This window comes from Haliotis cracherodii, unplaced genomic scaffold (assembly GCF_022045235.1).
Source record: "Haliotis cracherodii isolate W230 unplaced genomic scaffold, xgHalCrac1.p SCAF_18, whole genome shotgun sequence".
Taxonomy (NCBI): Eukaryota; Metazoa; Mollusca; class Gastropoda; order Lepetellida; family Haliotidae; genus Haliotis; species Haliotis cracherodii.
In genome coordinates this window covers 15,250,970-15,538,970 of record NW_027266273.1, presented here as the reverse complement: position 1 = coordinate 15,538,970, position 288,001 = coordinate 15,250,970, and the positions used below count along the sequence as shown (strand labels likewise).

The following is a 288,001-nucleotide window of genomic DNA, read 5'->3' as shown; positions in this document are numbered from 1 at the left end:
TAAGATTGTAAGATATTGCTGGGCAAACAAGAAATATACTCTTGAAAGTTTGATTTGACCCAAAAATAACACTGGTTATCAAAACGTATTTAGGCTAAATCAGTCGCCGAGTCACTACAAACTTAAGATCCAAAACATAACTACGACACCCGTGCGAAATACGTACCCATCGAATAACCATTTCTTGTTTGTCCAGTTTTACCTACCATCAAACATGGGTGTATAGTTTCTTTTGCCCGAGAGTGTATGCATAAATAAAGTTTAATGTAATATATATTCAACACTAAATTGATCTTTTGACAATGCAAACTTCTCATATCCATACATGCATAGAATATATATTGTTGTAAGATTAATCTATTTCCCACTTGTATCGTGTTAATCACGAATGGTTTTTATTCAATAGAAGATGAAAAAGAACACAAATATCTAAAAATCCTTCATACAATTAGGTATCATTTATGGCCTGATTATTGTTGCATTAGATCATGATTAATGTTCTATTTTATTACTTTACAAGACGGTGATCATATGTTTCTAGCACTAAGTGTAAGAACCAAACAATAAGAGATATTATTGACCTTGTTGTTTCAAGAGATAAAAGATAAAAAAAATCAAATAACACTTAAAACCATCAATTTCATAAAACATAAATACTTCCATTCTTAGCTTGGTCTAATATACATCCTATATTATTGGAATCCAAATTTCAAACCTTCAACTAACATATGAATCAGTGCCCAATAATATATACGTGAAAGGAGCTGTGTCATCTATAGTTAAATTATGGTCAGTACTATGAAGATTATCCCATTTACCACTTCAAATTTTATTACAGGACGGCGATCATATGTTTCCTCTTCACGTAAGTGTGAAAACAGAATATAGGAATTCTTTGTTTCAAGACTAAAAGAAATGTCGTACTCAATACAAGACAATATGTAGGAAAACCAGTATTCCATTTTTGATAGTGTAAAGAAAAGGGGCATTAACTGTAGAACATAACTAATAATGGTAAAGCATCGTTTGCACTTGTCACTCTTGTCATTTTCATAATATCGTATATAACAGTGACAACATCTTTTCGGGTAGCCATCTAGAAATTAGTCAAACATGATTTATATGTAACACTAATTGTAATCTTTTAATATCGATACATCATCAGAATGAAGATTATAATACATTTAAACTATTTTCCATTTGTCTCTTATAGGCTAAGAATTGGTTTCATTTTAGTGGATGATGAATTTAGGAAACCAGTATCAGAAACATTCTCCCTATTTGAATACAGCCTAACATAAAACCAGGAAAGGAACTGTTTAACGTTTAGTTGAATTATGGCCAGTATCCTGAAGGTTTAACAGTTGTTTCTTAACATTGCATTACAGGTCGACGATCCAGCTCCAGTGAGTGTTAAAAGAGGGTGTATATATTTTGGTTTGAAGTGTCAAAGGATATTTGCTTAAATAAAGAACCAATATTTAGGAAACCACTAATCCATTATTGAAAGTGTAAAGTAAACAACATTAACTGCGCAATATAGCTTAAAATAATGAAGGGAATGTTGCATTAAAAATGCTTTTGTCATTTTATTAAGATTGTAAGATATTGCTGGGCAAACAAGAAATATACTCTTGAAAGTTTGATTTGACCCAAAAATAACACTGGTTATCAAAACGTATTTAGGCTAAATCAGTCGCCGAATCACTACAAACTTAAGATCCAAAACATAGCTACGACACCCGTGCGAAATACGTACCCATCGAATAACCATTTCTTGTTTGTCCAGTTTTACCTACCATCAAACATGGGTGTATAGTTTCTTTTGCCCGAGAGTGTATGGATAAATAAAGTTTAATGTAATATATATTCAACACTAAATTGATCTTTTGACAATGCAAACTTCTCATATCCATACATGCATAGAAGATATATTGTTGTAAGATTAATCTATTTCCCACTTGTATCGTGTTAATCACGAATGGTTTTTATTCAATAGAAGATGAAAAAGAACACAAATATCTAAAAATCCTTCATACAATTAGGTATCATTTATGGCCTGATTATTGTTGCATTAGATCATGATTAATGTTCTATTTTATTACTTTACAAGACGGTGGTCATATGTTTCTAGCACTAAGTGTAAGAACCAAACAATAAGAGATATTATTGACCTTGTTGTTTCAAGAGATAAAAGATAAAAAAAAATCAAATAACACTTAAAACCATCAATTTCATAAAACATAAATACTCCCATTCTTAGCTTGGTCTAATATACATCCTATATTATTGGAATCCAAATTTCAAACCTTCAACTAACATATGAATCACTGCCCAATAATATATACGTGAAAGGAGCTGTGTCATCTATAGTTAAATTATGGTCAGTACTATGAAGATTATCCCATTTACCACTTCAAATTTTATTACAGGACGGCGATCATATGTTTCCTCTTCACGTAAGTGTGAAAACAGAATATATGAATTCTTTGTTTCAAGACTAAAAGAAATGTCGTCCTCAATACAAGACAATATGTAGGAAAACCAGTATTCCATTTTTGATAGTGTAAAGAAAAGGGGCATTAACTGTAGAACATAACTAATAATGGTAAAGCATCGTTTGCACTTGTCACTCTTGTCATTTTCATAATATCGTATATAACAGTGACAACATCTTTTCGGGTAGCCATCTAGAAATTAGTCAAACATGATTTATATGTAACACTAATTGCAATCTTTTAATATCGATACATCATCAGAATGAAGATTATAATACATTTAAACTATTTTCCATTTGTCTCTTATAGGCTAAGAATTGGTTTCATTTTAGTGGATGATGAATTTAGGAAACCAGTATCAGAAACATTCTCCCTATTTGAATACAGCCTAACATAAAACCAGGAAAGGAACTGTTTAACGTTTAGTTGAATTATGGCCAGTATCCTGAAGGTTTAACAGTTGTTTCTTAACATTGCATTACAGGTCGACGATCCAGCTCCAGTGAGTGTTAAAAGAGGGTGTATATATTTTGGTTTGAAGTGTCAAAGGATATTTGCTTAAATAAAGAACCAATATTTAGGAAACCACTAATCCATTATTGAAAGTGTAAAGTAAACAACATTAACTGCGCAATATAGCTTAAAATAATGAAGGGAATGTTGCATTAAAAATGCTTTTGTCATTTTATTAAGATTGTAAGATATTGCTGGGCAAACAAGAAATATACTCTTGAAAGTTTGATTTGACCCAAAAATAACACTGGTTATCAAAACGTATTTAGGCTAAATCAGTTGCCGAATCACTACAAACTTAAGATCCAAAACATAGCTACGACACCCGTGCGAAATACGTACCCATCGAATAACCATTTCTTGTTTGTCCAGTTTTACCTACCATCAAACATGGGTGTATAGTTTCTTTTGCCCGAGAGTGTATGGATAAATAAAGTTTAATGTAATATATATTCAACACTAAATTGATCTTTTGACAATGCAAACTTCTCATATCCATACATGCATAGAATATATATTGTTGTAAGATTAATCTATTTCCCACTTGTATCGTGTTAATCACGAATGGTTTTTATTCAATAGAAGATGAAAAAGAACACAAATATCTAAAAATCCTTCATACAATTAGGTATCATTTATGGCCTGATTATTGTTGCATTAGATCATGATTAATGTTCTATTTTATTACTTTACAAGACGGTGGTCATATGTTTCTAGCACTAAGTGTAAGAACCAAACAATAAGAGATATTATTGACCTTGTTGTTTCAAGAGATAAAAGATAAAAAAAATCAAATAACACTTAAAACCATCAATTTCATAAAACATAAATACTCCCATTCTTAGCTTGGTCTAATATACATCCTATATTATTGGAATCCAAATTTCAAACCTTCAACTAACATATGAATCAGTGCCAAATAATATATACATGAAAGGAGCTGTGTCATCTATAGTTAAATTATGGTCAGTACTATGAAGATTATCCCATTTACCACTTCAAATTTTATTACAGGACGGCGATCATATGTTTCCTCTTCACGTAAGTGTGAAAACAGAATATATGAATTCTTTGTTTCAAGACTAAAAGAAATGTCGTCCTCAATACAAGACAATATGTAGGAAAACCAGTATTCCATTTTTGATAGTGTAAAGAAAAGGGGCATTAACTGTAGAACATAACTAATAATGGTAAAGCATCGTTTGCACTTGTCACTCTTGTCATTTTCATAATATCGTATATAACAGTGACAACATCTTTTCGGGTAGCCATCTAGAAATTAGTCAAACATGATTTATATGTAACACTAATTGTAATCTTTTAATATCGATACATCATCAGAATGAAGATTATAATACATTTAAACTATTTTCCATTTGTCTCTTATAGGCTAAGAATTTGTTTCATTTTAGTGGATGATGAAATTAGGAAACCAGTATCAGAAACATTCTCCCTATTTGAATACAGCCTAACATAAAACCAGGAAAGGAACTGTTTAACGTTTAGTTGAATTATGGCCAGTATCCTGAAGGTTTAACAGTTGTTTCTTAACATTGCATTACAGGTCGACGATCCAGCTCCAGTGAGTGTTAAAAGAGGGTGTATATATTTTGGTTTGAAGTGTCAAAGGATATTTGCTTAAATAAAGAACCAATATTTAGGAAACCACTAATCCATTATTGAAAGTGTAAAGTAAACAACATTAACGGCGCAATATAGCTTAAAATAATGAAGGGAATGTTGCATTAAAAATGCTTTTGTCATTTCATTAAGATTGTAAGATATTGCTGGGCAAACAAGAAATATACTCTTGAAAGTTTGATTTGACCCAAAAATAACACTGGTTATCAAAACGTATTTAGGCTAAATCAGTCGCCGAATCACTACAAACTTAAGATCCAAAACATAACTACGACACCCGTGCGAAATACGTACCCATCGAATAACCATTTCTTGTTTGTCCAGTTTTACCTACCATCAAACATGGATGTATAGTTTCTTTTGCCCAAAAGTGTATGGATAAATAAAGTTTAATGTAATATATATTCAACACTAAATTGATCTTTTGACAATGCAAACTTCTCATATCCATACATGCATAGAATATATATTGTTGTAAGATTAATCTATTTCCCACTTGTATCGTGTTAATCACGAATGGTTTTTATTCAATAGAAGATGAAAAAGAACACAAATATCTAAAAATCCTTCATACAATTAGGTATCATTTATGGCCTGATTATTGTTGCATTAGATCATGATTAATGTTCTATTTTATTACTTTACAAGACGGTGGTCATATGTTTCTAGCACTAAGTGTAAGAACCAAACAATAAGAGATATTATTGACCTTGTTGTTTCAAGAGATAAAAGATAAAAAAAATCAAATAACACTTAAAACCATCAATTTCATAAAACATAAATACTCCCATTCTTAGCTTGGTCTAATATACATCCTATATTATTGGAATCCAAATTTCAAACCTTCAACTAACATATGAATCACTGCCAAATAATATATACGTGAAAGGAGCTGTGTCATCTATAGTTAAATTATGGTCAGTACTATAAAGATTATCCCATTTACCACTTCAAATTTTATTACAGGACGGCGATCATATGTTTCCTCTTCACGTAAGTGTGAAAACAGAATATATGAATTCTTTGTTTCAAGACTAAAAGAAATGTCGTCCTCAATACAAGACAATATGTAGGAAAACCAGTATTCCATTTTTGATAGTGTAAAGAAAAGGGGCATTAACTGTAGAACATAACTAATAATGGTAAAGCATCGTTTGCTTGTATCGTGTTAATCACGAATGTTTTTATTCAATAGAAGATGAAAAAGAACACAAATATCTAAAAATCCTTCATACAATTAGGTATCATTTATGGCCTGATTATTGTTGCATTAGATCATGATTAATGTTCTATGTTATTACTTTACAAGACGGTGATCATATGTTTCTAGCACTAAGTGTAAGAACCAAACACTAAGAGATATTATTGACCTTGTTGTTTCAAGAGATAAAAGATAAAAAAAATCAAATAACACTTAAAACCATCAATTTCATAAAACATAAATACTCCCATTCTTAGCTTGGTCTAATATACATCCTATATTATTGGAATCCAAATTTCAAACCTTCAACTAACATATGAATCAGTGCCAAATAATATATACATGAAAGGAGCTGTGTCATCTATAGTTAAATTATGGTCAGTACTATGAAGATTATTCCATTTACCACTTCAAATTTTATTACAGGACGGCGATCATATGTTTCCTCTTCACGTAAGTGTGAAAACAGAATATAGGAATTCTTTGTTTCAAGACTAAAAGAAATGTCGTACTCAATACAAGACAATATGTAGGAAAACCAGTATTCCATTTTTGATAGTGTAAAGAAAAGGGGCATTAACTGTAGAACATAACTAATAATGGTAAAGCATCGTTTGCACTTGTCACTCTTGTCATTTTCATAATATCGTATATAACAGTGACAACATCTTTTCGGGTAGACATCTAGAAATTAGTCAAACATGATTTATATGTAACACTAATTGCAATCTTTTAATATCGATACATCATCAGAATGAAGATTATAATACATTTAAACTATTTTCCATTTGTCTCTTATAGGCTAAGAATTTGTTTCATTTTAGTGGATGATGAAATTAGGAAACCAGTATCAGAAACATTCTCCCTATTTGAATACAGCCTAACATAAAACCAGGAAAGGAACTGTTTAACGTTTAGTTGAATTATGGCCAGTATCCTGAAGGTTTAACAGTTGTTTCTTAACATTGCATTACAGGTCGACGATCCAGCTCCAGTGAGTGTTAAAAGAGGGTGTATATATTTTGGTTTGAAGTGTCAAAGGATATTTGCTTAAATAAAGAACCAATATTAAGGAAACCACTAATCCATTATTGAAAGTGTAAAGTAAACAACATTAACGGCGCAATATAGCTTAAAATAATGAAGGGAATGTTGCATTAAAAATGCTTTTGTCATTTCATTAAGATTGTAAGATATTGCTGGGCAAACAAAAAATATACTCTTGAAAGTTTGATTTGACCCAAAAATAACACTGGTTATCAAAACGTATTTAGGCTAAATCAGTCGCCGAATCACTACAAACTTAAGATCCAAAACATAACTACGACACCCGTGCGAAATACGTACCCATCGAATAACCATTTCTTGTTTGTCCAGTTTTACCTACCATCAAACATGGGTGTATAGTTTCTTTTGCCCGAGAGTGTATGCATAAATAAAGTTTAATGTAATATATATTCAACACTAAATTGATCTTTTGACAATGCAAACTTCTCATATCCATACATACATAGAATATATATTGTTGTAAGATTAATCTATTTCCCACTTGTATCGTGTTAATCACGAATGGTTTTTATTCAATAGAAGATGAAAAAGAACACAAATATCTAAAAATCCTTCATACAATTAGGTATCATTTATGGCCTGATTATTGTTGCATTAGATCATGATTAATGTTCTATGTTATTACTTTACAAGACGGTGATCATATGTTTCTAGCACTAAGTGTAAGAACCAAACACTAAGAGATATTATTGACCTTGTTGTTTCAAGAGATAAAAGATAAAAAAAATCAAATAACACTTAAAACCATCAATTTCATAAAACATAAATACTCCCATTCTTAGCTTGGTCTAATATACATCCTATATTATTGGAATCCAAATTTCAAACCTTCAACTAATATATGAATCAGTGCCAAATAATATATACGTGAAAGGAGCTGTGTCATCTATAGTTAAATTATGGTCAGTACTATGAAGATTATTCCATTTACCACTTCAAATTTTATTACAGGACGGCGATCATATGTTTCCTCTTCACGTAAGTGTGAAAACAGAATATAGGAATTCTTTGTTTCAAGACTAAAAGAAATGTCGTACTCAATACAAGACAATATGTAGGAAAACCAGTATTCCATTTTTGATAGTGTAAAGAAAAGGGGCATTAACTGTAGAACATAACTAATAATGGTAAAGCATCGTTTGCACTTGTCACTCTTGTCATTTTCATAATATCGTATATAACAGTGACAACATCTTTTCGGGTAGACATCTAGAAATTAGTCAAACATGATTTATATGTAACACTAATTGCAATCTTTTAATATCGATACATCATCAGAATGAAGATTATAATACATTTAAACTATTTTCCATTTGTCTCTTATAGGCTAAGAATTTGTTTCATTTTAGTGGATGATGAAATTAGGAAACCAGTATCAGAAACATTCTCCCTATTTGAATACAGCCTAACATAAAACCAGGAAAGGAACTGTTTAACGTTTAGTTGAATTATGGCCAGTATCCTGAAGGTTTAACAGTTGTTTCTTAACATTGCATTACAGGTCGACGATCCAGCTCCAGTGAGTGTTAAAAGAGGGTGTATATATTTTGGTTTGAAGTGTCAAAGGATATTTGCTTAAATAAAGAACCAATATTAAGGAAACCACTAATCCATTATTGAAAGTGTAAAGTAAACAACATTAACGGCGCAATATAGCTTAAAATAATGAAGGGAATGTTGCATTAAAAATGCTTTTGTCATTTCATTAAGATTGTAAGATATTGCTGGGCAAACAAAAAATATACTCTTGAAAGTTTGATTTGACCCAAAAATAACACTGGTTATCAAAACGTATTTAGGCTAAATCAGTCGCCGAATCACTACAAACTTAAGATCCAAAACATAACTACGACACCCGTGCGAAATACGTACCCATCGAATAACCATTTCTTGTTTGTCCAGTTTTACCTACCATCAAACATGGGTGTATAGTTTCTTTTGCCCGAGAGTGTATGCATAAATAAAGTTTAATGTAATATATATTCAACACTAAATTGATCTTTTGACAATGCAAACTTCTCATATCCATACATACATAGAATATATATTGTTGTAAGATTAATCTATTTCCCACTTGTATCGTGTTAATCACGAATGGTTTTTATTCAATAGAAGATGAAAAAGAACACAAATATCTAAAAATCCTTCATACAATTAGGTATCATTTATGGCCTGATTATTGTTGCATTAGATCATGATTAATGTTCTATGTTATTACTTTACAAGACGGTGATCATATGTTTCTAGCACTAAGTGTAAGAACCAAACAATAAGAGATATTATTGACCTTGTTGTTTCAAGAGATAAAAGATAAAAAAAATCAAATAACACTTAAAACCATCAATTTCATAAAACATAAATACTCCCATTCTTAGCTTGGTCTAATATACATCCTATATTATTGGAATCCAAATTTCAAACCTTCAACTAATATATGAATCAGTGCCAAATAATATATACGTGAAAGGAGCTGTGTCATCTATAGTTAAATTATGGTCAGTACTATGAAGATTATTCCATTTACCACTTCAAATTTTATTACAGGACGGCGATCATATGTTTCCTCTTCACGTAAGTGTGAAAACAGAATATATGAATTCTTTGTTTCAAGACTAAAAGAAATGTCGTCCTCAATACAAGACAATATGTAGGAAAACCAGTATTCCATTTTTGATAGTGTAAAGAAAAGGGGCATTAACTGTAGAACATAACTAATAATCGTAAAGCATCGTTTGCACTTGTCACTCTTGTCATTTTCATAATATCGTATATAACAGTGACAACATCTTTTCGGGTAGACATCTAGAAATTAGTCAAACATGATTTATATGTAACACTAATTGCAATCTTTTAATATCGATACATCATCAGAATGAAGATTATAATACATTTAAACTATTTTCCATTTGTCTCTTATAGGCTAAGAATTTGTTTCATTTTAGTGGATGATGAATTTAGGAAACCAGTATCAGAAACATTCTCCCTATTTGAATACAGCCTAACATAAAACCAGGAAAGGAACTGTTTAACGTTTAGTTGAATTATGGCCAGTATCCTGAAGGTTTAACAGTTGTTTCTTAACATTGCATTACAGGTCGACGATCCAGCTCCAGTGAGTGTTAAAAGAGGGTGTATATATTTTGGTTTGAAGTGTCAAAGGATATTTGCTTAAATAAAGAACCAATATTTAGGAAACCACTAATCCATTATTGAAAGTGTAAAGTAAACAACATTAACTGCGCAATATAGCTAAAAATAATGAAGGGAATGTTGCATTAAAAATGCTTTTGTCATTTCATTAAGATTGTAAGATATTGCTGGGCAAACAAGAAATATACTCTTGAAAGTTTGATTTGACCCAAAAATAACACTGGTTATCAAAACGTATTTAGGCTAAATCAGTCGCCGAATCACTACAAACTTAAGATCCAAAACATAACTACGACACCCGTGCGAAATACGTACCCATCGAATAACCGTTTCTTGTTTGTCCAGTTTTACCTACCATCAAACATGGGTGTATAGTTTCTTTTGCCCGAGAGTGTATGCATAAATAAAGTTTAATGTAATATATATTCAACACTAAATTGATCTTTTGACAATGCAAACTTCTCATATCCATACATGCATAGAATATATATTGTTGTAAGATTAATCTATTTCCCACTTGTATCGTGTTAATCACGAATGGTTTTTATTCAATAGAAGATGAAAAAGAACACAAATATCTAAAAATCCTTCATACAATTCGGTATCATTTATGGCCTGATTATTGTTGCATTAGATCATGATTAATGTTCTATTTTATTACTTTACAAGACGGTGATCATATGTTTCTAGCACTAAGTATCAGAACCAAACAATAGGAGATATTATTGACCTTGTTGTTTCAAGAGATAAAAGATATAAAAAAATCAAATAACACTTAAAACCATCAATTTCATAAAACATAAATACTCCCATTCTTAGCTTGGTCTAATATACATCCTATATTATTGGAATCCAAATTTCAAACCTTCAACTAACATATGAATCAGTGCCCAATAATATATACGTGAAAGGAGCTGTGTCATCTATAGTTAAATTATGGTCAGTACTATGAAGATTATCCCATTTACCACTTCAAATTTTATTACAGGACGGCGATCATATGTTTCCTCTTCACGTAAGTGTGAAAACAGAATATATGAATTCTTTGTTTCAAGACTAAAAGAAATGTCGTCCTCAATACAAGACAATATGTAGGAAAACCAGTATTCCATTTTTGATAGTGTAAAGAAAAGGGGCATTAACTGTAGAACATAACTAATAATGGTAAAGCATCGTTTGCACTTGTCACTCTTGTCATTTTCATAATATCGTATATAACAGTGACAACATCTTTTCGGGTAGCCATCTAGAAATTAGTCAAACATGATTTATATGTAACACTAATTGCAATCTTTTAATATCGATACATCATCAGAATGAAGATTATAATACACTTAAACTATTTTCCATTTGTCTCTTATAGGCTAAGAATTTGTTTCATTTTAGTGGATGATGAATTTAGGAAACCAGTATCAGAAACATTCTCCCTATTTGAATACAGCCTAACATAAAACCAGGAAAGGAACTGTTTAACGTTTAGTTGAATTATGGCCAGTATCCTGAAGGTTTAACAGTTGTTTCTTAACATTGCATTACAGGTCGACGATCCAGCTCCAGTGAGTGTTAAAAGAGGGTGTATATATTTTGGTTTGAAGTGTCAAAGGATATTTGCTTAAATAAAGAACCAATATTTAGGAAACCACTAATTCATTATTGAAAGTGTAAAGTAAACAACATTAACTGCGCAATATAGCTTATAATAATGAAGGGAATGTTGCATTAAAAATGCTTTTGTCATTTCATTAAGATTGTAAGATATTGCTGGGCAAACAAGAAATATACTCTTGAAAGTTTGATTTGACCAAAAATAACACTGGTTATCAAAACGTATTAAGGCTAAATCAGTCGCCGAATCACTACAAACTTAAGATCCAAAACATAACTACGACACCCGTGCGAAATACGTACCCATCGAATAACCGTTTCTTGTTTTTCTAGTTTTACCTACCATCAAACATGGGTGTATAGTTTCTTTTGCCCGAGAGTGTTTGCATAAATAAAGTTTAATGTAATATATATTCAACACTAAATTGATCTTTCGACTATGCAAACTTCTCATATCCATACATACATAGAATATATATTGTTGTAAGATTAATCTATTTCCCACTTGTATCGTGTTAATCACGAATGGTTTTTATTCAATAGAAGATGAAAAAGAACACAAATATCTAAAAATCCTTCATACAATTAGGTATCATTTATGGCCTGATTATTGTTGCATTAGATCATGATTAATGTTCTATTTTATTACTTTACAAGACGGTGATCATATGTTTCTAGCACTAAGTGTAAGAACCAAACAATAGGAGATATTATTGACCTTGTTGTTTCAAGAGATAAAAGATATAAAAAATTCAAATAACACTTAAAACCATCAATTTCATAAAACATAAATACTCCCATTCTTAGCTTGGTCTAATATACATCCTATATTATTGGAATCCAAATTTCAAACCTTCAACTAACATATGAATCACTGCCAAATAATATATACGTGAAAGGAGCTGTGTCATCTATAGTTAAATTATGGTCAGTACTATGAAGATTATCCCATTTACCACTTTAAATTTTATTACAGGACGGCGATCATATGTTTCCTCTTCACGTAAGTGTGAAAACAGAATATATGAATTCTTTGTTTCAAGACTAAAAGAAATGTCGTCCTCAATACAAGACAATATGTTGGAAAACCAGTATTCCATTTTTGACAGTGTAAAGAAAAGGGGCATTAACTGTAGAACATAACTAATAATGGTAAAGCATCGTTTGCACTTGTCACCCTTGTCATTTTCATAATATCATATGTAACAGTGACAACATCTTTTCGGGTAGACATCTAGAAATTAGTCAAATATGATTTATATGTAACACCAATTGCAATCTTTTAATATCGATACATCATCAGAATGAAGATCATAATACATTTAAACTATTTTCCATTTGTCTCTTATAGGCTAAGAATTTGTTTCATTTTAGTGGATGATGAATTTAGGAAACCAGTATCAGAAACATTCTCCCTATTTGAATACAGCCTAACATAAAACCAGGAAAGGAACTGTTTAACGTTTAGTTGAATTATGGCCAGTATCATGAAGGTTTAACAGTTGTTTCTTAACATTGCATTACAGGTCGACGATCCAGCTCCAGTGAGTGTTAAAAGAGGGTGTATATATTTTGGTTTGAAGTGTCAAAGGATATTTGCTTAAATAAAGAACCAATATTTAGGAAACCACTAATTCATTATTGAAAGTGTAAAGTAAACAACATTAACGACGCAATATAGCTTATAATAATGAAGGGAATGTTGCATTAAAAATGCTTTTGTCATTTCATTAAGATTGTAAGATATTGCTGGGCAAACAAGAAATATACTCTTGAAAGTTTGATTTGACCCAAAAATAACACTGGTTATCAAAACGTATTTAGGCTAAATCAGTCGCCGAATCACTACAAACTTAAGATCCAAAACATAACTACGACACCCGTGCGAAATACGTACCCATCGAATAACCGTTTCTTGTTTGTCCAGTTTTACCTACCATCAAACATGGGTGTATAGTTTCTTTTGCCCGAGAGTGTATGCATAAATAAAGTTTAATGTAATATATATTCAACACTAAATTGATCTTTTGACAATGCAAACTTCTCATATCCATACATGCATAGAATATATATTGTTGTAAGATTAATCTATTTCCCACTTGTATCGTGTTAATCACGAATGGTTTTTATTCAATAGAAGATGAAAAAGAACACAAATATCTAAAAATCCTTCATACAATTCGGTATCATTTATGGCCTGATTATTGTTGCATTAGATCATGATTAATGTTCTATTTTATTACTTTACAAGACGGTGATCATATGTTTCTAGCACTAAGTATCAGAACCAAACAATAGGAGATATTATTGACCTTGTTGTTTCAAGAGATAAAAGATATAAAAAAATCAAATAACACTTAAAACCATCAATTTCATAAAACATAAATACTCCCATTCTTAGCTTGGTCTAATATACATCCTATATTATTGGAATCCAAATTTCAAACCTTCAACTAACATATGAATCAGTGCCCAATAATATATACGTGAAAGGAGCTGTGTCATCTATAGTTAAATTATGGTCAGTACTATGAAGATTATCCCATTTACCACTTCAAATTTTATTACAGGACGGCGATCATATGTTTCCTCTTCACGTAAGTGTGAAAACAGAATATATGAATTCTTTGTTTCAAGACTAAAAGAAATGTCGTCCTCAATACAAGACAATATGTAGGAAAACCAGTATTCCATTTTTGATAGTGTAAAGAAAAGGGGCATTAACTGTAGAACATAACTAATAATGGTAAAGCATCGTTTGCACTTGTCACTCTTGTCATTTTCATAATATCGTATATAACAGTGACAACATCTTTTCGGGTAGACATCTAGAAATTAGTCAAACATGATTTATATGTAACACTAATTGCAATCTTTTAATATCGATACATCATCAGAATGAAGATTATAATACATTTAAACTATTTTCCATTTGTCTCTTATAGGCTAAGAATTTGTTTCATTTTAGTGGATGATGAATTTAGGAAACCAGTATCAGAAACATTCTCCCTATTTGAATACAGCCTAACATAAAACCAGGAAAGGAACTGTTTAATGTTTAGTTGAATTATGGCCAGTATCCTGAAGGTTTAACAGTTGTTTCTTAACATTGCATTACAGGTCGACGATCCAGCTCCAGTGAGTGTTAAAAGAGGGTGTATATATTTTGGTTTGAAGTGTCAAAGGATATTTGCTTAAATAAAGAACCAATATTTAGGAAACCACTAATTCATTATTGAAAGTGTAAAGTAAACAACATTAACTGCGCAATATAGCTTATAATAATGAAGGGAATGTTGCATTAAAAATGCTTTTGTCATTTCATTAAGATTGTAAGATATTGCTGGGCAAACAAGAAATATACTCTTGAAAGTTTGATTTGACCAAAAATAACACTGGTTATCAAAACGTATTAAGGCTAAATCAGTCGCCGAATCACTACAAACTTAAGATCCAAAACATAACTACGACACCCGTGCGAAATACGTACCCATCGAATAACCGTTTCTTGTTTTTCTAGTTTTACCTACCATCAAACATGGGTGTATAGTTTCTTTTGCCCGAGAGTGTTTGCATAAATAAAGTTTAATGTAATATATATTCAACACTAAATTGATCTTTTGACTATGCAAACTTCTCATATCCATACATACATAGAATATATATTGTTGTAAGATTAATCTATTTCCCACTTGTATCGTGTTAATCACGAATGGTTTTTATTCAATAGAAGATGAAAAAGAACACAAATATCTAAAAATCCTTCATACAATTAGGTATCATTTATGGCCTGATTATTGTTGCATTAGATCATGATTAATGTTCTATTTTATTACTTTACAAGACGGTGATCATATGTTTCTAGCACTAAGTGTAAGAACCAAACAATAAGAGATATTATTGACCTTGTTGTTTCAAGAGATAAAAGATATAAAAAATTCAAATAACACTTAAAACCATCAATTTCATAAAACATAAATACTCCCATTCTTAGCTTGGTCTAATATACATCCTTTATTATTGGAATCCAAATTTCAAACCTTCAACTAACATATGAATCACTGCCAAATAATATATACATGAAAGGAGCTGTGTCATCTATAGTTAAATTATGGTCAGTACTATGAAGATTATCCCATTTACCACTTTAAATTTTATTACAGGACGGCGATCATATGTTTCCTCTTCACGTAAGTGTGAAAACAGAATATATGAATTCTTTGTTTCAAGACTAAAAGAAATGTCGTCCTCAATACAAGACAATATGTTGGAAAACCAGTATTCCATTTTTGACAGTGTAAAGAAAAGGGGCATTAACTGTAGAACATAACTAATAATGGTAAAGCATCGTTTGCACTTGTCACCCTTGTCATTTTCATAATATCATATGTAACAGTGACAACATCTTTTCGGGTAGACATCTAGAAATTAGTCAAATATGATTTATATGTAACACCAATTGCAATCTTTTAATATCGATACATCATCAGAATGAAGATCATAATACATTTAAACTATTTTCCATTTGTCTCTTATGGGCTAAGAATTTGTTTCATTTTAGTGGATGATGAATTTAGGAAACCAGTATCAGAAACATTCTCCCTATTTGAATACAGCCTAACATAAAACCAGGAAAGGAACTGTTTAACGTTTAGTTGAATTATGGCCAGTATCATGAAGGTTTAACAGTTGTTTCTTAACATTGCATTACAGGTCGACGATCCAGCTCCAGTGAGTGTTAAAAGAGGGTGTATATATTTTGGTTTGAAGTGTCAAAGGATATTTGCTTAAATAAAGAACCAATATTTAGGAAACCACTAATTCATTATTGAAAGTGTAAAGTAAACAACATTAACGACGCAATATAGCTGATAATAATGAAGGGAATGTTGCATTAAAAATGCTTTTGTCATTTCATTAAGATTGTAAGATATTGCTGGGCAAACAAGAAATATACTCTTGAAAGTTTGATTTGACCCAAAAATAACACTGGTTATCAAAACGTATTAAGGCTAAATCGGTGGCCGAATCACTACAAACTTAAGATCCAAAACATAACTACGACACCCGTGCGAAATACGTACCCATCGAATAACCATTTCTTGTTTGTCCAGTTTTACCTACCATCAAACATGGGTGTATAGTTTCTTTTGCCCGAAAGTGTATGCATAAATAAAGTTTAATGTAATATATATTCAACACTAAATTGATCTTTTGACAATGCAAACTTCTCATATCCATACATGCATAGAAGATATATTGTTGTAAGATTAATCTATTTCCCACTTGTATCGTGTTAATCACGAATGGTTTTTATTCAATAGAAGATGAAAAAGAACACAAATATCTAAAAATCCTTCATACAATTAGGTATCATTTATGGCCTGATTATTGTTGCATTAGATCATGATTAATGTTCTATTTTATTACTTTACAAGACGGTGATCATATGTTTCTAGCACTAAGTATCAGAACCAAACAATAGGAGATATTATTGACCTTGTTGTTTCAAGAGATAAAAGATATAAAAAAATCAAATAACACTTAAAACCATCAATTTCATAAAACATAAATACTCCCATTCTTAGCTTGGTCTAATATACATCCTATATTATTGGAATCCAAATTTCAAACCTTCAACTAACATATGAATCACTGCCAAATAATATATACATGAAAGGAGCTGTGTCATCTATAGTTAAATTATGGTCAGTACTATGAAGATTATCCCATTTACCACTTCAAATTTTATTACAGGACGGCGATCATATGTTTCCTCTTCACGTAAGTGTGAAAACAGAATATAGGAATTCTTTGTTTCAAGACTAAAAAAAATGTCGTCCTCAATACAAGACAATATGTTGGAAAACCAGTATTCCATTTTTGAAAGTGTAAGAGAAGGGGCATAAACTGTAGAACATAACTAATAATGGTAAAGCATCGTTTGCACTTATTTGTTTCATTTTAGTGGATGAAGAAATTAGGAAACCAGTATCCGAAATATTCTCCATATTTGAATACAGCCTAACATAAAACCAGGAAAGGAACTGTTTAACGTTTAGTTGAATTATGGCCAGTATCCTGAAGGTTTAACAGTTGTTTCTTAACATTGCATTACAGGTCGACGATCCAACTCCAGTGAGTGTTAAAAGAGGGTGTATATATTTTGGTTTGAAGTGTCAAAGGATATTTGCTTAAATAAAGAACCAATATTTAGAAAACCACTAATCCATTATTGAAAGTGTAAAGTAAACAACATTAACGACGCAATATAGCTTATAATAATGAAGGGAATGTTGCATTAAAAATGCTTTTGTCATTTCATTAAGATTGTAAGATATTGCTGGGCAAACAAGAAATATACTCTTGAAAAGTTTGATTTGACCCAAAAATAACACTGGTTATCAAAACGTATTAAGGCTAAATCAGTCGCCGAATCACTACAAACTTAAGATCCAAAACATAACTACGACACCCGTGCGAAATACGTACCCATCGAATAACCATTTCTTGTTTGTCCAGTTTTACCTACCATCAAACATGGGTGTATAGTTTCTTTTTCCCGAAAGTGTATGCATAAATAATGTTTAATGTAATATATATTCAACACTAAATTGATCTTTTGACAATGCAAACTTCTCATATCCATACATGCATAGAATATATATTGTTGTAAGATTAATCTATTTCCCACTTGTATCGTGTTAAGCACGAATGGTTTTTATTCAATAGAAGATGAAAAAGAACACAAATATCTAAAAATCCTTCATACAATTCGGTATCATTTATGGCCTGATTATTGTTGCATTAGGTCATGATTAATGTTCTATTTTATTACTTTACAAGACGGTGATCATATGTTTCTAGCACTAAGTGCTAGAACCAAACAATAAGAGATATTATTGACCTTGTTGTTTCAAGAGATAAAAGATGAAATCTTTTCACTTAACACCATCAATTTCATAAAACATAAATACTCCCATTCTTAGCTTGGTCTAATATACATCCTTTATTATTGGAATCCAAATTTCAAACCTTCAACTAACATATGAATCAGTGCCAAATAATATATACATGAAAGGAGCTGTGTCATCTATAGTTAAATTATGGTCAGTACTATGAAGATTATCCCATTTACCACTTCAAATTTTATTACAGGACGGCGATCATATGTTTCCTCTTCACGTAAGTGTGAAAACAGAATATAGGAATTCTTTGTTTCAAGACTAAAAGAAATGTCGTCCTCAATACAAGACAATATGTTGGAAAACCAGTATTCCATTTTTGATAGTGTAAAGAAAAGGGGCATTAACTGTAGAACATAACTAATAATGGTAAAGCATCGTTTGCACTTGTCACCCTTGTCATTTTCATAATATCGTATATAACAATGACAACATCTTTTCGGGTAGACATCTAGAAATTAGTCAAATATGATTTATATGTAACAATAATTGCAATCTTTTAATATCGATACATCATCAGAATGAAGATTATAATACATTTAAGCTATTTTCCATTTGTCTCTTATAGGCTAAGAATTTGTTTCATTTTAGTGGATGATGAATTTAGGAAACCAGTATCAGAAACATTCTTCCTATTTGAATACAGCCTAACATAAAACCAGGAAAGGAACTGTTTAACGTTTAGTTGAATTATGGCCAGTATCCTGAAGGTTTAACAGTTGTTTCTTAACATTGCATTACAGGTCGACGATCCAGCTCCAGTGAGTGTTAAAAGCGGGTGTATATATTTTGGTTTGAAGTGTCAAAGGATATTTGCTTAAATAAAGAACCAATATTTAGGAAACCACTAATCCATTATTGAAAGTGTAAAGTAAACAACATTAACTGCGCAATATAGCTTATAATAATGAAGGGAATGTTGCATTAAAGATGCTTTTGTCATTTCATTAAGATTGTAAAATATTGCTGGGCAAACAAGAAATATACTCTTGAAAGTTTGATTTGACCCAAAAATAACACTGGTTATCAAAACGTATTAAGGCTAAATCAGTCGCCGAATCACTACTAACTTAAGATCCAAAACATAACTACGACACCCGTGCGAAATACGTACCCATCGAATAACCATTTCTTGTTTTTCTAGTTTTACCTACCATCAAACATGGGTGTATAGTTTCTTTTGCCCGAGAGTGTATGCATAAATAAAGTTTAATGTAATATATATTCAACACTAAATTGATCTTTTGACAATGCAAACTTCTCATATCCATACATGCATAGAAGATATATTGTTGTAAGATTAATCTATTTCCCACTTGTATCGTGTTAATCACGAATGGTTTTTATTCAATAGAAGATGAAAAAGAACACAAATATCTAAAAATCCTTCATACAATTAGGTATCATTTATGGCCTGATTATTGTTGCATTAGATCATGATTAATGTTCTATTTTATTACTTTACAAGACGGTGATCATATGTTTCTAGCACTAAGTATCAGAACCAAACAATAGGAGATATTATTGACCTTGTTGTTTCAAGAGATAAAAGATATAAAAAAATCAAATAACACTTAAAACCATCAATTTCATAAAACATAAATACTCCCATTCTTAGCTTGGTCTAATATACATCCTATATTATTGGAATCCAAATTTCAAACCTTCAACTAACATATGAATCAGTGCCAAATAATATATACATGAAAGGAGCTGTGTCATCTATAGTTAAATTATGGTCAGTACTATGAAGATTATCCCATTTACCACTTCAAATTTTATTACAGGACGGCGATCATATGTTTCCTCTTCACGTAAGTGTGAAAACAGAATATATGAATTCTTTGTTTCAAGACTAAAAGAAATGTCGTCCTCAATACAAGACAATATGTTGGAAAACCAGTATTCCATTTTTGATAGTGTAAAGAAAAGGGGCATTAACTGTAGAACATAACTAATAATGGTAAAGCATCGTTTGCACTTGTCACCCTTGTCATTTTCATAATATCGTATATAACAATGACAACATCTTTTCGGGTAGACATCTAGAAATTAGTCAAATATGATTTATATGTAACAATAATTGCAATCTTTTAATATCGATACATCATCAGAATGAAGATTATAATACATTTAAGCTATTTTCCATTTGTCTCTTATAGGCTAAGAATTTGTTTCATTTTAGTGGATGATGAATTTAGGAAACCAGTATCAGAAACATTCTTCCTATTTGAATACAGCCTAACATAAAACCAGGAAAGGAACTGTTTAACGTTTAGTTGAATTATGGCCAGTATCCTGAAGGTTTAACAGTTGTTTCTTAACATTGCATTACAGGTCGACGATCCAGCTCCAGTGAGTGTTAAAAGCGGGTGTATATATTTTGGTTTGAAGTGTCAAAGGATATTTGCTTAAATAAAGAACCAATATTTAGGAAACCACTAATCCATTATTGAAAGTGTAAAGTAAACAACATTAACTGCGCAATATAGCTTATAATAATGAAGGGAATGTTGCATTAAAGATGCTTTTGTCATTTCATTAAGATTGTAAAATATTGCTGGGCAAACAAGAAATATACTCTTGAAAGTTTGATTTGACCCAAAAATAACACTGGTTATCAAAACGTATTAAGGCTAAATCAGTCGCCGAATCACTACTAACTTAAGATCCAAAACATAACTACGACACCCGTGCGAAATACGTACCCATCGAATAACCATTTCTTGTTTTTCTAGTTTTACCTACCATCAAACATGGGTGTATAGTTTCTTTTGCCCGAGAGTGTATGCATAAATAAAGTTTAATGTAATATATATTCAACACTAAATTGATCTTTTGACAATGCAAACTTCTCATATCCATACATGCATAGAATATGTATTGTTGTAAGATTAATCTATTTCCCACTTGTATCGTGTTAATCACGAATGTTTTTTATTCAATTGGAGATGGAAAAGAACACAAATATCTAAAAATCCTTCATACAATTAGGTATCATTTATGGCCTGATTATTGCTCCATTAGATCATGATTAATGTTCTATTTCATTACTTTACACGACGCGATAATATGTTTCTAGCACTGAGTGTCAGAACCAAACAATAGGAGATATTATTATTGAACTTGTTGTTTCAAGAGATAAAGGATTGATTCTTTGCGAAAAACATTTAAAACGATCACTTTCAGATTCAATAATTGCTTCCATTCTTAGCTTGGTAAAATAAGCATCCTGTATTTTAGTCATCCAAACTTTAAACGTTCTACTAACATGTGAATTATTACATTTACCCCTTACAATTATATTACAGGAAGGCGATCCTCTTCACGTAAGTGTGAAAACAGAATATATAAAAAAATTGTATCAATATCAAAGAAACATCTTCATTCAGACAATATTTAAAGAGACCAGTATTCCCTTTTTTGACAGTGTAAAGGGGCATTAACTGTAGAATTAACTGTCATCATAGTGATTGCCATAATATCTCATATAACAATGACAAAACCTTTTCGTTTGGACATCAAGAAATAAGTCAAATATTATTTATAAGCTACACTCATTGCAATCTCTTCATATCGATACATCATCAGAATGAAGATTATAATAAATTTGAACTATTTTCCATTTGTTTTTAAAAGGCTAAGAATTTGTTTTAAATTAATGGACGATGAATATAGGAAACCAGTATCAGAAATATTCTCCATATTTGAATACAACCTAATATAAAACCAGGAAAGAAACAGTTTTAAGTTCAGTTGAATTATGGCCAGTATCATGAAGGTTTAACAGTTGTTTCTTAACATTGCATTACAGGTCGACGATCCAACTCCAGTGAGTGTTAAAAGAAAACATGTACATTCTTTGTTTCAATTGTAAAAGGATACCTGCCTTAACACTTTTGTTTAGAGAAACCAGTATTTGATTGTCGATGGTGAAAAGTAGACAACATAAACTGTAGAATATATATGATATTAAAGTGTGAAAGTGGAAGATCGTATTTTAAAAAGCCAGTATTCCATTTTTGATAGTGTGAAGAAATGGCCATAAACTGTAGAATGTCACTGATAATGGTCAACTGCTGCTTGCATTTGTCGCTATTTACTTTTCCATTATATTGTAAATGCAAGTTTGATAACCTTTTCCAAAGACATCGCGAAAGAGTTGAAAACTAATTTATATGTAATACTACGTACGCTTTTTTCATATGTCTACATGATCAGAATGAATAAATAAAAAGAAAATTGTACAATTTATCATTGGAAACCAATGTCTAAAGCAAACTCCTTATCTGAATACAAACAAAAATGAAACGATGAAAGAAACTGTGTCTTGTATATGTGAGTTATTGTCAGTATTAGGAAGGTTATTATAGTTGCTTTTTAACTTCCATTACAGGACGACGATCCAATTCCAGTAAGTGTGAAATGTGGATGTATAAGTTCTTTGTTTCAAGTGTAAAAGAATATCATCATTAATAAAAATATATTTAAAAAAAAAGTATTTATTAGTTGATAGTGTAAAGAAAATGGCATTAAATGCAGAATATAATTAATAATGAGGAAGGGTAAATTGCAAAATTAGGTAGTGGTCAGTATTCGGAAGGTTAAACATTTGCTTCTTAATATTACATTACAGGACGAAGATCTTCAAACCGTATGTGTGAAAACCTTTTTAAATATATCTGCAAATTTGATTTGGTAATTAACTAGTCATTTTTCAATCTTTTGTTGAAATGTACATTTTAAGCTTTCTAGCCAGAAGTGTTATTTTCACAAAGCATTTGAATGAAGTGTTACTGTTTGCTATTTGTACTATTTAAAACGGTTTGCTTGCATTTCTGATTCAGATAACTACTCATGCGTAAACAATAAAATATACACCATCTCAGGCACAGAGATTTAAACCTTGCTGATTTATACAGAATATATAATTGGATTTATACAATAATATTTAATTAGGATATGTATAATTTCACCTGGCATTAGATACACGGCGGAGGCATGTATCTGTGAAGAATACATCTCCAATTTGATGATAATGATGTGAAGAACTTTGATTTAATATTAACTAAATAAGACAATGTGAAACATATAAGCAGATATTATTTTAAGCAAGGACTATCTGACAGTAGCACAAGAACATGGTGTCGGGTATTGTAGTGAGGGCGCCTGTCAATGTCGTGTGGCTTCGTGAGTTGGGGAAGGTATCCGAAGTGGTCCAAAGAGGTAGAAGAGGTTTCAGACTGCTTTAAACATCCAATTCCGCTTTCAGGTCCTGGAAGGCGCTTGCAAAATGTTTTGTATCTTAATCCCAGTTTATAATTTGCAGTGGAACCATTGAACAGTTTCGTGAACTTGCCAAGATAGAGATTATCTACAACATTTATGTTAATAATATTATTGTTTTTACAACGACAAACATGAATATCAAGTTATGCTTATTGACAATACATCATTATTTTAACAATCACAGATTCGAGAAGTAAGTAGCATTGTAATCTTGGTACCGGTTATGTACGGATTTGCATGTCGTACTCATTTCTTATCTATATTAAGATGCAATAACATTCTGAAGAAACACTACATTTTCTTATATCTCTTTTGCGCCTCAACACATGCGCACCCTTACTCCCCATGCTCTTTTCTATTTCCTTTTCAATTACCGTATTCAACGTACAAGGCGCCCAAGTTGCAATACAGAATTGAAAACTAAGTGTTGTCTCAACACATGACAGTTGAATTTTGTTATTAAAACATGATTTTGGCTTTTATTGAGACGGGTCGCTCATACGTCGAATACTGTATGGCAGAACGATCAACTGCAGAAGTACAGAGCGTTTTCCGTTAATACCAAGTTCACATTGTTGTTAATGGGTATATTGTCTTGTGGTGGAAGGTTGATGCAAAATTGATACTTGTTTGTATGCATGATTCTTAGCATGTGGTCACTACATAGGTTTTCCTTTGTATTGTTTTATATCGATTGTCTTTGGTCATTTCAGCCTGGTTAAACCACTGTGTCCTTTTGACTCTTATCTGGGATTTATGAAATGTTTTAACATCATTTTTCTTCCTCTTTCTTTCATTCGAGATAATTCGAAATAATACGACTGTCCAATTACCACCTCAGTGTTTGTTCTCAACATATGAATCAGTTCATATTCGAAATTTAAAAATCCGGCTTTGGCGGTTTGGTGTAATCTTAAAATAAATATGATATATTTACTGTACTGGCAACTCATAACATCCGGTTATCATGTACCAATGATGATTGAAGTAAGCAGAAAATTAACAAACATCATCATCAGGGGTAAGCCACTTTCTAATTTGTAAAGTGAACAAAGTATGATTATTATTTTATATTAACACATCTGAAAAGTTACATAATGATGTGTAAAGATGTTTCTCATATCTTAAATTATGAATATAGTGTTAAGCCAAATATCATACCTTGTCTTTTGTGACATGATCGTATTGTTTTTTGTGTCATATTCTGATCCTTTGTGCACACAAATGATATTAGAATCAATCGTCTCTACAAATAGATCGTCTATGTCTTCTAATAATCACCATTTATCGAATAGGAAAAGGTGGTAAACGGAGCGCGAATGGTAAAAGTAGAAAAAGAAGACGAAAACGAAAAGGAAGCAAACAAAGCGGTAGGAAAAAAGCGCGAAGTGGAGGAAAGAGACGTAAAATAAAGAGAGATCGACGTCGAAGTGGTAGCCGTAAACGGATTCGTAGTAAACGTCGCTCCCGAGGTAGTGGGGGCAAACGGAGAAGAAAGGATAGAGGTGGAAAAGGAAAAAGGAAAGGGAAAGGAAGCAAACGAAGTGGGGGCAAACGGAGAAGAAAGAGGAGAGGTGGAAAAAGAAAAGGACGCAAACGAAGTGGGGGCAAACGGAGAAGAAAGAGGAGAGGTGGAAAAAGAAAAGGACGCAAACGAAGTGGGGGCAAACGGAGAAGAAAGAGGAGAGGTGGAAAAAGAAAAGGACGCAAACGAAGAGGAGGAAAGAGACGTAAAGGAAAGAAAGATCGACGCCGAGGTGGTCGCCGCCGAGGTAGTGGGAAGAGAAGGAGAAAGGGAAAACGACGAAGAAAAGTAGGGAGACGATCTGGTAAGATCAACAAAATGATACCCTAAATGTATAAAAGCTACTTTACGTTCAAGCAATTTCAGTAAGGGTGGACCGTTAGAGTATTTCCTAAGCGTTTCAGCCAAAAATCGTATACATTGAGATTGTTTAGTTTAAAATAGATCTCGTTGAAATTAAGCTGTCAGGTCTGATTTAAAAGACATTCTACTCTTTTAATTTTTGCTTTTAAAAATTGGCAAGGAGCAAGAATCTAATTTCGAAGATATATATATATATATATATATATATATATATATATATATATATATATATATATATATATATATATATATATATATATATATATATATCCTGAAAATTATAGTAATAGTAATCGTAATTGAAGGCTGATTTAAATCTAATGTTCTTCTCTCATAGTAAGTATTACTGATAATTTGTGTTCCCTTCTGTTACTAAGTAGGCACGGGTTTTACCAAAATGGCAAACGTCAAAGACATGCATTACTTCTGGTGTTCCTCCCACGTCAAACTAACACATCACATAAATGATATAACTGAAATACTTAACTACAACGCGACGTTTAACAAACTCACTCCCTCACCCAAACTGTTGACAATTTTGTCATTTCATGAAATTGCACACACTGTTTTACCTTGGAATTAAGAGTATATTCAATGAAATAATCTACCTATATGTTCAAAATATCAAACATTGGTGATGTTATGATGCTACGACTAGTTAATATTCTGTATAGTTCGAGGTACCTTGCTCACTTATACAATACGAACATACAAAATAACTGATTACCAAGAAGCAAATTCATACTCAATATGTTTCTGATTATACAATCCTTTTAAATAGGTCGCAGATGTGCTAAAACTACAGTCAAGTGTGTCAGCAAAAAAAATGGGAGAAGAAAATGCTCTCTTTCTGGGAAAGTGATCCGCTCGTTCATTAGACGAAATGGAAGAAGAAGGGTCACCCTCAGGATTGCCAATAAAATACCCGGGAGAAAATGCAAAAGAGGAAAGACATTCAAACATTGGATCAGACGGAAGAGAGTTTTGGTTCTTGTGCGGAAAGGGTGTGGAGCCGTGTTTAAACTGTGCAAGAGATGTGAGCTCATTGATTTTTGCGGGTTTTCCGGGTACCTCATGTTTATTTCTTCTATATATATATATTCAGGTGTTTGGATCAGTTTTAATTTTTTTTGTGTCTTGTTGAAATAACATCGTTCACCTGAGGATGAGTTCAAATAACAATTACGCCATTAACATATTGTATATGTGTCATATGATTGTTATGAACAGCGTAAGTTTTGTGTGTATTTGTCATTCAAAGTATATTTTGACCCTGCTTATATATGATTTTTTTTAAAAATCAAGAACAATTAGAGAATAATGATTCTATTTTTTCTTTTTCAAATCCTATTACATTTAATTTGTTAATATAATATTATTCTTCTCATAACTGTATCAATGTACCAATGTGGTGTTTGATTTAAGATATGTATGTTAATATTTTAAATGGTTTTACGACATAATTCGAATTTGCTAAATATGATGTAAATTTCAAATGAATCTTTGTAATAGTATGTTTTTTTTATAACAAATCAAAACTGACGAACGACACTACATTGTTACATTTGATATATCTTTTTACAGTATTTGGGTAAATTCATTAAAAAAGCACAGCTGGTTTTCTTTCTTTTCTTCAAAGTTGCAGCTATTCATTTTTCATTAATGATATATTAATGTTAATAATTGTACAGAACAACGAGAGACTGTGGTGTAGCCTAGTGGTGAAAGCGTTCACTCGCTACGCCGTGATATTGTCGCAATATTGCCAAAAGCGTCATTCAGCCAAGCTCACTCTCTCATTCACTCACTCATAACTAGGTAACATTCGCGTAAGCGTAAAGGTAATTGAAAAAAGGACAGCCATCTATTGAAATCTACAAGTAAATGATCCTAAAGGATGCATATTTTTGGGTACACCGCGCAACTCAAAGTATCACGCGTGTATCGGGGGTTTTAGCGACAAAAAGTTGCAGTGAATCCATTGTCAAAACTAATCAGTGGCTAAACGTCAAATCATCAAAGCAACGCGGCGTTATATATCAGACAAAACACGGTTATATTTATATTTTACGACGTTAATTGCCTTACATAAGTCCGAACGTTCCTTATGACGTCACTGCGTTGTTACCTCATTTCATCAGTGAGTGAATGTTTAAACGTGCACAGTTTTTCATCTATTTGTTCCAGATCAAGCACATGATACTGTCTTATAGATGTTCGTTTCACCCGTGTGTGGTTAAACAATTTCAAAATGTTAAATTCTACAGATCTCTCTAAAGTGAGAATTTTGGCGGCGTAGTCAGAAAGGGTACCTAGCGCATTAGAAGCACACTAACCAGCTTCCCGTATCAGAGTTAAGATTAGATGATCGAGATTTTAAAAAACAAAACAAAACTGTCTGAGAACAGTTAAACGCACACATACCAGCGAGCATTCGGAAGAATTGACTTTACCCACATTACCCGTCTCTTCTATTAACATTATGTCAATCTAAAATTTATTCACTAATAATCTTGATTTTAACAGTGTTTTAATGAAAATAGATACTTTTAAACAATTAAAACGGTATGGCACGGTCATAAGGTGCTTCATGTAGAGAATATTGCCAAACATGAATATCGTTTGCTTTTTGCCTAATTAATGTATGCCTTGTTTGTAATTAAACCATACCTTCTACCATGGTCTAGTCTTTTTTGTGGCTCAACATACAGCGTGTCTTTTGAAGCAGATACTGTCCCCACTGAAGTAAGTATTAACAAACTTATGATATGTAAGAGATAAAACAACTGAGTTATTAAGACAGCTTAAATCAAGACATGTGCGTAATCTGCTTTGTAACACAAAAACTGTCGAGCAACTTTTCATCATATGTAACCATGTCATGTTTAAAAACAAAAGTTGCCTCTGGTTGGTTGTTAAATGAAAGCTTACTTTGATGCAAATCATTTATGAATATTTGAGTAATTTGAGGAAATATTAAAATCGTGCAATGAGTTATGCAAATATATCCTATTGATATATATCAGTGTTTGACAATGTATGTTTCTGCAATAGAAAAATGCGCATCTGTCACCAAGACATGCGAGAGCCAGATTGTTCCACATGAAAAGAAACTTCACGAACCAGTAACACACTGCACTGTTACATTTCAGCTAAATCTCGGCAAAATAACCGAAACTGTTTCATTGGTAAGATGATATGCAAGAAAGTAAAGTCTAAGAGAAGATCATCTCGACGAGGTGGAAAGAGAAGGAAGAAGAGAAGGAACAGGAGACGTCGCAAGGGTGGCCGAAAGTCTAAGAGAGGAGGGAAAAGGCGAAACCGAAAGTCTAAGCGAGGTGGAAGGAGAAGCAAGAGGAGAAGGAACAGGAGACGTCGCAAGCGTGGACGAAAGTCTAAGAGAGGAGGGAAAAGGCGAAACCGAAAATCTAAGCGAGGTGGAAAGCGCAGCAGGAGGAGAAGAAACAGGAGACGGCGTAAGGGTGGCCGAAAGTCTAAGAGAGGAGGGAAAAGGCGAAACCGAAAATCTAAACGAGGTGGAAAGCGCAGCAGGAGGAGAAGAAACAGGAGACGTCGTAAGGGTGGCCGAAAGTCTAAGAGAGGAGGGAAAAGGCGAAATCGAAAATCTAAACGAGGTGGAAAGAGGAGCAAGAGGAGAAGAAACAGGAGACGTCGTAAGCGTGGACGAAAGTCTAAGAGAGGAGGGAAAAGGCGAAACCGAAAATCTAAGCGAGGTGGAAAGAGAAGAAGGAGGAGAAGAAACAGGAGACGTCGCAAGGGTGGCCGAAAGTCTAAGAGAGGAGGGAAAAGGCGAAACCGAAAATCTAAACGAGGTGGAAAGAGAAGCAGGAGGAGAAGAAACAGGAGACGTCGTAAGGGTGGCCGAAAGTCTAAGAGAGGAGGGAAGAGGCGAAACCGAAAATCTAAGCGAGGTGGAAAGCGCAGCAGGAGGAGAAGAAATAGGAGACGGCGCAAGGGTGGACGAAAGTCTAAGAGAGCAGGGAAAAGGCGAAACCGAAAATCTAAGCGAGGTGGAAAGCCCAGAAGGAGGAGAAGAAACAGGAGACGGCGTAAGGGTGGCCGAAAGTCTAAGAGAGGAGGGAAAAGGCGAAACCGAAAATCTAAACGAGGTGGAAAGCGAAGCAGGAGGAGAAGAAACAGGAGACGTCGTAAGGGTGGCCGAAAGTCTAAGAGAGGAGGGAAAAGGCGAAACCGAAAATCTAAACGAGATGGAAAGAGAAGCAGGAGGAGAAGAAACAGGAGACGTCGTAAGGATGGCCGAAAGTCTAAGAGAGGAGGGAAAAGGCGAAACCGAAAATCTAAGCGAGGTGGAAAGCGAAGCAGGAGGAGAAGAAACAGGAGACGTCGTAAGGGTGGCCGAAAGTCTAAGAAAGGAGGGAAAAGGCGAAACCGAAAATCTAAACGAGGTGGAAAGAGAAGCAGGAGGAGAAGAAACAGGAGACGTCGTAAGGGTGGCCGAAAGTCTAAGAGAGGAGGGAAGAGGCGAAACCGAAAATCTAAGCGAGGTGGAAAGCGCAGCAGGAGGAGAAGAAACAGGAGACGGCGCAAGGGTGGACGAAAGTCTAAGAGAGGAGGGAAAAGGCGAAACCGAAAATCTAAGCGAGGTGGAAAGCCCAGAAGGAGGAGAAGAAACAGGAGACGGCGTAAGGGTGGCCGAAAGTCTAAGAGAGGAGGGAAAAGGCGAAACCGAAAATCTAAACGAGGTGGAAAGAGGAGCAAGAGGAGAAGAAACAGGAGACGTCGCAAGGGTGGCCGAAAGTCTAAGAGAGGAGGGAAAAGGCGAAATCGAAAATCTAAACGAGGTGGAAGGAGAAGCAAGAGAAGAAGGAATAGGAGACGTCGTAAGGGTGGCCGAAAGTCTAAGAGAGGAGGGAAAAGGCGAAACCGAAAATCTAAGCGAGGTGGAAAGCGCAGAAGGAGGAGAAGAAACAGGAGACGTCGCAAGGGTGGCCGAAAGTCTAAGAGAGGAGGGAAAAGGCGAAACCGAAAATCTAAGCGAGGTGGAAAGCGCAGCAGGAGGAGAAGAAACAGGAGACGTCGTAAGGGTGGCCGAAAGTCTAAGAGAGGAGGGAAAAGGCGAAACCGAAAATCTAAGCGAGGTGGAAGGAGAAGCAAGAGGAGAAGCAATAGGAGACGTCGCAAGGGTGGCCGAAAGTCTAAGAGAGGAGGGAAAAGGCGAAACCGAAAATCTAAGCGAGGTGGAAAGCGAAGAAGGAGGAGAAGAAACAGGAGACGGCGTAAGGGTGGCCGAAAGTCTAAGAGAGGAGGGAAAAGGCGAAACCGAAAATCTAAGCGAGGTGGAAAGCGAAGCAAGAGGAGAAGGAACAGGAGACGTCGCAAGGGTGGCCGAAAGTCTAAGAGAGGAGGGAAAAGGCGAAACCGAAAATCTAAACGAGGTGGAAAGCGCAGCAGGAGGAGAAGGAACAGGAGACGTCGTAAGGGTGGCCGAAAGTCTAAAAGAGGAGTGAAAAGGCGAAAACGAAAATCTAAGCGAGGTGGAAAGCGCAGCAGGAGGAGAAGAAACAGGAGACGTCGTAAGGGTGGCCGAAAGTCTAAGAGAGGAGGGAAAAGGCGAAATCGAAAATCTAAACGAGGTGGAAAGCGCAGAAGGAGGAGAAGAAACAGGAGACGTCGTAAGGGTGGCCGAAAGTCTAAGAGAGGAGGGAAAAAGCGAAACCGAAAGTCTAAGCGAGGTGGAAAGCGCAGCAGGAGGAGAAGAAACAGGAGACGTCGCAAGGGTGGCCGAAAGTCTAAGAGAGGAGGGAAAAGGCGAAACCGAAAATCTAAACGAGGTGGAAAGCGCAGCAGGAGGAGAAGAAACAGGAGACGTCGCAAGGGTGGCCGAAGGTCTGAGAGAGGAGGGAAAAGGCGAAACCGAAAATCTAAGCGAGGTGGAAAGCGCAGCAGGAGGAGAAGAAACAGGAGACGTCGTAAGGGTGGCCGAAAGTCTAAGAGAGGAGGGAAAAGGCGAAACCGAAAATCTAAGCGAGGTGGAAAGAGAAGAAGGAGGAGAAGAAACAGGAGACGTCGTAAGGGTGGCCGAAAGTCTAAGAGAGGAGGGAAAAGGCGAAACCGAAAATCTAAGCGAGGTGGAAAGCGCAGCAGGAGGAGAAGAAACAGGAGACGTCGTAAGGGTGGCCGAAAGTCTAAGAGAGGAGGGAAAAGGCGAAATCGAAAATCTAAACGAGGTGGAAAGCGCAGCAGGAGGAGAAGAAACAGGAGACGGCGCAAGGGTGGCCGAAAGTCTAAGAGAGGAGGGAAAAGGCGAAACCGAAAATCTAAGCGAGGTGGAAAGCGCAGCAGGAGGAGAAGAAACAGGAGACGTCGTAAGGGTGGCCGAAAGTCTAAGAGAGGAGGGAAAAGGCGAAATCGAAAATCTAAACGAGGTGGAAAGCGCAGCAGGAGGAGAAGAAACAGGAGACGTCGTAAGGGTGGCCGAAAGTCTAAGAGAGGAGGGAAAAGGCGAAACCGAAAATCTAAACGAGGTGGAAAGCGCAGCAGGAGGAGAAGAAATAGGAGACGGCGCAAGGGTGGCCGAAAGTCTAAGAGAGGAGGGAAAAGGCGAAACCGAAAATCTAAACGAGGTGGAAAGCGCAGCAGGAGGAGAAGAAACAGGAGACGTCGTAAGGGTGGCCGAAAGTCTAAGAGAGGAGGGAAAAGGCGAAACCGAAAATCTAAGCGAGGTGGAAAGCGCAGCAGGAGGAGAAGAAACAGGAGACGTCGCAAGGGTGGCCGAAAGTCTAAGAGAGGAGGGAAAAGGCGAAATCGAAAATCTAAACGAGGTGGAAAGCGCAGCAGGAGGAGAAGAAACAGGAGACGTCGTAAGGGTGGCCGAAAGTCTAAGAGAGGAGGGAAAAGGCGAAACCGAAAATCTAAACGAGGTGGAAAGCGCAGCAGGAGGAGAAGAAACAGGAGACGTCGTAAGGGTGGCCGAAAGTCTAAGAGAGGAGGGAAAAGGCGAAACCGAAAATCTAAGCGAGGTGGAAAGAGAAGAAGGAGGAGAAGAAACAGGAGACGTCGTAAGGGTGGCCGAAAGTCTAAGAGAGGAGGGAAAAGGCGAAATCGAAAATCTAAGCGAGGTGGAAAGCGAAGCAAGAGGAGAAGGAACAGGAGACGTCGTAAGGGTGGCCGAAAGTCTAAGAGAGGAGGGAAAAGGCGAAACCGAAAATCTAAGCGAGGTGGAAAGCGCAGCAGGAGGAGAAGGAACAGGAGACGTCGTAAGGGTGGCCGAAAGTCTAAGAGAGGAGGGAAAAGGCGAAACCGAAAATCTAAACGAGGTGGAAAGAGAAGCAAGAGGAGAAAGAACAGGAGACGTCGTAAGGGTGGCCGAAAGTCTAAGAGAGGAGGGAAAAGGCGAAACCGAAAATCTAAACGAGGTGGAAAGCGAAGCAGGAGGAGAAGAAACAGGAGACGTCGTAAGGTTGGCCGAAAGTCTAAGAGAGGAGGGAAAAGGCGAAACCGAAAATCTAAACGAGGTGGAAAGAGAAGCAAGAGGAAAAGGAACAGGAGACGTCGCAAGGGTGGCCGAAAGTCTAAGAGAGGAGGGAAAAGGCGAAACCGAAAATCTAAGCGAGGTCGAAAGAGAAGCAAGAGGAGAAGGAACAGGAGACGGCGCAAGCGTGGACGAAAGTCTAGAAAACGATTTTATATTGTGAAATGCAAATTTGAATCAATGCCAATCATGGGAATAATAGAGGGCTACGCAACCAAGGCGCGTGTCAAACTTATAGACGAACTCTCCAATGACAAATGCAAAGGAGATTTGTCCATAATCAAAGTTAGAGGCGAGGCCGTGTATGTAAATGCTGGCAGTGGATGCAAAGCTACCGTTCGAGTGTGCAGTAAGTTTTGTAAAATAGATATCATGCATGCGGAATGTAAACACCTTCTTGAGGGGACCAGTGCAACCAGTTTTTGGTGTAGATGCATGTATACCTGGATGCATGTATAAAGTCCTAATAAATCTAATTGCAGTGCTATCCTTGAGAATCATTATAGATACAGTGCGTTACAAACTAGTTTTCAATATGCACATTATACACAATTTAATTATCATATAACTTGCTATTTCTATTGAATAGATGGACGATTAGTACATTAGTACAAACAACAATAGGAACAATAATTAGATAGGCCAAAGAAATAATTGTTCTTGGTTATAGAATTCACTACAGATATATAAATACTATTTATTGATGTACTTTTTAAAAATGTTTAATTTTAATGTATCTGTTTGTATATGGTTTCGCAGGTTTTTATCGCGTTTCTAAAATACCAACTCAAACAAACGCATGTGGAAAAAAATAATAACTGATTACTTTCGCGCCATCATCATGGTTTTAATTCGTGGACATATTAGGACAAATAAAAGAAGATTCGTGTATGCAATCTTTGAGGAAACAGCTGTGTATTGTGGTGTGGAGTGTCATTATTGAAAAGACTGTAAACCATGTCTGCGATTCAGAATATAATTGTGAAGTTTTAAGCTTAGATATAATAACAGAATCATGAAGCGCAGAATATTGTTATAGTCTTTTCAAAACTTTTTGTTTCTTTTTCTTCAATAGCATGATTAATGTTTCTCTCAAATCATTCTTTCTGTTATTTCGTTTTATTGTGTATCTAGGTACAGGAACGGAGACACAGAGGTGGTAAATATAAGACAATATGAAACGGTGAACCAAATACAATATATTTTATTAATACACAGTGGACGTTTAACATTTTCGCTGCATATCGAGTATTCTTATTGAATTAGTAAAGTATTAATACTTGTAAAACCTACAGTGACCACATGTTGATGAAATGATATGATCTGTCAATAACAAACCTTAAGCCAATATTTGAATGTTCCTTTCTTTTTTTCCACAGCCTCTGGTGGTTACTGCAAAGCTCCAGGAGGACGGTTCAGGGTATGATTATTGTTCCTGATAAGTTCGTTCCAGTTCATTTTAGACATGGCTAAATATAGCATCCATTTATGTGACTTCCATTGTGTGTATATATTCTTAATTCTTATGATAATTATATGATACTAAAATTATAATTCAGGGACGTTATATAATTATATGACAAGTCAGGCTTGTATACTCCCCAGGGAGCTGAGAATAAATAATGTTAGTGCTTTGAGCATGCACCTTGCGTATGGCGTCTAGCACAATATAAGTCCAGACGTTATTATTATATACAGATTAAAATAATAAATGCAGCAAAGAGGGGTTGGGTGATCCTAGCACAGTAAGGCTGATTAGGCTCACCATCAACTCAGGGTCCTTGCCCCCTCCACACCCAGTCCAGACAGCGAATGGGTCTTCTCCCAGGGAGCGCTCCCTAGTCAAACCCGACCAGAACGTTTCGGAGAACATGAAGACTCCCCAACACTGTAGCCTTCTGTATTACCCAGATTGTCAGAAGGGCTGTCTTCCTGGTAACAAATCCGGTTACTTTCCCAATGTCAGTCGACAGATTCGTAGGTACCAAACCGTAGGCACCTAGAACAATGGGGAGCCTTGGTATGCGGGATGCAAGCGTGACATTTCAAAAACTAGGTCTGCATGGTTGCCATGTTTTTCCCTGAATCTTGTCAATCACATTTGTGTCAACAGGTACAAAAACTCCATGATGTAAATGATTTCATAGAATGTATCAAAAATGGCAAATTCAGGTTTTGATGGCCTGGATAAGCTGTGCACGGGCCTATTCCAAAGAATTTTGTATTGATGATATTCCTTAATTAATTAAAGCATTACTGATAAACAGTCTGTTTACCCCACAGAAAGGCCAAACCTTCTTCAAGGAATCTGGATGTAGGGCTGCCTCCAGATGTCTCGGAAACGGAAAAAGTACACCCATCTCTGGTGAAGCTAACGGATGCTCTAAATCCAAAAATATGGAATGTGACAGAGATGAAAACGAATGTGTTTGCATGAACGGATACATGCCTGTCGCCCGTAGCGCAAATGGTTTCCTCAAGAACTGCCGACGTAAGAAAAGACTCTCAAAATCATACATCATTTGTGATATGTCGTTGGTAAACCATCCAAATCAGCGTCACTCTCGATGTTATTGTGGCTATTTAATCGTTCCTAAAGCAATGATCAGTGATGAAACTAACTGTAACTCTGCAGCCTGTAAAATACCTTATCTTTCAATACAAATTTAATTCAATAAGAATTTACAAACAGAAATCGCTTGACATGCATGTTCGGAACAAATGTGTCGCGAAAACATTAATTGTCCGTCTTGACACAGTGGCTTAAAATTATGTCACATGCAAACAATGGAATATACGCTATGAAATGGACAGTCCCTAAATCCAAATATACTTATTTATTAACTGGACCGCCTCCGTGGTCTAGTGGTAGAGCGTCCGCCCGGAGAGCGGAAGTTCCGGGGATCGAGTCCCGGCCGCGTCATACCAAACGACGTTAAAAGATGGTACTTATGTTACCCTGTCTGGCGCTCGGCATTTAGGGGCTAAAACAAGGACTGGTCGGCTCGGAGTCAGTATACTGAGTGGGGTATTCATGTTAAACTGCACATGGTATCTCAGTGAGCGAGCACTACAAATCGGCATCAGTCCGGACTAGTACAAGCAGACACCATACATACACACGTACATGCACGTCGCTTTATGAGTGCAATAATCTTGGACGCGACGTTAAACCCAATTTCACCTCACCTATTAAATAAAACGTTATAAAAGTTTTATTACCCCAATCTTTACGCAACCTGAACTTTGATGTGATGGTGAATATACTCATTAAATGTTAAAAATGGTTTAATCATGTCTTGATTTAACAGGTCGGCCATCAGAGGACGCTGTTTGCTGCGAGTATCCATTTACAAAATCACCATCAGGCGGTTGCTTCTATGTGTCATCCGTCCGAGTATCCAAATCCGAAGCCGCGAAACAATGCAAAGACATGGGAGCCCAGCTGGCTATCTTTCAGACATTTGGCGGTGGTTGCCAGAGGTTGAAAAACCTCAGGATCAAAGGCAGGAAAGTTGGTAAGTTAAACTTGAAGAAAATGTGTTACACAGAAAAAGGTTGGCACTACAGACATCGCATTTCAAAAAGTTTTGTTCTAAGAAAGTTGCTGTGAATAAATATATAACAGCCCCCTTTTTGTTCGGGGAGGGATGTGTGTGTGGTTAGAATAGGTTCCCAGGGCCCTAGGTCGTGACCACCAAGAGGACCTGGTGGTCAGGTTTGGTAGCTTGGTTGAATGTGTGTCATCGTATCCCATCGGCTTGGATCGTTGGTCACAATATCTATAAGGCTGACGTCATATAGCTGAAGTATTCCCGGGTGCGGCGTTAAATATCAACCAATTTGATATTTAGTGTCCCTTGGGCACGCCAGAAACCTATGATTGTGGGTTCGAATCCCGGTTTGCCCCGATTATGTTTCTAGGTTTGTCAGCAACCCGTGCTCGTGGGTTTCACCGAAGTGGTAAACGTCTGAGACCTGCATCACTTCGGGCTTTCCTCCCACATCAAGCTGACACGCCGTGATATAACTGGAAAACTGTTAAAAGAGGCGTTAAACCCAACTCACTCACTCACTACTGAACATACTGGTGCGTGCAGTCCCCCTACCGTTTCCAACACTGAGCCTTTCTTCTGAATTCGAACGATACTACCAAGTATCCAATCTTTTAGAAAGTAAGAGGTATCTATTCTTGTATTAAATAATATTTCCTAATACGGCAAGATGTTATCAAGCGAGCATTTAAATAATTCTGTTTTTAGTCCTTCTGTTTCAGGACTTTCCACATGTTTCATATTTTGAATAGCGGAATTAACTTCTTCCTTTGAGGTTAGGGAATCTAAATGTCCGTTGCAAATTGGTTTCATCTCTATTAAAAGAGTCTAAATGCAAATTGTCTGTGGAAACATAACCGTTGAACAGATTTTTGAAATAATTAAACCACTCATGAATGTTACTTTTAGTTTCCTTGTTATTGATAAAATTTATTTGTCCAAAATTGTTTTGATGAACTAATAATGGCTTGCTTTCATTACATTCACGGCATCACAATAGCCTATGTAAAGACAAATGCGCTTTTATCAATGTTGTAAAAACAGAATCAATAACTTTGTAAAAGGCATGAGAAGGTATCTGTTAAGAAAAGTTCTTGGACAATTTCTGCTTTGCTGTTATCCCACTTAAACATTAAATGACATGGTGGGAGTTATCAAATGATGTGATTCTTGGCGTGACTCAATATCAACATTTTCATTTAAAAGCAAGAAACGTTACCAACATCACCTAGAATGTCAAGCAGCTCATCCTGAAATAGCAATATACCGTTATTAGATCCAACATTACTGTCGTACCATGTAGATCATTCTGAGTCAATATACACGCAGCAGTAAAACACGACGTCGTGTCATTAAAGTCAAAACAGTGACTTGTCAAGTAAGAAACAGTCACCACTTTCTGTGATTCCACCTAAAGGTCTTCCACATTTTGCCATCCATTCTTGTTTTTTATTTATAAAGCCGGTATATTCACAGAACGTATCATCAACATGCAGCTTCTGGGTCCATGTTTCTGTCAAACCAATTATATCAAATGTTTCTGAAAACGATAGACACTCGCAATCGGATAACTTTGAGACAGATCTGATATATTCCAAAACACGATTTTCATTTTCGGCATTAATGATATAACTAGCAGGTTCAGACGTGGCCCCCTGTATACCCGGGCCTTGGCCACACCCTGGCCCCTTTGCTGCAGACAATCATGACGGCATAGTTACCTTGACATCACAATTACAAGCTGTCACAAAAAGTATTATCGGCAAGCCTCGGGGTTTTAAACTTTATCGAATCATGTTAATCTATTTGATATCAAAAGTCACTCGTCGCGATTATCTATGTATCCGTTATGTTTATTGATTTAATCATATCATTTTATTAATACTTTGCGTTGTACCCCATTGTGACAGTTTCCGGTGGAGAATTCTTCATTGGAGGATTCGTATTCAAAGGCACTGTTGATAAGAAGGAAGAAGAGAGGAAAAAGACATTCTATAAAGCGTGTGGTGGTGGTAACAGGGCACCTAGAAGGTATGTATATGTCTACCAGTGAGTTTTCATATATACTGAACAACAAAAGTTCCTGTGACATTGAATAAGATTTAATGCAATATTATGTTTTTTATCACATCTGAAACAATTTCCGTTTGCAACAGATAAAAGACTCCTGTAAGTGTTCAAATGGTTTAATTTGCAATGCTGACTTCAGAAAATGCGTGATTTCATCCCAAAACATGAACATGCCAAAATGTGTGTCCTCCTCTGGTTGCGATGCAAGCAACACCTCTTCGTCTCATGGAATGGACCAGGCGTCGCACAAATTCCTGTGGGATATCTGTCCATATGCTGGAGCATGTTTCGAAGTCCCTGAAGTGTCTGTGGAACACGAGGTTGACGTCGAAGGCGCCGATCCATCTCATCCCACATGTGCTCGATTGGTGAGAGATCAGGGAAGCGAGACGGCCAGGGGATTCCATTCCCGTTGTTTTGTTGAAGGGAATTCTGAACAAGTCGAGCAATATGAGGACGGCCTTGTCATGTTGAAAGGTAATGCCTGGGCTTGACGACGCTAAAACGGTAGAACAACAGGGCCGATGATCTCGTCGCGGTAGCGCTGTCCATTGCGATTTCCCTCTACCACTATCAAACGGGAACTCTGTCTTGCTGTAATCCAACCCCATGCCATAACGCTGCCTTCTCCGAACCGATCTTCTTCCATGACATAATGATTGACGTAACGTTCACCTCGACGTCGGTACACTCGAATCCGTCCTTCGCTGTGGCTGAGGTGAAAACGAGGCTCGTCAGTGAATAGAACTTGTCCCCACTGCATGGCCGTCCAGCATAGACGCTGTCTGCACCAGTGTAGACGTGCTTGACGGTGGTTTCCTGTCAAAATGGGACGTCTGGCGGGTCTTCTGGCGACAATCCCTACACATCTGAGTCGGCGACGTACGGTTTGTGAAGATATTCGTCGAAGGCCAGGGATGCTTCTTGCAGTCACTGTTGCTGGCTGGAATCGATTTCGTAGGTGTGTTGCTCGAATCCAGTTGTCTTGTCGATTTTACGCGTGGCCTGCCACTCCGAGGATGGTCTCTGACTGCATTCGTCTGTGGTCGACGTTGCCATAAACACCAAATTTTCCTGCAACATCACGTTGACTCGATCCTGCTTTAAGCATACCAACGGCTCATTTTCTGACAGGCGTGGCATTTCGTAATGTTGAATAATTGCGTAATTTTGTTGTTTTTCTGAGTGGTTGTTGTCAGCCCCATGCCAAACAATGCATATGGAATCCCATTAACGCACATGTTTTTATACCCATTCTTTGGTAGTGAAATACAATGGGCTTGCATAAAAGTCAACTTTTGCATGGAAAGCATGCTTTTCTGTAGCAGTTGCGTTTTTGTGACTTGATTCCATACATGTACTACAATATTGAAAACCAAACCGTACTTGTTTGAAAAAGACCCACTAAAATATTGGTGTCACAGGAACTTTTGTTGTTGAGTATATATTACAGTAATATCATGAAGAGTTTCACATATTGGTTTGGTTAAGTTGGAAATGTGTGGTGGTAAGATGTATTAAGAGTTCGCTCCTATCATCGAACACCTAACTATAGGTGGTCAGGTCAGGGTAAAAACATTCAAGGCCTCAGTAAACCTTTGTCAATGTAGGAGGATATTTCCAAATGTGAGTAATCAGTGACAATATAACCTCTGATGCAGTTCCCTGTTTGCTTTTACAATATGTACATATGTACCATGCATCTGCTGCCATAGATATGTACCATGCATCTGCTGCCATAGATATGTACCATGCATCTCCTGCCATACATTTGCACCATGCATCTGCTGCCATACATATGTACCATGCATCTCCTGCCATACATATGTACCATGCATCTCCTGCCATACATTTGCACCATGCATCTCCTGCCATACATTTGCACCATGCATCTCCTGCCATACATTTGCACCATGCATCTCCTGCCATACATATGTACCATGCATTTCCTGCCATACATTTGCACCATGCATCTCCTGCCATACATTTGCACCATGCATCTCCTGCCATACATTTGCACCATGCATCTCCTGCCATACATTTGCACCATGCATCTCCTGCCATACATTTGCACCATGCATCTCCTGCCATACATTTGCACCATGCATCTCCTGCCATACATTTGCACCATGCATCTCCTGCCATACATATGTATCATGCATCTAGTGTCATACTTTTGTACCATGCATGTCCTGTCATACATTTGCACCGCAACCAACAAAAAGAGCACGAGAGACACCGAGGATGGCTACTAGGTCCATTTAAGTGGCTTGTTACATTTTACAGTGTTTTAGACCTTTACTAACCAGGTATTGTTTTAACTATTCCTTAACGTATCATGAGTGTAAACATCATCCAACACCATTGCAATTTTAATCCGTTAAATTCGATTTTAGATTCCAAGGAGGCAGGAGAAGGGGATCCTATTTTGCTGATGAAACAGACAAAACAAGAGGAAAAGACCTTGCGGTGAACTTTGCTAAATACAGTGAAGGGCAGGTTGTTCTTGTTCCCAGTAATCGAAAACTTAGATTCGTCTGTGAAAGGTCAGGTATGTAATCAGCTCATTCTCAACACGTTATGTCTTGGTTGATTAAAAACCAAAGAAGCCCAAAATGGCGTCTTTTCTTATGAATTGATAACTGATCTCACAGACATTCAATGAATATGGCGTATTGTAAACTTTAAATTCTTATGTTACATAACCTTTTATGTAATTTCTCCCTTTCACATTGCTTTCTTACTCTACAAACATCAATACACCTTAACACTCGAAACCTAATATTGCTATGTGAATTCGGGCTAAAATAGTTTCATATATATTTAATGATGTTTATACCTTTTGTCTGAAAATAACCATTACGAATCATTGAGCTCCATCCGATCATGTTCCTCATATGCAGCTGCAACCCTTGACACCGACGACTACAGCTGGTCCGACTGGGTGGATTCCTACGGTATTAAGGGAGGAGAGGAATTCTCAGTGACAGGCTACATGCGACGATCAAGGGTATGCATTTAAGAATTGACTTACATAGTTTTTGCGCTTGTGAAGGCAGAAACATGAATACCGGTTTGCACAGTGTAAATACACGTATGGGTATATGCAATTGTGAACACCGATTTGTACGTTTATTTAAGAATTGACTTCAACATGTTTTGCGCTTATGGAGGCATAAACCGTTTGCATACTTTGTAAATTTACGTAACTAAAAAGTACAAAAAAATATAAATATGTCAACAATAATAACTTTACAGACCAGACTTTTTTTATCATTAAAACGAAATACTACAACAGTCCGAGATCAGTAGCATTGTTCAACAGCAGCGCAAATCCCGCGAACTCTATCAGCAGACAACCAGAAAGCAGTAGACGTCATGGGCATGGTCTCATAAACGGAAACAAAAGTTACTTGTTTGGACAAAAAGATGCCATGTTATGAAGACTATTACATTCAAGATCTCAGTAAAGCTTTCAAAACGTTTCATGGTAGACATGTGGAGGACATTTTCAAATTTGACACATCAGTGTCAAGATTGAATGAGTGAGTTGGGTTTAACGCCGTTTTTAACAGTATTCCAGTCATGTCGCGGCGTGTCAGCTTATTGTTGGAGGAAAGCCCGAAGTGATGCAGGTCTCAGACGTTTACCACTTCGGTGAAACCCACGAGCACGGGTATGGTGCTGACAAACCTAGAAACATAATCGGGGCGAACCGGGGTTCGAACCCGCAATCATAGGTTTCTGGCGTGCCCAAGGGACGCAACTCTGCACAGCGAATCTCACCGCCTTAGACCATTGGGCCACCCGTGCCCCCAAGTGTCAAGAACAATGCCCTTATAATCAACTTCTTGATTTCATATGAATATGAAAAAGGTTTTGCCGCTTTTATTTATTATCCCTGATGCTATAGATCTCGTTGAAATCGGATAAACAAATATTTGATTAACGGATACACTACAGGATACATAGCATTTCCGTTTTATTTGAGGTATGAACATTCAGTCACCGTCGGGAAGACGGGTGCACCAAATAAACATATATTTTTATATACTTCTTTAATCACACTAATCCATTCCATATCAAACTGCTCACTTATAATATATGTCTATATAAGTATGCTAAACAGTGAAATAGACTACTGCCCTTTATTTAGTAAAGATATAGCGGCACTAGCAATTCAAATATGTGCGTCATGTACTGATTTGTTCGACAGGCACTTTGTTGGAAGTTGACGCATGACAAAATAGACAAAAAACAGTTATGAATACATTTTTTGTCTACTTTGTGCTTTATCTACGTTACGATAGACATGTTTCAATTGTCTTCACATTTGCCCCCCTCCCCCCCCCCCCCCCCCCCGTGAGGCAGAATTACCACGTATCATGACATTAGTTGATAGTGATTCATTAACACATCGTCATGATTTTGTCGGAATACGATACTGGACTCTGGTGTACACAGATATTGCTTATGATTAAGTTTTGTCACTTTCATATATCGATTTCAGGAGAAAAAAGTTAATGTTACTTTGCTACAGATTATTCTTTTATTCTAATTGAATTTCTTTCGATGCTCAATTAGCAAATACATTTAGATGCTATGAAATGATAACAGGTAAATTCTAAAAAATGCACATATATGTTATCCTTTGAAGTTACATTGTCTAAATACGTTTAGGGATTTCGGTCACAGTCTGCCGTAATTCTTTTAATTCATGGACCCATTTCCATTGTCCCCCAACATGATATTGCTGGATCATGGCCAAAAGCGTTAAAAAATTAGGCTCTCTCATTCACTCATTCACTCACTCCCTTCACCCGTGAAGATCTGGGTTAGAAAAGGTCTTCAGCAACGAATTCTTATTCGTTAAAGGCGACTATGCTTGTCTTTAGAGGCGACTAACGGGATCGGTTTGCCAGACTCGCTGACTTGGCTGATGCATGTCATCGTATTCCAATTGTATGGATCGATGCTCATAATGTCAGTCACTGGATTGTCTGGTCCAGACTAGATTATTTACACACCGCCGTTATATAGCTGTGATATTGCAGATTGCGGTGTTAAACAACAAACAAACAAACAAACATTCACTCACTCACTTATTCGCAACTTGATTCATATTTTCCAGAGAAATGCCGAAAAGGCAGGGATATGCAACTGCCCTATGGACATTGAGTGTAGAACGAAGAGCTCAAAGAAAAACATTCCACTCAATAGTAAAAACTCCAATGGCATCAGGTTCACGGATGCATTGAAATTGGCTGGCCCTAACTCAGGATTGAAATGCTTGAAGAACAAGAACAAACAGAAGTGCCCTCAAGTACAGTGCAGGACATTCTGTCAAAACGGTATGTAAAAAAATGACAGGTATTGTTTAACTGAGAACGACAAATTATACACGTCAAGCTGATTGGCAGCTAACGTGCCTGTTCACCAAAACGTGGCAGCAATAAAACGTTGTTCTTGTGCAGACCACTTCTAAATTTCTAAATGGTATGGCAGAAAATAGTTAAAGCAATGAAATACCTCTTGGTTGGAAGAATATAACAAAAAGTTAAAGGCTGTGTTTTTTATGCAATTTGTGTTAATGTTGGGTTCTACAGACACAGCAGGGCGTGCTTACTCTTTTCGCGAGCACCTGGTGTCATCACTAATTTTCAGTGGTCCATTCATATAGTTTTCTCCAGAATTTTGTCTTTTACGCCAAATGTCATCTGTTTCGGCGGATAATCAAGACTGGTTATATTAAATAATTTTGGTCGAAACTGTGAAATGATATAGATCTTTGATTCATTCTGGTTGTAGGTAATGGGAACTGTAAAACAAACGACGACTGTGGCGACAAGCAATGCGAAGACACATCCCGTGGACACAGATGCAACAACACCCCGAAGAAAGCTGTTGGCTGTCTGTACCCCTTCTCCTTCCAGTGTAGAACTACCCAAATAGACTTCCGTAAGTCATGCTTATACACAATCCGCGTGAAGATCCAGGTTAGAATTGGTTTCAGCAACCCATGCTTATCGTAAGGGGCGAGTTACAGGATCGGGTAGTCAGGCTTGCTGACTTGGTTGATGCATGTCATCGTAACCTAATTACGTAGATCGATGTCCATGATGTCCATGATCACTGCATTAATATTGTCTGGCCCAAACTCGATTATTTAAAAACCGTCATCATATAGCTGGAATATTGGAATGTTGCGTTAAACAACAACACTTATACACCAATTATATTTCAACAGTGTTAATTGTTATCAAGCAGGATTAGTTTTATGGAGATGAAATTGCACATTAAAACATTTCTAACTTTGATCACTTGGTGGAATTCCTTAGATGAGAAACCAAGGACCATAATCTGAATCTGGGATAAGAACCAGGAATCCGCGGATCCTGGCACCCAAGGCACCCACTCCACATGACGAATTTCAGCGCCTTGCTCCACTTTGTCTTCCATTTACTCCACTTTGTCTTCTATTTATTGCACTGGGTATTCCATTTACTGCACTGGGTCTTCCGTTTACTGCACTGGGTCTTCCATTTACTGCACTGGGTCTTCCGTTTACTGCACTGGGTCTTCCGTTTACTGCACTGAGTCTTCCATTTACTGCACTGGGTCTTCCATTTACTCCAATTTGTCTTCCATTTACTCCAATTTGTCTTCCATTAACTGCACCGGGTCTTCCGTTTACTGCACTGGGTCTTCCGTTTACTCCACTTTGTCTTCCGTTTACTGCACTGGGTCTTCCGTTTCCTACACTGGGTCTTCCATTTACTGCACTGGGTCTCCCGTTTACTGCACTGGGTCTTCCATTTACTGCACTGGGTCTCCCGTTTACTACACTAGGTCTTCCATTTACTGCACTGGGTCTCCCGTTTACTGCACTGGGTCTTCCATTTACTGCACTGGGTCTCCCGTTTACTGCACTGGGTCTTCCATTAACTGCACTGGGTCTTCCATTTACTCCACTGGGTCTTCCATTTACTCCACTGGGTCTTCCATTTACTGCACTGGTTCTTCCTTGCCTCTTGCTTATTGAAATGATTTCTATTGAATCTGTGTAACAACGCTAATTGGTTTATATTTTCAGAGGGCGCTAAGTGCATATCAAGCGGAGACCCACATACGTCAACTTTCGACAGCTGTACACTGAAACCGACCATTCGCAAAGGGAGGAAGCGTTATCCCAAGATCGATTTCATGGGCGTATGCAAATATAGAATGGCTGGTTGTGTGAGCGCGTCGTGCCCGGAGAAATGGGAGATTATAGCTGATAACTGGAAACGTGATAGACCCAACGGCGTTCCTTCATGGACGAAATCTATTACCTTTGAAGGTTGTCAAACCACAATTAAGATCGGACAGAGGCCTAAGAATCGTGGCAGACCAGAATTCCTTGTAAGTATATAAACAACATCACTCCCTTAAACTGATTGCCTCTGAAACAGTTTCTCGTGGGTATTACCGGTTAAAATAATGATTGCTTGATTTTTAACTCCGCACTGAGCAATATTCCAGCTATTTGACGGCGGTCTGTAAACAATTGAGTCTGGACCTGCCAATCCAGTGAAATCCATAAAAATCGTATTTGCTTTGATGCAAATATCATTTCACGCGCACCAGTGTATAGCTCAGGTCATCCGGGTGGAAGTGTTGAGATCATCAATGTGACGCATAGTCCGAATGATGTCACACTACAAAGGACGTCATAGCTCTAGGACGGCGGTGGTGATCAGTGTGTTTTCCTATGTAATTAGGAGATAAATATTCTACGTTTTCAATGTAAAGCTTGGTAACCTGTAGATTTAACAGCGCTAAAATGAATTTCAAATGTTAAAATTAGCTCTACATTGAAAACACAGTATGTTTATCTTCATTCTACTATGACTAAATTAAATGGGGATTCTTTGGTGTTAGCAAATATGTTGAGTGAAGTAGCTTGGGTCGTGTTGAGTGCTTTGCGTGGGTTGTCGATTTAAATTATGGACTCACCGACTATAGCCCGTAAACAAAATATGGCGCTGTACATGCTCAAGCATTATGTTACGGTAATATGTCGAACATATGACAGGCATTAAAAGCATATACGCACGGCAACTTGGTCAGCTAACATGAGGTGGACACGCCTAAAGAAAACTAACCAAGCTTTGAAAAGTTTTGTTCTAAACCGAACGTCATATCGCGCGCACATTGTGACGCAAAAGAATGACATCACAGTCGTATATTGAGAAGCGCCAAATTCCAAGCTCTCTGTTGTCCCCAAAACTTAAAATACATTCTCTTTGAAGATTTCTTTCCTGTGTTTATGCACGAAATGTATTGCCACACATCCTTTCAATATTGTAGTAACTGCATTTTGTGTTCTATGAATATAAGCTTCCGCGGTGATGCGGCCGTCAAACCAGATGTTTTAATCAGATGGGGGTTTATTGTGATTTAATAGCCTCTGACTGACCAATCAGAAACGAGTAATATCGAAATTCATGGTAGAATGGGTAATATAGATATTATCACACTCGCTATTGTGTCATACTGATTTTACGAAAATAATAAATATACTATAAGGTTTCATGTATTACGCTACCTCTCGCTGGGGAAATACAATAATTCTGACACTCGTTGTGTAAAATCAGTACGCGGAAACACGTAATCGGATAATAATATCGAAATATTGCCAAGGTTTTAAAACTCGAACGACCGGATTAGTTGGTTTGGAAAGAACGAACAACGAATCTACGTATACCTTTATCTTACAGGTGAATGGAAACCCCGATAGCCCGACCCAGTGTGGAGAATGTTTTTCGTGCTATTGCGCAGGTAAATTCATCATCTGTACCACGAGTTTTGGCGTCCAGTTTGGTTTCGATGGCGACAAGACAGCATTTGTCAAGGTGGACAAACGTTTTGCTAGCAAAGTCAATGGTATCTGTGGTAACTTCAACGACAACGGTGCAGATGATTTCTTGATGAAGAACGGCGAAAAACCACCAGGTAAAGGTAGCAGAGAACAGGAGAGAAATCTAGGACAGCAATGGCTTATTCCTGGCGAGGATGAAGATGCCGAAGAGTAAGACATTTTCTATTATCTTTATATGTGCATTTGCCGTTCTTCTGTCACAAAATAATTACGCTGTACCCTCGGCAAAAAAATGGTCCGTTGAAATTAATACCAATCAGAAATATCTGTTTATGTCTTCAAATTAAAAATGGAGAAGCTGGAGGTGGTAAGGGTTGGTGGGGGTTATTATATTATTTTACTTTGAATAATTCTATTGATTTTATTCCGAAGGCAAGAAACTATTTTTCATACCAAAATAAGATTTTAACAACAGCACATTTATTGCTTCATTGATTGAATGCCGTATCAAGAAAAAATGTGCCATTGCGTCTTTTGATACTTAAGTCTACTGTATTGTTGATAGTTATGGAAACATTCTAAATGCGTATTTTGAACGTTATAGTTGCCAAAAGGAACCGGGAGTCTTGAAAGACTGCAAGGAAGAAGACGAAAAGGTGGCAACCGGCGATGATGCCTGTGGAATGATAAACGACGAAACCATCTTCCCGTTGGTCGATGAAGCAACGAGGACCCAGTATTATAAGTCCTGTGTTGATGATTACTGCAACACTAAACAGAACGAAGATATTTGCACCATACTTCAAGCGATGGCCGAAATTGCGAGAGACAAAAATGAAATGGCTGCTATTTCATACCTGGATAAAACCAACAACCGATGTCGTAAGTGAACTTCTAATTTATAGTTTAATTCTTAAGTGCATACTGTCCACAACTCATTAAAGGGGAAGTCAGGTGGTGAAAGGGTTCACTCGTCAGGCCGAAGACCAAGGTTCGATTCCTCTAAGTCTGAAGCCCATTTCTGGTGCTCACCGCCGTGATATTACTGGAATTTTGCTAAAAGCGGCGTAAATCCATAAACAGTCACTCAGTATTCAAAAGGAATCTATCACATTTTGTCATACCATAGCTACTGAGTACGACCATCTCATTTAGTAACAGCGACTCATGACATGTAAATTATGAATATGATCATATAAATAAATAAATATGCGTTTCTGTCTTGCAGCAACCCCAACCTGTGGTGAAAATGAAATATATGGCAATTATAAATGTCAAGAATCCTGTACCGATGAGCCAAACCAAGCTTGCCCTGTGTCAGCCGTCAAACCTGGATGTCACTGCAAAGATAACTACGTCCTAAGTGGCAGCAAGTGTGTGTTGCCATCCGAATGTGGATGTAGAATGCCGAATGGACAATATCTTAGTGTAAGCAGTCACTTGTAGTTCAATAAATATATTTAATCAAATAAGGACAGTTAAAATAAAAATCAGTTGAAAAACATTATTACTGCATTTGTATTCATAACTTTGTAACACAAACCATATCTTCTTTTGAACAGCTTGGAAGGACTGCCTACATCAATTGTAACCAAAAACTGACTTGCGAAAAGCGTGGGGATGAACGACCGGAAGTTGTATTTGAAAAGGATCCCCTGTGCAGACCGGAAGAATGTGGCAATAACAGATGCTTCTGCGGGCGTGGTCGCAGGAGAGAAGGGAAAAGATGTAAGTAGCCGTTAAATAAGTCGTCATACGACTCTTGCTCAAAAGTTGTTTTCACAGATTTACAACATTCAAGTCCTTTGTAGAAAGGTTGTATGGCAGACATTTAAAAGATGTTTACACGGTTACCAAAATGATGTCCGATACAATTCCGACAGGTGTCACCCGTGATGCAGGACAAGCTTCACTTTTTGCATCCTGGCATCATTGCTATTCGATAGTGTTTCATGAACATATGTTTATACTCTAGTCGGAATCATACAATGGACTCTGCATTTAACAGATATTTCGTATGATCATATAAAGGATTTTTTTTCGCATATATTTAAGGCATTTCTTATGATTATGGAAACGATTTTGTTGCTTTTATTGTCCAAGTATTAACAGTGAATAAAACACATTTTTACTCATTCTAGGTGTGGACAAACCGGCTCAGCACAGATGTTCACGAGGTTTCATGAGAGTAGGGTCCTTATGCGTGGCTCATATCCCTGTCCCCAATGTCTGGACACAAGCTGCAAAGATGTGCGCTAGACTAGCCGACACCGCCACTCTGTTCCGCGTTGACGAGGAGGAAGATAAGACCACACTGAGGAAGTACATACGAAAGGTCGTTAGATCCAGAGGTAGGTCAATACAGCAAGTGAGTGATGGATTTTCTGTTTGTCAGTCTTTTGCAACAAATTTTCAGCACTATCATGGCGATAGTAATTAGAATAAAAGTCGAAGTGGCCGCTTACCGTGGGCCCCAACAACCTATGCTGGTCGTAAGAGGCGACTTAATGGATCGGGTGGGCAGGTTCGGTAACTTGGTTGACAGCGTGGTCTCGTACCCCGTCGGCGTGGATCCTTGTTCACAATATCGATCACTGGAAAGTCTGGTCCAGACTCATTTATTCACAGGCCGCTGATATACAGATGGAATATTAACAACTTCGAAACAAAGTGAACGTAAGTCATGCATACCACGTACGTGAAATACATATGTACTGGAGACAGCGGAAAATCAGCGGACACCCCTATGTCACCAGTTAGAGCACGGGAGGGACGGTATCAAGGCTTAGTGTTGACAAATGTCATGGTCATACATGAAACATATTTTGTAATTAATCGCTTCTTATTTATGTGTTTTTTATATATATATTTATATTCATTTATTCAGTTATGCGTGTGTGTGAGTGAATATTATGAATGGAAGTGGGAATGAGAGTAAATACAGAAAACAGGATCAAAAAGTAAAAAGGAAGGTCAACACCTCAATTTACAGCACTGAAAGGACACTCAAAATGTATACATCAGCAACAGATAAACATAAATCTGTGTATTAGATTTCTAAAGAGTGATATCACTTTAACAATCTTCGCTCAGATGATTAATTAAATACTTAACTTCCAGTTGAAGGCGTTAAGACATTTCCAATTTGAAACATAAGGGTACACATTGAACTTCATTCTATTTTTATGGCACTTCTCACAGGTCACAAAAATGGAATCGGAAGATGAAGCGTGACAGATAAGGCAGTCATGCGCAAACCTTTAGAAATTGTGAAATGGATATTTCTCTTCCTTGTTATGCGTAACTTTTTTCTATCAAAAATACGTGTAAAACAGAAACGGTATATGACCCTTTTCATTCAGTGGTTTGGTTAAAATACTGAATTAATTCAAAGAAAGTGTAAAGTCAATAAAAATGTAATTCTCATGACAGGAAGAAAACATAGACGAAGCCAAGGCAAGAAACGTGGACGTGCGTCAAGTGAATGTCTTATATGCATGTGAATACTTGGTTTACTTGACTGCATGCACATGAGCACAATGAAGGACTTATTATCATGACTCGTTAAAGATTCCACTCATCTGATTGACTAGTCACCGTCTTGGAAATTGCCGTACATGTCGGTTGGCTGGTGTGAACCCGACATCATAACGTCACGTGCTTGTCACGTCACATTAGACCCAGTTCACACTTCGACTTGCAATGCCGAATGTCCGATGGCGAAGATATATCAAAACGCCAAACAGTTTAAACGCAATAAGTCTTATAGCTCGTTGACTTGAAAGGGACATATTCGTTGCATGTGCTATTAGCGCAATGGCGGCTTTCTACTACCTTAACCTTCGTGACAAGCCCATTCTGTTTTAAAAAATCCTGAATATCCAACGTATGGATGTTACTCACATTGTTTGTGTTACGAGACAAACATGGCGTGTAAATAAATCATCAAAAGTTTTGAAACGTGTAATTCAAGTTATTGGAACAACTCAAGTTACCAAAACCCTCAAAAATGCACGATAATTATTATCAATAATTCATAATATATACCTTTCATGACATGAGGAGAGCGCGGGCGAAGTCGTACATTGTCCAATGAATGTACTAAAGCTATCATAGTTAATGTTCCTTGACGAAACAAAACCTCCACAAATTCATAACCACATTAAAGGTATCTGAAGAAACTAGGCTGCGTGTGAGGATAATGGTCAGAAGAATAATTTCTTAGTTTTCTTGATAAAAAAGAAATACAAACTATCTTTGAAACATTAATTTAAATTACTATAAAATGTTCTCTGAAGAACTGAAGTTAACCCTGGAATATGCATGGAATGGTGAAAGGTATCATCTATTACGAAATGAAACAATTATGAATAATTCAAAGAACATATACTTTTCATAATAGGAGGAAAGCGTAGGCGAAGTCGTGGCAAGAAACGTGGACGTGAGTCAAGATTATGTCTTATATGCATGTGAAGATTTTAGTTTTCTAGACTGCTTGTAAGGATAATGGTCAGAAGAAAAAAATATTTTATTCCTTAATGAAAGAGAAATACGAACTAACTTTTGAAACATTCATTTAAATCTCTATAAAATGTTCTCTGAAGAACTGAAATTAACCCTGGATTATGCATGGAATGGTGAAAGGTATCATCTATTATGAAATGAAACCCATTATAAGCAATTCGAGAACATATACCTTTCATAATAGGAGGAAAGCGTAGGCGAAGTCGTGGCAAGAAACGTGGACGTGAGTCAGGATTATGGTTTATACACATGTGAAGATTTAGTTTTTCAGGCTGCTTGTTAGGATAATGGTCAGAAGAATGTTTTACTATATTCCTTGATGAAAAAGAAATACGAACTATCTTTTGAAACATTCATTTGAATTACTATAAAATGTTCTCTGAAGAACTGAAGTTAACCCTGGAATATGCATGGAATGGTGAAAGGTATCATCTATTATGAAATGAAACAATTATGAATAATTCGAGAACATATACCTTTCATAATAGGAGGAAAGCGTAGGCGAAGTCGTGGCAAGAAACGTGGACGTGAGTCAAGATTATGTCTTATACGCATGTGAAGATTTTAGTTTTCAAGGCTGCTTGTAAGGATAATGGTCAGAAGACAAAAATATTTTATTCCTTGATGAAAAAGGAATACGAAATAACTTTATAATAATTTATTTAAATCTCTATAAAACGTTCTCTGAAAAAACTGAAGTTAACCCTGGAATATGCGTGGAATGGTGAAAGGTATCATCTATTATGAAATGAAACAATTATGAATAATTCGAGAACATATACCTTTCATAATAGGAGGAAAGCGTAGGCGAAGTCGTGGCAAGAAACGTGGACGTGAGTCAAGATTATGTCTTATATGCATGTGAAGATTTTAGTTTTCAAGACTGTGTGTAGGAATAATGGTCAGAAGAATGTTTTATTTTATTCCTTGATGAAAAAGGAATACGAACGAACTTTTGAATCATTCTTTTAAATTTCTATCAAACGTTCTCTGAAAAACTGAAGTTAACCCTGGAATATGCATGGAATGGTGCAAGCTATCATCTATTATGAAATGAACTAATCATGAATAATTCGAGGACATATACCTTTCATAATAGGAGGAAAGCGTAGGCGAAGTCGTGGCAAGAAACGTGGACGTGAGTCAAGATTATTTCTTATACGCATGTGAGGATTTTAGTTTTCTAGACTGCGTGTAAGGATAATGGTCAGAAGAATAATTTCCTACTTTCCTTGATGAAAAAGAAATACGAACTATCTTTTGAAACATTTATTTAAATAACTATAAAATGTTCTCTGAAGAACTGAAGTTAACCCTGGAATATGCATGGAATGGTGAAAGGTATCATCTATTATGAAATGAAACAATTATGAATAATTCGAGAACATATACCTTTCATAATAGGAGGAAAGCGTAGGCGAAGTCGTGGCAAGAAACGTGGACGTGAGTCAAGATTATGTCTTATATGCATGTGAAGATTTTAATTTTCAAGACTGCTTGTAAGGATAATGGTCAGAAGAAAAAAATATTTTATTCCTTGATGAAAAAGGATAAAAAATATTTTATTCCTTGATGAAAAAAATTACTATCAAACGTTCTCTGAAAAACTGAAATTAACCCTGGATTATGCATGGAATGGTGAAAGGTATCATCTATTATGAAATGAAACAATTATGAATAATTCGAAAACATATACCTTTCATAATAGGAGGAAAGCGTAGGCGAAGTCGTGGCAAGAAACGTGGACGTGAGTCAAACTTATGTCTTATACGCATGTGAAGATTTTAGTTTTCAAGACTGTGTGTAAGGATAATGGTCAGAAGAAAATTTTATTTTATTCCTTGATGAAAAAGAACTACGAACTAACTTTAAAACCATTCTCTTAAATCTCTATTAATTGTTCTCTGAAGAACTGAAGTTAACCCTGGAATATGAATAGAATGATGAAAGGTATCATCTATTATGAAATGAAACCTATTATAAATAATTCGAGAACATATACCTTTCATAATAGGAGGAAAGCGTAGGCGAAGTCGTGGCAAGAAACGTGGACGTGAGTCAGGATTATGGTTTATACGCATGTGAAGATTTAGTTTTTCAGGCTGCTTGTTAGGATAATGGTCAGAAGAATGTTTTACTATATTCCTTGATGAAAAAGAAATACGAACTATCTTTTGAAACATTCATTTGAATTACTATAAAATGTTCTCTGAAGAACTGAAGTTAACCCTGGAATATGCATGGAATGATGAAAGGTATCATCTATTATGAAATGAAACAATTATGAATAATTCGAGAACATATACCTTTCATAATAGGAGGAAAGCGTAGGCGAAGTCGTGGCAAGAAACGTGGACGTGAGTCAAGATTATGTCTTATACGCATGTGAAGATTTTAGTTTTCAAGGCTGCTTGTAAGGATAATGGTCAGAAGACAAAAATATTTTATTCCTTGATGAAAAAGGAATACGAAATAACTTTTGAATAATTCATTTAAATCTCTATAAAACGTTCTCTGAAAAAAACTGAAGTTAACCCTGGAATATGCATGGAATGGTGAAAGGTATCATCTATTATGAAATGAAACAATTATGAATAATTCGAGAACATATACCTTTCATAATAGGAGGAAAGCGTAGGCGAAGTCGTGGCAAGAAACGTGGACGTGAGTCAAGATTATGTCTTATATGCATGTGAAGATTTTAGTTTTCAAGACTGTGTGTAGGAATAATGGTCAGAAGAATGTTTTATTTTATTCCTTGATGAAAAAGGAATACGAACGAACTTTTGAATCATTCTTTTAAATTTCTATCAAACGTTCTCTGAAAAACTGAAGTTAACCCTGGAATATGCATGGAATGGTGCAAGCTATCATCTATTATGAAATGAACTAATCATGAATAATTCGAGGACATATACCTTTCATAATAGGAGGAAAACGTAGGCGAAGTCGTGGCAAGAAACGTGGACGTGAGTCAAGATTATTTCTTATACGCATGTGAAGATTTTAGTTTTCTAGACTGCGTGTAAGGATAATGGTCAGAAGAATAATTTCCTACTTTCCTTGATGAAAAAGAAATACGAACTATCTTTTGAAACATTTATTTAAATAACTATAAAATGTTCTCTGAAGAACTGAAGTTAACCCTGGAATATGCATGGAATGGTGAAAGGTATCATCTATTATGAAATGAAACAATTATGAATAATTCGAGAACATATACCTTTCATAATAGGAGGAAAGCGTAGGCGAAGTCGTGGCAAGAAACGTGGACGTGAGTCAAGATTATGTCTTATATGCATGTGAAGATTTTAATTTTCAAGACTGCTTGTAAGGATAATGGTCAGAAGAAAAAAAATATTTTATTCCTTGATGAAAAAGGATAAAAAATATTTTATTCCTTGATGAAAAAAATTACTATCAAACGTTCTCTGAAAAACTGAAATTAACCCTGGATTATGCATGGAATGGTGAAAGGTATCATCTATTATGAAATGAAACAATTATGAATAATTCGAAAACATATACCTTTCATAATAGGAGGAAAGCGTAGGCGAAGTCGTGGCAAGAAACGTGGACGTGAGTCAGGATTATGTCTTATATGCATGTGAAGATTTTAGTTTTCAAGACTGCTTGTAAGGATAATGGTCAGAAGAAAATTTTATTTTATTCCTTGATGAAAAAGGAATACGAACTAACTTTTGAATCATTCATTTAAATCTCTATAAATTGTTCTCTGAAAAAACTGAAGTTAACCCTGGAATATGCATGGAATGGTGAAAGGTATCATCTATTATGAAATGAAACAATTATGAATAATTCGAGAACATATACCTTTCATAATAGGAGGAAAGCGTAGGCGAAGTCGTGGCAAGAAACGTGGACGTGAGTCAAGATTATGTCTTATATGCATGTGAAGATTTTAGTTTTCAAGACTGTGTGTAGGAATAATGGTCAGAAGAATGTTTTATTTTATTCCTTGATGAAAAAGGAATACGAACGAACTTTTGAATCATTCTTTTAAATTTCTATCAAACGTTCTCTGAAAAACTGAAGTTAACCCTGGAATATGCATTGAATGGTGCAAGCTATCATCTATTATGAAATGAACTAATCATGAATAATTCGAGGACATATACCTTTCATAATAGGAGGAAAACGTAGGCGAAGTCGTGGCAAGAAACGTGGACGTGAGTCAAGATTATTTCTTATACGCATGTGAAGATTTTAGTTTTCTAGACTGCGTGTAAGGATAATGGTCAGAAGAATAATTTCCTACTTTCCTTGATGAAAAAGAAATACGAACTATATTTTGAAACATTTATTTAAATAACTATAAAATGTTCTCTGAAGAACTGAAGTTAACCCTGGAATATGCATGGAATGGTGAAAGGTATCATCTATTATGAAATGAAACAATTATGAATAATTCGAGAACATATACCTTTCATGATAGGAGGAAAGCGTAGGCGAAGTCGTGGCAAGAAACGTGGACGTGAGTCAAGATTATGTCTTATATGCATGTGAAGATTTTAATTTTCAAGACTGCTTGTAAGGATAATGGTCAGAAGAAAAAAATATTTTATTCCTTGATGAAAAAGGATAAAAAATATTTTATTCCTTGATGAAAAAAATTACTATCAAACGTTCTCTGAAAAACTGAAATTAACCCTGGATTATGCATGGAATGGTGAAAGGTATCATCTATTATGAAATGAAACAATTATGAATAATTCGAAAACATATACCTTTCATAATAGGAGGAAAGCGTAGGCGAAGTCGTGGCAAGAAACGTGGACGTGAGTCAAACTAATGTCTTATACGCATGTGAAGATTTTAGTTTTCAAGACTGTGTGTAAGGATAATGGTCAGATGAAAAAAATTTTTTATTCCTTGATGAAAAAGAACTACGAACTAATTTTAAAACCATTCTCTTAAATCTCTATTAATTGTTCTCTGAAGAACTGAAGTTAACCCTGGAATATGAATAGAATGATGAAAGGTATCATCTATTATGAAATGAAACCTATTATAAATAATTCGAGAACATATACCTTTCATAATAGGAGGAAAGCGTAGGCGAAGTCGTGGCAAGAAACGTGGACGTGAGTCAAGATTATGTCTTATACGCATGTGAAGATTTTAGTTTTCAAGGCTGCTTGTAAGGATAATGGTCAGAAGACAAAAATATTTTATTCCTTGATGAAAAAGGAATACGAAATAACATTTGAATAATTCATTTAAATCTCTATAAAATGTTCTCTGAAAAAAACTGAAGTTAACCCTGGAATATGCATGGAATGGTGAAAGGTATCATCTATTATGAAATGAAACAATTATGAATAATTCGAGAACATATACCTTTCATAATAGGAGGAAAGCGTAGGCGAAGTCGTGGCAAGAAACGTGGACGTGAGTCAAGATTATGTCTTATATGCATGTGAAGATTTTAGTTTTCAAGACTGTGTGTAGGAATAATGGTCAGAAGAATGTTTTATTTTATTCCTTGATGAAAAAGGAATACGAACGAACTTTTGAATCATTCTTTTAAATTTCTATCAAACGTTCTCTGAAAAACTGAAGTTAACCCTGGAATATGCATGGAATGGTGCAAGCTATCATCTATTATGAAATGAACTAATCATGAATAATTCGAGGACATATACCTTTCATAATAGGAGGAAAACGTAGGCGAAGTCGTGGCAAGAAACGTGGACGTGAGTCAAGATTATTTCTTATACGCATGTGAAGATTTTAGTTTTCTAGACTGCGTGTAAGGATAATGGTCAGAAGAATAATTTCCTACTTTCCTTGATGAAAAAGAAATACGAACTATCTTTTGAAACATTTATTTAAATAACTATAAAATGTTCTCTGAAGAAAACTGAAGTTAACCCTGGAATATGCATGGAATGGTGAAAGGTATCATCTATTATGAAATGAAACAATTATGAATAATTCGAGAACATATACCTTTCATAATAGGAGGAAAGCGTAGGCGAAGTCGTGGCAAGAAAAGTGGACGTGAGTCAAGATTATGTCTTATATGCATGTGAAGATTTTAATTTTCAAGACTGCTTGTAAGGATAATGGTCAGAAGAAAAAAAAAATTTTATTCCTTGATGAAAAAGGATAAAAAATATTTTATTCCTTGATGAAAAAAATTACTATCAAACGTTCTCTGAAAAACTGAAATTAACCCTGGATTATGCATGGAATGGTGAAAGGTATCATCTATTATGAAATGAAACAATTATGAATAATTCGAGAACATATACCTTTCATAATAGGAGGAAAGCGTAGGCGAAGTCGTGGCAAGAAACGTGGACGTGAGTCAGGATTATGTCTTATACGCATGTGAAGATTTTAGTTTTCAAGACTGCTTGTAAGGATAATGGTCAGAAGAAAATTTTATTTTATTCCTTGATGAAAAAGGAATACGAACTAACTTTTGAATCATTCATTTAAATCTCTATAAAACGTTCTCTGAAAAAACTGAAGTTAACCCTGGAATATGCATGGAATGGTGAAAGGTATCATCTATTATGAAATGAAACAATTATGAATAATTCGAGAACATATACCTTTCATAATAGGAGGAAAGCGTAGGCGAAGTCGTGGCAAGAAACGTGGACGTGAGTCAAGATTATGTCTTATATGCATGTGAAGATTTTAGTTTTCAAGACTGTGTGTAGGAATAATGGTCAGAAGAATGTTTTATTTTATTCCTTGATGAAAAAGGAATACGAACGAACTTTTGAATCATTCTTTTAAATTTCTATCAAACGTTCTCTGAAAAACTGAAGTTAACCCTGGAATATGCATGGAATGGTGCAAGCTATCATCTATTATGAAATGAACTAATCATGAATAATTCGAGGACATATACCTTTCATAATAGGAGGAAAACGTAGGCGAAGTCGTGGCAAGAAACGTGGACGTGAGTCAAGATTATTTCTTATACGCATGTGAAGATTTTAGTTTTCTAGACTGCGTGTAAGGATAATGGTCAGAAGAATAATTTCCTACTTTCCTTGATGAAAAAGAAATACGAACTATCTTTTGAAACATTTATTTAAATAACTATAAAATGTTCTCTGAAGAACTGAAGTTAACCCTGGAATATGCATGGAATGGTGAAAGGTATCATCTATTATGAAATGAAACAATTATGAATAATTCGAGAACATATACCTTTCATGATAGGAGGAAAGCGTAGGCGAAGTCGTGGCAAGAAACGTGGACGTGAGTCAAGATTATGTCTTATATGCATGTGAAGATTTTAATTTTCAAGACTGCTTGTAAGGATAATGGTCAGAAGAAAAAAAATATTTTATTCCTTGATGAAAAAGGATAAAAAATATTTTATTCCTTGATGAAAAAAATTACTATCAAACGTTCTCTGAAGAACTGAAGTTAACCCTGGATTATGCATGGAATGGTGAAAGGTATCATCTATTATGAAATGAAACAATTATGAATAATTCGAAAACATATACCTTTCATAATAGGAGGAAAGCGTAGGCGAAGTCGTGGCAAGAAACGTGGACGTGAGTCAAACTAATGTCTTATACGCATGTGAAGATTTTAGTTTTCAAGACTGTGTGTAAGGATAATGGTCAGAAGAAAAAAAAATTTTATTCCTTGATGAAAAAGAACTACGAACTAACTTTAAAACCATTCTCTTAAATCTCTATTAATTGTTCTCTGAAGAACTGAAGTTAACCCTGGAATATGAATAGAATGATGAAAGGTATCATCTATTATGAAATGGAACCTATTATAAATAATTCGAGAACATATACCTTTCATAATAGGAGGAAAGCGTAGGCGAAGTCGTGGCAAGAAACGTGGACGTGAGTCAGGATTATGGTTTATACGCATGTGAAGATTTAGTTTTTCAGGCTGCTTGTAAGGATAATGGTCAGAAGAATGTTTTACTATATTCCTTGATGAAAAAGAAATACGAACTATCTTTTGAAACATTCATTTGAATTACTATAAAATGTTCTCTGAAGAACTGAAGTTAACCCTGGAATATGCATGGAATGGTGAAAGGTATCATCTATTATGAAATGAAACAATTATGAATGATTCGAGAACATATACCTTTCATAATAGGAGGAAAGCGTAGGCGAAGTCGTGGCAAGAAACGTGGACGTGAGTCAAGATTATGTCTTATACGCATGTGAAGATTTTAGTTTTCAAGGCTGCTTGTAAGGATAATGGTCAGAAGACAAAAATATTTTATTCCTTGATGAAAAAGGAATACGAAATAACTTTTGAATAATTCATTTAAATCTCTATAAAACGTTCTCCGAAAAAAACTGAAGTTAACCCTGGAATATGCATGGAATGGTGAACGGTTTTATCTATTATGAAATGAAACAATTATGAATAATTCGAGAACATATACCTTTCATAATAGGAGGAAAGCGTAGGCGAAGTCGTGGCAAGAAACGTGGACGTGAGTCAAACTTATGTCTTATACGCATGTGAAGATTTTAATTTTTTAGGCTCCGTGTGAGGATAATGGTGAGAAGAATAATTTCCTAGTTTCCTTAATGAAAGAGAACTACGAACTAACTTTTGAAACATTCATTTAAATTACTATAAAATGTTCTCTGAAAAACTGAAGTTAACCCTGGATTATGCATGGAATGGTGAAAGGTATCATCTATTATGAAATGATACAATTATGAATAATTCGAGAACATATACCTTTCATAATAGGAGGAAAGCGTAGGCGAAGTCGTGGCAAGAAACGTGGACGTGAGTCAAGATTATGTCTTATATGCATGTGAAGATTTTAGTTTTCAAGACTGCTAGTAAGGATAATGGTCAGAACATATATTCATTTTATTCCTTAATGAAAGAGACATACGAACTGAACTTTGAAACTTTCATTTAAATCTCTATAAAATGTTCTCTGAAGAACTGAAGTTAACCCTGGAATATGCATGGAATGATGAAAGGTATCATGTATTATGAAATGAAACCCATTATAAGTAATACGAGAACATATACCTTTCATAATAGGAGGAAAGCGTAGGCGAAGTCGTGGCAAGAAACGTGGACGTGAGTCAAACTTATGTCTTATATGCATGTGAAGATTTTAGTTTTCAAGACTGTGTGTAAGGATAATGGTCAGAAGAATGTTTTATTTTATTCCTTGATGAAAAAGGAATACGAACTAACTTTTGAATCATTCATTTAAATCTCTATAAATTGTTCTCTGAAGAACTGAAGTTAACCCTGGAATATGCATGGAATGATGAAAGGTATCATCTATTATGAAATGAAACAATTATGAATAATTCGAGAATATATACCTTTCATACTAGGAGGAAAGCGTAGGCGAAGTCGTGGCAAGAAACGTGGACGTGAGTCAAGATTATGTCTTATATGCATGTGAAGATTTTAGTTTTCAAGACTGTGTGTAAGGATAATGGTCAGAAGAAAAAAATATTTTATTCCTTGATGAAAAAGGAATACGAACGAACTTTTGAATCATTCTTTTAAATTTCTATCAAACGTTCTCTGAAGAACTGAAGTTAACCCTGGAATATGCATGGAATGGTGAAAGGTATCATCTATTATGAAATGAAACAATTATGAATAATTCGAGAACATATACCTTTCATAATAGGAGGAAAGCGTAGGCGAAGTCGTGGCAAGAAACGTGGACGTGAGTCAAACTTATGGTTCATTCGCATGTGAAGATTTAGTTTTTCAGGCTGTGCTTAAGGATAATGGTCAGAAGAATGTTTTACTATATTCCTTGATGAAAGAGAAATACGAACTATCTTTTGAAACATTCATTTACTATAAAACGTTCTCTGAAGAACTGAAGTTAACCCTGGATTATGCATGGAATGGTGAAAGGTATCATCTATTTTGAAATGAAACAATTATGAATAATTCGAGAACATATACCTTTCATAATAGGAGGAAAGCGTAGGCGAAGTCGTGGCAAGAAACGTGGACGTGAGTCAAGATTATGTCTTATACGCATGTGAAGATTTTAGTTTTTAAGACGGCGTGTAGGGATAATGGTCAGAAGAATGTTTTATTTTATTCCTTGATGAAAAAGGAATACGAACTAACTTTTGAATCATTCTTTTAAATTTCTATCAAACGTTCTCTGAAGAACTGAAGTTAACCCTGGAATATGCATGGAATGGTGAAAGGTATCGTCTATTATGAAATGAAACAATTATGAATAATTCGAGAACATATACCTTTCATAATAGGAGGAAAGCGTAGGCGAAGTCGTGGCAAGAAACGTGGACGTGAGTCAAGATTATGTCTTATATGCATGTGAAGATTTTAGTTTTCAAGACTGCTTGTAAGGATAATGGTCAGAAGAGAAAAATATTTTATTCCTTGATGAAAAAGGATAAAAAATATTTTATTCCTTGATGAAAAAAATTACTATCAAACGTTCTCTGAAAAACTGAAATTAACCCTGGATTATGCATGGAATGGTGAAAGGTATCATCTATTATGAAATGAAACAATTATGAATAATTCGAAAACATATACCTTTCATAATAGGAGGAAAGCGTAGGCGAAGTCGTGGCAAGAAACGTGGACGTGAGTCAAACTAATGTCTTATATGCATGTGAAGATTTTAGTTTTCAAGACTATGTGTAAGGATAATGGTCAGGAGAAAAAAATATTTTATTCCTTGATGAAAAAGAGCTACGAACTAACTTTTGAACCATTCTTTTAAATCTCTATAAATTGTTCTCTGAAAAACTGAAGTTAACCCTGGAATATGAATAGAATGATGAAAGGTATCATCTATTATGAAATGAAACCTATTATAAATAAATCGAGAATATATACCTTTCATAATAGGAGGAAAGCGTAGGCGAAGTCGTGGCAAGAAACGTGGACGTGAGTCAAGATTATGTCTTATACGCATGTGAAGATTTTAATTTTCTAGTCTGTGTTTGAGGATAATGGTCAGAAGAATAATTTCCTAGTTTCCATGATGAAAAAGAAATACACACTAACTTTTGAAACATTCATTTAAATCTCTATAAAATGTTCTCTGAAGAACTGAAGTTAACCCTGGAATATGCATGGAATGATGAAAGGTATCATGTATTATGAAATGAAACCCATTATAAGTAATACGAGAACATATACCCTTCATAATAGGAGGAAAGCGTAGGCGAAGTCGTGGCAAGAAACGTGGACGTGAGTCAAACTTATGTCTTATACGCATGTGAAGATTTTAGTTTTCTAGACTGTGTGTAAGGATAATGGTCAGAAGAATGTTTTATTTTATTCCTTGATGAAAAAGGAAAACGAACTAAGTTCTGAATCATTCATTTAAATCTCTATAAATTGTTCTCTTAAGAACTGAAGTTAACCCTGGAATATGCATGGAATGGTGAAAGGTATCATCTATTATGAAATGAAACAATTATGAATAATTCGAGAATATATACCTTTCATACTAGGAGGAAAGCGTAGGCGAAGTCGTGGCAAGAAACGTGGACGTGAGTCAAACTTATGGTTCATTCGCATGTGAAGATTTAGTTTTTCAGGCTGCGCTTAAGGATAATGGTCAGAAGACAAAAATATTTTATTCCTTGATGAAAAAAAAAATACGAACTAACTTTTGAATCATTCTTTTAAATTTCTATCAAACGTTCTCTGAAGAACTGAAGTTAACCCTGGAATATGCATGGAATGGTGAAAGATATCATCTATTATGAAATGAAACAATTATGAATAATTTGAGAACATATACCTTTCATAATAGGAGGAAAGCGTAGGCGAAGTCGTGGCAAGAAACGTGGACGTGAGTCAAGATTATGTCTTATACGCATGTGAAGATTTTAGTTTTTAAGACGGCGTGTAGGGATAATGGTCAGAAGAATGTTTTATTTTATTCCTTGATGAAAAAGGAATACGAACGAATTTTTGAATCATTCTTTTAAATTTCTATCAAACGTTCTCTGAAGAACTGAAGTTAACCCTGGAATATGCATGGAATGGTGAAAGGTATCATCTATTATGAAATGAAACAATTATGAATAATTCGAGAACATATACCTTTCATGATAGGAGGAAAGCGTAGGCGAAGTCGTGGCAAGAAACGTGGACGTGAGTCAAGATTATGTCTTATATGCATGTGAAGATTTAGTTTCTCAGGCTGCGTGTAAGGATAATGGTCAGAAGAATGTTTTACTATATTCCTTGATGAAGGAGAAATACGAACTATCTTTTGAAACATTTGTTTACTATAAAATGTTCTCTGAAGAACTGAAGTTAACCCTGGATTATGCATGGAATGGTGAAAGGTATCATCTATTATGAAATGAAACAATTATGAATAATTCGAGAACATATACCTTTCATAATAGGAGGAAAGCGTAGGCGAAGTCGTGGCAAGAAACGTGGACGTGAGTCAAGATTATGTCTTATACGCATGTGAAGATTTTAGTTTTTAAGACGGCGTGTAGGGATAATGGTCAGAAGAATGTTTTATTTTATTCCTTGATGAAAAAGGAAAACGAACTAACTTTTGAATCGTTCTTTTAAATTTCTATCAAACGTTCTCTTAAGAACTGAAGTTAACCCTGGAATATGCATGGAATGGTGAAAGGTATCATCTATTATGAAATGAAACAATTATGAATAATTCGAGAACATATACCTTTCATAATAGGAGGAAAGCGTAGGCGAAGTCGTGGCAAGAAACGTGGACGTGAGTCAAGATTATGTCTTATATGCATGTGAAGATTTTAGTTTTCAAGACTGCTTGTAAGGATAATGGTCAGAAGAAAAAAATATTTTATTCCTTGATGAAAAAGGATAAAAAATATTTTATTCCTTGATGAAAAAAATTACTATCAAACGTTCTCTGAAAAACTGAAATTAACCCTGGATTATGCATGGAATGGTGAAAGGTATCATCTATTATGAAATGAAACAATTATGAATAATTCGAAAACATATACCTTTCATAATAGGAGGAAAGCGTAGGCGAAGTCGTGGCAAGAAACGTGGACGTGAGTCAAACTAATGTCTTATATGCATGTGAAGATTTTAGTTTTCAAGACTATGTGTAAGGATAATGGTCAGGAGAAAAAAATATTTTATTCCTTGATGAAAAAGAGCTACGAACTAACTTTTGAACCATTCTTTTAAATCTCTATAAATTGTTCTCTGAAAAACTGAAGTTAACCCTGGAATATGAATAGAATGATGAAAGGTATCATCTATTATGAAATGAAACCTATTATAAATAAATCGAGAATATATACCTTTCATAATAGGAGGAAAGCGTAGGCGAAGTCGTGGCAAGAAACGTGGACGTGAGTCAAACTTATGTCTTATACGCATGTGAAGATTTTAGTTTTCAAGACTGCTTGTAAGGATAATGGTCAAAAGAAAAAATTATTTTATTCCTTGATGAAAAAGGAATACGAACGAACTTTTGAATCATTCATTTCAATCTCTATAAATTGTTCTCTGAAGAACTGAAGTTAACCCTGGAATATGCATGGAATGGTGATAGGTATCATCTATTATGAAATGAAACAATTATGAATAATTCGAGAATATAAACCTTTCATAATAGGAGGAAAGCGTAGGCGAAGTCGTGGCAAGAAACGTGGACGTGAGTCAAGATTATGTCTTGTACGCATGTGAAGATTTTAGTTTTTAAGACGGCGTGTAGGGATAATGGTCAGAAGAATGTTTTATTTTATTCCTTGATGAAAAAGGAATACGAACTAACTTTTGAATCATTCTTTTAAATTTCTATCAAACGTTCTCTGAAGAACTGAAGTTAACCCTGGAATATGCATGGAATGGTGATAGGTATCATCTATTATGAAATGAAACAATTATGAATAATTCGAGAACATATACCTTTCATAATAGGAGGAAAGCGTAGGCGAAGTCGTGGCAAGAAACGTGGACGTGAGTCAAACTTATGGTTCATTCGCATGTGAAGATTTAGTTTTTCAGGCTGCGTGTAAGGATAATGGTCTGAAGAATGTTTTACTATATTCCTTGATGAAGGAGAAATACGAACTATCTTTTGAAACATTCATTTACTATAAAATGTTCTCTGAAGAACTGAAGTTAACCCTTGATTATGCACGGAATGGTGAAAGGTATCATCTATTATGAAATGAAACAATTATGAATAATTCGAGAACATATACCTTTCATAATAGGAGGAAAGCGTAGGCGAAGTCGTGGCAAGAAACGTGGACGTGAGTCAAGATTATGTCTTATACGCATGTGAAGATTTTAGTTTTTAAGACGGCGTGTAGGGATAATGGTCAGAAGAATGTTTTATTTTATTCCTTGATGAAAAAGGAATACGAACTAACTTTTGAATCATTCTTTTAAATTTCTATCAAATGTTCTCTGAAGAACTGAAGTTAACCCTGGAATATGCATGGAATGGTGAAAGGTATCATCTATTATGAAATGAAACAATTATGAATAATTCGAGAACATATACCTTTCATAATAGGAGGAAAGCGTAGGCGAAGTCGTGGCAAGAAACGTGGACGTGAGTCAAGATTATGTCTTATATGCATGTGAAGATTTTAGTTTTCAAGACTGCTTGTAAGGATAATGGTCAGAAGAAAAAAATATTTTATTCCTTGATGAAAAAGGATAAAAAATATTTTATTCCTTGATGAAAAAAATTACTATCAAACGTTCTCTGAAAAACTGAAATTAACCCTGGATTATGCATGGAATGGTGAAAGGTATCATCTATTATGAAATGAAACAATTATGAATAATTTGAAAACATATACCTTTCATAATAGGAGGAAAGCGTAGGCGAAGTCGTGGCAAGAAACGTGGACGTGAGTCAAACTAATGTCTTATATGCATGTGAAGATTTTAGTTTTCAAGACTATGTGTAAGGATAATGGTCAGGAGAAAAAAATATTTTATTCCTTGATGAAAAAGAGCTACGAACTAACTTTTGAACCATTCTTTTAAATCTCTATAAATTGTTCTCTGAAAAACTGAAGTTAACCCTGGAATATGAATAGAATGATGAAAGGTATCATCTATTATGAAATGAAACCTATTATAAATAAATCGAGAATATATACCTTTCATAATAGGAGGAAAGCGTAGGCGAAGTCGTGGCAAGAAACGTGGACGTGAGTCAAACTTATGTCTTATACGCATGTGAAGATTTTAGTTTTCAAGACTGCTTGTAAGGATAATGGTCAAAAGAAAAAATTATTTTATTCCTTGATGAAAAAGGAATACGAACGAACTTTTGAATCATTCATTTCAATCTCTATAAATTGTTCTCTGAAGAACTGAAGTTAACCCTGGAATATGCATGGAATGGTGAAAGGTATCATCTATTATGAAATGAAACAATTATGAATAATTCGAGAACATATACCTTTCATAATAGGAGGAAAGCGTAGGCGAAGTCGTGGCAAGAAACGTGGACGTGAGTCAAACTTATGGTTCATACGCATGTGAAGATTTAGTTTTTCAGGCTGCGTGTAAGGATAATGGTCAGAAGAATGTTTTACTATATTCCTTGATGAAAGAGAAATACGAACTAACTTTTGAATCATTCTTTTAAATTTCTATCAAATGTTCTCTGAAGAACTGAAGTTAACCCTGGAATATGCATGGAATGGTGAAAGGTATCATCTATTATGAAATGAAACAATTATGAATAATTCGAGAACATATACCTTTCATAATAGGAGGAAAGCGTAGGCGAAGTCGTGGCAAGAAACGTGGACGTGAGTCAAACTTATGGTTCATACGCATGTGAAGATTTAGTTTTTCAGGCTGCGTGTAAGGATAATGGTCAGAAGAATGTTTTACTATATTCCTTGATGAAAGAGAAATACGAACTAACTTTTGAATCATTCTTTTAAATTTCTATCAAATGTTCTCTGAAGAACTGAAGTTAACCCTGGAATATGCATGGAATGGTGAAAGGTATCATCTATTATGAAATGAAACAATTATAAATAATTCGAGAACATATACCTTTCATAATAGGAGGAAAGCGTAGGCGAAGTCGTGGCAAGAAACGTGGACGTGAGTCAAACTTATGTCTTATACACATGTGAAGATTTTAATTTTCTAGGCTCCGTGTGAGGATAATGGTCAGAAGAATAATTTCCTAGTTTCCTTAATGAAAGAGAGCTACGAACTAACTTTTGAAACATTCATTTAAATTACTATAAAATGTTCTCTGAAGAACTGAAGTAAACCCTGGAATATGCATGGAATGGTGAAAGGTATCATCTATTATGAAATGAAACAATTATGAATAATTCGAGAACATATACCTTTCATAATAGGAGGAAAGCGTAGGCGAAGTCGTGGCAAGAAACGTGGACGTGAGTCAAACTTATGTCTTATACGCATGTGAAGATTTTAGTTTTCAAGACTGTGTGTAAGGATAATGGTCAGAAGAATGTTTTACTATATTCCTTGATGAAAGATAACTACGAATTATCTTTTGAAACATTCATTTAAATTACTATAAAATGTTCTCTGAAAAACTGAAGTTAACCCTGGATTATGCATGGAATGGTGATAGGTATCATCTATTATGAAAGGAAACAATTATGAATAATTCGAGAACATATACCTTTCATAATAGGAGGAAAGCGTAGGCGAAGTCGTGGCAAGAAACGTGGACGTGAGTCAAGATTATGTCTTATACGCATGTGAAGATTTTAGTTTTTAAGACGGCGTGTAGGGATAATGGTCAGAAGAATGGTTTTTTTTATTCCTTGATGAAAAAGGAATACGAACTAACTTTTGAATCATTCTTTTAAATTTCTATCAAACGTTCTCTTAAGAACTGAAGTTAACCCTGGAATATGCATGGAATGGTGAAAGGTATCATCTATTATGAAATGAAACAATTATGAATAATTCGAGAACATATACCTTTCATAATAGGAGGAAAGCGTAGGCGAAGTCGTGGCAAGAAACGTGGACGTGAGTCAAACTTATGGTTCATACGCATGTGAAGATTTAGTTTTTCAGGCTGCGTGTAAGGATAATGGTCAGAAGAATGTTTTACTATATTCCTTGATGAAAGAGAAATACGAACTAACTTTTGAATCATTCTTTTAAATTTCTATCAAAATGTTCTCTGAAGAACTGAAGTTAACCCTGGAATATGCATGGAATAGTGAAAGGTATCATCTATTATGAAATGAAACAATTATGAATAATTCGAGAACATATACCTTTCATAATAGGAGGAAAGCGTAGGCGAAGTCGTGGCAAGAAACGTGGACGTGAGTCAAGATTATGTCTTATACGCATGTGAAGATTTTAGTTTTCAAGGCTGCTTGTAAGGATAATGGTCAGAAGACAAAAATATTTTATTCCTTGATGAAAAAGGAATACGAAATAACTTTTGAATAATTCATTTAAATCTCTATAAAACGTTCTCTGAAAAAAACTGAAGTTAACCCTGGAATATGCATGGAATGGTGAACGGTTTTATCTATTATGAAATGAAACAATTATGAATAATTCGAGAACATATACCTTTCATAATAGGAGGAAAGCGTAGGCGAAGTCGTGGCAAGAAACGTGGACGTGAGTCAAACTTATGTCTTATACACATGTGAAGATTTTAATTTTCTAGGCTCCGTGTGAGGATAATGGTCAGAAGAATAATTTCCTAGTTTCCTTAATGAAAGAGAGCTACGAACTAACTTTTGAAACATTCATTTAAATTACTATAAAATGTTCTCTGAAGAACTGAAGTTAACCCTGGAATATGCATGGAATGGTGAAAGGTATCATCTATTATGAAATGAAACAATTATGAATAATTCGAGAACATATACCTTTCATAATAGGAGGAAAGCGTAGGCGAAGTCGTGGCAAGAAACGTGGACGTGAGTCAAACTTATGTCTTATACGCATGTGAAGATTTTAGTTTTCAAGACTGTGTGTAAGGATAATGGTCAGAAGAATGTTTTACTATATTCCTTGATGAAAGATAACTACGAATTATCTTTTGAAACATTCATTTAAATTACTATAAAATGTTCTCTGAGGAACTGAAGTTAACCCTGGATTATGCATGGAATGGTGATAGGTATCATCTATTATGAAATGAAACAATTATGAATAATTCGAGAACATATACCTTTCATAATAGGAGGAAAGCGTAGGCGAAGTCGTGGCAAGAAACGTGGACGTGAGTCAAGATTATGTCTTATACGCATGTGAAGATTTTAGTTTTTAAGACGGCGTGTAGGGATAATGGTCAGAAGAATGTTTTTTTTTATTCCTTGATGAAAAAGGAATACGAACTAACTTTTGAATCATTCTTTTAAATTTCTATCAAACGTTCTCTTAAGAACTGAAGTTAACCCTGGAATATGCATGGAATGGTGAAAGGTATCATCTATTATGAAATGAAACAATTATGAATAATTCGAGAACATATACCTTTCATAATAGGAGGAAAGCGTAGGCGAAGTCGTGGCAAGAAACGTGGACGTGAGTCAAACTTATGGTTCATACGCATGTGAAGATTTAGTTTCTCAGGCTGCGTGTAAGGATAATGGTCAGAAGAATGTTTTACTATATTCCTTGATGAAAGAGAAATACGAAATAACTTTTGAATCATTCTTTTAAATTTCTATCAAATGTTCTCTGAAGAACTGAAGTTAACCCTGGAATATGCATGGAATGGTGAAAGGTATCATCTATTATGAAATGAAACAATTATGAATAATTCGAGAACATATACCTTTCATAATAGGAGGAAAGCGTAGGCGAAGTCGTGGCAAGAAACGTGGACGTGAGTCAAGATTATGTCTTATACGCATGTGATGATTTTAGTTTTCTAGACGGCGTGTAAGGATAATGGTCAGAAGATATATTCATTTTATTCCTTAATGAAAGAGAAATACGAACTAACTTTTGAAACATTCATTTAAATTACTATAAAATGTTCTCTGAAGAACAGAAATTTACCCTGGAATATGCATGGAATGATGAAAGGTATTATCTATTATGAAATGAAACCCATTATAAATAATTCGAGAACATATACCTTTCATAATAGGAGGAAAGCGTAGGCGAAGTCGTGGCAAGAAACGTGGACGTGAGTCAAGATTATGTCTTATACGCATGTGAAGATTTTAATTTTCTAGTCTGTGTTTAAGGATAATGGTCAGAAGAATAATTTCCTAGTTTCCTTGATGAAAAAGAAATACACACTAACTTTGGAAACATTCATTTAAATCTCTAAAAAATGTTCACTGAAGAACTGAAGTTAACCCTGGAATATGCATGGAATGATGAAAGGTATCATCTATTATGAAATGAAACAATTATGAATAATTCGAGAACATATACCTTTCATAATAGGAGGAAAGCGTAGGCGAAGTCGTGGCAAGAAACGTGGGCGTGAGTCAAACTTATGGTTCATACGCATGTGAAGATTTTAGTTTTTAAGACGGCGTGTAGGGATAATGGTCAGAAGAATGTTTTATTTTCTTCCTTGATGAAAAAGGAATACGAACTAACTTTTGAATCATTCTTTTAAATTTCTATCAAAAGTTCTCTGAAGAACTGAAGTTAACCCTGGAATATGCATGGAATGGTGAAAGGTATCATCTATTATGAAATGAAACAATTATAAATAATTCGAGAACATATACCTTTCATAATAGGAGGAAAGCGTAGGCGAAGTCGTGGCAAGAAACGTGGACGTGAGTCAAGATTATGTCTTATACGCATGTGAAGATTTTAGTTTTTAAGACGGCGTGTAGGGATAATGGTCAGAAGAATGTTTTTTTTTATTCCTTGATGAAAAAGGAATACGAACTAACTTTTGAATCACTCTTTTAAATTTCTATCAAACGTTCTCTTAAGAACTGAAGTTAACCCTGGAATATGCATGGAATGGTGAAAGGTATCATCTATTATGAAATGAAACAATTATGAATAATTCGAGAACATATACCTTTCATAATAGGAGGAAAGCGTAGGCGAAGTCGTGGCAAGAAACGTGGACGTGAGTCAAACTTATGGTTCATACGCATGTGAAGATTTAGTTTTTCAGGCTGCGTGTAAGGATAATGGTCAGAAGAATGTTTTACTATATTCCTTGATGAAAGAGAAATACGAATTATCTTTTGAAACATTCATTTACATAACTATAAAATGTTCTCTGAAGAACTGAAATTAACCCTGGATTATGCATGGAATGGTGATAGGTATCATCTATTATGAAATGAAACAATTATGAATAATTCGAGAATATATACCTTTCATAATAGGAGGAAAGCGTAGGCGAAGTCGTGGCAAGAAACGTGGACGTGAGTCAAACTTATGGTTTATACGCATGTGAAGATTTAGTTTTTCAGGCTGTGTGTAAGTATAATGGTCAGAAGAATGTTTTACTATATTCCTTAATGAAAGAGAAATACGAACTATCTTTTGAAACATTCATTTAAATTACTATAAAATGTTCTCTGAAGAACTGAAATTAACCCTGGATTATGCATGGAATGGTGATATGTATCATCTATTATAAAATTAAACAATTATGAATAATTCGAGAACATATACCTTTCATAATAGGAGGGAAGCGTAGGCGAAGTCGTGGCAAGAAACGTGGACGTGAGTCAAGATTATGTCTTATACACATGTGACGATTTTAGTTTTCTAGACGGCGTGTAAGGAGAATGGTCAAAAGATATATTCATTTTATTCCTTAATGAAAGATAACTACGAACTAACTTTTGAAACATTCATTTAAATCTCTATAAAATGTTCCCTGAAGAACAGAAATTAACCCTGGAATATGCATGGAATGATGAAAGGTATTATCTATTATGAAATGAAACCCATTATAAATAATTCGAGAACATATACCTTTCATAATAGGAGGAAAGCGTAGGCGAAGTCGTGGCAAGAAACGTGGACGTGAGTTAAGATTATGTCTTATACGCATGTGAAGATTTTAATTTTCTAGTCTGTGTTTAAGGATAATGGTCAGAAGAATAATTTCCTAGTTTCCTTGATGAAAAAGAAATACACACTAACTTTGGAAACATTCATTTAAATCTCTATAAAATGTTCTCTGAAGAACTGAAGTTAACCCTGGAATTTGCATGGAATAATGAAAGGTATCATCTATTATGAAATGAAACAATTATGAATAATTCGAGAACATATACCTTTCATAATAGGAGGAAAGCGTAGGCGAAGTCGTGGCAAGAAACGTGGACGTGAGTCAAGATTATGTCTTATACGCATGTGAAGATTTTACTTTTAAGACGGCGTGTAGGGATAATGGTCAGAAGAATGTTTTACTATATTCCTTGATGAAAGAGAAATACGAACTAACTTTTGAATCATTCTTTTAAATTTCTATCAAATGTTCTCTGAAGAACTGAAGTTAACCCTGGAATATGCATGGAATGGTGAAAGGTATCATCTATTATGAAATGAAACAATTATAAATAATTCGAGAACATATACCTTTCATAATAGGAGGAAAGCGTAGGCGAAGTCGTGGCAAGAAACGTGGACGTGAGTCAAACTTATGTCTTATACACATGTGAAGATTTTAATTTTCTAGGCTCCGTGTGAGGATAATGGTCAGAAGAATAATGTCCTAGTTTCCTTAATGAAAGAGAGCTACGAACTAACTTTTGAAACATTCATTTAAATTACTATAAAATGTTCTCTGAAGAACTGAAGTTAACCCTGGAATATGCATTGAATGGTGAAAGGTATCATCTATTATGAAATGAAACAATTATGAATAATTCGAGAACATATACCTTTCATAATAGGAGGAAAGCGTAGGCGAAGTCGTGGCAAGAAACGTGGACGTGAGTCAAACTTATGTCTTATACGCATGTGAAGATTTTAGTTTTCAAGACTGTGTGTAAGGATAATGGTCAGAAGAATATTTTACTATATTCCTTGATGAAAGATAACTACGAATTATCTTTTGAAACATTCATTTAAATTACTATAAAATGTTCTCTGAAGAACTGAAATTAACCCTGGATTATGCATGGAATGGTGATAGGTATCATCTATTATGAAATGAAACAATTATAAATAATTCGAGAACATATACCTTTCATAATAGGAGGAAAGCGTAGGCGAAGTCGTGGCAAGAAACGTGGACGTGAGTCAAGATTATGTCTTTTACGCATGTGATGATTTTAGTTTTCTAGACGGCGTGTAAGGATAATGGTCAGAAGATATATTCATTTTATTCCTTAATGAAAGAGAAATACGAACTAACTTTTGAAACATTCATTTAAATCTCTATAAAATGTTCTCTGAAGAACAGAAATTTACCCTGGAATATGCATGGAATGATGAAAGGTATTATCTATTATGAAATGAAACCCATTATAAATAATTCGAGAACATATACCTTTCATAATAGGAGGAAAGCGTAGGCGAAGTCGTGGCAAGAAACGTGGACGTGAGTCAAGATTATGTCTTATACGCATGTGAAGATTTTAATTTTCTAGTCTGTGTTTAAGGATAATGGTCAGAAGAATAATTTCCTAGTTTCCTTGATGAAAAAGAAATACACACTAACTTTGGAAACATTCATTTAAATCTCTAAAAAATGTTCTCTGAAGAACTGAAGTTAACCCTGGAATATGCATGGAATGATGAAAGGTATCATCTATTATGAAATGAAACAATTATGAATAATTCGAGAACATATACCTTTCATAATAGGAGGAAAGCGTAGGCGAAGTCGTGGCAAGAAACGTGGACGTGAGTCAAGATTATGTCTTATACGCATGTGAAGATTTTAGTTTTTAAGACGGCGTGTAGGGATAATGGTCAGAAGAATGTTTTATTTTATTCCTTGATGAAAAAGGAATACGAACTAACTTTTGAATCATTCTTTTAAATTTCTATCAAAGTTCTCTGAAGAACTGAAGTTAACCCTGGAATATGCATGGAATGGTGAAAGGTATCATCTATTATGAAATGAAACAATTATGAATAATTCGAGAACATATACCTTTCATAATAGGAGGAAAGCGTAGGCGAAGTCGTGGCAAGAAACGTGGACGTGAGTCAAACTTATGTCTTATACGCATGTGAAGATTTTAATTTTTTAGGCTTCGTGTGAGGATAATGGTCAGAAGAATAATTTCCTAGTTTCCTTAATGAAAGATAACTACGAACTAACTTTTGAAACATTCATTTAAATTACTATAAAATGTTCTCTGAAGAACTGAAGTTAACCCTGGATTATGCATGGAATGGTGATAGGTATCATCTATTATGAAATGAAACAATTATGAATAATTCGAGAACATATACCTTTCATAATAGGAGGAAAGCGTAGGCGAAGTCGTGGCAAGAAACGTGGACGTGAGTCAAAATTATGTCTTATATCCATGTGAAGATTTTAATTTTCAAGACTGTGTGTAGGAATAATGGTCAGAAGAATGTTTTATTTTATTCCTTGATGAAAAAGGAATACGTACTAACTTTTGAATAATTCATTTAATTCTCTATAAACGTTCTCTGAAAAAACTGAAGTTAACCCTGGAATATGCATGGAATGGTGACAGGTATCATCTATTATGAAATGAAACAATTATAAATTCGAGAACATATACCTTTCATAATAGGAGGAAAGCGTAGGCGAAGTCGTGGCAAGAAACGTGGACGTGAGTCAAACTTATGTCTTATACGCATGTGAAGATTTTAATTTTTTAGGCTCCGTGTGAGGATAATGGTTAGAAGAATAATTTCCTAGTTTCCTTAATGAAAGAAAACTACGAACTAACTTTTGAAACATTCATTTAAATTACTATAAAATGTTCTCTGAAGAACTGAAGTTAACCCTGGATTATGCATGGAATGGTGATAGGTATCATCTATTATGAAATGAAACAATTATGAATAATTCGAGAACATATACCTTTCATAATAGGAGGAAAGCGTAGGCGAAGTCGTGGCAAGAAACGTGGACGTGAGTCAAAATTATGTCTTATATCCATGTGAAGATTTTAATTTTCAAGACTGTGTGTAGGAATAATGGTCAGAAGAATGTTTTATTTTATTCCTTGATGAAAAAGGAATACGTACTAACTTTTGAATAATTCATTTAATTCTCTATAAACGTTCTCTGAAAAAACTGAAGTTAACCCTGGAATATGCATGGAATGGTGACAGGTATCATCTATTATGAAATGAAACAATTATAAATTCGAGAACATATACCTTTCATAATAGGAGGAAAGCGTAGGCGAAGTCGTGGCAAGAAACGTGGACGTGAGTTAAACTTATGTCTTATACGCATGTGAAGATTTTAATTTTTTAGGCTCCGTGTGAGGATAATGGTTAGAAGAATAATTTCCTAGTTTCCTTAATGAAAGAAAACTACGAACTAACTTTTGAAACATTCATTTAAATTACTATAAAATGTTCTCTGAAGAACTGAAGTTAACCCTGGAATATGCATGGAATGGTGAAAGGTATCATCTATTATGAAATGAAACAATTATGAATAATTCGAGAACATATACCTTTCATAATAGGAGGAAAGCGTAGGCGAAGTCGTGGCAAGAAACGTGGACGTGAGTCAAACTTATGGTTTATACGCATGTGAAGATTTAGTTTTTCAGGCTGCGTGTAAGGATAATGGTCAGAAGAATGTTTTACTATATTCCTTGATGAAAGAGAAATACGAATTATCTTTTGAAACATTCATTTAAATTACTATAAAATGTTCTCTGAAGAACTGAAATTAACCCTGGATTATGCATGGAATGGTGATAGGTATCATCTATTATGAAATGAAACAATTATGAATAATTCGAGAACATATACCTTTCATAATAGGAGGAAAGCGTAGGCGAAGTCGTGGCAAGAAACGTGGACGTGAGTCAAACTTATGGTTCATACGCATGTGAAGATTTAGTTTTTCAGGCTGCGTGTAAGGATAATGGTCAGAAGAATGTTTTACTATATTCCTTGATGAAAGAGAAATACGAACTATCTTTTGAAACATTCATTTAAATTACTATAAAATGTTCTCTGAAGAACTGAAATTAACCCTGGATTATGCATGGAATGGTGATAGGTATCATCTATTATGAAATGAAACAATTATGAATAATTCGAGAACATATACCTTTCATAATAGGAGGAAAGCGTAGGCGAAGTCGTGGCAAGAAACGTGGACGTGAGTCTAAATTATGTCTTTTAAGCAGGTGAAAGTATAAATGTACTAGATTGCGTGCCAGAATACAGAAGATCTTTTATTTTATGTTATAATCTAGACATGCAAACATGATTGCAAAACGGAATGAATACATTTTGGTTTTTTTACTGTTTGGTATAAATACTGATGTAGCTTAAAGTAAACGTTATCTCAATCAATACTGGTAAAACGACCTTTGAAGGTTTCCTTACAATTTATGTAAAACATTGGGTTATTTTAGAAATAAGCAATCAATACCTGCGTAACGAATCTTATGCGCGATGCATCTTAGAACATGAATAAATGTAGTATTTGCTTTATAAAATATACCTTCATAACAGGAGGAAAACGTCGACAAGGACGAGGCAAGAAACGTCGACGTAAGTCAAAGTATTGCATGCTCGTTATTGCATGGATGAAAAGAAACATAACTGTTTTATGTCTGTATCTTGTTTTGTGTAATACCTTTAAATACAAAAATGTGAAAGGCCGTGACAAAGTTTGGTGAAAGGAGGTGAAAAAGTATTGTGAATGTGTTGGAACAACAGTAGAGAAGAAATTGATTTGAAATCAATTAAAATATGTCGTATCAAACTCAAGTTCTTCCGTAATAAGTATTTATGATGATGATACCTATAGTATAATGCATGAAATGAACGCTCAAAGACAACCCATTAGATAATACCCGATGGGTCACTACAAGAAATTGGTAAAGTGGAGTTATCACTCTGATACTATATATAATCAGCATGATGGTATTTATTGTTGCATATGCCGCTGCCAGGTCGACGTAAAGGCAGGCGCTATGAGTTTTATTTCATTATACTATTGAAGTACTATTGAAGTAACTCCTGTAATAATTATGCAAGATACAATGTGATAACGAAAGAACATGAGATTGTAATGCAACCACTGATGGCATGTAAATATGTGTCTAGTGTAACATGTGAATGTTAAGAAACTCGATCATTTGCTCTTTGTTTCGGTGGTAAAAATAAACCGTTTCTTCGAATTCAGCTAAGAGGAAGATTAAAACCTGGTTTGGTGAGTGATTCTGAATTGCGTTGCATGCCAGTTTGGAAGGCCTACACTATTGCATGGTCATGGTAATGGGGAGATTCTCTATGGATGTGACACTTGATGCTTAATGATACCATTGATCAGTTGCTACTTTTGACTGGACGTTACAAATATGTCGATGACAGGTTAACTAGCGATATTTTTGCCTTTACTACTTAATAACGTATTTTATAGAAAGGACACGGGTGGCCTAGCCACCTTAAGGCGCCGCTATTCACTGTGCAGAGTTGTGTCACTTGGGCGCGCCAGAAACCTATGGTTAAGGGTTTGAATCCCGGTACGCCCAAATAATGTTTCTATATTTGTCAGCACCATACCTGTACTAGTGATTTTCACCGAAGTGGTAAACGTCTGAGACTTTCTCCAACATGAGCTGACAAGCCATGATATAACTGGAATGTTAAACCCAATTCACTCACTAACGTTTATCAAAACATGTAAGGACTGCAATTTTCTTGTAAACTATTTACGCAGATAATTAGTACACGTTGGGATGCGAATACAGACATCGTCGGTTCTGCGGTTCATGAGAGCAAACGGCCTACCTCCTGTTATAACCTTACTATTCAGTACCTATGTTTAATGCGAACTAAACGCTTAGTACAATTGAATGGTACGTATAACTTACGTCCCTTGTAATTGCACTTGTGTATTTAAAATAAACTTTGATTGACTTTTTGGTTTCCATTTAGAGCCCTTCTTATGGGGATCATATATAATCTCCCCTCCATAAATGCACCTGACATCCCGGCAACATTCAAAGAAGTGGCAGATGCATGAGGTCTTCGCATCATGTCGAATTAATTCAGAAGTATAGGTACTCCTTGTGTATAACAACTACAGTGGTGTTGCAATAGTGTTTTTAACACTTTAAAATTGAAACGATGAAAAGAAACATGTGAATGTTACTGAGTGTTTGAAGAACGAGTGCTCGCTTCTAATAATGTTAAATATAGAATGGGTGAGCTTGCAGCAATGAAATCACTAATTGATTGCAACAGAGTTTTTCGGGAGAAGAAGAGGAAGACGAGGTAGGCGAAGATGGAGAGGCAGAGGGCGCAGAGGGCGTAGAGGCCGCAGAGGCCGCAGAAGCCGCAGAGGCCGTAGAGGCCGCAGAGGCCGCAGAGGCCGCAGAGGGAGCAGAGCCCGCAGAGGCCGCAGAGGGCGCAGAGGCCGTAGAGGGCGCAGAGGCCGCAGAGGGCGCAGAAGCCGCAGAGGTCGCAGAGGCCGCAGAGGTCGCAGAGGGCGCAGAGGGAGCAGAGCCCGCAGAGGCCGCAGAGGGCGCAGAGGCCGTAGAGGGCGCAGAGGCCGCAGAGGGCGCAGAAGCCGTAGAGGCCGCAGAGGCCGCAGAGGCCGCAGAGGGAGCAGAGCCCGCAGAGGTCGCAGAGGTCGCAGAGGTCGCAGAGGGCGCAGAGGCCGCAGAGGGAGCAGAGCCCGCAGAGGTCGCAGAGGTCGCAGAGGGCGCAGAGGCCGCAGAGGCCGCAGAGGGCGCAGAGGGCGCAGAGCCCGCAGAGGACGCAGAGGACGCAGAGCCCGCAGAGGCCGCAGAGGTCGCAGAGGGCGCAGAGGCCGCAGAGGGAGCAGAGCCCGCAGAGGTCGCAGAGGACGCAGAGGCCGCAGAGGGCGCAGAGCCCGCAGAGGCCGCAGAGGGCGCAGAGGACGCAGAGGACGCAGAGCCCGCAGAGGACGCAGAGGCCGCAGAGGCCGCAGAGGGCGCAGAAGCCGTAGAGGCCGAAGAGGTCGCAGAGGCCGCAGAGGGCGCAGAGCCCGCAGAGGCCGCAGAGGCCGCAGAGGACGCAGAGGACGCAGAGGCCGCAGAGGACGCAGAGGGCGCAGAGGGCGAAGAGGCCGCAGAGGCCGCAGAAGCCGTAGAGGCCGCAGAGGCCGCAAAGGACGCAGAGGGAGCAGAGCCCGCAGAGGTCGCAGAGGGCGCAGAGGCCGCAGAGGACGCAGAGGCCGCAGAGGCCGCAGAGCCCGCAGAGGCCGCAGAGGTCGCAGAGGGCGCAGAGGGCGCAGAGGCCGCAGAGGGAGCAGAGCCCGCAGAGGGAGCAGAGGGCGCAGAGGCCGCAGAGGGCGCAGAGGCCGCAGAAGCCGTAGAGGCCGAAGAGGCCGCAGAGGCCGCAGAGGACGCAGAGGGCGCAGAGGGCGAAGAGGCCGCAGAGGCCGCAGAGGCCGCAGAAGCCGTAGAGGCCGCAGAGGCCGCAGAGGACGCAGAGGGAGCAGAGCCCGCAGAGGTCGCAGAGGGCGCAGAGGCCGCAGAGGACGCAGAGGACGCAGAGGCCGCAGAGCCCGCAGAGGCCGCAGAGGTCGCAGAGGGCGCAGAGGGCGCAGAGGCCGCAGAGGAAGCAGAGCCCGCAGAGGGAGCAGAGGGCGCAGAGGCCGCAGAGGGCGTAGAGGCCGCAGAAGCCGTAGAGGCCGAAGAGGCCGCAGAGGGCGCAGAGGCCGCAGAGGGAGCAGAGCCCGCAGAGGTCGCAGAGGGCGCAGAGGCCGCAGAGGACGCAGAGGCCGCAGAGGGAGCAGAGCCCGCAGAGGACGCAGAGGGCGCAGAGGCCGCAGAGGGCGCAGAAGCCGTAGAGGACGCAGAGGCCGCAGAGGCCGAAGAGGACGCAGAGGGAGCAGAGCCCGCAGAGGTCGCAGAGGGCGCAGAGGCCGCAGAGGACGCAGAGGGCGCAGAAGCCGTAGAGGACGCAGAGGCCGCAGAGGCCGAAGAGGACGCAGAGGGAGCAGAGCCCGCAGAGGTCGCAGAGGGCGCAGAGGCCGCAGAGGACGCAGAGGACGCAGAGGCCGCAGAGCCCGCAGAGGCCGCAGAGGTCGCAGAGGGCGCAGAGGGCGCAGAGGCCGCAGAGGAAGCAGAGCCCGCAGAGGTCGCAGAGGGAGCAGAGCCCGCAGAGGTCGCAGAGGACGCAGAGGGAGCAGAAGCCGTAGAGGCCGCAGAGGCCGCAGAGGCCGCAGAGGACGCAGAGGCCGCAGAGGCCGCAGAGCCCGCAGAGCCCGCAGAGGCCGCAGAGGTCGCAGAGGTCGCAGAGGGCGCAGAGGCCGCAGAGGGCGCAGAGGCCGCAGAGGGAGCAGAGCCCGCAGAGGTCGCAGAGGGCGCAGAGGGCGCAGAGGCCGCAGAGGGAGCAGAGCCCGCAGAGGTCGCAGAGGGCGCAGAGGCCGCAGAGGGAGCAGAGCCCGCAGAGGGAGCAGAGCCCGCAGAGGTCGCAGAGGGCGCAGAGGCCGCAGAGGGCGCAGAGGCCGCAGAGGGAGCAGAGCCCGCAGAGGCCGTAGAGGGCGCAGAGGGCGCAGAGGACGCAGAGCCCGCAGAGGCCGCAGAGGGCGCAGAGGCCGCAGAGGCCGCAGAGGACGCAGAGGGAGCAGAGCCCGCAGAGGCCGTAGAGGGCGCAGAGGGCGCAGAGGCCGTAGAGGGCGCAGAAGCCGTAGAGGCCGCAGAGGTCGCAGAAGCCGTAGAGGCCGCAGAGGTCGCAGAAGCCGTAGAGGTCGCAGAGGTCGCAGAGGTCGCAGAGCCCGTAGAGGCCGTAGAGGCCGCAGAGGCAGCAGAGGCCGTAGAGGCCGCAGAGGACGCAGAGGACGCAGAAGCCGCAGAGGTCGCAGAAGCCGTAGAGGCCGCAGAGGACGCAGAGGACGCAGAAGCCGCAGAGGTCGCAGAAGCCGTAGAGGCCGCAGAGGTCGCAGAGGGCGCAGAGGCCGCAGAGGGCGCAGAGGCCGCAGAGGGCGCAGAGGTCGCAGAAGCCGTAGAGGTCGCAGAGGCAGCAGAGGACGCAGAGGACGCGGAGGACGCAGAAGCCGAAGAGGTCGCAGAAGCCGTAGAGGCCGCAGAGGCCGCAGAGGGAGCAGAGGTCGCAGAGGGCGCAGAGGCCGCAGAGGCCGCAGAGGCCGCAGAAGCCGTAGAGGCCGCAGAGGCCGCAGAGGCCGCAGAGGCCGCAGAGGCCGTAGAGGGCGCAGAAGTCGTAGAGGACGCAGAGGACGCAGGGGGAGCAGAGGCCGGAGAGGCCGCAGAGGGAGCAGAGGCCGCAGAGGCCGCAGAGGACGCAGAGGCCGCAGAGCCCGTAGAGGCAGAGGCCGCAGAGGCCGCAGAGGCCGCAGAGGACGCAGAGGGCGCAGAGGCCGCAGAGGGCGCAGAAGCCGTAGAGGCCGCAGAGGCAGCAGAGGACGCAGAGGGAGCAGAAGCCGTAGAGGCCGCAGAGGCCGCAGAGGACGCAGAGGGAGCAGAGCCCGCAGAGGTCGCAGAGGTCGCAGAGGGCGCAGAGGCCGCAGAGGCCGCAGAGGCCGCAGAGGCGGCAGAGGACGCAGAGGGAGCAGAGCCCGCAGAGGCAGCAGAGGCCGCAGAGGGCGCAGAGGCCGTAGAGGCCGCAGAGGCCGCAGAGGACGCAGAGGGAGCAGAGCCCGCAGAGGTCGCAGAGGGAGCAGAGGCCGCAGAGGCGGCAGAGGACGCAGAGGGAGCAGAGCCCGCAGAGGCAGCAGAGGCCGCAGAGGGCGCAGAGGGCGCAGAGGCCGCAGAGGCCGCAGAGGACGCAGAGGACGCAGAGGACGCAGAGGACGCAGAGCACGCAGAGGCCGCAGAGGACGCAGAGGACGCAGAGCCCGCAGAGGGCGCAGAGCCCGCAGAGGGCGCAGAGGGCGCAGAGGCCGCAGAGGCCGTAGAGGCCGCAGAGGCCGCAGAGCACGCAGAGGTCGCAGAGGCCGCAGAGGGCGCAGAGGCCGGAGAGGGCGCAGAAGCCGTAGAGGACGCAGAGGCCGCAGGGGGAGCAGAGGCCGCAGAGGCCGCAGAGGGAGCAGAGGACGCAGAGGACGCAGAGGACGCAGAGGGCGCAGAGGCCGCAGAGGGCGCAGAAGCCGTAGAGGCAGCAGAGGCCGCAGAGGCCGCAGAGGCCGCAGAGGACGCAGAGGGAGCAGAGCCCGCAGAGGTCGCAGAGGGCGCAGAGGCCGCAGAGGACGCAGAGGACGCAGAGGCCGCAGAGGACGCAGAGGGAGCAGAGCCCGCAGAGGCAGCAGAGGCCGCAGAGGGCGCAGAGCACGCAGAGGGCGCAGAGCCCGCAGAGGACGCAGAGCCCGCAGAGGCCGCAGAGGCCGCAGAGGGAGCAGAGGCCGCAGAGGCCGCAGAGGGAGCAGAGGCCGCAGAGGGAGTAGAGGCCGCAGAGGCCGCAGAGGACGCAGAGGACGCAGAGGCCGAAGAGGACGTAGAGGCCGCAGAAGCCGCAGAGGGCGCAGAGGCCGCAGAGGGCGCAGAGGCCGCAGAGGCCGCAGAGCCCGTAGAAGCCGCAGAGGCCGCAGAGGGAGCAGAGGCCGCAGAGGACGCAGAGGACGCAGAGGCCGCAGAGGACGCAGAGGCCGCAGAGGCCGCAGAAGCCGCAGAGGGCGCAGAGGCCGCAGAGGGAGCAGAGCCCGCAGAGGCCGCAGAGGCCGCAGAGGACGCAGAGGCCGCAGAAGCCGCAGAGGGCGCAGAGGCCGTAGAGGCCGTAGAGGCCGCAGAGGCCGCAGAGGGAGCAGAGGCCGCAGAGGGAGCAGAGCCCGCAGAGGCCGCAGAGGCCGCAGAGGGCGCAGAGGACGCAGAGGACGCAGAGGCCGCAGAGCACGCAGAGGCCGCAGAGGCCGCAGAGGACGCAGAGGACGCAGAGGCCGCAGAGCTAGCAGAGGACGCAGAGGCCGCAGAGGCCGCAGAGGCCGCAGAGGGAGCAGAGGACGCAGAAGCCGCAGAGGACGCAGAGGCCGTAGAGGGCGCAGAGGCCGCAGAGGGCGCAGAGGCCGCAGAGCTAGCAGAGGACGCAGAGGACGCCGAACCCGTAGAGGCCGCAGAGGCCGCAGAGGGAGCAGAGGCCGCAGAGGGAGCAGAGGGCGCAGAGGCCGCAGAGGACGCAGAGGCCGCAGAGGGCGCAGAGGACGCAGAGGACGCAGAAGCCGCAGAGGTCGCAGAGGGCGCAGAGGTCGCAGAGGTCGCAGAGGTCGCAGAGGCAGTAGAGGCCGCAGAGGCCGCAGAGGTCGCAGAGCCCGCAGAGGCCGCAGAGGGCGCAGAGGCCGCAGAGGGCGCAGAGCCCGCAGAGGACGCAGAGGCAGCAGAGGCCGCAGAGGCCGTAGAGGCCGCAGAGGCCGCAGAGGCCGCAGAGCCCGCAGAGGCCGCAGAGGCCGCAGAGGTCGCAGAGGCCGCAGAGGCCGCAGAGCCCGCAGAGGCCGCAGAGGGCGCAGAGGCCGCAGAGGGCGCAGAGGCCGCAGAGGGCGCAGAGCCCGCAGAGGGCGCAGAGGCCGTAGAGGCCGCAGAGGCCGCAGAGGCCGCAGAGCCCGCAGAGGCCGCAGAGGCCGCAGAGGACGCAGAGGACGCAGAGGACGCAGAAGCCGCAGAGGACGCAGAAGCCGCAGAGGGCGCAGAGGGCGCAGAGGTCGCAGAGGTCGCAGAGGTAACAGAAAGCGCAGAGGCCGCAGAGGCCGCAGAGGCCGCAGAGGGAACAGAAAGCGCAGAGGTCGCAGAGGCCGCAGAGGCCGCAGAGGTAGCAGAAAGCGCAGAGGTCGCAGAGGTCGCAGAGGCCGCAGAGGTCGCAGAGGTCGCAGAGGCCGTAGAGGCCGCAGAGGTCGCAGAGGGAGCAGAGGCAACAGAAAGCGCAGAGGCCGCAGAGGCCGCAGAGGTAACAGAAAGCGCAGAGGCCGCAGAGGCCGCAGAGGACGAAGAGGACGCAGAGGACGAAGAGGTAACAGAAAGCGCAGAAGACGAAGAGGGCGCAGAGGTAACAGAAAGCGCAGAGGGCGCAGAGGTAACACTGAAATTGCTTTTTCCATCCGCATTTATCTACATCCTTTAGAAGACGTTTTAACTGAGCACATTTTGATATATTTCTTCTTTTTCGCAACTTTATTTAGCCTGTAAAGGCATCAACTAATCATTTTTTTCAAAGCAGGAAAGGTAATCTTATTTAATTCAACTTCAATCTTTGTCTCCACAACGACATCAACTATGAAGTCGGAAGTATAATTTATGTGATTACAACCCGCCAGTTGTAGTGGGCCCGTCCCTCAAATCATACTCCTCTCGTAGCAATAATGCCCTTTTCTGTCTTAGCTTATTGAAGTGAACGTATGCAGACATTAATCACTGCTGAATCAATTGTACCTTGCTGACATTTACATTAAAATGTTTAACACAGCATGGCGTTAGCATATCTTCGAAGACATATTAGTCAATTTATTCATTATGTTGTGTCAGTTCCATGCGATTTATGCTTTAGAAAATTGAATCTAAATATGTATGTTGACAACTTCATGATATTATAAAATAACTACATTAGTGTTCTTCCTGGTGAGCTACTGTGCTCTTTTTGTATACTAATATGTAAAATTAGTAAACAGACACTGGGGAATGTAGCATGCGTTTTTTCCCTTATTTTAGTCCAGAATAAATCATACATCTACCCCTTTGATATACTGGCATGGTGTGTTTATCTTGTTTTCTAACATCTTATCCTTTCTATCGCGCATGTGAAAGAATGTTCGTGCATGTGAAAGAATGTTCGTGCATGTGAAAGAATTTTCCTTAATTGTGAAAATCCGTAATTTTGCATGTAAATGAATGTCATACTGTCTACAGAAATTATCTCAACTTACCTTATGATTAGAAGGTTAATGTGTACGATAGATCATAAGTTCTTTCTCTTTAAATTTGAGAAAGAGAAGAGTGAGCGTTTGATTTTGAACAGTTTCCTAGATCACCATGTGTAAGCATTATGTCGCTGATATTCACTAAACTTTGAAACAAAGGGTAGAAATTATGATGAAAGGGATATGAGTATTGTACGGTAGCCCATAAGGGACATGGAGTCTGTTTTTCAATATTTGAATGTTTCACTTACTTTTATCGTAACCTTTTGCAAATTAACACGATTTGTCTGACAAATTTGCAAAAGGTTACGATAAAAGTAAGTGAAATATCAAAATATGTCCCTTATGGGCTACCGTAGCATTGTGCCTGCAGACCAATGGAAATATCGTGCGCGACTCGATCCATGACTCCAGGTGACGGACATAAAATGCATTTATATTTATGTTAGTAGAACAATCATGTTTTTCTCCTTTTTCGTAGTTCAAGTAAGTGGGTTTGTGGGTTCGTTTTGGTTCATTGAGGTAAGGATCGAAAAACTTATATTTAAACTCGACAACGAAAACATGTGTTATCTAGAATAGTTTAACCAAACAGTTGTATGTATCAAACAGATAAAAAGGGCGCGATTGTATTCCAATACATACGGTGGCGTGACATGAATCAGCTGATTTTTAAGTTATGCACATAACTTGAGCGCCCACAAAATCAGTAGCCAATCGGTAGGATCAACACAAAGGACCTGTCATATCAAGGCAACGGGCGAGAAGCACTGCAACAGTCAGACTGTAACGAACCGGAACAAATATGTCCGGGAGAAGGCGGATGTTTCAAATGACATGGTCAGGTACCGCCAGATTCAAACATTAGTTCTCTGATAACAAGAAGACACAGTTGGAAAATGCGGGTGAGAATGAAACTCAAAGACATCAAATTCGTGGAACCCAGGCGTGCCGAGCGAGCCTGCACGTTTGCTGTTTCATTCCTTCTCGGCATTCGGTCTCAAATGGTAGTTTGGACAATGAAGATGCATTAATTTCGTTATATATCCTGTGCATGACGACACATGTGATCAGAAAAGGAATTCCTTCGACAGTACTATTCCGTGAAAATAAAAGTAGCTTAATGTTTTACTATTGTCATTGGGACATGTATGCAATAACACAAATTCAGCTTATCACAAATGCAGGAATTACAAGGAATTACAGGAATATGTTGTGAAAGTTGTATTTGTTTGTATGTGTTTTTTTTATTCCATTATCTCTTTTTATCATATTGGTGTTTGTTGATTAAATTTTTACTCGGGTTGAAGGTGAATATTACAAACTTGTGGACAAGTATTTTTACAATTTATAACAGATAAAAGTTATGCGAATTGATAACTGCATTTATGATATTATCAAAATGTCAATGTTGCGAATGATAAATGCTACGGATAAAAAAATGTATATGTAAAAACTTAAAAGTGATTAAATCCTTAATTTATTTGGTGGTAATATTGTTTCTTTTCTATTCTTTTCACAGGACGTAGGAATTTACGTAAGTTGACTTTTCTTTGTCTTAAATCAAACATCAATGACACATATCCAAGTCAAACGGGTGCACGGGTGGTCCAGTAGTCTAAGGCGCCGCGATTCGCTGTGCAGAGTTGCGTCCCTTGGGCACGTCAGAAACCTATAAATGTGGGTTCGAATCCCCGTTCGCCCCATGTTTCTAGGTTTGTCAGCACCATACCCGTGCTCCTAGGTTTCACCGAAGTGATGAACGTCCTAGACCTGCATCACTTCGGGCTTTCCTCCCACATTAAACTGACACGCCGTAATATAACTGTAATACTGTTAAAAGCGGTATAAATCAACTCACTCACTCCAAGTCAAACACGTTATGTCAGATACGTCTTGGTGTATCAGCCTAATAAAACCTTTCACTTCAAAACATATTGATTTGTTCATAAGGAGTGTGCATTGTAGCCAAAAGAGTTAATTACTAAACATTCTGGTGAAATTTCTCTTTTTCAACTGTTTTTCAAATGTATAATTTCTTGATTTATGTTTTACAGCCAGGAAACTACGTAAGTACATCATTGCTTATTAATTCTGGCACAAAGGACTTTCAGAGGAAATTGATTATAAAAAATGCAATTTGCATTTCCTTCCGATATCTACAAAATCCTTGAAAACGATAAACTCTTGCTGATTTATCACTGGCTTAGGGAAGCCAGTCGTAACTAGTTTATTTCACTCTCCTTATCAATAACATTTGCAAACGAAAATAACCTTAACTCTTAATATTACTCCGTGATAAAAACACTCAACAACTACATTGATATTATATACATAGAGTACTGTAGGTGATGCTGTGTGGTCATACTGTGAGAAATGGAAAACTATACGTTTGCGTTTTCTCGTAACAGACATCTGGATTGGTGGTTGCGTCGAGCGCTCTGAAGGTCGAACAGCAAGATTCACAAAAGATTCTATCCCAACTAGTATCGACTTACCTTTGTACGACGGGCTTGGTAACTTCAAAAGTGGATGTATCCAAGTCGTTTACGATACCCAGGACGATACAGTTCAGTTCAGATCGGATGTTGACTTCGCTTTGAAATATGCTGTGTGTGCATATGGTAAGAGAAACTAAAGCTTCTTTGGACATGTTCATTCTTTTCGCGAACACATGGTGTCGTCACTGATTTTCAATGATCCGTTCACACAATGTTTGCCAATACTTTGCCTTTAATTATTCTCTCGATCTGACACTTAAGATTGGCCTAAGCCGTACAGTGGACGATGCCTTTATCAGATATTTCTTTTGATAATTTAGACTTCACAAGTTTCTCCTATGAATGTTACAGATCCAGACAGAAGAACCCCAAAGAAATGCTCAGGGATGATTTCACCAATAAAGAACTCTCGAGGAGCATCACTGACTCGTTCGCAAATTGCCGCCTTGGCCGTATGTATAAACTTAGTTTAAGTGAGAACTAAGATAACCAGAAGTTGGACATGGAAAGCTACTTAAATCTATAATCTATAATCGGAAAGTTTCTTAACACTTATCCCGTACTTAAGCATGGAATTGTATCAAATGAAAGTGACGGTAAAACATAACTGACAACGCGAGGCGCTTTATCACTGAAACAATACCGATGGGACGTTAACTCAAAATTTATGATCGATATCAAACTAACGGTATATAGTTTTATCAAAATGAAAGTGAATACGCCAACGGTATATAGTTTAATCAAAATAAAGGTGGTCATCACAATATTATTCTTAATCGTAGTTACATCAATTTTGGCATTATTAATTATGAAATGTTAAACGAAGAGAGACGTGCAAATATGTACTATCAATAACTTTATCGTACCGATTAACTGATTAGCGTGCACGTAATGTAATTATTATGTAATATATGTTTTTTTCTTTCACAGAGCCTGTATCCAGGAAAGGTATGTTGCTTCTGTGAGCGAGTGAGCGAGTTGGGTTTAACGCCGCCTTTAACAGTATATCCAATTATATCACGGCGTGTCAGCTTAATGTGGGAGGAAAGCCCGAAGTGATGCAGGTCTCAGACGTTTACCACTTCGATGAAACCCACGAGCACGAGTATGGTGCTGACAAACCTAGACACTGTTGCTTCTGTGACTAAATCAGGATTTGATCCACCGCTGACCATCGTACTGTAAATACATGTTGTAGAGTTTATTACCATGCGTTGTTTAAAAACCTAATTGCAAAGATCAAAGAGGTAAAAAGGGTATGTAAGTTGTCCTTATTATAAATAATACCCACCCACACCACTTACACACACACACACCACCACCACACACACACGCACAAATTGTTATATAGCTAGCAGGGTAACTACTTACTCTGTTGGTACAACACCCAATGGGCAATGTGTTAAACCTATTGCTTGCGATGTTGCCTCAGTAATGTGATAGGGGTTATAACCCTATCCCGCATAATATTGGTATCCTGTTGTGTAGGTTGCGCAGAGTTGCATCCCTTTGGCGTGCCAGGAGACAGTAAACCGTGGGTTTGAATCCTAGATTCATCCTTATTGTAACTTAAGTTTGTCAGCACTATAAACGCATAATACCAAAATACATACATAACCCTTTGTGATTCATGACTGATGCCTTTCGTTATGAAAAGAATTGCCAGATAAAAATTGTTCGTATTTTGTCACAGGGTAACCAATTCTGTAAAGAACCGATCGGCATTGAATGTTATGATGAAAATGGCGACGAAGCCAAGACAGGCGTCACTTGCAACGTACGAAAAGGTTTCTCCTGTAGAGGCAAAGAATGCAAAGACTACAAGATAAAGATTTGTTGCCCAGAGAGTAAGTAGAAAAATACAATCTAACATACGGATAATGATAGACAAACACAGATGCGTGTAACATTAGCTTGTGAAAAGTGGGCGCCTTCCATGCTATGTAATAGTTTTGACGGGTTATTTGCCCTTACATGCAGGGCATAAGTGCAGTATACACTTCTGACAGCCACTATAGATACACAACCGAGAATGTTTAACACAAGTAATAATAGTATTAATCTGCGTAATGCAGAACACTGCGGTGTTTGGGAGTCTTCACATTCTCCGTAAAGTTCTGGGTGGGTTTGAGTAGGCAGCGAATTTGTAATTTTAATCTGTTAAATTTGATAATAATTCTTTAAGGTGAAAACGTCTGTAAGAGGTTCCCACGCGCATGCTCACCGACGCAGAAATGTGAACCACTTTACTACGCTCATGAGTGCGAGTGCGCAAGAGGTTATTCCATGACTGAAGAGGGCGACTGTGTCGGTGAGTATTCTTCCTAACGTTCGGACTTGTAAGCAAGGACCGTGCTTTTTCAGATACAGGCCTTGTACCAAAGACATCAATCGGATTAAGAGTTGGTTTGTTTGTTGTTTTACGCCGCACTCAGCTATATTCCAGCTATATGACGGCGGTCTCTAAGTAAATCGAGTCTGGACCAGACAATCCAGTGATTGACATCATGAGCATCGATCCACGCAATTGGGATACGATGACATGCATCAACCAAGTCAGCGAGCCTGACCACCCGATTGCATTAGTCGCCTCTTACGACAAGCATAGTCGCCTTTTACCGCAAGCATTGGTTACTGAAGACCTATTCTACCCCGGATCGTAACGGGTCTAAGTAATTATCCTGTTTGCTTTTAGATCTTGAAAGTCAGTGCAAGTGTGGCTGCAGTGGGGATCCCCATTGCTACGCCTGCAACCGTTTCTTCTTCGACTTCATGGGCCCTTGTCGCTACCTTGCCATCACAAACAACTGTCCCCACACCGGCAAACAGTACCCTTCGGTGGAAGTGATCACCAAGCACAGACCATGCGGAAAACCTGCCAAGAAGGTCACCTGTACAGAATCTATGCAAGTACGCCTATGTCAAACCAAAGCCAGAGCCAGGGCCGGAGACTGCATAATCGCTGATTTGAGCTCTAGACGTGGAGGGTGCCGCGTGGTAAGTCCAATATCATTCAAAATCTTCATTGATGTCTATCGTTAAATATATCAAGGCTGACATTTTTCATACAGTGAAACCCTTAATTTCAAGGACCATCGCGATCAGTCTGCTAATTCGCACTTCTGACCAGCGGAGAGCCTGCATCAAACCATGGCATGAATATTACTCTGCTCGAGCTGTGAGCCTTATTGAGCGAGTTATTTTACTTGTGTTATTTTCGATAGGCAGGGTAGTAACAAGTACCATCTATTGATTACGTCGTTTGGTATGATACGGCTAGAGGGTCGAACACCGACGTTCAGCTCACCGGGCTGTTAGGATAGTTCAACCGACAGACAACAGCTGAAATTTTATTCTACTGTTTTGTTTTGTAATTGTACATTTATTCCATTCCATGAACTTAGATTAGGAAACTACAATAACTGGAAGAATTTGAACCAAACGCGGTCGCAGTAGTATGGATATTCTCGCTTTACTAGTCCTTCAGAACTGGACATGTATATCTTTCTGACTATGGTGTTCAAAGGAACTAAATAAGTTCACCTACCACAGTGTTTTGGCTTTGTGATTCATAAAAAACTCCTTCAGTATACGATATGTCTTATTATTAATAAATATCGATGTATGTTAAACGAAACACCGTTGATCCATATGCAAGTTAAAGAAGAATACTTAAGAAATTTATGACCGAATTCCAATTTATCTTGAGTGAGTGAGTATGGTTTTACGCCGCTTTTAGCAGTATTCTAGCAATATCACAGCGGGGGACACCAGAAATGGGCTTCACACATTGTACCCATGTCGGAAATCGAACCCGGGTCTTCGGCGTGACGAGCGAACGCTTTAACCACTAGACTACCCGACCGCTCCCAATGTATCTTGAGAAGCACATCCGACAGTAAGATCTGTTCCCAAAAGATAGTCCAAACGGTTCCACTTTGAATGTTTCAGACAAGGCGAGCTTCGAACAAATGGTTGAACAACAAAGTTTCTGCGAGAATGTGCGGCAGAAAATGCGTTTTCAAGGGTTTTGGTTTGAAATTAGACATTCAGGGAAGCAAGTGGAATAGTGTCATCGATTCGAAATTCAAGGAAAAAATGTGCGGTCTGTGCGGTAAATGGACCAATGCCGACGATTTCATCATCAACCGTAAGGGAGACCCATTCAAGTTTAAGCTGAAATCAAAGAATCGAAGGATTAATGGGAAGAAAAGACGAGTTGATGTGATTAATAGGAAGGACTCTGCAACGTATGGCGACCAGTGGCTGTACAACGACCCCGACTCCACCGATGAAAAGTAAGAAACTGACGTGTTTGAGGTGTGTGTCACTCAAAAGTTTAGCTTCATAGTGTTAAGGTAGACTCAATTTATGGCTAATGTCGACGTCACCAGAGTCGACATTCTCCTCATTCACGATCAGCGTCCCCTACTGATTCGCATTAAGGCCAGCAAATGCCCGAAAGTTGCACTCCCCGGTCGTGATGGCCTTCCCCCCCCTAACCGCTTTGAACTGGAACCTGCAATCACTGCATACCATGAAACAAATCATCATTCATTAGATAAATACAAAGTAAAATTAATCACATATATAAATTTAAGCAATATTTTATCTCCTGCAGATGCTCTGACCCAACACTATTGGGCGAAGAATGCACAAAAGAAGAAACGGCTGCCGGTTTGGAAGCATGCAAATACTTCAAAGTCGTTTCTGGCTTACTCAAAGACGACGACTATTCAGAGTTTATGAACGGATGTGCTGAGGATGTCTGCAGTGGTGTGGAAAACGCCGTCTGCGAGGCGCTCAACAGCTACGTGGATAAAAAAGTTGTCGAACTTGGAATTGATGTGGTGCCAAATTGGAAGAACAGTCCAGATTCCCCATGTCGTAAGTACAGTCTTGCCTTTCTCATCTACTGTTAAACGTGGATCGGAATTGGCATCAACAAAACTTTCTCCATGTCGTAACATGCTTTCCAAACTGAAACTCAAAATCTTACTCAGAAACAAAACACACAACTTACACAAAACTAAAAAAATGTGAAATCAGTGAATGACCAAAAAAGATAATTGAACAATCAATAATCAATAAAACTATGTTCAAACACGCAGGTTTCGGTTTACAATTTAGAAAAAAAGATAAAACAATGCGTCAAATTCATGGCAGCAGCAATAAATTATATGCCCTATAATAAACAATAGTGCACTCGCGAATGTACAGAATTTTGTCTCTCAAATGTCTTGAAACAGGCCTGTCTCCTTTCTCGAATCAGGAATAGTATTGGAAGCTGGCAGGAATGTTTTCAGTTAATGATCCAATCCGCACTTGTAGACATATAGATAAGACACAAGTCAGGTCGGAAAAGGGCATCGAGTCACCCTCTTATCGCTCTTATATAGTTACCGGCAGCATTCTAAAAGATGTCCCATCCCGAAACTTCTCGAACGATCAATCCTGCCATGTGTCTAAACAATCAGGATAACTCTAAATTCCATTCGCTTCTGCTGACGACACTCGAAATTTTGCCAGCACCTCACTAATTTGCCACTGATCATTACTAAAAATGATCTTCAACACTCACTACTGACACATAACGATACCTTCATACATAGTTTGTTACCTAAAGAGCCGTATGTAAATAAAGGTTGTCTGTACAATGAATAGTGACCACTGCAAAATAAGAACATCCTGCAAAATACTATTTGTATGCATGTGTTTCATTGCCACTGAGTCTGTAACAATAGGAAAACAACAAACAAAGCATCTGTTGCCTTACTAGGCCTGAATAACATTTGTTGCTAATATAGCAAATGAAATTCTTTCCAGCAATGAATTGTTCTGAAGAATACACACGTCCATCGCTGGGATTCCTGAAACAACAATACTGCGATGGTACCGAGTACAAGGGTGTGCTGGACTGTGTATGCGAAATGGGATACGTCCTTGATCCACTCTCAGATAAGTGTGTCAAACAGGAAGACTGCTCATGTACGACCGAGTCTGGGAAACAGTTGCAGGTAATGTCCTGTTTGTATTCTTCATCAGTGCGTGAGTGAGTTGGGTTTAACGCCCTGTTAACAGTATTCCAGTTACATAGCGGCGTGTCAGCTTAATGTGGGAAGAAAGCCCGAAGTGATGCAGGTCTCCGACGTTTACCACTTCGGTGAACCCACGAGCACGGGTATGGTGTTGACAAACCTAGAAACATGATCGGGGCGAACTGGGATTCGAACACACAAACATAGGTTTCTGGATACCCAAGGGACGCAACTGCTCAGCGAGAGGCGGCGCCTTAGACGACTAGCCGCTCGTGCCCCTTTTAGGTATCACATTTGCTGACCTCACTGACACATCAAATCTGATTTTGAGTCACATACCTATATGTGGAACGGGTTACATCTTATTTTCATTTGAGCAGAACTCAAATCAATTCTTTAAGGATACACTTGTGTAACACCGGCTTGACAATGTGAATACAACATGTTATATTGTCTTGATTTTCAGCCCAGGCAAACAATCTACAACACTAAGGATTGCGGTGAAAAACAACGATGCACTGCCGGTCGCATTGAGACTGAAGAATCTGGTGCCAGTCCCCAAGCTAACTGTACTGAAGATGAACTCACGGGTTGCCGTGATGGTTTCGATGGTGATGGCAAGGTTTGCACTGGTAAGCATGGTGACTTCCTAACAAACTAATTATACGGCTAATGTCGACTTCCTGTTAGTAATTTCATTGTCTCTTCATTGCATAGGCACATAGTTTCGTTCATCCGTTCAATACCTTTCGGTATCTTATGAGCAAAGATAGTGTTCCGCTGCCGGAAAGGACCTCAGCATCCGATGTATGCCGTAAAAGTCGATTATGGTCAAGCTCTGGTTGATTGTGCCCCATCGAACCCCTTGTGTGTTGGATGTTGTTCATGCTGTTGTTCACGTGATTGCCTGGCCCGGGATATGGCTGAAATAATGCTGACTGCATCGTCAAAGAACAAATATACTTTATTGTGCGCTTGGGAAATATACTACTATACAAAGTACTCCCACAGTTGGAAGGGTGTGTGTGTTAAAATACCAACCTGCACGGACCGATTAACTCGTCATACGAGAGAAAAAATTGGTTTTCTTTTACAACTGTAGGTTGGTATATCTATTAGTTGCAACATTTTCTGTATAATGAAGTTTTTTTCCGTTGCTTTGATCTTCATGATTATGATATTCAGCGAGTACGGACAGCTGTATTTCCGGGTGGACACAATCTAGTCAAGGATGCGTCAAGGTGTTTGATGACCCGCTCAACTTCCCATTGGCTGCTCAGAGATGTAGAGAGGAGAGTGGAGAGCTTGTCGCTGCAGCAAAGAGCGAAGATGAAGCAACCATCCTTGCCCTCATAATGGAAAACCCAGGTAAGAGAACTAAGGAAATCTACATGTTCCAGGATTTATTTTTTAAACATATTATGCCATATTTTGCCTATAGGTACTTGATCCTTTTCTTTTTCAAAAGTACAGACTGATCAATATAAGTTTATCAAAACATGCATTCAACAATGTGACAACATTACTGGAGACAATGACATTGTTAATTTTTTTGTCAATATGTTATTATAATGAACAGCTTCAAATAATAGTTCATTGAAACTGCCATCAGAGTTGCGGTCGCCATAAAGAATGATATTAAGATCAACGTTTATGCCAAGTCAATGTATACCATAAATATAATTCGTTCATTAATTGGTTGCTTACGAAACAAATTCAGAAACGCAGGGTTGTGATTAAGTATTCTTTTCATGTAATTTGGTTAATATTTAACATTCGTAAATAAAAAATTTCAAACATATCCTTGACGTCTATTTTCGTTTTCATTCACGGTTTATACATGATTGTTATCTTGTGCAAAATAGGGCGTTTTCAAATATTGGTGGTTATTGAGGTTGGTTGGGACTATTATAATTGTTAGGGGGCCGAACTTTTGATGTTTTCTTTCACGTATTTGCCCCTAGTCTGTGTCGATTCTGTCACATCACTGTAGGACGACATGAAACGAATCTCTGATACCATTTAGAAGGTGTTGATTGTCTTCACTGTCCGGAAACAAGATTTATACCATATTGTGTATGGACAAAACTTTCTTCTTAGAAATAGACCTTTTGTAGTAAGTAAAAGTATAGGTTCAGCACTATTTAACAGATGAATCGGTAATCGAATTTCAATCGTTTACTAGTTAAAACCATTTTATTGAAACTGTTATTTTCATTTGTGAAGGTAAATCAGTAATCCCAATTTCGTTTTCAAGTTTAAATCATCAGATTGACATCATTTGACAACCAATGTTTTTTTTCCCCGCAGGAGTACAGTACTTCATCGCCGGTTTGTGTAAAGGCAGTTCTGCAGATGATGTCCAAAACGGAAGGACTAGAGGTGCAGAGAGCTACGTGCGACCAACTGTCGGCGGCGTGCCTGCTTGTTCTGCCGGCGACACACCAGAATGCTTCGCCGCAAGCACAACAGACGGAAAAAGTTTGAAGATAGAGAAGATAACATGCTTAGAAAAGAAGAAATTCGTGTGTGTCAAGAGTGAGTATCTATTCAGAAAATGAACGAGAGGCAATGTACGGAGAATGTTTCTATCGTCCCATCCATATATAGATCTTAACGTTGGAATCTGTGCCCAGCGTTTTACAGGATGGACCTGAGTCATCTTGTAAAATTCCACTTCAATATCCATATAGAAATGATGAGGTCATCATTTAGGGGATATCGTGCACATAGAATTAGAATGATATATTTTAAATATAGTTACTAATACCACATCAAATCAATTATCTATTTCTTAAGATTTTGTAATGGTCACGGTGGTTTAAGGACATAAGTACGTTTATGAACGCAGTATTATGATTTCCCTAAATGACAATTGCACACATGCTTGTGGTTTTGACGCTTAGGTCCATCCATGGTACGACCCAGAATATGTAGAGGGTGTCATGGAAAATGATAACTACAAACTTCCTTGGAATAGGCCCGTATACAGCCTCAGACGTGTCCAGACCAACAAACCTCATCTTGGCCTTTTTGATAAATCCAATGAAATCATTTATATCATTGAATTTTCTGTCCCTTTTGACACTAATGTGATTGGTAAGACATGGCAATTATGCTGACCTCGCTTTCGAAATGTCATGCTTGCAACCCCAAAACCAAGTCGTCCGACTCCCCCTTGCTCACAGTGCCTGATTAGTACTTCCCAATCTGTTGACTGACATTGGGAGAGTACCCGGGTTTGCTACCAGGAATACAGACCTTCTGAGAATCTGGGTAATTCAGAAGGCTGCAGTGTTGGGGAGTCTTCACATTCTTCGACAAGTTCTGGGTGGGTTCGACTAGGCAGCGCGTCCTGGGAGAAGTCCCAGTCGCTGTCTGGGCTGCGTGTTGAGGGGACAAGGGCCCTGATGATGAGCCTAACCAGCCTGACTGTGCCAGGATCACCCAATCTGTGAATAATAATTATAAAATAAATACTTTAATACCACTGCATCGGGTTTATGTGCAGTGTGTTGAGAAGATCAGCAACCCTGCACAGTCCTTTGCTTAGATGCAGTCGACTGGCCTGAAAAGTGAAACAGAAGGCTTTCTGTTTGCTGCTCAGGACCAGTCACTTCCCCCTCAGTGTGTGATTTTGCATCCAAATGTAAATATGAAATGTAGATTATGCAGTGAATGTCATGAGACTATCCATTTAGAGGCAATTTATCTTGTGCATATTTTCACATAACCCAGGGGCATGCTCAAAGCACTACTATAACCCCAGTCACTGCATCAGTGGGGAATATACAACCCAAGCTGCAAGTTAGGCGCTAGAAGGTGAACAATTGCCATCTCATCCTACCGGGTACCCATTCACTACTGGGTGGACCGGGGCACAATTATGTCTGGTCCAGACTCGATCATTTACAGACCGCCGTCATATAGCTGTATTGCTGAGTGCGGCGTTAAACAACAAACAAACATGTATCTCATAGTGAAATATCATTTCAGAACCAGAGGAGGATTTCAAGCTAACCGACTGGTGTAGCGGCGATAAGCCAGAGTCCGGAGACCAGGAAGAGGAGAACCCAACAACAATGGTAGATATTAGCATCAACAGTAGATACTTACATCAATTGTAGATACTAACATTAATTGTAGCTAATAACATCAATCGTAGATACCAACATCAAAGTTATATACTAACATAAACGATATATCCCAACATCAATGGTAGCGCAGGTGTGGTTCATGATTCACCAACTATTCATGCATTTCAAATCTCAATGGTCCGATATCTGGCGTAAAGGTAATTTAACGAATTGAAATTGTAACCATAATTTAGTCCAGATATTGAAAGGAAAAAGTCTTTTCACGAAAATGCTAGAAAATATTGTTTGCCCTCGGGGTTTAATAAAAAAAAGGATGTTTGGAAATAAAATTATTTAGGACAAAGAATTTATTTTATTTTCCTTCAAAAGAAAACAATGTATATTTTTTAAGCGATGACTGAAAACATATTTTATCTCGAGTGAATTATGTTATGTGAAAACATCAGCAAGAGTGAGTGATTTAAAATTTAACGTCACGTTAAATTCATGGACATTGAAAGCTCAATAACCTGGACGGTTCCGCTCCCTCTTAAATCTATCTGATAACGAATCCTGGATTGAGTTAGTGAGTGAGTTTGTCCTTAGAAACAGTACTTCATTTATATCACGGCATGTCAATATTCGCATGTCAATGTTTCACTAAAATTATTCTTCATTTAAAAAAACCCGGCTTTATTTAGAGGGAAATTTCACAGACTATTTCTCAGATTCTAAACATACAAACACACAAAAGTTATTCAGCTCCCTAAATATAGAACGTCGACACCGCAGAGTAACCAATGTCGATTATGACCCAAACAGATTCAATTGGACGCATAAGGTAACATAGCGGTGAAAATCATATGAATACTAGTAGATCACTGAACATTCGAGTTGATACCAGGTCTTTAAAGGTAAGCACGTCCTGCTCAACCGTTAGAACTTTCTATTTTCCCTTGTCATTTCAGCGAGCAAAAGACTGCAAGACATGTGAAAATCCCCGCGCCATCGAGTGCAGGTCAATCGCCAACCAGAAGCCCTCTAGTGAATTCAGTGACACTAAATGCAATATCGAAGACTTCTTCCTGGGTGAACAATGTGAAGAAGGTGAAACATGTGATGACTTCGAAGTACGGATGCTCTGCCCAAAGAGTAAGTCTTGCATGTGCTTGTTAATAAGATATTAGGTTGTAGTCAGGAGTTAAATTTCTTTTAATAATGGTTTCACTGTGAAACTCTGCTCTAGACGACAATATTATCCACATTTGGAAACGTGACCATAATTATTAAAATACATTCTACATTTTTTTAGGGTCATTTATGAGACTAGGCATGATTGGGCTCATGTAAAATATTGCCATCACTACTGGCGCTGCTCAAACCATGTGTGTTGATAGCATCTGCCCATTTCACCTTTTTATACCATATACGGGCGTCTGCCATCTCACGAAGCCTTGAATATATACCCTTGTTGCGTGTAATAAGAAAAGTTTTCACATTTTGCCTGTCACGATTTGTGTTTTGCGGAAACCGGATTATATTTGTTTCGTAGTAAGTTAATAATATATTTTATTTTTTAGAATAATACGGCGGGATTGCTTAGTAAAAGTGGACATATTTATAAAAAGTAAAGTTCATCTTTTAATGAAGATTGCAAAACTTGCATAATTTTATCACAACCTTCGACGGAGTTTATTCTGTATTTGTTTACCCACAGCGGTTAATTATTCTTTGTTGGGAAACATTTTACATGAATAACAATATTCGACGACTTTCATACTAACTTATTACGATAGCTCTATTTGCCCTGACAAAATTCATATGATTCAGTCGAATTCCATGATTCATACTGCCTATTATGACGACTTAGGGCAATTGTTGCAGTTGACATTGAGCCATGAATTCAGTGGCCATTCTCAACGTGCATTTTGTGCTGATTCAACACTAGGTCATGCAACATTTTAGAGAAGTTATTTTTCAACCGTAATATGGTTTAAGTCTGAAAAAAACTTAAATAGGTTCATTTTTTAAATAGAATAACCTCGTCCCTTCGAGGCCCGCTGATTCGACATCTACAGCATATAGGGATTTATTGACCTTTGTCTAACCGTATACATTCAGGTCACACACCATGATACAACTGAAATGTGTGAATTGTTTAGCAACATTCCAGCTGCGTGTGGGATGAGAGCCCGAAGTTAGGCAGGTCCTGGACGTTTACCACTTTTGTGACAACCCAAAAACGTAATCTGGGCGAGCCTGTGAACTGCGACGCCCTAGACGACTGGGCCACCAAACGAAAATAATGATAAATTATCACTGAGTATTTCTCACACACTATCTATTCTCAGGAATCAACGAATGCAAGAAAGACCTCGATCTCTGCAATAATGAAGAAGACTGTATAAATACAGAATTTGGCTACACTTGTCAGTGCTCGGAAGAAGGTCAAGCCGAAGTATTCAGAGATGGAAAAGATCGTTGCGCAGGTGGGTACCGTCTTTACCGTCTATGTTTTGTCTATACATGCGACTGGTCGTCATGAAAATGTGTCAACTCCATTCAACTGCTTTCCCACTGAAATCGCCCTGATTAACGAATAATGGCCGTAAGGTAATGAATAAATTACAAGTGATGTCATGGCATTTCATTGGCTAACCAAACAATGTTTAATGATATAGGCCACGCCTATGAACAGACTATCTGTTTCCTGATAGGCTGGTACTAGAATGGGGAAGGGCTTGTTTTGCATTATTGTGCTGAATTCGATTTCGAATAATTTTCGAACAGTTTTGTGTTTAAATCATTCAATAAGCACTCAGTGAATTGTTTTCTTTTTGACTTTCTAAGAATTGACTTTTATATCTTTATGTATTTACGCAGTAATAAACGGAAAAACCAGGTTGTACATTTGGCGTAATTACGCTACGCGGATTTACAGAGAAAGTTTTACTGTTAAGATGTGGTACAATAAAACATGTTATTGTACGATAAACAACGCCCACGAGTCGTTTATTTCTTAGATGAGATATCAACATTATGTACAGCCTCTTTAAGGATAAAGATAGAATGTACAAGCTTTCAAAATATATACCCGTATTCAAATAATGATGACTTCCTGAAAAGAATCCGACCACGGAAATGTCGGACGAGTCTATTTTACAATCAGTTTGGTTAAGTTTGGTATTTCTCGCATAATCTCGCAATCCTCACGTCGATTATCTGTACCTTTTCTCCTAATACCGATTGTCATATCTCTCCCACTTTGGATGCGATCGTTCGGCCACTGCGCTTTTCTGCGAAGCCTGGCTACGTCTAAGGGGAACAACTCACTGGACACTTCCCTCTCGAAAATAACGTCATCCTATATACGACGTCATTAAGTTGCGAGCGCATATTCGAATCTCCAGAAATGACGTCATGATGGAACAATGTTTTATCGTGAAATAAATGACGATTCGTTCTTCATTGTTCTCTGCGATAATTTGCGTAGGGTTTAACTGTGTATCAGACTTTATTGCATAATACATATTATCTAGGTTCTATTGTCTTTATAATTGTATAATTGTAATTTGATTGGTCGCTATTTTCAAGCTTGTTTTGTTTCTGCCCTGCCGATAAATCTGACCGATTTGAGATTGAAATGCGATTGAGATATATATTTGCTTCCCAAATTAAACCGACAGCCATGATATAACTGAGATATAGTACAATTCTTATAGCGGCAAAAATAACACATTTGCTTCTCTTCCAGATGTGAAGACTTGTACCATGTCAAATCAAAATGCAGGAGGGGTGGAATTGGTGGCCTTTGACTCTGCAGATCCAGACACTCCCTTGACTATCTCTAGAGAATGTACTGTCGATTTATTGAACACCAAAAACTGTGACAGTAAACTGGATAAACCGGGGAGAAACGACGTCACCATCAGTGTGTCTACAAAAACACGCGGTGCTGGGATGTATATATCAATCGGATCGAACAGAATCATCCTATCCGAAAGTGGTGTTCTTTATGTAAGACCTGTTTAAATATTTTATATGCTATCTGAACTCAACTATATTTACACTCAGTTCGCTAAGAACGACACTAGAGATAGAATTCAAGTATTAATCGTACAAAAGTATGTGTACATGATAAACAGTATCACAATGTCATAAACATATTTTTCCAAACAGTCGAAAACTTAAACGAATACTTAAAAAAAATTAGTTCATGTTCTATAAATGGTTCCTCTGGGAGAGTTATCGCTGCTGTATTATACAGTGCATATTGTTGCTTTTCTTTTTTTTATCCTACAATGGATACATGTGCATCGATAACATTAAAGAGGGCTCGTGAAGATCCGGGGTAGAATAGGTCTTCAGCAACCCATGCTTGTAAGAGGCGACTAACGGGATCGGGTGGTCACGCTCGCTGACTTGGTTGATGCATGTCATCGTATACCAGTTGCGAAGATCGATGCTCATGATGTCTATCACTGGATTGTCTGGTCCAGACTCCATTATTTACAAACCGCCGTCATAGAGCTGGAATATTGCTGAGTGCGGCGTTAAACAACAAACAAACAAACACACATTAAAGAGATTATTACCCTCCTGTGTTTCCGTATCATAAATGTAATATATTAGGTATAACGCCAAAATGCTCGCAAAAATACTCCTAACATGTGGTGTTTACGACACGGACGCTCACGCAGGTAATAAAATCCATGTAGGCTGTCGATGCATCTTGGCAATCATTCGCTCCCAATTCAAGTCTCCACCGTATTAAATATAGTTATTCTATCACCTCGATCCAGGGTGTAGTTTTTTTTATTCACGAATTTGGTCCACCAGGTATTGTCAGTTTTTTTTGTTAATTTCAGCATAACCGCTCTCCTGTTGATGTCAGCATCATTGCAGACAAGTACTCTCTGGAACTGACGGCAGACAAAGAATACCGATTTATGACGGCAGACAAGGAAATCGTTTGTGACTTTGAGGTCGCCGCAACTGGATTGCAACGAATTCAATGTCGTGCAACCGACTTCTACAATCCATCATGCGGCATATGCACCATCGGTGGTAATGACGTCAGCACAGACGCGAATGTTCAACAATTCTTCGACAAAAACAGCGTGTCTGGATCAAGGTACATTTATTTTGTTCTACAATTGACACAATAAAACCCCGAAATACCAAGAGGACGAGAAATTATATCAGCCCTCTTTGGCATTCCGGGAATGCAAATTTAGAATATCATGGAAAAATAATTTGTTTATCCATGGTTAATAAGGTATCTAGGTGGGATATTGCTCTAAAATAACGGTGAGTTCGTACTAGTTCAAGCAGCCACACACGTACGCTAACGTGAATGCTAATGTAACTGTTCGTGATCTAAATATTCTTAACGCGACGTGTAATCCCATTTCACACCACCTCACTGTTTGATCTATGTGAGATCATTTCCCGAAATAGCGATATTACCACGAATAACTGCTTCATTCGCACATTCATAATTTCGGTGTCAGTGTGTGATTAAGTATGTATGCATGTAACAATCTGATATTTTCTCAAGGGTAACAATGTAACTGTGTTATTGCTTATTCATCTAAACCCCTCTCCTTTTCGTAGGTTGTTAGATATATATTTTGAATGTTTACAATGGTAACAATTTTACAATGCAGTCGAGTTCTTTACAAAAGTTCTCGTGAATTAGTTTGTTATTTTTTCTAGTAGGAGGCCTTAAATACATTACATATCTTTGGTTTTCTTTGATAAGTTTTCTTTTTAACACTTTACACGTACAGTAAACTACGTTTATAACGAAAACGCTTATAACGAACTGCGGATATACCGAACTGTTTTTTTGGTACGGTCTATATGCTGTATTTATGCTGTATATGTGTTTATAACGAACTAAGGTTTAAACCAACTAAATTTAGTGGTCTCTTTGAGTTCGTTTTAACCGTAGTTTACTGTCCTTGAAGACGGGGTTATATACAAAGTCACATCGTCTCTGTATAAGCTAAGTATTTAGTCCCGATAACTACACGTATTACGTTTCTGTTATCAATACATTTACAGTAAACTATGTTTATAACGAACACTCTTATAACGAACTGACCGATATAACGAACTTATTTTTTAGTCCCGGCTATTTGTTGTATATATGCTGTATATACGCTTATAACGAACTGCGGTTATTACGAACTATGTGTTTATAACGAACTAAGGTTTAAACCAACTAAATTTAGTGGTCCTTTTGAGTTCGTTATTACCGTAGCTTACTGCATATGTTTTAGATTTGTCGATGAGTATATTTTTCTTGTTTGTTCCAGTTGTCTCCCCCCGCCGGGACAGGAGACGGAAACTACAATAGCAACATTCGGAACACCAGTGGTTGTAACTACGACACCTGGGACTGTGACGTCTACAATGGCGTCTCCGACGATCCCACCGACCACCAGCGAACGTGAGTATTGACGCCCTCCATCAGAACTGATGGTACCAAGGATTTGGTGTTGCTTATTTTGGATCTGAGAAGTTTCTGCAATGGTTGTATCATTATCTCAAATCTAGTTCTGATTTTGGCAGGGATATACTTACCAATGTATTTCAACCTTCCCATGATCAGAGCTTAGGCCAGAGTCGATATTTCAAAGGACGTATAATGTTTTTGGTCACCTTATCTGTTTAAAATACACATGGTCGGAATTGTCCGTCACTACGTCAGGATAGACACACGTTCTTTGCATTATATTGTGTATTAAACAAGCTCGAAATCTTTAATACCAATTACTGAATAATTGGATTGAATAAACAGTACCGTCCACTCGATTTCAAAGGGGTTAATGTTCTTTAATGACAATAAAAATTCAGAAAAATTAATTCTAATTAGCCCCGAGGATATTCCGGGTTTTACCAGGTCGCTAGTAATATATACGCATCATATTAGGCGATTTCATTAAATCTTGTGGGCAGACTCAATGCTTATTAGTTAGTCTTTGGTGACAGCATGTCACCGTACCATATAACAAGCATATCAATCACTTAGTTACAGGCCGCCTTTAGAACTGGAATAGTTCTGTTCTGGGTGCCGTTGTACAAAACTTTAGCGCTTCGACTGTCGACTGTCTATGTTAAGGAACGGGACTTGTGGTTATGACATGTCCTAAGGCAAGAGACAGTTAGAAATATGCCTGTGTTACACCAGTGGGAATGGGTGGGTACAGAATTGGATGGGATGGGATGGTCAGGTGATCATAAAACATTCCAGCGTCTCATACGACAGTTTAGCTTTCTGAACGACCACCGCATCGAGTTAATGTGCAGTGTGTTGAGAAGCTCAGCAATCATGCAGAGCCCTTCGCTTGGATGAAGTCGTCTGACCTGAAAAGTGAAACAGGAGGCTTTCTGTTTGCTGCTCAGGACCAGTCACTTCCCACTCAAAACCGTCAATGTGTGATTTCGCATCCAAATGTAAATATGAAATGTAGATTATGTAATGAATTTAATGAGACTCTCCAACACATTGTCAATGGATGCCCAGCTTTGTCACAGTATCTTAAACGACATGATGGTGCAGCTCGATCATTTTATTACCGTCTTGCTTGTGGTTTTGACACAGACGCCCAACCATGGTACCACCCAGAATATGTAGAGGGCATCATGGAAAATGATGAATACAAAATTCTTTGGAATAGGCCCATTTACAGCCTCAGACATATCCAGGCCAACAAACCTGATCTTGTCGTTTTTGATTAATGCCCGGATTTGCCTCCAGGAATGCAGCCCTTCTGACAATCTGGGTAATGCAGAAGGCTGCAGTGTTGAGGTGTCTTCACATTCTGGAGGGAAGGGAATTTCATAGAGAGGCACCAGCATGAAAGAAGGGTCGAGCCCCGAAGGAATTTAGTCTGTATTTTGGTACAGACAGGAGAAGTTGATCGGAGATTTCTGGTAGATTTGTATTTGAGAAACATTAATCATGTGAACCCAACTTACCCACTCACTCGTTTCTTCCCAACAGCTAATGACGACTGTGGCGACCCGAAATGCGATGATCTACTTGAAGCAATGACCAACTGTGATCGTGGTATAAATGTCCCCACACAATGCAAATCTGCGACATGCTCAGGGATGGATATATGCTCCTATGTGGCGACAAAAATTTCAGAACTTGAAACGATCTACAATGGAAATGGCCGTGCTGACTTTTGTGATACTATCGGCGACGTGAGAAAAGCAGTAGAAGCTCTGCGGACCTTGAGCAAATGTGGTATGTCATCCTATATAATACAGAAAATGGTATCGATGGTTGGCTATTGAAACTTTCAAACACTAAATCTCTACCTTGTAAACCTATGTAACATACATTTGCCTGTCAGGTTCGTTCCAATGTACCCATGCTTGTCCTGAGATCCGACTAAGATGGGGATTCCCCGTGAACATGATCTCCAGCAACCAATGCTTGTCGTTAGAGGCGACCATGCTTGTCGTAAGAGGCGACTAACGGGATCGGGTGGTCAGGCTGGCTGACTTGGTTGATGCATGTCATCGTATCCCAATTACATGAATCGATGCTCATGATGTCTGTCACTTGTTTGTGTGGTCCCGACTCGATTATTTACAGACTGTCGTGATGTAGTTGGAATATTTCTGAGTGCGGCGTAAAACAACTAACATAAGATGGGGATAGGCGGTTACATTAAGGGACCAGGCTAGGTGTCTTTGTCCCCTACGATCTGGGTTCTTTCATATACTGGTCGCCTAGATATAGTTTAAATGATTAATGTTTGCTGACTGTTGCGTTTAAAAAATATTCACATTCTATCCAGAGCAGCGGTATTTACATTGTTTGGGTATTAAGTTGGCGGCACATGCAAGGAATGTACATGTAAAACAATGTTTGATTTTTTTCCAACAATGTACTTGCCTATAGTGATAAAGTATGACAAGAGCTGCTTTTGGTACACTGGATCTTCCTCCTTGGAAACATATGTAAAACAATAAAATAAATGTTATGAGCGTAAAAAGGTATGTTCAAATGAATTAAACTTTGTTCATTTTAACACATGTATGTTTTGGATATATAACACTACTAAATGTAAAGATTAGGTATTTTTTTTACAGAATAATGTCGATTTTCGAAGCATCCATAAAGTATATATTAAATATGACACATGATTATTTTTTTAGAAACATGGTTCATCTTGTGTCGCTAACCTGCTCTTAGTTAGATTGCTCTTATAGCTGGACAAATAACATTTTGCACTTCCAGTGAGTCAAAAGGGTCTACCATTGCGCCGCGTCCGTTCAACAGGGTAATTTATATTCTTTACGTGATCTACCATTGCAGATGGACCTACATGTAAGTCTGCAAACTGGAAGCTCCGCTACGGAGCACCACCCTTGGCCAAGACATGTGCGTTCCCTTACCGCTCTGACGAAACTGTCGACGCTGCGCCATACAATTTTGATGCCAAGTGCGTGTGTAACCCTGGTATGGTACTCGACCCCGTCCCTGGTGCTAGCGGCATGGAGTGTGTTCCCCTGGCTGAGTGCGGCTGCAGATACAAACAGCAATACATCCCGGTAAAATATAGCAAAGATTATTTTTTTTTAATTATGTTTTTTAATTTGCACTTTTTACAACCTTTAGACAAATTTGACGACACTGAACCCGACCCGTGAAGGTAGAAAAGGTCTTCAGCAACCCATGCATGCTGTAAGAGGCGACAAACGGGGTCGGGTGGTCAGGCTCGCTGACTTGGTTGATGCATGTCATCAATCCCAATTGCTCATCGATGATCGATTGGATCAATACTCATGATATCAATCACTGGATTGTCTGGTCCAGACTTGATAACTTACACACCGCCGTCAAATAGCTGGGATATGGCTGATTGCGGCGTTAAAAAACAAACAACCCAAACCAAATGGTTGATTTCGCCAACTTGACAAAGACCAACGCCCTTATGGCAAGCCGTTTTCACATTTATTACGGAATTATAGATATCTTCAATTGTTTTAAAGATATCTTTAATTGTAGATATCTGCAATAAAATTTAAGATATCTTCAATTGTTTTAAAGATATCTTAAAATGAATTGAAGATGTCTTGAGTGGAATTGAAGATATCTTGAAAAGAATTGCTGATATCTTAAATTCGATTATAGATATCAAAATATGATTTAAAGATATCAAAATATCATGTTTTGTTATGATGTCATTAATTCAACTCCTGATATCTTGAAACTAAATACAGATATCAATAATTAATTATTGATATCTTTAATTGTTGCCATTATTAAAGATGGTACATTAATAATGTTACTTAATTTAGATAAATGATATCAATAATTGATATAAAGATATCACCAAAAGTATTAATGATATCTTTAATTGGATGTTTGATATCAGAAACGGTCAGAATTAATGATAGCTTGAATTGAATTAAAGATATATCTAATTGAATTAAAGATATATCTAATTGAATTAAAGATATATCTAATTGAATTAAAGATATCTGTAATGCATTTGTAGATATGTATAACTTATTTCAAGATATCTTGAATTGAATTTAAGATATCTTGAATTTATTTCTAATATATTTATGTACTGTAGGGTGGTAATTGTTTAATGATATTTTAAATACATTTAGAGATATCACAAACTAATTTGTTGATATCACCGTAACATTTGAAGATATCAGTAAATGTATTATGGATATTAGAAATGAATTTAAGATATCTTTAATTATTTTTTGATATCTTAAAAACATTATTGATATCTTTACATAAAATACCGATATCTTTAAAACAATTGAAGATATCTGTAATTCTGTAATAAATGTGAAAACGGCTTGCCATACGCCCTCCCACAAGTTGAGCTTTTCCCACATCTTGCAGATCGGAGGATACTACGAGGACAAAGAAACATGCACGGGAACATTCACCTGCAAGGCATTCGATACCATCGCAACTTCTAACAAAACGTGTGTTGACAACGCCATCTGCAAAGACGGAAAGTGTGTATGCGACGAAGGCTTCATGGGGGATGGCTATGAACTCTGCGAAAAAGGTATACAAATTTACGAACATTCACACAAACAGACAATGTATTTCAGTAACAGTCCATCGGTCTATAATATACATTAATGTACCATGATAATTCAAGCATACTGTAGTGAAATTCATTAATATAACAATTTCATTCATAAAAAAGGGACCCGTGAAGATACAGGATAGAATAGGTCTTCAGCAACCCATGCTTGCCGTAAAAGGCGACTCTGCTTCTCGTAAGAGGAGACTAACGGGATCGGGTGGTCAGGCTCGCTGACTTAGTTTATGCATGTCATCGATCCTAATTGCGTGGAGCGATGATCATGATGTCAATTGCTGTATTATCTGGTCCGGATTCGATTATTTAAAGACCGCCATCATATAGCCTGAATATTGCTGAGTCAACAAACAAAAACTACTTTTTGACGATTAGTCCTATCTTAGTTTCTTTATATGAAGTATTTGAGAATTGAAAACCAGAAAACATTTTTGAATACATTGCAAAATATTAACGTTCTTGCATACCCGCTGGCAAACAAACATTAGTCTTATGATTTGATAACTGCTTACATATTTCACGGAACATTATTATTGTGAACCACATGTACTTGCACAAGCAATTACGAAATTCACCATAGAAGTATAACATATTACAAAACGTATATAATAAACAATAAATAAATAGAGTTATGTGTTGCCTGTGGCCACAACGGGGTATGAGGGGCGGTCGGGTAGCCTAGTGGTTAAAGCGTTCGCTCGTCACGCCGAAGACCCGGGTTCGATTCCCGACATGGGTACAATGTGTGAAGCCCATTTCTGGTGTCCCCCGCCGTGATATTGCTGGAATATTGCTAAAAGCGGCGTTAAACTATACTCGCTCACTCACTCACTCACAACGGGGTGACATGACGAGCTGTACATTAATAAACACTCTTTCCCCCGGCTTACACAAACAGAACACAACCATCCCCTTCAGTGGGTTATAGGAGCACCATTTTACCATTACGATGCCACAAAGTTTACAAAGACTTTTTAGTTGAAATTTTAGACTCTATTGCAGCCAGCAAGGAATTTAAAAAGTTAACTTACTCCCAATAAGCCCGCTGCAATCAGCCTGCTTATGTTGCTGTTGTGATGTCAATCTCTGGATTGTCTGGTCCAGATTCGATTATTTACAGAACGCAGTCATATAGCTGGAATATTTCTGAGTGCAGCGTTAAACAACAAACAAACAAATTATGTTCAAATGAAAAAGCGACATGGTACAACAAACAAACGAAACAAGATGGTGACTGTCCAATAACCTAATCAGATTTTATAAGATACGTTCCTTTAATTGTCTTGTAGTTATCGATTACCCCGAGAAGAGATGCATCCAGTCCTATGACGCCTCATCCAGCATCACCAGAATGCGATGCGAATGCAAGATGGGATATGCATCCACATGCGAGACGTGTATTGGTATGTTGCTTCGAAGACAGAAATACTCCTTTTTTGAGATATAGGTAGAGAGCGGTTGTTATAAGTCGGTCGAGGGATGTCGGGATGCAAGGAACTCGGCACCTCAGTAGGAGTAATTGGGAAACTAAAATAGTTTGTTGCGCAATCTGATAGGTTGAAAAATGTTGTTTAATTGGGTTTCTCAGCGTTTGAATAACTTTCTTGATAAGTAACATTTTCTTTATCAGCCAATAATTTGAATATGGAAAATTTTCCGATGAAACCGATGGATTTAGCTAGAGGCTTCAGATGTTAAAGTTTCTTGGCATCGACTGCCCAATAACACCCGCAAATAAGAAAACATAAAATGTATATATGTGATATTGTATAAGATGGTATATTTGTTATAAGCTATACTATAGTATGGCATTATATTGTAAATATGCATTTTTTAAACATGGTATGGAAGGAAAACGGTACAATAAACTACGTTATATGTTTTATGATATGACCAATTAATATGGTGTTTATACGGTGTATACTTTATGTTTCATAAATATATGATAAGACATTAAACAGGAAGTATTAAATGTATAAGGAACTCCTATGTAGATGTTATAAAGACATATGTTATTATACTCTGTAGTATATATGATCCAGATCTTGATACAAGATGTAATAATCCATATAATATAAAATGGAATGAACATTTTCCATGCAGATATCGACGAATGTGCCACTAGTAACGAATGCGACCCAACCACAAAATGTGTTAATCTTCCGGGAACCTACGAATGCCAGTGCAAGCCCGGATTCACCCGAGTATCCAACACGACATGTAAAGGTAGGTGGGGGACGGTGCATCCTTGTCAAACACATTATTGAAGTCAAAATCATGTGTTATCTTTTTAAATACAGAGACTAGATGATGTTCTTTTCACATAATTAAAAATAATAATAACTCATAGTGTAAAACCCGTTAATATACTTATCATTTTGAGCAGCGGAGTTTGACGCCAAGGGAGGTGCATCGTTAGAACAAAACCTTGGAACAAAATCGAATTGCCAATGTTGTTGGGAGTATCATCAAACAGATGACACCCCTACCCTGCTAGCTTGCTGAGGGGTTAACTTCTATGGCCAAGTGGACAAGGCGTTCCACCTTGGTGACGGGTTAACCTTTTTGGTCATGTGGACAAGGCGTCAAACCTGGGAATAGAAAGTCTGTTGTTCGAATTCCATAACGTGGCTCGGAGGTTCGTGGTCACTAGATTCGCACCCAACGTGGGGCCGAGCGCATGTAGATACTATCTTAGTAAACTTGGTCTAATTATCATGGTATATGTCCTGAGACGTACATTCTGTTGATGGTAGAGTATGTCCCACAGACAAGATCCTTGCCTTGTCCGCTGGCTGTCGGGGTTAACCTCTTTGGTTCAGGTCTCCGACCTCCCTCGGAACAGGATTCTGGTTCGAATTACGACACCAATTTACCACATCACGTTTTACGGCCGCTACACTAAGATTAATTCGTAACCATAGCTGAGAAGGGCAACGTGACAAGCATCAGAGACATGTTGGATTTATTTGAAGGCAAAACTTAATATCCGAGGACTTTCCGTTAGAGGGGGACTTAAGGAAGAGAATTTATGGATGCCAACTTCTTAATTATGATGAACACAATGTTTCGGAGTACCTACTCCGTCACTCACCCGATGAAGGAGTAAGTATATACTCCGAAACGTTGTGTTCCTCATAATTAAGAAGTTGACATCCATACATTCTCTTCCTTGTCCTTATCACTTCTAAATGTCCTTCAAAGTCTTGAAAGGCTACTTGCCTCAACTCAATCGACACTCCCAGCTCGTATTTGAATCCGGTCATTGAAGCATCATTTTACCGTTTCAAACTCGTGTGATCCAGATCAATCTACAAATTAATGAGTGCTTACTCTATAACCTGGCAACACGATGTGGATTATTATTGGCACAAAACATGTTTCAAATGACTTTGCGGTGTAAGGAAATGTTTTTTGTTATATTTCATGATCTTACGTATCTCTCTGTTCAGATGTCAAGGAATGCGAAAGCAACCCATGTCCAGAGAACTCTGTTTGCTACGAAGGACAAGGATCTTACTACTGCAAGTGCTGCGAAGGTTTCCAGAAGAAGAATTCCGTTTGTGAACGTGAGTAGCGACATCTTCAGATTGTAAATTTTTTACCAAGTGGTAGATTCACTGACTGAGTAGTCACGTGTTCAGATTATATATTCTTTACTAGGTGGTAGATTCACTGACTGAGTAGTCACGTGTTCAGATTGTATATTCTTTACCAGGTGGTAGATTCACTGACTGAGTAGTCACGTGTTAAGATTGTATATTCTTTACCAGGTGGTAGATTCACTTACTGAGTAGTCACGTGTTCAGATTGTATATTCTTTACCAAGTGGTAGATTCACTGACTGAGTAGTCACATGTTCAGATTGTATATTCTTTACCAGGTGGTAGATTCACTGACTGAGTAGTCACGTGTTCAGACTGTATATTCTTTACCAGGGCCCCGTTCCAAAAAGTGATCTTAGCGCTAAGTCGATCGTAACTCCCATTCTTTAACACTGACTTACTACAGTCGTAGCGCTAAAATCGCTTTGTGGAACGGGGCGCTGGTGGTAGATTCAAACACGTAGTTTACTTATATTAACGAATCATCAATGGTGATCTTACTATGGGACTTTGCAATGATTTGATGGATATAACAATCTGACTTTGATGGGTATACTTACTTTTACATTCCCACATATTTTCAGCAATTGATAAAGTCAACCCCCCAACTAAGTGTTGCACCTGTACAATGCCGGAATGCTTCGCCGCTCCAGACGGAAAGCCCGATGCAGGATGCTATGTTGACATAGCGGAAACAGCTTTTGATAGTTTCCACACAGCGTTTATTTATCGGTGCATAAAGAACCTACCATTCGTGAAGGGTAACTACAAATATGAACCATGCACCACACCGGTAGAGACAGTGACAACGACAACCCCCGGAGGTAAGGACAATCACATGCTGGTGTATCTGTATGAATGTTGGCAGTCTGTGTATCCATGTGTATGTTGGTAGTATGTCTGTCCGTATGTTTGTTGTCAGCCTGTGAGTATAATTATGTACAACCGTGTACGAATGACGTTGCCTGTCGCCACTAGTCAGCGCGGAAACATAGACATTATCGGCCAATGCACAGCCGGGAATCAGTGGTCGCCCGGTCCTCTAATCCATTGCACATGGATGTGCAGTGTGGTCTCCGTTATGCGTGCCAGAATCCTCTGGTCGATGGTTTGAATCCATGATTAACTCTAGTTATGAATCATGCTCCTCGTCTCACCAAAGTCGAAAACATCATAAATCTGCATATATTTTTGCTTCTTCACACATTATTCTCAGACGCCTTACCAGAACTCAAATATGGTTCAAGTCACTTTGGGGCCTAACTCGCTCACAAAGAGCTAGGGACCAGTTCTAGGCGCCGTTCCACAAAGCGATCTTAGCGCTAATGTGATCCATACGCCAATACTTTAACAGAGACCTATGATCATGGTTTCTAAGATCGCTTTGTGGAACAGGGCCCCGTCCAGCATCTTGGATTTGGTTTGATCAATACTGAATCAGCTGACGAGTGGTCCAGCTAAACCTTTTGTATATAACCTGCACTGACATCAACATTTTCAGCTTTGCCAACTTCAACAACTACAGCGGCAACGACTCAGCCGCCACCACCAGACCCATGCCGGGACACCGCCGTGTGCGATCTGACTGCTGAGAATGACAAACAAACTGGTAAGTTTAATCTTACCTAATAAAGTGCCTGTGCTATTTTCGAATCCAGATAACTATTCCTCCTACCTGTTCATGTAGTGGCAACTGACTCACAAACTCTTCACACAGTATTAGCCAACATCTAAACTAATTCCTTTATGTCGAATATCTGCAGTCACTCACGTGATATATATTTTTGAAGGTCCCGTGTGCAGTGAAAACAACGTGAAGTTCCCGAACTTGTGTGCCTTCAAACAAGCTGAATGTAGAGGAAATGGAAACACCCCTCCGCCGACGTTACCAACTTACACCCGAGGAGAATGTCCAACGACAACACCCCCGCCAACTTCACCAGATCCAACCAGTAAGTCGTCTTGATGTTGGTTGCGAAGGAGTGTCGAACGTAATGTGAGTGAGTGAGTGAGTGAGTTTGGTAAGTATATGCCAAAGACAACTGGGCCACCAAATGGGAATGGATTTTTACTCTATCAATACTATTAATGGATTATTCAAATGAAAACCAAAAGCTTGAAGTTCTTGATCTGTCATACATATCAATATTGGAATGGCTGTCATCGGTTCGGACATACAAGAGAGGTGTATACAAAACGATGGAAATAAGCTGCCTAATAGAAAGAACACAAAATGGAATGACAGAAAAAACATTTGAATGTCAGTTTCAAATTAAATTCCAAATGTTGCTAAATACCGGGCCCTTGGTATTACGGGGATCGGGGCGGTTGGGTAGACTAGTGGTTAAAGTGATGGCTCGTCACGCCGAAGACTTGGGTTTGATTACCGACTTGGGCATAAAGCCCATGTGCGAAGCCCATTTCTGGTGTCCGCCGCCGTGATATTGCTGGGAACGTTCTAAAAGCGGCGTAGACCATACTAACTAACGTACCAGTGATCGTCTTTTGAAAATTATTCCCACGCAAAACAGACACGACGTAACTTACCTGTCCAGGCTCGATTATTTACAGACCGCAATCATATAGTTGGAATATTACTGAGTGTGGCGTTAAACAACAAATAAACATTACAGAGCTCCAGATAAGCTGCGTATCTGCGTAAAATACGCATCAGAAATGTGCAGTAAAATAAAATCCAAGCGTATCAAATACGCAATGAACATAACAGATACGCTACAAAAATAAAACTTGTGCGTATCATCAAAACATTGTGAAGTAACCCTGCGTATTCGATTTGCACTTCAGCAACTTATTTTGAAATTATAAACGGGCATTCCGTCAACCTTGCCAAACTCCACGATGACAGTTACATCATAATCATTTACCATCACACTTTCTTGTGGAAGTATCATGGTATTTTTGAGTCCTATAAAGCTCTCGAACCCACACGACACCATTTTGCAGGGACTAGATGAATAGTGTTTTTAAATATTTAACTTAAATACCAAAATGTGTAAAAACTAGTGGGTAACAGAAATTTGAATACCCAGATAGAATTACTGATACCTAAAGATGATTTTAAAATGCATGGGTAATATACCCACAACACCAAAAGCTTATCTGGAGCTCTGTATACGAGCAAAAAACAAAGCTCGCTCGTATGAGTGAGTGAGTGAGTTGGGTTTAACGCCGCTTTTAACAGTATTCCAGTTATATCACGGCGTGTCAGCTTAATGTGGGAAGAAAGCCCGAAGTGATGCAGGTCTCAGACGTTTACCACTTCGGTGAAACCCACGAGCACGGGTATGGTGCTGACAACCCTAGAAACATAATCGGGGCGAACCGGGATTCGAACCCACAATCATAGGTTTCTGGCGTGCCCAAGGGACGCAACTCTGCACAGCGAATCGCGGCGCCTTAGACGACTGGGCCACCCGTGCCCCCCTCGCTCGTATGGAAAGACTGTAGTTCTGTAGAGTACTGTTCTCTTCCTTAAATATTGTTATTATTTCAAATAGGTCCATTTGTGTGGGAACAATGGGGAAGTTATGGACCATGCGATGCGGTTGATTGCCAAACGCCAGGCAAACAGACCCGTGACAGGTCATACACGCTCCGGGATGGTGCCCCGATATCTGTGCCACCTGAGAGTGAGAGAGTCTCTTTCATCAGCTGCAAAAAGTCAGGCTGCACTGTCAAACCAACAGGTGGGTAAATTCATTGGGATCTACAATGATATTATTGATTGTTGTTTATTTAGAGATGAAATATTGATTTTTTTTTATATTGGTCTGGTCTGTGTCAAACCCAGTCTGCTACCATAAAGAGAAAATCAGGGAAGAAGGGGGTGTTTGGAAAAACAGATAAAGCCTGGAAACACAAGTTCCAATACTGTATAATGCTATGGCGGGAAGCTGTACTGTAACCTTTGTCTTGTTGCTATGGAAATTGAGCCGAGACCGTAGGTGATGCTAATAATATGGACCACATATTCGACCGTGACCCAAGATTATATTTTTAATAAATATATTTACTCCCTTTATACACGTCCTCTGAAATGGGACAAATATATGTTCAAATATTAGAGACAAAACCACTTTCTGAAAGCATCTTAAATAAACCCTTTGGGCACAGTTAGCCTAACCTCTGGGTTTGGTATTAAATCTGAAACATGGGAGTATTTACAAAAACAGATTCTCATTCATGTTGTAACACGTATCTCAAATAATATACACCTAAATCATATTCTTATTTATTTTAACAAAATTGAAATCTATTCTTACAGATCCACCTACAACTGTGGTCCCCGACCAATGTGAATATCTCCAATGCAGTAACGAAAATAGCCCAGTGTGTGGTGTTATAGCTAATGGCAGTCCTACTACATACGATTCCGAGTGCCGATTGAAGAAGCGTGCTTGTGATAGTACGCCGAAAGCCATATACAGGGTTGTATCCAGAACACCATGCCCAGATGAAGAAGGGGGTGGGTTTATTTGTCAAACACTGAACATTTTTAATGATGGAGTTTTGTTAGAAACAATATTGTTTCGTTACAATTCGAACAAACCTTATTCCAGAAAGACAGACTACTAAACGGGTTAATGCTTCACGGTACACTCTCTTTCCGAGTAACCCCTCCCTCATTCACGGGTTTGTTTCACAGCATTCTCATTCTTAAAATCAGATCTGAGTTCTCGCTGCCGCTAAACAAAGATCTGAGGACATCCCATTACGGGTCACGTCAGAACGACCTTTCGCGACCGACCACTGAAATGACAAATAAGGAGTCGACATCAGCCAATTAGAAAGCAGCTTTCTCGAGCTTTACGACACTCTTTTCAATCTGGCGACTTCCATTTCAGACTACGCTTGAAATATATGTTGACACATTTTTCGATTATTATATTCCGGAATATCTAATATATGGTTCAGACTGTATAGCAGTGATTCCAACATACTGTTCAACGCTTCCTCCATTCAAAAGTTTATCCCACTGAAGCGAGGGATAGACGATAGTTTTGACGGAATCAGTCGTACCGGTTGTAACTGTCGTTCGGAATACCCCGTGTTGGCGTTTTCGAGGTTGCATGATTAGAAAACACATTCCGACTGTTCACTTTCATGATCTGGTAAGCGACGCTCCGATTGGTCGGATGAAAGGTCGTTCTTGCGTGACTCGTAATGGAGAGCCAAAGATCTTTGTTTAGCGATGGCAAGAACTAAGATCTAATTTTAATGAGATTGGTTTCACAGAAGATGAGTACTTCATATCAGAGAACAACATATTCATTCCACCATCATCTTGACCCCATCTATTTATCTTTTTATTTTACAGAACCCCCAGCACCAAGCATGTGCAATGAAGGCCCCATCGCGAAGAAGGTGAGCTACAACGTCACCAGAGGAGCCGTCAGCTGCTTCTTTGAGGCAGACATGAACGTATGCGAGTCGCTAGCCTGTGTCAGTCCGGGTGGGAGTACAGGCTCAACCATCTGTTGCAAAGGAACAGTGTTTGCTGCAGAAAAGGTGACCGTCAATGCCCTCTGCAGTGACAACTCTAATGAGGTTATCCACGTAAGTAACATCCACCATACCACTGTTTGGGTCTGTATATTCTGATGGATAATTGACAGCCTCCGTGGTCTCCTGGTAGAGCGTCCGCCCGGAGAGCGGAAAGTCCGGGGTTCGATCACCGGCCGCGTCATACCAAAAGACGTTAAAAGATGGTAATTGTTGTTACCCTGTCTGGAAGCACGGCATTAAGGGGCTAAAACACGGACTGTCTGAGTGGGGTATTCATGTTAAACTGCGGCATTGTATCTCAGTGGGCTAGCACTATAAATCGGCATATAAAGGAGCCACACACACACACACAAACGCGTGCATGCAATAATCTTGGACGCGACGTTAAGCCCCTTTACACTTCGCTTCATGGATAATTGACGCGGTAGTGTGGTAGTCTGGTGGTTAAGGCGTTCACTTGTCACGGCCATAGCCGAGTTCCATTACATACATGGGTACAAAACGCCGTGTCCCCATCCGTGAACCTCGCCCCCTCTCCCCATAAATTTGAGATATATTTTGGCGATGGATTGGTCACTGGATTGTTAGGTCCATACTCCATTATGTACAGACCACAATCATATAGCCGGAACATTGCTATATGCGGCGTTAGGCAAACAAACATAAAATGTTCATGCTGTCAATCACTGGGTTATCTTAACCAGACTCAATTATTTACAGACCGCAGTAATATAGCTGTAATATTGCTGAGTGCGGCGTAAAACAACAAACAACTATAACTTGAACCACCATATATGCTGCTTGTGCTTGTCTTTTGGAGAAATGACCTATTTGTTATTGAATCAAGTTCTATCAAAATGACTCATTGTACATTTTTATTTTTTTCACAGATGGAAAATCCAGAAAAGTGTGAATGTCAAGACGAAGAGGCCCGTTAGCCTGTCGACACTTCAAAAACTGAAGTACACTGATATAAATGTAACTACATAAACTATGTGTCTAAAATAAATATCCTGCATACCTTACACCAGTCTGTTTCGTATTATGTAAATAATTGTTTGTTTGTTGTTAAACGCCACATTCAGCAATACTGAAGCAATATGACGGCGGTCTGTAAATAATCGTGTCTGGACCAGACAGTCCAGTGATCGACATGATGGTCGTCGATTTGGGACACAATGACACGCATCAACCGAGTTAGCGAGACTGACCACCCGATCCGGTTAGTCGCCTTTAACGACAGGCATTGGTTGCTGAAAATCAATTCTACCCAGGATCTGCACGGGACAAATGATTATTACTGGGAAGATGGTACTTGTTGTTACCCTGCCTAGCGCTCCGCATTAAGGGGCTAAAACAAGGACGGGTCGAGTGGTTAAAACGTCCGTCATGCCTTAGCCCCGGGTTCGATTCCCCACATGGGTGTAGTGTGTGAAGGCAATTTCCGGTGTCCCACGCCGTGATACTGCTTGAAATTTGAGAGAAAAGCACACTCACTTGAACAGTGAAGATTTGTGTAACACAACACGTTTCTTTGTTCAGGAATGAAGGTTTATGACAGGAAGTACTAGTGGCACTGGTTCTCACTCGGGACCGTTTCTCTGTGCGCTGGTGAAGCTGTTTGTCTGTTGGTCGCCCCAAGTCCTCTGTGTTGCTCTGCCGTCTGCCTATGTATTTAAAGGACAATAGGACCGCCTCCGTGGCCTAGTGGTAGAGCGTCCGCCCGGATCGCGGAAGGTCCGGGGTTCGATCCCCGGCCGCGGCATACCAAAAGACGTTAAAAGACGGTACTTGTTGTTACCCTGTCTGAGGCTCGGCATTAAGGGGCTAAAACAAGGACTGGTCGGCTCGGAGTCAGTATACTGTGTCTGAGTGGGGTATTCATGTTAAACGGCGGCATGGTATCTCAGTGAGCTAGCACTATAAATCGGCATCAGTCCGGACTAGTACAAGCAGCCACACAAACACACACACGGACATGTACGTCGCTATAAAAGTGCAATAATCTTGGACGCGACGTTAAACACCATTTCACCTCACCTAAAGTGCAATAGAGCCCTGCCCTTTGGGCATGGCGGCCCAGAGTGTAACGCGTAGAGGATCTAGATAAGTTGCTGATGCTTGCTGCGTAGTGGACATCCCATCTATTTCCTGTCACTTATAGTGCCTGCCCATTTCACTCTCCTACCCAGAGTTCCATGCGACCGGCATCCGTTTCATCCGTTTCGTGTTTGACAAGCCTACACATTTTCATAAACAAATGTCAAAGAAGGGTTACGGTTCATTAAGAACGTATCCTAATACGTGAAGATCTATTTGTTTTTGCTGTCATCGAAGCCCAACGGAGACCTAGCGATACGGTGAGTGAGTGAGTAGGGTTTACAGCCGTTAACAGTATTTCAGTTGTATCGCGGCGTGTCAGGTTAATGTGGGAGGAAAGCCCTAAGTGATGCAGGTCTCAGACGTTTACCACTTCGGTGAAACCCACGAGCACGGGCAAGGTGCTGACAAACCTTGAAACATGTTCGGGGCGAACCGGGATTCGAACCCACAATCATAGGTCTCTGGCGTGCCCAATCGGCGCAACTCTACACAGCGAATCGCGGCACCTTAGACGACTGGGCCACGTGTGCCCTCGCTAGCGATACGGTCACTTCAATGTATAAATATATATTGGCATGCAACTCACTGTCGCACTCACGACATAGGATACTGCATAGGGTTGAAGGGGTTGAATTGGCCTGTTCAAACAGTTTTTTAGTTGGTTAAAAACGTTCACCTTATTTTGGATCATCGTGTCATGTGTGCACTCCCTACAGCCGCAGACACACACGAAACACAAGCCACACACGGAAACAGATGGACACACACGGAAACAGATGGACACACACGGACACACGAAAAGGGACACACACAGAAACCCATGAAAACAGATGGACACACACGGAAACAGATCGACACACACAGAAACCCATGAAAACAGATGGACACACGGAAAAACATGGACACACGGACACACGGAAACACATGGACACGCGGAAACACATGGACACATGGACACACGGAAACACATGGACACACGGAAACACATGGACACATGGACACGCGGAAACACATGGACACATGGACACGCAGAAACACATGGACACGCGGAAAAACATGGACACACGGAAACACATGGACACACGGAAACACATGGACACGCGGAAAAACATGGACACACGGACACACGGAAACACATGGACACGCGGAAACACATGGACACACGGAAACACATGGACACACGGAAACACATGGACACGCGGAAAAACATGGACACACGGAAACACATGGACACACGGAAACACATGGACACGCGGAAAAAACATGGACACACGGAAACACATGGACACATGGACACACGGAAACACATGGACACACGGAAACACATGGACACGTGGAAACACATGGACACACGGAAACACATGGACACATGGACACACGGAAACACATGGACACATGGACACACGGAAACACATGGACACACGGAAACACATGGACACATGGACACACGGAAACACATGGACACATGGACACACGGAAACACATGGACACGCGGAAAAACATGGACACATGGACACACATGGACACACGGAAACACATGGACACGTGGAAACACATGGACACACGGAAACACATGGACACATGGACACACGGAAACACATGGACACACGGAAACACATGGACACGCGGAAAAACATGGACACATGGACACACATGGACAAACGGAAACACATGGACACGCGGAAACACATGGACACACGGAAACACATGGACACATGGACACACGGAAACACATGGACACACGGAAACACATGGACACATGGACACATGGACACACGGAAACACATGGACACACGGAAAAACATGGACACACGGAAACACATGGACACATGGACACACGGAAACACATGGACACATGGACACACGGAAACACATGGACACATGGATACACGGAAACACATGGACACGCAGAAAAACATGGACACACGGAAACACGGAAACACATGGACACATGGACACACGGAAACACATGGACACACGGAAACACATGGACACACGGAAACACATGGACACATGGACACACGGAAACACATGGACACGCGGAAAAACATGGACACACGGAAACACATGGACACATGGACACACGGAAACACATTGACACATGGACACACGGAAACACATGGACACATGGACACATGGACACATGGACACACGGAAACACATGGACACACGGAAAAACATGGACACACGGAAACACATGGACACATGGACACACGGAAACACATGGACACATGGACACACGGAAAGACATGGACACATGGATACACGGAAACACATGGACACATGGACACACGGAAACACATGGACACATGAACACACGGAAACACATGGACACGCGGAAAAACATGGACACACGGAAACACATGGACACACGGAAACACATGGACACGCGGAAAAAACATGGACACACGGAAACACATGGACACATGGACACACGGAAACACATGGACACACGGAAACACATGGACACACGGAAAAACATGGACACACGGAAACACATGGACACATGGACACACGGAAACACATGGACACATGGACACACGGAAACACATGGACACATGGATACACGGAAACACATGGACACATGGACACACGGAAACACATGGACACATGAACACACGGAAACACATGGACACGCGGAAAAACATGGACACACGGAAACACATGGACACGCGGAAAAAACATGGACACACGGAAACACATGGACACACGGAAACACATGGACACACGGAAACACATGGACACACGGAAACACATGGACACATGGACACACGGAAACACATGGACACATGGACACACGGAAACACATGGACACGCGGAAAAACATGGACACATGGACACACATGGACACACGGAAACACATGGACACATGGACACACGGAAACACATGGACACACGGAACAACATGGACACACGGAAACACATGGACACATGGACACACGGAAACACATGGACACATGGACACACGGAAACACATGGACACATGGATACACGGAAACACATGGACACATGGACACATGGACACACGGAAACACATGGACACATGAACACACGGAAACACATGGACACGCGGAAAAACATGGACACACGGAAACACATGGACACACGGAAACACATGGACACGCGGAAAAACATGGACACACGGAAACATGGAAACACATGGACACACGGAAACACATGGACACATGGACACACGGAAACACATGGACACACGGAAACACATGGACACATGGACACACGGAAACACATGGACACGCGAAAAAACATGGACACACGGAAACACATGGACACACGGAAACACATGGACACGCGGAAACACATAGACACACGGAATCAGATGGAAATACGGACACGCACAGAAACACATGGGCACATATGGAAACAGATGAACGGAAACACACTGAGACAAACGGACGGACACACGCAGACACAGAGTGTGTCAATCTTTCTGATAAGTATCCTACTTGCCTTAGTGTCCCTCGCCTTTAAGTGACATTATAAACCATCAGGGATATTGACCATTGGTTTCGACGGTACTTGGTTTTTTTCGTAATAACCGTTTAGGAGGTTTTACTTTTTCCTAGTAAGACCTCTTCCTGGGTTTGAGGTTTTACTGTTTCCCAGGAAGACCGGGTTTGAGGTTTTATGTTTTCCTTGTAGGACGTGATGAGTAGAGAAGTATGTCTTAGAAAATGAATCGGATGTTTATGTCATGAACAAATGAGAAAAAGATGTGTTAAAACACTATTAAATAACAATGTGAAATCTCTGCTAAATGCAAAGTCCGCTGTGCGGCTCGCACTTAAAATCTACAAAAAAGAACAAATGTTTGGATCTTGTTTGGTTATTGAAAACCATTAACTTATTACATTCATTTCCACAACCTATTCTGCCAACATTTATTGTTTTATTTTAACAACATATCTACCTTTTTTGATAATTCAATTAGAAGTTTCAAAGTTCGGAATAAGCTCTTCCCTTGGCAACATTAACCCGAAGCAGTGATTGTGGAATATGCGCAATTTTATATTCTTATCAGACAGACAGACAGACAGATTCATTTGTATAAATGCCATTTGACCCATTGTACAAAATACATTTATCTAACTCATACTTGTTTTTGTTGAGAAAACGTACATTCGAAATTTTGCAATATTTTTTCTTGTATCGTTGTTGGATAATTGATAGAGTCTTTCTACACACAAATAATGATAATTATCTGTCTTGGGGTTATACATTTCCCGCCGACTTGCATAAAGATGACAATTGTATATAACATGAAGTTCATCCTTAATTACATGACAGTGTTTACATAAGACGGCATCCTCCTCAATATAAGCAACGCCCCTACGAACAAGTTGAATCCCGATAGTATTTTGTCCACATCTAAATTAATTTTGGTTATTAGCCTTCTATATTCACAATGCTTAATATTTGATGCATATTTTTCGCAAACGATATAAGATTTAGGCAGTTTGTAGTAGGAGAGGGTCTTGCTGCCTAGAGATGCATGCCAATTTTGAAACGAAAAATATTTAACTCTTTCGCTGAATATATATACAAATAATTCTATATTGACAACGGCTTGTGCAACCCAGACATCCTCAAAACCATAATGAATTAGCAAAAGTCTGATATGCGATTCTCAGTTAGGACGTCTTCTATCGGCAATGGATAATGACATTTTATAACGCTGGTATGGGTATGTTGTTGGACTCATTTGCATCATCTCAAGCCAATATTTAATGCATTTTACATAATAAATAGTATGAAGTGGACACCTGCCACTGCATTTGAAGTTCTAAATGCTTCGTGAAAATAAACATTTACAAAATTTGCGGTGAACAATTTCAATCGTATTCCATTTTTGGTATCCCCAAATCTCAGCACCATACATTAATATCGGAACATTTTTTATCAAATATAAAAAAATGCTTCCGTAACCGAAATATCATAACGTCTTATTAACGATTTCACTGACCATAGTGCTCTGCTTGCTGGCTTGCTCACATAAAGGTTTACATGCCTTAGTCCAAATTAATTTGGGAGTGAAAATAAGTCCCAAATATTTATAATCATTAAATGTTTTCAAAAGGTCACCGTTATCATACCATTTCTCATTTTTGACAAGTGTCCTCCCATTTTAAACACAATAATTTTACTCTTCTCAGTATTAATATCCATAACCAATTTATAAGAGTATAAATATAATTCATCAGGACGTTTTTGTAAAACTAAGAGTACAACCTTGTCTTACCCCACATGAACTATCAAAATACTCAGTAATTGTCTTAACATAGTATGTTACAGTTGTTTTAACATGATACATACTCCGAATAACACATAAAATGCCGTGAATACCATTTTGCAATAAAATATACATTAACTTACCCCTATTAACCATATCAAATGCTTTTCGAAAATAAATTAAAGCGCAATATATTTTTCCTTTTTGGAGAGTGATAAACTTTGCACAAAACAAAATTGCAAAATGAAAATGTTATCAATAGTGGAATTGTCTTTCTTAAACCCCTCTTGATATTCACCAATTATACCTCGGTAATCTAGGAGACATTCTAGTCTTTTATTCAAAACATGCGAAAACATTTTACCCATTATATTGAGAAGTGATATACCACTAAAGTTATTAGGATCACTTTTGCTTCCTTTTTTATGTAGTGGCATTATTATTCCTGTTGACCAGAATGTTGGGTAATGTCCACTGGAAAACAGTGCATTAAACAAAATAACAAGATATGGAGTTAATACATTTTCAACAGATTTGTTAAAATCTGGTGGGGGTCCATCATATTGTTGATAGGGTTTGGTAACTCTGTTATTTTTCATGCACACATCTTAAAATGAAACAAATGAGGTTGTTTCACTGGTGTCTTGTATTTCTAGTTCAGGTGGAGAAATCAGTGTATGGCTAGTTGACCATTATTGAACGATGTCAGAACTCCTTGGCCAAACTCCCTTGTTTTGACTGTCAATCCGAGCAGGAATTCCGATTCATATGCTTACAGAAACAGATCAACATTGGGCGGTGTACAGTTGGTGCCCATGGGGATGCCTTCTTCTTTCCTAAATGTCTTACCCCAAATTTCCCATAAATGTTATCAAGTCCGGCATTTCATATATTGTTTTCACAGTTAACTTCAGTTGACATTTGCTTTCATTTTTGACAAATTGTCCTGAACCATTGAGGGTGGAGATGTGTGTATATCTGTACCCCGTGGATCAAGGAATGAAGCTTTCCTTTAAGTGCGTCGTTTGGGAAAGTGGTGTGCAAAGTTAAAAATCAAATGTTTTGACATTATTGAACTTGACTTGATCACAAAATCATGCAAATGCTGTGAAATCAACATTATGGATAAGGCTTTCATAGAGTGATTAACAACAAGGTCTTAAACTGAAGAATTCGTGGAGAGTCATTTAACAGATTTAGAGTACAAGATGTCAGTCCATTTGGCTAACTTACCAACCTGAGACACCCCTTGTGAAGTTCTAATAGTGAGTGAGTATTGTTTAACACATCTTTTAGCAATGTTCCAGCAATATCACGGCGGGGGACATCAGGAATGGGCTTCACGCATTGTCCCTATGTGGGGAATAGAACCCGGGTCTTCGACGTGACGAGCGAACACTTAAACCACTAGGCTACCCGACACACCCGACAACACCTGGGGTCTTCTTACTTGTTACGGGCGAGGGGCGAGTGGCGAGTGGTGACGAATATGAAACAAGAAAGTCGAGGCATCAGTCACGATCTGTTGAAGGTGAACCATCGGCTGCCAGGGGTCCGTTTCATAAAGCGATCGTAGCGCTACCACTACTGAAACTCCTTTACTTTAACATAGACTTACGACCGTCTTACTGCTACGATCACTTTGTGAAACGGGCCCAAGAGTGATTGAGAGGGCAAACTGACCATGATCAAATGGTTGACCACCACAACATCGTCAGAGAATGACAAGATCTCGATTAGCAGAGGAGAAAGTGAATAAGGAAGAGAAGATATGGATGTCAACTTCTTTATTATGAGGAACACACCGTTTCGGAGTATATGCTTACTCCTTCATCAGGTGAATGAATGCCATGAGGCAGAGAGCATATATATGTACATGTAAGGACAACAAAAAATGATTAAGATAACAAAACATTTTATTATGCATCTGTATAGATCTATGCATAAAAATTGAGTGACAAAACACTCCCCACAAGAGATGACAAGAGGCCATTCTCCAAACAACTACCTATCTTTTTTATTTAAAAAAAGTGTCATGTTTGATACTACCACTTTGCAGGGGCAAACTCCATGAAATTCTTTTCTCTGAAGTATTACCGAAGTCTGATCAGGAATATAAGTTAACAAATAACAATGTACACATAAACTCGAAGACCGATCAGGAATATAAGTTAACAAATAACAATGTATACAGAAACTGTAACTAATCCACCAGTTCATAATATTGCAAAAGAAATCAGCAAAAAAGTGTAGACCATTGTCTGGTAAGATGGAAGAATATATAATTGTTTCTTTGAAGCAGCAAAATTTGTCTTGCCCCAAACTATCCTCTGAGTGACAGCCTGCCGTACCATCTTCGTTTATCCAGTGGATTTTATCTACATTCTATCTTATAATTGGGGCGGTCGGGTAGCCTAGTGGTTAAAGCCTTCGCTCGTCACGCTGAAGACCCGGGTTCGATTCCCGACATGGGTACACTGTGTGAAGCCCATTTCTGGTGTCCCCCGCCGTGATATTGCTGGAATATTGCTAAAAGCGGCGTAAAACCAGACTCACTCACTATTTTATAATTAAACGAGAAGTGGGAGTTGTTTATGGCAGACCCTCATGGTTTATTCTCCCTGCAGCATTTTATTGTATGACAAATGACGACCACAATTTATTCCTTGTATGAAATAACATTACTTACAGCCTCTCCATGGGTGATGATACAATTTACAAGCTTTAAACATATTTACACGTATTTAAATAATGGCTCCCTCAATTGAATCCGACTTCGACAAGTCCATTTTATGCACAGGATATTTCCTGCAAATTCTCAGAGTCCCCACGTGGATTACCAGTACCTTTCTCCCAATACCGATTGTATCTGTCGCACTTTTGGATGTGATGTTTTATCGTGAAATAAACCACACTTTGTTCTTCATCACGATTTATCGCGTTGCTTTCTTATATAATGATAGGGGCGGTCGGGTAGCCTAGTGGTTAAAGCGTTAGCTCGTCACGCCGAAGACCTGGGTTCGATTCCCGACATGGGTACAATGTGTGAAGCCTATTTCTGGTGTTCCCCGCCGTGATATTGCTGGAAAATTGCTAAAAGCGGCGTGTAAACCATACTCACTCACTCATTATATAATGATATATATCTGGAACCATTCCAAACAATAGCTTCATTTGGGAGGTGATGTCTATTCCTTGTTTTATCACCTTAATACTAAGAATGATCCAAGGTAACAGCAAGTTCCATCTTTTAACGTCTTGGTATGATGTGAACAGGGATCGATGGACGACCTTCCAGTCTCCCGGAATTATTGTTTTCCACTAGACCACTGAGGGGGCACTTTTCATGGTGAATCCATATCGATCCATGAAACTCATACAAAAAATCTAGAAATAAATGTTAAACCACAACAAAATACTTTAATACAATGAATTTTTTTTATTATACATGTACAAAGTTTCCTTTTCACAAAATGGACGGACATTATATAACAATAACTGTTCATAAATAACAAAAACATCACAGTTATCAGATGCTGGGAGAATGAATATAAGCCAATGCATAAGACTAAGGCACCGGCCATTTGATGAACGAGGGGAGGGGAAAGAGACTTTTTGCATGGCGATTGGATATTTACAGCTGCAAAATCCGATTTTTTTCAAAATTTAAACTATGAGACCCCTAAAAAAATTAAAACCTGTGGGACAAGTTCTTTGTTGTGACAGACAAACTTTGGTTGCAAAAATCCCAGGCCCTCCTCACAATATGAAATGGTCCCTAAATCCGAGTAGTCAAGAACACCCCTACAGGGAGTTGATGATTTGGGTCAGTGATGACTTTCAACAGTCTGTCAGCAATGTTATAACATGTTAGTTTTACATGAGCCTAAAAACACGGGTGTTTCTGGTGTAAATACGGGATCCCAACCAACAACCAGCTAACCCTGTCAGCAGAGCTCCAGATAAGCTTTTGGTGTTGTGGGTATTTTACCCATGCATTTTAAAATCATCTTTAGGTATCAGTAATTCTATCTGGGTATTCAAATTTCTGTTATCCACTAGTTTTTACAGTTAAATATTTAAAAACACTATTCATCTAGTCCCTGCAAACTGGTGTCGTGTGGGTTCGGGAGCTTTATAGGACTCAAAAATACCATGATACTTCCACAAGAAAGTGTGATGGCAAATGATCATGATGTACCTGTCATTGTGGAGTTTGGCAAGGTAGGTTGACGGAATGCCCGTTTATAATTTCAAAATAAGTTGCTGATTTGCAAATCGAATATGCAAGGTTACTTTACAATATTTTGATGATACGCACAAGTTTTATTTTTGTAGCGTATCTGTAATGTTCATTGCGTATTTGATATGCTTGGATTTGATTTTACTGCATATTTCTGCATTTCTGATGCATATTTTACGCAGATACGCAGTTTATCTGGAGCTCTGACTGTCTTGAATACATGACACTTTTTATGGATAGCAACTTCTTTTATTATTTGTCACGACGTTTCAGAGCTAATTCTTGCTCCTTCATTCCTGATGAAGCAGCAAGATGTGAAATGATTGATACATTTCCCTAAACGTTACAATAAAGATATTTGTTTTCATGTCTTTGTGTTCTTCCTACCAAGATTTTATAGAGCATCATACGACTCTTGCTCAGAAGATTCAAAGCCTCAGTAAAAGTTTCAAAAGATTTTATGGTGGACATGTGGAGGACATTTACAAATATGACGCATCTGTGACAAAAAATGATGTCCAATGCCATTCCCTAGTTTGACTTGTACCGTATGTTCTCATTTTTTTATAAGATGAACAATTGACATGCCTATGCATGTGTTTGTGATGGATGACAGTATACGCTCACTTTTTCACAAACAACTGGTATCGCCTAACAAAACAGAAGTTGTATTATCTATGACAGTTACATGGCTTTACTTACTCTTGAACGAAAGCTTATTTGCATACAACACTGGCATGACACAATGAAAAGGGACGAGGGCAATCTGGGATGTAGTGGTACAACTCTGCGAACACGGGGTACAATGGCCATGTAACCCAGTTCACTGGAATGGTATCAGTATCATCATAAAACTATTTCTCATTATTTGTTCAGAAAAGGGAATTTTTCCTTTAACCGTTTGATCTCATGTCTGAATCTCTTCAGTATCACAGCAACATAGTGTTCCCAAGTCTCCAGACTGCCTGATCTACACACGACCAGGTGAGATATACTACTCAATATTTGCTAAGGACCAATATAGTTATCTTCAGTTGAAGGTGTGGTCCTTTCATTGCAAATATTGAGTTGTACATGTCCTCTGTCTGAACTACGGATGGTTGCTCAAATCGTATGTGATAAGCTTGTGAAGTAGCATAGCGTTCCAAATGTTTCTCAAACACGTAGACTTGTTCTGGCCTTTTCAAGAATGTCCTTCCTTATTTTAGGGTAGTTTGGATGGCTTGAAAGAACCTGTAAAAAAACAAACAAACATTGCCCATAATGTCATACAGTTTTTAGCTTAATATTGTATCGAAGAGGAACAAGATTTGGGACTAGTGAGGTGAAATGGGGTTTAATGTCTTATATAGCAACGTGCATGTGTGTGCGTGTGCGCGCGCGCGTGTGTGTGTGTGCATGTGTGTGTGCATGTGTGTGTGTGCGTGCGTCTGCATCTGTGTGTGTGTGTCTGCGCGTGTGTTTGTCTGCATCTGTGTGTGTGAATACCTCACTCAGACACAGTATACTGACTCGTACCCGTCCAGTCCTTGTTTTAGCCCCTTAAAGCGTCAGAGAAGGTAACAATAAGTATGATCTTGTGTTGGGTGCTTGATATAGAGGATGTCAAGGCTCTCGCTCGGAAAATACTAGAATTTAGGCTCGAGTGTCATAAACATAGTATGACATGAACACAAATATAATGTTCTATTTATTACTGAAGAAGATGTTTACATACCATGCATACAGAACAAATTACGTCAACAATCTTTAGCTATGATGTTGTTTCTAGTGTGACATCATTCCAACCTTACGTTACAATAAGATTCAAAAAGACAGTCCCAAGTAAATATAATTGACAACATTCTTAACACATTCAAATCATGTACAGTAACATCCTGGTCATCTGGCCAGCACTGGGTATTCAATATATTTTTGCTTCCTTGTATCCAGTCTATTGGGTATTTTGACACCAATGAGTAGACATTTTGTAATTAATTCTGATTATTGTTGTTTCAGGGGACTTCTACTTTGTATCTGTTTGAGTGCAGTTTGTTTTAAAGTTTTCAAGTGTATTTTTCCACAAGCAACTTAAACATAATTGGGTAATAGTGATATATTTTGCGTACTTCACACACATATGCAGCTTATCTGGATTTCAGAGTGTTTTAATTTTAATCCTTTGGGTTAACAAGACTCCAGTATAACAAATCATTGTTATCCTAACAGTAACTGCCAGGAAAGCAGGGTTCTGAATTGACAGGGTCCAGCCTCCACTATCTAGAATTTATTCATTACCCTCAAAACACAGGGAAAATGTCAAAAACTAGAACTCAATTATACGGGTACCAAGCTATGTATTTTGCCTCAATAAGACAAATGTATTGCAACTAAGGATACCACTACAAAGTACATGGCCCCATGAAGATTCCAGCTTAGAACAGGCACCTAGCATCCTATGGTGGTCAACTGGGGCAGTTCAATAGATCCAGTGCTCAGACTTGGTGTCCACGTATCCTGAATATGTGGATCAAAGGTCCAAATATGAATCACTGGATTGTTTGGTCTAAACACCATTACTTACAGTCCCCTGTCATACAGCTGGAATATTGCTGAGTGTGGTGTAATGGAACTAACAAACAAAGACAAAACATAGTTTCAGTAAAAACACTATTCACCAGTCAATAATATAATTCTAGTCAAGGAGATGTAGAGAGATGTTTTGATCTTAAGATTCCTCTTTGTTGAGTCTGTTATACACCATGCTACAGCCATGTCTTCTAAACCATTACTTCTCAGAGAAACAAAAGTAAATTGTTCTTACATGATGACAGATGTCAATGGCGTCCACAAATCTCTTGGCCTTCATGTAGTTGAATGCAAGCTTGTAGCCTGTAACAAACATGTACAGTTTCATACAACCACCATTCACCGTGGTCACACTACGACATTCCGCATCTAAGGACATATTAGGATGGAAATATTGCTACAGTTCATTATCTGATGGCAGGAGATCCATGAAGATCTGGAGTATCCACAGCTGACATTGATGTCATGAAATATATTAATCTTGATCAGTCAAAGGTCCTCAACCTGACCGAACTATAACTTATTGTTCAGCCTTTTGAAGATGTCACACAGAAGTTATTTAGAACACCTCATTAGATGTTATCTGATCTGCTCTGATCTCCCTTGCATCCACTTTAGCAACTCCCTGAGTAAACTCCACTTGTAGTTCACCAAATAATTCCTTTAACGACTACCTTAGTAACTTCTGTGGAAATTCCCTTACCACTTACACATGTTGCATTTCTCCTAGTAATTCCCCTAGCAACTACTCTGGAAATTCCCTTTGCAACTTCCTTCAACATGTAGCTCTCACAGAAATTCCCCTGGAATACATGTATTTAAAGATTTTTTTCTTTTTGAAAATGGTAATGAAAAACAAAATGTGTAACTCCCCCAGCAACTCCCTTATTAACTCACTTGTACATCTTGTAACTCCCCTAAGCAACTCCCTTATTAACTCACTTATACATCTTGTAACTCCCCCAGCAACTCCCTTATATAACTCACTTGAACATCTTGTAACACCACTAGCAACTCCCTTATTAATTCAATTATACATCTCGTAACTCCCCCAGCAACTCCCTTATATAACTCACTTGTACATCTCGTAACTCCCCCAGCAACTCCCTTATTAACTCACTTGTACATCTCATAACTCCCCCAGCAACTCCCTTATTAACTCACTTGTACATCTTGTAACTTCCCTAGCAAACCCCTTAGTAACTCACTTATACACCTTGTAACTACCCAAGCATCTCCCTAATTAACTAACTTGTACATCTTGTAAATACCCAAGCAACTCCCTTATTAACTCACTTGTACATCTTGTAACTACCCTAGCAACTCCCTTATTAACTCACTTATACACCTTGTAACTCCACTAGCAACTCCCTTATCAACTCACTTGTACACCTTGTAACTCCCCTAGCAACTCCCTTATTAACTCACTTATACACCTTGTAACTCCCCCTACCAACTCCCTTATTAACTCACTTATAGACCTTGTAAATACCCAAGCAACTCCTTTATTCACTCACTTATACACCTAGTAACTACCCTAGCATCTCCCTAATTAACTCACTTGTACAACTAGTAAATACCCAAGCAACTCCCTTATTAATTCGCTTGTACATCTTGTAACTCCCCCTAGCAACTCCCTTATTAACTCACTTATACACCTTGTAACTCCCCTAGCAACTCCTTTATTAACTCACTTATACACCTAGTAACTGCCCAAGCATCTCCCTAATTAACTCACTTGTACATCTTGTAAATACCCAAACAACTCCCTTATCAACTCGCTTGTACATCTTGTAACTCCCCTAGCAACTCCCTTATTAACTCACTTATACACCTTGTAACTACCCAAGCATCTCTCTTATTAACTCACTTATACACCTTGTAACTCCCCCAAGCAACTCCCTTTTTAACTCACTTATACACCTTGTAAATACCCAAGCAACTCCATTATTAACTCACTTATACACCTTGTAACTACCTAAGCTTCTCCCTAATTAACTCACTTGCACATCTTGTAAATACCCAAGCAACTCCCTTATTAACTTGCTTGTACATCTTGTAACTCCCCTAACAACTCCCTTATTAACTCACTTATACACCTTGTAACTCCACTAGCAACTCCCTTATTAACTCACTTATACACCTTGTAAATACCCAAGCAACTCCCTTATTAACTCACTTATACACCTTGTAAATACCCAAGCAAATCCTTTATTAACTCACTTGTACATCTTGTAACACCCCTAGCAACTCCCTTATTGACTCACTTATACATCTCGTAACTCCCCCAGTAACTCCCATATATAACTCACTTGTACATCCTGTAACTCCCCCAAGCATCTCCCTTATTAACTCACTTATACACCTTGTAACTCCACTAGCAAATCCCTTATTCACTCACTTGTACATCTTGTAACTCCACTAGCAACTCCATTATTAACTCACTTACACATCTTGTAACTCCCCCAAGCAACTCCCTTATTAAATCACTGATACATCTTGTAACTCCCCTAATAACTCCCTTATTAACTAACTTCTACATCTTGCAACTCCCTTATTAACTCAATTATACATATTGTAACTCCCCCAAGCAACTCCCTTATTCATTCACTTGTACATCTTGTAACTTCCCTAGCAACTCCTTTATTAACTCACTTGTACACCTTGTAACTCCACTAGCAACTCCCTTATTAACTCACTTATACACCTTGTAACTCCCCCAAGCAACTCCCTTATCAACTCACTTGTACACCTTGTAATTCCCCCAGCAACTCCCTTATTAACTCACTTATACACCTTGTAACTCCACTAGCAACTCCCTTATTAACTCACTTATACACCTTGTAACTCCACTAGCAACTCCCTTATTAACTCACTTATACACCTTGTAACTACCCAAGCATCTCCCTAATTAACTCACTTGTACATCTATGTCAGCAAGCCTGACCACCCGATCCCGTTAGTCGCCTCTTATGACAAGCATAGTATAAAACACAAGAATGTAGATTCAGCTAAGCTCACTCCTTACCAATGACTGGGTTGTTCTTGTTGCCATACTTCCAGGCGTTTTCATAATTGTGGGCTGCGTCCTTGTAGGACTGTTCCTTCTCCATAATGAATCCCATGTATTCGTAGGCCTTGCAACATGACTGCAAACATTATACACAGATAATTAGGAAACCTGTATAATCATAGTCTCAGAAACTGTAATAATTTGCAAATTATTCATTGTAGATCATGTAACTATGCTAAATCCTTTTTACCGGTAATGGTCAAGATTTGGAATTCGCTACCAGAGGAATACAGCAATGATTGTTCTCTAAATGAATTTAAGATTTTAATATCAGACCCAATAGTTTCCGACATTCACTTCGATCTGAGTCTTGGTACTTGCATGTGCCAAGTTATTCATTGTCGCATCAGACTTGGATGTAGTGATTTAAATGCTGACAAGCTTAATAGACATATATCATAGAGATCATGTGGTCACCATATCGAAGATGCTACTCACTATCTGTTCACTTGTAAAAATGATATGCATTTAAACTACCTTAGATATAATTTACAAACAGTTCAGAATGGTAACCCAAATCTGAATAACTTGACTAACACTAAAATCAATAAATCCATATACATGTTTATTACTTTACTTAAATAAATTGAACTCGGTTAGCCATTTGAACAGTTTCTATAACAGTGTGTATGTTAACTGCAAAAGTGTTTAAGGAAGTAATCTTTTACCAAGACTTTTAAAGTAATGCCAACTTCCATTAATATTTGTACTTTGATTTATGTATTAAAACCGCCAATGTATACAGCATTAGAAATTGGCACTAAAGTACTCACGGAAATGAAAAAAAATTGTTTTTCTCAATTTAAAAATCGACACAAAGTGTTACGTAGCTGTAAATACGAAATAACAAAACAACTCGAAAAGTACTAGTCTGGATTTGCTAGTTTGATCTCAGTGAACAATACAAAATGTACTATACAGGAGGTAATTTGTCGGCACTTTCAACATTCAAAAATAAAACTAAGTCCAAATTGACATAGCAGAAACAGACTATAGGCATTACGCACCTGTTCTCACCTGTCGTCAAGGTGTCATAGGTCACCTTGATCTACTTACACCTGGTTATGCCCTGTTTCACAATAGTCTGTTTTATTCACATTTTTACACACTTTTACGTGTAAAAAGGCATAAAAACATTTGATACGCTGTATTTGTGCCACGGCCCAATTAGTACTAATTTAGTTGTTTGAATATTTACATATTTTGTATATTAACTGCAATAATTTAAGATCTGAGGTCGAAAAAAACAGTTTTTTTCATTTCCGTGAGTACTTTAGTCCTATAGTCCTTGCCAAACTGCCCAATGGTAAAGGTATCATAAGGACTAGTAGAAATTTGCCCTTTTTAAGGGTTTTGCTATATGTTATCATTATAAGGACAAAACTGTTAGTTTCTAACCCTGGTATATATATAATCATCGGGAGCAGTACTAATATAAGCATTGTTGCTTGTTTACCAATCCCCATTTCATTATTCATGTATGCGATGGAATAAAAATATGTTTAAACCAGAAAATGATGAAGCCATGTATTCATGGGCCTTGGAACATGACTGCAACAATATAAACAATCACTATAACAATGCAGTTGTTGTGATAATTTCACACATGTTGCAAAAAATGTTCTCCACACCCACCTTGTTATACTGTAGGCATCGCTTTAGGAGATCGGTGGCCATGTCATATTTTCCTGACTGAATGTAAATATCTGCCAGCAACAACCAGCTCTTCTCTAGGTCATCAGCATCCTGGACAACAAAAAACAACACATTGGCAACAACCAGCTCTTCTCTAGGTCATCAGCATCCTGGACAACAAAAAACAACACACTGACAACAACCAGCTCTTCTCTAGGTCATCAGCATCCTGGACAACAAAAAACAACACATTGGCAACAACCAGCTCTTCTCTAGGTCATCAGCACTCTGGAAAACAAGAAACAACACACTGACAACAACCAGCTCTTCTCTAGGTCATCAGCATCCTGGAAAACAAAAAACAACACATTGGCAACAACCAGCTCTTCTCTAGGTCATCAGCACTCTGGAAAACATGAAACAACACACTGACAACAAACAGCTCTTCTCTAGGTCATCAGCATCCTGGACAACAACTCATTGGCAACAATCAGCTCTTCTCTGGGTCATCAGCATTCTGGAAAACATGAAACAACACACTGACAACAACCAGGTCTTCTCTAGGTCGTCGTCATCAACCTGGACAACAAGAAACAACACATTGGCAATGGCCAGCTCTTCTCTAGGTCATCTGCATACTGGACAAGAAACAACAAACACTGACAACAGCCAGCTCTACTCTAGGTCATACACAACCTGGACAACAACAAACAACACATTGACAACAGCCAGCTCTCCTCTAGGTCATCAACATACTGGACAACAAGAAACAACACACTGACAACAGCCAGCTCTCCTCTAGGTCATCAGCATCCTGGACAACAAGAAACAACACACTGACAACAGCCAGCTCTCCTCTAGGTCATCAACATACTGGACAACAAGAAACAACACACTGACAACAGCCAGCTCTCCTCTAGGTCATCAGCATCCTGGACAACAAGAAACAACACACTGACAACAACCATCTCTTCTCTAGGTCATCAACATACTGGACAACAAGAAACAACACACTGACAACAGCCAGCTCTCCTCTAGGTCATCAGCTTACTGGACAACAAGAAACAACACACTGACAACAGCCAGCTCTCCTCTAGGTCATCAGCTTACTGGACAACAAGAAACAACACACTGACAACAACCATCTCTTCTCTAGGTCGTCGTCATCAACCTGGACAACAAGAAACAAGACATTGGCAACGGCCAGCTCTTCTCTAGGTCATCAGCTTACTGGACAAGAAACAACAAACACTGACAACAGCCAGCTCTCCTCTAGGGCATCAGCATCCCAAACTGAAACAACACAGTCACACACTGGAAACAGAAAACAGTTCCAAAAGTCGCCATCACCCAACAGAAGACAACTCTCTCTCTTGTCTTAGGCATCAGTGTCTTGCACAACAAAAACAACACAGTCAGCAACAAAAACTGATGATCCAGTTTCATACACTCACTCTTCTACAACCATAAACACAGTAAGTTTGCTTGATTTCATAAAGTGACATGTTTACCAGGACATATTGGAGTATATTGTCATGACAGGTTCACAATGACATAACAAATCTCACCTAATTCTATGTAACTGAACGCTAGATTTAGACAGTCCTTTTCACAGAGTTCTGTGTCAAGTGTGGTCAGTTTGCTTATACAAGGTGATCAAGTGGTTATGACACTTGCCAACTGTGTATGATGGTGTTTTTGTTCTTGGTAACCTTGTCAAATTATACTATAATCACAAGCCAAACCAGTGTCCGAAATAACTCCCTGCCCGTGGCTGGTAACTTTTCTGTCAGGCTTCATGAAATTTTCCTCCACCTGTCTGACTGTCTGGCAGATAATATTAAGACTACTTACATATTCAGTTATATTATAACTCTGTAAATTCTCAAGTCATTGTTTGCATTAATTTATAAGAATCAAGACATGATTTGTCTCTTCGTCTTTTTGTGATATTCAATATTTATAATTCCTGAATGTTGGCAGGTAACTTTGAAGATGGGCGAGCAACTACTATGGGTCACCTGCCCGACTGTCTTGTTGGGTTTTAAAGTTATTTCACACACTGAGCAAAACACTGAGTGAATGAGTATAGTTTTACACCGCTTCAAGCAATATCCCAGCAATATCACAGCGGGGGACACCAGAAATGGGCTTCACACATTGTACCTTTGTCTGGAATTGAACCCGGGTCTTCGGAACTCTTTAACCACTAGGCTACCCAACCACACCTGAACAAAACACTGCTTATTCATGTAGCACTAATGTCCAGTACATAGTTTTCATTGTGAATTCATAACACTGCTCCTATATGTTCAAAGAATGATGTTAATGTAATAACACTTGCAACCTGTAGGTCTTCAATAATGACCTGACCCACTTCATATCGTTCGCTGATCAGTTTTTATAGTTCAAAGGCTAGGTATTTTACCCATGCATTTTCAAATCATTGGGTATCAGTAATTCTATCTGGGTATTCAAATTTCTGTTACCCACTAGTTTTTACACATGTGGGTATTTAAGTTAAATATTTAAAAACACTATCTAGGTCCCTGCAAACTGGTGTCGTGTGGGTTCGAGAGCTCTATAGGACTCAAAAATACCACGATACCTCCACAAGAAAGTGTGATGGCAAATGATTATGATGTTAACTGTCATCGTGGAGTTTGGCAAGGTAGGTTGACGGAATGCCCGTTTATAATTTCAAAATAAGTTGCTGATTTGCAAATCAAATAAGCAGGGTTACTTCACAATATTTTGATGATATGCACAAGTTTTATTTTTGTAGCGTATCTGTAATGTTCGTTGCATATTTGATACGCTTGGATTTTATTTTACTGCGTATTTCTGATGCATATTTTACGCAGATACGCAGCTTATCTGGAGCTCTGATGACCCATTTGCAGTAATTTGGTGATGCAATAATGTCATGACTTTCACAACATGTTCTGCAGCTCCATATTCATGAACACTTACCTGCATGGTCCAGTTGTTCTTGGACACTCTCTTGAGCTGATTCCTGGCTCTGGGAGTTTGTTTCAGCACCATGTAGGCAGCTGCCATGCCATACAACGCTCCCACATGATCTCTCTGTCAAACAGCATTACAATACAGTGAATTCTTTCTCAGTTTGTTTCTTGTTTAACGCTGCTCTCAGCAATATTCCAGCTGTACAATGGCTGACTGTCAATAATCGAGTCTAACAGATAATTCAGAGATTGACATCAGGAGCATCGATCCACACAATTGGAATAAGATGACATGCATAAACCAAGTTAGTGAGTCTGACCCCCCGATCCTGTTAGTCGCCTCTTACAACAAGCATAGTCGCCTTTTACATCAAGCACGGGTAGCTGAAGACCTATTCTACCCCGGATCTTCATGAGTCTCTCGCTGTGAAAAAAACTCTTCCGTAGATATTTGCCTTTGGTCTGTAAACGTTCGCTACATAATATCATTTTTTTTCATATCTGGTAAGTAGAACCTTTTAAGTAGAAAAAAAAGTGTTATCTTAATATATTTCCTTGGCCCCCAGAGACATGTTACATAGTAAATAGGACTTCTTAAGTAACAAATTCACTACTAAGCCGTCACTACTCAAATTTAAAACTATTCTAATACATGTACTTAAAGCCTATGGACACAATTTTAAAACCAGATTTGGATGTAGTGAAGTTAAACACTGACAAGCTTATATATCATCTGACATATAACAGATAGATCAGTAGTCAACATATCGAAGATGCTACTCACTATCCGTTCACATGCAAAAAGTATGCAAATATCATACACGATATGTGTATTTACTACCATGAATTTAAGATTTTGATGTCAGACCCAATAGTTTCCGATATTCATTTCGATCTGAATCTTGGTACTTGTACATGCCAAGTTAGTCAATGTCGCCTCAGGCTTGGATATCATGATTTAAACGCTGACAAGGTTAATAGACATGTAATAGATAGATCAGATTCTTCATGTGGTCATCATATTGAAGATGCTACCCACTATCTGTTCATGTGTAACAATTACGCGAATACATGTGTATTAGGCATGATATGTATATTTACTACCATGGATATAATTTACAAACAGTTCTTAATAATCACCCAAATCTGAAAAAGCTGACAAACATCATTGATTCCATTTATATGTTTATTACTAAATCTAAAAGATTTGAACTCTGTTAGCCATTCATACAGTGTTCTATATCATTGTGTATGTTAACTGGGAAAGCTTTTAAGGAAGTAATCTTAATAATAATTTAGCTGTAAATTAATTGTACCTTTTTATTACATTGTTACATGATATTTGTATTTTTGATTTATGTATTGAAACTGCCAATAATCCGGAGCGGTATTGACATAAGCATTATTGCTTGTTTACCAATCCCCATGTCGACCCGTGAAGATTCCGGGGTAGAATAGGTCTTCAGCAACCCATGCTTGCTGTAAAAAGCGACTATGCTTGTCGTAAAAGGCGACTAATGGGATCGGGCAGTCGGGCTCGCTGATTTGGTTGATGCATGTCATCGATCCCAATTACGTGGATCGATGCACATGATGTCTGGATCACTGGATTGTCTGGTCCGGACTCAATTATTTACAGACTGCCGTCATATAGCTGTAATATTGCTGAGTGCGGCGTTAAACAACCAACCAACCAACCAACCTAATGAGTCAACCAACCAACCAACCAACCAACCAACCAACCAACTAACCAACCAACCAACCAATCCCCATGTCAATCGACATGCATGTGATGAAATAAAAATATGTTAAAATCAATGTTAACACCAGGCACCTACTGGAAACATCCCAGATATTTCAACTTTATTTTCAAATCTGAAAAGATACAAGATGTAATCTCTCACAGTAGGATTTCGTGGACATGAATTGTTTTAGGCTTGTTTCTAGACCTAATATACATGTTAGTTGTTTAATTAATTAGGTGGTAGACATACTGTGTTTACAAAGTGGAACTATTGTGCCTGTATACTTGACAGGGTTAAATTCAATTTTCAACTAAATGTGAGTCCCGAAAATATGAAATACACTTTCTCAGTCAAACATATTTTATGCCCAAAATTTACAGTCACACACACTTGAATATTGTAATTACCACATCAACCTACACATGTGCAGATCATTTTTCTCAAAATGTCAACTGACAATGAAAGAAGTAATTATTACCTTTTGCAATGATGCTGTCAATCAGCAGTTTCAATATGTGGAGGTTGTGATTTGAAACCTCTGATTGTGCACATATGAATAAATTATATTCAAAGTGATGACAGTTGTGTCAGAGTTAGCAATTATCGTATTCGACGTAATAATCGCCCAGGGCGCTCTCAAAATTAGAAATAGAGTGCTCCTATTAGAATATCATTTCGGTGAAAAAACAGAGTTGAAAGATAAATTTTGTGGTTTATGCTGACAGCCTGAAGTGTTTATGTACGACAGATATAAATTTTCCACAATTTATTAGCCCATAACTAAGGGTGCATATAACACACGAGTGCGTATTATACGCGAACATAAATAAGTCTTGTGTACATTGATCAATCAGAAGGGGTGCTAATGGGGATTGTTCACCAGCCAATATATTAGCAAATGTTGACGTGGGCACTTATTACAGCCGGGCGCTTATTACGTCGGTCGAATACGGTACATATGTACCTCATTTGATGCAATGTCCATGAACGCTGAGAGGGCTTTCTCCACATTGGACTTCTGTTTCGATGCAATCAGAGCCATGTTTACCTGCAATTTGGGACGAATGTCGCCTGGCTTTGGCTTTATTTCCTGAAAAAATCAAATATTTGAATATCTCCATATCTGAGGGTTAAAGATTTTCACAGTGTATCCGTGTGGGAGGTCAATACTAAGGATGTCACCTCTTTGGTGAAACCTAGGCCAGAGATTAAAACTGCTGCAAGTGTGGGAATTTAACCATTTATCACAAGTGGAAGCAGAAAGTAGTTGACCATGGCAGCCTTGGGATGGACCCAGCATAACGAGCTGCACCACTAGGTGCCCATGGCAGCCAGGGGAAGCAGCTCTGCACAGTGGACTGCAACACTAGATCATGGCATCCAGGGGAAGCAACTCTGCATAGTGAGCTGCACCACTAGGTGCCCATGGCAGCCAGGGGAAGCAGCTCTGCACAGTGGACTGCAACACTGGACCATGGCATCCAGTGGAGACAACTCTGCATCCAGGGGAAGCAACTCTGCATAGTGAGCTGCAACACTAGGAGACCATTGAAGCCAGGGGAAGCAACTCTGCATAGTGAGCTGCAACACTAGGAGACCATGGCAACCATGGGAAGCAACTCTGCATAGTGAGCTGCAACACTAGGAGACCATGGCAACCATGGGAAGCAACTCTGCATAGTGAGCTGCAACACTAGGAGACCATGGCAACCATGGGAAGCAGCTCTGCTCAGTGGACTGCAACACTAGACCATGGCATCCAGGGGAAGCAACTCTGCATAGTGAGCTGCAACACTAGGAGACCATTGAAGCCAGGGGAAGCAACTCTGCATAATGAGCTGCAACATCAGTCCATGGCAACCATGGGAAGCAGCTCTGCATAATGAGCTGCAACACTAGAAAAGACTGGTAGCCAGGAGAAGCAGCTCTGAACAGTGGACTGCAACACTAGACCATGGCATCCAGGGGAGACAACTCTGCATCCAGGGGAAGCAACTCTGCATCCCGGTGAAGTCAGCCAATTATTAGCAACAAAATAATTGCATCAAATAAAGGTTCTGCACTTACTCGCAGGAGTTTCTCAGCCGTCCTCACTGCCATTTGTTCACTGTTCTCACGGTCAGAGGAACCACTGCAATTTAGAACCGCAATACTGTAATGGATTCTCAATGAGACATTAAATCAAAACATTAAATCAGTTTTATACATATGAAAAGACAACTATTCCAGCAAACATGGTGCAGATACTCAGAATGGGCTTCTCATTCTGTACTCATACTCAAGCCTGACAAGCTGCAGCGCAAATCACAAGACCATCAACTGTCCAGATTTTCACATGAGGAATAGTCAATGATACACAAAGTTAATTCTCATAATATGTTTGGGGCGATCATGTAGCCTAGTGGTTAAAGCGGTCACCCGTCACACTGAAGACCTGGGTTCGATTTAAGATATAGGTACAATGTGTGAAGCCCATTTCTGGTGTTCCACGCTGTGATATTGCTGGAATATTGCCCAAAGTGGCGTAAAATCAAAATCACTCTCACTCACTCACTCACTCATATGTTAAGTGTATTTTTAAATACATAAGATAGCTACACGATAAATCACAAAGAGCAATGAGGAATGAAGTGTGGTTCATTTCTTGATAAAACATTGACATCATTTCTGGAAATTTGAACATGCGCTTTCAATTTGATGAAGTTGTATATTGAACGACGCTATTTTTGAGAGGGGATTGTCTAGTGAGTTAACATAGATAAACACAATGGCTGAATGATTGCACCCGAAAGTGGGCGAGATATGACAATTGGTATAGGGAGAAGAGGACCAGATACTCGACCAGAAAAGATCTGGGAAATACCACAAAATAAAATGGACTTGTCCAACATTCCTGACGTCGGCTTGTATTCCGAGAGTAATCATAAAACGGGAAAATATTTTTAAAGCTTGTACATTTTATTATCTACATGAGTCTGTACATGAATGTTAATAAGAAAAAAAAAAGACTCATGGTCGTTGTTTGTCATACAATACCACTCACGGTTAATTCTCCCTGCAGTGTTTTATTGTACAATGAATTGTTTACTTCTTAGATAATGACTATCCCTATCAGTTAAGTAGTATACAGTACAATTCCATATAGCATATTTCTCTTGCACTTATATTGACCACCTCCGTGGTCTAGTGGTAGAGCGTCCACCCAGAGAGTGGAAGGTCCGGGATTCGATCCCTGGCCGCGTCATACCTAAAGACGTTAAGAGATGGTACTTGTTGTTACCTTGTTTGGCGCTCGGCATAAAAGGGGCTAGAACAAGGACTGGTTGGTTCGGAGTCAGTATACTGTGTCTGAGTGGGGTATTCATGTTAAACTGCGGCATGGTATCTCAGTGTGCTTGCACTATAAATCGCCATGAGACTAGCACGCGCGCACGCACGCACGCACGCACGCAAGCACGCACGCACGCACGCACGCACGCACATGCACGTCGCTATATAAGTGCAATAATCTTGGATGCGACAATCAACCCCATTTCACCTCACCTCACCTCTTGCACTTCTTCATTTCACAAGTCAGATTAATTAAAATGAGCATTTTAAATCCTCACATTGACTCTCCATCCATAGATTCAAACACCTCTCCTCCAACTGTGTCGCTGTCAGGGTTGAGACAGATCTCGATCATGTTGTAGACAGCCTGGTTTCCCCAATCCGAATCTTTACGTGCCTTGTTGAACAGTTTCAGTGCCGTAGTAGGGTTGCCAGTATACCTAGAGAAAGGGATCAGGAAACATGAAACAGGCATGTTTAGCAGGGCGGAGAGTCATCCCATAGATGACATCCTTCCCTGGTCTGACAGAGTTAACTCCTTTGGTCATGTGGACAAGGTGTCCGACCTCGGATTGAAGGTCCTTGGTTCAAATCCCATCAGGGGACTCAAAAATTTCATGGTCACAACACATGAAAAAAGACTAATTGTTTATTTATTTGCTTGTACTTTAACACCACACTCCAATCATCCAGCAACATGACAGCAGCTAGTAAATACTCCAATCTGGACCAGACAATCCAATTATGAGATTGCCCTAAAAGGCGACTATGTTTGTCCTAAGAGACGACTAACGGGATCAAGTGTTCATGATTGCTGACTTGGTTGATGCATGTCATCGTATCCCAGTTACGTGAATCGATACTCATGATGTCAATCACTGGATTGTCTGGTCAAGACTCGATTATTTGGAGATCCCCGTCATATATCTGGAATATTGCTGAATGCAGCGTTAAACTACAAACAACCAACAACAACCCAATCCAGACTATGCATTATCAGTGAGGTAAGGAGGCCCACATACCATTCATATAACCCCTTGCAGTAGCTGAAGCCTGCCTCCATCCCAGCACGAGAAGAGGCAGCCTCAGCCAGCTCCAGAAACTTGGGGACTTCGTCCAGCTTCCCTGCTCTTCGCATTAAGTCCACCAGACGAGCAAGGGCATCGTAGTTATCTACGCCACAAAACAAACTCCCTCAGTGTATCAACATCATCAAGACCATATAGTAGATGACAGTACAACAATGTCACACTTTATTTCATGGGTAACAGATATTAACATGATATTTAGCGTCAGTAAGTCCTTGGTCGGGAAGACATAAAACTTTTATGAAAATATTATGGATAACAACTTCTTTATTATACATACACAAGCTTTCGGAGCTACTTCTTGCCACCTTCATCAAATAAATGACTCATTCACCTGATGAAGGGGCAAGAAGTAGCCCTGAAACAATGTGTATGTATAATATAGAAGTTGTTATCCATAAGACCATTAGAGTCTACTGAATCTATTTAGGGAACATTGGATCTGATCTTTCATCTCAGTGGTGGGGACATTGGACCAGATCTTTCATCTCAGGGGTGGGGACAATGGACCAGATCTTTCATCTTTGGGGTGGGGACACTCGACCTGATCTTTCATCTCAGTGGTGGGGACATTGGACCAGATCTTTCATCTCAGGGGTGGGGACAATGGACCAGATCTTTCATCTTTGGGGTGGGGACACTCGACCTGATCTTTCATCTCAGTGGTGGGGACATTGGACCAGATCTTTCATCTCAGGGGTGGGGACAATGGACCAGATCTTTCATCTTTGGGGTGGGGACACTCGACCTGATCTTTCATCTCAGTGGTGGGGACATTGGACCAGATCTTTCATCTCAGGGGTGGGGACAATGGACCAGATTTTTCATCTTTGGGGTGGGGACACTCGACCTGATCTTTCATCTCAGGGGTGGGGACAATGGACCAGATCTTTCATCTTTGGGGTGGGGACACTCGACCTGATCTTTCATCTCAGGGGTGGGGACATTGGACCAGATCTTTCATCTTTGGGGTGGGGACACTCGACCTGATCTTTCATCTCAGGGGTGGGGACAATGGACCAGATTTTTCATCTTTGGGGTGGGGACACTCGACCTGATCTTTCATCTCAGGGGTGGGGACAATGGACCAGATCTTTCATCTTTGGGGTGGGGACACTCGACCTGATCTTTCATCTCAGGGGTGGGGACATTGGACCAGATCTTTCATCACATGTAGGAGGCGCTGAGGGATGGAGGAAACTATTACATCTTAGGGGATGGGACGTGGGACCTGCTATTTCATCTAAGGTTGTGTGGACATTTGATCTTTGAAGAAGGGTCAGGAGATCTTTCAGTAGATATTTAAGGTATCTTTTTTAAAAATTATGCAAACATCAACTAAACAATAAAAAGATCAGTCTTGACCTGGCAAATCATGCGTCTTGAATGCAAAGTGAATACAAGATAATTTCATCAAATGAGAGACCCCACTTTCTAATTTAGAATGGTATCGCTTCTTCTCTGTTGGGTGCACTCTGTCCCTCCCAACACACAAGTTTGGTGAAACCTCCGTAAACAACAGAAGCAACAGGACCATGGAGCAGGTTTAACCATTACATACCAGGTTTCAGCTGAAGCAGATTTTGAAAGTGGAACATGGCCGAGTCATACTCATTCTTGCGGAACATCAGGTCAGCTAACATCTGAATAAAAAAAAGAAGCATCTTCATCTGCTTTATCACATCAGTCGGCTTCAAAAGTGACCAAATCTTAATGGAGGGATGGTGGGGATGGAAATAAAGGGCCTAGATGATAATGGCTAGTGGATAAAGGACCACACACACAACCTATCATTAGCATTAGGACAATGACAAAGATCCCTTGACTTTGAGTTGTCAGTCTCAAACACTGGATGGGGATACTTACAATGGTAGCAGCATCATTCTCCTTATCATTCTTGAGTAGAGTCATCAGTTGGTGCTGGCATGAGTCTAGGTCCTCCGTCATCAAGTACAGTCCAGCCAGGTCAAGACTCACCTGCACAGTAACATTACAGTATATACACCGAGTAACAAGTCATCAAGTACAGTCCAGCCAGGTCGAGGCTCACCTGCACAGTAACATTACAGTATATACACCAAGTAACAAGTCATCAAGTACAGTCCAGCCAGGTCGAGGCTCACCTGCACAGTAACATTACAGTATATACACCAAGTAACAAGTCATCAAGTACAGTCCAGCCAGGTCAAGACTCACCTGCACAGTAACATTACAGTATATACACCAAGTAACAAGTCATCAAGTACAGTCCAGCCAGGTCGAGGCTCACCTGCACAGTAACATTACAGTATATACACCGAGTAACAAGTCATCAAGTACAGTCCAGCCAGGTCGAGGCTCACCTGCACAGTAACATTACAGTATATACTTCGAGTAACAAGCCATCAAGTACAGTCCAGCTAGGTCAAGGCTCACCTGCACAGTAACATTACAGTATATACACCGAGTAACAAGTCATCAAGTACAGTCCAGCCAGGTCGAGGCTCACCTGCACAGTAACATTACAGTATATACACCGAGTAACAAGTCATCAAGTACAGTCCAGCCAGGTCGAGGCTCACCTGCACAGTAACATTACAGTATATACACCAAGTAACAAGTCATCAAGTACAGTCCAGCCAGGTCAAGACTCACCTGCACAGTAACATTACAGTATATACACCAAGTAACAAGTCATCAAGTACAGTCCAGCCAGGTCAAGGCTCACCTGCACAGTAACATTACAGTATATACACCGAGTAACAAGTCATCAAGTACAGTCCAGCCAGGTCGAGGCTCACCTGCACAGTAACATTACAGTATATACTTCGAGTAACAAGCCATCAAGTACAGTCCAGCCAGGTCAAGGCTCACCTGCACAGTAACATTACAGTATATACACCGAGTAACAAGTCATCAAGTACAGTCCAGCCAGGTCGAGGCTCACCTGCACAGTAACATTACAGTATATACACCGAGTAACAAGTCATCAAGTACAGTCCAGCCAGGTCGAGGCTCACCTGCACAGTAACATTACAGTATATACACCGAGTAACAAGCCATCAAATGTTTTTGTTTGTTTGTTGATAAATGCTGCACTCAGCAATATTCAAGCTATATGATGGCAGTCTGTAAATAATCGAGTCTGGACTAGACAATCCAGTGATTGACATCATGAGCATCGAGCCACCCAAATATGATGACATGCATAAACCAAGTCACCGAGCCTGACACCTGATCCTGTTAGTCGCCTCTTACAACAAGCATAGTCATCTTTTACAGCAAGCATGGGTTGCTGAAGACCTATTCTACCCCGGATCTTTACAGTCACCAAGTCATCAAGTCCAGCCAGGTTAAGGTTTAGCCACACAGGTACCCTTGCAGTATGTAGATCAACAGTCAGGGTGGCCTCTTGCCTACGCGGCAATTCAATTCCCATAACTCTGTGTAGAAATTCAGTTTGGCCTGCTTTTGCATTTTTTCCCCTTTTTGTTATCAAAAAAATATTAACTTGCATGAAGAAAGACACAAATAGTAACATACCTTCATTATGTTTGTATTCATGTACTTTTGAAAAAAAATTAACAGTTATCTTGACTTAGCAAGGGAAAATGTTAAAAAAAATGATGCAAAATAGTAGGGTAATTTCAATTGGTAACTGCAAACTTCATGTGAAGAACTTTGTAATAAAACTTATATCATTAGAATTGCAAATGCTTGAGCAACACTATAACGCGATTTTTTTCGATTATTTTCGCCAACTTCCATGATCAAGGGTACATGAAAAAAGGGTTCAGACCAACAGGTATCACAGTATCATATAATGAACATTTCTTTTCCTATTTGAATTCATATTTGAAACAAGTGATAATCAATTGATTGATTGTTGCATTTGCAACAATATCTGTGCGGTCAATATCTATGTTAAACTACAGGACATAATAATATAAACTGTAATATATTTCACTTAATCATATTGGTGGAACTTGGTTCAAAGTATTGTAATGATTCCGGCCAAAAAATTAATGGTTGGCAGTAGGGCTGGGATCTATTAGGACGGGTGGGTCATGAGGAGGGCCAAGGTACCCACACGACTACCCGGATCTGTGGTTAGTCACGTGATATACTGTTTAATCACATTAATAATGAAACTCCTTGGTTACAGTATAGCTGATATGTTCACATTTGTCTGACTATGTAAGCATTTGTTCTGTTCTCATACATGTTCCAGTAAGGATAAAGTGTCTATCAACATCAGTGATAAATAGTGTGTCGAAATAATTTTTTCAGGGCTGTGGTACAACAAATCCCAGTCGGACATTTTGTACCCAACTCTTGAGACCTACAGCAGGTACCAGGTAGGGTTGGGTAATAGGGTGTCGGGTACCTGGGTAGTAAATTTGGACTTGTCCCAGCCCTAGGTGTAATTGATATTAAAGCTACAGCAATCGTCAATCTATGTTAAAGTAATGGAGGTATGATTGTCTAAGCTTTGTGCACATGGATCCAGCCAACTGCTCACCTTGCTGTCATTCTCGTTGTAGACCAATGCATCCTTGTAGTACTTGATAGCTTTCTCGTAGTCCCTCTGATTGGCCGAGTGTAGTGCCAGCTGGCAGCAGATGCTGCACAAACAACAAGGGGGATTATTCAGAGAACAACTGGCCTGGAGTAAGTGAGTGAGTTTAGTTTTATGCCACTTTTAGCAATATTCCAGCAATTTCACGGCGGGGGACACCAGAAATGGGCTTCAGACATTGTACCCATGTTGGGAATCGAACCCCAGTCTTCGGCGTGATGAGCGAACACTTTAACCACTAGGCTACCTGACCACCCCTAATTGACCTGAAAGAATTGTTTGTGTTTGTTTCCTGTTGATGAGCTCGGCAATAGTCCAGCTATAACACAGCTTGAAAATACTCAAAACTCAACCAGGGCCCTGTTCCACAAAGCAATCTTAGCGTTCAGGTGATCGTAACTCCCATACGTTAACATGAACTTACGACAATCGTAGCGCTAAGATCGCTTTGTGGAACGGTACCCTGACAACCTAGTGATTGATATGACGAGCAAAGACTCCAGCCATTGAGGTGAAATTATGCATAATCAATCAATCAAGTCTGATGTATCATAGAAAATCTAAAATATTCCAATCAAATGTGGGGTAATATACATATACTACTAAAAAAAAGTTAAAGAACACCCGATTTCTAAAAATGACTATAGTTAATCCGTGTATATTTTTATTTGGGACATCAAAACTATTATCATGATTACCAATAAACAGGTAAGAATCTTCAGCTCTTGTGCTCTTATGATCAAACTGGTTTGTTATTCTGATAGGGCTGGATAAAAACATTAATTGTCAATGGGAAGAAATATTAACGATTATGGACTTGAAAATTGTGTCATCGATATCTTACACAAACAATTGCGATGAAATAAAGTTTAAATTTACCAAACCAGACTTGATATTGTCATTCATGTCAATTGCCAAACATGGAAAGCAACTGTTTTTGTTAAAACTCTAACGTCCACCAAGTAATCCATGCATAAATGTGTCGCCACTCACCAGGGGCATGAAGTGTGTTGATTTCTTTCGGACTTGTTTTCATATTTGCTCAGTTACTTCTCCAATATTTATTGATAATTGATTGATATTTGGTTAAGATTATCGATCTCTATGATCTGTATCGATAGCAAGCCCTATATCTGATCACATCTGAGATTTAGGAAGTCTTACTCTGCAGCAAGCTGTTTCTGGGCCGAGTAGCCATCCGGTTGTTCCATCTGAACTCTCTTCAGCACCCTGGAATGCACACATATACAGTGACAAGCATGCTCACGGGGATAACATGTTCATGAATCAAGTCTTTGAAAGGCATTTAGAAGTGTCGGTGGTAATTATCCAGCTGGCTTCCATTTGTCAATTGCAATTGTTACTTACCCCCAGTGTCCTGTTGGCCCATTGTTTGTTGTCTGTTACCAATCAGTGATAACTAAAGCCCTGGCTTCCAGTTGTCCATCGCTATCAACTATCACCGTTACTATACCAGTAAGTGATGGCTTCCATTGTCCATTGCTAATCACCTTAAAGTGCCAAATGTCAGTTGGCTTCCCTTGTTAACTTCTTTGATCGGCATTTAGAAGTTGGAGTACTAAGTAAGGATAAGAATTTATGGATGAACAACTTCTTTATTACAATTAAGAGGGACATTTCGGTGTAGGTTCAAGCAAGTGATAACGGTGTTAGAACCTACACCGAAACGTCGCTCTTCATTCTAACAAAGAAGTTGTTCATCCATAAATTCTTATCCTTACTTCCCTTGTTAAGTTTCCACCTTTGTTATCTTACCGGTATTACTTTTGTTGTTCTTATATGTACATATATATATGCTCTCTTCTTCATAGCATTTATCGGCATCTATTCCAAATCTCAAAATTCCCAAATTCTATATAAGCAACCCCTAAAGCCCCCTCTTGGGCTGAACAGACAACTTTCGCCCCTTTCGGAAACACATTAAATGGCCTGGCCGGGGCCGTGTGCGAAATACGCATCAGTCGGAAAGCGCACGTTAAATCTCCAAAGTAAGTAGGTAAGTAAGCATAGCATTCATTCACCTGATGAAGGAGTAAGCATATATTCTGAAAAGTTGTGTTCCTCATAATAAGGAAGTTGCCATCTATAATTCTCTTCCAAATGTTCATGCATACAATAAAACTGCGTGAGTGAGTGAGTGAATGAGTTGGGTTTAATTCAACTTTGAACAGTACTCAAGTTATATCACGTCATGTCAGCGTATTGTGGGAGGAAAGCCCGAAATGCTGTTCTCTGACGTTTACCACTTTGGTGAAACCCAGTAGCATGTTGAGTGAGTGAGTGAGTGAGTTGGATTTAACGCCGCTTTTAACAGTATTCCAGTTATATCGCTGCGTGTCAGCTGAATGTGGGAGGAAAGCCCAAAGTGATGCAGGTCTCAGATGTTTACCACTTTGGTGAAACCAATGAGCACGGGTATGGTACTGTCAACCTAGAAACATAATCAGGGCGAACCGGGATTCGAACCCACAATCATACGTTCATGGTGTGCCCAAGGGACGCAACTCTGCACAGCGAACTGTGGTGTGTTAGACAACTGGGCCACCCATGTCCCAACTTGTACACAAACTACAATCATTGTGTTATATACAATTATAATTGTAGCAGGTGAACGGGAAAAAAAAAAAAAAAAAAAAAAAAAAAAAATACAATGGTCATGTGATGCAAAACTACAATGGTCATGTGATGCAGTCTCCCACCTGGCTTGCATGTCCCTGCCTTTGTTGAGTGTCTCCAGAGCTTCCTCCATCCTGTCATTCTTCTGGTACACCTTGGCCAAGAGTACCAGGTACCTGGTGTGTTCGATCAGTGTGTCCAGGTCTGCAGTTCACAAAACATGAGTCAGTGAGGGAAAAGGGTCGAAACAAATATGCTACAACATGTTTGCCTAAGATCTAGATCAGAATTCAACACCTGAAGAAGGTACAATAAAATGTTAAAAGGAAGTCATTAAGATATTCAATAGTGTACAAAAGAAGTGGAGTATGCTTGCTTGCTTGATTTTTTTGTTTAACGCCGCACTCAGCAATATTCCAGCTAAATAATTGAGTCTGGACCAGACAATCCAGTGATTGATATCATGAGCATTGATCCACGCAAGTGGGATATGATGACATGCATCAACTAAGTCAGCGAGTCTGACCACCCGATCCTGTTAGTCGCATTTTACGACAAGCACAGTCGCCTTTTACGGCAAGCATGGGTTGCTGAAGACCTATTCTACCCAGTATCTTCAGGGGAAAGTGGAGTATGGAATCGTGCTCACCTTGGCCCTCATTGTCCAGTGCCTGTCTCAGGACTTTCTCAGCTTTATCGTATTGTCGTAGTTTGAGCAATAGTTCTGCAAGGTCGTATCTGTGAAAGAAACATGAATAATAATAATCACCAATAATATAATCATAATGGCCTGAAAAAATGTGCTGTTTGTTTGTTTGTTTGTTTGTTTGTTCTTTAACACCGCACTCAGCAATGTTCCAGCTATATGATGGCATTAAATGGCCTGGTCTGTAGATAATCAAGTATGGACCAGACAATCCAGTGATTGTTGTTTAACACCACATTCTGCAATATTATTACATTTATATGCTGGTTGTCTGTAAGTAATTGAGTCTGAACCAGACAATCCAGTGATTGTTGTTTAACACCACACTCTGCAATATCATTACATTAATACATTAATATGCTGGTGGTCTGTAAGTAATTGAGTCTGGACCAGACAATCCAGTGATTGTTGTTTAACACCACAGTCTGCAATATTAATACATTTACATGCTGGTGGTCTATAAGTAATTGAGTCTGAACCAGACAATCCAGTGAATGACATCATGAGCATTGATCTACACAATTGATATACAAAGACATCAACGAAGTCAGCGAACCTGACCACCTGATCAAGTTTCTAACCCAGGTATTCACTGGGGTGTAATAATGTGTATCTGGACCAGAAGGACCAGTGATTGATAGCATGAGCAACAATCCATACTGACAGGGGTCAGCGACGGTTTTCAATATTGAAGACACTACTTCAACACAGTGAGGATAAAGAAAACATTATTACATTTGTGTTTGTATCCTCCAGAATCTGCAAACACTGAGGCAGAAATCAAAGATCAATTTCCCATGATTACCCACAAGAAATACAAACACACACTCTTCATTTGAAATCACACTCACTCACTCTTCTTGTACTGGTAAATGCAAACACTATCTACCTGAGGAACGCCTGGCCTCCTGACTTGAGAGCCGCTTCATAGTAGTTGATGGCCTGCAATATATCACACAATATTAATAGAGGGCATACTCAAACTCAATATTCCAGCTATATAACGGCTGCCTGTATATAAACATGTCTGGACTAGACAAACCAGTGATTGATATAATGAGGATTATCATGCCTCAAAGCGAGATTGACCAATCAGAGAGCAGAACTGCTGACCCCACATGAGCCCGTATACCTCAGTAAAAATCCAAGATGGTTGCTACTGACCTAATATGAGACCGTATACTGTAGTAACAGCCATTTTGAATTTTGCAACACCCACCTCACATATTTCACATGAAAATTCATTATTCGACACTCTTTTGTGTTTTAATATCATTAATTGTGATGGGCAAAGACATTCATGTTTAACCCTTTCGCCCCGACTGCCCGGGCAGCATAAACCGTGTCCCAGTACCCGGCTGCCCGAAAAATCAGGCGAGAACTGTCCAAGCCCCACACACGGCTGCCCGATAAATCGGGCGGCGCGAGCGTGTTTACAAAATCGCTCTTTCTACTTCCTTTCTCGTGTGTAATCTCGTTCTAAATATGGAAACGAGATCTACACGTGATTGACACGTCATTCTATGGAATTTCCCCGTCTTTTTGGCGCGCAATGGCGGCCAACTACGATTCGGATAGCGATCAGATGATTAACAATGACTCTATCGGGAATAATAATGTGTTTGAATTGAATAATTTAAGCGAAGGGGAGAGGGAATTTCGCGAATATTTTGGTGAAGATTTTGACAGTTTCGACGAGGTGTCCCCCCCGCCAACTTTCAAGAATGGGAGTGGCAGAGGGACCACAACAGTGGAGACATGAGGGATTTTGAAGAGGCGACCGGACTCAAGAATATATATATTGACACGGTGAGTGAAGAGTCATGCTATTGATTTTTTCCAACTGTTTTACAATGATTCTATGTTTGAACAGATTATCAGTGCGACGAATGAGAATGCAGCCTACACGTGAACGAGCGATCACAACAACAACAAAGGTGAGTGGCATGACGTATTTGTTTCTTTTTTTTTTAATTTATTTTTCTAATCGCAATCCGAATTGTAGTTTGCCGGTTTGTCGTATGTCCTTATATTTCGCTCAATTTGAATAAAATTAATTTCTATATTCATGTTTGTTCTCTTGTTTTTTACATCTTAATTTAAATTTTAGTAACTGTATAAATTATTTATTTATTAATTGATTTAATAAAGTACTGATTTAATTTATTATGCAGTTGTAAATAGCAGTGTATTGTAAATATGTTATCACAACTTTTATATTTGCAGAACTTGAATTTACAATCTTTCTGTCCTTTTACAATCTTTCCCTCTTCAGATCAATCTGTGATATCTTCCCTGTGATGTCATTCTTATAGTAGCTGTGGTTCAATGTTCAGGTAATGTGATAAATTACTTTTTAAAAACTTAAATACTTAATTTTTGTTTCAAATCCTGAAAAAGAACAAAATAAATCAAATATTTGTTTTTACCTGTGTTAACGAGTTTACCTGCGTTAACAAGTTTACCTAAGAGGCTGTAGGTGTATCATAAGTAATATGTGACATCAGTATAGAAAACAAAGTCAGTACCAAGAGTTGTAAACTTGTTTATTTGTTTACAGATGTGCATGAAGAGAATTTACCTGTAACACCTGCGATTATCTGTGCCGTCCAAGATGACAAGACCACTGTGTTATGTTTACCTTGTATCTGTGATTTATTTTTGTGATTTTTAATACAATTTGAGCCAAAATTCATTGTCTGTTTTCATTTTTTCAGTGTTTTCAAGTTTTATTTCACTTGTAAACACCTGTAATTAGATAATGACAAAGGTTAGAGACAATAACAACAAAGAATATTAAAGTATACTTAATCCTCTTTACAATGGTATATGATAAATGTATATTAAAAGCAAGTTTCTGGTAGAAAAAGTGCATAAAAAATGATGGTGTGATTTTCCAATAATACTGCCAGGGAGGCCAGTGTACAGGCCTTGTCAGTGTCAGGGACTGCAGGGTTTCAAGGGACATAACTCTGGGGCAGCCAGTGATGAAAGAGTTAAGAAACCACGTTCGCGCCTTTATTAATAAAAAGTATAGAGAAAAAAAGCTTACAACGGAGGTCACTGAGTTACAAACAGCAACGCCATAGAACATAATATATAGGATGACGTCACAAACAAGAAATGTGACACCAATGACGTCACATAGCAATAGAATAGATTGCTTAGCAACCCATCGTTGGGGGAAAGCGGACTGCTATCAAGTTACAGCTGCCCGCAGATTTCTGTTAACATGCGGGCATTTTTATGAAACTTCTATCCATTTTGGCTATAATACTTGTTTAAACATTCACCATGTTCACATTAAGTGCATTATATTTTCCATTGTTAACGTTTTTGTTTACATTAAAGCATTGTATCGGAAACATATGTACTCCTCCTGTTGTTTGTACCGGTTTTACGTTTTGACATGACATGTGCAATAAAGATACCAAATAGTGTAAACTTTTCGGCATAATAAATTCATTAAGGTGTCTTTAGTTTCCGTATTCGGTGTCATATTAGGTTAGCAGAAAAATATTGGGCGTGGCGTTGGCTTAATGCTTAATAATGTCCTAGGCCATCGGGGAGGATGACACTCAATCAAGTAAGTCCTCAAGCCCAACCACCTGATCCACATAGTCAATGACATACGACCAGGGGTCCGGAAATCGTATGATACGACAAAGGTGCATAAGAATCAATAATGAATTATGAAAAATAAGAACAATATGGACAATATTACTTGCATCAAACAGCATGGAATTTCTTGCACAGCCAGCTATATCAAGGCTTGAAAAGCACACTCATGTAGAGGTGAGTGTGTGAGTGAGTTTGGTTTAACGCCGCTTATAACAGTATTCCAGTTATATCGCGGCGTGTCAGCTTAATGTTGGAGGTTTCTGGTATGCCCAAGGGATGCAACTCTGCACAGCGAATCGCAGCGCCTTAGACGACTGGGCCACCTGTGCCCCCATGTAGAGGTGAGGAGTTGTTGTTCAAGATTATTACACTTATACAGAGATGTGCATGTGTGTGTGTGTGGCTGCTTGTAGTAGGGCAGACTAATGCTGGTTTTATAGTGCCAGCCGACTGAGACAACATGCCACAGTTTAACATGGATGCACCACTCAGACACAGTATGCTGACTCCTAGCTCACCAGTCCTTGTTTTATCCCCTAAATCCCGAACGGCAGACAGGGTAACATGAAGTACCCTCCTTAAAAGTCTTTTGGAATAAGGTGAGGTGAGGTGAAATTGGGTTTAACGTCGCATCCAAGATTATTGCACTTATATAGCGATGTGCATGTACGTGTGTGTGTGGCTGCTTGTACTAGTCTGGACTGATGCCGATTTATCGTGCTAGCTCACTGAGATACCATGTTGCAGTTTAACATGAAATACCCCACTCAGACACAGTATACTGACTCCGAGCCGACCAGTCCTTGTTTTAGCCCCTTTATGCCGAGCGCCAAACAAGGTAACAACAAGTACCGGAGGCGGTCCCTTCTTTTGGAATAAAACTGCCGGGGACCTTCTGCTCTCATGGACCTCTATCCACAAGACCACTGAGGCAGTCAACAAAGTGAGATCTACAGCAGTACCCAGTAGGATGCTGGTTTTCACAATATTCCAGGACATTAGGGACAAAAATGGCTATCATTTGAAACAGAACCAAGATCTTTGGAGAGAAGAGCTAATGCTTAAACAACTAGGCTACCCACTGGCCTAAGAAACACCAGTCTTTACCTTGCCATAGTTGTGCGTCTTGACCAGCGCCTGACCGATCTTGCTGGCCAGGGCAGCATCTCGAGGGTTCTTCTTCAGGGCAGACTCATACACCTCAATGGCTTTCTCAGGCTGCAACAGATGCATGCAGCAATCAACAATTACTGTGGTTGTTTTGTATTATACAAATTTCAAATATGAGAACGTGAGAATACACAGACAAAATTGGCATAGACATTATCTCATTCCATTTTTTTTTCTTTGTTTGTTGTTTATTGCCGCACGCAGCAATATTCCAGTTATATGACGGCGGTCTGTAAATAATCCAGTCTGGACCAGACAATCCAGTGATTGACACCGTGAGCATTGATCCACGCAATTGGGATGCATGCATAAAAAAAGTCCGTGAGTCTGACCACCCAATCCCATTAGTTGCCTCTTATGACGACCATAGTCGCCTCTTACGGCAAGCATGGGTTACTGAAGATCTATTCTATCCCGGATCTTCACGGGTCCTACAACAAATGCAAAAGACAACAAATACTTTGGTGGCTTAAGAAAAATTTGAATTTCACATGTGGGAACCTGTGAATACACAGACCAAATTGGCTAGGAAATTATCTCATTCCAGTAAACATCATCCCATATTTTGTGAATGTTGACATATCAAATTCATCAAACACTGCTTCAATAAAGATCTTGCTTGACGATCCTACTAGAGCCTGTACCATGGTACCAAAACATCACACTGAAAGAGCACAGAAGCTGAAAACCCAAAGTCAAACTTGTCTCCTTTGGTGACGACTTCCAAATGCCATTAAACGAAAATTATATTTCTGTTATCATTTCTTTCAAAGGATTCATCTATGGAGGACTACCCAAAATCAGCATCAACTGTGGACGTCTTATAACCTGGTAGTCACTTTGTATAACATGCCTGTGATACTGGGTATATATGCCTACCATATTTGCTGTAATAAGCACCCTGGGCACTTAGAAAATCAACCTTACACAAGTTAGATTTGTTGTCAGAGATCCAGCGGCAGAGAACAGAATTAGTTCAAACGTCCATGAAACTAAAATGTTTTTCATAATAGTTTCTAGGCAGTTACAAATTCTATCAAAACTTTTGTGTTTACTGTAAAAAGATCTGAAAATGGATGCAAAAATACCGGTCACGAACAGAGATTACTTAGAGACTGATCTAAAAGTTGGTCATAGGTGCTTCATGGAGCAGGGTGCTCATATCCTTGTGTACTGTGTTTTTGAGCCCCTAAGAAGTATTTCTCATTACGTGTCTAATAACAATCAAACAATAACAAGTAAAATACACTAAGATTAAGGCTTACCTTTGAGAACATTTAATTCTGTCTACAAGTGGATAGTCAAAATGACAACATCTTGTCAATATAATCCTGATAATGCTTCGCCAAACGAGACGAGTCAATCAGGTGCCATCTTGTAACAGTCACCTGATTTCGAGCCCCTCCATGACAGTCAAGTTAAAGACAGATGTGAAACACGATCAGTCACATGTGTGAGTGAGTATGGTTTTACGCCACATTTAGCAATATTCCAGCAATATCACGGCAGGGGACACCAGAAATGGGCTTCACACATTGTACCCATGTCAGGAATCGAACCCGGGTCTTTGGTGTCACGAGCAAACGCTTTAACCACTAGGCTACCCAACCGCCCCGATCAGTCACATGACATTACAGACAGGAAGTTTAGAACAGCAGCCGAAACTAGCCTCAAAACAAGTTTGATTAAAATGTGCATTAGTGAAAGAGTAAGTTTTCATGTATGTTTTCGTCACTTAATAAAGATCTTACCTTTTTAGCTTTGATGTCTTAAGTTAGCTTTGTAACATCAACCTTGATTATGTCATTAAGCGTGTGGTTACATATTGTTTAAAAAACTGTTGAAAAGAAGTGAGCCTGGAAAAAAGTTATGTGGGGATACAGTGAAAATAGTATCGATACCCGATTTGGGGACCTTCTACATACAAGACTGTTGGACTCACCTCCTGTATACTCATGTAGGCGTCGCCTAGCAACAAGCAGGTGTGTGGACTGGGGTACTTGTCCACCAGTTCCCTGAAACAGAGGTATTGGTCGACATGTAGATTGAAAGGGACATGACGACCTGATCTAGTGGTTAGTTGAAGAACACATCACATGCAGCATTAGCAGCAAACAAAAGCAACACTTAAACAATTAAACTCTAAAATGATGTATGTTTATTTGTTGTTTAACGCCGCACTCAGCAATATACCTGCTTTATGACGGTGGTCTGTAAATAATCGAATCTAGACCAGATGATCCAGTGATTGATGTCATGGGCACTGATCCAACAAATTGGGATACGATGACATGCATCAACCAAGTCAGCAAGCCTGACCACCCGATCCCGCTAGTCGCCTCTTACGACATGCATAGTCGACTCTTAGCATGCTTAGGGCATGCATGGGTTGCTGAAGACCTATTCTAAACCAGATACTCAAAGGGGGCTAAAGTGATGTGTTCAGGCCCAGATAATCATTCCAAGAACATGTTTATGTTGCTGTCAGCAATATTCCAGCTACATCACAGCAGCCTGTAAATAATGGACCAGCAATCCAGTGATCGATACTTGGAGCAATTTCTCACTAATCCAGTGATTGATATTATGAGACAGATTCCATCAGGGTAGTTTAGTCACCCTGTACGACAAGCAGAATAGTGCTGTGGACCTTTTCTTACCCAGGTTCCCACATCTTCCCAAGGCAAAGGAGTTAACTGACAATAAAATCCAGTTTCCACCCTTGCCGAACTAGGCTGAAATTTCCAGGATTCAGACTCCATCTCTCATATTACATCCATTTGCTTCAAACAAAATGGTGGTGCCCATTCAAGACGATCGGATCGATAATCGAGATCAATATTGTTATACCCCTGCGAAGTACATAAAATCACTTGAGCACCTTGACTAAAAACATGAAAAGATTTGCAAAATGTCAATCAATGCCCAGTTGTTGGTACACATGCTTTGTAAATCCTGGAGGCGACTGAAATTTGCATGTTGAAATTCATGTTGTTTACGAGTTGGATGTCTCGTTCATAATGCAATTTTGCCTGGACTGTGCATAGACTCGTTAGTCCAACTTAGTTCATCAAAGGTGGAAACTGGACTTTTACACTCAATAAACACCTTTGCCTCAGGAAGATGGGTTCCCATGGCACCCGTTAAGCAAACCAACCTGTAACAGCTTGCATACAGCCGCTTGTCCTTCCTGTGGTTGAGATATATGTCGGCCATCTTCTCCCTGGCCTGCACAAAGTACGGCTGATCTGGCGTGATGTTTCTGAGCATGCCCAGTGCCAGCTCTATGTCCCCACGTGCCAGGGACAGGTCAGCGTTAGCGATGGCAATCCTCACTTCCTCCGCTGTTCCTTGGAACTCGTTGATGGCATCCTGCATCACCTTCGCCGCTTCGTGCTGAATGAAGAATAATAAAAGAGTATCTCAGTTATGTCAGACAGTGAGTGAGTGAGTAGTGTTTTATGCTGTGTTTGGCCAATATTCAAACCATATCATGTCAGGGGAATCAGAAATCATTTTCACACATTGTACCAACTGGGGCCAACACATAAACTTGTGCGTTTTTAATATTATGTCAAAGAATGTTTACTTGTTTGAAGGATACACTTACAAAACTTAACAAAAAATGTTACTTCAACATTTCTCTGGAGTAAACATTGCCATGCACTGTGTGATTCCTGAACATCACTGATTTGGATTGTTGCTTCAGAAGATTGAGTTACAAATGATCCTAGTGGGGTGTACGAGATATAATGAGTTGGACGGTTGGTATGTTGTTTAACGCCGCACTCAGCAATATTCCAGCGATATGACGATGGTCTGTAAATAATTGAATCTGGACCACACAATCCAGTGATTGACATCACCAGCATCGATCCAAGCAATTGGGATATGATGACACGAGAGCCTGACCACCCGATCCCGTTAGTCGCCACTTACGACAAGCATAGTTGCCTTTTACGACAAGCATAGTTGCCTTTTACGGCAAGCATGGGTTGCTGAAGACCTATTCCTCGAGATTACAATGCATCAGTACACATGACGAAGACAGGAAGGAATGAGGCCCACCTGTTCTCCGAGAAGTCGGTGAGCTTCAGCAAGCTCCAGGAAAACAGACACTCTGTCATTGACACTGATCTGCTGAGCCTTGACCTTCTTTGCTGATTGGCTTTTGCCTGCAACAGACAGATAGTGTGTGGTCAATACGAGTCAGAATATGAAATATTGCTTGGTGAGTTGCTTTGTTACTGGTTACTGTAACAAACACAGCTACATTAGATGTCAAATGCTGAAAATAAACACTTGAAACCACAGGCTGAGCATTTGGTTCCAAATTCATTAGCATGGTAAAATCTTCAGGTAACCTAGCTCTACATTGAAAACACAGTAGCATGATCTCTTCATTACCAACACAATGACATCTACAGGAGTTTAAGGCTGGAAACAAACAACTTCAAGTGCATCTTGCTGAACCCTGAAGTCAGCAATGTTCAAGGTACATCATGATAGTCTATATGCAAATAAGGCAAACCAGTGGTTGATAGTATGAACATCAAGGCTAGATGACACACCATCAGGTCAAGTCACATATTCTGACCACTAAGTCAGAATGGTTTAATCGCACCTACCCTACCTTTGAATCCCTGGGTGGTTGAGTGGTTGAGTGGTTGAGTGAGTGGTTGAGTGAGTGGTTGAGTGGTTGAGTGGTTGAGTGAGTGAGTGAGTGAATGGGTGGGTGGGTGGTTGAGTGGTTGATTGAGTGATTGAGAGAGTGGTTGAGTGGTTGAGTGAGTGATTGAGCGAGTGAGCGAGCGTATTTACATCGCTTTTAGCAATATTCCAGCAATATCATGGCGTGGGACACAAGTAGTCTTCACACAGTGTTCCCATGAGGGGAATTGAACCCAGGCCTTCAGCATGACTAGCGAACACTTTAACCACTAGGCTACCTGATCGCCCTGTAAGTCCATGACATTGACATGGGAGATACATTCACTTGTGGCAGTTAACACAAAATTCATCATATCTATACAAGTATTTTATTCTGATTATTCTCAACTGAAGATCTACCTGTTGTTTTGACCCCCGGAAGAATCATGGCCATCTGTAGTGTCTTGACAGCCTCTGTGTGATCTCCCTGCTTCTTGAGGATGCGGGCTTTGATCAGGTTGTACAAAGGGTGGTCTCGAACCTAGCAACATACAGCATCACACACCAGGTCACACTAAGAACATCCACTTTGTCAAGATTGGCTTCAACACAGCAGTGTGACTGTAGCTATGTGTTGATAACCATGTGTCAGTAGCCATGTATCAATAACCATGTGTCAGTAGCCATTGTTGATAACCATGTGTTGAAAGCCATGTATCAATAACCATGTGTCAGTAGCCATTGTTGATAACCATGTGTTGATAGCCAGGTGTCAGTAGCCATTGTTGATAACTATCAGTCAATAGCCATGTGTCAGTAGCCATTGTTGATAACCATGTGTCAATAGCAATGTGTCAGTAGCCATTGTTGATAACCCTGTTTCAATAGCCATGTGTCAGTAACCATGTATCAATAGCCATGTGTCAGTTGCCATTGTTGATAACCATGTGTCAATAATCATGTGTCAATAGGCATGTGTCAGTATCCATGTGTCAATAACCAGGTGTCAACAGCCATGTGTCAGTATCCATGTGTCAATAACCATGTTTCCAAAACCATGTGCCAATAGCCATGTGTCAGTAGCCATGTGTCAAGAACCATGAGTCAATAGCCATGTGTCAGTAACCATGTCTCAAGAACCATGAGTCAATAGCCATGTCAGTAACCATGTGTCAGTAATCATGTGTCAAGAACCATGAGTCAATAGCCATGTGTCAGTAACCATGTGTCAAGAACCAAGAGTCAATAGCCTTGTCAGTAACCATGAGTCAATAGCCATGTGTCAGTAACCATGTGTCAATAACCATGTTTCCATAAGCATGTGTAGATAACCATGTGTCAATAGCCATGTGTCAGTAACCATGTGTCAATAAGAATGTGTAGATAACCATGTGTCAGAAACCATGTGTCAATAGCCATGTGTCAGTAACCATGTGTCAATAAGCATGTGTCAATAAGCATGTGTAGATAACCATGTGTCAATAAGCATGTGTCAATAAGCATGTGTCAATAACCAGGTGTCAACAGCCATGTGTCAGTAACCATGTGTCAAGAACCATGAGTCAATAGCCATGTGTCAGTAACCATGTCTCAAGAACCATGAGTCAATAGCCATGTCAGTAACCATGTGTCAGTAATCATGTGTCAAGAACCATGAGTCAATAGCCATGTGTCAGTAACCATGAGTCAATAGCCATGTCAGTAACCATGAGTCAATAGCCATGTGTCAGTAACCATGTGTCAATAACCATGTTTCCATAAGCATGTGTAGATAACCATGTGTCAATAGCCATGTGTCAGTAACCATGTGTCAATAACCATGTTTCCATAAGCATGTGTAGATAACCATGTGTCAATAGCCATGTGTCAGTAACCATGTGTCAATAAGCATGTGTAGATAACCATGTGCCAGAAACCATGTGTCAATGAGCATGTGTCAATAACCATGTGTAGATAACCATGTCAGAAACCATGTTCCCAAACTCATTACCATGTATTACATCTGAAGTAAACTGAGCAAATAACTTCCCATGCTGTCAAACAGAATTCATTCCACGAATTCCACAAAAAAAAGAAGTAGGACAAACAAGTCTATATGCAAGAGCCAAGTTTCATGACTTTAGACTGATTTCATCAAACTTTGGGACATCCAGACAACGTTGAAAGATAACTTGTCCACCTGTGTAGCAACATACAACATGATGAGTGGAAGTCTGTACCTCAAAGTTGTAGCTGAGCCCCACTTCCAGGGACTGGTTGGCAAGCTTGAAGTTGTCCTGGTGAAGATGGATCTGTAATATACAATAACATATGTCTTACAACCGATGCACACAGACTCATGCACAGTATTAATAATCATCCACTTTCTCTTTGTTTGTTTGTTTGTTGTTAAACTCTGGGCTCCACAATATTCCTATGTGACGGAGGTCGATAAAATAATCAAATCTAGACGAGACAATCCACTGTTTACATAATGGTCTATGCAATTGGGATATGATGACATGCATCAAACAAGTCAGCACATGTAACCACTCGATCCCGTTAGTTGCCTCTTATGACAAGCATGGGATGCTGAAGACCAATTCTTACACGGTTCTTCACGGGGGCATATACTTTCTAATTAAAGATATTCAAACAAATTTATGTTACTTTATCAGTGACCGAAATTAAGCATGAATTTTCAAGGGGTCCTTTCTATTGCCTTCATGTCGAATGTTCAAGATTTAGGGGGCCCCAGGTTCACATACTATGGGAGCAAACCTCACTGACACCCTTTAATTTTGAACTGTTTAAGGAGAAACCCTTTACCCAATCTCTTTTATAGCAGATTGCCAGGCAGCTTGGCTCACTGATTCCTAATATAATGATACATTACATGAAATACTCCTCAGGGAGCTGAGAATACAAACTTAATGCACACTGACAAGCCGATCTGGTTAATAATTGTACTGAAAATATTTTGGTCTGGGCCAGCAAGCGGAGTTGACAGCCTGGGCATCGGTCTGTCTATGTTGTGGCACAGCGCCATGATGTGTCAGGTTATACACTGTGATCTACAAATCTGGTGAGTCAGCCCTTACAACGAGAGGTGGTACTGGGGATCTATTCCCCCCTGCAGCCCCCTGTGCTGTTCCCAGCTGGGGGCAATGTCTACCTGAGCCATGAGGATGTGGGCGTCGGAGAAGGTGGCATCCTGGTCCAGGCAGTGCTGTAACGTGGCCTGAGCTGCGTCTATGTCTCCTGGAACAATAATCACAACATCAACAATAGCAACAACAGCACCAACATGACCAACAACTCCCTTCATATCTCTATTTATATGATCTACTGACAGCATGCATCTTCCCGAGGCAAGGGCATCAACTGACTATAAAAGTCCAGTTTCTACCCTTGCTGAACTAGGCTCAAATTTCCAGGCTTAATCATAGCACCACAAGTGGCTATTACGAGTTATGTCCCTTCTATGTCCCTCCAGCTGACCAATCAGATTCCACCTCTCATATCACTTGCACTTTCTTCAAACAAATGGTGGCGCCCAGTCAAGAAGATCTGATCGATAATCAAGATCTGTATTGTCATAAGATGGGTCTTACCCTGTGAAGTGCATCAAATCACTTGAACACCTTGATTAAAAGCTTAAAAAATTTGCAAAATATTTGTCAACGCCAAGTTGACATACACATGCTCTGAAAATCCTGTAGTCGACCGAAATTTGCACGTTGAAATCCATGTTGTTTACGAACCGGATGTCTAGTTTGTTACACAATTTTGATTGGACTATGCAGACGAGTTAGTCCAGCCAAAAAGTAACCTGGAATTCCAGCCTAGTTCAGCAAGCGTGGAAAATGGACTTTTACAGTCAGTTAACTTCCTTGCCTCGGGAAGATGTGTCTTGTATGGGTAGTGTGAAACGTTTGTCCCCGTTCACCAAATTGTGTGGAAATATCACCACTATGTACTCGTCCCTAGCCAGATTGACACAAAATGGTGTCTTTATCACAAAGTCGATCTTTTATTGCCCTTGATTTTGGTTTTGATGATGATGAATCAGTTTACCTATCTCCATGGCTTTTCGTTTCAACATACCCAAGATACGCAACTACCGGTATCACAAGTTGCTAGAACTAACTTTGTATGCGACGTAGCGAGTCTGTCTGTGTGTCTCAATCGCCGAGTCGACAAGCACACATGGCTGTTTAATGGCATGTTGAGAGGCATACATAATGCTATAGAAGTCAGAAGGAGTTTAGAGTTTTCCTTTCCCACCATGAATAAGGAATTCATCCATTGCTAATTGGCTACATGGTAATCCAATGAACCAACTGTTTGAGGTGCATACTCATTCTATATGTTCCTGTCTCCCCAATTACTTGGCTGCAGAACAGCCTGTATCTAACAGGAGCTTTACACTATCAAAAACTTGGTGAAAGTCCAATTTTTTTTTTGATAGTGTACTATATTGTTTTTGACAGTCTTTGAGGGAATAGAAACCGATCCTATTTCTCATCATAACTTTGAACAAACTTTGATGTAATTTAGCCACTCAGAATGCAAGAAAGCCTTAGTCTTGTGTCCAGCCTTTTCAAGAAGAATCCTGAATATTTCCTTGTTCATTCTCAGATAGCTGACATCTATCCAACTCTTGGAGAAGAGCATTGAAGGCACCAATTTTTAATCAAAGTGTTTGATAGTGTAACGAGGGCTTCAGGTCAAGAGGAAGACTGGGAAAGCACCAACCTGCGAGGAACTTGACCTTGCCAATGAGATACACCGCCTCCATGAGGCCAGGGATTGCCCTGGTGAGTGGGTCCAGCACTTGGTGACACCTCCTCAGCACTGGGTTGATGGGCTGACCAGTCACTATAGGCTGCAACATAGTCATGATGGTGAAACATCATTCCTGTATAACACTACCATGGTGACGATACATGTATGGCTCTCTACACACATAGAAAACTGAATTATTCCACGTGTAAACACGGATATAAAGTCATGTATATTTGCAAGTGTTTCTGTGACAATGACGTTAGGAAGACGCCTATCATTACATAAATCATGAACAAGTATGAAATACACAAAATGTACTCATATCCCCCACCAATAACGCCAAGTCAAAGTCGTTGCCATGGAAACTTGAAAAATAATTGTTTTAAAAATCCCAAACTATCAAAAGGCACCAGTTCACCACTAGATCTATCTATGTGCCATGTTTGGTTAAAATATCTGTCCTGGTTTATTAGTTCTGCTCCAGAAACGAAATCTGACGGACGGACGACAGCACTTCGAGCGGGGGATAATAACTTTAATGTTTAGTGACACTGCTGGCGCCTACCGTTTGGGGAGCATACTGGAGGTAGTCCTTGATGACCTCGAGGAGGAAGTCGGGGTTCAGCAGGAGGTAGTACTGGACACCCAGTGGCAGGCCCTGGAGGAAGACAATCACAGGATGCACATCAACCAGTCCCGACACAAACTATAGCATCATACACATGTATATCACATGAAGTGTGACAGATGTCGTGCAAGCCTGGGTCGACTATGTTCGTACCTTGGAAACCCAACAATTACCACTGAGAGTCCCTGACATTCAAACAAATATAGATTCAGGTCAATCATGGGGTTTTATATGCCACAGTCGACAACATAACAGCCATGTCATGAAGCCTTGTAAATAGTTGAGTCTTGGTCAGACAAACCAGTGACTGATATCATGAGCAACGATACACACCATAGGGGTAAGAAGACACACAACCAGCCAGACAAACCTGTTCAGGGCCCAGTTCCACAAAAAAAATCTTACGCTGCGACTTGCAAGTCTATGTTAAAGTATGGCAGTTATGATCGTCTTAGCACTGCGACTTGTAAGCCTATCATGCCTATGTTAAAGTATGGCAGTTATCATCGTCTTAGCACTGCGACTTGTAAACCTATGTTAAAGTATGGCAGTTATCATCGTCTAAGCGCTGCAACTTGTAAGTCTATGTTAAAGTATGGCAGTTATGATCGTCTTAGCGCTGCAACTTGCAAGCCTATGTTAAAGTATGGCAGTTATGATCGTCTAAGCACTGCAACTTGTAAGCCTATGTTAAAGTATGGGAGTTATGATCGCCTAAGCGCTGCAACTTGTAAACCTATGCTAAAGTATGGCAGTTATGATCGTCTTAGCACTGCAACTTGTAAGCCTATGTTAAAGTATGGGAGTTACGATCGCCTAAGCGCTAAGATTACTTTGTGGAATAGGGCCCTGTCCCACAATCCCAACAAGTTCTAAAAGTGCGATGTAAAAATCAACAAATTTCTCCCGAAACAACTGAGAAGAAGACAGACAGCTTCCTGTAGCCTACCTTGAGTGCTGAGAAATGCAACTCTATACACTCATTGAGAAGCTCCATCACTTTCTCTGGGCCTTTGTTCTTCTTCCTAGCCAGAACCGAACTCAAGTAGGCCAATTCCTGGAACAAAGTTTGCTTTTACTGTGAAAATGTATTTGTTCCATAACAGCTTACAGCTTCATGTGTAAAAACATCTGAAGTCACACAGGTTGTGAATGTGCATAAATATATAGAGGATATTATATGAGTGTTCATGTCATACTATGTTTACGTTATGAGTGTCTAAATACTGGAATTTGGGCAAGTGTGTCGTAAACATAGTATGACATGTATCCTCATATAATGTTCTATTTAGTACCGAAGAAGATGTCTACGTACAGAGACAAATATTAGTGTTTACCAATATGGACAACAAGACGCAACAGCGGCGGAATCACAACATGTTGTAGGACGTCAACAATCTTCAGCTACATCGTTGTTTCTAGTGTGACATCATTCTGACTAACGTCACAATAAGATTCGAATGCCATCAGAAATACAGTCTGGACGACGGAAACAATACACTGTTGTCTCGTGACCCTTGAGCATATATGATTTTTATGAACCCCGATATATTTGCCCTCTAAAAAGCTTGTTTGTTATTGAAATTGCATTTTTCTTTTGAACATTGACAAACTGAAGATCCTAATAAACACAAATTTTGGATTCAATCCAACCATCAGCAATTCCTGGCACAATAAAGGGACACAACTCAAATTGTGGTATGTCAGTCCAGGGTTACTAAAAGCTTACCGGTGATCTTCCTATACTCTGTTGAATCTCATTGAGGAACTCCAGCTGCTGGGCAGCTTCCTCGACATGGTTCTCGATCAGCTGACACCGGATAATACCTGCAGGGAGGGACACATTCTGTACCTCAACATGCTGACACTTCCATGCGGGTAGGTAAACATATTGTTTACGTGTACTTTATACTGTGCTTGTCATAAGAGGCGACTAACGGGATCGGGTGGTCAGGCTCGGTGACTTGGTTGATCACTGAATTGTCTGGTCCAGACTCGATTATTTACAGACCGCCATCATGTAGCTGGAATATTGCTGAGTGATGCGTTAAACAACAAACAACAACAAGAACTCATATCTGTGCATGTCCATGATTTGTTTGAGTGGCATTGCTTAGAAGTTGGTGTATTACAAAGTTGACACAAAGTATGGACAACAACTTCTTTATTCGCATGTGCATGATACCTGTATATTCTACTACAAGTTCTATGAGACTCGTGAAGATCCGGGGTAGAATAGTCTTCAGCAACGCATGCTTGCTGTAAAAAGCAACTATGCTTGTCGTATAAGGCCACTAATGGGATCGGGTGGTCAGGATCACTGACTTGGTTGATGCATGCCATCGTATCCCAAATACGTGGATCGATGCTCATGATGTCAATCACTGGACAGCAATTATCATCTGGTCCAGATTTATTTATTTACAGACCACCGTCATATAGCAGGAATATTGCTGAGTGCGGCGTTAAACAACAAACAAACTGACAATACAAGTTTTATGAGGCTGACCTTTCTCATTAAAATCAGATCTTGGTTCTCGCTACCGCTAAACAAAGATCTGAGGACATCCCACGAGGGGTCACGTCAGAATGACCTTTCATCCGACCAATCAGAGCGTCGCTTACCAGATCATGAAAGTGACAGTCGGAATGTGATTTCTAATCATGCAATCTCGAAAAACTTTAACACGGGGTATTCCGAATGATAGTTACGGGTTTAACGACTGAATCCATACAATCTAAACCATATATTTGCCATTCCAGAATGTTCTTTTGTTCAGGTTTCAAACTTTTAGTCGAGAATTATCAAAATATGTTTTGAAGCGTAGTCGCCAATTTGAAATCAGTGCCGTAAAGCACGAGAAAGCTGCCTTCTGATTGGCTAATGTTCACTTGTTGTCAGTCCTTCCATTGGTCAGTCAAAATTCGCGCAAGGTCGGGCTGACGTGACCCGTAATGGGATGTCCTCAGATCTTTGTTTAAGCGATAGCGAGAACTAAAATCTGATTTTAATGAGATTGTAGGCTGACCTACCTGTGAGGGCAGCAACGCTGGTCTCATCCAGCTTCATGGCGTTCCGGTAACACTTCATGGCCTCCTTCACCTTGCCCTGCAGCAGCAGCTGGTACCCCATCTCGTTCACATAATCCGCATTGTTCCCCTCCATACTTACAGCTCTCTCTGTCAGTGTGTGGCACTGCTGCAGAACTAGTGCATTACGCCCGCTCTGAAACAGGCAGGGAGTCAGCGAGTTCGGTTTGACGCAGCCTTTAAAAATATTCCAGTAATATCCCGGCATGTCAGCTTAATGTGGGAGGAAAGCCTGAAGTGATGCAGGTCTTAGACATTTACCACTTTGGTGAAAGCCATGCGCACGGGTATGGTGCTGAAAAACTAGAAACATAATCAAGGAGAACCAGCATTTGAATTCACAATCATAGGTTTCTGGCATCCTAAGGGACAAAACTCTGCACCTTTGATGACTGGGCCACCTGTGCCCCCGAAACAGGCCGGGAACCAGTCTGATGTCGCTGGGAACAGGATTCAGATATGCCACAGCATGTCAGAAGTAATGTTATGGGTATAAGGGTAGCAATATTATTCCGGGCATTATCATTTGGAGAAGCCTGAGGTCTGCTATTAGCTATGCAGCGAAGGAGGGCAGTTGAACAGACTGAGGGCTTCTGCCAATGATAATGCTGGCCAGGCGTTCCTCAGGTAGATAGTGTGTGGCGTTACACAACAATCAACATCAACAGTAGAATTTGAAAACAAATTTTGCACAGCCTTGACCATGCTTTCTTAAATCAGTGTTTCAATAAATAATTGAAACTGACCTTAAGGCTGCAAATCACATTGGTTTGTTTGTTTGTTGTTTTATGCCGCACTCAGCAATATTCCAACTATATGACGGCGGTCGGTAAATAATTGAGTCCGGACCAGACAATCCAGTGATTGACATCATGAACATCGATCCACACAATTGGGATATGTAACATGCATCAACCAAGTCAGCGAGCCTGACCACCCGATCCCGTGATTTGCCTCTTACAACAATCCTAGTGCCTTTTACGGCAACCATGGGTTGCTGAAGATCTATTCTACCCCGGATCTTCACGCGTCAGAAATCACATAAGATTGAAGCTGTATCAAAGTTTTAGTGCTAAGTCTTAGCGCTACTGGTGGAACCTACCAGGCGGACAAACACTTGGGCCATGTTGCAGTAGAGGTAGGCGTTGCGGGGTTCAAATCTGTCCATGTTGGTGATCAAGTCACCTATCACACTGGCAGCCTACAACACGGACATTGAGAGATGTACATGCATGTATGACGGTGAGTCTAGACATGCTTGGCCTTGCTAGGCATTTAGAAGTTGGGAGAACATGAATACATGACACTTTTTATGGATAGTAACTTCTTTTATTCTTTATTCTGACTGGCCTTGTCATGATATTGTTATCTTTGTACATAAATCCTATGTCATCGGCTTCGTCATTATTTTGTTATCTGTTGTGTAAACATCACGATTCATATTTAAATACAGTACTCTATTCCCTTACAGGGCATTCACCCGGTGAGTGAGTGAGTGAGTGAGTGAGTGAGTGAGTGAGTGAGTGAGTTTCCCAGTTAAGCAGTAATGGAGTGAGTGAGTAGTGCGTGGGTGAGTGAGTGAGTGAGTGAGTGAGTGAGTGAGTGAGTGAGTGAGTGAGTGAGTGAGTGAGTGAGTGAGTTTCCCAGTTAAGCAGTAATGGAGTGAGTGAGTGAGTATTGTTTTACGCCGCTTTTAGCAATATTCCACTAATATCACCTCGGGGGACACCAGAAATGGACTTCACACATTGTACCCATGTCCGGAATCGAACCCGGGTCTTCAGTGTGACGAGCGAACGCTTTAACCACTAGACTACCCGACAGCCCCTCACCCAATGAAGGAGCAAGAAGTAGCTAAAAAACGTTGTGACAAAGAATAACAGTAGCTGCTTTCCTTAAAAAGTGTCATGGATACATAGACATGCCATGGAGAAGTTTTGTCTTAATGAAGAAAGTTCTGATACAAATCTGTGGAAAGTACAAAAGTAAAAACATTTGTTGTCCACAAACATATGACAACGAAACTGATATAATAGTATGAGTAATACTGTTTAGCAACAATTTTAGTAACATGTCAATTCAATAGCAAGGAACATTACGGGGCCTCCAACACATTACAGAATTCGACTAGAACATGATAACCACATCTTATGAATCATGTTGGTTTGTGTTTGACTGCTGCTGTGACTGACATCACTAGAGACATACACACCATTACAATGATAACAAGATCTAACAAGGACAAGAAATGTGAGAGTTCAATTTAGTAAAACACCCCCCACCTACATTTCCTTATCATGCTTATTATCTTATCAACAAGATCAACATAAAATATGTTAAATAAAATAAATAAAACATACTGGTAGACTGTGCTAAAGAACATTATTAATCATGAAGAAAAACGTTGTACTTGACATTGTGAAAATTGTCCCTGATTTGCTTCGTATTTAATGACACATATTGTTTCCTTTTTCGCGATGTCATTTCCATGTCATACTGTGTATAGTTAGTTACCTCTGCTGCGTTTCCGTCCCGACACAGCCACTGAAGACCAGTGAATCGCATGGCTTCAATACAGTGCATGTCCAGCCCCAGAGCTCTGTGCAGCAGAGGAGGATAATCACAGGGTAATATACAGTGTGATAAACACAGTATGATAAACACAGTGTGATAAACACAGTGTGATAAACACAGTATGATAAACACAGTGTGATAAACACAGTATGATAAACACAGTATGATAAACACAGAGTGGTAAACGCAGGACATAATCACGGAATGTGAGAGAATGTTAAACAGGGTAACATACACAGTGGAATAAACACAGTATGGTAAACACCGAGCTGTAAACACAGGATCATAAACACAGGATGGGAGAGAATGTTAAACACAGGATTATAAACACAGGATGGGGGAGCATGTTTAACACAGGGTGGGAGAGAATGTTAAACACAGGATCATAAACACAGGATGGGAGAGAATGTTTAACACAGGATCATAAACACAGGATGGGAGAGAATGTTTAACACAGGATCATAAACACAGGATGGGAGAGAATGTTTAACACAGGGTGGGAGAGAACGTTAAACACAGGATCATAAACACAGGATGGGAGAGAATGTTTAACACAGGGTGGGAGAGAACGTTAAACACAGGATCATAAACAAAGGATGGGGGAGAATGTTTAACACAGGATGGGAGAGAACGTTAAACACAGGATCATAAACACAGGATGGGAGAGAATGTTCAACATCGGGTGGGAAACTCAGGGTTGATAAATACACAAAATTAAAAGCTTTAGTTATACTATCTCACATTATGCATCCTGCCTTCTTCCTTTAGTGGAAACTAAACATAAAAACATTTCACCACCCAAACAAATGGTCACGCACTGTAATCTCGTGCAACCTGACCTTAGCGGTTTGATGATCTCAGGCTGAAGCTTCATACTGCATAACAGCTTCATTACACCAAGTTTCCAACAGCAACCTCTTCCATTGACAGGCATGTACAAGATGTCCCCTATGCCACTCACCTCTGTGCTGTCTCGATGGTCTGGTCCCAGTCCTGCAGAGCTAGCTGCAGCTTCATCTTCTCGATGAGTGCCGGGAGGAAGCCGGAGAAGCCAACCACCACCTGGTTGACCACTTCCAGGGCGCCGCTGAAGTTGCGGCGGTGCTCCAAGAACTTGGACTTGCCAAATAGAGCATCGATGTCCCTGGTGCCATGTTTCCTATTGCACAATAACAACACAATGAAATTCCAAGTACCTTGTTGAAAATCAATATCTATTTAAGACAGACAAATTGTAAACTGAAGTTTGACTTTTTACACTTGAAAGCCTCTCAAGCCATTGGTTTCACATGGAGTGCATCAGTCTGTGGCAAAGACTTTGAGACTACAAGCAAAAACTCTATGAATCATTTTCAGTGATCTTAGCACTAAGACAATAACAACACAATGAAATTCCAAGTACCTTGTTGAAAATCACTATCTATTTAAGACAGACAAATTGTAAACTGAAGTTTGACTTTTTACACTTGAAAGCCTCTCAAGCCATTGGTTTCACATGGAGTGCATCAGTCTGTGGCAAAGACTTTGAGACTACAAGCAAAAACTCTATGAATCATTTTCAGTGATCTTAGCACTAAGACAATAACAACACAATGAAATTCCAAGTACCTTGTTGAAAATCACTATCTATTTAAGACAGACAAATTGTAAACTGAAGTTTGACTTTTTACACTTGAAAAACTCTCAAGCCATTGGTTTCACATGGAGTGCATCAGTCTGTGGCAAAGACTTTGAGACTACAAGCAAAAACTCTATGAATCATTTTCAGTGATCTTAGCACTAAGACAATAACAACACAATGAAATTCCAAGTACCTTGTTGAAAATCACTATCTATTTAAGACAGACAAATTGTAAACTGAAGTTTGACTTTTTACACTTGAAAAACTCTCAAGCCATTGGTTTCACATGGAGTGCATCAGTCTGTGGCAAAGACTTTGAGACTACAAGCAAAAACTCTATGAATCATTTTCAGTGATCTTAGCACTAAGACAATAACAACACAATGAAATTCCAAGTACCTTGTTGAAAATCACTATCTATTTAAGACAGACAAATTGTAAACTGAAGTTTGACTTTTTACACTTGAAAAACTCTCAAGCCATTGGTTTCACATGGAGTGCATCAGTCTGTGGCAAAGACTTTGAGACTACAAGCAAAAACTCTATGAATCATTTTCAGTGATCTTAGCACTAAGACAATAACAACACAATGAAATTCCAAGTACCTTGTTGAAAATCAATATCTATTTAAGACAGACAAATTGTAAACTGAAGTTTGACTTTTTACACTTGAAAAACTCTCAAGCCATTGGTTTCACATGGAGTGCATCAGTCTGTGGCAAAGACTTTGAGACTACAAGCAAAAACTCTATGAATCATTTTCAGTGATCTTAGCACTAAGACAATAACAACACAATGAAATTCCAAGTACCTTGTTGAAAATCACTATCTATTTAAGACAGACAAATTGTAAACTGAAGTTTGACTTTTTACACTTGAAAAACTCTCAAGCCATTGGTTTCACATGGAGTGCATCAGTCTGTGGCAAAGACTTTGAGACTACAAGCAAAAACTCTATGAATCATTTTCAGTGATCTTAGCACTAAGACAATAACAACACAATGAAATTCCAAGTACCTTGTTGAAAATCAATATCTATTTAAGACAGACAAATTGTAAACTGAAGTTTGACTTTTTACACTTGAAAAACTCTCAAGCCATTGGTTTCACATGGAGTGCATCAGTCTGTGGCAAAGACTTTGAGACTACAAGCAAAAACTCTATGAATCATTTTCAGTGATCTTAGCACTAAGACAATCTAACTCCCATACGCTAACATAGATTTATGACCTCCGTAGCGCTGTGCCATTGTTCAAAACAATCTTAGTGCTACGACTGGCGTAAGTCTATGTCAAGGTATGGGAGTTACGATTACCTTAGCACAAAGATCCAACGGCACTGCCCATTCCACAAAGTGATCTTAGCGCTAAGACAATCATAATGCACATACTCTAACATAGATTTACGACCTTCATAGGTCTGTGATAGCTTTGTGAAACAGGCCCCTGTTCTGCTCAGGTCCCTATTCCATAAAGTGATCTTAGCGCTAAGACAATCATAGTGAGTGAGTGAGTATGGTTTTACGCCGCTTTTAGCAATATTCCAGAATTATCACAGCGGGGGACACCAGAAATATGCTTCACACATTGTACCCATTTCAGGAATCGAACCCGGGTCTTTGGCGTAACGAGCGAACACATTAACCACTAGGCTACCCGACTGCCCTTAAGACAATCATAATGCTCACATTTATTTACACTGACCTATATAACAGTCATAGAGCTAAGATTGCTTTGTAGAACTAGAGCCCAGGTCCCAACAGAATATTGTAACGACATAAAAATACTTCTAGACAGTATCAATACTGACTCCATTGCTTCCTCAAAGTATCGGATGGCTTTCTTCAAGTCTCGGCCACCCGACATCTCAATCCAGCCCCTGATTACAAGGCCCTGCAAATAGAGAAACATTATATTGAATATGTTGAGTCTCTTCAGATGTACACCATGTAACCTTTATACCGCTGCTGCAAAATCCCAATCATCATATTTAGGTGAGGTGAGGTGAAATTGGGTTTAACGTCGCGTCCAAGATTATTGCACTTATATAGCGACGTGCATGTGCATGTGTGTGTTTGTGTGGCTGCTTGTACTAGTCCGGATTGATGCCGATTTATAGTGCTAGCTCACTGAGATACCATGCCGCAGTTTAACATGAATACACAGACACAGTATACTGACTCCGAGCCAACCAGTCCTTGTTTTAGCCCCTTAATGCCGAGCGCCAGACAGGGTAACAACAAGTACCATCTTTTAACGTCTTTTGGTATGACACGGCCGGGGATCAAACCCCAGACCTTCCGCCATCATATTGAGGTATTAGGCTAGAATAAATTCATTACAAGCCAGGGAAGCAGCTGCAGCTTATGTCCGACTTCAAATTCAGTGAACACACATTCTTTCATGCAGGTGTGTGAATATAGAGAGGATATCATATTATTAGTTATGGTGTCTTTAGTGGCCGTATACAGCGTCATATTAGATTAGCAGAAAAATATTGGTGAGCTGAGATCAATATTTTTCTGCTAACCTAATATGACACCGTATACAGCAACTAAAGACACCATAACGTTTTTATTATGCCAAAAAGTTTACACTATTAGGTTTCTTTATCGCACATGTCACGTCAAAATGTACAACCAGTACAAACGACAGGACTAGTACATATGTTTCCGATACAACGCTTTAATGTAAACATAAACGTTGACAATGGAATATATAATGCACTAAACATTCTAAATGTGAATGTTTAAACAAGTATTATAGCTAAAATGGAAAGAATTTTCATAAATATGCCCGCATGTCAACAGAAATCTGCGGGCAACTGTAATTTGATAGCGGTCCGCTTCCCCCAACGACGGGCTGCTTAGCAATCTATTCTTTTGCTATGTGACGTTATAGGCATCAGGTTTTTTTTTCTATGACCTTGCTTTTTGTAACTCAGTGGCTTCCATTGTATTTCTTGTAAGCTTTTTTCTCTATACTTTTTATCAATAACGTCACGAACATGGTTTCTTTCAACATTAAAGGGGCACTGATCTAACGCAATTCCCCGGGACTGGTTGTTGCCTTTGTTATTGTTTTTCCCCAGTGAGTACCCGGATGTATAGCAGAAATCTAGACTAGTTCGCGACCTCTGCTGCGCCATTCGTAAGCGCATTAGTCACTTTTATTGTTAGTAATAAGGGCGTATGGTCAAATTGATCAACAAAATGAAATAGCATCGGTAATGGTGACGAAGTCACTTGCTTGGTAATTTTGCGATTTTCGTTTACACTTTTGACTTGCAACACAAAGTAAATATTTCACCCGAGCATTGCTTTTTTTATAGTGTGTATATTTTTTTTACTGTCAAATGTGTAACACATTTATTAAACGTCTAAATATTCAGTTATTTTACAAAGTGACTGAAAAACATTTCTATCTGTATTATCATGATAACAAATTCCAAACATTTTGATGTTTAATGTCATCACCAAGAGACTGAAAATGTTACGTTGAAAAGCTGCTAATCCTACATAATAATCTGTTGTGATGTTTGTAGGCCTTTTTGATCGTCTTAATCAATCTGGATAGATTTTTTAGTCGAAATGACTGAAATATTTACACATTTTATAAATTGCCTGAGAGAATCACATTTTACAAATTGACAGTAATATATACACGCTTACAAAGGAAAAGACCTGTGAAAATAACGTCTATCGCGCATTGAAGAATTTCCCAACCAAGACGTAGAGAAACAAGAACGAATCGGTTCAAAAGAAGGAAAACAAAATGCAAATATCATAATTACAACCTACCAAATTTATGTGTATAAATTTTAGGCAGCTTCCTTGTTCGAGGAATGTATCCATGAATATCCACACAAAGAAACAATATCCCACTCGTCTGCAGCTTTACAAAGAAACTTATTCGATGTCACGTGTCTCACTAACAATCAAATATTTTAAAAGATATATATCGTTTCGGGATATTATAACCCGTGTTCATTTCTCAACTGATCACTTGGATTGTTTCAGGTGTTTTACATAGGTGTCACGTCTCAATGGTCGGCTGAGAAAGCCCACGTGACAACTATTTTCATAACGTCCACGGTTCCTAAAAAATCCATTGAGTGATAGATAACAATGATCAATCAATCAACGTATTATCAGTTAACCATTTGAACAAAGTATGTTGTTTTTACAGCGGCACTTCACGCCAATATAATAGTGTATTCCCTTTGTATTAGAAAACCTAGACATGTAAACACTCACTCTTGACATATCCACTGTGCAAGATAACAGTGATAAATCAATCAACGTATTTTCTGTTAATCCTTTGATGACTAGGAACGATCCGTTGATTTACAAAACAAAGTAAATCAACTGATCATTCATCTCTTGCTGGGCTGCCACGTGCATATTACATAACACACATTTCACCTCACATCAAACCTGGATTTAGATTGAATAATTACCCCAGACACAATAAATGCCAAATGGGAACCTTTGTCAGGTAATGTAAGTGGTGCTACCACTAACTGCACCTGTAATAAATTCATTAACTGAGCATCAAGTGAATGACGACAAATACACAAGTGTAGGGTTATACGAGAAAACGTGGATGACAACAAGGGAGTAGTAATCGTATTATCGACGCAAGCCGAAATCCGAAAATCCTTTCACTGCATGGATACTCTTTTTAGTATTAAACTATGACCATCTGGGGTATTTCCAAATGACATCTGATGAGCTCCGCTGTTCTTTTTGTCTGTTTGTTTAGGCTGAAGAAATTAATTAACATGTGTCCTTTGTCGAAATCTTTATAGATCACAGTTAACCAATCAGTGTTTATGCAAAAATGCGTAAAACAAATATTTCCTCCAGCCTCCAAGTTTATTTAGCTGTCCTTGCAGACGGTAGCCCAGTCTCTGGTCACGCTCAGTTGCGTTGCGTATCATCTGGGTACTCACGGGGGAAAAAACAATAACAAAGGCAACAACCAGTCCGGGGAATGGCGTTAGATTAGTGCCCCTTTAATGTCTTTGCGCATCACAATAAATGATATTAACATACAAAACAGTGTCGAAATATGAATTTCTGTACCAAATTTTCATGTGAAATATGTGAGGTGGGTGTTGCAAAATCCAAAATGGCTGCTACTGATGGTTTACGGTCTCATATTAGGTCAGTAACAACCATCTTCACCATTTTCACTGACGATATACAGGGCTCAGATGGGGTTAGTAGTTCTGCTCTCTAATTGGTCAATCTCACTGTGAGGCATAATAAGAGTGAATTTTTTATACCCAAGTGTCTAAATACCGGAATTGAGGCACGCGTGTTGTAGACACAGTATGACATGAACACGAATTTCACGTTCTTTTTATTACCGAAGAAGATGTCTACACACAGAGACGAATTTTAGAGTTTAGTGTTTACCTATAAGGACAACAAGTCACAACAGCAGCAGAACCACAATTTGTCAAAGGACAAACAATCTTCAGCTGTGACGTTGTTTCTAGAGTGACGTCATTCCGACCTCATGGCACATTAAGATTCGAATGACGTCAACAACGCCGTCCGGGAGACAGAAAAAATATACTGTTGTGTCGTAGATAAGTAATAGTACTAATAATTGACAGACATAAACAGTCCTGTCAGATAATAATGTGTCTCGAATATACACTAAGCTATCAAAAAAATGCTGAATAGTGTTGATAAACAAACAGGTATGCTGATCATATGCCTTAGAGATAAAAAACCATAATAAGTAGTTTCATACATACGCATATCTGAAAGCTGTTAAATCCAATTAACAATGCCACAATCAGACACAAGCTGTGCACTTTAACTAACATTGTCCTAGGCAGTAGTTGGTGTATCTGACATACCTAACTTCTACACCTCTTGCTAACACTTGTTCAAAGGTACATTAATCTGATAATTTGGATCATTCCTGATAAATCTGATACCAACATTATGTACTCTCTGTATTCGGGAAACCTCGTGTATAACCAGGGATTAACCCAGGATTCCATACCAAGTGCCCGTGGCAGGCAGTTTGGGGTAATTCGTTATTTTGCTCAAAATGGCCAGTCAAATACAAGTCACCTGTACAATACAATAACATTAGCTATTACTTAAAAAAAATAATAACATGAAAGGGGAAATTTGTAATTGCAATTTGGGAATTTGTACAGCCTTTTTTGCAAACTTGGGGCTTAATACCACCTTCTACATGCTCTAAGCAGGTCTAGATAATTTCCTAGTAAGACACAAGAAAACCTACTTCTCTGGCAGAAGGGTCCATCTTCAGCATTCGATCAATGTACTCCCTGGCCTTGTCAAACTTGCCAGTATGGAAAAGGAACAGCCCTGCGTAGTACAAGCCCTGGAATAACAAGGAACAATTCGTGAGGTGAGGTGCGGTGCGAGGCGAGGTATACATGTGTTACCTCCCGATCTGCTGTGAGCCTCCCCGATTAGCGACCTACACCATGGTCACCGGTGATTGGTTCATTCGGCAGTTGAAATAACGAGTTACATGATCATGTTTACTCATATGGTTTCAAAGTCAATGTTTAAATAAAACTCATGTTAATTTGCCTTTTAGCTGACATCGTGACTCGTCTGCACAGAAATATCAACACACAGAACTTTGTCAAATTTCGCGAGAATGTACATGATTATTTTACGCAAGTTGTTTGGCTAATAGTTTGCTCGCAGTCCAGATCAGCAATAAAATGTGCATACAGCAGTATTAGATTAATCCACATCTAGGTCAGAAAGGTCAACAATGATAATGATGATCATTTAATTCAGAAATCATTGGAAAATGGTAAAATGGAATGACGCGAACATTTCTAGGAAGTTTATGAAACGGAGTAATCAGGCTATTACCGCAGAAAGAAAAAAACACTAGATTTTAATTAAATTAGGGGCAATCATATTGCATCAGGATAAACAGTCTTGATATTTCTTTGACATAATTTAACCCACGCCTGACCTGGTCTGGGTCTGAGTCTGGGGCTGGGGTGGGCCTCTTTCATCAGTACATATACTGTATTCGACTTAATAAGCGCCCGCGGCGACATTTGCTATCATATTGGCTAGTGAACAATCCCAATGAGCACCCCTTCCGATTGATCAATGTACACAAGACTTATTTATTCTCGTATTCTCATTCTAATAAGAGCCCCCTATTTCTAATTTTGAGAGCGCCCTGGGCGCTTATTACTTAGAATATGGTAATCAATATGAAAACAGCATGTGAACAACCAAGCCTGGACCATGGAAACCAACCAGCATGTCAATGGTCCATGCCCATAGAGTACTGTTACATACAATCAGCCAGGTCAGACATTGTGGCCACTCAATCCTCTGTTCCTACAGCAAGCTCAAACTGCGGGGGATCTATTCTGACATTGAATCCCCATTACATACAATATCAAGGACAGAAATTTATCCCGTAACTGATTTTGCTATAACAAAAGTAACATAACATTGCCTAACACTAACCATTTCTCCAGCCTGTTTTCTCTCTTCTTTAAGTTTAGCATCGAGTTCTTGTATTGCTTCACGATCTGGAAATAAAAAAATACATAAATAAAACATGTGTCCAGGTATTATGACTTATTTTGTTTGTCCTTTGTTTTGTTTGTTGTTTAACATCGCACTCAGCAATATTCCAGCTATATGAGGGCAGTCTGTAAATAATCGAGTCTGGACCAGACAATCCCGTGATCAGTGACGAGGTCCAAGTAAACACAGAATATGTCGGAAATAACATGAAAAAATGGCGATTACTGGTCGCTAGCTTCGACATGTACACTTTCAAGTGAATCCAGTCCAGAATATAGGGTATGTGTAGATAGGAAGGTGATGCCTCAATGCACACACGACCCGCAGTCACGACCTTTGGTGGATTGGGGCCCTACTGCAGTGGATGATTTTAATTACTTTCGCTGAGATCGCGGATGACAGCACAGCCACGGTGATTGAATTAATTAGTATCAAGCGTTTCACCGAGTACTGCGGACCTCGCCCGTCTCGCATACAAGAGACGACAGAGCCCTCTCACGTACATGTTACGTCTGCGACTTGTAATTGACATAATGGGCATCAATCCAATCAATTGGGATTTATGACATGCATCAACCAAGTCAGCCGATCCCGTCAGCATGGTTAGTCCCCACTTACGACAAGCTTAGTCCCCTTTTACGACAAGCATAGTCCCCTTTTACGACAAGCATAGTCCCCTTTTACGACAAGCATAGTCCCCTTTTACGGCAAGCATGGGTTGCTGAAGACCTATTCTACCCCGGAACCTTCGCGGGTCTGTCCTTTATCCCTATTCGAACCTGCAGCTACTCTAGCAGCTGGTGATCCTGGATGAACTAATTGTTTGCTAGGTATTACTTAGAAGTTGACGGATGACAAGGTAGACACAATGTATGGATCAAACTGGTTGTCTTTTGTCAGCTATGACACTTTACAAGGCCCTGTCATCTACCTACTATGGATCTAGTTAATCCAGACAAAATAGACACAATTTATGGATAACAACTTCTTTAATACAGGAAAGGCGATGTTTCAGTATAGATCCTTATACCGTAGTCAAGCAAGACTGACGGTATATCATGCTTGACATCGGTATACATGGTATAAGGATCTATACAGAAATGTCACCTTTCCAACATTAAAAAAGTTGTTATCAATAATTTGTGTCCGGTTTGTTTGGATTAACATGATCACGAAGTAGGTAGATGACAGGGCCTTGTAAAGTGTCATAGCTGACAAAAGACAACCAGTTTGACTGACAAGGGGTAATAAGAATGTAGTTTAATTAACAGTAGTAGAGGGGAGAACTATGAAGCAGACACTGGTCAGTGTTCTTAATGAATGAATCACAGAGATGGAGGCAGAGAGATGACTAGTTGATAGTTTGGGGACACGACAAGTTAAGGTCAGAAAAGTCGCTCCCAGTTGTTAGATTTGCTTCCAGCATGCTTGCAAAGTATCCTTTAGTTGCATAAAGAAAGACATTTGAATAAATAATCTACTTGAAACTACAATTGTTGGGTCATCTCCTGGCAGTGAAGTCCAAACAAGAACAGCTTACACCATTTCATTTCCAACTATTCCTTCAACTCAACATGCTCAATAATGAGCACACACATTGCCAATGCTAAAGATGACCTACCCACTGTCTGGCTGCGTTTATGAGCAAACATCAATGCCATAGTTGAACAAAGGTTCACATCTCTTTTCTCTTTCAGCATGTCAAGTTCTCTCATCCCTTCCCCTGTCTGGTCTGGAACATGAAAACATTGATGATATGACATGTACACCTGGAGCAAAAGTTCCAGACTGCGCGATGTGCATTCAACATATTCCCTTAGTACCTCTTAACTCCTCGCTCCGTATAACTTTGGCTATTTTGCTTGTTTTTTTGTTAAAAGCCACAGTCAGCGATACTTCATCTATATGATAGCGATCTGTTGATAATCAAGTCAGGGACAGAAAAATAAGTGATCGATATCAGGAGCATCGATCGACGAAATGGGATATGATGACATGCATCAACCAATAAACCAAGCCATCGAGTCTGACCACCAGATCCCCCTAGTCGCCTCTTACGACAAGCATGATTTGCTGGGAACCTATATTCTTACCCGGAATTAGCCAGGATGTTTTGCTTCTCGTAAGTAATAAGTATTAAGAGTCTACCCAGTCACTCATGTTCATCTATATCTATATAACCATATTATATGTAATTAGCACCCAGGGGCCTCTCAAAATTAGAAAAAGGAGGCTCTTGTTAGAATATAATTTTGGTGAAAGAGTTGAAAGATTGTAAATTTCATGGTTTATGCTGACAGCCTGAAATGATACAAAAGAAAAGTCTGTGTGTATTATACACGACAGATATATTTTTCCAGAATGTAATTACCCGTAATTAAGGGTATATTAACATACGAGTGCGTATTATACATGAATAAAAAAGTCTTGTGTACATTGATCAATCGGAAGGGTGCTAATCATGCTAATGGGGATTGTTCACTAGCCAATATATAAGCAAATATCGCCAAGGTCACTTATTAGTGTGGGGCGCTTATTACGTCGAATACGGTACAAGTACTCGTACACAAACCAAGTTCCTAACAGTAATAGCACGGTAATAGCGCAGTAATTTCATAATCTGCATCACAAGTATAGTATTGACATGTGACGTTGTACCACGTGTACGATACAGCTGCCCAACACATGACAAACACGGTACAAGTGATACTCTTCAACATTCTTATTCTGTGAGTTAAAACATGACTTCAATATTTTTAGTGTTTTAGGAGGCAGAAAAATAGAAACCGGTGTGCTCACTCAGTAAATATTGGTAGCATATTCAGGCAAAGTGTGCAGAACGTTTTTTTACATTTATAACTTCATAAACACAAAAAAACTTATTAATTTCTTGTAATTGAATACATCAACAATAACTGAACACACTGCTTATCTAATAAACACAACAATATGAAATCTGTGACATTGTTTGGCACAGTAATGCTACCAAGCCCTGCCCATCCTATTATCAGGCAATCAGGAAACAAAAGTCAGTTAGTAGGAGCAGCCTAATTTTGGGGGGAAGAGTTTTGGAAACAAGCCAAATATTTGCTTGGTTAGCCAATCAAATGCCATGGAATCACTTGCAATATATTTATTTAAGTATGTTTCTGTATATATGATACATCTGTAATTAATATTCTATATGAATAATTCTTAGAAGACAGAAATGATCCCTCTTTAAAAAACATACTTTACCTTGCAGAATCTTTGCAAATGCCACAAAGAATTTGAGGACAGGATCATTCCCATATTTTTGTAAGCCTTCTGTGGCTGTACTTTCAACATGGTTGTAGTATTTCTCTCTCAAATAATAATTTATTTTTGCCTGAAAAGGAAAAACGTATTGACCATCATAAACAAAATCCATTAACATGATTACAGTTTAATACTTCTGCAGTGTTCCAAATGGACCCACTCTGACCATACTTACATAAACACATCGTCCCGAGGCAAGAGAGTTAACTGACTATAAAAGTCCAGTTTCCACCCTTGCCGAATTAGGCTGGTATAATGGAGTAACATTTTGGCTGGACTAGCGAGTCTATGCATAGTCCAATCAAAATCACGCACCAAAATCGAAATCCGGTTCGTTAACTCCCATGCAGATTTCGGTTAATTGCAGGATTTGCAAAGCATGTGCACCTCCGACTCCTTGTCAGAAGATATTTTCCACATTGTTTCATGTTTTTAATCAAGGTGCTCACGTGATCTGATGCATTTCGCGATGTAAAGCCCGTTTTAACACAATATAGATCGTGATTATCGATCATATCGTCCTGACTGGGCGCCACCATTTTGTGTGAAGCAAACGCAAGTGATACGAGAGGTGGAATCTGGTAATAGCCACTGGTGGCGCTACGATCAAGCCCAGTAATTCCAGCCTAGTTCGGCAAGGGTGGAAACTGGACTTTTAAATTCAGTTAACTCTTGCCTCGGGAAGATGCATAAACATGACAATATTATTATGAAGAGAAACATTCACATTTGTCATCACATCTCCTACCAACATGACCAGGAACAGACCTAACAGTGACAACCAATGGTCTGTTAGTCCAAGACAAGTGCAAATCTAGAAGTATTATTTGTTTTGTCCAATTTATTATTATTTTACTCAGACCTCTAGTCTGAAATGAGCCACAGATCACAGGTCACAGATACCAGAAAGTACTACATAAATGTCCACAGTGTTTGAAATTGAGGCCTATCCATTATTATAATCGGAGATATTTCATTCTCAGTACGCAGTATGTACATGTACATGATGTATAGTATGACTCTACATTATCTGTCCCATTATTATCGCAGTATCAGTAAATCTCGTAATCCACACCCCCTGTTGACTGTTAACTTATGCAAAACTAAGCACAATATTTCATTGCTTGATCAAATACAGGACTCATTGTGGTATGTCATGACTACTCGTAAGTATACATGTTAACATTTTTATGATAGTTGACTCAACCTAGGTTGTATGCATATTGATTAAGCATAATCTAAAACAGGAAGTGATGTAAACAACATATTCCACAAGTCACATCACAAAATAGTGATACTTTGATAAAATAGAGTTGCCCATCCTTCAGTCCCTAATGACAGGTAGTTTGTCTACTGAACTCGGTAATGAAAATTAGCATCGATCATTCCTAATTGATGTGTCATAAAAGTTGAACAATGAACAAGAAACATTTTGCGAACGACATATTTGATACGTCTGTAAGTGTGCGCCATTACGATCCATTATAAATTAACTAGCACGATAATATAGCGTACCATCCTACACTAACTCATGCTTCAGAAGATAACTGACAGTTTACTCAACCTGCAGGGGTCGAAGGCACGGATTCTACAGATATGTACCCCATGTATGTTTCTGTATACAGAAATGTACCCTAGCCAAAACCAGAATACCGAAAGTTTCAGCAGTGTCCCAGCTATATGACGGCGGTCTGTAAATAATCGAGTCCGGACAAGACAATCCAATGATTGATATGAACATTGACCCACACAATTGGGGTACGATGACATGGATCAAGCAAGTCAGCTAACGTGACCACCCGATTGCGTTAGTCAACTCTTACGACAATCATGGGTTGATGAGGACCAATTCTAACCCAGATCTTCACGTAAACACCAAGCGGTTTTACAACAGGTGTAGTGACACCTTACTTTTTTAAAAGCATCGATAAGATAACATAGATTGTCAAAAATACATCTCGGTTAAGCTGGATATTCAGGGAATGCGAAAAGAATGAATAAATATGTAAAATATAGCATGTCTTCGGTCATTTTGGTGCCACTATCAGTTGGCATTTGTCAAGCAAGTAAACAAATGTCAAAATACCTGTAATATCTATACCACGAAGTTACATGCATGTGCAAATAATTACCTCCTTTTCGCTCTAAGTGCAATATTACGTTGAAGTTTCATTTGTCTCTTAAAATATATACTTACAATTGTTACAGGATCAGCGTCTGCCATTTTGTTCCGAATGTAATAGTTGTTATTATCCCAAAACTTTAAAGTGTATAATTGCAATCACATTTGTTTACTCCAGTGCCGGAGTATTTTCTTATTACGCATGCGTCAAATATTTCCTTTCCGATTCCGGTTTTTCTAAAGAGCACCGAAATAAACAACGATTTGTAATTTTATCCCTGAAAGTAGTTTATGATTTTGCTTCAATCAACCTAGCTGTTGAGATAAAGGATTATATTTATGAAGACATAGAATAGCATAAATCATACGATTGCACATAAACTATTTGGAGTCAATAAATCTTTCCCTTTCGTTCCTCCTATTTGCATATGACCTGGCGTCATGACAATAATGACAACACAAAGGTCATTTCCGGCGGCGTGCTCTGTCACTATGCACAGACCAAAGTAAGAAGCTAAATGGTGTGTCATCTAAAACAAGTAACAGCCTGTTGGAATTAGATACGTTTTAAGTTACATCTGAAATGTCACAAGCTCGATACTATGAGCCGAATGCAGGACCACTGAGACTCGAACATGACCGTAAGTGACATTCACAAATAATACATTTTTTAAGACACATATATATTGTTTTTAGAGTTCTGTAAAAGTTGTGACGGATCTTGTTGTTTGATAAACTCTGTGGAAAAGTAAAACTTTTCTCTGGGTTTTTTTTTTTAAAGAAATGTTATCTGCTGTTCATTATTAAGATTTTAGGACAAAATGTTTGATTTTTATAGACCCCAAAACTGTGTTATATAAATGCAGTGGTACTTATTCATGCAATTTCCATTTTAGTTAAAGCTGTCAATTCATTTCTGATTTGGGTATCTTATATGGACTTTAAATTTTTAATATTTGACTACTGTACTTGTATTGAAGAGATTGGGTCACTTGATTGTGTTTTGGTAGCATAACAGAACACTTTCTGAGGTACAATTATATTTTGCTTGTTACTTGTATTTTTATATATCTTTGATTAAACCTTGAATATATGTGATCTTGGATATGGTGTTTCAGACTCTCAATATTAGGAGTAAATATTAATAAGTGAAAAGTCAAATTTAGATCTTTAACCATTCATTTAGTTCTGAATATTATCCTAAAAATATCTTGAAACAAGTTTATGTTGATTAGATTTTGATCCATAATTGCATCTTATCAAAGTAAAGCATGATTTATGTACAAAGTCTTCATCAATAAACATGCACAGTAACTTCAATTAACTGTCAAAATAAAGTAAAAGCATAATGCATATATTAAAGTAAACCTTTAAGTACTTGTAGGTGCAAGTACAAGATCTCTCTGGATTATTTCCAAATATTTCAGTTTATATTTTTGTTTTGATTTGTAACTGGGTGTATGACCTATAGAAGCAGAAAATACCAGCTAGAAAACAAACTGTTTGTATTTAAGAATGCCATCATTATGTCACCATATAATATTATTTACATGATAAAATGATAACAGCAATTGTCTAAAAGGAGATGTTAATTTGATCATCAGTAAATGAAATAGGTCATAGTTATTTAATATCTGTTACAGGAATTACTAAATAATTTACTGAAGCAAATAATCAAAACTACAGCCAAATAACAAAGATCAAAGACAAAATGTATCTAATAATATTGTGGGGGTGACTGAGGGTTCATTTCACACAGTAAATGTAATGTTACACTTATCAAACCTTCAGATCTCTCGGGATTATCAGTCAGGTATATGGTTTGGCCTACAAAACTAGTCCCATTGATCAGGGATGAATTATTGACAGCACTGCAGGTAACAGAGCTCCTGATTCCACACATCTTGGTGTGGGGCAAGTTTTGGGCTACTTAACGGCAGGAAGCTGCCAAATGATCAATATCATTGCAAGGAGAAATCTTTTGGCGGTATATTTATGTCAGTAATTATTCTTGTCAGAAAATTGACACTTGGAATTGATGCTGAGGTAGAACTGAATGGGTGAAAACAAGATTGAACACTTTGATTTTCTGACTGTATTAATCTTGCCCAATGAATTATAGGGTAAATTTGATGATGAAGTTATTATATGTTACCTTGTGATTATTTGTTTGTAAATTTGAAAATTTAATTTACACTTCTCAATAAATATCGTGTAGTTCTCCATTAAATGCAAGGGCCCAGTATTGGATCAGTGAATATTTATAAGTCGTTTATTGTATCCTGCAAATTTTATGACATGATATGTTAGATTTACTGTAATATTCTCATTTCTGCAACTGACATGATGACCTCAAAAAATAATTTTTTATTCTGTTTAATGTTTTGATAAAATAAAATTGACAGAAATGGTTCATAATTTACCATTGCCCCATTGTTTGCCGATAAAAGCATGCAAATTTATGCTCAGTTAAATTTAATATATTGGAGATATGATTATTGAAATCAATTCGCGCAAAATTTATGCAGGTATCTAATATGAAACGCATTCCACATCCAATATCAAAATTCAGGTTTAAGTTTAAGAAAATTTACAAATTTTATATTCGTTCGACCTCTTTATGCTTGAAAATGTCACGATATTTTTATATAATATATGTGTACTTATCTCATAGGAAAAAATGTCGGAAATATTAGTTCATTTGTGCCGTGTTTAATGAAGACTCGACTGTTTGAAATCACCCACCCTCTTTAGAGCGCCTTATGCTAAAATTAATCCAGTAGGCAGAGGTAAGAAGTGTGAAAACAATTCAGCAGGCTAAATGTTAAACAATTGCTGGCTAGGTAAATTTCAAAAGATATATTATTATTCCAATACTACTAGATTATTTTGACGCAGGTGCATTAGAATAGATCCTTAATAAGTTGACGAAGATGAAGTTAAATCTGCCTGAAATTCTTTTATTTTCTATCTTTTTTTTATTTACTCCCATTGTATCCAACACAGTGATAAAAGCGAAGAAATCAATATTCACTCATAAACTCACTCCTCGATCCTGTTTAGTGATTAAATGTCATGTAGTACATATGTTACTGATGCTATGAAGAGGAGGCACTACTTATCATCTTGTCTGTTTATACCATATTTCCTTGAATAAACGAGCGGTCTTGATTATATGCCAGGTGTCGATGAAATGCTAGGTAGTTTGAATGCTGGAAATTCTCCTCATTATAAGCTTTGCGACTAATCACTGTAGGTAAAGAGTGTCTGAACGAAATATATCCCCGGCATTTAGTTGAGGAAATACAGTATTTATATAATACTTATTCAAAATTATGCAATGAGGCATTATATCCTTAATCATCTCATCCTTAATCACATCCTTCATCATCAAATCCTTCATCATCAAATCCCTCAATATCACACATTTCACCCCGATTATGTTTCTAGGTTTGTCAGCACCATACCCGTGCTCGTGGGTTTCACCGAAGTGGTAAAACTCTGAGACCTGCATCACTTAGGGCTTTCCTCCCACATTAAGCTGACACGCCGTGATATAACTGGAATACTGTTAAAAGCGGCGTTAAACCCAACTCACTCACTCACTCATCATCATATCCTTCGTCATCACAAGCACTGTCGATACTTCTACAGAGTTGTATAAACCACATCCCTCCATCACCCGTGAATACTTATTGCCAATATGTGGTGTAGTCAGAGGTTGTGTCTATTTTAAGTCAAGTTATGAAATAGGTATTAATCGTGAAAGCCAAATAAGCCCTCTTCTGTCCATGAATCTTGTGGGAATCCTACCACTGCCTGTTATTAAAGCAATTGTGTATAGTACATGGCGGCAAGGCTGTAACTAGGTTGCACGAGAAATATTGCCATTTTACGATGTAATCTAAGTGCTCATTGGTCAGAGGACTTGCTGGAACCTGGCAGTGACTTGATTTGTTGGGAGATAGAGAAACGTATACGATCCCATCAAGTATTGACAATGCCTCACAAGTTAATATTATATTACAAATGATTTAATCCAAGTAAGCTTAATAAAAAACAAATGACTATATATGATATCATACTATTTGTCAATTGAGCAATTCATTAAGATTATTATATTAACAGTATGTTATGAAAACAATATTAATCAGCCTTTGATATATTCTATATTCAGAATCAATCTAAGTACTCAAAATGTTTATCAATAAATGATATTCACTTTATAGCATTCATATATTATTTTTTTTTATATTTATTGATACATAAGGTCTATAATCTTATCATCCTATCAACTACCAGCTACATTGTCAGATTTTGGTGTACAGTAATAATATTGCTACTGCTTTTGATATCTGAAGTGTTTGCAACAATACCTAGAAAACAAAGAATATTGATTTGGGAATATACTGCTCTAAGTGCCAATACTTTCCAATAGAATTAACTTATAAGAAGGAAAATCCATGAAAGATTGAGATTATCAACTGAATGTCCTCATTTGGACGCCATGGACGGATGCAGTGGCGATATTGCTTATTGTATGTCTATAAATTTAATAACTTGTTGCAGCAAACCCTCAACCTTTGTCAGGGACCTCTTATAGTAAATTCAATTGTACTTGGTGACACGCAGCTACTTTTGGAATGGGATGAAAATAAATCCTAAACTTGTAACCAGCGATAAGACTCTTTTAGGCATACAGTTTTATTGTCGATAGGATATATAGCCCTGTTCATACCACTTTCTTTGTTGGTATAACATTTTCAGCATAGAAGTAGGCATAAATACTGCAGTGTCACTAATGAAAATGTAAAGGGTGGACATTGTTGAAACATACTGAGGACTTCACGCCATTGGTTCAAAATGACATTTTCGGTCTTTGAATGCTCAATTACACCTGCCAACCTGACTACATATGTTTATAGACCTGTAGATACAAGGATATTGGAAGTGTTCCATAGCACTTTCTGTGTGTATTCAAACAGCTATGATGTAAACATGAAGTCATACTGCAATCCAATGAATTCGTCAACCAGACTGTCTGGTCAGCAGAATGCAAATGAATATGAACTCATTAAAAGGTAAAATGTTCATACCATCAATGTTAGGCCTTAAAAATGTAGTTTTATCATTTGTGCTACAAAAGAAAGAGGATATTGATAATCCTCAGTGTTTTAAACATTTATTGTCGCATATATTTATCATTTATTTGTTTCAAGAGAATTTCTCTTATATTATTTTTTATTTGTATTAGAGAATCTCACCTGAGTGTATCAATGATGAAAAGACATGAGGAGGAGATTTTATGTATCATCCCTTATCATTCTTCCCACTTATTTAATTTATAACCAGTAATAAGCAGGGTTGTGAATGTAAACCTACGGCCACACAGTTTCAGTGGCAGAGGGGGGCACAGGTGGCCCACTCATCTAAGGCGCCGCGATTCGCTGTGCAGAGTTGCGCCCCTTGCGCACGCCAGAAACCTTTGATTGTGGGTTCCAATCCCAGTTCGCCCTGATTATGTTTCTAGGTTTGTCAGCACCATACCCATGCTCGTGGGTTTCACCGAAGTAGGAAACGTCTGAGACCTGCATTAGGTTGACACGCCGCGATATAACTGGAATACTTTTAAAAGTGGCGTTAAACCCAACTCACTCACCAATTCAGTGGAAGAGAGATCAGTGATGTCATTTGATTGTTACATCATGGCATCCAATGATGACACAATGGTCTGCAAAGCATTGTGATACAATCTCATTGTACCAATATCTCCAAGGGGATATCGCTTGATCTCACCCATGCAATGTCTCATGTGGATACCAAGTTGGGATGTTAAAAAGCAGTGAAAACAATATTCATTATATCATATCAAAAATCATATTTTCCTAATTCTTATTGCTTGAAATATATTATTAAAAAAAAATATTATTCTTACGCGATAAAAAAAGAGTCTTATTTGGAACTGAACAGACTCATACTGAATTAGTATGAAAAATTACACACAATAAATTAATAAGAATTTAATTATTACATTACTGAATGTCAACAACATGCTGATTTATATGAAACACAGTATTTTCAATTTCACTTAAGTAAGCTGAAAACAATTATTATGATCGTTTTCATTATTTTCAGAAGTGTTTTCTTTGTGACAGAGCAGACAATGATAGACCAAATATGTTTGTCATGTTTTTGAAGTTATTTTTTTCCCTTTTCCTCTCCTTTGTATAAGTGTGCTATGTTACAAGATCGGACTAAGATGGCCCCCATAATGACAGCCATGTTTTTGAAAGCCTGGCTTTGAAGTTAAAATTTTATCTTTTTCTCGCCATTGTAGATATTGAACAATTCTTGCTGTGAATTACAGGACTAGTTAAAGATCTTTATGCGTTAAGGTAATATGACATAAACCTGTTTTCTTTTTAGTTTTTTTTCTTTTTCAAACTTTCGTCTGTTTGTAAACCCCAATGACACTATTATGACCAAACATATTATTAACCCACAATGCAACAGTCATGACAATCTTTCGATAAGCCAGATGATCAATCCTGTGATATTTCGACTTCTACTTAAGCTGTCAATCGACTTCCCAGCCTTTCTGTCGTGGCCATTTGGGCAGTATTATCGTCCAGCTTTCCCCATGTTGAATGGAATGTGGCTTTGACTGGGATCTGATTGTGTAGCAACAAAGTGATAGATTATAACCCACCACTGACTGCATGTGTGATAAATCTCCGTTTGAATCAGGCTGTAGGCTTTGAATTTCTTAGGGGACACTGAGTCTGAGATATAGATATACACTTGGCAAAATAGAACATATCTTTAAGTACATTTTAACCTATTGCCATTTAATTTACACTTCCCTTCTGTTGTTCTTACAGGCACGGACTCATGATTTTTTATATTCACATTTTCGTATCACTGGGTCCTTTTCAGGGAGAAATTTCGAAAACAAGATTAAGGCACCACAATTCACTGTGCAGAGTTACGTCCCTTAGGTATGCCAGGAACTTACGGTCATAGGTTCAAATCCCAGATTTGCCCTAGTAGTTGTCCTTGGTTTTTGTGACACAAATTTTGTCACATCATGCTTTTACCCACTGCATGGCGTCTTTCACTGCCTCACGTATTGTATACAGATTGTATACAGAGTTCTCAGGAGGGCACTAATGAGAAGTGTCGCTGTGCCACTGCTTGAAGCATGGTGACAGTATTTGTGTCCTTCATTGGTATGTTTTTATGTAAGTTTTATTGTATTTATTATGTTTAACCCTTGATAGTCACGACATGGCTGGGGGGCACGGGTGGCCCAGTCGTCTAAGGCGCCGCGATTCGCTGTGCAGAGTTGCGTTCCTTGGGCACGCCAGAAACCTATGATTGTGGGTTCGAATCCCGGTTCGCCCCAATTATGTTTCTAGGTTTGTCAGCACCATACCCGTGCTCGTGGGTTTCACCGAAGTGGTAAACGTCTAAGACCTGCATCACTTTGGGCTTTCCTCCCACATTAAGCTGACACGCCGCGATATAACTGGAATACTGTTAAAAGCGGCGTTAAACCCAACTCACTCACTCACTCACTCACGACATGGCTGAAATATTGCCCATGTGACTTAAGATTTTAACTCACTCACTCATTACAGTATGTGAAAATGAAATCTGGAAATTGGTTGTTTGAAAGGTTTCACAGTGGATAGCAACAAACAGATTTATTTTTTTCTCTTATAAATATAAGGATGGCTCACCAGGGGTATTGATGGATCAAATCAAGTTGTCATCTCAAACTTTAAAATTAGGTATGTCCGAAAAAAGAAGTCAGGACAGTTGTGTACATTCATTTTAAAATGAGCATATCTATCTTAACTCTTTTTTGGATGAGAAAAAAAACACTGCTCATAGACTGCTTTGGAGATAGACTGACTTCGTGAAGTTTTAAGAATTTTTCATTGAGTTGATATGCTTGATGCCAACTTGGCTGGCGATTTACTGTGCAGGTATATATATGTCCCTTATATCATTTAGATGCCAGGATGTTGTTTGTCATTGGTTCAAAGTTTAGTCAGTGTTTCAGTTATTTTCTTGCTGTCTCAGCCGAATGTCAGAGGAAAGCATACAAAGTGACAAAGCAAGGACCATTATTAGGAAAATTCTTTATTTGAACCTTTTGTCATAGGATCCTGGCATGCCCAAGGGATGTAACTCTTCACAATGAATAGTGGTATGTTTGACAATTGGGCTATCTGTGCTGAACCTCCATTTCTGAGAGATTCTATTATCTGATTTTATAACAGATTATTCATTACCCATATATCTGACTCACATGGTTTATGCCACTATGCATAATGTGCCTTATTGTCCTAAATAAAACAATTAAATTTTTTCTATAAAACCTATTTTGAATTAAGCAAATGATACAACATAAGCCCAATATATGCTACTCAAAATATGTTAAAGAACACCCGATTCTTTCGTATTACTATAGTTACTAGATCTGTCATTGCAGATTAACTACAGTAATATGAAAGAATAGGTGGTCCTTAACTTTTTTTGAGTAGTATATAACAGAACAATTCCATGTAAGTACAGAGTTTGTGCAGGTGTATATCCTACTATCAGAGCCCCCCTGAATCATTCTGTAATCCCTCATGCGTAGTGTTCTGTCCTGGAGATAAATGCTGGTATCAGACACTTGACATGCTGGGGTATTTTCTCGAAGGGGGTACTCCACAGGTCAGACTGTTTGTTGACAGGTGACATGATTGCTAGGTTGGTGATCGCTCCAAGGAAGTGATACCTGTACTGTTTGGAAATAAATATTCAAATACAAAACTGCTCAGAATGAAGAGTTTTATTGACGAGTTTGATACCTGTACTGTTTGGAAATAAATATTCAAATACAAAACTGCTCAGAATGAAGAGTTTTATTGACGAGTTTGATACCTGTACTGTTTGGAAATAAATATTCAAATACAAAACTGCTCAGAATGAAGAGTTTTATTGACGAGTTTGATACTTGTACTGTTTGGAAATAAATATTCAAATACAAAACTGCTCAGAATGAAGAGTTTTATTGACGAGTTTGATACCTGTACTGTTTGGAAATAAATATTCAAATACAAAACTGCTCAGAATGAAGAGTTTCATGGACGAGTTTGTCAAAATAAGGTCGTAAAATGTTTTGTGAAGATGTCAATTCTTTTACTGACGTTAATTTCAATCTTTTTAATTTTGCAATTATTATGTAAATATAAATCTGCATAAAGTAAGCAGTATTGGCAGACACTTCCATCTGTTACAGAAAGACCTTCCGTATTCGACGTAATAAGCGCATCGCTCTAATAAGCGCCCACAGCGATATTTGCTGATATATTGGCTAGTGAACAAGCCCAATTTGCATCCCCTCCGATTGATCAATGTACACAAGACTTATTTATTCGATATAATACGCACACGAGTGTTATATGCACCCTTAATTATGGGCAATTAAATCTGGAAAAAATATATCTGTCGTACATAAACATTTCAGGCTGTCAGCATAAACAACGAAATTTATCTTTCAACTATGTTTTTTTTCCCCAAAATAATATTCTAATAAGAGACCCCTATTTCTAATTTTGAGAGCACCCAGGGCGCTTATTACATTGAATACGGTATATCAAATTTTGCAAAAAGTAGAAACAACTTGCTTTGTGCATTGAACTTTATTGAAAGTACTTATATTCCCAAGCCTTACTTGTCAGACATTTTGTTTTAACATTTATTGAAGACCTATTTTGGGAGGAAATTTAGAAAGTATCGTGAATGATTGAGTTTGTAAATGGTGGTATCCTGTCAAGTATGATCATGTGTTGTTTTTGCATAAAGTTTGACAAGTAAAATTAGTCAGGGCTAAACAGTACAGTACCAATGCTTAGGTTAGCCAAATCAGTTTTTAATATCATGACCATCTTTAGATTCCGGGTAAGAATAGGTCCCCAGCATCTTTTAGGTGACTCAATAGATCACGTATCATCAGACACCAACAGCAAGCATCATTGCTCATTACATTAATCACTGGATTGTCAGATCTAGATTTGATTTTTCACAGGCTGCTGTCATATAGCTGGGATATAATAATAGTTTGCTTGTTAAACGTGTAACTCCATACGCAATGTATGCTCGAAGCGCTGAGTGCAGCTAAGTGCAGTTAAGTGCAGCGTCAAAAATACAGAAGAAACCAAAGTAATATGACCACATGTACTAGGATTTAAAGTCAAACTATTTCATAGCAGTAATACACAATTAAAAAAATATATATATCTGCGTTGTAACACTTGGAGATTGCGTTGATCTAACCAAGCAGTAAATAGACTAGAGGACAGGAGATCTCCCATGGTCCCCATAGATCTCCACAGATAACGCACAGACAGAAGGATCTCCTTCATACAACATAGTAGACGATCGCGACAACTTCTGCCCAGTAAGAGAGTGCATTTTCCCTTGCTGTCAGCAACTCTGTGATATATTTTGATTCTAAGTAACTCAACACCAGGACTCTTGGAGATCTCTGAGTACCTCTTCCATATATTGTCTGCTATTGTAGGCCAATGCACAGTTCAGGGTACCTAGTTCACGGTGTAACAATCTCGTTAACAGGTGATTGTGGCAGGTGGAGTCTCTTCTATACTGTTTATGAACCAAACCTAACTGAGCTCCATGAGCTGGTTGTTGGGACAGTTATCTGAAGGACTAATGGTATTTCACCATGTGTACACTACACGTACTACTGTATTCAATGCAATAAACGCCCGGGGTGTTCTCAAAATTAGAAATAGGGGGCTCTTATTACAATATTATTTTGGTGAAAAAAAAAGAGTTGAAAGATCGTAAATTTTGTGGTTTTTGCTGACAGCCTGAAATGTTTATATACGACAGATATATTTTTCCAGAATTTAATTGCCCATAATTAAGGGTGAATATAACACACGAGTATTATTCATGAATAAAAATGTCTTGTGTACATTGATCTATCGGAAGGGGTGCTAATTGGGATTGTTCACTAGCCAATATATTAGCAAATATCGCCGTGGGCGCTTATTACGTCAAATACGATACATCATATCAGCTCATGAGTCTATTATAAGCTGTTACTACCAGAAATGTTAAAATTACTTTACTATTCTGAATATATTAACACTTATAAGGAGTTTTTTTAAATCTTGAAATGTTTTAAGTTATTGTTGAATTTGTATGAAGACTTTATTTAACATGAATATTTCTTCTAAAACAATATCTTAAACATAAGCATCAGAATATATCAGAATAAATTGAAATGTGACATTACATTTTATCATACATCTATGTCTTGAGAATATAACTTTTTTTAGAACAATATTAACAGCTGACAAGATCTTATCATATAGATATGATATTTACAGTAATCAATACACAACTTGTCCACTTATGTAATAAATCAAGAGTTTCAAAACTTGAAAATAAAAACTGATGAGTGTGTGATAATGATGTTGCAGACTTACAGAGATTTTGTGATAAGACAACTTTATGAGAGTCAGAATTCTCCCAAACCTCCTCCAGGTAGTGTATATATATATGTAAATAAAGAGGTGAAATTCACATATATAAAAAAAATTCACAAGATAATCACACAACATGATTTCTGTCCTATGTTTCAGTTTTATCTTCAGGGAGAAACTCTGAAACATGTAGCAGAGTATTAGTGTCCTGTGATTATTTTCTGAATTTCTTTATATATTTATAGCTATATATATATCTATGTGGATATAATCAAAGGCAAAAAGAGTACAGTGATGATATGAATTTATTAATTTATTACTTTATTAATAAATGAAAAGTTATAAGGAATATCCTGATATGGTTGTATAGGTTTATGGATTGATCAGGCTTCTAACTGTAAACACAAAACTCACTTGTCCCAACAGACTTAGCCTAGCTTTGTGCTGTTTTAATATGTACTGGGTTTTAAAACACATCCAAGTTAGTACCGTAAAACATCAAACGTTCAGCCCCTGTTGTATATGTCAAATGAAGAATGAACGTAACTTTTGTAAGGAACAATGATTTTAGATGAAATTTGAATATGAAAAATATGTGTAAAACAGTTTATTATCATTAACAAAATATATCAATCATAAACCCAGTTAAACACCAGTACAGTTTATTTTTTTTAAAGTTTAGGATTTTTAGTTAAGTGCTTTGAAATCATATTATGATCAATAAGTACATAGCCATAGTTTCTTTTGCCTTTGAGTATATCTCCTAGATGACATGACATTTTCTCGGCAAACCTGCCTTCAAGTTGGTGATGCTACTGCGTTTTATGTGGCTTATGAAACTATGATGTCATTGATGTGGTTTTGATTATTTTGGGTAGACTTTGAACTGGGCAAACCAATACAATTTTGTTCAAGCATCTAAACTTAGAATTGGTTATATATCGACTTGAAATATTTAATGTGTCAACTTGCATGTGTAAGTGTTAGGTCTCTGTTCAAAGTACCATATTTCCTCTAATAAGCACTGGGTCTTTAACAGGTGCGGCCACCAATAAGCGCTGGGTACACAATAATTGTCGGGTCTTTGATAATAAGCAATGGGTGTGTTAGATTTTAATTAATTCCACTTGGTATAAATAAAAGCTTTGAAATGAAGGGTCTTGATTTTGGACCGATGTTGAAATGTTAGTTTCCTGGTCTCTAATTACTGCCAGGCCTCATTTATACGTGAATATGGAAGCTTGTTTAAAGAATAGAGGAAATACGGTATATAAATTTGTCCTACAAGTGATTTTAGGGTTTGTAGTGATTTGGTTTTATTTATTTTCCTGCCATAACATTTTCTGTAATTTCACGGCTGAAAGGATGTGTATAGTGGTTGTTTTGCTATCTCAAATGTTGTTGATGTGATGAAAATCTATAGCCATTCTCACTCTACTTGTCGATATATGGATGGGTGAAGCAACTTTAAAGCATATGCTATATTTCTATAGATATGTCATAGATTGTATTGTTGCTATAGATCTGGACAATATTGTTTGGCAAATTGTGATGTGCACTATATATTGCTTATATTGTAGTGAAGAGCGGAAATAGATTTCATAACTTTAGTATGAGTTTTAAAAATGTATCCTTTGTTAATGAAAATATTTGTTCTTTATGTGTAGCAATGTGATCATTACACACATGTCAAGCTACTATTAGTAATTTGAAATGTTTATTTAAATATGTTTGGCCAGTAATCAACTGGTTCGTCCTTTTTCAGTATAAACTCTCAACAGCTTAAGTCATTAGTTCATGTACAGTTTCAAGACAATAAAACGTACGATAGGAACTTATTCTTATCTATTATTCGGTATTTGATATGATTCAAACCATAGGTTCTCATTGACACAGAACTAATTAAAGGTGTATGTTACTAATTCAAAAGATGTGTTTTCCTACTTGGACTGAAAATTATTAAGCAAATTTAAAGTGTGCATTCATTCATTCTGTTAACAAGTATAAACGTAACAGGGGAATTATGAAATTTGTGAACATATTTGTATCAAAGCCTATACTGAGTAATATTTAATAAAAATTAAGTTGAAATAAAAAGAGGTTATTTCAGTATTTTATCATGTAATTTTGTAAAGCCAGCTCCACATGGTTCATAGAGGAGAGGCGAAGATGTGGAGAGGTTTTGCCATAGATAGTGGGGAGAGGGCCATTGTATCAGGGATGCATGTAAGCATTGAACTAGCTCAGCTATCAGTTGTTTATAAATGTATATTGTGTTTGTTTTTCAGCCTCCTTCTCTCCAATACATGTGGATGGTAATATAAATATATATGCATATATTTTACATATCTATATATACTCTATATATTTGAAGTGTGAAAATATATTCCTTTTACAATGGTAGACAACCAAACCATAGTTATTCTCATTTATGTGGTATATTTATGACAATTTTTATTCATTATGTCTGTGCCCAAAACTCTAGAGTCTTCTAGCCTCAACCTGTCGCTTGACTTTATTTTAAGTAGATCTTAATGTTCATGTGTCTACTTATATTACCAAAGCTTACTCAGGCCTACCAATTAAAACTGACAGACTGAGACATAAACTGTCACATGTCTACAAGACACGTGGAATCGGATGAGAAAACAATGAGAACATAACCAAAAATTAAGAAACAGCATCATAAATCTGAGAGCATGCTGCCAAAAACATGGAAACAGCAGCACCAAAACACAGATCAACATTCCAAACTAGGCATGCACAGAACAAAAGGGAAATTGATTGCAATGTCACAAGGATCAACAAACAGTGATAAAAATTTCCATCTTACAGTGATAATATTCTAGATGTGTATTAATATGTTATCGAAATTTACTAGCTGTCTGTTGATCCTTTTGACATGACAGTCAACTTTCCTCTTGATCTCCACAGGCCTAGTTTGGATGGCTGTGGTCTTTTTGTTTTAGTGCTGCCGTTTCCATGTTTTCAGCAGCATCCTTTCTGTTTGTGATGCCGTTTCTTAGTATTTAGTTACGTTCTCATTGTTTGCTGTTGCTGATTACTTGTGTTTTGTAGACATATGACAGTTTTTTGTTGCAGTCTGTCAGTTTTCACAGGAAGGCGTGTTTGTAACTAGACCGAAAGAAATTTTACAAGATTTTACTAAACAAGCAGTGAAAGTCACAGACTGTGTAATTTTAAAAGATTTTCACATTCTTTTCACTCTCAACTTTCTATTTGTAACAAATTGTAAGGGCTGTCATAGAAATGATTGCTTCATTTGAATGCCTATGGTATTGGGAAAATATAGAGTAGGTATATTGCACCACCATGGAAATTATATTGCACCATTTTCTATTTTTCTTTATCCCATACATTTCTTAACACTAACATATTTTAGTGATGTGTTAATAGTATTTTGTCAACTTAGTTGTATTGGCGATGTAGCCAAGTGGTTAAAGTGTTTGCTTATAACTAGGAAAACCTGGGTTCTATTCCACATAAGGGTTGCTAACAGTCATAAAAATTTACAAACTCTCTCTTATTTGTATTAGACCGCATCTATGGTCTTGTGGATAGAGTGCCTGCCCAGAAAGTGGATGGTCAGATGTTCAATTCCCGGCCGCATCATTCCTAAAGACGTTAAAAGATGGTACTTGTTGTTACCCTGTATGGTGCTCGGCATTTAGGGGATAAAACAAAGATTGGACAGCTTGGAGACAGTATACTGTGTCTGAGTGGGGTATCCATGTTGAACTGTGGCATCAAGGGCTAGAACTATAAAACTGACATTATACAAGCAGACACAAACATGCATGCACGTGCAATAATCGAACGCAAAGCTAAACCCCTTTTCACCTCACCTCTTACATGTATCAACATTTTTTTGGTTTTAAATATGGGTTTTTTTTGCTTGGCTTGCAAACCAAACCACAATTTCACAAATATAGGATAGTCTTTTTTTCCTTTCAGTAACAGAATTGTTTTAGAGTAGGGCATTGTGGGAAGCAAAACAACTATTTTTGACTTGTCGTTTAAGAATACCCACCTCATCATTTCATTAATCACAACTCTTTTCAGAAATCACTTTACTAAAACCTTAATGTTGAATTCGTTTTTTAATGTTTTTATTTTCACCATCAACCTTACGTTATTTTATTTTTTTTAAACTAAGCAATTATGAAATAGAGGCGAACCATTTCATCAGAAATTGTATTGCAAACTATGTTTTCTGTTTATAAACACTTACAGACCACAGTGACAATTACTACACGAAGGCCAAAGTAGACATATTTGTTTAAATGGATCTGACAATAAGGTCGCTGGATCCCCCCTTTGTTGTGGACTACTTAATATAACCTGCCCTAATGTATTGATTGTCAAGTCAGTCACGTTGCTATCAACATCAGTCGCAGCGACAGCACTTTGTTCTCATTTCTCAGTCGATGTCGATCAGTTATTTGATAGGAATGGAGCCCGATTGATTATTGTTCAGGAAGAAATCAATACATTTCAACGGTTAATATATTACTGTATCAGAGAACTATATGCTACAAGTGGAAATAATTTCTTGTATATTGATTTGCTTTTTTGTGGTTGATTCTGGTAGAATCAGTTGGCAGAATGAACTATTTCAAAATCAGTATGTAAAATCAGTATCAGTATTTACTTGCTTGTTGTATAACTCAGCACTGACAGTATTTATATCTGATGTATGTATTAAGACTCTCTCTCTCTCTCTCTCTCACACACACACACTCACACGCACACGCACACGCACACACATGCACATACACACACAGGCACACATGAATGCACATCATACACGCGCACACGAATGCACGCACACACAAATGCACACACACACAAACACGCACACACAATTGCATACACACTCACTCATTCACAAATGCACACTCACACACACACATACACAAATGCACACACACAAACACACAGACACACTGTATTTTATTCTGAACATCTAAATATATTCATGATTAGAAATTCATAAATCCAGACAGTTTCATGTTAACAATGCCCTCTTGTTTAGCAGGGTACACTATATTCAATCATTGTGTCCGTAGTTTCACAAACAGGGTACAATCACTATTCACTGTTGTCACCTGTCAGAATTGATCTTCAGCAACCCTGGTGATGCTTGTCATAAGAGACGATTAATGGGAACGGTGTCCATTTGTATTTGTTGATGCATGTCATCGTATCCCAATTACATAGATCAATGCTCATGCCAATCACTGGATTGTCTGGTTCAGACTCAGTTATATACAGTCATATAGCTGAAATATTATTTAGTTAAACAACAAACACTGCTGTCAACAACTTGTATGTCAAGGATACTGTCCATAAGCAGTAAGGTTTAAGAAAAGACATGTTTAATGCGGCCTACCTTTTTTGTACTATCACCTTCATCTGGTGAGATTCCCTACTTTAGTATCCTAGCTTTGGGTGTGATTATAATAGGGACAGTTTGTTCTATGTAGCAAACAAATTATCTATCTGGCCTAAAAATCATTCATAATGTGTTGATTTAATTCTTAAAACAATCGGAAATCTCACTGAGCTGGCAATGAATATTTGTCAGTGATAGAAATGGCACTAGTCCTGTAGTCTTTGCCAAGCTGCCCACTAATAAAGACTAGTGGAATTGTTTGATAGGCATTACTTAGAAGTTGACAGATGACAAAGTAGACACAATGTATGGATAACAGTATTAAAGAAGTTGTTATCCATAAATTGTGTCTACTTTGTCAGGACTAGTAGAGATTTGTCATTTTTAAGGGTTTTGCTGTATGTTATCATTATAAGGACTAGTTGACTAAAACTGTTAGTTACTATCGCTGTTGGTGTGTATTGATTGAAACAGCTTTGAGCGCATAACATGTATTCATAAACTCAGATAATTATCACAACTTACATGTGAAAGAATTTATTTTTTCAAATTAAATGAGACTGAGTTATCTGTCATTCATTTCCTTATATTTGACAAAAAACATCTAAAAATCTATTAATCATTATTTCTAATTGCCATTACACCATAAAATCAATTGTTTCCAAGCTCTTCTTTCATCTGCCATTAAGAGACACCTTCATGTACCTTTTAATGAACAAACCAAATTGAAAGCATGCAATGCGGTTCCGTTACTTCAGAGCTCCTGCTTGCCGTATTTATGAGCTAATATACATGCAAGACTTGAGATTTTATCTGTGCTATTCCGCAGTGATCTGTTTATGCTTGCCTTCCTCTTTGTGCATGCATATATATATATATATGTATATTCGTATTCGACGTAATAAGCGCCAAGGGCACTCCTAAAATTAGAAATAGGGGCCCTTATTAAAGTTGAAAGATCGTAAATTTCGTGCTATATGCTGACAGCCTGAAATGTTTATATATGACAGATATATTTTTCCAGGATTTAATTGCGTATTATACATTAATAAATAAGTTTTACATTGATCAATTTGAAGGGGTGCTAATAGGGATTGTTCACTACCCAATATAATTAGCAAATATCGCCGCGGGCGCTTATTAGAGCAGGGCGCTTATTACGTCGAATACGGTATATACATTGCTGTGTGTGGAGTCCAGAGCATCTTGTCAGCTCCACTTTTGCAAAATCGTCAGAATAGATACACATGAACACATGGACGTATTCTTTATTGAAGGCATTTCCTCAGTGAAGAATTTACTATACCCCCGACCTAAAAGGGGGTATATAGCATACTAGGGAATTCCGTCCGTCAGTCCATCCGTTCTTCTGAGGTTGTTTCTTTTGTGACCTATAACTTGAAAACTACTGCTTTGATTCTTTTCTAACTTGGTGAACACTTTTTGATTTCAATATTTCGATATTCTACTTTCATTTTTTTACTGAAACATTTGTCTGCCCTATAACTTAAAAAACTACTTCATGGAGTCTTTTACAGTTGAGGGTTCGGTTTCTATCTCAACAGGAGATGTGCAGTGCAAAGTTTGATTTCGGGTTACAGATTTTCTGTGAAATATTGCTTTTTGTCATGTTTTGAACTAAGAAAGATGTGGGTGTTGAAGTCGGGGTATTAGTGAGCCCTGCTTACTTTTTTACTTGTTTTAAATTTAATTCATTCTATTTTTTTATTTTGGAGATAAATGTTATTTCATTTGGAACTGATGGTGTTTTTAAAGGTTTTAAAGGTGAAAAGTCCCAGCCATCGAATACTCAAAAACGCCGACAAATCTGTATACCGGTTATGTTTACTGTATATCGCCATCTGTAACAAGTAACATCTTCTACCCTGTGCATAGTAGACCCCCTTTCTTAATTTCCTTAATAAAAAATAATCCTTTTTCAATTTCCCAGAACCCATGGGGATCCTGGGTTGGAATGTAGGGCACAACAACCCATGCTGGTAACAGAACTACCGGACGAGGTGGCCAGGATAACTGACATGGTTGATGGGGTGACATCATTCCCCAATGGCAGGGATTGTTGCTCACAATATCGATCACTGGATTGACTGGTCCAGATTGAAGATTGTTTGATTTCTCATCCATTTATCAAAGGGTAACTCTCAGAAAACTGGATAAAACTGTCACCTTCATACAGCTGCAATATTGCTGAATTTAGCAGCAATTAAATAACAAAACCCACCGACCCACTTAATATCTCAGAACATTCTCTAATCATTGTTCATATGGATGGATGGATGGATGTATAAATTAAATAAAACCCTCATTCCCACTTATTATCTCGGAATATGGATGGATGGATGGATGGATGTAAGAATTAACTAAAACACACATTCCCACTTAATATCTTGGAACATTCTCTAATAATAGTTCAAATGGATGGATGGATGGATGGATGGATGTAAGAATTAAGTAAAACCCACATTCCCACTTAATATCTTGGAATATGGATGGATGTATGTAAGAATTAACTAAAACCCACATTCCCACTTAATATCTTGGAATATGGATGGATGTATGTAAGATTTAACTAAAACCCACATTCCCACTTAATATCTTGGAATATGGATGGATGGATGTAAGAATTAACTAAAACCCACATTCCCACTTAATATCTTGGAATATGGATGGATGGATGTAAGATTTAACTAAAACCCACATTCCCACTTAATATCTTGGAATATGGATGGATGGATGTAAGAATTAACTAAAACCCACATTCCCACTTAATATCTTGGAATATGGATGGATGGATGTAAGAATTAACTAAAACCCACATTCCCACTTAATATCTTGGAATATGGATGGATGGATGTAAGAATTAACTAAAACCCACATTCCCACTTAATATCTTGGAATATGGATGGATGTATGTAAGAATTAACTAAAACCCACATTCCCACTTAATATCTCGGAATATTCTCTAATCATAGTTCAAATGGATGGATGGATGGATGGATGGTTCATCTGAAGAGCCGACGAAGGACCTTCTGTGCATAAAGGAGTTTTGACAAGCACAAATATCTGGCCTCTATTTTGGTATATTTAATGCTTATACACCTGAAGAAATCCCTTGTTTATACATATATATATGTACATATTGTTCAGGTTTCCAAATGGTTTTCTGTATCTTCACAGTATTCATTATCTCTTTCACATTCTACTAATTAGATCAATTAACACTACCAGAGACCTAATTGGTTCAACAATGAAACAATCCCATGCTCTTCACGAGGAATCAATGTTTATGACAATTTGCTTCCCCCTTGTGAGCAGGTGCCCATGGCTGTGTGTCGGGGGGGTGATGAAGCCCCTCAATATTTAATCCACCCTCATGGTATATGATCATTTATTTACCAGCCTTCTGCCTGGGATGAGCCATTGGCGCCTTCAAATGGCTCTATCACCATGGCATGTCTCTGTGATTGGTCAGAGGGAGTCATGCTTGATTTCTTCTATTGCTAGAGGAGTTTTTGTCTGTAGCAACAGGTACGTAGATTAAACAGTTACTTTGCATTGATACAAGGATACACATTGGATTTTCCTTGATGAACCAAATGTGTTGACTTTGTAAGTATGCCTTTTGTAGCTTAAGATTCCATGTATGTGGCACAAATACTATTTTGAATATATCTTTGACTTTTCGTTGGTTTATTGTACTGGGTAGGTAGAAACTTGAAATAAGGAGACATACTTTCTGATTTTATTAACCACAGTTAAACAATTATGATGATATCACAATATTGTTCTTGGAGGTGATTCTGAGCCAGGAGTTCAATGGCCATTCTGAACCGGCATTTTGAACAAGTAAAACTGATGCAGCTATAGGTCATACATTATAGATAAAGTATATGTGAACCATAACATGGTTAAAGTAAAAAGAATCACTTGAATCTGTTAATTCTACCTCCAGATTCTCATGATTTCTCCATTACTGCTTGGGGGTGGTCGGGGAGCCTAGTGGTTAAAGCATTCAGTCGTCAAGCTGAAGACCTGGGTTCGACCCCGGAATACAATGTGTGTAGCCCATTTCTGATGTCCCTCGCCGTGATATTGCTGGAATATTGCTAAAAGCGACGTAAAACCATACTCATTCACTCACTCTATTACTGCTTAACTGGGAAAATCTTGAGACTTTAGTCTGTCGATGTAAATCTGTTTACAAAGATTCAGACTTTCCATGTTTCCTTGCTTTCATGAAATTATCAGTTTAATAAAATAATAATATGCCGGATGATACTGTGTCATATCCACAAGTAGGATCGTGGTGCTATATTATCCATGTGAACCGGTCAGAGTCCATTGCAGTTGCTATCTCAGCTCCCTGGGGAGTATACAATAACAGCTTGTCACACCTATTCACCCAGCCCATTCATGAATGTTTAATATCCTTTAGGAGACAAATACCGGTATCTGTATTATTGACTTTATGAATCATATACATTGTCTGCACTCTTCCATCTTTTTTCTTCCACTGGAATGTTGAGTTATTTTGCATTTCTAAGCTCTGTACAGTTGAAACACTTTCATGGGTCTACAGTTGGTCTGGATTCCTAGCAATAGAACTAATAGCAGATGTCTGGATTGGCAAGGTTCAACTGTGCAACGGTATACAGACAAAGAACATCCCCTTAGTCTGTTAGATGAGGACAGAGAAACCAGGTGCAATGGAGTTGCATTTGTCTTCATGAACTTTGTGCTATCCTCCCACATGAAGCTGACAGGCCGCGATATAACTGGAATAATGTTAAAAGCGGCATTACACCCAACTCACTCACTCATGAACTTTGTTTTGGACCATGTGACAACATAGATTCAAATATAGATATGTATGTACAGGTTTTGAAATTAATTAATGAATACTAGTTACTACTTAAAAGATGTGAAAGAACACCCAATTCTTTCATATTGCTACAGTTAATCTGTTATGCCATGACAGATTAACTATAGCAATATGAAAACATTGGGTATTCCCTAACTTCTTTTGAGAAGTATATATGATCCCATATTGCTTCATGCTTCATACACATTGCATTGTTTATAAGTTGTATAGTACTTATATAGCTGTAGTTTTTCTAAGTGTATCTTCTCCATTGAGTTTTACCCAACTAACATTAATTCTGTAGAAACATATACTGCTGGAAAGAAGTAAGGGATCTGATTTGAAGGTAAGCATGTGTTTGGCATGAAATTCCATATGCACACTTACAATAACCAAAGAATGTTTGATAATGTTATCCACACAGACCAGATTAACATTGCTTTCAGTGATCGCCTTGAATATTATTTTGTTTATGAAGCATTTTCATTTACCACCTCAGGAACCATTGTTCAGCTGTGTGTTCCTTTATTTATTTCCAGCAGCATATAATGCACATTGTTGTAGGGCTGGGACGAGTCCACATTTACTACCCGGGTACCCACCCAACTATTACCCGACCCTACCCGGGTACCCGCTGTATAGGTCTCAAGAGATAGGTACAAATGTCCGGTTGGGAATAGTTTGATCGTAGCCCTGGCAAAATGTATTTAGTTACTCATAGAAAACGATCTGGTCATGCATACACTGAAGTTGACTGAAGTTTTATTTCTATTCAAACATATAAACAATGAATGTATATGAAATTCAAACACTAGTCACTTATAGTGTAACCGTAATTCTAGATAATTTTTGCCATTAAACAATATATCACGTGATCGACCGTGTCCGGGTAGTCCGGGTAGTCCTGTGGGTATCCGGGTCCTACTCAGGAACCACCCAACCCGAGTACCCGAGTTACCCGTCCCAGCCCTTCATTGTTGTAGATGTTTTTAAATTGCAGATCTTTCAGATGTCCTGCTTGAAATTTTAGTTTTTCATCACCATTTTATTCTTCTTACCATTATTAGCACCGTTTCTGTTGAAGCCTGTAACCATGGTAATTGACTACATTTTATTTGTTTAAACAAATATTTGGTGGTGTTACTTAACTGTGGGACTCTCGACATTGATGGGTAATTTAAGCTGGTTTGATACTATTTCATTGACAATTCATATCACAGAATATTTAAAAATTGACTTTGTTTTACATCAAAGGAAGGATCACGCTGATTCTTTTTATAATGTTTGTCAAAACTCATTTTATCATTAGAACAGTAATGCTATTATTTAGAAAAATGCCAACTTTTTTTTAAATCTGCCATTTTAGTTTTGATAATTATGATTATCTTTTATTTGATTTGTCTTAATTTCATGTATAATCTTGTCAATATTATGTTGTTTGCTGTTATTTTACACTGTAATAGCACGCTAACCTCACTCACCATTGTTTCACATCCTTGTCATCAAATACTCAACTGGGACTACAAATCCTTTTATAGTCTCTATTAATAATCAAACCAAACTATGATAACATTGAATCAGAAATTAATCAGTCATTCTTTTATCTTTGTGTTGTAGACATTTGATATAGAATAAGCTAAAGAAGCTCGTACCTTTAGAATCAAAATTTCAAGAATGCAGTGGAAATTTCACTGATTCATAGATATTTTCTTTTTTTCAAATAATGTTGATGTTATTCATCTTAGACTCATCCTAGGCTTGTCCTTGCAATCAATCAAGCCTAAGTCTAGTAAAGTTTCTGATAAGTTATGTAGATACTGTTCCAAGACCCATGAAGATCCGGTCTATAATAGGTCTTCAGCAACCCAGGCTTGCCATAAAAGGCGACTATGCTTGTCGTAAGAGGCGACTAACAGGATTGAATGGTCAGGCTTGCTGACTTGACTGATGCATGTCATCGTATCCCAATTGCGTGGATCGATGATCGGGTTGTCTGGTCCAGACTCAATTATTTACAGACTGCTGTCATATAGCTGGAATATTGCTGAGTGCGGCGTAAAACAACAAACCAACCACCCAACCAAGAGACAAGTTCAAGCTCAAACATTTAGCAATAAAATTGTCTTTCTTACACACTTACAAACTTTCTTTGGTCAAATATATGATATTTTTTCCTGAAAGATTTTGGCACAGGTTGATCATAAATATTTTTTATTAAGATAGACTGGAAGAAAATTTTTGCCATGTGTGCATTACATGAGAGATTGATCTGCATAAAAAAATGAGCGTTCTTTTATCTTCATTGATTAGTTTTTAATATCTAGTAAAAGAACACAAGTTCCTGAAAGATTTGATGGCAAAGCGGTGAAGGTTTGGTGTGTGAGCTGCATCACCAGCACCATCTTTGAGTATGCACCTTTCCTCCTCTCGCCCAGCTTACCCACGGGATTTCAAGTTCAACCCAGTAGTTGGTTCCCCACCAATCATATACCAGACTGACTTTCGCTACAAAGGCTATCCAGGACACAGCTTTCTAAGCCCTAGAATTCCTGTCATTCACTCGCTAGAAGCAGCAAAACGAGCCGAGCAAAAATATGCTGAACACTACGGAAAACAGTCATTATTTGACCCAGGTAAGGGAAGAGTTATCTCCCTGTCTTTCTGTGAAGGTCATGGTTGGAAAAGCTCTCAAACTGATGATAATAATAATAAGAAAATAATTAAATCAAAGATAATGACAAAACGTTTTTGAGAGCTTTCAGAAGATAAGCTTTTGCTTATATTGTATATTTATTTTATCCTTCTTCTTTTTTGCCAACATTTGAGTTTGAATCATTTTGCCAACATTTGAGTTTGAATCATTTTGCCAACATATGAGTTTGAATTGTTTTGCCAACATTTGAGTTTGAATCATTTTGCCAACATTTGAGTTTGAATCATTTTGCCAACATTCACAGACCATAAAATTCAAACCATTAAACAAGAGACCTGTGAAGATCCAGGGTAGAATAGGTCTTCAGCAATCCATGCTTGCCGTAAAAGGCGACTATGCTTGTCGTAAGAGGCGACTAATGGATCGGGTGGTCAGACTCGCTGGCTTGGTTGATGCATGTTTTCGCATCCCAATCACGTGGATTGATGCTCATGATATCTATCACTGGATTGTCTGGTCCAGACTCAATTATTTACAGACTACTGTTATATAGCTGGAATATTGCTGAGTGCAACGTTAAACAAGAAACAAACAAACATAAAACAAGATATAATTGATTAATTAATTAATCTGGCCTTATGAAAAAATACACAATACAATGAAAACTATATAAAGGACAAACAGTAGTATGATCCAAGACAGGACAAGTCCAGACCTTCCTGTGTGCACAGTATCCACCTTCAGGTCATGTACAGTGGATGTGGTTTCTGGAGGTCAGTCTGGTAAAGGTGGCCTTGTGGTTCAGTGTAAGGTCACACAGATGAACTGGGTTCGACTCCCCATGAGGATATACAATGCATGGCTCCCATTCCGTGGGTCCCCTGGCCAGATATGACTGGAATATTGCTAAGACAAACTTTTGCAAAAGATGATACAATGTACATACAAGATATTTGGAGTGAGTGAGAGAGTTGATTTTCACACCAGATTTGATTGGAATGTTACTGAAAGCAGTGAAAGATCATATTCACATTCTCCAAAGATAATTCATACAAGATATTTTGAGTGAGTTGAGTTTCGCACCACTTTTGGCATTATTCCTTCAATATCACGACAAGGGCCACTAGCTTCAAACATTAATTGTACCCATGTGGGGAGTCTCAGCCCTCTAAGTAGCAACCATTTTGGTGGCCAAATATGACTGAACCTTGATTAGTGACTTGAATTTATCTACTGCTAGCCACTTGGCTACCTGAAAGTAAACATAACTGGCGACAATATCTGTTTCATGTATCTGTTGGCTCCTTAAAACTTAGGTTTGGCTCCTAAATATTCATATGAGGAGCCGCTTGGCACCCTAAAACAACAACACAAACTTAGAGGGCTGAGTCCAACCCTGGTTGTTGGCATAACCACTAGGCTACCCAACTGTCCCTACAAAATATTTTGAGTGTGTGAGTTGAGTCAGAACTACAGATTAGCTGCATATTTGTGTAAAATACCCCCCAAAACTATTCAAAACCCAATTACTTTCAATTAAACTCAATTGTTCGAAAACAGCACACGTAAATACCCAACGAAGCTTTTTCAGCATGCGTGCAACAAAGCTAATTTCCGAAAGACATTTACGAGCTAATTTACTTTCCGAGTCAAGCCTATATTTAGAGCCAGAATATACATCTAAAACATTATTTCATTTTTTTTAAATCTCAAAATTCTTACTCATTTTGGGAAAAACCCAAAAGAGTGATGAATAGATGAGTGAAAATTAATTGGTTACCCAATGAAAAATGTAATAACCCAATTAAAATAGAAACCCTAGAGTAAAAACTCAATTGCTCAAAAAGTTATCTGGAGCTCTGTTGAGTGTAACGCCATTTTGAGCAATATTCCAGCAATATGACAGTAGACACCAGCTTCACACATTGATTCCATTTTTGGAATCCAACCCGGAACTATATGGCTGAAATAATGCTGATGCGACGTTAAATTTTAACTCACTCACCCCGTGATGTTGACGATAACCACTAAGCTTAGCAACCCCGCTACAAGATATTGTGACCTCTGGGAACATGATTCCGAATTCAGCTGACAAGGCTTGTATATATACACCTGACTCCTGTCTACAGCTGTTGACATCGCTGTTTGATGTCTTATTGACACACAGCGTAAAGATAAAACAAAACAAACATTGGTTTTGCTGACATGGCCATTGTACTTGCAGCCATTACACTGTATACATAACGTTATCCTACCACTACTCTTATTACATACAGAGAAATAATTAGACATGTGTAACCCGCTTACTGCGATTATACGAATGTTGGCCCCTCGTGTATTGTTAGATGGTAAACACATGGATAAAGGCAGGATTTGCTGAATACCCCCGACTGGGGATTTATGTCAAGTCTTGCCCAGTCTATAGAAGGGGGTTGGGAGAGTGTAATCGACTGGGTATTAGGTTCTGTTGACGCTGCTATGAACACCGGTTCTACCTGATTGAACTTTCGTTCTGCTTCTCTGGCAATGCATTGATGAAAACTGGCCCACTCAGTGGATTTCTTGTGAGGCTTGAACCCACTCATTTATACAATGTCAATGTTAGGCCAGAACAATTTTATTTTGTGTTTTCTAGACTTTCACATACACAAGATAGCTTACTTGAAATAATTATAATATTTCTGATAAAATCAATGTAAAATTAACAACATAAGGATATATATTCCAGAAAATACATTTTCGCATAGAAACTGAGGTTATTTATTTTTTAATCGTGACAAAATGTTTTGAGCTGGATTAAAATAGGTATTTCAAAGAAGTAGGGTTAGAAATTTTATATATTTTTGCTCATTTGACATTCTACTAAATCTGCTTTGTTGGTATTTAAATTTAAATATCTGACAGTTACAATTATTAAGAAAATTTGATTATGAAAATATGACATTATCTGTCACAAAAGGGGTCACAGGTGGCCCAGTAGCATAATGTGCTGCAATTTGCTGTGCAGAGTTGCATCACTTAGGCAGTCCAGGACCCTCTGATGACCCTATGGGTTCAATTCCCAGATTTGCTCTGATTATTTTTTATTATCTGTGCTTGTGGGTTTCTCCAAAATGACCTGCTGGCTTTCCTCCCACATCAAGCTGACATGCTGTGAAATAACTAAAATGTAAATTGTTCAAAGTGGTGTTAAACCTCACTCACTCACTCACTCACTCACTCACTCACTCTCAATCCTTCTGAAACCTTGCCAATAACCAAATGGCTATATGTTCCATATTTAAGAAAGAAATGACGAGTGGGAGTTGTTTATCATACAATAAAACACTGCAGGGAGAATAAACCACGAGGGGCATGAAATAAACCACACTTCATTCTTGCATTTATTTTCCCTTGAGCAAATTACTTACACTATACACTATAAATACTTCTATTTCTGGGCGAGCAATATGCCAAAGTCATATTATATTTTGTTCCAATGCATAGTTGTTAATATATCATCCAATAAACTAGGTGCGGTGGGCATGGCGCTGGCTGGGCAGCACATCAATACCACCTAAGCCTGAGTTCCTGGCTGCTGCTCCTACAGCGGCAGTCCAGATCTTCCTGCCTGCTGTGTCCACAGGATGGAGTACAAACGTTCCCATTGCTGTCTCCGTCTGCCTTGCCATGGCGGAGAGCTACAATTACGCTAATCGCGTACATCCTGTCCCGTCGGCGCCATCCACACCGCACCCTATTTTCACCCACAAGGCTTTAAGTCTTATTCTCATTTATTACATTTACATTCCTACTAAACCTCATACCATTCTGCCATACACTATCACTTTAAAGGTCAGCATATCATTATCATGTAAGGGATAGTGCTATAGATGCAATAAATCAATCTAAAAAATTCATCATCACAATCCGATATATATGCATGTGAGGTCACCTATCAGTTGATTATCTTTTACATATTGTTTCACTCAGTAAATTACTCTATAGGTATCTCAGCCTCACAGTTGCCATGACAACTATTTTAGTGGTTAATGTAAACATTGTAAACCGACCAAGTTGTCCCCCATCATGTTATTTCTACATCATGTACATTGCATTTCTTGGAAGCAAAGTGAATGCATAAAACTCCAAAACATACACATTTCCATCATTTTAAATAAATAAATAAATAAATAAATAAATAAATAAATAAATAAATAAATAAATAAATAAATAAATAAATAAATAAATAAATAAATAAATAAATAAAAGCCAGAAAGTATTGTATGTTCATGAAATATATATTCTTCAGTTCTTTTTAATTCAGTGATTTTTTTCTAACTTGCTTTTGAATATAAGAGAGAACACAGATGCTTGACAGTTCACCAGGTGCATCTTTTATGACACATAAGAAACAAGCAACTCCTTTTTTCAATCATTTAACTGGTATTCACTTCATTTAACAAATCTTTCATCATGAATTTACAGAATGTTATACTTTTACTTCATTTATATATTTTCTAAATATGTTAGAGAAGTTGATAGTACCCATTCCATATAATTGATTCCTGATAAGAAAACACCTCAGTTGTTAAAAAATAAGTCATTCACTTAATATACACTTCAAAACTAGGGCCGAGCTTGTCAAGTAGAGTGTTTTCTTTGCCATTCAAACTTTAATTACAAGGAAAATTGAATTCAAAATTACAAATAAAACTCAGAGCTGTTGATAGATTGATTTATTGATGTGACAATTATTCCTGTTCAGTCAATAATCCAGTAAGTTTATGGTAGGAATAAAATCTGAACGAACTTGACAGTGCTCTTATAGTAATTGTTTGTTTGGCTTTTCCAAGATGGCCGTACACACTGGAACACAACGGGATGAACTGAACTGAAACATGTATTGTAGTCACACGATGGGAAATAAAATTCAATGAGGGAACATTGATGATCGTCAATCAATCCGACTTTGTTAATTGCTTGGATACTATTGTCCAGACAATCAACTTTATTGCTGTGTTCCTTAAACATCAACGATGGCGTGACCGGCCTGACCAGTGGCACAAAGGGTCCAGATGCTATTTGACACCTAACACATCTACCCATAGAACACTGCATTAGTCTCGCACTCATTCAATGTTTTTTTCTGACAAGGGGAAAGGTTGCTGAGTGTGTGAGGTTGTTGTGTCCATTATCTGTCTTGTTTATTTCTATAGAATCAAGGATCTAAAATCTGCATCTCCACACTGCCCCAGACGTTGAAGTTTGTTGTCATGGTTAGGGTCAGTTTGGAGTAGCTAAAATTACTTTTGACACTTACCGTATTCGATGTAATAAGAGCCCGAGGCGCTCTCAAAATTAGAAATATGGGGATCTTATTAGAATATTATTTTGGTGAAAATAAACAGAGTTGAAAGATAAATTTTGTTTATGAAATGTTTATGTACGACAGATATATTTTTCCAGAATTTAATTGCCCATAATTAAGGGTGCATATATAACACATGAGTGGGTATTGTACACGAAAAAATAAGTCTTGTGTACATTGATCAATCGGAATGGGTGCTAATTTTGATTGTTGACGAGCCTATATATTAGCAAATATCGCAGTGGGCGTTTATTACGTAGAATAAGTGTTCTTTTTGCATAAAAAAACCCAAACCCTTTTATCTCAGGGAAATGAAAAGTATAAAGTTCAAACTAAGTTTGTTCACTGCCACTCAATATAAATCAGTTTTCTAAGCAACTGGGGTGCTTATTACGGTCAATATGGTACCTGTATTATGTGTTACTTGCAGGGGGTTTATTTGGTTTTACAAACCGCCAATCAAGAGATGTACACACCTTATCATTACCAGTTAACAAGTTTGTGTCTTATTTTCGGTGATTATCTGCGCGTGACTGACTGCAATCCGACGTTAACTTTGGTTACACAAGGTATAAACGGGGGCAATAAATGATTGCAACATGACAAATAAACATCGCAAAAAACATAATGACGTCATGATATCCACACAAGCCGGCCACCTATTTGTACGGTCTTTTACATGACAGCAACTAGCCAATCACAGAGCTATATCTGTAAATAATGAAGATATAATTTGTACCGGTAACTACAGTAAACTACGGTTATAATGAACTCAAAAGGACTACTAATTTTAATTCATTATAATCGAGTTCGTATTAAACATATACAGAAAATAGACAGGACCAAGAAACAGTTCATTATATCCGTCAGTTCGTTATAAGCGTGTTTGTTATAAACAAAGTGTACTGTGGTTTCATACACGAGTCTACGCGTCAGACTAATTTAGTCATGTTACTTAATTCCTGATACAGCGACTGGACTGACACTCATTCCTCCTGATGCAATGTTATGTGATAGATTTACTTTTATAAATAATTCTGAGGCTGCCAACCCCCAATTGGCGAGCCCTGTCAACGGTGTTCTAGATGCCACAGTGCAGTGCGCTAGATGCCATAAAAAATGTTTGGTAGGCAGATGCAAATATTTCAAACTTGAAAATTCTTTTGTCTCTTTTTCTTACAAAGAATGACAATCCAATAAAATAGGTAGCCCTTTGCTTATGAACATGTACAGTCATGCATTGTATGTGAAAATCCCAGTCTAATTAACCAGCTGTGTATACTGATATGACTCAAGAGTTCTTAAAGTGAATGCCAAGACAAAATAAATGGTACACCAGATGCCTAGAGAGGGGGTGAAATGAGTGAAATTTTGTGAGCTGTGACTGTACCAATATTCACCCTGCTAATGGAATAACAGTGAAATAGTTTTCAGCATAATATGATTATTGGAAAAAAGACAAGGTACAAAAAGTAAATTATGACCAATAGCCAAGTTTGTCAAGTTGACATCCTCAAGTGATTCAGATATTAGTTTACAACATTAATAGACCAGAATAATGTGATGTGCTTCATTTGTCTAAAGCAGTCATGACAGTGCCGATGTTTAAAAGCAATCGTTCTTATTCATTTTTTAATCTATTCTCTGCATCTCTCAAGACAATTCTAATTCATAAATAATGTAGCAATGAATTGAATCTATATCAGCCATAAACACAATACGTCAGCTGTGGCCAAAGATTAATTGAGACGAGAAATGGACGACAGGGTTAAGATCTTGCAAACCAATAATACTTCCACACAGTGGACAATATAGACTAATAACATGATATACTATACAAGAAATAACACCTTGCTGTTGGTTAAGGATGTCATGGTTGAATGATTGAATATTATAGCTGCTTGATCAGCTGCTTTCAACCTGGCATGGACGGGTTGACCTATTCAGCTATGCTTGTTGTTAGAAACCAGGCTGTCATTGTCTGACTTGACATTGTGAATGGAAGCACTGGAACTGATCAACTTTGAAGGCTTCCGTGTGGTGGATGTTTCGGCCTGATATCATGACACGAGGTACAGATAGTTCTCTTTGTAGTCTGACATTGTATGCTAATTGTTGGTACCTTGCTTTGCTCGAGGAGGATATTGTTGTAAATTTCTTTAGCATGTTTTTGAAAGGTGTTTGAGGTCTTGGAATCAGATAATATGTTTTAAGGTAAAATATTGAGAGTGGAATTTAGTCCAGTCAAATATCCATTTTCTTAAATAAGATTATTTTAAAAAAAATTTCATCTTTTTATCAATAGTTTATTTAGGCAATAAACAAACTGTGTTTTTAATGTAGAGCAAGGTTACCTGTAGATAAAAAGTTAACCGCACTAAAGTGAATTTGGAGCCATATGCTCAGCGTGAGGTTTCAAGTGTTACATGTGAAAATGCTCAAGCAGTTTGTATACACAAATACTCAAACATATGACAGTGACGAAAGGATACAACAGCATCTTGGTAAGCTAGCATGAGGTGGGCACCCCCAAAGAAAACTAAGCAAGCTTTGCAATGCTTTCATTCTACATCGCATGTCACCATTGGGACGTCATATCACTCATTGTGACACAAAAGATACGTCACAGTCATATATAGTCAAAACTTAAAATACATTCTCTGTAGATTTCATTCATGTTTTCTGCACGAAACACACATCATCTGAATATTGTAGTAACCGCATCTGTGCATTTTGTAATATTGTGGATATAATTATTTGAATATGCCTACCAACAATGACTGAATCAAACAAAGTACTATTCTATTAATATTTGCTTCTGTGGTGATGCAGCTGTCAAATCGGCTGATTCAATCCGAGGGGGTTTATTGTGATTTGATACCTCTGATTGACCAATCAAAATCGAGTATTTTCCAAATTCATGGTAGAATCCACAATAATGTTTGTAATATCTTTATCACTTACAAAATATCATATTGACAAGGCAGAAAATAAAAAAAATTTAGGTGTTTAAACAGCTGTTAAGTTTCTTTTTCAGGAGAATATATGGTATTGTCAGGGCATGGCAGATTAACTATTGTAATATGACAAAATTGGGTATTCTTTATCTTCTTTTGAGTTTTATAGTTTGAATCACAGTGTTTTTACTGTCAAATGTTGTTTGTTTATAGAGGTACTTTTAACCAGTCTCTGACCTCAATATGACAACGAAGCATTTTTGGTTCAGGTGTTTAAATATCACTTCCTTTATCTGCCAACTCAATCATTAAGATGTATTTTGATCTATCAGTTAAATATTTTCCTAATAACAAGGAAACACTTGTCTCAGTTTGACACATAGCGTGACAGTCTCTGTGTATAGAGTGTCTATTGGTCAGTAGGAGGGGCAAAGGAGGGACATAGCTCATAATCGCAACTGGTTGCCCTTCGATCAAACCACCAAATTGCAGCCTAGTTCGGCAAGGGTGGAAACTTGACTTTTACAGTCAGTTAACTCCATTGCCTCGGGAAGATGAGGGTCGGTGGTTCCATCCCCAAAATATGTTAAAAAGATGGTACATGTACTTGTTGTTTCCATGCCTGGCACTTGGCATTAAGTAGATAAAAAAAGACTTGGAGCCGGTATACTGTGTCAGAGTGGGATATCTGTGTTAAACTATGGCATGGTATCTCAGTTGGCTAGCGCTATAAAATGAGCATGCATGTCTATATAAATGCAATAATCTTGAACCTGATGTTAAACCCATTTAACCTCACCTCACCTCACCTCACCTCACCTCACCTCACCTCACCTCAAGTCACCTCACCTCAGCTCACCTCAAGTCACCTCACCTCAAGTCACCTCACCTCAGCTCACCTCAAGTCACCTCACCTCAGCTCACCTCAAGTCACCTCACCTCAGCTCACCTCAAGTCACCTCACCTCAAGTCACCTCACCTCAGCTCAGCTCACCTCACCTCAGCTCACCTCACCTCAGCTCACCTCAAGTCACCTCACCTCAGCTCACCTCAAGTCACCTCACCTCAAGTCACCTCACCTCAGCTCACCTCAAGTCACCTCACCTCAAGTCACCTCACCTCACCTCAAGTCACCTCACCTCACCTCAAGTCACCTCACCTCAAGTCACCTCACCTCACCTCACCTCAAGTCACCTCACCTCACCTCACCTCACCTCAAGTCACCTCACCTCAAGTCACCTCACCTCACCTCAAGTCACCTCACCTCACCTCAAGTCACCTCATCTCACCTCAAGTCACCTCACCTCAAGTCACCTCACCTCAAGTCACCTCACCTCACCTCACCTCAAGTCACCTCACCTCACCTCACCTCAAGTCACCTAACCTCACCTCACCTCACCTCACCACACATTAGACTGGAACAGACACACAGCCCCTCTTAAAAAAGCATCAGCAGTTCTAGTGCCACCATTAGTCTCCTACAGACCTTGACACAAAATATCAAATATTCCAATGCAAGTCATTAGTTGGTAAAGTCTTCTGTTTTGTGTTTTAGCCACCAGTGATGGTATGGTTCTTTGTTATTTGTCACTTGTGTTGCTAATCACAAGACGTGAGGTGTTTTGGATTGTTAATCAAAGGATTGGTGTTACATCATCAACAACTGCTAACTTCAAATAGTTTTTACATGTCACTGGATGAACGTCAAATGAATGTGTCTTCTTGTCCTGATTTCATGTACAGTAAAGCCCCGCCTATACGAAGGTAACCGAGGCGTACAGTACGGCAGCCAACGGACACACACACCTCCCCCGGCTCCCAAGCCAACACATATACCGCCGTCTGTGAGGGCGGTGCCATTTGGAGAGAATAAAACGTAAGTCTAACCAATGTTTGTTATCTTCCTCGAGTGACAAACATTGACAGTATTTAGTGATTACATATTTAGTTATCGAGTCAGTGAGTTTGGTTTAGCACCGCTTTGAACAGTATATTAAGTTAAGTTGACACGCCGCGATATAACTGTAATTTTGTTAAAAGCGGCGTTAAACCCAACTCACTCACTCACTCTTCAAGAGGCATTTAGAAGTTGGAGTACTAAGTTAGTATAAGATATATGGATGAAACCTTTTCTTTATTACAATTAGGAGCTAGGGGTGTCATGATAAATCAAAATATAGATATATTGCTATCGGTCAGCATTTAATTGATTGTTAAATCAGTTTCCGATCAATAGTATCAGTTTCAGTTAGGAGTATTGATAATTTCAATTGCATTTACCATAGTTTTACAGTTTCAATAAAATACATGCAATACTGTTCAAATCTGTTTTTCTTTTGATCATGAGTGGCAGTAATTTACACATGGTAATGTGGAAGTTTCTTTTTCTTTCATTATTAGGGTAAAGAAAAAACAAATCAGTCATATCTCAAACTTTACTTTTTATTTATTGTTATGGTTATCATATTCAAAGGAAACTTCAGTTCCAAGGTTTAATTCAGCTCTAAAATCCATCTAAAATGATACACTGAAACAATAGATATTTATCACAGTAGTTGCTTGCAATATCAATAGTTATGACAATAGTTTCTTTCAATATCAATAGCTATCGCAATAGTGTTTTCCAGACCAATAGTCACCCCTATTAGGAGCTATGTTTCAGTGTAGGATCTAACACCTTTATCAAGTGACTGCCTCCGTGGTCTAGTGGTAGAGCGTCTGCCTGGAGAGCGGAAGGTCCGGGGTTCGATCCCAGACCGCATCTTACCAAAAGACGTTAAAAGATGGTACTTGTTGTTACCCTGTCTGCTCGGCATTAAGGGGCTAAAACAAGGACTGGTCTGCTCGGAGTCAGTATACTGTGTCTGAGTGGGGTATTCATGTTAAACTGTGGCATGGTATCTCAGTGAGCTAGCACTATAAATCGGCATCAGTCCAGACTAGTACAAGCAGCCACACAAATACACACACATACGTACATGCACGTCGCTATATAAGTGCAATAATCTTGGACGCGACGTTAAACCCCATTTCACCTCACCTTTATGAAGCACATGAAATACCAAATATCACTTGCTCGATAACTGTGTTAGAACCTACACTGAAACGTCACTCCTTATTGTAATAAAGAGGTTGTTCATCCATATATCTTATCCTTACTAAGATAAGCATGTCTTTAATTAGCTTATCTGAACCAAGAACCATGTTAGCTAGGTCCTGGATGTTTGGTTGTTCCATGTCAATGTAACGAATTCAACTATTTGTTCCAAAACTGTTAACAATGAAACATTTGTATGATTGTCAGTGTTTGCTGTCTGAAGGCCATTCTTTGTACCATTATGTGTGAGTCGCCTTCACGCAAAGCAGTGAAAACTTCTAAATGTTGAATACAAAATATGATTAATATTGACAGCAGTAGCTTCATATGCCAGACCTATTTAATTTCCTGTTTTACAGCCTCCCCGAAATATTTCATAATTTAAAATCAAATAAAAAGTTTTTTTAAAATATGTGTCTTGAAACATCGTTTTGTATGTAAATTTATCTAAATTTTCATTCAAGAGTTTTTTCATGGCAAACCTGGCGACACATATTTTTCACCCCTCCCCCAGTCTACAATGTTTTTTGAAAATTTGTAAAACAAAAAATTAGATGGGTATAGCTTTATCATAAAAAAAAATGAAAACCATTTTTGTTGTGATTTATGCACCCAAGCTGCATCCATTGTCTAACACAGCGCGTTGTTTTCCCCCACTGACACACAGGGAGTGGCAACTTCACCCTAGGTAAACTATGTACAACGACACTTGTTTGTCTCCCACCTGTGTTGCTTCCAGTCCACAAGTCCTGTACATGTACACACAACCATGTCTTCATCCCAACCGCCTAGCCATCCATTTGGTTTTTTACTTTCATTGGGGAAATAATCTCATGTGGTATCGATTCTTGCTTGCATTATCATACTTTTACTTTTATAATGAAGAAAAAAAAGTAAAATCTTTTGATTACCGATCTTTCATATTTTGGTTCAGACTTTGTTGCAGCCTTTTTAAAATGTTATGATTTGTTAGTTTGGTATACTACAAGGAAAATTTTAATTTTTATGTCTTTTTTTAAACATCACATGACACAGCATCGTTGCATAAAAAGAAGACGAAATGATGCATTTGAAACGAGAAACAGAAGATGTGTCGATTTAATATTTAAAACACTGTCAACATATCTAGAATATTTTTTTTCATTTTCCCTGAAATTAAAGTAAAAACCGTAACTATTGATTTGATAATTTCATGAGACAGGGTTGTAAAATCATATCTCACAATCATCTGAACCTTTATCTGTTCTTAATCACCTCATTATTATTGGAAGCACCTTAACACAGTTTTACGTTTTGTTCATATTGCATGGCATTGCATGTCTTCTTGCATACAGTTTTTTCTTCATTTTGTTCTTTTAATTAAAGAAAATGAAATGTTTGTTTTTCATCTCCCAGTTTTATTGATTTGCATATTTCCCAAATATTTACTGTTGCAGCCATTGTTTTCTATTGCTTTCTGTTTTAATTTTATTTTCTATATTTTTGCTGATGATGCCATACCAACTGTTATGATATATCTTGTAATGCTTGCACATGATATGCAGACTTTCTGCGCTTGAACTACTTTACATAAATATTATAAATAATAATATATATATATAAATAGAGCAACAAAACCCTTTATATCCAGTAGAAGCATCTGACTATATCATGAGCATGTGTTTATGAATCACTATGAAATAGTAATGATACCAGATGTTCGCGAAAAGGTGAGCATATCCTGCCCCACCATCACAAACAAATGCAAAGGCAAGTCAATTGTTCGCTTGAAAAAACATGGGAACATATGGTACAAGTCAAAATAGGTAATTGCGTCGGACATAATATTTGTCACTGATCACTTGCTTGTCTTTGAAGATGACTAAACTAAGGGTCGGGTGGCTACACTGTGTGACCTGGCCGATTGCATTTCAGCATGCACCAATGGAGTAGACGGATGCTCATGCGTTCACTCACTGGTTTGACTTGATTGATGACAGGTTATGGTGACATCAAGCAACATTCAATCACTCACTTTCACCACCATCTCTGTGTAGTTTCACAAACTGGCATGTTGTAAAAACGTGTTGAATGTCACTTTGCTCGGGTCGATTATTGAGGGAAGACATTTTGTGAGCCAGTTATTCAAATGGAATCTCATCCCTGCTTGTTTAATATCTATGTCCATGTTTGAAGTGTTTCATTGGAGCTTTAAACCAACCTTCTGTGTCTGGGAGATTTTAACTTATAGATCCTTTTGTTTACCAGACGTTAAATATCTAATGCATTCCTTAATGTCAATACTTCCATCGATTCTTCTTGGGGAAAGGTGCACATTGACATTCTCATAGTCTTTTGTACATTCAATTAATCAATGGCACAACATTTAGTTAAGCAATTGTAGTCATCAATTATTTCATACACAGATTGTGAAATATTTCTTAAATGAGATATCATGTCATAGTTATTCATCATTTACTAAAATGGCACAACATTTAGCTAAGCAATATAGTCATAATATTTTTTTATACAGAGTTTGTGAAATATTTCTTAAATGAGATATCATGTCATGTCAACATTTCTAGAATGAGGAACAGTAAAAATCTGATAAATGAGCAAAATACTGAACGGTATCATGCCTAATTGCAGACCTGAAAAGTCTTTTTGCACCATTCTTTTGTAATGTCTCATATGAAGACTTGAGAAGATCCATGGCTAGATGGCATAATGGAGGAGATCCAGAGACTAGATACCAACATGTCTATCATATTTGTGATAGTTCATAGTTTTGTCTCCTGCAAGTGAAACAGTGATGGTTTTTTGTGTGTCTACATGTGTGTGTGTTTGAGTGTACAGATGTGTGTTGACAGGCAGGAGGAGATCGAGAAGCGCAAGCACCTGCAGCACGAGGTGGAACTAGATATTCAGCGGTACAAGGAGGAACTGTCACGGAAGAAGCAGAGAGAAATGGATGAGAAGAAGAAGGTGAGATGGACAGACAGATGGGTTATAGATGGACAGACAGATGGCTTATGGATGGACAGACATGGGTTATAGATGTCAGACAGATGGGTTATAGATGGACAGACAGATGGGTTATAGATGGACAGACAGATGGGTTATAGATGGACAAACAGATGGGTTATAGATGGACAGACAGATGGGTTATAGATGGACAGACAGATGGCTTATGGATGGACAGACATGGGTTATGGATGGACAGACAGATGGGTTATAGATGGACAGACAGATGGGTTATAGATGGACAGACAGATGGGTTATAGATGGACAGATAGACTGGTTATAGATGGACAGACAGATGGGTTATAGATGGACAGACAGATGGGTTATAGATGGACAGAGAGATGGGTTATAGATGGACAGACAGATGGCTTATGGATGGACAGACATGGGTTATAGATGGATAGACAGATGGCTTATGGATGGACAGACAGATGGGTTATAGATGGACAGACAGATGGCTTATGGATGGACAGACAGATGGGTTATAGATGGACAGACAGATGGCTTATGGATGGACAGACATGGGTTATAGATGTCAGACAGATGGGTTATAGATGGACAGACAGATGGGTTATAGATGGACAGACAGATGGGTTATAGATGGACAAACAGATGGGTTATAGATGGACAGACAGATGGGTTATAGATGTCAGACAGATGGGTTATAGATGGACAGACAGATGGCTTATGGATGGACAGACATGGGTTATAGATGTCAGACAGATGGGTTATAGATGGACAGACAGATGGGTTATAGATGGACAGACAGATGGGTTATAGATGGACAAACAGATGGGTTATAGATGGACAGACAGATGGGTTATAGATGTCAGAGAGATGGGTTATAGATGGACAGACAGATGGGTTATAGATGGACAGATAGACTGGTTATAGATGGACAGACAGATGGGTTATAGATGGACAGACAGATGGGTTATAGATGGACAGACAGATGGGTTATAGATGGACAGACAGATGGGTTATAGATGGACAGACAGATGGGTTATGGATTGACGGACAGATGGGTTATAGATGGACAGATAGATGGGTTATAGATGGACAGACAGATGGGTTATAGATGGACAGATAGACTGGTTATAGATGGACAGACAGATGGGTTATAGATGGACAGACAGATGGGTTATAGATGGACAGATAGATGGGTTATAGATGGACAGACAGATGGGTTATAGATGGACAGACAGATGGGTTTTAGATGGACAGACAGATGGGTTATAGATGGACAGACAGATGGGTTATAGATGGACAGATAGATGGGTTATAGATGGACAGACAGATGGGTTATAGATGGACAGACAAATGGGTTATAGATAGACAGATAGATGGGTTATAGATGGTCAGACAGATGGGTTATAGATGGACAGACAGATGGGTTATAGATGGACAGACAGATGGGTTATAGATGGACAGACAGATGGGTTATAGATGGACAGACAGATGGGTTATAGATGGACAGATAGATGGGTTATAGATGGACAGACAGATGGGTTATAGATGGACAGATAGATGGGTTATAGATGTCAGACAGATGGGTTATAGATGGACAGACATGGGTTATAGATGGATAGATAGGTGGATGGGGAGATGAGGGTAGGATAGATGGGTTATAGATGGACAGATAGATGGGTTATAGATGGACAGACAAATGGGTTATAGATAGACAGATAGATGGGTTATAGATGGACAGACAAATGGGTTATAGATGGACAGACAGATGGGTTATAGATGGACAGACAGATGGGTTATAGATGGACAGATGGGTTATAGATGGACAGATAGATGGGTTATAGATGGACAGACAGATGGGTTATAGATGGACAGATAGATGGGTTATAGATGGTCAGACAGATGGGTTATAGATGGACAGACATGGGTTATAGATGGATAGATAGGTGGATGGGGAGATGAGGGTAGGATAGATGGGTTATAGATAGGTGGTGAGAGGGATGGGTTATAGATGGATAGATAAGTGGATGGAGAGATAATGAATGATGGATGGGTGGGTTTATGGATGGATAGATTCATAGGTTGATGATGGATGGATCGATAGATGAAGCAGTGGATGAAGAGATGATGGATAGATAAGTTGATGGATAGATTAGTGAGTAGAACAAATGAATAGATGATAAATGAATAGGTAGATGACGAGATCGGTAAATTTGTACTTGCATGAAGAGATAGTTATTGGCATGAAACAATGGATAGGATGAATAGATGGATAGTAGGATGAATAAAGAGTGGTGGTTCATGTAAACATGAATAGATGCTCATATATCTTTATTCTCCAAACATAGTCCAAGATGGAGTGTTTACTATATTTAGTCCCAAAGAATGTTCACTGTACATTGTCGCACTTTGAATGTACACTGCCATTTTCAGAATGTTCACTGCATGAACACTGGAGACTGATTTGATTTCATACGGGATGTTCACTGTACTCCACAGAATGTTCATCGTCTCACTCACACTTGTCACTCACTTTCTTATAGGACTTGGATCGCCTCAAGAACAACTTCATGTTAGACACACATAAATATGGCCATGGTGCTTCCAAGGTAAGCCAAAAGAACAACTTCATGTTAGATACACTTAAATATGTACATGGTGCTTCCAAGGTAAGCCAAAAGAACAACTTCATGTTAGACGCACTTAAATATGTACATGGTGCTTCCAAGGTAAGCCAAAAGAACAACTTTATGTTAGACACAAATAAATATGGCCATGGTTCTTCCAAGGTAAGCCAAAAGAACAACTTCATGTTAGACGCACTTAAAAATGGCCATGGTGCTTCAAAGGTAAGCCAAAAGAACAACTTTATGTTAGACGCACATAAATATGACCATGGTGCTTCAAAGGTAAGCCAAAAGAACAACTTTATGTTAGAAACAAATAAATATGGCCATGGTTCTTCCAAGGTAAGCCAAAAGAACAACTTCATGTTAGACGCACTTAAAAATGGCCATGGTGCTTCAAAGGTAAGCCAAAAGAACAACTTTATGTTAGACACAAATAAATATGGCCATGGTTCTTCCAAGGTAAGCCAAAAGAACAACTTCATGTTAGGCTCACATAAATATGGCCATGGTGCTTCAAAGGTAAGCCAAAAGAACAACATCATGTTAGAGGCACTTAAATATGGCCATGGTGCTTCCAAGGTAAGCCCAAAGAACAACTTTATGTTAGAAACAAATAAATATGGCCATGGTTCTTCCAAGGTAAGCCAAAAGAACAACTTCATGTTAGACGCACTTAAAAATGGCCATGGTGCTTCAAAGGTAAGCCAAAAGAACAACTTCATGTTAGACAGAAATAAATATGGACATGGTGCTTCCAAGGTAAGCCAAAAGAACAACTTCATGTTAGGCTCACATAAATATGGCCATGGTGCTTCCAAGGTAAGCCAAAAGAACAACATCATGTTAGAGGCACTTAAATATGGCCATGGTGCTTTCAAGGTAAGCCCAAAGAACAACTTTATGTTAGACACACATAAATATGTACATGGTGTTTCCAAGGTAAGCCAAAAGAACAACTTTATGTTAGATACAAATAAATATGGCCATGGTTCTTCCAAGGTAAGCCAAAAGAACAACTTTATGTTAGACACAAATAAATATGGCCATGGTTCTTCCAAGGTAAGCCAAAAGAACAACTTTATGTTAGACACAAATAAATATGGCCATGGTTCTTCCAAGGTAAGCCAAAAGAACAACTTTATGTTAGACACAAATAAATATGGCCATGGTTCTTCCAAGGTAAGCCAAAAGAACAACTTCATGTTAGGCTCACATAAATATGACCATAGCGCTTCACAGGTAAGCCAAAAGAACAACTTCATGTATGACGCACATAAATATGGCCATGGTGCTTCCCAGGTAGGTAGGTATAAATGCATGAACATGCATGCTCTCATGCACTGCACATTATGGGATACACCTTTGTACCCTCACTGTGTACTTGATACTTTAACATTAATGTTTTGTGAAAAAAGTTGAGAACAATTAATAAATATTATATTATGATCCACATTTTCAAAAAACATACTTTAGCTGTATTGATGTTGTCATGGTCTCTGTATACTGAGGGCAGGTGTCCCAGTTGTCTGAGGCAAAACAGTTCGCTGTGCAGAGTTGTGTCCCTTTGGCATTCACCAACCTTTGGCCATGGGTTTAAATCCCAGATTCCCCCTGATTATGTTTCTGGGTTTCACAGCACCATGCCCATGCTCATGGGTTTTACCAAAGGTAAAACATCCCAAGCCTGCATCATATGGGGCCTTTTACCCCCATTACAATGACAGACTGCCCTATACTGTCCAAAGTGGTAATAAATCCAATTCGCCGTAAGGCAAGACTTGGCTTATTTTTGGTTCACAGATTTTTTGCCCCAAATTGCAGGTAGGTAGGTCGAAAAAATATGAAAATATGAGTTCCAGTTTCATATATTTTTGTTTATATTTCCTCAAAATGTGAAGTAGGGAGGACAAAAAAGTTGGGGTGGGATAAATAAATAAAGAAACAAGAAACATTCCGTCATAGACATGTATCTGTCACAATTCAACATAATACATCATCATAATTCATTGTGTCTTAAAGTTTTTAAGATAAATTTTCGGCAGGTTTGATTTATAGTATTTTAGATAATATATTTATGTTGATAAGCAGCTGTAAATGAGGGTTTTTAAAACATTTTACTTATTTCTGTTTGGCAGAATGAAGAAAACACTCATTATCATTTATTGTGTGTTTTGTCTCATTTCATATTTTGGATTAGGCGAATTTGTAATTCCAGGTCTCAGCTATGTATACTAATATCTCTATATTGATGCAGGGTGATGGCGATCACAAGCGGAGGAAGTTTCAGGAGGAGGAGTTATCTCCCCGAGCCAACCCTCGCTACAGAGACCCAACTGTAAGTAGATCTACATCAACAATACAGTCACGTTGTCACACTGTAAGGTGTTGATAGGAGAATCTGCATACAACATTGCCCCTGTGAAGATGCTGGTTGGAATTGGTCTTCAGTACCCATGCTTGTCAAATGAGGCGACTAACAGAATTGGATGATCAGGCACATGCAGGTTCATGCATGTCATTGTATCCCAATTGGATGGATCGAAGTCATGATGTAAATCACTGGATTCTCTAGTCCAGACTTGATTATTTACAGACTGCCGTCGTATAGCTGTCATATTGCTTTGTGTTGCATTAACAAACAGAAAACATCATACAACATTGTTATTCTGAGTGATATTTTACAGATATACATTTAATAACAATGATACTAAGTTTTCATGATCTTAGAAACTAATGATGTGAAACTATAAAGAAAGTTTGACTTTCAACCAGGCCCTTGAAGATCCAGGTTAGAATGGATCTTCAGCAACCCATGCTTGTCATACGAAGCGACTAACGGGATCGGGTGGTCAGGCTCGCTGACTTGGTTGATGCATGTCATCGATCCCAAGAGCGTGGATCGATGCTCATGATGTCGATCACTGGATTGTCTGGTCCAGACTCGATTATTTACAGACCACTGTCATATAGCTGGAATAGTGCTGAGTGTGGCGTTAAACAATAAACAAACAAACAATTATGTATGATCAGTTGACATGGGGACTGGTCATTTATTAAAGTAGGGTGCAGGGCGATGAGATTGGTCGTAGGACTATATCATGTTTTACTGAACCCCCACCCCACTCTTTAATGTAACCTTTTTTCATGCCCCTCCTCTACTCTATAATTTAATCAGTGACAGCCCCTAATAGTACTGTATTATGTCCCCTTCCCACCCCACCCCCCGTCCTACTTGTGATACATTGCACTCTTCCACTGTCATTTTCTCAGGACACCCCCTTGAAACTTCCCACCCACACCCCACCCACACCCTAATATATGACCAGGTAATGTTATCCTTATACTAATATAAAGAAAAAGAAAGTGCACAATATGGCTGTTAGTTGTTGAGGCCCCAGTGTAATGACCTTTCATAGTATCATAGTTACAATTACTACATTTGGTACCCGTGAAGATTCCGGGGTAGAATAGGTCTTCAGCAACCCATGCTTGCCGTAGAGGTTGACTCTGCTTGTCGTAAAAGGCGACTAACAGGATCGGGTGGTCAGGCTCACTGACTTGGTTGATGCATGTCATCGATCCCAATTGTGTGGATCGATGCTCATGATATTAATCACTGGATTGTCTGGTCCAGACTCGATTATTTACAGACCGCCGTCATATAGCTGTAATATTGCTGAGTGCGGTGTTAAACAACAAACCAACCAACCAACTACATTTGGTGACTTTTAACTATTTCTGTTAGAAATATTTTTTTCTATATTCATATATAGTACGGTATTCCTAAGAGACAGCTAAATCACCCAGTAGATGTCCCAGCAGAAGAGGTATTTGAGATTGTATCACGTCAACATGCACATGCTCTGTAACCTTGACCCTATCCTTTGACCCTCACCCTTTACGTGTATTCACGGGCACCTGTTGCTGATGTGTGTTTTTATCTTGTCACTATTACCAGTATCGCAGTTGGTGTTCCATTTCTACCTCCATAATCTTTGTGTGAAGAGTTCCATTCTGTATTGACCTGCGTCTTTTCCTGTTTGTTTATTACCGATAATCTGCAGTGTGTTCATTATCAATTATCTTTGGGTTCCTCCTCACTTTGGAGTTCATTTGTTTCAAATTTTCATTACTATGCTTCCATGTGTGAAAAGCTTAGGTGACCTTCATGATTATCCTTGACCTTTATTAGTCACACATGATACACAAATGAGACAATTATGCAAATTTAACTTAATACATGTTTCCACTGTTCAACTTCTTAAATTATTACAGCATTATGATACCGGGTACAAATAATTCTACAGCAGAAAAGCCGGACAAATTCATTTTCTTCTTTAAGGCACAAGCTCACAAAAAAATTTACGAGACAAAACAAAACCAAATATAAATGCTGTGTTGGAAATGGTCTCAATTTGAAAACTCTCTGTAATTTTTCAAATGACTCTTTTTGGAAAGTAATCTAAAATAATATCTGGCAACAATTATCATTTTAATGTGCCTGCTGTTTCTTGGAATATTGGCCAAGAAAGAAAGTATAACAAGAAAAAAACAATTTTGGCCTAAAATAGAAAGATCAAGTAGTTTGGTGATGCCTTCAGAAATAATTGCAGTAATACTATCCATCTCTTTCTGTAAGTAATATGTTGTATATTATTGAATTTATTTACAGCAAGTTCAGGATATAGGAAGCAACATTTTCACTTAATCCTCTCCCATCCCAACCAACCCATGATATATTCTGTGCACGGGTGGTAGTATTTATCTCATATACTATGCTGCGATTAATCTATTAATATGAGCATGGAAAAAATACTTCCATTTCAATTGCTGAAGAAAAGTAATGAGGTTGTCTTTTTTTCCTATTCCGAAAATAAGATTGTTTTGTTCAGGAATGACATCTTTGATGGACTTTTATCATATTATTTATTTCCCAGATTTGCTTCCTGTCAAGTCTGTCATGTAATCGTTTCCACGAAACAATAATTTCAAATTAAGGAAGAAATGTGTTCGTATTATTAGAATGATTTCCTTTCTTGCACAGAACGTAAGTTCATGTGTGTATGAAGCTGACATATCAGTTCACCTGTGTTCATGCTCTATGACCTTGACCTGTGACCTTGACCCTTAACCTTCACTTGTAGTGAGTGGCACACTGTTGCTGCCACCCTGCTTACTGCTGGTTCTGCGTGACCTCCACTCATACCGCCCTGTGCACAGCGCTTACTGTATGCCGGCAGAATACAAATAAAATTTATCGACAAGCTAAGAACATATTTCCCTACCTGCATCCTAATCCACAACCACAATCATAGCTCTGTGAGGTGTAAATAAAAGTGAAAAAAATCCTTTCCATAATCTCTGCTACAATAGTAACATTGTACAATTAGGAGTCAGTTGCTGTCAAATTTATAACATTTGGATTTAATTACAAATTAAGTTGAAATTGGTAGCATCTCCTTTACTTATATTCAAGGGATATAAAATTATGAAACAATGGATGTCATATTCTTCAATGTCAAGCCAGAGACCATATAATAGATGGTCTCTGGTCAAGCAAATCACCCAGCTGAGATAATTGAAAGGAAAACAACAACATACATTTTAACGAGACTCACTATCATGACTATGCAAGCCATTATCTCACTTCTTGCCAGTGAGGAAAAAAACAAGACCACATAGTATCCAGGTTTCAAATCTCATAAAACGACACGTTAACACCAATCATCCTGTAGCAAATTCTTCCATTTTCTTAAAAAATGATTAATTTGGAATCAAGGCTATAAAGTTGTACTTGATCCCATTCATTGTCAGGATGAGAGCAGAGGGCTGTGAAACTGGTTAACTTAACATCAATTTGCAACCACTAAACCCAGTATTACCACGCATCAGTCTACAATGTTGCCTGTCCACTGATCAGATGAGTATTTTGTCTGACAGAAACCTATGGAGCGCTGGACCTTGGAAGGGGAGGTACATCACATGACCATCACATGACCGTCACATGACTGTCACATTACTTTTAGATTTCATTTCTGTCTTCAGGCTTCTGCACACTGGTTTTTCTCATAGCATGCTTTTTAACTCTTTAGATATAAATTAATAAATATTCTTTTTGATGACAAATATTTTTTTTATTAGAATTTTAGATTTATAAGTTTTTAGTGATCAAATCTTAAAGTTTTAGTCTTCATACTTATACTTATAGACTATACTAAATCACATGTAAAGTTTGGTTGTAAAAATTACAAAAAAATATTTGAAAAAAGAATTCCGGTGGAATATGTCATATGTTCTTCAAGTAAATGTGGGGTTACACAGATGCAAGATGCCTTGTCATAGCTTCTGTTGCAGAGCTTGGTGTTTGGGGCTCTTGCTTGCTTTATATAATGTGTATTATTCATTTAAAGCATGCATTAAAACTGGCATATCATATTCAGACAAATGTTTCTAATGAAGCCATGGCATACATTCAAAGTAATGTGCCCATTTTTTAAGTTCTGTTTCAGTTTCTGAACATTTTTATTCTTCAATCGAAACTGGTGTTGTACTTGGACCACTTGTTCAAGTTCAAATTTAACTCACTGTATTGTTTTTCGTTGGGAATATTCTGCCATTTTATCATATATTTATGCACTGTGTATAATATTAACGTAATTCATCATACTAATTCCCTATCTGGGTAATATGCCGTCATTGTTATTCTGAACAATATCATAACTAATTATTTCTCCAGCATAAATTAACTTTTGATTCTCAAATGTCAACATTTGGTAAATTTTATTCGCCAGTTGTTGAAGCTTTTGAGGTCTTGTAGGTATCATGAATAACCCCCGGGAGTTTCCAAGTCAGACTAGGTCCCCAGTATCCTGTGCTTGTTAAAGCCAACTTATGAGGATTGGATTGTCACAATGTATGACCTCACTGTTACTGGTGTGTTTTGTTGTTCATGCTATCAACCACTGGTCTGCCCGGTCCGATTAGACTATTATACAGTTTAATGCAGCTAGAATATTGCTGATGTAAGCATACAACCTCCTTTACTCACTCACTCACTCAGAAACAGGCAATTTATTATATACAGTTTATTACTTGCCCATGAAGAGATCACCCGTTTAATAAACATACAGCTGTATTACACATTGTGTAATACCAAAACACATGCTTATGTACTCTCGGAACACGTTTTCCAAACAAATATTGAAAGCTCTCAACATCCCTTGGTTTATTCAAAGACATTGCATGTGGAGTTGATAGATCACTGAGAGGAGCTTATGCACACAATGACCTCAGCAACCTTGTTGCTAGGCTGACGTCACTCGTTTCATAAAATTGGTATTACACGGGAGCTCGTTTAGTATTCTATATATCGGTCAGAGTCTGTGGCATGCTTGGTGTTCTCCATGCAAGGCAGAGTCATTAGGGGTTGAGGGTCAATATTGAAGAAGTGATGACAACCTTGGAGATCCAAACCTGTGAACTATTTCTGCCCGAAGAGGAATGACATCGGTATTCCTACGACAGGTGAACCCAGAGGTTGACAGCTTGAGCATCTTCCACCAAACGGTCAGGTAGCCTTGTGGTTAAAGCATTTGGTCACACGGAAGACCCGGGTTTGATTCCCAACGTGGGTACAATGTGTGAAGCCCATTTCTGGTGTCCCCTGACAGGATATACCTGGCATTTTGCTAAAAGCGGCATAAAACCATACTGACTCACTCATGGGGCAGGTGCTGTGATGTGGCTCAAATAACACACATTCCCTTCTTGTTGGTATTGATAACAGAAAGTCGAATCACATTCTTCATAAACACTATTCCTTCATATCAAAATAATCATCTTTAGTGTCTGAGTTCTACCCCTGCATACCATCATTTGTCTTTGCGATATAGTGTCTGTCTAATGGTTGAAAACATATATATAACTCCTTCTTTCAATACATATAACACAAATGTATAATACTATCTTTTTAAGTAATCTATATCAGATCTAACTTTTAATGACGTTTATAAAAACAGAGGTATGTTTGATTGTACTGGTGTGTTCTGATCACATAATAAATTGCATGCAATTTGTACATGAATGTAATATTAATGGTTTATGGTTCAAAGGATTGAGACTTTTATGACACTTTACTGAAGATTAATTTTGATGATCTGACAACACATTCAGCTTGAACAACTTAGAGTGTGTGTGTGTGTGTGTGTGTGTGTGTGTGTGTGTGTGTGTGTGTGTGTGTGTGTGTGTGTGTGTGTGTGAGAGAGTGATATGTGTGTCTCAATTCTGTGTCTGTGTCTGCCTGTGTTGTGTGTGTCTATATGTCTCTATATGTGTCTTTGTATGTCTGTGTGTGTCTATATGTCTCTATATGTGTCTGTGTGTGTCTGTGTCTGTCTATATGCGTGTGTGTGTGTCTGTCTGTCTGTCTGTGTGTGTGTGTGAGAGTGATATGTGTGTCTCAATTCTGTGTCTGTGTGTGCCTGTGTTGTGTGTGTCTATATGTCTCTATATGTGTCTTTGTATGTCTGTGTGTGTCTATATGTCTCTATATGTGTCTGTGTGTGTCTGTGTCTGTCTATATGCGTGTGTGTGTGTCTGTCTGTCTGTGTGTGTGTGTGAGAGTGATATGTGTGTCTCAATTCTGTGTCTGTGTGTGCCTGTGTTGTGTGTGTCTATATGTCTCTATATGTGTCTGTGTATGTCTGTGTGTGTCTATATGTCTCTATATGTGTCTGTGTCTGTCTGTGTCTGTCTATATGCGTGTGTGTGTGTGTGTGTCTGTCTGTCTGTGTGTGTCCGTGTGTGTTCAAGCAGACGTGTGTACATGCATGTATCATGCTGCATCTACTGCTACACCATTGTGTATCCTAAGTCCCAATCAACAGAGCGATCTTAGCCTATAACTATCATAAGATAATGTTTAAGTGTAGGAGTGTATTGCAGGTGTAGCGCTATGATCACTCTGTACAGGGAGCCCCATGCATTGCAGCATGTTGTGTGTTGTTCAGACCAAGCATCCTGACTTCTTCCTGAGCGAGCTGAGCAAGGGGCGTGGCGGGGAGCAGCCCGCCAACACGGACCACACCCTGCGGGGGGACGGCATCATCCGCTTCCAGGAGGAGGGACGCAAGTCTTTAGAGAACCGATTCCGCTACAACAAGCCCCAGCAGGAGAAGGAGGAACTGAGGAGAGATCTAGGTACCGGTCTTCTCGCAGGAACTCTTTGACAGATGGAGCATATGTTGCATTACTTAGAGATGACGATACCTTAACACTGAGATCTAAAAAAACCAAAAGTTTTTGCCACAGACTGGCTAAGAATAATGTTTATTAGCCATCAAAAATGAAAGTTTTTCAGATAAATACAATTTTTTTTTTTTTTTGTCCTCCAGCATATTGTATATTAACACAGTTATGATTCTCTGACTCTGACTTTCGGACTCTGACTCTCTGACTCTGACTCTCTAACTCTGACTCTGACTTTCGGACTCTGACTCTCTGACTCTGACTCTGACTCCCTGACTGACTCTCTGACAAGTAAATTACAACAATATCCTAGTATTGTTGGACTGAAACTGTATTTCCTCTCACTTTCCACGATGTGGTGAAACATGTTCCGAGAAGTGTAGCATGGGTATACTTCCCTTGCAGATCGGCAGCAAGAAGAGAGGCACCTTCGTGAACACTCTGATAAGCTGAGAGATCTGCGCCAGGAGATCGAGATGGTGAGTAGTCGAGGGAAATATCCCAATCAATTCTACACTATGGCTTCTTAAGTCCTGTCCGTATAATTGATGCACAGCTAAAGAATGTGATAATCATCATCATCATCATCATCATCATCATCATCATCATCATCATCATCATTATCACTCAACAGGTTTTTCGGATGCTGTGTTCCTCCCATCCTCTATATCTCCTCCCGGGCTTGACTTTGTTAAGCCTACACTAACCCTTGGATCCTTTCCTGTGGTTTTTGTCATCGCAAATTTGCCAATTTGATTTACTACGCTTCTGAGTCTAATGGACCAATAAGTCTAATGGACAAATCAGAATACGAGATACAAACCAGCCTCAATGTTTGGTTGGCAATATCAACTACATGGCGGCCGGTCCCATTGATTACGATAGAGTTTGCAAGATAGTCAACATTGAAAAACTGACATGCAAATGAAAGCCCTCAAAATATATTTGATGTCCACTGCCCTTACCCATTTCCTTTTTCCTTATGACATTTGATTGGTCGGTAATATGTTAATGAAAATCAAAGGTGGGTAAATTTGAGATCGCAAAAAAACACAGAACTGCATCAAGGTGTTAGTGTAGGTTTACCAAAATGTGAGTGAGTGAGTGAGTGAGTTGGGTTTAACGCCGCTTTTAACAGTATTCCAGTTATATCACGACTTGTCAGCCTAATGTGCGAGGAAAGCCCGAAGTGATGCAAGTCTCAGATGCTTACCACTTCGGTGAAACCCACGAGCCCGGGTATGGTGCTGGCAAACCTAGAAACATAATCGCGGCGAACCGGGATTCGAACCCACAATCATAGGTTTCTGGAGTGCCCAAGGGACGCAACTCTGCACAGCGAATCGCGGCGCCTTAGACGACTGGGCCACCCGTGCCCCCACCAAAATGTGAGTTCTGGAGATATAAAAATGGTGTTCCTTACCTGTGAATATAGACTGTATAGTCACTATTTTTGCACAACAAATCAAGCCATGCCCTGCTGCCCATCGAGACTGAAACCAAAGAGTGCTCTAACAATGATCACTCAGATTGCACGTACAAAGGACAATATATCTCATGCAGGCTGCACTACAGCCTTGCGTACATCTACTCCACACAGTGCTTCAGTATCAAGCAGCAGTCTGGTTCCTTTGACCATAAGCTATAAATGGCCCTTGTTTCATTAACTGGCTCGAGTTCACACTAGCCCATTGACCAGCAATCTCATTAAAATCAGATCTTGGTTCTCGCTACCGCTAAAAAAATCTTTGTTTAGCAGTAGTGAGAACTACAATCTCATTAAATCAAATCTTAGTTCTCGCTATCGCTAAACAAAGATCTGAGGACATCCCAGTAGGGGTCACGTCAGAACGACCTTTCATTCGACCAATCAGAGCGTCGCTTTCCAGATCATGAAAGTGACAGTCAGAATGTGATTTCTAATCATGCATCCTCGAAAACTTTAACACGGGGTATTCCGAACGATAGTTACGGGATTAACGACTGAATCCATACAATCTCGACCATCTATTAGCTATTTCAAATTTTTAATCGAGAATTTGTCAAAATATATTTCAAAGCGTAGTCGCCAATTTGAAATTAGAGCCGTAAAGCACGAGAAAGCTGCCTTCTGATTTGTCATTCTATTGGTCGGTCAAAGTTCACGCAAGGTCGGTCTGACGTGACCCGTAATGGGATGTCCTCAGATCTTTGTTTAGCGGCAACGAGGACTTAGATCTGATTTTAATGAGATTGTGAGAACTAAGATCTGATTTTGATAGGGGTGTCACGATACAGGTACCTTATGATACGATACGTATCTCGATTTTGAGGTCAAGATAAGATACGTATCTCGATAAAGCAATACCAACCTTTTATGCGTAAATTTAGAAGCAAACTTTTAATTACATATCACATTCACAATTATGTATTCTAATCATTATCAGTAGATTATTTTGTAAAATAATATTAGTTAGAAAAGGTTGATTCTGTTTATTCAATCAAGCATCAGACACTAACAAGTTTTCGTGTGTGTCAAATTCAGAAAATATGATGACATTTCGATTCGAAAAGAAAAATCAATCGATACGCGAACAAATGGATACCAATTTCAATAAAATTTCATATTGATATAAATTTACATGTATCTCGTATCGTATCGTGAAAATTATCTACTGATGCATCGGTACAATCGGTGAATCGTGACATCCCTTATTTTGATGAGATTGATTGACAGGAGTAATAATATTGTAGTGACAAGAGTATTCGATATGATTGGAATTTGGCAGATAATAAATGGACCTATCACTAAAATAGACACTACCACACCAAATTTCGGACGTCTGTAGTGAATGCACACCTGTGAAGTATTGATGACCCAGGACTTCGTGGGAGAGTGGTTGCTGTGGTTTATACAGAGTTAACACTTTTGAATGCACATTGTTGTGCTGCAAAGAAAAAGTGTCTTCAAATCCTTACATCCGTTGATGACTTCTTCTTCTTGTCAATTGCCATATTCCTGAAAGGAATCTTTTACATGTAGTTTCATTTCAAAATTCCTTTTTAGCCATTGTTGGTAATGTCCTGCTTCTGTGTACGGTATGCTCTTTGAATACCTTGGTCTGCGAAACTCATTGATTTCCTCACTAGAAACAGCTTAATGTGTGTATGATCTTTCAAAAGAGATACATTATCCATATAAAAAATCCTGGTTTTTTTTCAGTGTATCATTGTGGTCATGACATGTATTGTGTGTGCACTGCATGCATGCAACACCATGATCCTCAGTGTTGTTCATTAATAATTAACTTTAATTTAAGTTTACTGGTATTAATCGACAATTGACCAGCATTGGATTTGAAGTCACTCTCATGTCAAGGTGACCAAGTATTTTCCCTTCAAAATATCACCACATACTCATAATATTCTTTTTTCTTACATAAAGTCCCAGGTTACTTTTGAAGTTACTGTATTCGACGTAATAAGCGTCCAGGGCGCTCTCAAAATTAGAAATAGGGGCTCTTATTAGAATCTTATTTTGGTGGGGAAAAAAAGAGTTGAAAGATAAATTTCGTTGTTTATGCTGACAGCATGAATGTTTATATAAGACAGATATATTTTTCCATTTATTTATTATAGCTAAAATGGATAGAATTATCATTAAACCGCCCGAATGTTATCAAAAATGAGCGGGCCACTGTAACTTGATAATGCCCTCATATTGCTTGACGACGGGCCATTATCACACCCGTTGTTAGGTGACGTCATAGGATAGGGATAGGTGACATCACGTTCAATAGTGACGCCATCTGGTTTGTTCTATGACGTTTCCATGTTTGTTAAAAGTTGGTCAGTGACATTGGTGTCAAATGTAGTAAATGTTTCAAACCCGATATTGTTGTTTCTTTTTATTTGATAACAAATTCCATCCATTTTAGCTATAATAACGGTAACACTATTTTTCAGGCCATTATCATTTGCAGAAGCCCTCGGTCTTTTCAACTGCCCTCCTTCGTCAGGCAGTTAATGGGAGACCTCAGGCTTCTGCAAATGATAATGCCCTGAAAAATAGCGTTACCCTTATAATATTCCAAGCTAGTACAACTCTGTTCTTGCATATTTAACATATTTATCATACAGGTATATACAGGGCACTTACAAAAGCAGGGTGCCACTTTGGACACGGTAGTTACATTTGTGTTCAACTTTTATTCCAATGGTGAAGGCAGCTCCTCACGGTGATAGCCATTTGTGGATCTCTCTATACTATCGGTGCCACCAGTCACAACTCCCCACTGTGCTAGGCGGCCACAACTTGCTGCTTGAACTTGCTGACCATTATGAATATTCCTCCCCCAGCTAAATGATTTTCTTTGTCAATTTGAATTTCTATTCTATTTAAACTATCATGTAAATGGTATAGCAAGAATCTAAGGGGGAAGATCAGGGCTTTTCTGTGTCAACAGTAATGAACCAGTCTAATTAAACAAATGTTAATTCACTTGGAAAATAGTCATAAACCTTATCAAAATTAATTCCCAAAGGCGTACACAAAAATATAAATGTCCCTACATTTGGGGTTAGAGGGCAAATTTTAAGATTTCAAGATTCACTGGTGGCAGCGATGGTACTGGGAGGGTAACACACTGTGATGGAGCTTGAGGTGAAGGAGGCCAGGGGAGATAACTCTGTTTTTCCTAACTCTCTAGTTGAAGTCTTCCGACAACTATGGCAAGCCAGGGGCAGGTGCCCCTAACAAGTCATCATCAGGTGAAACCACGGATCAACTTTAACGATGTGCTGTAGAATGCTTTTTATAATTTATTAATCATTTCTTGTGTTCTTTTAACTCTTTCCCTTCTATAACCATCTGCATATGTATGCAAGCATTTAGTGAGTACCATCTTTAGCCATAAATGATGTTTAAATGAAACATATATTCTCCATAATTATATATAAATGTTCTTAATTCAAACTTAAGAATATTGCCTTTATTTCCTCATTTATTAATTTTTCAGTTCATTTCTTTTGAAGTAATTTAAAATAAATTGATATCAAAGAAAAATAGATATATTTGTCATGTTACAGTGTCATATAAATTATGTTAACTCATGAATGAAAGTGAGTATTGACTATGCTTTTTGTACACACCCACACTAACATTCTGTGCCTTTGTCCTGTATGTCGCCTTCCTGTCGCCATCCTGTCACCTTCCTGTCACCTCTCTCTGTCGCTCTCCTGCTTGACCTGTCCTGTATCAGGTCGCCGCCTAATGGTTCGAAAGAGGGTTCGATTCAGCAATGATCCCCTCGAACAAAGGAAAATATTGCTAAGAGGTACAGACATTATTAGAGAATGGAATTAGAGTACAGTAACATACGTCTATAACCAATACGCTTATAACGGACTGATGGATATAACCATGGACCTGTATAACAAACATATTTTTTGGTCCTGCTATTTACTGTATAGATGCCGAATATATGCTATAAATGAATTATGGTTATAACGAACTAAAGTGGTCCATTTGAGTTCATTATAACTGTAGTTTACTGTACAGCCAATGAGCTGCAAGGAATTACCGTTTATTTGTCCCGATTGAATAAATGATGTAAGTCGCAAGCCTTTGGACTAGGAGCATACATTCACAGGGAACAGATAAACCATATTGCTAAGTTTTGCGTAGGTTATTCTATGTATTACTGATTGACATTTTCGGAGAGATAATGAAGACAACATACCAAACCTATGCACTCACTGAAGGCAGCCTGATCAGATGATGTCATGTTATCAATTTCATGATGTCATGAACAGTCAATGATTTTTTCAACAATGAAGCACTGTGATATTAGTAGTGTCTTGTAATTGGACACTATCGAAGCAAATTTGGGTTTCAGGCCCTCCAGTTATTGAATAAACATCATCAGACAGAGGCATTATGTTAATATGGGATAAGCACAGTATTGACATATTCTGTTATTTGGGTATAAACATCATCAGACATGCATTCTGTTAATTAAGTGTATATATGCAGTCCTGTAGGGTATTATACCTCAGTGGTTATGCTCCTACGCTACATAGTGCACCCATAAACACTGTCATATATATTCTGTCACTAAGGAATAAACATGGTCAAACTGATGCGTCCTGTTGGTATGGGATAAACACTGTCATATATAGACATATTGTGTTAGGAGGGAATAAACATGGTCAGACTGATGCGTTCTGTTAGTATGGGATAAACACTGTCATATATAGACATATTGTGTTAGGAGAGAATAAACATGGTCAGACTGATGCATTCTGTTAGTATGGGATAAACACTGTCATATATAGACATATTGTGTTAGGAGGGAAAAATAATGGTCAGACTGATGTATTCTGTTAGTATGGGATAAACACTGTCATATATAGACATATTGTGTTAGGAGGGAAAAATAATGGTCAGACTGATGTATTCTGTTAGTATGGGATAAACACTCTCATATATAGACATATTGTGTTAGGAGAGAATAAACATGGTCAGACTGATGCATTCTGTTAGTATGGGATAAACACTGCCATATATATTATATAGATATATTCTGTCACTTAGGAATAAACATGGTCAGACTGATGTGTTCTGATAATGCAGTATAAACACTGTCATACATAGGCCTACACATATTCTCTTACTAGGGAATAAACAGACTTATACTCAATGCTGTCCTAGTCAAGAATCAGGAGAGTCATTATACATTATTGCCGTATACCCATTCTTCAGTTGATGTTAATTACGGGAATATTTGACCCCTGGCAGCTTCAGTCAGTGAACATTCAGAGCAATCACAAGTTATTTCATTTGCTCTTTCAATTTTTCAGAGCAATTTGAAGCAAACAAGAAGGTGAGAAATAAGTACTGAACATAAACATCAATAATCATATGTCATTAACAAAGTCAAAAATTATTTAAAGGAGATCAGTATCCAGTATTTAATTGTCAAGATGTCCACGGAAACCATTAACATGAAAGGAAGAGAATTTATGAATGCCAGCTTCTATATTATCAGCGTTAGAAATTGTCACTTGTCTTATAGTTCTTGCCAAACTGCCCAAAAGTTAAGGTATCATAAGGACAAGTAGAAATTTGTCATTTTAAGGGTTTTGCTATATGTTAGCATTATAATGACCTGTGAACTAAAACTGTTAGTTTCTAATGCTGATTATGAGGAACAAATGGCATTTTGATGTGATACACATCCATAAATTCTCTTCCTTATGTGTATCACTTCTAAATGGCATTCATTAAAATGAAGTAAAGTATGATTATTGTATGATATATGTAACAATAAAAATACACATGCAGGACTTTCTGTGCATCTCAAGGTCATGTTTTGTCTATTACATTCTACAGCTAAATAATTTGATCCACTGAGTTTGTGACATTCAATTTGAAATACTAAACAGGACACTCCAGTATATCAGCAACATCTGCCATAAAACTGATGTTAAGAACCATTACAATTTCCTATCATATCAAGGACAACCTACCAAGATACAATACTATTGGAGTTTGAGGTTAACTTTTGAGAAAATTAATTTGTATGTTTGTAGGGCTGGCTATCTTTATTGATCATAGAGATCGATAATCACTAACTTAACATCAATCAATCATTGATAAATATTGGAGTAGGAACTATAAGCATGATTGGTTGGTTTGTTGTTTAACGCCGCACTCAGCAATATTCCAGCTATATGATGGCGGTCTGTAAATAATCGAATCTGGACCAGACAATCCAGTGATTGATATTATGAGCATCGATCCACACAATTGGGATCGATGACATGCATCAACCAAGTCAGCGAGCCTGACCACCCGATCCCGTTAGTCGCCTTTTACGACAAGCATAGTCGCCTTTTACGGCAAGCATGGGTTGCTGAAGACCTATTCTATCCTGGATCTTCACAGGTCTCTATAAGCATGAAAGTACCAAAGAAGATCTCTGACAGTGTTTCAGTTAATCTAAACTGTATTTCATCGCAACAGTTTATGTGAGTTATTATCGATGACAACAATTTCGTATCAATAATCAATGATAATTCCGATAATCAATATTTTTAGCCAGTCCTAGTTATGACCAGTGGATCATAGCATAGGGACATGTAATGTGAGTGGAGATGTAAGGGGGTAGTGAATGTAAGGATGGTTATTGTATACAATTGTCCTCACCAGGAACTTGAGTTGAAGAGTTTGGAGCTAGAGCGCACCCGTGGTGGTGCAGGTGCTCCGGTGCTTGACACAGATGGTAAAACGCTGACGAGGTTTCCCATAACAATGAAACGGGATGACATGGGAGGTAACTACGTCTTAGTTCTGTAGCTCACCTATAGACATAGGGGATGTAGCATTTCTAAGTTTTCTTTTAGTATATCTACACTTCAATGTGTTTTCATTTTCTTGGCCCAGATGCTTTTTTAATTTTTGATTGCTCTGCCAATTGCATGTGTAGTTTAGCATGGAATAGTTTTGTGTGCCTCTTCTAAAACACTGCACATGTCACATTCCATGGATCTAATTCACACCTTGCATCTTACTGCTGCATTGTCATGCCTGTTAAAATGTGTCTATTTTACTTTTATAGCTGTTTCAAAATGATTCCTTGTAAAATGTTTTAGTTGCAACCATGAAAGATAAAGTTGGCAACAACCGTTCCCAAGTTTATGAGCCAGAATCGGCATTTTATTCCCCCTTTGGTCGTCCGGGGTGTGGAGCTCCCATGAAGGACACAGAGGGCAGGATAGTTGCTGTCTACCAGGGAAAACTCAGGGATGTAAGTGTACAGCGGCTCTTGATTGTGGACATCACATCTTGGTGGATTATGTCAGCTCATTATGTTATTCATCAGTTCTTGATAACTTACACCAAATATTGATAGCTCACATCAGCTCTTCAAATTGGACATCAGGTCTTGATAACTTACACCAAATATTGATAAGTGACATCAGATCTTCATATTGTACATCAGGTCTTGATAACTTACACCAAATATTGATAAGTGACATCAGCTCTTCATATTGTACATCAGGTCTTGATAGCTTACACAAAATATTGATAGCTCACATCAGCTCTTCAAATTGTATATCAGGTCTTGATACACCAAATATTGATAGCTTACATCAGCTCTTCATATTATACATCAGGTCTTGATAGCTTACACCAAATATTGATAGCTTACATCAGCTCTTCAAATTGGACATCAGGTCTTGATAACTTACACCAAATATTGATAGCTGACATCAGCTCTTCATATTGTACATCAGGTCTTGATAGCTTATACCAAATATTGATAGCTGACATCAGCTCTTCAAATTGGACATCAGGTCTTGATAACTTACACCAAATATTGATAGCTGACATCAGCTCTTCATATTGTACATCAGGTCTTGATAGCTTACACCAAATATTGATAGCTGACATCAGCTCTTCAAATTGGACATCAGGTCTTGATAACTTACACCAAATATTGATAGCTGACATCAGCTCTTCATATTGTACATCAGGTCTTGATAGCTTACACCAAATATTGATAGCTGACATCAGCTCTTCATATTGTACATCAGGTCTTGATAGCTTACACCAAATATTGATAGGTTACATCAGCTCTTCAAATTGGACATCAGGTCTTGATAGCTTATACCAAATATTGATAGCTCACATCAGCTTTTCAGCTTACAGCTTACACAAAGTATTGAGTAGGTTAATATAATGTATATAAATGAGAGCAACAATGGCAGCTACCATTTGACACTTGTTGGCAATACTCCACTTCATGATCACATATCACATGATTAAGATGTCATGTAAAACTATGCCTGTTATGGATTACGTATTCACTTTTGTTGTGTGTGTTAACAGACTTTTGGCCCCAAAATATGTGTCATTAGGTCAAAAAAATTAAAATGAAACAATTCCAATTATGTAACTCTTTATATTTCCTCTCTCCACTCGTCATGCTTCATTTTGTTTCGAAGTTTTGAACTTATTGAAGGGCAGCACACCAAAAATCATTTATGGGTTACACTTGTGTCTGCGAGAATTCTGGTAACTAATGGTAACAAGCTTGAAGATCTATTTATTAAGATTGTTTCTAAATGATGACAACTTCATATGTTGGTTCACTGTGACTGCAGTGTGGATGCGCCTCTGTGTTGACATACAGTATTGCTCAGCAAGTAAAGATTTCTTTCTGTTCTGTAGACTGCTTCTGCTGACAAGATCAGAAAAACGAGGGCCGCTCTAAGCTACAGGAAGGATCTTCGTGAGTGTACACATTTATTCAGATTTGGTCTTAGTCAGTAATGTTCTTTGAAGATACCTCTTGGACATCCAGGGGCGATGGAGTAGTGGTTAAAGCGTTCGCTCGTCACGCTGAAGACCCAGGTTTGATTCCCCTCATGGGCACAATGTGTGAAGCCCATTTCTGGTGTCCCCTGTCCTGATATTGCTGGAATATTGCTAAAAGCATGGTGCAAAACCATACTCACTCACGGTGACATCCAGGGTAGAACAGATCCCAATATGAACGTGTAGAAGTTGACTACAGAGGATTGGATGGTCACAATGACTAATTAGATACTGCATGAGTGCAGACTAACTAGGTAGACCAGCTGATATACAGCTCATGGTACTTGACAACCTGGTTGATGTTCATGCTATCAGCCACTGGTTTGTCTGCTCCAGGCCCTGTTGAATCTTTCACACATTTTGTGGTGTGACCCATTCACCCATTTTGATGTTCATGGTGGTTTTCAATCCCGCCTAACAAGATATTAAAAAGTGCAAGTTCATTTCTTTTATGGTATTATCCCCAAAAATATTTTTGCATCCTGAACATCTTTATTGATGCTCATTCCATCAACCACTAGTTTGTTTGTATTAGGCCCTGTTGAACTTTGCAAACATTTTACTGGTGAACCCATTAACTTAATCTTTAAATCTTTTCATGTTGTTGGTATTTTCCATCCTTCTTTTCACATAGTATAAAAAGGCATTAAGATTGGACATATGTAAACCTAAAGGTACATCCAGCTTGGGTATTTGCTAAATATAGATTCACAGAATTTAAACCCATGATACATGAATTTAAACCCATAATGTCATTGTGGCGACATTAGGGAAGTGTGTGTATGCTTATAGAATTGTGATATCGACTTCTTGGTTGTGGGCTTTAGTGAATGAGCATTGGTCTGTTCACCATTAAAGTAAACATTCTAGTTCCTTAAAGCAATCGATAGAGAAATGTATTCTTTGCAGCAAGAGGTTGTTGCATCTTTAATTTCTGCTTGAGAAAATGAAATTCAAGCAACTCTGTTCAATCTTCTATTTAGAATCAATATCTGAAGTTAATCAGATGGTTGTCGAGCATCTCAATGAAATGTCACAGTATAGAGGTCAAGGTGACAGTTGCATGTATATTATCTGTTCCCATCGTTACAGAGCAAGAAATGGAGGAACAAAAGAGGAACCGCGAGGACATGGACAACTATATGAAGGCTCCAGTGAGTAGCAAAGTCAAGTGTTCTATATATTATGTCTAGTCCTGGCATGAAAAGATCGATAATCAGAATTATCGTCGATGGGAAGAAATGTTATGATTATCAGTATGAAAATTGTGTCATCAATAATAGGGGTGGTCAGGTAGCCTAGTGGTTAAAGCGTTTGCTCGTCACGTTGAAGACCTGGGTTCGATTCCTGACATGGGTACAACGTGTGAAGACCATTTCTGGTGTCCCCGCCGTGATATTGCTGGAATATTGCTAAAAGCGGCGTAAAACCATACTCACTCACTCATCGATAATATCTTACATACCGTATTCGACGTAATAAGCGCCCAGGGCGCTTTCAAAATTAGAAATAGGGGGCTCTTATTAGAATATTATTTTGGTGGACAAAAGTTGAAAGATAAATTTCGTGGTTTATGCTGACACACTGAAATGTTTATATGAGACAGATACATTTTTCCAGAATTGAATTGCCCATAATTAAGAATGCATATAACACACGACTGCGTATCATACGCGAATAAAGAAGTCTTGTGTACATTGATCAATAGGAAGGAGTGCTAATTGGGATTGTTCACTAGCCAATATATTAGCAAATATCGCCGTGGGCGCTTATTAGAGCGGGGCGCTTATTACGTCGAATATGGTAAACTATTTTGATAAGATAAAGTTTAGATTTTCCAAAACAGACTTCAATATTGCTGAAGATGGAATGTAACTGTTTTTGTTGCATCTCAAATGTCCTCAAAGTAATCCCTGCATAAATGTGCCACCACTCACCAGTGGAGTGAAATAAGTTGATTTGACTCATTTTTTGCTTTTTTGCTCAGAGTTATTTCCCCTATATTTATAGATAATTGATCGATATTTATAGTTAACAATTATCAATCTCTATAATCTGTGTCTATAGCCAGCCCCAATTATTTCATATTCCATTAAGACATTCTTTTACTACTAGTTTCACTGGTTTGGTAGCCCTACATTTAAAAAAATCCTAAATGACCTTGTTGTGTAGCTTTTGTTTGCTGGACTTATTGGATGTTCTGTAAAAAATGTGTGAAAAAATATAACTGGTCAGGTCCTCCTTTCAGAGAAAACATTTTAATGTCTTGAAGCAGTGAGCGAGAAATACACTGTGTCTAACACAATCTTCAAGCATCCCATCTAGATATTTAAAAACAATCGGCCCCTTATAATATGTTTTAATGGAAAGATGCAGGCTCACGGAGTGTTTAACTCAGTGAACAGTCTTCAACTATATTATGACATCATACAATTATCGACTTTGTGTTAGGTCTGTATCTGTTTTTATGGACCTGAAAAAACAGTATTGATCGAAGATATTTTTTTTTTATGTCCAGAAATGCAGGTGTTGATCTCATGTAAAGTCTGTGATTGTTTTATCATAAAATAAAAAGACAAAGGTAGATGCTACAGATCCCATTCCACTTTTAGTAACTCAAGTGAGTTCCATAAATCATCCGACCTGAAGTCATTTGTGTTTCTCAGCCAGTGAATATGTGGAAATCCTTGTGCTGCAGGTTGGTGAGCTGACGGAGATCATGAGAGAGGGACTTGTAGGGCGACCTCGTCGTGACCCCATCACTGGCACACTGCTGAACCAGCACCTCGCAAACTCTGATATATCCAAACTGGTATGTACCTGATCATACAACACCATACAAACACACAACAACAACCTTACACCATTTTCTCAAACCAGGTGCCGGCATCCGTTAGGCATGCCAGATAACTACGGTTGTGGGTTTGAATCTTGGATTCGCCGTGAATCTGAGACCTGCATAACTTTAGGGTTTCATCCCACATGCAGCCGATATAACTGAAATACTGTTCAGAGTAACGATCAACCCAACTAACTCACTCACTCAAACTCCAGTCAACCAAGACACATAAGTGACTATGCTTGTCGTAAAAGGCGACTAACGGGATCGGGTGGTCAGGCTCGCTGACTTGGTTGATGCATGCCGTTGATCCCAATTGCGTGGAACGATGCTGATGATATCAATCACTGGATTGTCTGGTCCAGACTCGATTATTTTACAGACTGCCGTCATATAGCTGGAATATTGCTGAGTGCGATGTTTAACAACCAACCAACCAGACACATAAAGTAAGCAACTAGTACCACCGAATTAATGCTTACTGAAACTTCTTATGACTATTTCAATTCTATGTTAAGCAATGGGGGTGAGTATTTTATTAGGGCTGGGATGAGTCCAAATTTACTACCCGGGTACCCACACCCCCATTACCCGACCCTACCCAGGTGCCCGCTGTAGATCTTAAGAGATCGGTCCAAATGTCCGACTGGGAATAGTTTGACCGGAGCCCTCGCAATGTATTTAGATACACAAATAAAAACGATCTGGTCATGCATAAACTGAAGTTGACTGAAGTTTTATCTTTAATCAAACATAAGATAAACATTCTAGATGATTCTTGTCATTAAACAATATATCACATTATTAACCACTGGTCAGAGTAGTCCTGTAGGTACCCGGGTCCTACTCAGTACCCACCCGACCCAAGTACCCGAGTCACCCGTCCCAGCCGTACATTTTATCCAGACTGATGGTGTTATTGAGGTATACCCAGTATATAAAATCAATACTGACATTTAGTTTGCTGATAGTATTCTAAATGTAAAAGTAAAGTTGCAAAATTCTGAAAATTATTATCATAATATATAAATAAAAGAAGCATGCTGTTAGAATGTTTCTTGGAATGACAAGTTGAAGTGAGTGAGTTGGGTTTAACGCTGCTTTTAACAGTATTCCAGTTATATCGCGGCGTGTCAGCTTAATGTGGGAGGAAAGCCCAAAGTGATGCAGGTCTCTGACGTTAACCACTTCGGTGAAACCCACGAGCACGGGTATGGTGCTGACAAACCTAGAAACATAATCGGGGCGAACCAGGATTCGAACCAACAATCATAAGTTTCTGGCGCTCCCAAGGGAATCAACTCTGCACAGCGATTTGCGTGCCTTAGATGACTGGGCCACCCGTGCCACCGACAAGTTGAAGAGTTACCTCCCCTTCTTAATGAGATTTGGAATACACAAGTATAAAAACTAGATTATTGTCTTAAATTCTTTTGAGAATTAAGACATTTTGGTGGCCTCACCGAAGTCTAAGCATCTTCATCTTTATGTTCAACTTTTCCTTCTCAAACATACAAATGAAGGTACTGCAGAATTTCTGTGGGCTGTGGAATACAGATGGTAAACCTTGTGACTTCAAACAACCACTTTAGATCAGCCACTCTTCAAGTCCATCAGCATTACTTTATACACTTTATATTTTAAAACGTAAAAACTTTATAAAAGCCAACAAAATCTACAAATGTATAAAATCTACATGCCAAGTCATAACTGTAAGTTAATCCAACCATTTCCATTAATAGAATCCTGGATTCCACCCACTTCCCTTTTTGTAATTACCCGAGCTGACCAAATGAGCCATTGCCTTGAGCCTGATGACCTCTTGTATCAGTGAAAGGTTCAGTTGTTACCATGCTCCTGCAAGCTGTGTAATGGTTGAACAAATGGGGAAGGAAGTTAGTTAATATATTTGTGTTTGTGTTATATCTTGTGTTATATCTTGTGTTATGTGAGTGTAGTAAGAGTGAGCTGAAATGAGGATTGGGTTTTCACATTGTGCAACAGCGTGGATCACTGCGTGTGCTATCAACCACTAGTCTACCATCAGTGGTATGCACGTTAATAACTCTACCTCTATCTATGAGAATTACCTCCCTTTGCTTGTAACTTTCCAAGCTCCTCACATCAATATCCTGTTCGCAGAGCTCCCTTTACTATCGCTGCCACTAGCGAAAGCTCCCCACTGTGATAGGTGGCTACAACCACGCTTGGAGTTTATCTCGCAGCTGACTGACCATTATGTTTTCAAACAAGATGACTGCCATGACACCGAATACTCTTACCCATGCTAAATTATTTTCTTTGTTTGTCAGTTTGAATTTCTGTTTCATTTATTGTTATAGTAAGAATGTAAGGGTCAAGTTGGTTGATTTTCCGTTATTCTGAAATATCGAACCAATCTGAACAAACAAAAATGTTAATTCATCCGGGAAATATCGTCAGTCTTAAACCTTTTCAAAATTCACTATGATGGTATTCCCAAAGACATAAACAAAAGTATAAACGTTACCAGATTTGTGGTTAGAGGGCCAATTTCAAGATTCTTGTAATGGCCGCACCCACTCTGATGGCAGCGATATTACCGAGAGTGTAACGAAGTTGTCCCGTGCTGGGCAGGAGCTTGATGATCATATGCTCTGTGGTTGAGTGACCTTGACCCTTGCTGGCATAACATAAGGCAGGTTGTGGTAAGGCTGCTTTCGCTCACTATCGCTCGGGAAATACTTGAATTTAGACACTTGTATCGTAAACATAGTATGACATGAACACGAATATAATATCCTCCATGTGTACAACACATAATCTTTTTACAGAAAATAGCGGTGTAGGGGGGGTATGTGAAATTGCTTTTTAGTAACTTTTATTGAAAAAGATTTAGTTTCATCCATGTTTAGACTACATTTGTTCACAACTGTCAAATACATGAAAACAAATATAACTCATGTATGGTTTAAGTAAGCACCTACCTTTGTCAATCTTCTACGCTCTGGGTTCTGATTATGGTGAATATGGTATTTGGTCTTTTGTAAAGGGTGCCTCATTTGTTTGAAATAATTTTGATAGCTTTATGGACACAAGTCCAGCTGGCTTGGTAACAAGTGCCTCTGAAATTCAGGAGTTAAACAAGTCACCATCTTATTGCAGAAAATGAACAAAGGAGACAACAAGCCGGTCAACTCAATAAGGGAGTACCACGACTTCCTCACGCACCAGGCACAGGAACGGGAACGCACCAAGAGACTGGACAAACTCAGAGACAATCAGGAATGGAAACATGTGAGTATTTTGGCCAGTATTTTGTCTTAGCACTATGACTATTGCAGTTCATCTTCCAAAGTTCTTCTTAACTTACTGTAAAAGTTCTGTTTCTACCCTTGCCAAACTACGCTGGAATTTCCAGGCTCGATCATTGCACCACCAGTGGCTATTATAGTTATGTCCCTTCTATGTCCCTCCTATTGACCAAACAGATTCCACTTCTAGAATCACTTGCATTTGCTTCAAACAAAATGGCGGCGCCCAGTCAAGACTGATTGATAATCGATCTATGTTGTACTAAAACGGGTTTTACCTCGTGCAGTGCATGAAATCATTTCAGCACCTTGATTAAAAATGTGAAAAAATTTGCAGAAAGTCTGTCAACGTCCTGACACATTGAAATCCATGTTGTTTTCGAACCGGATGTCTAGATTTTGATTAATCTATGCATAGACTTGTTAATCCAGACAAAATATAACTCCATAATTCCAGTCTAGTTCGGCAAGGGTGGAAACTGGACTTTAGAGTCAGTTAAGTCCCTTGCCTCAGGAAGATGATTGCAGTTCTATGTTAAGGTATGGGGGTGTGTGTATTTTTTCCAGGCCAATGGTGAGTGAGTATTACCTGGACAATGAGATAGCTAGAGTCTACTACAATGTCTCAGCATTATGACTATTGCAGTTCTATGTTTAAGGTACAGGGGTGAGTATTTTCTCCAACTAAAGCCTGACATTCCACATATGTTGAGGGTGGGTTTGCTCAATATCATAGTGCATAATGGCTGACAATAACTTGACACTACATAATAAATGGCTGTCACTATCGTGGGATTGGAAAAGGATGTGAATTTGACTTATGGTCCATATGATATTAATGGCTGCAAATATTTTGTCTCTACATAATAAATGACTTGATTCACTGTAGTTAAGGGGACACAGGTGGGCCAGTTGTCTGAGGTGTTATGATTCGCTGTGCAGAGTTGCATAACTTGGGCAGACACCATTTTGGGCTTGAATAACAGTTTGCCTCGATTATGTTACTAGGTTTGTCAGCACCATACCCATAATCCTCTGTTTGTCCAAAGTGGTAAGACCTGCATCACTTCAGGCTTTCCTCCATATAAAGTTGACATGCTGTGATATAACTGGAATACTATAAAAGCGATGTTTAAACCTAACTCACTCACTCACTCACTGAAGTGAGATTGGAAAAGAATGAGAGCTTGTCTTAAGGCTCGCATCATATTAAAAATTATTTTATTCCTAGTATATGATATTTCCAATATGAAACCTGGGTTAATAACGTCTATTTACCCGACTGTTCACAGCATCATGATGTGTTTGGTACGATGTTCGGCAAGAAGGGAGGCGGCGCACCAAAGGGAGATAATCATAAGAAGGAGAGGCTGGACAACACTCTGTTTTCTCCAAGACGTGATGTAAGTAAGAACTAATGGTACTGCAGACTGACGATAAATTCTTATTTGTTCTTCCAAGAAAGACAGTTTGTGTCAAAAATACTGAGATGAAATTCATATATGTACGTTATGCATTGGATGCTCATTCCACACAAAAGATGGAAAATGTCCATTTTGTTTAGCAAATTGTATAAAGTGAAACCAAGCTAATCTGGATGGAATTTTTCCAAATTTCTTTTTTGGGGTTGTGGATTTTTGGATCCCAAATATTGTATTTCCAGAATATGTTAAGTTGGAAGGAATTGAAAAAAAAATTAAATGAGGGTGAGTTTTTATAGCGATACATTTCATACATAAATATTGTATGTTAAATAACTTTTATTGATAGTGACAGTAAATGAGGTTTCTCTAACATTGGACATTTGTGGTCGGGAAAATATGAAACCTACTGCTGAAAAAAAGTCTGGGTGTAATTTGGGGGTTGGGGTGGGTGAGGGGTGGGGTGGAGGGTTGGCACAGGTGGCACCAGATGTCTAAGGCACCCAATTAGTGTGCAGAGTTACATCCCTTAGGAACACCAGAAACCTATGATTGTGGGATTGAATGCCTGTTTGCCCTGGTTCGCCCCCTGTTTGCTGTTCAAAACGGCGTTAAACCCACTCACTCACTCATGACTTGGGTCACAGATACATGTATGTCCCACCAATGGCAAACCCCGATGGGTGTATGTTACATGTTGACTGCCCTTGGCCAATCACTTCGTAAATTGGGTATTGTGTGCACCTCTTTTTCAAAATCCTGGATCACCTTCTGTTGACCCGGTTGGGGAGAGTATGTCAAGAAAACAGTGATGTGAGTGAATGAATGTTGTTTTACGCCACAGTCCACACCAATTCAGCAGTATCATGGCAATCTGTAAATAATAACAACATGCCAGGCAAGTGTCTCACAGCCTGACCACCTATCCAACCCGTGAAGATCCGGGGTAGAATAGGTCTTCAGCAACCCATGCTTGCTGTAAAAAGTAACCATGCTTGTCGTAAGAGGCGACTAAGGGATCGGGTGGTCAGGCTTGCTGACTTGGTTGATGCATGTCATCGATCCCAATTGCATGGATCGCTGCTCATGATGTCAATCACTGGATTGTTTGGTCCAGACTCGATTATTTACAGACCGCCATCATATAGCTGGAATATTGCTGAGTGCGGCATTAAACAACAAGCAAACAAACAAACAAGCTCCGATCCATACCGATACATCAGGGTACGACGACGCTTTTCACATGTTGAAACTCTTCATCAGCGCTTATGCCAGCAGTTGATTCTGGGGTGATATTCTGACTGGAATCCCCACGGGGCTTCTAGAGTTCCAAGCTGAAGCAGGCTCTGAGTTGAGGTAGCATTAACAAACTGTAATTTTTCTTCAGGCTAACGGAAAATTGATCATGGAGAGAAAGGCTATAACTGATTTGGCTGAGGTTTGTAGGACAGAACACGCCTGTGTTCATGATGATGCATGTTTCTACGTCTCTCAGTGTCTGCTTGTTATCTTACACAGTATTTTAAACAGAATGTTTAATTTTTATTTATTTCTACGTCTATTTTTTTTCAAAAGTCACCAAACGTCAACCATAAGCATATCATTCATCCCCACCCATTAAAAAGGTTCTATATAGTTCTTTAAATTACACAAGATTTTATTGTATTCAAATACTGGATGAATTGTCTTTTCTTTAAAATATGTTAACTATTGTATCCTGTTTGAAGTTAAAAATGATCTTTTTTAATGAGAACTCATTTTTAAATATCCAAAAGGAATTGTAATAAAAGAAAAAATGGAAATGATATATCCCCTTTTAACGTCCCTGTAGCTTCCCTCGTGGATGGAAGCGCCCCCTAGGGAGACACTTACTACACGGAGTATGCCGGAGGTACTGAGTGTGTTACTGTTGGGTATAATGGCCACACTGTCCCCAGTTTGAGCTGCATGTCATAAGCCAGTGTATGCACCATGAATAATGTTTGATTTGCCGTTTATGTTTATTAATTTCACATGCATATGTATCTGGTTGTTTTGTGGGTGTATTATGGTGAAATGTGACTGACAAAATGCAATGTATATGTACTCACACCGATGTTAACACTGTGTCTGTCACATGTTAACACTGTGTCTATCACATGTTAACCCTGTTTATATCACTTGTCAAATGTATCCTGTCTATGTTTGTGCTTTGGGGTCTCTATGATCAGGGTGTTGTTGAGATGTGCTCTGGTACTGTAAATCTTGAAATTAATGCGCCTCCAAATTAATACGACTGCTGATCCCAAGCAAAAAATGTGACAATTTCAATGCGACTCCCCCAACCCCATCCCTAGTGGAATGATACATATCCATACCATAATCCAACCTTACCTTAATCCAATCAAACAACAAATAGCATTGCTTATTAGCGCTGAGTGGAGCACTTCCGTAAAAACAAAGTGTTGTGTGGGTGGCGTCTGTCTTGACTGCTGAAGTGGTCAATGATGGCTAGTTTGATACGGGAGGGTAGAACACTTGACCTCAGCAGTGATACTCACCGGATGCCTATTGTATAATTCCTATTCTTTGAATGAAATGGTTACTTTCTTGTTACAACTGCTGCTAAATAAAACTGTGTTTGTGTTTATATTGAAGTTGGTATTTCCGCAAGCTCGCGTTAATTTCAATATTTACAGTATATTGTTAAATATAGGAATACAACTCCCTTCCTTAAGCCCTTTCCAAACTTACCTCAAACAATGTGGAATGTACCTCGATATTACTGTCTCTCTAGGAAGCGACATCCATAATTACTACGGCTGTGTATTGGCAAAAAACATTGTTTTGTGAACTATTGCGATACAGGTTTTTGTATTACAATACGTATTGCGATATATAGGGAGCTAAAGTGCTTGATGGTGATTGACACTGATTGTACATGCACATCCCATTTTCCACATACTTAAGTAATTATTACTCGGCATGGTCATTCGTCGACATTATGTAGTCATGGATACAGGGGAGATAAATCACGCAATTATGTCAATCAATGTCAAAGGGACACATCATTTAAGAATTGACTTTCACCTTGTGTGAGTTCATTGGAGTTTGAACCTTCATAGAGTGAGGGCCAAACTGTATGAACGTAGGAGCTTGCACTATAAAATGGGCACTAGTCCGGACTAGTACAAGCAGACACACACAGTCACACAGACAGACAGACACACACACACACACACACACACACACACACACACACACACACACACACACACACACACACACACACACAAGGTCCCACTGCAAGATGTACATGTGTGTACTTGTATACGTTCCTTGTGTGGTTCACATGTGTCGGGACTGAACCCAGTCATGTTACTCGTGCACCTGTCCGGTTTCCTGTGTCCGGTTTCCTGTGTCCGTTTCCTGTGTCCTGTCACTGTGATGTGGCAGCTTTCTGTGTTAATATACTCACGGACAGTTGTTTAACTCATCCATACATTGTTCGTGGAAAGATTTGACAAGTGTCATTCACTCATTCACAAAGTATAATTTAGTAAGATTTTAATTAAGTAAGTTTGAGGTGTAATTTTTTATGTGTTGTTGATATGTTTCTGACATAACTTCTCATTAAGAACATCTTAAAAGTAGAATATGGATACCAGTATTCAATGAATTGACATGTTCAGTGAACGGAATCATATTCGTGATGAAGTTGTCTTCATCTACAGTTTCCTTTTCACAATGCAGATATTATACACTCACTGACAAAGAAACGTCTAGAAGAATTACTTGTAGTCAAGAGCTCGATGCACAATCAAACATACTAGTATGTTGTGTGAATCGATGCTCATAATTGCATCACATGTGACGTCATAGATCCATGACTCGAGATGCACCATATGACTCATGCAGGATTAGCGTGTAAAGTTTGGAAGTCACGTGCAGCATATCGTGATAAAAATATAGACACTCTGTGGTAACATTTCTGAAACATCTCTTCTTAACATACACAATTCTCTATATGTTGCTATGGTTTGCGTTTCTTTTGGTGTTGAGTATACATATGTCAAAATTCTTGTACAACATTGATGATTTCACTCTATTGCAATCTTACTTATTGCACTACAGTGGTCACCATGTGATATTATACAATTATAGACTTTATATGAGGTCAGTACCCATTTTTATGGACCCCCTAAGGGATGGGATATGATAACAACACTGCCATATAATAACCTTTTTATCACATACCATAACATTAAATTATGTCTCCCTCATCCCCCCAAAAGGAGGGGAGACATGCCATGTTTGGCTTTGTTCCCGATTGTGTCGGCGTCAGTGTGCCCATCCCATTCATAGCCATAACTTGAAAACCGTTAAATGTTTTTCAACGAAACTTGCTATATGCATTGGCATCAGCTTAACAGGTGCCTTTTGCTCTTTTGAAATTTTTCAACATTATATTTTTTTGTTTCCATGGAAACAATTTCACCTTAGTCTCAAACAAGGGTAGGATTTGTTTCCGGGACATAACTAAAAAAAAACATTCAACATTTTTCTACAATACTGCACATATGCATTGGTCATCAGCTTAACTGGTGGCTTTTGCAAATTTCAAAATTTTATATTTTAATTTTTATATGTCCATGGAAAATAATTTTTACTTAGTCTCAAATGAGAGTAGGGTTTGTTTCGGGACATAACTTGAAAACCATCCAACATGTATCATGGTACAACCCAGGTGAGTCTGTGTATATAGCTTCCTTGCCATCACGTTGTTCAGTGGAATACAAGGCTCTGTTCTCTGTCCTGCAGCACAAGGCGTATGTCGGGGATCAGAATGGCGAGTACAGTTCCTCAACGATGGGGCAGCGGTTTGTCAAGTCAACCATTCCCAGCAAGCACTCCAACATGTACGAGATCCCAGACAGAAGGTCTTCAAATGTGAGTTCACTAAGCTGTAACTTGTCATCTGTAAATATCCGGGATCTTTGTGGAACACGGTTCATATGGGACACGCTGTCAGCACCTATTATTGTCAACGAAGATGGGACACTGTCAGCTGTTATTGTCCACCTAGATGGGACACTGTCAGCTCCTGTTATTGTCCACCTAGATGGGACACACTCAGTTCCTGTTATTGTCCACCTAGATGGGACACTGTCAGTTCCTGTTATTGTCCACCTATATGGGACACTGTCAGCTCCTTTTAACATCCACCCAGATAGGACACTGTCAGCTTCTATTATTGTCCACCTCAACGGAACACTGTCTGCCCCTGTTATCGTCCACCTACACAGGACACTGTCAGCTCATGTTATTGTCCACCTAGATGGGACACTGTCTGCCCCTGGTATTGTCCACCTCTACGGAACACTGTCTGCCCCTGTTATCGTGCACCTAGATGGGACATTGTCAGCTCCTGTTATTGTCCACCTAGATGGGATACTGTCAGTTCCTGTTATTGTCCACCTATATGGGACACTGTCAGCACCTGTTATTGTCCACCTAGATGGGACATTGTCAGCTCCTGTTATTGTCCACCAAGATGGGACACTGTCAGCTGTTATTGTCCACCTAGATGGGACACTGTCAGCTCCTGGTATTGTCCACCTAGATGGGACACTGTCAGATCCTGCTATTGTCCACCTAGATGGGACACTGTCAGCTCCTTTTATCATCCACTCAGATAGGACACCGTCAGCACCTGTTATTGTCCACCTAGATGGGATACTGTCAGTTCCTGTTATTGTCCACCTATATGGGACACTGTCAGCACCTGTTATTGTCCACCTAGATGGGACACTCTCAGTTCCTGTTATTGTCCACCTAGATGGGACACTGTCAGTTCCTGTTATTGTCCACCTAGATGGGATACTGTCAGTTCCTGTTATTGTCCACCTAGATGGGACACTGTCAGCTCCTGTTATTGCCCACCTAGATGGGACACACTCAGTTTCTGTTATTGTCAACCTAGATGGGACACACTCAGTTTCTGTTATTGTCCACCTAAATTGGACACTGTCAGCGCCTGTTATTGTCCACCTAGATGGGACACACTCTGTTTCTGCTATTGTCCACCTATATGGGACACCGTCAGCTCCTGTTATTGCCCACCTAGATGGGACACACTCAGTTTCTGTTATTGTCCACCTAAATTGGACACTGTCAGCGCCTGTTATTGTCCACCCAGATAGGACACTGTCAGCTTCTATTATTGTCCGTCTCGACGGAACACTGTCAGCTCCTGTTATCGTCCACCTAGATAGGACACTGTCAGCTCCTGTTATTGTCCATGTAGATGGGACACTGTCAGCTGTTATTGTCCACCTACATAAGACACTTTCAGCTGCTGTTATTGTCCACCTAGAAGGGACACTGTCAGCTGTTATTGTCCACCTAGATGGGACACTGTCAGCTCCTGTTATTGTCCACCGAGATGGGACACTGTCTGCCCTTGGTATTGTCCACCTAGATGGGACACTGTCAGCTCCTGTTATTGTCCACCTAGATGGGACACTGTCTGCCCTGGTATTGTCCACCTAGATGGGACACTATCAGTTCTTGTTATTGTCCACCAAGATGGAACACTGTCAGCGCCTGGTATTGTCCACCAAGATGGGACACTGTCTGCCCTGGTACTGTCCACCTAGACGGGACACTGTCAGCGCCTGGTATTGTCCACCTAGATGGGACACTGTCTGCCCTGGTATTGTCCACCTAGATGGGACACTGTCTGCCCTGGTATTGTCCACCAAGATGGGACACTGTCAGCACCTGGTATTGTCCACCTAGATGGGACTGTCTGCCCTGGTATTGTCTACCTAGATGGGACACTATCAGTTCTTGTTATTGTCCACCAAGATGGGACACTGTCAGTTCTTGTTATTGTCCACCTAGATGGGACACTGTCAGCACCTGGTATTGTCCACCAAGATAGGACACTGTCATCTCCTGGCTTGCCAGGGCAGGTCCTGTGATGAAGAGATGTGTGGGAAGAGAGGGTTAATGTCATGCCTTGTCCATGTGCAGTGTACATTCCTTTGTAGCCAACTAATCCTGTGTTCTCCACTTCAGCCCTACAGTACCCAGGCACCGTATGCCATCCACAACTACTAGCAGTGTCGGGTACATTCTCTCCACCAACCAGGAGGACAGTGTGTTCAGTCATCAGTGGGCAACGAAAACCTGCTTAATAAGAGAACTACTCTTCAAGTCTGTTTTGTTTATTGTCTCCATTTTTCAAAATGGAAAATTGTTGATTTTTGATATCACATACTTATTTACAAACCTTGAGAAGTAAATTTGTTGACATTTTGAAATGTTGCATTTGTTAGAAGATATACAGTTTCCTAAGTTAGTGTCTGTCTTCTGCATTGTGAATTATGTTATGCAATGAATGTTAGAGGATGTGAATATTGTGTAATTATTTTTTATACTATTGATATGATGAACAATGTTTCAAAGCCACATTCAACATTTTAGGATTACTAATGTTTCAAGTTTTGTTTTTGTTTTGAACCTTGTTAAGTTCATCAATAAACCTGAAGCAACAGCCACGTCCCAGAATATGATACAGTAAAACCTTTCATCATCACAAAGCACCGTTTGTTTAAGGAAAGCATTACTTGTTTAAGGAAAGCACTATTAGGTTAAGTTAATAATTATTAGTTTAAGGAAAGCATTATTAGTTGGAGGAAAGCATTATAGTTTAAGGAAAGATCATTAGTTTAGGGAAAGCACTATATTAGCTTAAGGAAAACACTATTAGGTCAAGAAAAGGACAAATTGTTAGAAGATATCTTCTTTCTTACGAAATTTTTTTTAGTTTACAATGAAGATTTAAATATTGCAGTTACTTTTTAAACAGTCAAACACATCCAAGCTGCACAACCTCCTCTTCCAATTATTGTTAGAAGCTGATGAGAGATTTCATTAAAGGTCTCGTTACATAACCAAGCAACTCATTACACAACAGAACATGGATCTGAGTCCATGTTAAATTGGACTGTCCACTTGCCTACTGTGAAAGTAGGTCATATATGTCCAGATACGAACAAGTTGTTTTTAGGAACAAATTTTGCGTTTGTGAAAACTACAATTTGTTATATGGTCTGTCATTGAAGTCCTTAATTCCTGTGAATGAAACGGGAGTGGCCCAGTCATCTCAGGTGCAGCAATTCACTGTGCAGAGTTGCCTCCCTTGGTCACACCAGAACCCTGTGATCGTTGGTTCGAATCTCAATTCGCCCTGATTATTTTTCAATGTTTGTCAGCACCTTACCCGCACTTGTAGGTTTCACTAAAGTGGTAAAAGTCTGAGACATGCATAAGTTTCCTTCCACATTGAGCTGAGACGCCGTGATATACCTGGAATACTATGTTTGAAACCTAACACACTCACTCAATGTCAATGAAATGTTGATGGTTAATGGTTCTAAGGGTGTTGCTGCATTAAGGGGTAGGAAATGTGTCATTTTACATTAAACATTTCGGGGTTCTTCTCATGTCTGGGTCATACTTTGATAAACTTCTCACAGGAGGTGGGGTAGCCTAGTGGTTAAAGCGTTCACTTAATTGTCACAACAAAGACCTCGGTTCGTTTCCCAACATGGGTACAATGTGTGAAGCCCATTTCTGGTGATATTGCTGGAATATTGCTTATAGCAGCATAAAACTAAACTCACTCACTGACATTCTCAAATTACAAATCTGAAACCTGCTGTCAAATTTCCTTAAGGTTGTAGATTCTTGTTTTTTATCTCCATCATTTTCATTTCACACTGGCAAATTGGATTCATGATTTCGAGTCCTTTCAAGTGTATCCTGTTTGCCTGAAGAGTGCTTTAGTATCTTTACATAACAGTATTTGTGTGTTATACAATTTTGGGTGAAACTTAACTTAGGAATATTGTTGATGTTTGTTAATATTTGTGAAAGAGTCTCAATCAATTTCATTCCACACAGAAGGTAATTTTATGCATGTTATGATTAAAATTTGTTTATGGATAATTTTCTGTTGATTTGAATCTGGGTGGTACATTTGTTACATGTGTGGGTGTTTTTTTATGGGAAAAGCCAGTGAATTTATAATTTCTTTCAAAGTTGTATGTCATCTTTGTGTATATATATGTGCACTGATGATGATGATGTGAACTTTTTACAAAGGAAAGCTGTGATATACACTCTAATGTATATATATTCTGTATATATATATATATATCATATGTTTATATTACTATATCATTGTACTTTAGATAACATATTACTTATATATATCATGTTATAGTTGTATATGTGAAATTAATTTATTATTACCTATGTGTAAAAAAATGACATGATAATGCCAGTAAAATCTCTTGAGACTTAAAAAAGAATATAAAAAAATAATTTTTTCAGTCAGTATTATTATTAGGAGTGTAACTAATAATATTATCAAAGAAATATTATGATGAAATTATTATAGTGAAAGTATTTCAGTCCTTCATTTGCCTCTTTCTGATTATAAAGTATCATGGCTGTGTGATTTCTGGATTATGTTTTATTTTTTTAACATTTTTATTTTCTATTTTTTGCTCACTTTACAACACATCAATACTTACCATTACCTGCCAGTATCCTGACACCTTCTCTCTAGTACTATATGCAGTACTATCGGTATTTAAACTGACGTGACCAGTATTGTATTTTCGTGTTGATGCTAACATGTTATTTACTAGCTATTGAGCTGTTCTCATTTTGATAAATGTTTTTCCTATCACAGATTTATCATGTCGCTAGTCCTGTCATATTTAACTAAATCTAAATGACGTTGTATTTTCAAGTAATAAAGATAGTATAAAATGCATGTTTCCTGTGGTTTGTTGACATCCGGTTCATAAACAACATGATTATGTTTGTTTATTTGTTTAACACTGCACTCAGCAATATTCCAGTTATATGACTGCGGTCTGTAAATAATCGAGTCTGGACCAGACAATCCAGTGATTAATATAATGAGCATCGATCCACGCAATTGGGATTGATGACATGCATCAACCATGTCAGCAAGTCTGACCACCCGATCCCGTTAGTCGCATCTTCTGACAAGAATAGTCATCTACAACATGATTTGAACGTGCAGATTTTGGTTGACAACAGGATTTGCAAAGCATGTGTACCGTCAACTGCTCATTGACAGATAATTTGCCAATCTTTTCATGTTTTTAATCAAGGTGCTCAAGTGATTTGATGCATTTCACGGGGTAGACCCGTTTTATTAAAGTAGAGATCTTGATTACCGATCAGATCATCAGACTGGGTGCCACCATTTTGTTTGAAGCAAATACAAGTAATATGAGAGGTTGAATCTGATTGGTGAATAGGTGGGGCAGTACTCGTAATAGCCACTGGTGCTGCTCACGTCCAGCAATGGGGTGCTGGGGACCCATTCCAATACATCTCACGTCCAGCAATGGAGACATATTCACATATATCGCACGTCCAGCAATGGGGTGCTGGGGACCTATTCCAATACATCTCACGTCCAGCAATGGAGACATATTCACATATATCTCACGTCCAGCAATGGGGTGCTGGGGACATATTCCAATACATCTCGAGACCAGCAATGGGGTGCTGGGGACCTATTCACATACATCTCACGTCAAGCAATGGAGACATATTCACATATATCGCACGTCCAGCAATGGGGTGCTGGGGACATATTCACTTACATCGCACGTCAAGCAATGGGGTGCTGGGGATCTATTCCAATACATCTCATGTCCAGCAATGGGGTGCTGGGGACATATTCACATACATTGCACGTCAAGCAATGGGGTGCTGGGGATCTATTCCAATACATCTCACGTCCAGCAATGGGGTGCTGGGGACCTATTCACATACATCTCACATCTAACAATGGGGTGCTGGGGACATATTCCAATACATCTCACATCTAGCAATGGGGTGCTGGGGACATATCCCAATACATCTCACATCTAGCAATGGGGTGCTGGGGACCTATTCCAATACATCTCACGTCCAGCAATGGGGTGCTGGGGATCTATTCCAATACATCTTACGTCAAGCAATGGGGTGCTGGGGACATATTCACATACATCTCACGTCCAGCAATGGGGTGCTGGGAAAAATATTCACATACATCTCACGTCCAGCAATGGGGTGCTGGGGACCTATTCCAATACATCTCACGTCAAGCAATGGGGTGCTGGGGATCTATTCCAGTACATCTCACATCAAGCAATGGGGTGCTGGGCACCTATTCCAATACATCTCACGTCAAGCAATGGGGTGCTGGGGATCTATTCCAGTACATCTCACATCAAGCAATGGGGTGCTGGGCACCTATTCCAATACATCTCACGTCAAGCAATGGGGTGCTGGGGATCTATTCCAGTACATCTCACATCAAGCAATGGGGTGCTGGGGACATATTCCAATACATCTCACGTCAAGCAATGGGGTGCTGGGGATCTATTCCAATACATCTCACATCTAGCAATGGGGTGCTGGGGACATATTCCAATACATCTCACATCTAGCAATGGGGTGCTGGGGACATATTCCAATACATCTCACATCTAGCAATGGGGTGCTGGGGACATATTCCAATACATCTCACATCTAGCAATGGGGTGCTGGGGACATATTCCAATACATCTCACATCTAGCAATGGGGTGCTGGGGATCTATTCCAGTACATCTCACATCAAGCAATGGGGTGCTGGGGATCTATTCCAGTACATCTCACATCAAGCAATGGGGTGCTGGGGACCTATTCCAGTACATCTCACATCTAGCAATGGGGTGCTGGGGACATATTCCAGTACATCTCACATCTAGCAATGGGGTGCTGGGGACATATTCCAGTACATCTCACATCTAGCAATGGGGTGCTGGGGATCTATTCCAGTACATCTCACATCTAGCAATGGGGTGCTGGGGATCTATTCCAGTACATCTCACATCTAGCAATGGGGTGCTGGGGACATATTCCAGTACATCTCACATCTAGCAATGGGGTGCTGGGGACATATTCCAGTACATCTCACATCTAGCAATGGGGTGCTGGGGATCTATTCCAGTACATCTCACATCTAGCAATGGGGTGCTGGGGATCTATTCCAGTACATCTCACATCTAGCAATGGGGTGCTGGGGATCTATTCCAGTACATCTCACATCTAGCAATGGGGTGCTGGGGATCTATTCCAGTACATCTCACATCTAGCAATGGGGTGCTGGGGATCTATTCCAGTACATCTCACATCTAGCAATGGGGTGCTGGGGACATATTCCAGTACAGCACATGACCAACAAAAGGTGGGTGTGGGTGTGGGTAGGCATGCTCTTGTACTAGTACAGACTTAAGCCAGTTTATAGTGCCAGCCCACTTAGATACCCACTCAGGTTTACATGGATACCCTACTCAGACACAGTATCATGACTCCAAACCAACTATTCCTTGTTTTATCCCCTTAATGCTGAGCACCAGGCAGGGGAACAACAAGTACCATCTTTTAACGTTTTCTGGTATGACTCATCCAGGCATTGAACTACTGCCTTTCCACTCTCCAGGCACACACTCCATCCACTAGACCACAGAGGAGGTCCATGCAACAGACACAAGAAGACATAGTGTTCATAAAAGTAGGTTTTTATTAGAAGATTTTATGTTTGAAGAATATCAACCATGGCAATCAAGTGAGTGAATAGATTGTTTAAATAAATGTGACTTACACAGAAACATTGCAGTCCTCACAGTAGGAAAGCTACAAGTGTCACTCCATCCGCAAACATCACGTGGATGAGCAAAACAATAAATTCAAAACAAACACAAAAATGTGCCACAGCTTTTTATGATTTTATCAACTGATAATTGCATTTTAACATGACAAGTGAAGAGTCATTTCAGAGTCTAAGTGCATGATGGAAAATATTGCAGTGGTTTACTTTCATGTCTGTGGTGATGTAGAAATATTGAAGTGTTTTACTTTCATGCTTTCACTGTTGTAGAAATATTTAAATGCTTTACTTTCATGACTGTGGTGATGTAGGAATATTGAAGTGTTTAACTTTCATGCTTTCACTGTTGTAGAAATATTTAAATGCTTTACTTTCATGACTGTGGTGATGTAGAAATATTGAAGTGTTTACTTTCATGCCTGTGGTGATGCAGAAATATTTTAAGTGTTTTACTTTCATGCCAACACTGTTGTAGAAATATTGAAGTGTTTTACATTCATGCCTGTGGTGATGTAGATTTCACGCCCGTGGTGATGTAGAAATATTGAAGTATTTGACTTTCATGCCCTTTGTGATGTAGAAATATTGAAGTGTTTTACATTCATGCCTGTGGTGATGTAGAACTATTGAAGTGTTTTACTTTTCATGCCCATGATGATGTAGAAATATTGAAGTGTTTTACATTCATGCCTGTGGTGATGTAGAAATATTGAAGTGTTTTACTTTCATGCATGTGGTGATGTAGAAATATTGAAGTGTTTTACTTTCATGCCCTTGGTGATGTAGAAATATTGAAGTGTTTTACATTCATGCCTGTGGTGATGTAGAAATATTGAAGTGTTTTACTTTTTATGCCCATGGTGATGTAGAAATATTGAAGTGTTTTACTTTCATGCCTGAGGTGATGTAGATTTCATGCCCGTGGTAATGTAGAAATATTGAAGTGTTTTACTTTCATGCCTGTGGTAATTTAGATTTCATGCCTGTGGTGATGTAGAACTATTGAAGTGTTTTACTTTCATGCCTGTGGTGATGTAGAAATATTGAAGTGTTTTACATTCATGCCTGTGGTGATGTAGAAATATTGAAGTGTTTTACTTTCATGCCTGTGGTGATGTAGAAATATTGAAGTGTTTTACTTTCATGCCCTTGGTGATGTAGAAATATTGAAGTGTTTTACATTCATGCCTGTGGTGATGTAGAAATATTGAAGTGTTTTACTTTTTATGCCCATGGTGATGTAGAAATATTGAAGTGTTTTACTTTCATGCCTGAGGTGATGTAGATTTCATGCCCGTGGTAATGTAGAAATATTGAAGTGTTTTACTTTCATGCCTGTGGTAATTTAGATTTCATGCCTGTGGTGATGTAGAACTATTGAAGTGTTTCACTTTCATGCCTGTGGTGATGTAGAACTATTGAAGTGTTTTACTTTCATGCATGTGGTGATGTAGAAATATTGAAGTGTTTTACTTTCATGCCTGTGGTGATGTAGAAATATTGAAGTGTTTTACTTTCATGCATGTGGTGATGTAGAAATATTGAAGTGTTTTACTTTCATGCCTGTGGTGATGTAGAAATATTGAAGTGTTTTACTTTCATGCCCGTGGTGATGTAGAAATATTGAAGTGATTTACTTTCATGCCCGTGGAGTTGTAGAAATATTGAAGTGTTTTACTTTCATGCCTGTGGTGATGTAGATTTCATGCCCGTGGTGATGTAGAAATATTGAAGAGTTTTACTTTCATGCCTGTGGTGATGTAAAAATATTGAAGTGTTTTACTTTCATGCCTGTGGTGATGTAGATTTCATGCCCGAGGTGATGTAGAAATATTGAAGTGTTTTACTTTCATGCCTGTGGTGATGTAGAAATATAATATCAGGGATGAGAATGGATATTTTCCTTTTCAGCTGAAACACCTTTGCAATGGAGCGTGGTCCATAATAATGAGTTTTTTTGTGGAGGAAGCTATCAGATTTTAAAAAATTCGTGGCCACTAAAATCTGCAGATCCGCAGAAGATTCTCATCCCTGAATATTGAAGTGTTTTACTTTCATTCCTTCGGTGTCTTAAAAATAATAAACAGTTGTTACCTGACAGATTTGGACGCTAGGACTAGGACTGACACTTGTAAATTCCTAATGCCATGATGGAATAAACCCTTCACAAGTCCACTTGGAGTGGGGAGTGACACTTGTACACACAACAGTCCAGCTTTTTGTGACATCACCTCCAAAAACACAACTTAGCAAATATTACAATCAAAAGAATAAAGTACAATGCACTGCACTATGTCATGTAAACACATTTTGCATAAATATGATGACAAAATGTCATGAAAGCATTTATAACTCTTGGAGCCGTAAGGAAACTGGGTCAAGTCATGTAAAGAGGACAAAACATGGTGATAGTTCACATTGAAAATACAGCATTGAAGAGATTATGATATTTATAGTTGCTCCTCTTTCACAACCTCTAAAAGTCGAATTGTGTAGAGACTACTGAATGTGGCCTTCACTAAAGGGCAACAACTCTGTCAGATATGATGCCATGTTTTCTGACACTGTCTGACGATAGACAACAATTATGAGTGAGTTGTTGGTCGGAAGGAAGCACAACCTTACTCAACCAGCTGGTCTATGAAAGAAGGTGAAAGTCCTATTCATGAGGGGTGTCACGATTGACCAATGTATTAATGCAGCATGAATTTACACGACGATTTGAAATATATCGATTTTCAGAAAGTAATATCTTAATTAACATTTTTTGTGATAACCATGCTAATTTTTTTGTGATAACTCCTGCTAATGTTATGTTTAACTGCCTATCACAAAACAAAAGCTTAACTCTGCTAAATCTAAACTAAACAGTCCTGCATATTAAACACAATCTTTTTAACAAGGCCATTTGAAAAATGGTTATTCATGCAAAAATGTCTCAAATTAAATATCGTGATACACATAATGACACGTGAATTGCATGTGAATCTATATGTAAGTGTATCATGACACCCCTACTATTACATGTAGCAGCCATTGTAGACAACCAATACCCTCTTAGGATTGCAAGGATGAGGTAGTGGTGACTTGTGACCAGGTCGTGAAAACTTCATCTTCTCATATGAAGATGCTTTCATATTAACCAGGAGTAGTTACTAGAGAAAAATAACACAGTGTTTGACTTGTTAAAGAAAAAAAGAAAAAGAATCTCAGACATAATATTCTTATTTGAAACACGTGAGTTGCCACCCATGGCTCTGTGTAAAATACTGGTACACAAAATCGGTAGAATCCTGACTTACAATAAGTTGGTTTAACACACGGGTATTGTCATGATTATCAGGGATTTGACTCCATCATCACAGGATCCGGGCATACCTAAGGGACACAACTATGCAGAGAAAACTAAAAACATAATCATTGGTTTCTAGCGTGCCCAAGGGATGCAACTCTGCACAGTGAATCGCTGCGCATTAGACGACTGGGCCACCAGTGGCCCCGATTCGAGAATGACATGATTCTAATGGTTATGGAGTGGGACACAGTGTCTAATCATAACAACTGTAGATTTATCCAATCAAGGTCTACTCGAGTCTCAGTGAACAGCTCCAAGCAGCCTCTCCATCCTGTGTACTGAACCCTGCATGTCACTCTCCATGTAGGTCATATATACTTCTCAATATTTGCTAAGGATCAAGATAGACCTCTTAAGTCAAAGGGTTGGTCCTTAGCAAATGTTGAGTAGTATACACCCAAAAGACTCCATTCACCAAGTGAATGCTCTAAGAGCCAAGCCATTATTACCCAAATCAATGGATCACTGTCTACTTAATGTTCATTTTCAGCTCCCTGGGAAGGTACAACCCAAGCTGCCTGTGAGGTGATAAAATGTTAAGAGTCACCATCTCTTCCTACCGGGTACCCAGTCACTACTTGGCAAACAGGCATATTTCGAAAAAAAAGTCATGTGCTAGCTTCAGTGTGGGGCAGAACAGAAGTCCTGCTCATGATGTCAATCATTGGATTGTCTGGTCCAGCTGGAATATTGATGACTGCAGTGTTAAACAGAAAAACAAACAAACAAGATTATTTTGTATGTGACATTGATCAGACTGGGTCACCAAGTCTGACCATTCTATCCTATTTTTTATTCGACAAAGGTACTGGGAGTCTCTCCATAACTTGGCAAATCAGGAAAGCTTGTACTTTCACTAACTCCTTCTGTGTCCCTTTCCACTATTATTTCAATCTCTCGATGCCTGGCACAGTCTTGTGCAGTTCTCTGTATGAGTGAGTGAGTATGGTTTTACACTGCTCTTAGCAATATTCCAGCAATATCACAGCGGGGGACACCAGAAATGGGCTTCACACATTGTACCCATATCGGAAATCAAACCAGGGTCTTCGGCGTAACGAGCGAACGCTTTAACCACTGGCTACCCCACCACCCCTGTACTCTATATGAGTGAGTGAGTTTGGTTTTACACTGCTCTTAGCAATATTGCAGCAATATCACGGCAGGGGACACCACAAATGGGCTTCACACATTGTACCCATATCGGGAATCAAACCAGGGTCTTCGGCGTGACGAGCGAACACTTTAACCACTGGCTACCCCACCACCCCTGTACTCTATATGAGTGAGTGAGTTTGGTTTTACACTGCTCTTAGCAATATTGCAGCAATATCATGGCGGGGGACACCAGAAATGGGCTTCACACATTGTACCCACATCAGGAATCAAACCAGGGTCTTCGGCGTGACGAGCGAATGCTTTAACCTCTAGGCTACCCCACCGCCCCTGTACTCTATATGAAACAGAACTTGCTGAACATACAATACATACTACAATGTCTACATTTGTTTGTTATCTACCAGTAAAGAATCAAATACCATACTGACATCAGGATTTAGATTTTTCAAAATGTCAACTTGAGAATTCATTTTAATTTCCAAAACCTACATATCACATGCGTACATTGAAAAACACAATTCACTGATGGCAAAACCAAGGATCATGATCATGGCGAATCTGTTCAGCAGATCCTGTATTCAACAAGGGACATTATCTGATATCATCACTGTTAAGTGATGCTACTTTCATTCTGCATCAGATACTAATCAATTACATTGATAGACTAAGGTACCTGCTAATTCTACAATACCTCAGTACATAACTACAAAATGGTAATACCTAGTGGTACTCAACAAGAAATACAAAATCACTAGAGACAGACATATACAATGAGATACACTCCTCACAACAAATACGGCACAAGGATACAAAACATGAAAAAACTGTACATAAATTTGGCACGAATGGACTCAAAATGCATCATGATATAAAAACCTAAAAATACATGTTATTTACATGCTATAGAACAAAGAGGCCATTGACATGTCTCATAACTAACAAATTATCGTTTGTTTAAGCACAACAATGCTAATGCCTGGTAAATTTAGAAGCATCCTAGCAAAATTCAGATGTGGCGTTTCCCCCATTTGTATAGAGTGAGTGAGTACGGTTTTACGCCGCTTTCAGCAATATTCCAGCAATATCGCGGCAGAGGACACCAGAAATGGGATTCAGACATTGTACACATGTGGCGATTCAAACCTGGGTCCTCATCATGACGAGTGAACACTTTAACCACTAGGCTACCCTACCAGCCCCCATTCGTTTAGAACAGAGTGAGGGGCGGTCGGGTAGCCTAGTGGTTAAAGCGTTTGCTCATCACGCCGAAGACCCGGGTTCGATTCCCGACATGGGTACAATGCGTGAAGCCCATTTCTGGTGTCCCCCGCTGTGATATTGCTGGAATATTGCTAAAAGCGGCGTAAAACCAAACTCACTCACTCATTCACTAGAACCGGGTGGTGTGAGAATCTGGCTGTTGATCAGAGCATGTGCCCAATGCGCAGTAACAGTGTCGGACACAAAGTCCAGGTTCTAATGTGTTGTTCAATATATCACTCTTTACATTATAACCTTTTCAACAAGCATCTTCCATAAACCAGTTTATCACTTTCAGAACAAGTTGTTATGTTTTAATGTCCAGTTACAATCCACAAACATTTTCAAACCCAAACATGTTTTTATAACTAAGACGCTTTAGAAACCTGTTATATCATTAATGCATATGTTTAATATGTTCATAGATGGATATAATTTTATTCATAAGTCTCTCAAAATTACATTAGGTGAGTGAGTAAGCGGGGTTTTACGCCGCTTTTAGCAATATTCCAGCAATATCATGGCGGGGGACACCAGAAATGGGCTTTACACATTGTACCCATGTCGGGAATCGAACCCGGGTCTTCGGCGTGACGAGCGAACGCTTTAACCACTAGGCTACCCAACCGCCCCAATCACATTAGGAATGGCTTTAGTAAAAATATACTATGTTGTATGTATTGTAAACTCAAGTATGTACACAGGGTACATAAAACAGCTGTCTATTTATTCTCTTCCCCATTCCTTCAATCTACACACTAACTCTTTTATACCCACTGTACAATAAGAACACGCAGGCCTCTAAAATGTAGGTGAGTGAGTGGGTGAGTTTGGTTTAACAGTATTCCAGTTATATCACGGCGTGTCAGCTTAATGTCGGAGGAAAGCTCCAAGTGATGCAGGTCTCAGACGATTACCACTTCGGTGAAGCACGGGTGTGATGCTGACAAACCTAGAAACATAATCAGGGCGAACCGGGATTCGCACCCACACTCATAGGTTTCTGGTGTGTCCAACTCTGCACTGCGAATTGCGAACTCACTTACTCACTATGGGTATCTGACTATTAATAAAAAAAATAATTTCTTAATCTGAAGGATCTAATCTTAATGTCCAAATACATAATGAAAGGGTCATTGTGCATTATGTTTTGAAAAGACTCATTCTAACTGACATGTAAAACTTGACTACAGAGGCGTATTTACGTAACTACGTCAATTTCAAACAAATAACAGCATCTTAAACCACTGAGCCACATCATCAGGAACTGACAATGTCAGGGTACGTAATCACTGTAGCACTCGAATTCCACACTGCCCTAGAATAGCGAGGATGATCCACAAACCACGACACCTGAGGGCAAGATGCGCTAAACTGGATATGATGAATATGCACAATAACAACAAAGGATAAAACAATCACAATAACAATAACAATACACAACAATGCGGCATGGGCAATTAATATTTACCCGAGCTACAACCAACATTTCACTGTTTAAAATACAACATCCACGCCTGAGGCCAAGTCCAGCTGCAGTAAGTCCATGAAGCCACATCAGAATTATCATATGTTCCTTGGACTTACTGCTCCACTGGGATTTCTTGCTATCCAAAAAACTCTTAAATCTATTAATGCCCATGGACAGAGCAATCTCTTTATTGCCGAAACCAAATTTGGCAAAAGTGTAAAATAAAAAGCAATGTTTGATCAAAAATGTTTTGAAAAAGTTAAAATTTAGCGATATTTCAGCAATATTGTCAGCAATTAAAATACCATAGTTTATGAGTATTTTATTTAAATTGTTATTTCAAGATATTTGTTTAAGATTCAAATCATTCCTGATAATATTATGTTTCCTACCTCCTGGCAATTTGACCAAAAATTTTACTGTGACCTTAGCTTCATAAAGAAAAGAACAATTATCAAATTATTTCTTAAATAAATAACACAATACATGAAAAAACAATACCATCCTCCTTCAGATGTTGGGAGAAAAAAATCCTCACAGACATGGCATGAATAAGTTACATTATGCGTTAGGCAATCCTTCAAATGAAGACAAACAATATCCACGCACTGACCAAACAGCCTTCATTATAAAAGCATTCACATCATTAAGCCACTGCTCTTGCAGATGTTGCTACATTTTACATTTAGAAAACTGATACTCCATCAATGTAACTAAGGCACAGAATGTACTATCAAACACTTGCCATTAACACGGAGACAACTGCAGAAGAACATAGATTTTTTCAAGTCACTATCATCAATAGACAAAGACCAGTATGTCTTCCCATCTCATTATATATGAAACATCAAGTTGTAGAAGAATTAGAGGGAAATCCTTCGAATAAGACAGAGCTAGAACAGAAACTGTGAGTATTACCAATTAGTCTTGAAAGGTTTTTGAGTGCTAAATTTCGAAAAAATTAGCAGATGTACATGTTAGTGATTCTCAATGCTGACTGGTCAGTTGAAGCCATGACATCATATTCCTGCATTAAATAGGATTTGATATAATCTATCGTCATGACAACAGAAACTGACACTCAAGTTATAAGAAGAAAAGGTTGACTTCAGAGAAGATTCTGTCCACGCTTGATAGTTCACATCCCTTCAATGTCTTTCTTAAAAGGACAGTAGTTCATACATGAATAATTTTTCAACTTTTTCATCGGATGAGAGGTCGGTCAGATGACTGCAAAACTTTCATAAGTGTATGAACGACACAATTTGACGTTCAGACGTTTTTCACGAGACTGTATTCTTGAAATGACATAAACACTGACAGACTACTTCCACATTCCTGGGAATTTCTAAGCATGAATACACACCGAAGCATTTTTCCTGACGATTTAGACCCTTTAATCTTGAACACAGCATACATTGAGAAAAGACAGAGTTTGACTGCATGATCGTTCACAAATACCCTCGCTACGATCCTAAATACAACAAATGCACATCCAGACTATCAAAGTATCGACTCGATTTGTGTCTAGACTGACACTGACAGAGAGTCTACAGAAATCTATGAATCTACCTAAGTATCCATTTGATATGTCTTTACAATAGCCTTCTAATGATCGGCCAATTGATCACTGATGACTAACACTTGTAATAGCCACAGGTCCATTTACAACTTCAAAAATCCCTCCCATCACGTTTATCGTATCAGCCATTTTGACGTCTTGCACTTGATGAAAATGTATTACGATGCGCGGTCATTGAGACTGACTCACTGGGGTAGTTCTTAACAGACCTTTTTCATCTATTGACGATATTATTTGAATATATTTGTTGGCAACAAACTACAAACGTCACTGTAGAACCGTGTGAGCATACATTCGCTCACGTCACCTCTCCTTTTCAGGAGCTACTTCATTCCGCAATACAGATCGCTGTTGTATGTCCGTCAGTGTAAACATGAAGTCACACATACTAAATATAATTGTCTATATAGATCTACATCCTTTGAGGTAAAAAATAGTGATATAAAAATTACAAGAATTGACTTTCACTTTGTGTGAGTTCATTGGAGAATGAACCTTCATAGAGAGTGAGCTTGAATGTCGGAGCTTGCTTCCTTAACTGGTACTTGAAACTCATCCCAACATATCATCTATATCTCATGAGTGCTTTAGTCCCTTGCCAAATGCTTAGGATTCAAGCATTCATTCAACCTTGATAGATAATATCTTTGCTTGTAGCTTGGTTATTGTCTATTAGTAAGTTTAAGTCCTCAGATCCAGTACTTGCTGATGAAGGTGTAAAAAATGTAAAAAAATGTAAACTGCTTCTGAACCATATTCAGCAATGCTTATGTTCTGACCATAGAGGACTTCAGTATTTGATATTCAGCAATGCTTATGTTCTGACCATAGAGGACTACAGTATTTGATATTCACCAATGCTTATGTTCTGACCATAGAGGACTAAAGTATTTGATATTCAGCAATGCTTATGTTCTGACCATAGAGGACTTCATTATTTGATATTCAGCAATGCTTATGTTCTGACCATAGAGGACTTCAGTATTTGATATTCAGCAATGCTTATGTTCTGACCATAGAGGACTACAGTATTTGATATTCAGCAATGCTTACGTTCTGACCATAGAGGACTTCAGTATTTGATATTCACCAATGCTTATGTTCTGACCATAGAGGACTACAGTATTTGATATTCAGCAATGCTTATGTTCTGACCATAGAGGACTACAGTATTTGATATTCAGCAATGCTTACGTTCTGATTAGCCATAGGTAATTCTGCAGGCAAGTTATGAACCAACATGTAACATGTTAATATAGTTTGTTGTGCCCAATAAAAACAGTTTGTCCAAGGCGTAGCGCAATTGTAAAAACATATATTTGCATTGAAATGTGGATCTGTGTAACATGGAACGACAGTACTTAACGGTATATACTATGTGCCGCCATCATCCTTGAATAAATGTGGCTCCAGTTTTGTTGTAATGAAGGTTCATGGAGGGGTTTTATTATTACCCTGGTCAATTGATGAGTGTCACTGCAGCGTTAGAAATTGGCACTAGTCCTGTAGTCCTTGCCAAACTGCCCAATGGTAAAGGTATCATAAGGACCAGTAGAAATCTGCCCTTTTCAAGCGTTTTGCTATATGTTATTATTGTAAGGACTAGTGGACGAAAACTGTTAGTTTCTAACCCTGAGTGTGCACTCCATTTTCATTCTCAGCTCCATGGGGAGTATACATGTACAACCCAAGCTGCCTGTGAGGCAGTAGGTTAACAGGCACATTACCATCTCATCCTACCAGGTACCCATTCACTGCTGGGTGATCAGAAGCATATTTGGACCAAGTTCCTTGTCCAAGGAGACTCAAAGAGACTGAAGCCCTAGGCACTCTGTATGTATTTATGGGCGATGTTTGCAAACTTGTGTTGTATTGACAATTTGTAAAATATCACCACACATACATGTGCAATAGTGCACACAATGCTGGCTTCACAACTCGCTGAGATAGGACTTACCCTAATCGACGTAATAAGCGCCCCTCTCTAATAAGCGCCCACAGCGATATTTGCTTATATGTTGGCTCGTGAACAATCCTAATTAGCACCCCTTCAAATTGATCAATGTACACAAGACTTATTTATTCGTGTATAATACGCACTCGTGTTATATGCACCCTTAATTATCGGCAATTAAATTCTGGAAAAATATATCTGTCGTATATAAACAGTCAGGTTGTTAGCATAAACCACAAAATTTATCTTTCAACTCTGTTTTTTCCACAAAAATAATATTCTAATAAGAGCCCCCTATTTCTAATTTTGAGAGCGCCCTGGGCGCTTATTACGTCGAATACGGTAATCTTGAACCATGTAATACGCCTGTAACTTGTTTTGGAGAATAGTCCACAGTGCCATTTCTCAGAGTTTTTACTTCTAGGTTTCAAGTGCAAAGAGAAAATTCAATTGTAATGATCCATGTCACATGATAGAATAGTTCTTGAAGTCTTAAGGCAGTGTTTGATGACTGCACAAGGCTCCCAAGAACAACTGAAATACACAGCAGAGCAGGGATAAACAACCCTTCTCCCTACAGGGTAAATGGTATCATATATGTGCATTGGCACATAGTCCACCATGCAGAGTGACATAAGAAGCGTTAAGGCACTTTAAAAAATCTTACTAATGAAAAGCATAGTACACACAATCCATAAAACATAAAGTATGAAAATGCTAAGCGAACAATCTCATGTATCAATGGTGAAAAGCATAACTAACACACTTCCAAGAAGAAGTCAAAGAACACAGATTCTTTCATATTAGGCTTAAAAAAATAAAAGAATTGGTTCTCAGGCAATGGCTATTGAAAATACAGCACGGGTGGGTGGTGTTTTCTTTTTGGGGGGGTTCACACTAGTATGTAACCAATAAACAGTTGTTAACATTCAACCTGGGAAAGGTCTCCCATACAAACCATACAAAAATGTATTCCTTCAGTGAAGTACTGGAATACAGTACTTGAACACCATTGGACTACCAGTGGGTGCATAATACATTAATACATGCATACAATGAGCTTTGATATTTTTTTTTGGGGGGGGGGGACTGGAAATAAAAACAAACTGTGCTGCAGTCTTTATGTTGATGTGGACGGTGCCTGAAAACCAAGACCATTATTTTTCTTAGCCTTAATTAGTTAATCTGACACTAATATGAAAGAAGTAGGTGTTCTTAACTTCCTTAGTGTAGTATATAATATACGAATAAGTGACATTAAGTACCCTAATCTACACAGCAATAGCTAAGTGTCGTCTCAAAAAGTGATCAAAACAGTAATGCCTCATCTTAGATGTTTGATTTTGTTAGTGCCAAGATATCTTGTGACAGTTGGGCCTGGGTGGGGTAAATATTACATTGTTATGATTATGGGGTTGTGATGATGCAGGAGTACACTTGTTGGATATGTGACAGTAGCATGTGACACGGAAACAAGTCTTTGTTGTTGTGTTGGGGGTGAAGGTCATGTGATGGGGGTGAAGGTCGTGTACTGGGGTGAAGGTCGTGTACTGGGGGTGAAGGTCGTGTACTGGGGGTGAAGGTCGTGTACTGGAGGTGAAGGTCGTGTACTAAAGGTGAAGGTTGTGTGCTGGAGGTGAAGGTTGTGTACTGGAGGTGAAGTTTGTGTACTGGGATGAAGATTATGTACTGAGGGTGAAGTTTGTGTGCTGGGGTGAAGGTTGTGCACTAGGGGTGAAGGTCATGTAATGAGAGTGAAGGTCCTGTGCTGGAGGTGAAGGTCGTGTGCTGATGACTGTGCAACTCACAGTTTCATAGTAACAATATATTCGAAGAACTGGTTAACTGCATTATAACTTTTCTGCTACAACAGATATTGATATACAAGTCCAAATTTTGTTTAAAACTAATTCTTAAAATCAAATAATTAACAATTAATGTTGTAACATAGAAGTACAAATAGGAAATACAATTGTACAGTTGTATCAGAAACAAAACAGAAAAGCTCTACTGAAGAGCATTGCAGGTATCCTTGAAAACATTGTTAAAAAAACAGAAACATAGCCACTACTTTTGTAGTCACATGTACTTAAAACATCGAAAACTTTCCGGAAAAGCAAAGAATTTGTATAACATCACTCATAATGTTCGCAATAAACATTGATAAGTATTTCAAAACTAATGCGTGTTTCATGACAATTTTGTACTACTGGCCTGTGACCTTGAATAAAGATTGAATGAATACAATTTTAACTGGCAACACTCTTCATAATATGGCAGTGATGGGAACCTGTGTACACTAAATGTTCAAGTCAGATAAGAATCTCATGATACACACATGCCAAGACTGGTTATATAATAATCTTAAGGACAACGGTTTGTGGAAAACAGAAGCAAGCAGGAAATCTTATACACTAACCAGGCATCAAGCTATTCCTGTTGTTAAATTAAACAGAAAAACAGAAATATGTGGAGCAATTCTGCCAGTGTGAGGCTGCCCAGGGAAACAATGGCTGATCAAACAAAGCCTGTAGCATGTGGAATTATCAAACATGTTCTAAGATGAGTGTCAAGTATTTGTGGAAAATCTTGAGTTCTGTAAATGCATCAAACATGGGATATAAACTTGAATATCAGGTTGGTGAGTCTCATTTTACAATGAATATACTATCCATTTTGTAAATTTACTTTGAAAGATGGTTCGAGAATAAATGAAGCAGAAGTCTAAAGCAAAACACAAAATATTTTCATGACAACAGACAATATTGCACAGGTGGAATCTTGGCACTATCACTTTGGCACAAGTTTACATGTAAAAATGTGGTTGATATTTTACCTCTTTTTGAGGCTTGACACAACGCAAACCGATGAACACCCTTGAGAAATGCATTAAATACTTTCATAAAGAAATCATAGGACATGTCACAAAAAACATCAATGCCCTTAATCACTTATTCGCCTGTTAGGAGTAGCATAAGTAAATTGTAAGTAATGGCTATGAAATAGGCAATATTTGAAATTATGGTTGACCTGCTGACAAGTTTCTTGTAAACATCATAGCCATTATGAAACATGAGCAGACATTTGTCAAAGCTGAAACAAATATGATTACTATAACATTATTTGAGATTATGCACTGTAAGGAGCTGCATAAGGACAAACTCTTTTGGGGGCCTACAGATGTTTGCCCTAATAAAATTCAGGTCAGTGGGAACAAATCCCAATTTTAAATATTCATATTTTATTTCCACTTGTAATAATTCGTCGTATTTTAAGTTTTTAAGGTTATTTTTCAACAGGTTTTAATTATGGTATTTTAAATACTTTATTTATATTGATAGAAACAGTAAATGATTTTGCTTTTTTAACATTTTACTTATTTCTGGTCATCTGAATAAATACTGCTTTTCATTTTTTTTTCAAATTACCAATTTTTTTTGGAGAATGCCGATTCAAAAACGAAATTTTATAATTTTCTGGCCTAACTAACAATTACTTAAACTGTGGGAATCCAGCCCATACACTTAAAAACATGCAACAAATTCAAACAAAAAAAAGTCACTCAACTTGCATATTTGCTTGCAAAATATACATCCTACACAGTGGAGATATCTGGAAAGTGTCATCTCAAACACAATGACAACCCATGACAGGCCTCTTGCCTAATGCCAACTGTATCAGAAAATGTGCCTGCAACAAGACAACCCATGACAGGCCTCTTGCCTGATGCCAACTGTATCAGAAAATGTGCCTGCAACAAGACAACCCACGACAGGCCTCTTTCCTGATGCCAACTGTATCAAAAAATGTGCCTCCAACAAGACAACCCATAATAGGCCTCTTGCCTGATGCCAGCTGTATCAGAAAATGTGCCTCCAACAAGACAACCCATGACAGGCCTCTTGCCTGATGCCAACTGTATCAGAAAATGTGCCTCCAACAAGACAACCCATGACAGGCCTCTTGCCTGATGCCAACTGTATCAGAAAATGTGCCTCCAACAAGACAACCCATAATAGGCCTCATGCCTGAAGCCAACCATATCAGAAATGTTCCTCAAACATTGACAACTCATAATAGGCCTCTTGCGGATTCTGACTACATCAGGAAAAGTGCCTCTAACAACACAACCTTAATAGGCCTCTTACAAATTCCAACTTGATCCAAAATGTATGTTGAATAATCACTGATAGTGGCAGTATTATGACAGCAGTTGGAGAGCCCAGTCCAAAGGTATCAGTCTTTTCATTCCAGGACATTTAAGCATCCAATCCATTAACCTCCTCTCTAAAAACATCTCATCAAAATACATATCATTCTACCTCTGGCTACTCTCCTCAAGCTCTGTACAGATGTATATAATGTGCATATGAAAATGTTTGTGTAAAATATATATCAAATCTTCGAGCTATCTATCTCACGTGGTCATCGCAACATTCCATTCTTGCTGAAAATACACTCTCAAAGCCAATCTATTGTATATAAAACACCTCACACCGGTCACTCAAAGGTCACCATCAACAGTCAACTGTCCCAACTGACCATAGCTACATGTATAATACTTATAGCATGGATGCTAATGCCATATTACAGACTCTATATAAACCAAGACCAAATATGGCATATTTGTGCTGATCAAATGCCCCTATCTGCATAATCAGGATTCTGACAAAATGGCCAGGGCCCCGTTCCTCAAAGCCATCTTAGCGCTACTATGATCCTAAGCCTATGTTAAAGTATAGGACTTACGATCACCTTAGCGCTAAGATCGCTTTTAGGAACGGGCCCAGATTTCATTATGATTATCTAGTTAGGAATTAGGGCTGGGACATCAACCCGGGCACTAGGTTCACATGGGTAGTCATGCGATATATTGTTTATGGCAATAACAATTAAAGTCCATGGTTACAGAACAAGTCACTAATATTTGCATTTCTTCTGACTATGCACACATTTCTTCTGACTTTTATATGTTTGAGTAAAGATAAAGCTTTAGTCAACTTCCGTGTATGCATGATCAGATCGTTTTATACATGTATCTCAATAGTTTTTGTCAGGGCTTCGGTAAAACAGTCCCAATCAGAAAATTTGTACCCTGCCCTTGCAGTCTACAGTAGGTCTCCAGTCAGGGTCAGGCAATAGGCAGTCAGGTACCCGGGGAGTAAATATGGACTTGTCCCAGCCCTAATACACATCTATTCACAACTGTAACAGTGTTATAACACTGTGGTCTTCGATTGTAGTGTGGAGGATGTGAAGATCATGCTGTGATAACTACCAGCCACTGCTGTGATATTATCAGCTCAATCAGGTCCACCTGCCGCATCTTCTTCCCGAATGCTTGTCTTCCTCAATCCAAAAACACCTTAGGCCAGATTCCACGAATCGCCGTCTCCACCGTCAAAGAATAAGCTACAAGCCCAAGGCCTGGTTGACTTAATCGTGTCGTATCTTAGCGCCAATCTTACGAAAAACATTTAATGAAAATCCTCTAAGACAACTTAGTTCGTAGATTTTGGTGCTGACTGGAATCTGATTCCTGAAATGCTTTCAAAAACATATAATGCTACGAAATAAATGACAAAAATAAATCATTTTGAGAAGCTAACTCAAAATGGAAAATAATTCCATGAGAATTTCAGATCTAGAAATTATCTTCTATTCAATTGTGGTTTGTCGCCATGAAAATTAGCATCATAACTGATGTTCATATGCATTCGTTGTGATACTGCATCACATGATGACATCATAAAGATAACTGCATCACACAAATGACATGTGTCCGTAGAAAACTGATACATCAACTTCTG

The 288,001-nt window shown here is 38.7% G+C and overlaps 4 protein-coding genes and 1 pseudogene across 4 annotated transcripts; 4 read left to right on the top strand and 1 right to left on the bottom strand.

Moving 5' to 3' along the window:
* Positions 1-20,434: 20,434 nt before the first annotated feature.
* Positions 20,435-81,525, top strand: LOC139466063 (uncharacterized; the record flags this gene model as incomplete). Its single annotated transcript, XM_071248077.1, has 21 exons — positions 20,435-20,455; positions 20,979-20,996; positions 21,953-21,970; positions 22,456-22,473; positions 23,038-23,055; positions 23,278-23,295; positions 34,711-34,751; positions 35,615-35,822; positions 36,643-36,849; positions 38,796-38,916; positions 41,352-41,506; positions 41,859-41,965; positions 44,087-44,306; positions 44,764-44,913; positions 46,049-46,356; positions 47,715-48,025; positions 48,420-48,697; positions 49,044-49,243; positions 49,378-49,543; positions 49,957-50,166; positions 79,655-81,525. Coding segments are annotated over exons 8-21 (4,398 nt in total), but the record flags the coding sequence as incomplete, so codon positions are not given.
* On the top strand, positions 24,909-33,494 carry LOC139465979 (uro-adherence factor A-like; annotated as a pseudogene).
* Positions 81,526-122,769: 41,244 nt separating the features above from the next.
* Positions 122,770-123,501, top strand: LOC139466061 (probable zinc transporter protein DDB_G0282067). Its single transcript, XM_071248076.1, has one exon. It carries the CDS (start codon positions 122,770-122,772, stop codon positions 123,499-123,501), a length of 732 nt encoding a protein of 243 aa, XP_071104177.1.
* Positions 123,502-129,892: 6,391 nt separating this feature from the next.
* Positions 129,893-190,261, bottom strand: LOC139465812 (tetratricopeptide repeat protein 21B-like). Its single transcript, XM_071247746.1, has 37 exons — positions 190,165-190,261; positions 187,908-188,037; positions 186,292-186,402; positions 184,608-184,672; positions 183,379-183,480; positions 178,916-178,998; positions 176,447-176,644; positions 175,426-175,510; positions 174,014-174,112; positions 172,855-173,047; positions 171,551-171,648; positions 170,771-170,878; positions 169,759-169,851; positions 169,164-169,293; positions 167,581-167,666; positions 166,646-166,717; positions 164,847-164,967; positions 163,845-163,951; positions 162,934-163,172; positions 161,719-161,791; positions 159,714-159,824; positions 155,875-155,927; positions 154,929-155,017; positions 154,363-154,483; positions 152,807-152,872; positions 151,586-151,688; positions 148,951-149,061; positions 148,646-148,727; positions 147,019-147,169; positions 146,275-146,436; positions 144,734-144,797; positions 143,631-143,756; positions 140,929-141,042; positions 137,956-138,066; positions 136,276-136,396; positions 133,483-133,550; positions 129,893-131,912 (listed from the first exon to the last, which is right to left on the bottom strand). Exons 1-37 carry the CDS (start codon positions 190,189-190,191, stop codon positions 131,835-131,837), a joined length of 3,951 nt encoding a protein of 1,316 aa, XP_071103847.1. The 5' UTR covers positions 190,192-190,261; the 3' UTR covers positions 129,893-131,834.
* A 328-nt stretch (positions 190,262-190,589) lies between these two features.
* Positions 190,590-267,888, top strand: LOC139465811 (GRB10-interacting GYF protein 2-like). Its single transcript, XM_071247745.1, has 25 exons — positions 190,590-190,730; positions 203,888-203,914; positions 214,333-214,530; positions 224,601-224,733; positions 226,622-226,642; positions 228,804-228,918; positions 231,468-231,533; positions 233,809-233,889; positions 235,328-235,381; positions 237,495-237,527; positions 240,563-240,752; positions 241,206-241,279; positions 245,489-245,549; positions 247,641-247,663; positions 248,992-249,115; positions 249,435-249,589; positions 251,017-251,077; positions 252,256-252,317; positions 253,862-253,975; positions 257,147-257,278; positions 258,588-258,698; positions 260,104-260,154; positions 260,548-260,607; positions 263,517-263,645; positions 265,779-267,888. Exons 1-25 carry the CDS (start codon positions 190,673-190,675, stop codon positions 265,818-265,820), a joined length of 2,175 nt encoding a protein of 724 aa, XP_071103846.1. The 5' UTR covers positions 190,590-190,672; the 3' UTR covers positions 265,821-267,888.
* Positions 267,889-288,001: the final 20,113 nt, after the last annotated feature.

Coding starts and splice junctions, on each gene's coding strand:
- LOC139465812 (XM_071247746.1), bottom strand. CDS start 190,191: ATGGCAGACGCTGATCCTGTAACAATT. Junction 184,673..186,291: donor TAAACGCAGCCAGACAGTGG/GTAGGTCATCTT, acceptor TTTTATTTCCAG/ATCGTGAAGCAATACAAGAA. Junction 163,952..164,846: donor TCCGGGGGTCAAAACAACAG/GTAGATCTTCAG, acceptor TGTCTGTTGCAG/GCAAAAGCCAATCAGCAAAG.
- LOC139466061 (XM_071248076.1), top strand. CDS start 122,770: ATGGACACACGGAAACACATGGACACACGGAAACACATGGACACGCGG.
- LOC139465811 (XM_071247745.1), top strand. CDS start 190,673: ATGTCACAAGCTCGATACTATGAGCCGAATGCAGGACCACTGAGACTC. Junction 240,753..241,205: donor GGAACTGAGGAGAGATCTAG/GTACCGGTCTTC, acceptor CTTCCCTTGCAG/ATCGGCAGCAAGAAGAGAGG. Junction 252,318..253,861: donor ACAACTATATGAAGGCTCCA/GTGAGTAGCAAA, acceptor CTTGTGCTGCAG/GTTGGTGAGCTGACGGAGAT.